The sequence below is a fragment of the Cynocephalus volans genome, chromosome 5, assembly GCF_027409185.1.
Source record: "Cynocephalus volans isolate mCynVol1 chromosome 5, mCynVol1.pri, whole genome shotgun sequence".
NCBI classification, from domain to species: Eukaryota; Metazoa; Chordata; class Mammalia; order Dermoptera; family Cynocephalidae; genus Cynocephalus; species Cynocephalus volans.
This window is the reverse complement of record NC_084464.1, coordinates 142405486-142649278: the sequence shown is the minus strand read 5'-3', so window position 1 is coordinate 142649278 and position 243793 is coordinate 142405486. Positions and strand designations below refer to the sequence as shown.

At 38.6% G+C, this 243793-nt stretch overlaps 1 protein-coding gene across 3 annotated transcripts; it reads left to right on the top strand.

Moving 5' to 3' along the window:
• The first annotated feature begins 8066 nt into the window (after nt 1-8066).
• Nucleotides 8067-194251, top strand: HIVEP2 (HIVEP zinc finger 2). 3 transcript variants are annotated; one of them, XM_063096407.1, is made up of 10 exons: nt 8067-8444; nt 112819-112929; nt 163964-164058; nt 170008-170052; nt 170910-176450; nt 177414-177568; nt 181474-181649; nt 184865-184966; nt 185805-186700; nt 191813-194251. In XM_063096407.1, exons 5-10 carry the CDS (start codon nt 171294-171296, stop codon nt 192638-192640), a joined length of 7314 nt encoding a protein of 2437 aa, XP_062952477.1. In that variant the 5' UTR covers nt 8067-8444; nt 112819-112929; nt 163964-164058; nt 170008-170052; nt 170910-171293; the 3' UTR covers nt 192641-194251. The 3 variants fall into 3 exon arrangements, with proteins under 3 accessions (XP_062952477.1, XP_062952476.1, XP_062952478.1); XM_063096406.1 differs by having other exon boundaries at nt 8067-8898; XM_063096408.1 differs by lacking the exon at nt 8067-8444 and adding an exon at nt 67214-67328.
• The last annotated feature ends 49542 nt before the right edge of the window (nt 194252-243793 follow it).

Here is a 243793-nt window from a genome sequence, read left to right as displayed (position 1 = left end):
TACATGCATATACTGTATATTGATTTACCTAGGATAGATAGCATAACTCTGTACCCATTAATCCACCATCTTCCCCTCACCCTCAACACATTATTTTAAAAATACATACATATATACATGTCTTTACTCAAAAACCAGTATATGGAGCTAGAAGTTAAAATACTGATTACCTCAGATGTGTATAAACTGGGAAGGGGTACAAGGGAGCCTTCTGGAGAGTTAAAAATATTCTCCATCTTCATCTTTCAACTTATGATTTGTTTACCTTGGATACCTAAATTTAGGAAAATAGGAACTGTTTGTCAGTCCATCAAGGGCTGATGTGTACACATGACATTTGGTGAGCTTTATACCATGGGTGTTTGGGTCAGGTATCCCTAAATGCCTGGCAAAAATCTTTGATTGTTGGAAAACAATCATTGCCTTGAAGGGCAGATGTAAGATTAACAACAGAACGGTTACCTCCCCAAGGCCACATATTGTTATTTTAACCATGACTCCACCTGTGTTATTATCTAAAACTTTAGTTAGCCAAGAGAATCTCATACATTTCAGTGACAGTATGGTGGCTTATACAAAGAGCCCAGGAAAAGCAAGAAGGCAGGAGTAACATACTAACTTTAAAACTCAGAGTATTCACCCCTCTTTGCATGTGCATACTTTCAGTATCTCTTTCCTCGCTGAGAGCGTTCTCCTCTGGGTCTGAGATAATATTCTCTACTAGCACAACCTCTTTTTTGATGTAATGCTTCTAATGCTTATCTTATTTTACATGAATTTTTTAGCTAAGGGCTTGAATCACTGCACAAGCGTAATGATAAGTACTTGTACCAATAAAAGTCTTCATTAGATTCGAGAAAAACATGTGTTTTCCCAGAATATTTCAAGTCTGATAATGAGAAAAAACTCTTCTTGTTTCTGAGCATACAGTATATGAAATTTATATGGCCTAGGTTTAAAGTAAAATCTCTATTTTCTGATCCTTACCACTACTTACTTATCCACCCTCCCACAGATACCCATTTCTTTAAAATTGGAAACTGATGCTTTGCCCTAAGAAACCACTACAAGAGCTTGGGAGGAATTTGAAGTTCCTTGAAAAATCTCCGACCTATTTTTCTCCTTTATGCTCTCCTCTCTTCCTGTTCCCTTTTTCTGTCCCCACTAGATTGTCAGGAGTTCAGATTTCAGAATCTTAGGGTTGGAAGGGAACCCCTTTGTTGTTTGGATGAGGAAGTGGAGGCTCAGAGAGGGAACCCAAGTGTCCCACTAGTTTGGGGTCAAAGCTGGGACTTGTACTTGGGGCTGTCGGAGTCATCCACTATATTAGTCAGTTTCCTGTTGCTTATAACAGAATACTTGAAACTGGGTAATGTATAAAGAAAAGAAGTTTATTTCTTATAGTTGTGAAGGCTGGGAAGTCCAAGGTCCAGGGGGCATATCTGGTGAGGGCCTTCTTGGTGAGAAGTCTCTACAGAGTCCTGTGGTGACTCAGAGTGTCACATGGCAAGGGGGTAAGAGTTTTGTTGTGCTCTTCTTATAAAGCCACCAGTCCGCATCTGTGCTAACCCATTAAACACTTAACCTATTACTCCAAAAATAGATTAATCCATTCATGAGAGCATAATTCTCAAGATCCAATGACCTTTTAAAGGCCCTGCCTTTCAAATACCATATTGGGGATTAAGTTCTATCATGAGCTTTGGAGAGAACAAACATGCAACGCATAGCAGGCACCATCCTTCTGCCTAAAAAACTTGGATCCTCATGACTGAGCTCTCCACAGGCATCCTCTGTGGCCAAAGATGTTGCTTTTGTGTTTGCCTCTCTCTTGCTTCATCTTTCCACATCCTTTCCCCTTCAATTTGTGTCCTATTCCTAGTCCCCTAGTGTACCCATGTCAGTCTGGTCTAAGCTTTGGACCTCTCTGTCTCACCCCCCTCCCCACCTCTTTACATTGTCCCTATGCTTTGTCAGGAAAAGTCAGTTTGAGTTCTAAGCTGGCTGTCACTCTGGAAAGGCAATCTAATAAATTAATCTCTCACAAGAAGTTAATGACTAATGAAGAGCTTGGGATACTAAGAGCTTGCTGCTCATATTTCACTTGCAAGGGAAGAGTTCTACAGATCAAAGCTTTAACCCCAAGCAGTAAATGTTTAGTGGAGGAATTTCAGCTATAACCAGGTTTGGAGTGGGGGGAGGGTGATGGAAGAGAGTACGATGGGAGTGTGTATAGTTAATGTGATGCTCTTAAATTGTTGATATTGAGCCTACATTTCCCTTTATCTAGGGGAGAAATTCAGACATTAGTAATCTTGGACAGAGTCATATTCCTCCTAACTGGTTCTAAATATGATTTTTGTTTTTTAGTCTTTAAGAAGGTTATCTGTGAGACATCAGTGAACTAGCCTTCCTCAGAATAAAGACCTGATGTGGGCATCCTTTGGGTGCTCTCTAGAATGTGATAAGCTAGTTTCACTAGCAGCCTGGACTGCTGAAACTTGCAGTATCCTCCCATAAATTGTGGACAGGGTTGAAAATCATCAGTTTGTTTGCTTCCTGTTCATCCACTACTTCTCCCTCACCCTTCCCTCCTCTATGCACCCCTATATTCTGTTCTCCAGCATGCTTTCATCCCCTCTCTACCCTTCCCATCCCCAGAGCTGGATCATTCACTGGGACCTTTTTTTCCCTAACATATTTTTGCACAGATGAAATCTGGTTAAAATAAGAGCCATAAAAATATCTTTGAAGGAGAAAAAGGGACTAACTTGTCATAAAGGATCACGTGAAACCTGAGGAATGTGACAAAGAGAGAAGAAATGGGCACTCAGGAAGCCAGCAGACCCAATTCAATCTAAAGTGCACAGTGTAGAGATGGTTCTCAAACTTTAATGAGAATAGGAGTCATCTGGGGATCTTATTCACCATAGAGTTTTCCAGGGTCTGATCTTGAGGATTCTAATTTTATAAATCTAGGAAGCAGCCCAGATTTTTAATTAAACATTTCAAGAGATGTTGCTACATGTGGTTTCTGGAATATATTTAGAGGAACTGTGGAGTACGGGGTGAAATGTGGTTAGCTGGATGTCTATGAGCTCTGCCTGCCTTGTAAAAGCCATGAGGATAAGCACTTTATCCTTCAATCCTAGCAGATGTCACCTTGAATCACAGTGTGGTTGATTGGTGCTTGATTCCTACCCTTTTCCCAGCTCTCTGATCAATGGATATTATTGTGGGATAAAGAGACTGGTCTACATTAGGATGGTTGGACTTGCATTCTATTAACAACGCAACAGACAGGCAGATTTTCCCTCCAATTTTTTTCTTCAACTAAGTTTTGGAGACCTAAGTAATCTTCACATCACACAAATCATTACATTGCTCATACTTCTCCATATACCAATTAGAACAGACCAGTAGGAAGTGGGAGATGCATCAGAAAGGGAGTTCTAAGTAATTTCTCTTTCCTAAGACCTAAGGCTGTGTTTCATTTATTCATCAGAAACCCATAGCAGGTAACCCTTTTAGTGTTTTATTTATAGTACTTTAAATTTATCTGAGGGAATGGCATGACTGTTAATTTGTATTGCACAGTTTTGTGAAAGGATTTATTACAGGAATTTATATAGAATTTTCAGCCGTAAGGAATCAGACACATCATCTTGACCAACTCCCTAAATAAAGAAATAGCGAAACCAAGGCCAAAAAAACTTAGGGATATAGTGGATACTTTCTCCCCAGCCCTGGTCTGTACAACTCTTCTTTCTTTTGGGAACTGCTTTTGTCATGAGGACACTTTTACCCCTGACTCTGAATCTAGGCATCACCAATCAGATCACCCCACCTCTCAAGCCTAGCCAGTGGTTCAGGTGCAAAGATGCGGGTAAGGCTGCCTGAGCTATCCAAGAAGGCTTTTCCCACTGGGGTTGCTAAACGAGGAAAATGATAATCTGGGACTGCTGCCACCACTCTGTAAAATGTTTGTTTGAAGGGCAAAGGGAAGCAGAGAGATAAGATCTGGGAGATGAGAAAGACCTAACTGGTATAACAGCATTTGAGTTCCAAGATCTTGCTGAGTTGGAAGTTAGTCTTTGACTTCTAGTTATGTGAGTTCAACGAAATCCATTTTTTCCTTAAACTCATTTGAGTTGAGAATTTAATTGAAGGAGTCTTGATAAGTAACATGGATGTGCCTGGTTCTAGAAGCTTTACGTACAATGTCTCCCGGTACCCAGTTCTCCTGCCTGGGTATATCAGGCTCTATGCTCCATAGCAGTAGGTCTGGAGCATTAGAATGCATCAACTGCATCATCTGTTAAAAATGCAGAGTCCTGGGCCCACGAAGATTCAGATTCAGAGAGACTGGATGGAGAAGGCCAAAACCTGCTTTTCATTCAAGTGTTTTCCAGAGTGAGAGGAGTCCTTACTGGGAGGCCATTCTGTTCACTGGCTGTCTCATTCTACTCTAGCTACCCTGTTTCCCTTGAGGTCTACAAATATTTCAGTGTTGGAGCTTGAACTCAGCTGTTACTTCTACCTGAAAAGCTCTGTCCTCCAGATACCTCCCTGGCTAAATCCTTTCTTTCAAGCCTGGCAGAAGTCTTCCTTCTCAGTAAGTCCTACCCTGACCGCCCTATTTGATATAGCAACATGACATCCCCCATCCCACACACATCCTTTACCCTATTTTATTTTTTCCATAACTCTTTTTACCTTTCAAAGTCCTATACAATTTACTTCTTACGTTTATTGTCTATCCTGTTCCTCCTCCACCTCCCCTCCTCCCACCAGAATGGGAGCTCCACAAAAGCAGGGATCTTTCATTTGTTCACTGGTGTATCCTCAGTATCTTCAGTACGTAGCAGGCACTCAAATATTTTTTTGAATGAAAGTGATTTCAGTTCAAAGTGATTTTCTGACAACACTATACTGCCATGTAGCCATTAATTATTTTCCTTTCTTAATACCTCATAATCCAGATGACCAAAATTTCCTTTTCTTTGAAACCGAGAAGTAATAAGAAGAGCAAATGATGAAAAGGAAGTTCCTGCTTTGTTGTTGTTGCTGCACACGGGTGCCCCTGCTGGGTCAGCTCTGCCCCACCCAGCCTCACTTCCAGCAGAGCTTTGGAGGGCTGGCTGCATGCACAGTTTTCTATCAACGTCAGTTTTGTCTTTGGAGATTTTCTGAGAAGAGTTTTTCTGTTACTATATTGCTCTTGCATGTAAGTAACTGGACATTGATGAAATATGGGTGGTGGCATATTTGGAATACAGATGTAAAATATGTATTGTAGGGGAAATTTGACTGGAGGGGAAAGGCCAGGTAGCCCTTCTGAGAGAGAAGCCCCGAAACAGCAGCCAGTGGGACTGACGATGGGAAGAGACAGCCACAACAGACAGTGCTTTCTATCCAAGTCCCATGTAGGTCAGCCTCTGGAATGGTTTGTGTTGATTTGCTCTGGAGCTACGTGGCTCCCCAGAAACTCCAAGCAACTTTTGCAGCATTAGTGACAGGTGATGGATATATTTACTTAAGGATAGTGATTCATCCTAGCAGAGGGGATGTCACCTAGTTAACACATATTCACAAATACTTTTACTTCCTCTTCAACTCAGTCCAGGCTATCTTCTTTAGATCTTGATTTTTAAACAAAGTAACCATTTAAATAGAGTCAAAGTTTGACTAAGGACGGTTTTCAGGGGTCCTCTTTGGTGGTGGGATCAGATCATCAAACTTGATGTATATTTGCTTTTATTTTTTTAAAAAACAAATTATCTGAATTATTCAATTACCTGAATATCTTAATATCCTCATTATAGCATTTAATCTAGGTTTAAAAAGAGGCATTTAAGATTTCAATTAACATTCATTCTGGTGAAGCAAAGGCTGCCTACTTTTCCTGGTTTTCTGGGAGCTTGGGCAGCTGCTGTTGTGTGTGCTGAAGGGAAATTGGATTCTTAAAGAAACTGCTTAATCTTCTCTGTTAAGTAATTAAATAAAATGGGCTCTGGGAGTATGTAGCAGGTGGGTTTGAAAATTTAAAAAAAAAAACATTTCGAAAATCCCATTTTGCGTCTTAAATGGATGCTTAAAAACGCAACTGCATACATTTAAAAGAAAACGATCTGAGGAGTTTTTTTTTTTTTTTTTTAATTAAGGGCTTCAAGTTAAGTCAAGAAAGGCTGAATATTAAAGAACTTATACAATGAAAGAAACTGCTTAAGCTCAAGTAGGCCCTGAATTTAAATGAGATCAACCTGAAAGGACACAGTGAAACTTATTCCGAACTGTTCAGATTTTTCTTTGGAAAAAAATCGACTAAAAAAATGTATCACTGCTTTATTTTTCAGAGTCGCCCTTCATCGCAATGCCATCACTGCACGGGGACCTCAAAAATACACTGATTTATAGGTCGAACAAAACAAAACAAAACAAAACAAAAATGAAACCAGCAGCGCTGTTCTCACAGTCATTAAGGGGCTGCCCTTTCTTTTTAACGTATTCCTTTTCAATAAAAAGGGAAGAGAATATTTTATATGTCTTGACATTTGGTCCCTTTCCGCGAAATCTGAAACTCCAGACGCAAAACACGCCGCAGTTGGTGAAATACCTGCCTTAAAAGCAGAACCACAGTTAATGTCTTTAGCCCGGAATTCCAGAGACTAATTTCCACCCCTCCCACGGAGTCACCTGCTCAGGGGGAACCCCGGCCAGAAAGCCGGGTCGCGCCAGGTCAAATCTTGCGCGTCTCTTGTTTACTCCGCCCGGGGCAGGGCGGCGGCGCGGCTGTGGGGTGGGGAGGGCAGCTGGAGCCCGCAGCGTCCGGGGAGCTCAGCTTGACTGGGCTGGGCGCTGCGGCTCGGGCCCCAGGGAGGGGTGGCGCGCGGTCCCCGCTGGGGACCGGAGGAGGCGCTCCGAGGGGCGGCCCGGCCCGGCATCCGCTAGCCACGCTCGGGCACTGCGGCCTCTTGGGAACCTCCCCCGAGGGTGCACACGAGTCCACACACTCAGGGTAACGGTCCGAGGGAGCCCCGGTGTCCCCCGGGTGTCGCCGGGTCGGGGAGGAAGCCCAGAGCCCCGGCCTCCACTCGCCTGGGATTCCCCCGCCCTCTGGCCCCGCTCTCCCAGGGCTGGGTGTGATTTCACTCGGGTCCCTTCCGAGGAGAGGGAAGCGCGCAGCCTGGAGGTGGCAGCTCGCCCCGAGGGCCCAGCGCGGCCCACCAGGAAACCCGCAGGGGCTCCCCGCGCCGCCGCCCACACTCATTTGAATACCCGGGCGAGGGCGGGCCACGTTCCCGGAGCTGGGTGCGCCCGGGGCGCCCTGGTGAGCGATCCCGGGGAAGGCATGTGGGCCCGCTCGAGCGCGTGAAAAGTTCGCGCGTCCGCAGGGGCACGGAAAGTGCTATGAAAACACTTTGCAAAGCTCCAAAAACACAGCCAGGAGCTACAGTCTGATTTTGTTTTTCTTGAGCGACAATACAATCGTGAATAGAGGCGCGGGCGAGGGAGAGACAAGGATCGGAGGTGCCTGGACAAAATCTAAGGACAATACTAATTATTATCTAATTCCGCTTGTCAGGCAGGCAGGGAGCGATGACATGGGAAATGGGGAAGATGGGGAGGGGGTGGGGACAAAGGAGGTTTCCACATCCTTAAAGGAAATTCTCAGGCTCCTAGAGACGCCCAAGTTTTTTTTTTTTTTTTTTTTTTTTTTTGCATGACAAGTAGGGACCGGCTCTCGGGGGAGTTCCCGGCTCCCAGCGAGCGGGAGCATGGCCGCGATCCTCCCGCCCGGAGCGGCCCGCCGGGGCCCGGCCCTGCCCTCCCGGCCGCCCCCCTCCCCCGTCGTCCCGCGCGCCGCTCGTCCTCCTCTCGCTCCCGGCTCCAGACTGGTTTTTCTGGTTCAGCCTCCCTCCCTGGGACGCGCTGGGGGATCCGATGACGTCTCTGGCTGAGTCTCTCCCTCTTCCTCCCTCGCTCCCTCCGCCTCTCCCCGCGCCCGCCCTCGCCGCGCACTCCTCCTAGTAACTTCTGTTCGGGGAGGCGCTGCCAGGAATAACCCGGTGCGTCCACAGCCCGGGAGGGGAGGCGGCCGTTGCGGCTCCCGCACGCAGACAACTGCGGCCCGGGCCTCGCGGCTCCCGCCCGAGCCCGGCAGCCCCTGCCCCGGGCCCATCTCCGTACAGTGTCAGAAAAATAAATAAGACAAGAGGAGCTTGGGCTGGCGGTCGAGATCGCTTCCCTCCCTCCGCTCCCGCCCTCCCTCTGTCCTTAAGGAAATGCTACCAGACACCCCCCACCAGACACGCTCAGCCTTGGCGAGGAGCGGCCGCCGCGGCAGCAAGAACAAGGGCACCAGGGGGGTTTCCTCCCCCTCCTCCTCTCCCTCCTCCTTCTCTCCGTCCTCCTCCTCCTCCTCCTCAGCGGTGACTTTCCAGGTGAGCGGCCGCCGCGGCTGCGAGGATCCCCCTGGCCGGCTGGGGCTCGGGCCGCCGCGTCGCGCCCTCCTCCCGCCCCTGTCACCCGGCGGTGGCCGGGAGCTGACAGCCGCCCGAGGGGCTCGCGGCCCGGAGGCGGGCAGCCGGCGGGAGGCGGGCTGGAGGTGAGGGGGTGGAGAGGAGGAGAGCGGGGCGCCGCCGAGCGCTGTCTCCCCACCACAGGAGGGTCTCCGCAAACCCATCTTCGGTGACTGTGGCACAAGTATTTGCCAAGTTGTGTCTCGGACGTTGAAGCTCCCCGGAGCCCCGAGCAACTTGGAGGGTCTCCTGGCTCGTTAATAATATTCCTCCACGTCTGGACTTTGGGGTGCTGGGTGCAGTCTTGGGGTGCGTGGAGGGCGGACCTGCCACTGGGAGAGCAGAGCGGCGGGAATCTAGGTCCCTCTTGGGCTCGGTAAGTGGCCTCGGTGCCGTGTTTTTCCTGCCTCCTTCAGCATTAGGAGCTTGTTTCACTTTATACTGAAATCGCCGCCGCCGAACTCCATCCCCCTCCGCGGCGCGCGCCCCCAGCCCCTTCGCGGTCTCCCGAGGGTGAGGGTCGGAGGGGGCGGGGATGGGGGAGCCCTCGGGAGGGGGGTCGGGCGCGTTGGGAAATGCGGGGAATACCCTGGCCGAGGATCTATGCAGATGAGGGGAGGCTGCTTTGCGTAATGTACTGGGGGGAGGGGGCCGCGCGGGAGCGCTGGAGGCAGGAATGTGCCTGGTTACTAATGAGGGACGTGCACCGGCGCGCACGGCCGGGCCACCGCTGCGGCTGCGGCGGCCGCCGGCGGCCCGTTGTCAGGTAGCGGGGGAGGGGGCCGCGGCGTGCAACGCGGGCCGGGGGCGGCGCGGGCGGCCGGGCGGGCTGCGCGAGGCCCGGGCCGCCGGCCTGCGGCCGAGCGAGCGCAGCGAAGGCGCCGGCGGTGGGCATTTCAGTGACTCCTTTCTCCTCCCGAGCACGGAAGGAAGGAAGGAGAGAAGGAAGGAAGCGAGGAAGGAGGGGACTGTCTCCATGGAAGGTTCACGCGGAGGCGCCCTCGCCTTGCGGGTGCACCGGCCGCAAAGCGGCTCCGGCTGCCGCCGGCTGGACCGGAGCGCTTGGAGACGGGTGGGGGCAGTTTGCATGCGTGTTTGTCTGTGCGTCTGGCCAGGGACCGGGAAGGGACATGTGTGTTTGGGCTGTGCACCGTGGGGAGCTGGGTCTGCGCCTTTATGTCTGTTCCCTGAAGTGGGTGGAACGTTGGCCCGTTCCGGGAATGTTCCATGACGTGGTGCAGCCACAGGAAGGGGGTTAACGAGGGGCTCTCTGCCGCGGCGGCTGTGCCGGCTGCTATCAAAGCAGATGTGCTGCTGCTGCTCCTCCTCTCACCTCCCTTCACCCCCACCCCCCGCCGTGCCATTCTGTGCGTCTGGTACTGGTAGGGGTGAGACAGGAAAACACTGTGTGTGTGTGTGTGTGCGTGTGCGTGTGTGCGCGTGTGCGTGTGTGTGGGGGGGGTGATGTGCGTGTGTGGTGTCTGTCGTATTTGGTGGGGGGAGGACTCCAGATCAGCTCTGCCACCCCAGTTGTTATACGGATCGGTGCGCTTTATACGCATGTGCCTCCTGCGTTCTGTCCCTCTTACATAACACATCCAGTGCAGCAGAGGACACGGGAAAATGCGACCCCAACTCTCCAAGCCCAAATTGAGTGAGGGGACAGAAGGTCAGGAAGTGTCCCTGGGTGTTGTCCTTCAGGGATGCGGCTCCCAGTGGGGAAAAGGAGGAGGCGAAGGAGGGTTTCTTCAAGTGGCTTCTCACTCTTCTCTCTGACCGGAAAGCATCTAACTAAAAAGGACTGCAGGAACTATTGCTCTCTAATGGGAAAGCCTTTGCATGCTACAGCCAAGAGAAAGTGGTCACTTTAACCTCAGGAGTGCAGAGAAGAGAGAGGGTCCTTAGTAAAGACACTCGGAGGGGACCGGGCAATAATGTGCGAGCAGGTGGGGGCAGTGGGAATGGTTTGGAGGAGACCAGAGGAATCTCCTGATAATAGCTTTAACTGGAGGCCTTAGGACACCTGTAATGGCTTAGAATTCACACAGGAAGCTGTGTGCAACTGACATTGCAAAACCCTTATTCTCTGCACAGTTATTTAGGCCTAAAATGAACATAGAAAGGTTTGTTTCCGGTACTTTCATTATAATGGAAAATTTAAACTGATTTTTCTCCTTCCTTTTCTGCCATTTTAAAAATAACTCATTTTACTTCCAAATAAATATTGGTACTCTCCCTCACCCCCTAAGGCTAGACCTCAATAATTCACAGGAGAGCCCTGTTTTTCTAGCATACCCAGAGTCCTAGTCAAGGGCTATTGATTTTTCTCTTCAGTACAGTTGTTTCTTTTGTAGTGCATAATCAAGCTCAGAAATTACTTGAAATATTAATAAGATCCATTTTAATTAAATTTATAATGATCTCTCCTCCTAGAAAAGGCCATTTAACTTTATTAGACATTTCCCCAAGTGATATTGTAATATTTGGTGATATTTGTCCTTGAGCAGACCAAGTTATTTTAAATATTTGCATGTATATTATAGTTTGTTAGAATTTGCAAATACCTGATTGCTTTTTCATCTTGTAAAGGCAAAATTTTAACCAAGTGGATTGTGTGATGAGTAGATTGGCTTTGATTTTTAGAATATAGGCCAAATAGTTTATCAAAACAAAAATGCACTTAATGTGACTAAAGTGGGTATCATTTTCATTATTAAGAGAAAATTCCTGTGGAATTCTAAGGAGCCACGGTACCAGATGACAACTGTGCATTTTTATTTTGAGCTAGAGGGGATTTACCATCATCCCCTTAATGACAACGTCCAAGTGTCATAATTCCTTTTGACCACTAGGTTTGAAATATGCAGTATATTTCTTATATCTAGAAAAACATATTATAATGGTGAATCTTTTGAAAATTGAGATTTTTGCTTTGAGCACAGGTCAGGTATAAAACAAAATTTGTTAATTGGCATCTGTATTTCTGTTGATTCTATTTTATGTGATTGACTTTATTAGAGAGACTGCTTATATTTGTATAAGGATATTTGAGTCAATTGATGTGAGATTGATTTGGGGACAATTTTGTGAATGGCAGTATAATAATGATATTTCAAATTTCAAATTTAACTGATTTTAAACTGGTCAGATCCTTGTGGAGGTGTTTGGTAAAATGCTATTAAAGCAGATAAAACATTTCTATCTTTCAATTAAACATGGAATGTGAAAAATTTACTATGTGTATATTATTACACAAGGAAATAATATATTTGACCTAATTGAAAGATTAAACAGCAGACTCTTTTGATTGATCCGGCTCCTTTTACATGAGATGTGCTTACAAATGTTCTTGTTACTATGAAAACAAAACAGAGGACAGCATATATGCAGGCATTCCTTGTGGAATAATGGTGCATGTGTCTACTCGAACTTTTGGCACTTTGTCACTATTCAGAAAACCAGGTTGAATTTTTTATGCTGATTCAATTTAAAATGAAGAATCTTATTTAAAAATTTGCCAACTAATTTTTTTTAAAAGCAGGGCCCATTTCAATAGCAACATCAGCCAATAATAACACCATTTGTGTTTGTTTTAGACTTTTGAATTATCATCAGTAACTAGCTGAAGTTAATTTGAAATCTTCAACATAGGAAAAGTAGATTCAAAGCCTATAGAAATTGTTGTTTGGCATGAGTGAAAGTATATTCCATTAGATGTGAAATAATTTAATACCGGATGGAGTAACTATTATAATAAGGTAAAAGTGGCTAAGATCAAGTGCATATATGGCTGTAGATCAAACAGGCTGCTGATCTCCTGTTTGTTAAAAATAAACACTGTTTTCACATTTTGGTACATGGTTAGCATCAGCAGAATTCTCTGTTGTTCTGTACATTAGTCCTGTAGGTAGAGAAATGGTTCAGTTTAAATCTCCACCTGAAAGTTTCAATCATCTGCTTCTAGTTCATGAACTTATATGTGAATTCATCATGAATTTATATTTTGGCTAAAACTTGGTATTGTAAGTGTCGCAACTTTTGAAGTGATATTATAAAAAGGAGCAGAGGAGGTTTGCGAACTCAATAGACTTCAGGTTTCATAAGGAACTTCAAACCGTCCAGAGTGTATAAGTTTGCTTGCTTCAACCACATGGGCAGAGCCTTCATTAATACTGAGTAAAACCTTAATGAATATTCAAGTGAGGACTGTATGTACTGTGAAGCCTGTAGGCTTTGCATTGTTTGAAGCTGTGGATGAACACAGAGGATTGAATGAAGGTGGGGAAACTTTATGAAAACAAGGTTGTGCTTATTTGAAGGAAATCATATGAGAAGTAATATTTTCTATTTGTTCCTGATGTTTGATCACAGTCAAAAGCATAGCTTCCTGTATGGTATTTATGGCAACACTTACAGAAAAGAGGTTGTAAATCAGTGTTTGTAGTTATGAGTATTTGTAGTTATGAAATATTTCAGCAGTTTATTATTGTGTTACAACTCCACATTCTTCATGTAAAAGAGGACGATATAGCTTACGTGGTCTGTGCAATCTTTGGCTTCTCCACGGTGGACCAATTACCAATATTAGACACAGGCCTATAACGGCTTCATGACTGCATTTAGAATAGCATCAGAACTGCCTGATACTTGGGTCACTATTATTCTGGGCCAAATACATGGATACCTCAAAAAGTTTGTGGAAAAAATAGAGTTAAAAGATAATATGAATCTTTCCAGGAACTTTATGAAGGCCTCTTGAATATGCTTATCTTAACATATGTTCATGCTACCCATCATTTGAGGTACTGTTAACTATGACATGTTATCTATAAGTATCCATAACTTTAGATTTCCTGTCAGCTTAACATTTAGGGTCTATTTAGACCTATTTGAAGAAATTGCTTTGGAGAGAAAAAGAGATGAAAATGATGTTTGTGCCTGAGAATGATTCTGGAAAGCAGGTGGGGTATGACCTACCACTTCTGAGTCACAGGATGATTGGATGTAAGGTCAGGAAACATCTAGGGCCAGCATTTTGACTTGTCAGTCATTCAACATAATAATCATAGTCCTCTCTTCTGAGTACTATGATGGGTGCCTCATCATTGTTGATCAATTTAATTCATTTATTTAGTTATTCAACAAGTATTTTCTATGGATTAGGCCTATGCTAGACACCAAGGGTATAATGGTGACTCAAACCAGAAAAGGAGCTTATGATCTAGTGGGGTCGACAGATAAAATCACATGGTGTATTAGTGTATTTTGTGTTGCTTATAACAAAATACATGGAGCTGGGTAATTAAAAAGAAGAATGATATTTATTGCTTACAGTTTCTAAGGCTGAGAAGTCCAAAGTCCATCTGGTGGTGGTGACAGTGACCCAGGGATCTCACATTGCAAGATGGTGGAAGCAGAGAGAGCAGAGAGAGAGAAAGACAGACTCTCTTCTTCTTTTAAAGCCCTCAGAACCATGCCCTTGATAACCACTTCTAATCTATTTACTACTGCGTGGTCCTACAACCCATTCACCTCTTCAAGGCTCCACCTTTCAATTCCCATAATAGGATTTTCCACCCTCCTAACAGTCACAGTGGGGGCTTAGTTTCTAATACATATTTTTTGGGGGACACAATTCAAGCTCTGGTGAGTTTTGGGGGGACATAATTCAGTTCTACTACACATGGTGTACCAATATATTTACTACCACACTTGTTCTAAGTGCTGTGGAAGAAACATAAAGGAGTTTATATCAATCCTGTCTGGGGGCAAGGAGTCAAGTAGAAAAAGGTGGGTGGAGAGAGGGAGAGTGTGATACAAAGAGGGAACAATGTAAATACCCTGAGTTTGGGGGTGCACAATGTTTCCATGAGTTGAAAGCAAGCCACTGGGATAGAGGGCAGATAGCAAGAGAGAGGTAATGCATTGTGAGGCCAGACCATGCTGGCGATTGACCACATTAGTGATTATCCAACCTGGCATTAGTAAGCACTGCCATTGGCAAAGCAGGACACGTGATGACCCTAATATTGGCCGTGTTGCAGACTGATCACTGGAGAGGGAATGTTTGGGGGCAGGGCCTAGAAGTTGGAAGAGGCTTATGTATAACACATATCTCCTCACAGTGCTTCTATATCAATAGGCCCTGACCCCCTGGAAATTTTTTATGACTCTATATGTGCTGACTTCAGTTTGAGGAACTTACCTGTAGGTTAGCTATTATTGTTTGCAGGTGATTTTTTTTTTTTCAAGAATATAGAATTTAAAGTTTTAAAAAATACTTATTTGAGGCTCCAGTTAACTAGATTGGTCAGCATCATTAATTCAATTAATGAATAACTACCAATTTGAAAGTCTTTACAAAGTCTCTGTGTGAAGTGACCGATTAATCTTTGGAGCCTGGCATGAGCTGGATCTATGTTTCTAAACAACTAGTGAAAGAGTGAAACATTCCATTCTCCAGATTATTTCTCTACATGATTGCAAATATCAGGATATCTGGAGAAATTCAAATCTGATTCTTGACTTTCCATAAGATTAGGGGGTCAGTAGAACATGAAAGAGTATGAATGAAAAGAGTAGAAACAGAGGTTAGTGAAAATAACATTTCTTTATTTTGCAACCTTATCATTTGATTAATTTGTTCCCTGTTTTACGCTTTATATAATGTAGAAAACTCAATTTAGGTGGCAGGAAGAGTCCGTTTTATGTAGTAGCTCCAAGCTGGGGCTCTGCAGTCAAACTGAGAATCAGAATGAGTAACAGAAATAAAAGGGTGATGATATCGAACTTCAAGAATTTTACAATAGAGAAAACACATGGCTCATAAGTAAACGTTACTAAAATGTACAAGTAAAAGCAGGATATAAATGGAGGCAGGTTTTTTCCAACTGGAAAGATTAGAGAGTCTTTATGGGAAAAGATAATTTTTGACTGGGGCCCTGAAGGGTGAGTAGAATTTCATCAAGTAAAGAGGGAAGGGAGAGACTCTGCATACTGTGCTCGGGTGTGTAGTTTTAGGGGAGAGGAGGAGTGAGTGAGCCAGAAAGGTACATTGGGGCCTCAGAGCCCTGCTGAACAAGCTGGACTTCACTTGAGGGTTTTTGAGAAGAGGAGTGATGCTAGAAAATGTGTCTTTGAAAGATTATAAGGGAATCAGGAACAGACCTCTTTATGGCAAGGAGACAATCAGATTACCTTAATGTTCCAAAGAGAAGTAATGAAGGTTGATACTAATGCATGACAATATGAATTCTTTCATCCTGTTAATGGATGTCTTTACAAGCACCTTAAAAAGTAATAAATAAAAAAGTGATTAAAATATTTTTGTTAAACGTGGACAAATGCACACAGCATGTTGTCAATTTGAACTACATTTTAAGTAAAGTACTGCATTATTATTTTAACCTACTATAAAACTTTTTATTCCAGAAAATATTCATAAATATTAATAGTGAAAGTTGACCTTCAAACAACAGCTTATAAAAATATTTATACTTAAAAATTACAAGGTATTTATATTTTTAGGTGTGCATATAAAAAGGAATTGATAGACGATTCATTTAATGGCTAGTACTGCTTTTTAATTAATATCCAATTGTATCTAAATCGTGACAATACTGGACAGAGAGTGTAGTGCAGTATATTTGAAATGCAGTGCTTTGTTTGGCAGAGCAGTGCTTTATTTGGTAGTTTCATTTTCTCTGAAAAAGAAAGCAGGCGATCATCGAATCTCTTATTATTTGCATTGTGGCAGATTCACTTGAGTACATAAGTCCAGCAAAAAAGGTGGGACTTTTGAAACTAGGCAGTAGGCAAATGTAAACACACCCTCATTTGAATTTGCTTAGGGATCTGTAAGCATGCATATGTGTACAGGCATGCATGCACACAGACACACACACATACTAATGTTAGAAAATCGAATGTGTTCATTGAGAGAGAAAATTTTGATGCTTAAAATACAGCATGAATTCTCATCCTGATAGTTGCAGAAATATTTCTTTTAAAACGGAGATTATGTTTAATTTCATATAAAGAAGATTATAGGAAAGGTAATTTAAATTGTAAGTAGCTTTGTTCACTAAAATGCTAGCTTCATTTGAAACAGTGTTTTATTTCTTTTGGAAGCCAGACAACTAGTTTAATAGTGTACATATGAAACGCTAATTTGGCTTGTTAATTGGATGCAATTAAATTAAGGTTATTTTATACTGCTTAATTGTCTAAAAATTACATGCGTTGCCATGCCTATGTAACGTGAGGCAAGAGCTGGGGGTATAGCGGGAGTGGGGGTGGGAAGGACTTAAGATTTAGTCCTGTCTTTGCAATTAACTTTCTGTGAAAACTTGGAAACAAGTCATCGAAACTCTCCGGACCTCATTTGGAAATGGAAGAGGTTGGAACAGATGGCTTCTAAAGCCTCTTCCAACTCATATTCTATCAGTTTATAAATTCTCCTTTGTAGTTATAGAGAATGCAATGTCATTATATTCTGTAATTATGGTATTACAAGGATAAACTAAACACTTAAAAAAATCAGCAGAGTGCCAATTTAGCAAATCCCTTAGAAGGAAGGGAATTTAGGCTTAAAGAGCACTTACCCCACTAGGCCCCATACCAGGTTCTCGCCCATACTTTGACTCATTTAGCGTTCACAACAACCCTGAGAAGATTTGGTATTCCTGTCTTCATGTGTACACTTAGGGAAACAGATTCAGAAAGTTAACTGGTTTTTGCAAGGATACTGTGAGAGTCATTGGTGAAGTAGGATTTGAACTTGGGGCTATTTGGTTCTGAAAACACCTGGTTTTTTCATCATTCCATGCAGCATAAGCAATTGTTTACATATCAAAATTATTCGAAAACTTAAAAGGTGCTTTATAAATCTTTGTTAAATTAAGAAATGCTTTGTTAAAAGTCAGTAGTCCCATGAACACACCAGTTGTATCTCCTCCTAAGTAGACTCAAGGCCCCAGGAGTAAACCCTGGTTCTCTGGCTCTTGGGATTTCCGCAGAAGTTCAAGTGGGGTAATTCAGGCCCCAAAGGCTATTTTTAGGCCAAAAACTACAAAATGATTATCAACAGAGAAGGCTCACTTCATTGGTGTAACACCGGCTGAGCCAAATGAGAAATACCCTGGATTTTAGTCCATATATCCATTTGTTAACTGTTGAAAACCATGTGCATTCTGACATTGTTTCTTAAATCACTTCAATCAAGAATTTAACAGACCATTTGAAAATGTTTAAGTAACATTTTACTGTCACCGCAATTTGAGTTCTTTTGTGTTTTTCTTTTGGTCTAATCCCTTTGTAATAATAATCAAATCTACTAGGTACTAAACATTTACAATGTCCTCACTGAGACTGGTTGGTACACACGTTCTCATAAAATTTCACAGCAACCCTTGAACAGGAATTATCCTCATTTTGTAACCTCAGGGAGGATAAATGACTTTCCTAAACTCCCCCAGCTGGCCATGGAGTTGGAATTCACCCTGTTCTGACTTCAGGATACCTGTTTATCCCACTGGTGCACATCCACATACTGGTAGGGGACAACATTGTGCTAAGTGATAAAAATGGTAAAAATGGTTGATTTAAGAAACAATGTCAGAATGCACATGGTTTTCAACAGTTAACAAATGGATACATCGACTAAAATCGGGAGTATTTCTCATTGGGCTCAGCCGGTGTTACACCAATGAAGTGAGCCTTCTTTGTTGATAATCATTTTGTAGTTTTTGGCCTAAAAATAGCCTTTGGGGCCTGAATTACCCCATTTGAACTTCTGTGGAAATCCCAAGAGCCAGAGAACCAGGGTTTACTCCTGGGGCCTTGAGTCTACTTAGGAGGAGATACAACTGGGGTGTTCTCGGGACTACTGACTTTTTTAACAAAGCATTTCTTAATTGAACAAAGATTTATTAAGCACCTGGTCTGGGAAAGGTGCTATTCTGGATACTGAGGATTTATCAGTCAACAAAATAGTAAAAAAATAAAAAATAAAATAAAATTCCTGCCTTCATGGTGGCTTTATGGAGTTTGCATTTTAGTAGGCTAATTTAGAAACTTTTTGTGGCAAATTTGGTCCCTTTTCAGTGTTTCCAAGTAGGAATCCCTACTTTTTTTTTTTTTTTTTTTTTTTTGCGGCTGGCTGGTAGGGGATATGGGGATATGAACTTTTGACCTTGGTGTTATAATGCTGTGCTCTGGCCAGCCAGAAATCCCTATTTTTATACTGGGTCTCTCTTAACCTAAATAACAGTTAAAGAAGTATTATAAAACTTACTAAATCACTAATGAAATGGCCCATTTATTTTTTATATGTGTATATGTATGATATACACATGTGTATTATACATACACATTTTATGTGTATGTATGAATATAAAACATATGTATATGTTTCTATATGAATCTATGTTTCATAGTGTGATAGTTCGAAAAGCTACTGTTTTTGTGTAACTAAATATTATAGCACTAGGTTTTTGTTTTTGTTTTTTTTTTGGTGGCTGGCCAGTAAGGGGATCTGAATCCTTGACCTTAGTGTTATAACACCGAGCTCTAACCAGTTGAGCTAACTGGCCAGCCCAGTTTTTTTTTGTTTTTTTTTTTTAATTCTTTTTTATGATTCAGCATTATGGCCCTGCAGAATCAGATCCTGACTATTTTTTTTTATGGGGAAGAAAAAAATGACTTACAAATGACACATTCTATCATAAAATGCATTTATAAGCTTATTAAAGTGAGGGGGTTACCACAAATTATGTTTGGAATTTGTATTTTTAATCTTATTTAAATGAATTTTTCATTTTCTTACTGATAATTTTTGTTGTAAAGTTTCCGGTGGATTAGTATGGTTTACACTTTCACAGAAGTGTGCTTAACACAGTGTATGACATGTGGTGGGCACATCATAGATATTTGGTGAATGTTTCATCATAGTTCTCAAGAAGCTTACAATCGAAATGGTCAGGAAGGATATTCTGTCACACTGTGAGACGGGGAGTTGTCAGAGCTAGATGAAGGAAGTCGTCAATGGGTTAAAGTCCTGGCTAGTCTTAGCAACAATAGCCAGAGTCTGTCAGTCTGCTTATCCCTAAGTACTTGCCATATCCAGTTTTATGAGACATCCTCCAGGAAACAGCCGCCTCCACCTGTCCACCCAGCAATCACCAACACCTCTTACAACCATGGTCAAGGGCTCCCCTGGCTCTAAACTTCCCATTTGTTTTTACAGCAAGTGAGCAGATGGAGCCACCTTGAGGCATTTTTTTCCTACAGTTGAATAGGGAAGTTTATTGTTGAACTGGGATTCTTCCATATAGGACAGCTTTCTTTGGCAAGCTTTTTGTTCAAGGTGCTCTGTGAAGGAAAGCTGTGTGTAGGTGGCTGTCACTCACGGGTGTGGGGTTTGAGGAAGAGGTCTGGGTGGGCCTGTTTGGATCAATAAGGCATAAAAAAGGGGAGTGTATTCCTTTCCTCCACTGCATATCCTTGTTCCATGGACGAAAAGAGAAATGAAGGAGGAAAGGCTCCAGTGAAACTGTTTCCCCTCATGCAAAGCTAGTGGTGAAATCTTCTGGCTTTGTGACTTGGGCCATGCCCCGCGAGACAGTCTTAATCGCTGGTCCAACCCTTTATGGAATAGGTCATGGGAAGTTCAGCTTCTAATTATCCGTAGAACAATTCTCAAACTTTATTTTTCTTTCTTACATTTTGATTACATTTTGAGTAATCTTGATTCCTCTAAGCAAGGGAAAAATCCAGGGTTGTAAACATTCAATTTATTTTCTTGTCAGTAGCCATGTGTCAAAGTTTGTGTTGGGAGAAATATAGACTTTTTGGATAAAATGAGGATTTTAGATACCCCTCACTAGGGTTGTAGAGGACGCCAGAATGGACAACTCTGAAAATTGACCCCACTAGTTTATTGCTTGACTCATTATTGATTTTCAAAATGATTCAGGCCAAGTGGGTGTACCTCTGGTATATTTATTGTTTCTTCATCTGTAAAAAAGTGAAGCATTGTTTATAGCACTGCCCTACCTCCTGGGAATAGAGCAGAGTAACACAAGAGAATTAGAGTGGCTATTTTTAGTGTGTGAAGCAACAGTAAGTTTTGAGGATAATGCAATTGTTGAAAAAAATCTGATATACAGCAATACATTTGTGACAAGGGTTAGTAGAGTGTTCTTGAGATAATTGACTAATATTGATGCAATTTATTACAGACATATGTAATTGTTTTCAGAAAGATAATGTCAGCAGCTCCACAGCTTGTTGTACTATCCACTGATGGATTTAAATTTTGTGTAAGTCTCTAATGCATATGTGTAACAAAATGTCAAGGTGGCTATACCCATATTCAAGCAAAAGAAGAAGAATCCAGAGACATTTGTTTTTGAATTCGTAACCTGTTTACTTGTTCAAATAACCTCAGTAATATTCATGATGAACTTGGTGCCCACATTTAACCATTTTAGCTTTAAAAATGGTCCAGGTGGCTGAAAATATTCTAAATGACCTTTTAAAGTATATCACCTGACAGTATAGAATATAGCAAAAAATTGGATGCTAAGTGTTCAGATCAGATTTTCTAATGCACAAACTCCAAATTTGTTCAGTCATCGGTTGAGTTTTTTGGCCATGTTTGGTGGGAGTTTGCTAATGTGAAACCTAATGATGTCTGAAAATGGTCATGTTGGGTATTAACAGCTGATCTGGGAAAATTTCACATTTTAGCAAATAATTCCATGAATTTATATTGTGGAGAAATTGTGCTGGTAATTTGTCTTTCTTTTCTTTTATTCTTATGGGTCATGGGAACAATGTGAAGCAAATGGAAGACATTTTAAGAAATAAATAACAAAATTGACATGGCTTTAAAGCTGCTATGATTATATTAACCTCATAACTGTAAGAGAAAACAATGCTGAACAGTATATCTGACATTTGTGATTTCCTTTGAGCCAACTGGTTTTGGTTTAAATTTCATATGAAATTTTTACAGTATGCACACAGTTGTGTAGATCATGCTACTGTTCATATATTTGACATGGAAGTATTTTTAAAAAATGAGGCAGAGAATGGGGAAGAGGTGAAGAAATGGGATTGTGAGCGCCTTTAGGAATATGCAAGTGACCTGCTTCCTTATTCAGTGTGACCTTTTCCTGGTGCTTTTTCCACATGGGTCAAATGTTGGCTTTGAGCAGATTGCATCTTCAGTATCAGTGGAGCATTTGGTGAAAAGTTTTATTTCTGCCTTTCACTGTACACAATTGTAGTAGTGTAGTGATGAGTTATTTAGGGCATTTCTTAAAGTATCTAACTTAAATTATGCTGGTTAATTTTCTTATGTGTAGGATCTGATATATTGATTTTGATTTGTCAACTGGTGACAGGACACTTTGCAAGGTGAAATCTTTTATAGAATTTGAGGATTAGGCAAGAACATTGGAGGCATCATTTAATCCCCAACAGAGATAGAAATCACTCAGGACAAATCACTGAGAACTGCCTGTATTCAATCTCTACTTAATCACCTTTTCCTGTCTTAGGGAGGCCTCTTCCACTCTTGGATGTTTCTATTTACCAGCAGTTGAGCTCTCTGCAGCTATTCAGAACAAATTCACTCATTGTCTTGATGATCCTACAATTATTTAAAGATAGCAATCATGTTCACCTTTAGTATTCTTTTCTCCAGGCTAAGTATTCCCACTTCCTTCAACGAGACCTCATAGGTTGTTTTCATTTTTATTTTATTAATTTCTTCAGGGATCAGGTTTTTCATGTCTGAAATTTACTCCAGGCTATTGTTTTTTTATGAATCCTCAAAATTCCTTATCTTCAGTTACTCTTCAGAAGTTAGCCCCTTTCAACTGGTTTAGAAATGTTTTACAGAAAAGGCCTAGCCATGCTTGCTGAGACTTTTTAGATAGTATAACTAGAACAGGGTTGTAATGTATAGTAATGTCATACAAATGTAATTATTGAGATTTTGGTATATGCAAGATATATGGGAATGTAAAATACAATATAAATATATATAGGATATAAATATAAATAGAATATAAAATTTAAAGGAGAGTGTTTCACTATTCTCGTATTCAAAACTTTTATAATATGCTATATTGAGGAAAAGAACTAACTATGCAGGGGAAGGTATAATTAAAAGCAGGTGACGTATAAGAGAGGCGTATATAAAGTGTTAAAAAGGTATGAAATCACCCCTGGCTGAGGACTCAGGAGATGATTCCTGGCAGAAGGGAATGCTTTAGCTCGGTCTTGATTTTGACAGACAAAATGTACAAACACATCAATGTGGGGAAGTGTCAAGAGTGTTTTCAGAGAATCATCGTATTTGAGGGAAGCATAAAATGAATATTAAGTGCATGTTGGTGAAAAGTTGGAAAGATTAGGACATATTGTCTAAGGACTTGTTTACCAGCTTCAGGAATTTATACCTAAAATGATAGATAATGGATGTACTATATCACACAGAGAGCCTGGTCCCCGGATTTGGCAATTCTGCAACTTTACAAACATAGTTAAATGAAATGAAACAAACAGATAATAGATATGTATGTGAAAACTTCTATGATTAAAAGTCAATTGCATTTATAAATAGCATGAAGTGTGTGTATATATGTCTTACATGTATAAGACATATTTATTGGCTTCAAATTCACATATTATTATATACTGTCTTTGTGCTAGAAACCCAGTAATTTCAAGGATAATGACTTTAATGATAATGGTAAAGTAAATGTATTGCTGGTGGACATATTGTTATAGTTGCCTGTTATATACATATTGTTATAGTTGCCTGTTATATACATTTTTTCTTCCTACATTTTGGCCATATCATACTATTAGGCTTAGCTCAAATGATTGTCATTTTAGTATAAAGTAAATTAACCTGTTTTTCAGTTTATATTTTTTTCTGTTAATTAAAATTTGGAATGTAGAATGTTGGGAAGAATTTCCATACATGCACATTACACGTAAGAATGCCGTCTGTATAGTACATTGTAGTAACAGAGAGTTTTGTTGTATTTTAACAACCATTTTGAAAAATGTTCTTACTTGCCTTTAGTATCTATAAGAGAACTTTCTTCTTTGATTGTGCCTGCACAGATTGCTTATTAATCCACATAATAAATCGTAAAGAAGGTGAATATTTAAATAGGCACATATTTCATGGGACAAGTGAACCTTTATGCAGAAGTGATATATTAGATGAAAACTAAGTTAATAGTTAAATGTTTCTATAACAAAAGTTATTTTCTGAGTGGGTACTCTGATTTTGGAATTCTTTTAATCATTATGGAAATTGACATATTTTACATTTAGCTGTAGTCACACTTTCAGTCTCTGGAGAAGTACACAGGACTTTGTGAGGGAATAAGAGGGAGAAAAAATACTGTATTGTATTACAATGATACACAGTTCATTAATTTTAAATTTTAATTTAATGCATGTGGGAACACTGATGTTTCAATAACATGCTTGATTGTAGACCATCTGAGTACTTACTATTGTTTAGACTTTATCGAGAGCATATTCTGAAGTACCAAATATAGACAAAAGCCGAAAAATAAGGTGTGCTCTTAAACCCGTGAGTGCTAAGTAAACATATTTCCATTTGAAGAATATGTTGACTTTTACCTAGAGTCTGAAAGGGTCAAGGTATTGATACCTCATCTTGTTATTGTCTAGAGGAGAGAAGGAATAGTTCTTGAACCACTTGTTTGTCTTTGGACTGTCTTAGTTACAGGGGCTGTACTTTAGCCTTGAAGGGATAAAGGCACTAGTAATTTGTGCCAGGGGTCACTTAATAAAGAGGGTATAGTTTTGGGGGGAGTTTGTAGGAGAAATAGTCATTGGGCTTGGAAATACTGAAGCAGAAAAAAGAAATGTCTTATTGGGACCAAATTGCGAAGTACGGGTTTTCACGAAAGGTTCATTCATTTGTGTGTGTGTGTATGTGTGTGTGTGTGTGTGTGTGTGTGCGTGTGTGTATGTGTGTGTGTGTCGCACTTCTCTCTTCATTCCTGTACCTGTCTGCTCACTCAGTGAGCTCTCTTCCTTTGACTGTGCTTCACCATTTAATTTTGAGCTTGGCTTTGGTTTGGGGAAGCATTGGCTCTGGAGGAATAGTGCAATCATACGATGTGTAATGGAAGTAGGAGGTGGACCTCAGCAAGAAGAGAGTCCTGATTTGTCAATGCATTTCTTGGAGCCAGTTTTCTGAAAAAACAGCAAATGATTGGTGAATACTCATTTAAGAAGAATATTACTCAATTTGGATATTGTGAGAGAAGAGTGAAAACTTAGTATGCCCTTCTCAATATTTTTAGAGAGGATGCCAGCTTGTGAAACAAGTGAGCTTGTCACGTTCTAGTCGTACCAAAGACTTGTTTCCAGTCTAAGAAAATGTGGAGACTTGTGAGATAGAGAACTGGGATCTCAGAAGTGTGAAGACCCAAATTTCACAGTAACGACTGACTGTTTCTCTCATAACTATGCATCTAAATTAAACCAATCCTGAATAAATAATGAGCTTCAAAAGGATTCACTTGGGAAACTTCAAGTCTCAATTTTTTTCATTAAACAAAATGATAAAGTATCAGATTAGGCTGGAATTGTACACTCTCATAATGTACTTTAAAACACAAAATTGGAACATTTACATCCCCCCCTCCTGCAGTTTCTAAAGAGACAGTGTAAATAAAATACATTATTCTGGAAAACATCCTATTATCTTTGCAGTTTATTTGTTCTCTTTCATGCTATAAAAGAGATGCATTTGAAAATAGCATCAAGAACCTGAGGAACTCAGAATTTCTTCTTCTGGTTTATATTTTCACTTATGTACTTATTCACAAATTGATGTATTTTATTGCTGTCACACTGGTCTTTATATCCTCAGTCTACACTAAATTTATGGTAATACTGATTTCATTTAGTCTGCAATTGAGATTATAAAATAGGATAATTTTTAGTCATCCCTCTTTTGTTCTTTCCAAGTGCCATCATCAACATTAAGTATAAAACAGGGAGCATGCACTTTGGATAAAATCTTCATTGAGCTTAGTTAGTATTCGGGCAGTTATTTGCAGTGTGTGGAGTGTTAATTATATACCAATGACAGATGATTTGAAGGAATAAGTAAAAGTATGTTCTTATCAAAAACACAGGAATTGCTGCAGAGATTTAATGGATAAAGGAATGATTGACATGAGGGGAAAAAAAGGTTCTAAAAAAAGTTGGTGTGGGATCACTCAGGAGACAGACATCCACCACAGTTTTTTCCTAGGATTAGACACATCGGAATCACTTTACAGTCGAGAATCCTTTGGTACAGTTTGGAAAGCTCTCAAAAGTTATTTAAAAGTTGCCGTATTCAATCTAGTAAATAAAGCAGTTGTATGCAATTATTTTATAGGCCCCTCCCAACCCTCACTTAGGGACACTGGCTACTATGAAGTAAGGAAAGAGTGGTTTTAGTTTGGGCTTAGGAGTTTGGGAATGGGAGGAGCTTGGGATTCCTTTTCAACAAGATTGAAAGGAGCCCATTTGAGGTCTGTACAGCTGTGCTAGTCTTGAACTGAAAGGAGATTTCAGTTCTCTGAGCCTATTTCTTGATAAAATGGGGACAGAAATGTTTGTGAAGTAGATGGTAAACTCTAATGTACTAGTCAATTAAGATATTATTATGTGATAAAATATCCAGTCATGTTATTCAGATGTTTAGAAATAACACAACAGGGAAAGTACTCAGAGGCTTTGGATCATTTTAAGTAGAAACACAGATTACCTTTAATATTGCCTTAGGTAGTAAATGACTGGATAGGACATTGTACATCTTTTGTGTACCTTTAACATATAAAAAAAATTTCAGTGACTTTTTAAAAATGAAACTTCATCGAGGAGAGCTACTAGACCTGGATGATGAACTTCATAAAAGCATTTTAAAATTCATCTACTTGTGAATCCATAGTTTACAAAGCAGTGCACATAGGAAAGTATCATGATATTTATAAAATCCTAAAATATTTAAAAGAAGTACACTTTATTTTCTTAGGGCAGTTTTAGGTTCACAGCAAAATGGAACTGAAGGTACAGAGATTTCCCATATATTTCTTGTCCTCACACACTCAACTTTCTCCCTCACTGTCAAAGTCTTGCACCAGAGTAGTACATTTGATACAACCTGAGAACCTACAATGAATGATACGTCATGATCGCCCAAACTCTATAGTTTACATTAGGTAAAACCCTGAATACTTAAATTCATGTCTTCTTGTGAAACTTCTTAGTTCAAATGTTAGAGATGTTGGCACACTATAACCTATGTACCATTGGTTCGCCGTAAGAAGAACAAAATCTATACTTTGTTTTGTAGTTGACAATCTCTCTCATTAACAAATTGAAATTAAGCCATTTCAGCTTTGTATTTCAAAATGACTATACAATACCTTATGATCTTATTTTTAACCCTTGTTAACCTTAAGTCATTGCTTCTGTAGAACTACACATGGTTATAATGTGGTTTATGGCTTGAAATGGTTTCCATTTTAAAACATTCTGACCAAACGTTTTGTATGCTATGAAAGTGGGTATCAGATTGAAAGATTCTTAAGATACTCTGATTTTTTTTACATGATAACATGATTTTTGAGATATGATGAATTAAGGTCCTAATAAATAAAAGAAGTTTATATGTTGTGCAGTGAGTGTTTTAAAAATGAAAACATACAGAATAGGCCTTGAGAAAAGTCTGGGGCGGTCTTCTTGCCTTCTTTGACCTCACGGGTGCTATGCAAGTCCAAAAATGTTTCCTCTCTTGTATCCGACAATTACCTAAGGAATCCAGAACTGGAGACAGAAAACGAAGGGGAAAACATAATTGCAGCAGCACTTAAGTGATTTTCACTTTTGATGATTTAAAAATAATGCTAATGGAAAAAGAGTCAACTTTAGGAAAATTATGTTCAAAATTTAGCCAGGAAACTTGCGCAGGGCAAGGGCTTCCTCCAGCACCTGGAAACGCAGGCCTTTCCTCACCCTGGGAAGGAGCGGGGTGGAGGCGGGCAGCCCGGGAAGGTGCGGGGAGCCCCGGCCGCGCGCACCCCGCCCTGGAAGCGGCTGCACTTTGGCCCCCGGTCCGCTGACACCCGAGGGAGTAGGAAGGCAATGACGTCTCCGCCGCTCTCAGCTGCACAACAGGAAATGCTCTCGGCCTCCCCCCTTCCTGCCCGGGGAAAGTGGGGCTCACTGCTTCTCGCCGGCCGAGACCTAGTTTCGGGGCGGCGGCGCCGGCGGCTCTCGGCAGGGCCCCACGCGGGGACGACACGCTCACGGTGCCACGGCTCACTTTCCCGAGCGTGGCGGGGGCCGCCCCTGTAAGGAAAAGCCCCGCTGGTCCGGGGATGCGGGGCTTTGGGGACACCCCCTCCCTTGCACATCCCTGACTCAGAGGACGTAAGGTCAGGTGGGACCGCAGCGTCGGGGGCTCCCGATGTCGGGGCCTAGGAGTGCTAAATAACGCCGACCTCTTGAGGGCCCCCGGCGGGTCTGTCATCGCCTTGACACAACATAGTCTTTCTTTCCACAAAGCCCTCGACAGGAAATCGCTTGTTTAACCTTCCTTCTAACTGCCACCTTTTACTTTGTTGTGCAAAGATAGGAATGTTTAGTGCAAAGCACAACATCATGCCCTTATGCACCTCAAGAATCATTTCAAGAAAACGAGCTCAGTATTCATGATTTTTAGGTGCTGTTATTTAGGTAAGATGGGGAATTTTGTTTAAAAAAAATACTAATGATCCTGTGAACTTGAAGACAGTACAGTAACCCTGCATTTATTATCCTCAAATTATAGATGGATTTTTACTGGTTTTATTATTTTTTTTTTGCTATAGGCACACTTTTAAAAAATTGAACACAAGCAAGTAACCCAGACTTTTTAATAAAAAGTGTTTAAATTTGCATTAATGATCTTTCAAGTTCTATTTTAGAATCGATGTTTAGGACTAATAATCTATAATTTAGTAACGTGAATCTGTGTGTCTTATATACTTGCAGATATGTTAAAGAAGAGTAGGATCAGCTGAGCAGTCTGTGGTTACTTCCTTGGTTGACTCATGAATAGGCTTTGTAATGGTAGATTGTTCTTTTGGCCACCCAGCCAAAATGCCAAAGTTCACTGGGAGGTCTGCTAAGGTTTCTTATATCAAAGACTTGACGGAGAAAGGACTTACTAGATGAAAATATTATTTAGTTGTTCCTAGGAAACCTAGAAAATTATTGAAAATTGGAACAAACACTATGTTTACAGGTTTAATTTAAACTAAGTCATGAAGCTAATCACTGTTCTGCGCTTTTTATAAGTGTTGCCTAAACATTTTCTCTTAAAAAAGTCCCCACAGGATCATTAGATGTGTATATAGTGCAATGTCATTTCCCTTGGGAAACTTTCAGCTGATTTATGCAATAAGGAAACTAAGGTTATTTGGGTACATTTGGAACAAGAGCTATAGATTTTGAAATTACTGTATGTCTTTTCTGGGTAGCTTTTTTCTTTTTCTTATGCAGAATATAACACAAGGATCCTCTCTTTTTCCCATCAGAGGAGCCTCATTCAAGTTTTTATTGTAGCGAAGTTATTTGGTTATGAAATGCACAGAAATGTTGGTACAGATATTCTCAATGGCCCACTTAAGGAAATAAAAGTTAGGAACAGAGAAGAAGTTGTGGCACCTTGGTATTATGTCAAAGAGAGCAAACTCCATCATAGGATTCTCTTAATAGTTAAATGGATTCAGGGGGCAGTCAAGTTGATGTGAATGTAAAACTGGAAATCACTCTGTTAATGCAAGATTAATTTTTATATGACTCTTTTTTCTCTTCCCCTTAATAAACTGCACAGGAGGTATATCTGACATAACAAGGAGAACTGTTGCAGTGGATATTTTATAGTTGGTTCCCCTGCACTCTATCAATTTGTTCTCTATAAGATTTAACCGCTTTTAAACGCTGCTAGGCCATTTATATCACTGGCATTATGAAAGTATTTATTTAATAGTAGTATTATAAGGATCAATTATTCCAGATTTGTTTGAACAATAATCCCCAGTTTTTATGCAGCATCTTGTTGGAGGTGCTAAGTAGGATCTTTAGACATATTAATTGAATCTCATAATCACCAGGAGATTAACATGCTGTTTTATGAAAACCATCATGTGAGGAGTCCTCCTGGACTGCACAGAATCTGAATTTTTATAACATTAAACCAAACACAACACCTCAACTATAATTGTGGTCCAAACAGATGTGGTTTGACTCATACATGAATTATAAATATATCTATTTATTTAATATATATTATAAATATATATAAGTATATATTTGGGGATATAGTCCACTTTTGTGCTGCAGAAGGATTGTGTGCCTTTGTAGTGAACAAAACCACAGTCCTGATTATGGTGGGTAAATTTGTGTTTTACCTTGCAGCAGAGGAATTTGTGTTTCTTGGAGGAAAATCTTAGAATAAGTGCGATCTTCCATTATGCCTTAGAATTATAATTTGAAATATCATAAAAAATATTTTTTAAAAGAATTGGTTATCTACTGTCTGTCTTTCCCACTGAACTGCACAAGCGAGGGCAGAGTTTGTCTTTTCCTAGCCGAATTGCCAGTGCCTACAACAGTGCCCCATCCGCAACAGTTGCTCAGTGCACAGGTGTTGAATGAAGAAATAAAGACAACGATACCACTCTTTTTTATATTTCAGATGCTGTTTTACATTCCTGGGTCATAAATTTAGAATTGTCTTTTTGTTATGTGGTTTAAATTCAGCAAAAACTGAGACATTATTTGATTTTTAATGAAATGTAAACATATAGTAGATGCACAATAAACATTGATTAAATTGATAAATATTGAAAGAAGCATGATATTTAGCAGTACTGCAATCCTGGTGCTCTATTTACTATTCTAATCATTTGCAACTCCTCTTTTTCATCTAATGAGACTCATTTTTTAAAAAGCTCATAGACCTATTGATTTATAAAAGAAGACATTTAGTGAAGTGAATGTGCGGCCCACTTGAATTTGAATCATTTTAACTAGCACTTAACCCTAAGGCTCTGCATAGCAGTTTGAAATCCAAAGATTCGTTGAGCTCTTAAACCTAATTTATATTTGACCATTAATTGCCTAACAGGATCTTTGATGAAGCATTTGAGCCTTTCTGGAAATCGGGATTGTGGATTAAAAGCCACTGCTGTAACTCATGCCTAATACAGTGCCTGACATAGAATCTAATGGCTTAACAGGGATGGCTTTGTGGGCTTGTGGCAAATGCACAGGGCCCCAAGCTCAGAAGGGCCCTGAGTTTGGTTTAATGCTCTGCTGTCACTGTCTTGAAATTAATTTTTGAACAAGGGGCATTAGTTTCCTGTATCACTAAGGTGCAACTACATGAAAATGAGATGGAATTTTTGGGATCCAGTCAATAAAGTATCTCAACTAGAGTATTATTTGGAATAGAATGGCCTTAAAAAAGAAAGTCTTCTCCAAAGTGTTCAATATATCCTCTTGACTGGGATGAAGGAGATTTTAGCTAACAGTAATGGGAAGTGTAGTAGGTAGCATTAATTCTCTATCCTATTATTTTAAAAAAATATTCTCTATTTAATTTTGGCTCATGTTTATTTAATTATTAACAATTAAATATTTAACTAGGAAATATTTCTCCCTATTATCAGGGGTGTAATTATTTACTAATTACGTATTTATTGATAATACTAAGTGTGTTAGGTTTGGGCAGGATTTCTGATTAAAACATGTTTATTTTCTGGAGAATACTATGTAATGCTCATGTAAATATAAGTTCATGTAAATTCTTTGTATTTACATGCTCATGCCTGTAAAATAATAGGAGAGGACAAGACTGTTTTTTAAAAAATCTATGTTTAAGGCTCTCAAGGGATGTAAATTTCGTAATTCATATTGACAGCCAGTTCTATTGCTTAATCAGATTTATGGCTAGAAAAGAGACAGTATAGAGCGGGACAAGGAGTGTGGGTTTCAGAGCTGGACTGCCTGAGTTTGAATGCTGCCTCGGCCACTTTTTAGTTATGTGACTTTGGGCAAGTTATATAATTTCTCTTAGCCTCAGTTCCCTCATCTGCAAAATGGGGATAAATCTTAAAACAGACCTTGTGAGGATCAAATGAATTAATATATGTAAAATACTTGATCTGTAGTAAGCACTAAATAAATGCTAGGTAAGTAGAAAAGAAGTCCAGGCCATTCTAGGTCTTAATATTTTAAATTTTAAGACATTTATTTATTTGTTTTTTGTGTGTGTTATTTATATTTATCAAATGCTAGTTGGGAGCTTACATTGCTACCCTCAAAGACATCATGGTCTAGTGAAGGCACTGACATGTAATTCCAGAGTTGGGATATTGCAGAATAAGGCAAAAGTAGAAGGAAGCCGAGGGTGATGAGAAGGCCTTGAAGGAGCCTAAACCCTCCTTGGAGGAGAGGTGAAATGGCACGTACCCTCAGCTGCCCTTCCAAGGATCATAGGCATTCAGAAAAGCTTGGTGAGGCTTTCAGAATACATGGGGTGTTTGGGGAATTCTAAATAGCTTATTATGGCTGAAGTTTAAAGGACAAGCTGGAGATCATGCAAAATGGGGTAGAAATATAAACTGAGGCCAGATCATGAAGATGTGGACTAGAGAGAGAGGAGGATAACCAAGAGTCGTATCTTAGAAGCCAACAGAGTCAAGTTTCCCAAAGGAGGCTGTGAGTGTCAATGCCATGTGCTATGGAGAGTTAAAGTAAGATAAAGACTGAAAAGTGATTCAATAATTAGGAGATGGTTGGCATTTATTTTGATCTGTCATTTGCTATTTAGCGTGAATGACTATTTAAGCTCTGACTAGTGCTAAGTGTAGAGGAGACATTTAAATTAGACACCAAAGTTTCTGACTAAAAGAAGATTATGTCCTAGAATTTCCAAACGAAGTTTTGTAATCCTTTTCTCCCTACTTCTTTCACATTAGGATAAAGCAGGTGTTTGAGATCAGTTCATAGCCCCACTTAGATTTGAATCTTCAGTAGGGGTAGCACAATAGAGCCATTTTTATCATTGTAACTTCAGAATCTGATGGAACTTTTAGTTCATAATGATCGTTTAAAAAAAAAGTGAGTGCCAGGCACTTTTCTAGGCTCTTTGCATGTGTTAGTTAATTTAATCTTCGTATCTTATTATCTCATATTTTAGATTGTTTATTTTATGAGGCAGGGCTGTTAGTCCCCTTATATTATGGATAAAAAAACTGAAAGAGAGGTTGAGTATCTTGTTCAAGATCCCACAGCTAGTATGTTTTGGGCTGAGTTTAAGCTCAGGCAGTCTGAATTCAAGTCTCAGGTTTCCATCCCTTCTCCATGACTACATCACCTACTAGTCCTTACTGTAGCTCAGTATGCATTTACTGGATAAATGAGTGAATGAATCAATGAATAAGGGAAAAGAGATGGATTAATAATTTTTTAATCCAGATTAGTAAATCTGTGTCTTAAGAAACTGCCCCCTGACCCTCCTACACTGTTGGTGGGACTGTAAATTAGTACAGCCATTATGGAAAACAGTAGGGAGTTTCTTCAAACAACTACAGATAGAACTGCCATGTGATCCAGTAATCCCACTACTGGGTATATAGCCAAGGGAATGTAAATCATCATGTTGAAGGGATACCTGCACTCCCATGTTTATTACAGCTCAATTTACAATAGCTAAGAATTGGAACCAACGTAAGTCCATCAAGAGATGACTGGATAAGGAAAATGTGGTATAGTGTGAAACCCACACTCCTTGTCCCGCTCTGTACTCAGTGGAATACTACTCTGCCATAAAAAAGAATGGAATTCTGCCATTTGCAGCCATGTGGATGAACTTACAGAAAATTATGTTAAGTGAAATAAGATAGGCACAGAAAGAGAAATACTACATGTCCTCACTAATAAGTAGGAGCTAAAATAAAAAAAGAAAGAACAATCACAGTAATACATTGAACTTAAAAATAAAGAACAACTGTGGTTATTAGAGGTGAGAAAGGGGGAGGGGGAGGAGAGTTAGTGAGAAATTAGTTAAGGGTCACAAAGACTGATTACATTTTGTAAACATGAGTATACTAATTATCCTGATTTGATCATTACATATTGTACACATGTATTGATATTCAAATCTGTACCCCACAAATATATATTATCAATTATGTTTCAATAATAAAAATAATTCCCCCTGTTGGTGGTAGGTACCTTTTATTTTCCTAAGGGAAATTTATTCTTCTGTTACTTCAAATAATAATCCTGCTTTTAAATTCTAGAATTACAAGATGTATTTGGGAATTTGTTTCCTGGTAGTCGGAGAATTGCCAAATGAATTCTCCTTGCTGGTGTGTGTCATGGGGTCTTAGTTGTTGGGGCTGATATCGTTAACACAAACCTATTACGTGGATGGTACAAGAGTGGACCACCACTGGTACAATGAGAGTGAAGCTGTGAGCCATTCACCATGCGACGTAAGACTGGACCAAGGCCAGCCCTGAGTGCTGTGACCTTTGGGAGCCAGGGCTTAGGAGATACCAAGATAACTAAGTAGCATAATAGGACAGAAGGGACATTATTCTTACATTTGTAACTTTCTTCTTGGCTGCACTCTGTGGCCTTATTATGTAGCATTTATGCAAAACTGGGCTATAATTCTTATCTGTGGAGGTGAAATGCATGGTAAAGGAAATGTTTGCTGTGCTTATAGAAAGATTCAACTACTTACTGTGTCTTTACAATGAACAGAATAACATTGTCTGATGGAACTAACTTTCCTACTATAGAAATACTTTTAAAAAGTTTATTTATGTCTAAGGACATAAAAATGTCGTTAGAAAGCTCTCTGTTTTTACCTAGAATTGACTGTTTATTAACTCCTGTAGCTACATCTTTTGAATAGGGGTTTTTAAGAAACATTTTTGCCTCCTTTGAGACTTTAGATTCTTCGCTACTTAACTTTAATGACCACTGTACAGTTGGCATACATTTATTTATGGTTTATTAATATTACTTGAGAATAGTCACACTAAATGTGTAAGGAACAGAGGGAGATCCATGTCAAGGTATCCTTTTTTTTAAACTTAATAAAGTTATAATTACAAATATTTTAATATGCTACTTTACTATTTTTGCATAAATAATGTATATTACATTTCATTGCCTAAAGTTTAATAGGTTTGAACATGGAGTGAGTTTATTTGTAGAAGACAAATAAGAGGATATTTATAAAAGTGGCTCTTTGAGTAGAGAATATTGATAAACTATCCATATTATAAACTGTATTATGTGTTTCATTAACAGCAATATGATTCTGAAAAAAAAAAGGCTTATATGTGAGAAGATTACTGTAGGCCTAGATTTGCATAGAAAATATTTGTACACAGTTTCTGATTTGAGTTGCGGCAGGTAAGATGCATTCTTGACCTATCCAATGAGAATCTAGTAAGATTCACTCTTTAATTGTTAAAGCACAATTATGTATCAAATATTAAAATATTAAGCTCTGAAACTGGCGAAGAAAACCACTATTATCAGGGAGCGAGCAGAGGATATTATGTATATTTAACATCTAGGGCATTTACAGTGTTATTTTCTAATTTTCCTTTTATTTCCTTTATTTCGATCTTGTTTCATTAAAAAAGAGAGTTGAGGAGATTTGCCTCAAGAGTCTTCATAATATTTGAGAGTTCTTTTTGCTTGTGTTTTTATAGACCTAAAATAAAAACACCCTGAAAATACATTGGAATTAAGAAAGTCAGTGTGAATGAATGAAAATGTCATTTCACTAAGTAGAGTAATGGGATAGATGGGCAACTTGGAGCTAATAAAAGACATTTGAATCAAAGCAGAGGAATGAATATAAAACAAAACAATCTAAATTGTATGACTTAAAAGTAAAACAATATGTAGGAAATTATATACTGTGAAGAAATGCAGGAATGTGTGAACTATGTTTATATTTTAAAAAGTTATGGTGGGAATGATTTAATCTGAAACTTCAGGCTCTCTCAGTTAAATTGTTTTTATGCTATCACTGTTTCCTAAATTATTGGAAACTGTATGTGTCAGAGTTTGTTTTTACGTTGCTTGGTCATGGGAAAATACATTTATGTAACTAAAAGCTCTTTTATTCACTTATTTCGCCTTGTATTTATATAATTATATGAATGTGTTAGTTACCTAAAATTGAAAGAACATTATGTTGTTTATTGGTGAATAAGAAGTTGTCTAGAGTGCTCTATTTTTACAGCTGTGCTGCAGGGTATCACATTCTGGAGAGGTCAGCTGGGCATGACTTCATGGGCATGAATATTGGGGAGACAATTCTGAAACAGTCACAGGCCTGCAGAGTTTACAAGCAAATGCAGAACGTCCAAATGCTGTAGTGACGAAGCATCGAGTCTGTTAATGCTTTAATGGGTTTTTCTTAGTAGCATCTAAGTTTAAAACTGAATCCAAAGATAAGAGGATCAGGTAGGGTGGAAGGCCCAGGAGGATGCACTTAGAAGGAAGCATCCGCATGCATGGAGACTTTCTGGGTGCCATTATGGTTTCAACTCCGAGTTTGTTTAATTGAAAAAATAAATAGGAAGGTAAGGAGAAAGGAATTGAAAGAAAAAGATGTTGAGAAAGGAAGTAGAGAGACTGTTTTGGTAGTTTCACTTAATTACTAACATTGTTCTTGCTAAAATTATTATGGTTTTGAGAATGTGTGTGAAGCTACTTGAGAAATAGAATTTGTTTGTCTGATGCACAGTTATGATTATTTGGGGATGTTGCTTGGTGTTGCTGTCTTTACTTTGGACTCCTTTGTACCAAGGTTTGTGGTAGCTGTTGGGTACAAAAATCATTTGAAGTTGTTTATAAGACTCTTATTTAATAAAACAAGTTCTGAAATACTGACATTTCCCCATCATTTGGAAAAGATGTGTTACATTCTCCATCATCACTGTTAATGAGAATAAAATTTGTTAGGCTGGGACTGGCATGCACTCAGAGCTGCTACCATCTGAGGTGTGTGGACGTTTTACACGGAAGTCACTCACACAGGTTGCTTCTGCTGAGGTGGCTGTTGATGTTACTTACCTTCCCAGCACTGTATCAAGATCAGCACTCAGGACACTTTGAGGAAACTTTTTTAATAGGGCTGGGGTGAGTAAGTGTCTCTTTCATTTTGATGATGTAACATTAGTTCTTTGTTTTTCCCATTATTAGCATGTTCTAGTTTTCATATCAAGTAGACTGATAATCCTGCAGAAGAGAAAATTAGTGAAAAAGCCAACAGTACATCGCATAGGAAACTGTTTCTTAAGTTTCACTTACTTGTGTCTGGACTACTAGAATAAGAGTAGGAAAGACATTATCAGTTGATCAAATTTGAAATTTTGAGTGAATGACATAAGTTAATAATTGTTTATGGCAGTATAACTATTATAGTACCATATTAGGAGAATTGTATTTAAAACCTAGTTAATTTATACTAAGTTATTGCTTGTAATATTTATGGTATGTCCATTGTGCTATAGTAGAAGCTTTTTGGAAATTAAAAAATACTGTATATATCTTTCTAAAGTAATAATTTCATTGTAATATTGTAGGCAATTAAAATATAATAGCTTCTTTCAACACATATATGATATTTGCTTACTATTCATTAACTTATTTATCAAATGTTTACTGAGTGTCTTTAATGTGCCAGGCTCTGAGCTAAGAGCTGAGGATGTAGCAGGAACAGTATAGGCCTGGTTTTAGCCTTTGTTGGAGACACTCATCTGTATCAATTCAATAATCACATAGATGTATAATTACTAATTATGCTTAAGTGCTGAGATAGAGATGAATAAGGTGCTAGGAGAGAAGAGAATAGGGGAGCTTCATCTCTTTGACAAAGTCAAGGAAAGATTTTTTGAGGAAGGGGTGTCCTGAGCCCAGATTGATGAGGTGGCATTAAATAAGCGAAGAGAATTGGCAGATTCTCCAAGTTGAGGGAGCAGCCTGCAGACTGGCCCTGTGATGGGTGGAATCAAAGACATAAAGGAGCTCTACTGTGACTGGAGCACCAAGAACAAGGGCGGTGAAGTTGGGAGAGTCGGCAGGCACCAGTCCTTGCAGGGTCTCGTAAACCCATTTAGGTTTTTGGTCTTTATCCTAACATGAATGGAAAGCCATAGAAGTTGCTTAAGCATGCGAATGAAAGGACCAGATTTGCATTTTGAAATTTACTGTCTGTATGGAGAGGTGTTGTATGGGGAACAAATTGGAGGGTGGCAAGAGTGGATCTAGAGCTGATTAAGAGACTATTGCTGTAATCCAGGGAGTGGATACTACACTGGATTAGTCCACTGCAGTAAGTTAAACTAGAGTGGTCGAAATGAAGAATGGAGAAAGGTGGTAAATTTGAGAAATTTGACAGGTTTCTGGGAGGAGAAATAGACAGGACTTGATGGTCGATTGGATATGGAGAGTGATGTAGAGGAAATAGCCAAGAATGTATCCTAGTTTGAGGCCTGTGCATGTGAATGGGCAGAGGTGCCACTCATTGGGATGGGGTTCACTGAGGATACAGCTGGGCTTCAGAGAGTGGTGACTTTTATTTTTGGATTTGTTGAGTTTAAAGTGGGTTACAGTGATCTAAGTGGAGGTGTCAAGTAGTCAGTTGAATATGTGGGTCTGTAGGAGAGGAGAGGCTGGAGACAGAAGTTCGGGAGCCATCAGCATATAGATGGTGTTTGAACTGGGGTAGATGAGAGGGTATAAAAGAGAAATAGAGTTTGAAAAGAAGAGCAGACTTGGGGCTGACCCTGAAGAAACCCCAACTTTTTAAGGCCTGATGTAAGGGAGTGAGCCCACTAAGGAGATTAGCAAAGGCTGGCTGGGGAAAGACAACAGTAGAGAGTCCACTGTCACAGTCTCTAAGTGATGAGAGATTTGTTAGTATGCTGTGGCTGCTGCGGTAAAGTACCACAAACTAGGTGGCTGAAAATAACAGATATCTATTGTCTTACAGTTCTGGGAGCTCAAAGTCTGAAATCAAGGTGTCAGCAGGGTTGCTTCCTCCTGAGGGCTGTGCGGGAGAATCTGTTCTGTGCTTCTCTCCTAGCTTCTGGTGATGGCTTGCAATCCCTGGAGTTCCTCGGCATGTCATTACTCTAATCTTTGCCTCTGTCTTCACATGGCATTCTTCCTGTGTGTCTTCTTATAAGGACACCAGTCATATTGAATAAGGGGCCCACCTTACTCCAGTGTGACATCATCTTAGCTTAGCTAATTATATCTACAATGATCCTATTCCCAAATAAAGTCACATTCTGAGGTAGCAGGGTAGGACTTCAGTATATCTTTTAGGGAGACACAATTCAACACATAACAAGAGGACTCAACAGACTTCCCTCTTGTGTAAGGCCTTCCAAGGGAGGAGCAGTGGCAATCAAGACACAGTTTCCATTCTTACACAATATTTTAGTACAAGATAGATAGTGTTATTCTGTCCACTGAAGTCCAAATCAAGTGTTTATGGTAGCTGAGTTGAATGTGATGGGTAGGAATAGAAAGAAGGCCAAATGGGGGATAAGATGGATATAACATTTCTGAGAGGTGATAAAATTGGAATTGGGCCTTGGCAGATGAAGTTCAAGATTTAAATTTGTGGAAAGTTGAGGTAGAGAGGGCATTACTGGAGGAGAAAAACTGCCAAAGTCTTGATCTGGAAAAGTGTTCACGACCTATAAAAAGTAGGAATCTGCTATATGTCATTTAGCATAAAAGAACCATGTACTTTTTGGCTTTCCTTTATGTAGAAAGGATATTAGATGTTTGTGTGCGCTACAGAGATCCTTTTGGCATGAACAAGGCTGGGTCATACATTCAATTGATTTAGCCAACAGTTATTTACTGAGAACTTACTGTGCATCAGGCACTGTGTCAGGGACTGGGACACATCAGATTTTAATTGGGTATTTAACCTTCCCCCTTCCAAACGCCTCTGCATCTATCATCATTTTAATACACAGTTTATGGGTAAAAGTATGAGGATTTTCTCTTATGACCACTCATTTTCTGAGTCATAAATTTAATAGTAGTAAATAATAATAATCAAACAACTTACTAAGGGCCAAGCACTATTCTAAATAACTAAATTAACTCTTTTAATTTTTACCAACACCTTATGAAGTAGATTCCACCATATTTCATAGACGGTAGGGTGCCATCATTTGTTAAATGGGCTCTGATGTGCCTCTGAGAAAGAAAAACAAAGCTTCCAATTAATTGAAAGATACCACTGATTGTAAGACACATTCTGATTTCAGAAATGTTAAAATATGAAAAAAAGGCATATATCTTAGAATTGGTGGACAACTTAAATGTGATGGCATATGGTCACTGTAGTTGACAGATGAAGAAAAAGAAGCACTGAGAAGGTCACTAACTTGCCCAAGTTACCCACGGATATGCAGTGGAGCCCAGATTCTGATTGGGGGGTTGTGGGAGGGGGTCCCAGAGCCCGGGCGTCCAACTATCATGCTCCATCACCTGTGCCACGGCTGCAAACTCTTGTACCTTTTTTCTGATACTGAGAGCCTGACAATATTTCAGGGCTCTAATCTGACCGAGTTTTGGGGTGCATAGGGAATGGAGAGGTGTGTGCAGGAGTGCAACTTGCTGCTGGTGATTTGGCTGATCAGGGACTTCGGACCATTGGTCTTTTAGTTGCCACTTAGTATCAGTCTGAAATGTTAACAATAGAGAAAGGCCATAATGATGAGCCCAGAGATAGGGGGGTAAAGTTGAGGATGACTTTTCTTGTGGAAAATGATGCGTCGTAAGCACTGTTTTAAGTTTCGCTTCCTCTGAAGGCCACCCTCGGCACCCCCTCCAGTCTTTATCATGAATCTCTCCCCTTGTCATCAGTCGTGCTCTCAGTGTGTTGCTTGGTTTCATTTCCTGTGAAGTTACTTTTCCTCTGGTCTAAGGTGGGCCCTGAAGGTATCTATAGCTTCTGAGGCTTGTGGGAAAGTGTCCAGAAGCTTAGTTAAGTGTGGGAAAGGGCATCAGAGTCAGCCAAATAAAACAGTGAATGGCGAGGTACAAGTGTGGTAACTGTTCTTTTCCTTTTTAATTTTTTCCGCCTTCACAGGGACATCTAGTATATCCTGATACATGGGTCCCCCCCCCAACAGTTTTTTTTTAAAAATCGAATATTGTTCATAAATCAGATGCTTTGAGACTATCCAAATGATGGCGTGAAGGAAAGTTACTTTTTTAGGTGTTCAGAAGTAGTTCTCAGAGTGAAAGCAGTTCTCATTCAGATCCCAGGGCTTGAGTTTTTGAGGATGTTGTGATTGCATGAGTAAGAATTGAATTGATGCAGACTTTTTGAAAAGCTCATCCTAAGCTAAGCAGTCTAGTTCCCATAGATCACTGTGATTTCTGGTTTTGTCACCCTACAGGGGTAAGGGGCTGATCTCTATGTGCTGGCTGATGACAGTGACAGAGGGCAGGTATAGCTCCATGCTTTTCTTATTCATGTCTGCTAGGTACATTTTTGTACACACTTCTAAAATAATTTGATATTTTCTCCTTCTAAACATGTAGCACAAGCAATATTTCCATCTAAGAAGTTGCCTTGTAGGAATGATCACTAAGACTTACCAGGCTTCGGACTCTTCTTGCTCCTTTCTTTCTTTTATATCTACATATTTATTTTCTGGATGTCCCCATTAGTAATGTGTTCTACCTAGTGATCTTTTAATTAAGAATATACCCTGTATTCATGGAACTCAGTTTACTGGGTTAAGTTGTGAAGGTGTGCTCTAATGAATATGACCCCGCTGGCCTCAAGGAGCTAACGGTAGGGAAGACGCATGTGCACATAACTATCAAGCCAGGATGAAAACAGCCATGAAAAGTGAGTTATGAGGAGCAGAAGGGGTTAAGGGATTTCTGAGGAGGATGACATGAATTTCTACTAGAGGGGCCTGGGAAGGCTTAGTGAAAGGGACAGAAGTTTGATCACCGTTGTTAGCATGTGTTTAGAACTAGATGTAAATAATAGTGGTTGTATGTATTGAGATCTGTAGTTGCATTTTCAGAAAGAGTGACACGTTAGAGCAGTGCTCTCCAATTGAACTCTTCTGTGATGATGGGCATGTTCTATGTCTGTGCTGGCCACTGTGGTAACCACTAACCACGTGTAACCTTGGGGTACTTGATATGTGGCAGGTGCAATTGGAGGGCTAAATTTTAAATTTTATTTAATGTTACTTTTAAATTTAAATCTAAACAGCCACATCTGGCTACTGGCTACCACATTGGACAGCACAGCCAGAGTAAACATGTGCATCACTAACCTACTATGGTGATTTTGGGTAACTATCTTGATCACAAACCAAAGAGATTTCGATTGGCTTTTACTTTCCAATATAATGTACCATAAATGCTAGTACTGAAGCATCCTTGAGAACAGTAAAATGCAGTAAGTAACTCGTTAATTAAGAAATAATGAGTAGCCAGTTAAATTAGTCAGTGACACCCCCTCTACACACACAATCATGTATACATGTACGTGCATGACACACACATACAAATACACACAAGTATTTTGTTTTCTTCCTGGTTTCTTGAAATGGAGGGAGGGAAAAATATGTTTTTGAATGGCTTGCTGTTTTGAAGGACAGGTAAGGAATTAATGATCCTACTGGGAGCATTGTCAGACTTGGCAAAGAAGAGTCCCTGATGGAAGGAAAGTACCAACTCCGCCCTACAATAAGAACTCTGCAAAAGGGTCTCAGATGATTCTTAGTTTCCTCATTTATAGACTGGGCATAACAGTGCTGCCTCTGTCTGCCTCAAAAGATAACATATATTTGTAAATCTTCTTTTCAGGGAGGTTTTTTCACACCAATATATTTCAGCTTTTTTATAATCTTGCAGGGCATTTCTCTTTCTCTCTGTGTTGATTATGGTACCAAGAGATATGATTATATGTATTTTCTCCTTCATCTTAAATACCCTCTGGCAATCTCCATTCCTTTTCAGAGACCTACTTGAAACTATCTCTTTTTAAATTCTGCACAAAACTTGTTTTGGAATTCTTCCTCTCTGAGTCCCAACTGTATTGTGCTCAGTCCTTGACTCTGCCCAGTCAGTATGTATATAGTCACTATACACTGGACTCCTCTGAAATGTTCCTTGTGTATATTTTTAAGTCTTTTTCATATGTCTGTGCTTTGTCTTCTGGATTAGAGTAGAAACTCCCTGGGCAGAGGTGGCCTTTAAACCTTATTTTCTTGATCTTTTTAAACTTAATTTTATCCAGTGTATTGCAGAGAGTGGCATTCAGTAAATGTTGCAGACTGGTAGCAAAATAGAGGACTTGGGTCTTTAGGGCTCAGACTGACATTTTCAATAAGCACTCTTTGGCTATTTAGATCAGTGGTTTCAAGCTGTATCATGCAAAACAGTCTCTCGATGTGCTTTAAAAAATTCAGGTCCTTGGGCTCTATAAATATGATTCACTAGGTGTGACATGGGGCATAGGAAACCTGAATTTTGAGAAGCAAATCAGCTAATTCTGATGCAGATGATCTGAGGTCTATACATTAAGATACCATTTCTAAGGACTCTACTTGAAGAAGACTTTTCTGGCAGAATGGATATTGCTTCTTCTAAGCAGAAGTGTAGGGTGTTCTTTTCTTTCTTTTTTTTTTTTTTTGAGGGGGAATGGATGAAGAGGTGGAGGTGGGAAATTTTGTAGGTAAAGCATTTGTTTAAATTATCTTCTTAAATGCATGTCAGGGTCAGTTGAGTAAAAGAAATATATCAGAGAGAAGAAATGGATAATGCATAAAATGATTTCATCACCTATTTAGCTCTCACTCAACACTTGTTTGTCCTTGTTTTAGGCTCAATTTTAATAGGCTTGATGATCTGATTGTCAAAGTGAAGATTAGAAGCAGTATACGGAAGGCAAATAGTGTCACTGGTAAAAGGTGGCACATTGATTGCAAAAGTAATAGCTGACAGCCTGAGAGTGAACAAGGAAAAAGACAATGTCTAAAAATCAGAAACATGATCTTAAAAAGGCCAAAGAAATGTAGGCCAATGGGGAAACTGAAGAGTGAAAGGTTAAGCAGGTGTATTTATCTCAGTAGCTTCAGAAGGCATTGCTGAGCCATGCCCAGTTCACAGTAGCTATTTGTTGATCTTTCTGCTTAGAGTCTAAGTTCTGCCAGGGCTGAGACCATGCCTTCTCCATCTGAACGGAACCTCCAGAGCTTTACTCTTGGGAGGGGCTCCACAGGTATTCTTCCAGTAAGTGGAAATAGATAGATAGATAGATAGACAGACAGACAGACAGACAGACAGACAGACAGATAGATAGGTTTGCTATGGTAATCTATGTTCGCTATAATGACCCTGAGAAATTCTGGTTAAAAAGAGAGGCAAGTATTTTTTGCATTTTAGATATACATAATCTCAAACATTTTCGGTGTTGAAGGCTCATTGGAGATGTTTAGTATATAGTTCATTCCCCAGTACTCTACTCTTTAACATTATTGTCCTTTCCCCTGCTTTGTTCACATTTAAATTGTCTTAAAATGCATGGGATTTATTTTTCAGCCTATGAATGCTCATATATGTAGTTACATACTAAAATATTTTGAATCATCTACCAGTGTACACTATGCCCATGCTACATAAGCACAGCATATTATAAAGTCTTTTAAAAATATTTGGATAGATTTCTGTATATAGATAATAGAAATCTGTGTATACCAATTTGAAGATGTCTCTTTATATATAGCTAATGCTGAATCATATTTTATATAGCTAATTATGCTTTAATAGATCATAATGACTTCCTTTGAGCATGATATAGCTATCAAAATAGATATTTTAGCATGCATACTGATTAAGAAAATGCATGTTATGTGTTTGGCAGACACATGGGCTCCATATTGTAGAGAAAATCATATTTACATACCTCTAAATGATATACCTGTTCTCCAAGTGTTTCAGATTTGTATTCTCTGAACTTGCCCTTTGCTAGAATCTTGTTAACTGAAAAAGGAAAGTTATTTTTCATATTGTATAAAACAGGTTAAATTGTGCTTGGTTACTTTGTATTTTGTTTCAAAACTGTGTTTTTAATTGATTGTGTATAAGCTGGAATTTTATTTTCTCGAGGGGCGGTGTCTTATAGGAGGTAGGAAGAGATAAGAGGAAGTCTTCTTTTTCAATAGGTACATAGTTAGTCTTAGAAAAAATTTGAAATAGGGACAAGTGTGTCTTTGACCCTACCCTACCACTTAACACTCCTTTCAACACAGTGGGCTGGAAGGCACCAAGTTAAAATTTAGCCCTAGGTCTCGATTGCTGTATTCCATTTCAGTCGAAATTACTCCCTTAAACTTTTTCTAGTTTCTGAATCATCTGTGTTTCCTTTTCAGTCAAAAGTCCCAGCCAGCGATTATTTAAGTACCTGTTCTGATTTTGGCAACAGGCTAAGGCTAAGAACTGTGTAGAAACAAAGGTGAATCCTACACCATTCATGTTCTCAAAGAGTATGCAATCTAGTATTAGTAATAACTAACATACATAACTAGTTATACTAGAAGACAGAATTTGCAAAAAAGAGGCATCAACCAAATGAAATGAAAAATCAAAGAGAAAGATTAAGACCAATTACAGGAATCATGAAATGTTTTATGGAAGATGTAGGCCTTGAATGATGTTTAGCATATATAGAAGCAGAGATGGGGTTGAGAGATGCAGGGAATACTACAAGTGAAAGTAGGAAGACCCCATATGGCTGCCCAAGAGTTAGAAACTGCTAAACTATTGAGGGCACCTTCACGTAGACTATGATATAAACAATGCCACCTGTAGTTACACAGCCTAGTGGCCATGAGGGAAAGCCAGGAGGCAGGAAATGTGTATGGGTATTCTCCAGGAATCACACATAGCATAGCCTGGACCACGTTGTGATGGAACTTGAATGAAAGAGTGAAGTTGTTTTAGCTGGTTCATTAGGTTGTTGAACTGAAAGTCCATTCAGCCCTCTCAAACTTTGAGTTTCTGTGATTTCTCTAATTCAGTTGGTAAAAGTGAGCTGGGGAAGATTTTCGAGCAATGAAGTGGCTTGAAATTTCTGAAGATGAATGATTGTTAGCAATATAGAGAGTGAAATGAGTTGAGAAGTACTAGACTTTAGATATGTCTAGAGTAGTTCTGCTTCTTTAAGGCCATCAAAGTGAATTGGAGTAATACATAAAACTGGCACTTTAGAGGCGGTCTCAAGATTAACCCCAAACCAGTCCTAGTCTACCCTCACCCTGATACCATCTATACTTCTATATCCCACTAAGTTCATTTCTCTGGTTACTCATCTGGCATCCTTATTGATGAGCTTTATTAGCCCTTCATCTTCCAACTTTCTTTACCGTTTGTGTCTTTCCTGGTCTGTATATAATCTGCTCTCTTCCTGTACTTTTTTGCAAATAGACTTTTTGGATTAGTCCTGGGTGCTGGCTCTCTACTGTGAACTGCCCGGTGGATAGCCTGTTGCTCACAGCTGTTTTTCTGGATTTTAGCTCCCTTCTTTAGATCCAGTTCTGTGAATCAGGAGCCCAAGAAGGAAGCCTGTAAACAGGCAGTTGGAGTAGGATAGGGACAAAGTAACGAGGCTCAAATTACAGGGGTGAAAATGGATGTTTGTTCATTCGTTCATCAAATGTTGATTGAGAACTAATGGCGGTAAGTACCGGGCTTTGTGTGGTTTCTCTATCTGGTCTGCTTTTATTACTTTGACCCTTTCTCACTTCAAATTCTGTAAAAAGTTTAACATTTCTTCACAACAGCTGAGTCTCACTGGGGGTAACAGCAAGACCTCTGGTAGTGTTAGAAGGTGACAACCCGGGGATAGCAGCAGCTGGTTTTATTTTTGTTCTTCGTCAGGTGTTTGTAAGCTGAGAACTGCCTGTATTCAAACAACGTTATTTGGTAGTGTGTACTGAATGCCTGTAGCAATAATGGATGTGGTACAATCAAAAGGATACAAATGAGCAAAATCTAACATCACATACTAGATAGTAAACTTTTAAAAAACTTGGGCATGGATCTGTGGCTCAAAGAATAATAAGGATAAGCTATGGGTCCTCCACAGTCTCATTTCACATAGAATTTGAATCTTGCTTTGGTAACAGAGATCTGGCCATTGGTGAACTTGCCGGTGGAATAGTCATTGTTTTATGGTTGGTACTGGTTGATGCAGTTTGGATATTTTATTCTGGAGCTGACTAGATTACTGTAATTCATTTCTTGTCAAGTTTTTAATTTATCATACAAGCAATATTATATCACAGATAAAGAAAAGACAGGTAACTATCCCATCACCTTTTAAAATGTATCAACTTGATTTTTCTTTGTGTACTCTCTGATCTTTGCTCACATTCACACGTTTGGAATAGTTATAATCATGATATTGATATAATCCTTATTTTCAAAATCATTTTTGTAAACACTTCCATTTTGCTAATTTCCATATTCTGATTTTAATGGCTATATAATTTCGATCTAATTTAATGATCACAATTTTCTTAAAATCCCTTTATCTCTGACTATTCCATTTTTTTCTGCGGGATTGTTTGTCAGAGGGTGTGAGTATTTTTATTATATATAGTCCCTATTTTCAGATTGTTTTCATGTTTATCATAACTGTTCCAAAGTAAACATTTTCACTGCATTGTTGTTCTGGTTTGCATTTTAAAAGTAAGTTTCTTTATTAAATATATTTCTTCTTCTCAGTTGGCTTTTCATATCTTTTCTAATTTATTTCCTACTTATTTTTGAAAAATAACTTTTTGTGAGCTCTTTATATATTACAAATGTTAATTCTTGTTACTTATACTTGGTTTTACTATTGCTCAGTGTGATTTAATTTTTGTTTTGCTCTTTTTGTGTTTAACAATTTTAGCTTAGCCTTATCTGGTTTATCTGTTTTTGATTAGTTTTTCATGAATGCTTTCAAAGTTATTTAAAATTTACAGTCATAAAAAGAGTGTGGCTCTCTGATTGTCATTATTCAAGTTGCTTCTTGGTCTCCTGTCAACTGGGTTGGATTCTTATACCGACTTGTATATTCTAGAATCATGGAATGACCACACTAAAGGGGAATTTATCATCAGTTTTTAACCTCTAATATTTAGAGGCTCTAATAGATCATATAATAGTACAGATTTGGCTGGTAAATTAAGAAATATATTTAGCCTCAGGTTTTAAGAATAAAATTAGTTATATTTTATATTTATATAGCACTTTAAAAACACTTCATGTTTGGAAATTAACTTTTCTATGTTTTTTTGAACATTTATGACACTACTTTCCAGGGTCTTGATTTTAAAATTTAAGTAATAATAATGATTTTTAAAATGTGGTTTCAAATAATTGGTTATTTGAAAAAATTATTTAAGCAGGTCCTTATCGATTATCTAAATTATTATGCCTTGTTGATTTTCTTCTTCTGAGTCTCCATTATGTAAATGGGATGCAGTTTTGGAATTTATAATGTGTGTCAACATTTTCTTTTCATTAGTTTAATTGATTTTATAAATAATCATTTAAAAATAACCTAAGTTATCCGATAAGTATTTAGTTTTATTGGTAGGTAGTTGAACAGTATATTTTTCCACTTTGTCTTAGAGATAGGAGTTCAATGTATCTTCCAGTATTTCATAAAGAGGAAGGAGAATTTAAAAAGCTGATAGAAGATTGTTTCCCCGTATGTACTTTTAGAAGATAAATTGTTATATCAGAAATACTATAAAATAAATGGGCAAAAAGTCATCAAAACAGTTATTAAGAAAATATAATTACATTGGTTTTAATAAATCATAAAGTAGAGAAGTCAGGCTCATTCTGTGCTTATGACATGTCAGCCTGTTATCCCAGGTCAATAGATAGGAAAAACATGGTTTGCCCATGTTTTCTTAACTGATAAGTAATAGCATGGGGATGTCAACTTGAACTGATACAGTTGGAAAGGCTAAGGATGGATTTTGAGATAGTTGAAAACAAATGGATAATAAACTACTCTTAGTATTATAGGTTATGATTTTATGTTTTAATATCTTGGTGTTGGTAGAGATAATTTTCCTGTGTTCTTGTTCTTTTTCTTGTTAAGCATAAGAAAGGGCTATTTATTTCTTTGATCATGTGATCAGTTTCATTGATTGCCTTATTTTCATTCAGAAAAAGGGTATGAACAAATATCCATACCGAATTAGGATTTAGACTTGAGTGTTCTGATAGAAAATTTATCAGTTGGCATGTATGTGTGATATTGTTTGGAATGAAATATCACATTCATCTCTGATTCTGCACCTACTCTATTTTCTCATAGGCTTTATTTTGCCTTTTTAAGTTTTATGTCCTGTTGTTCAGTGTGAGTAACAAATTTACAGAAATATATCTAAAATATTATTAAAGGAAAGTATATGTGACACTATAACCTTTTTACCCTAGCATTGTTATCAAAATGTTAATTACTAAGTTTTCTGGAAATGATTTCTAAAGAGAAGTGCATAACAGGGTTGAATAAATCATATTTGGAGAGGATTAGAATATCAAATGGAAAATAAAAGTAGAATGTGTGTCCTTCTATATAATTCATCTATATAATTTCCTATTTCTTCATTTGGAGGTACTTTTCAAATACTAGTTGAAGTTCAGACAGGGTGAATTGAGTTTGTAAGTTTAATAACTACTAGAAGTTAAAGTTTTTATTGATATACAGTTGTGTATTTATAGTTAGTCTGAGGTGAGTGAGCTTGCTACATCTTGCCTCAGTTCTTGTGCCTGTCATCAACCTAAATGCCTGCATTCTACCTCCTTGTAAATATAGCAAAATGACCGATCACTGTTAGGACACTTTCAATAGAAGGCCTTCAGAGATTCCTTTAAAGTAGCAAATTGCTGCTGAGATGTGCTTTAGTTTTGGGTGGTTTTTACTTTGTTTTCGTGCAATAATCCACAATATAGCAAGAGATGAGTGAAATAGGTGGGAGAGATGGGTATTGTGGACTCTAAGAAGGCATTGTTGGTGATAACAGTTTCTTTAAAATGAGTCCAAAAGAGTACCACTGTCATGGTGATTTATTTCACCTTTTTGTTTTCTTTCATTAAGCCTTGATATTCATATCTCAGAATGAGTGTGTGTATTAATGGGAATCACTTGAGTCATTTGCCCTGAGTACTGAGAGTCCACAAAAGTGAAGTCTCTGAGTCTAGACACTCTGTGTAAGTGAAGTACTATATTTTATTTCAGAATTTCTTGAATTTATTCTTGACAAGAAAGCTCCTGAGCCTGTAAATGATTATAATTATAAGTGGCATAGATGAGAGGAAAAATAGTAGTTTAAAGTATGCATTTAATCAGCAGCAAGGGCAGATCTGTTGAAATGTTGTATTTTCTGGCCTGAAAAAATATTATTTTCACATTGTCGACTGAAGTGTCTTCAGTAGACGATTACAACATTTGTTGGGGTATAGTGCTTATGGTTCAATAAGCCCAAAAGCTTAGGTTCTGTGTCTGGGTGATTTCATGTGGTACAGTAGTAGTTCTGTAAATTATTTATAATAAATGGGAAAACACCAAAGAAAGGATCTGTTTATTGCTCTTGGTTTTACAAGAGAACACCATTAGGAGTTCCAAAGTAGTTTTAATAGTTCAGTAATTGAGATATTCAGCCCCCCCACCCCCCACTCTCCCAACATCCTGTTTCATCGCAAATATTTATCATTTTATTCATTGGTTCTCCACCCACCTAGTGGGTTGTCGTGGTTGCTGTCACCCAGCCAAGAGGCTGGGGAATGCCTATGCACAAGCAGCAAGGGGTGTCTGTTGCGGGTGCTAGGAAGGTCCTGAGCGTTGCACTGTCCATACTGCCCTGCCATTGAGATAGATAGAGTCAGCCTATTTAAATAGTTGCCATAATCTTCAGTAACAGGTATGTTGTTGCTAGTCATAGGGAAAATACACATTCTGTCTATGGTAAGAAAAAACACTGAAGTGCATAACATTTGAAGATTTCATTCTGAAAGCGTCAATATCAAAGAAGAAAAACTACTATCTAAACAAAATTATTATCTAAAAAGGCCAGTTATTTGAGTGGTTAACAGTTTTAAAGAATGGTTTGGTTTGCCTGAGTTCATTTAGTATTAGTTAGCTACTCACTTTAAAAACATTTAATGTAATACAAAGTATAATATAATATATAATAGTATTACCTGGTGTATCATGAATGACATACTCTACTTGTTTCAGATGGAGTAGATATTTCTAAAGAATATTGGCCAGGAATTTTGTAGACTGTGGTTGTAGTGTTTAGGGGCAGCATACCACAAAGGTGAGGTCCCTGTCTTACTGCAGTATATTAGGGGGATATCACACCCTTATCATAAGTGATATTAACCTCTGTGTTAACATAGAGTCTGCCAGGTTTTTCCACTGTGAAGTTTCTACCTTCCTCTTTCTATATTCTATTCTTCAAAAGTCAGCCCACAAAAACTTAGGGAAGAAGAATTAAGCTTTATCTCTTGAAGGGAGAGAATATCTACATATTTTATTGAATGATTGATTGATTTCTACGTGGGCTCATAGATATCTGTTTCATTCTTTGGATTATCATCTAATGTCATCACTGTTTATTTTGATGCTCATAAGTGTTTTCTAATTTTTTAAATTTTATTTTGCTGAGCACTCTAGTATTGTATGTAGCTTGGTGCAGCGTGTATGACCCACCTGTTTTGCCTCTCTCTCCTCCACATATTTATACTCTCATTTTTCAAACTGATAGATTCAGTTTTGCTGCTCTGGTTAACACTAAGGTCATTTTCATAGTCAAGTTTTATAATGTATGCACTGTGGAAGGAGAAGTCATAATACAGAACTTTTTGTCAGCAGATTAGCAAATTTACCTGAAAAATTGAGACTAAAGATTAGAAGAGTGTGTGACTAGGACCAAAAGCAGATTTCCAGGTAGGAAATGAAAACAATTTTTTTTTTTAAAACTCCTTTGCACTTGATTTTTTAGAAGACAAAAATAAAATAATCACCATTTTCTTAGGAGATGCAAAATCCAAAAAGGAGCAGCAGTGTAGATGTAGAGGTTGCACTAGGAAATCACTTTGTGTTCCTTTTTAAAGATTCTTTTATTTGATTTCCAAACGTTAGGGTAATAGCTAAGCTTTGAAATGAGATCCAAGAGGAACTTGCAGAAATATATCTATAATTGCAAAGCATTCAAGATATACTTTTGATTCTTGAAGTCTATTTGAAAAATAATAACCAGAATATAAATAATACTTAGATTTATCATGTCAGAGAAAACAGCTACTGGTTTTGGGATGTTTTATGTGTTTCACAGAGTATTTATTAAAATATAGATTGATTTATATTTTGCATTTCTCATAAACTCTCCTAGATGTGATAAGGTCACAAATGCTGTCTGTTAGAAAGGGAAGAAGCTCGCCAATCTTGTGCTCAAGATTTGGCATACTTATTTTTCAAAAACAACAATCAGTTTGCCAGAAGCTTCTATTCTGGTAATCTTATAAGAAGTGAGTTAAAAGAAAAACAGAGTTTATGCAGAACAGGAAGACAAGCAACTGAACATCTGAAATACAAGAGGAGTTAATATTATGCAGTGATTCTTACCTCTGCTGTTAGAAGTATAAAGGCAGTGTGATCCTTCCATCTACACCACAGAGGTTTCAGCTCCATGGCAACATGAAGAACCTATTCTGTCAGAGGGTGTGTTTACACAAATGCATTCAAAGCACAGGGTAGAGAGTGAATTTGGGGGGGAATAAAAAAACAGCCCTCCAAGTCTTGCCCACACATTTTTATGTGTGTATTATTAAGAAGGACTTTGTGGAAAGAGTCCTGATAGAAGTTCACATCAGCTGGCCCCTGGTCTTTTTAAATGATCTAGCTGCCATCACCCACCTCCCTTCTCTTTCCAGAAAGGAAGCCAGAAAAGGCAATTAAAGATTGCTACTGCGAGAAAAATGCTCTTCCCCCTCTCTCCTCCTGGAATGTCAACATAGTTTTTGTTTTTCTGTGTGTCTCTGGGGGACATTTGTCTGCTTCTTTCCACAGTTTTATTCCAGGGAGGGCCATTAAATTGTGACCTTCACATAGTGTAGGGGCTCATGAGAGCTGCAGTCCACTTTCTTCTCTGTGGGGAGGAGGGCTTTCTGTGGGTCACCCAATGTCCTGCCTTGTACTGAACTAGCACATGGTCTGGGGTGGCATGGGGTGATTGGTGAATGAAGTGTTCCTGCCCACAGTTTCTTGGCCTCTTGCTCAACTCTCCAACGTTGAGTTTCTTTTCTCACTAGGTGTCACGGCCACATTCACCTCCACCAATCTCACCACTCCTTTGCTTACTTTCTTCATTTGGGAGAGATATCATCACTACTTGACTATTTATATGCCCACGTTCCTGTCCTGCATCTTATAAGTGACAGAACAATCTAAAAATGTTTATTTTTGCTATGTCCCAACTTAGCTGATTCGGGAGTAAGAAGGAATGTTCTGCTCTATCCTGGTTAGCGCTGAGAATAATCTCTAACCTTAGAACATTTTTGTTTGACCTAAAACTTGAAGTTGAATATACATGGTTATCTTCACTAGATTCAGCGATTAGGGATTCAAGAAATATCTTGTTCAATACAGGTCTTCACCCTTTTCCTTTTTCCTGAACTTAATCCCTGCCGAGCATCACAGATGGCTCTGGTGGTGGTAGGAGGATATTATTGATGAGAGGCCTGAGCAGAGAGAGGATGTTATGCTCCTGAGGACACTTACCCAGAGGCTAAATGTTGTTTTCAGCATATACTTTGGGCTATACTTTAGTAGTGTTCACAGAGAGAAATGACTTATTCCTGCCCCATTGTTTCTGTCTGGAACATTCTCTTTGGATTTACTCTCAAAAATAAATTATCTGCAACTAAGTTATATGTACACATACAGTTGGCTTCATTTATTAATTTGCTTGCTCAAGTATTGTTGATTTCCATTGTGTGCTGGCCTGAGCATGCAAAAAAGAACAGGCATGTGTCTTCTCCTGAGGAGCTAATGGTCTCGAAGTGAAGACTGCAGACTGCAAAAATTGCAATACATTATGAAATGGTCTATAAGAGAAGGATGCACAAAGCTTAGCTCTGACACGAAAGCAACACAGCAGTTTTGCTTGAGGGGTGTGGCAGAAAGGTAAATGCCTGAGTGGCATCTTGCAAGATGGGTAGGAGTTTGCCTGTACACAGAGGGGGAAGGGCATTCCAGGGAGATGAAGCCTTGGCATACAAAGGCCCAGTTACACGGAAACAGCAAGGTGCATTTGGAGCAGTAAATTTTCACATGGCTGGATTTCAGGTGGGGTGGGGGGCGGGGAGGAGGAGTGGCATCACCAGGGAAGAATTTGTAGCTTGTGGCAGTGACCAGGTCAAGGAAGGTATGTCATGCTGGTATGTTTGAACTTCATCCTGTAGGCAGTGAGGAGAGACATGTTCAGATTTGCATTCTACAAAGGTCTCTCAGATCATCATGAGAATGAATAAAAGGAAACCAAGCCTGGGTTTGGGAGACATGGTGTGAGACAATTATTGTAATCTTCAAAAGAAAAAAAATAAAGACCTGAACTAATGCTGCAAGATTCAGAATAGTGAGCACAGGATGAGCTGTCAAGTTTGGGAAACAGTACTTAGGGACTGAGTCAGTGTGAAGGGTGAGGGAAAGAGAAGGCACTTCCCAGGCCTGCAGCATAGGTGACAAGGTGGGTAGTGATGGCATTGCCCATGACATGGAGCACAGGAAGATGAGCAGGCCTTTGAGAAAAACAGTGGCCTATGTTTCAGATTTGTTTGTTTGTGGTCATGGGTGGTCTGTGGAAAGATCCCTGGCTTTGGGTTAAGAAAGACCTGAGTTACAATTATATTTCTCCAATTTACCACCTGTGTATTCTCAGGTAAATTACTTAATCCCTGGGAACCTTGCTTTCCTGGTCTGCAAAGTGGGGGTAATAATTACTAACTTGCAGGCTATTTGTGATAGGTAAAACAGATAACCTCTGTAAACTTCCTGACATGAGGGCAGTTCTAAAATAAAGGACAGATTATTATCACTGCAGTGTAAGTAGGCAGATTATCAAGACCTGGAGCCCAGTGGAGAGGCTGAAAATGTAGACTTCAGAGTCAAGAGCATAAAAGAGAACAGAATGAATCAGGAGGGCTGAGGTGGCCCACTCACTCATTCATCCAGAATCATTTGTTGAGAGCAGGTGTGTGCCAAGAGCTTTGCAGCAACTAGGGAAGCCAAAATGAAAAGTCTTAGTCCCTGGCCCCAAGGATCGTAGAGTCTGCAGGGTGAGATGGAGAAGGGAATCAAGAGTGCTTTGAATAAGAAGAGAGGATCAGGGGCAAATCAATATATCCATTTTTTTTTATTGTGTTATATGATGTAAATACAGAGAAGGACATAGGCAGTTTGATAAACTTTCACAAACCAAACAGCAGATCAAAAACTGGAACATTACCAGTATTCCAATAGCACTTCTCTTGCCAGCCACAATAGAACCCAGGGGTAACTACTATCCTGACTTTTAACACCGTATACATGAGAGTACTTCAAAAAGTTCAAGGAACAATGGAATTAAAAGATACTATGATTTTTTTCCACGAAGTACCCTCCTATTAGTTGAGCCTATTTTTGTACTTTAGTATATGGAATTATATGCTCTGTTTTCTTTTGTGTGTAGCCTATTTCACTCAATGGTATGTTAGTGAGATTCATTCATGTTGCATGTAACAATCATTCATTCTCATTGCTGTGTTGAATTCCGTTGTATGAATGCACTACAATTTATTTATTCTAACATTGATGAATTTGGGTTACTTTTGGTTTGGGCTATTACAAATAGTGCTTCTATAAATATGATAGTACATGTCTTTTGGGTATAGGTGTGGAATTGTTGGATCGGGGCCTTGTGTATACTCAGCTTTGTAGTTCCTGCCTCCTGTCTTTTTCCAATGGGGGGGTGCCAATTTATGCTCCTTCTAACAATGCTTCTAACTGCCCTCCCACCCTGCTGTGATACTTTCATCTTTCTCTTGGCCATTCTGGTGGTTATTTACCAGTGCAGCCTTGTTTAGTTTTTATTGCTCTGATGGTTAATGAAGTTGAACCTCTTTTCATGTTTTTGGCCATTGAATGCTCTTGTTTACAAAGTTCCTGTTCAAGTATTTTGTCTTCTCTAATTTGCTTTTTGCAGCATCAATATGAAACAATGAGCCTTATTATTGAGTGCTTACCAAGAACTATTCTAGCACTGGAATTAGAAAAGAGAACAATGAAGTCATACTTTATGCCCATGTGAAGTTTATAATCTCAACCACTCTTTCAAAAACTTGGCTGTGCATAGGAGGAGTGAGATGAGACAGAGGAAGAGGTAGGACCCATCAATTTTTATAAAGACGTGAACATATTTATGTGTGCTGACAAGACTGAGCCCATCAGAGAGGAAAAGGCAGGTGATATAAAGGAAAGATGATAATTGATTGAGTGGAATTCTGGAGTGACCAGAGTGCTCTGAGTTCTAGAAAGGACTGATGGGGGTGGAAGGAAGCATGCTACCAAATTTATGGGCAGAAAGTATACACGGAGGAAAATTTTCTTTGAAAAACTTGTTATTTTATTTTGTTTATTTTTTGTCACTGACTTGAAGTTCATGTTATTTTATTGATTGATTGATTGTGTGTGTGTGTGTGTGTGTGTGTGTGTGTGTGTGTGTGTGTGTGTGTGTGTGTCTGTGAAGGAGGAGGCAAATTTGTGTGTCTGAGAAGACTGGAAAATATTGACAAAAGTGGCAGACATTGGAATTGTCTGTCCCTGGTGGAAATCCGCAGTTGGTGAGCCTCCTCAGCCACTCTGAGTAGATGATACAGGAACAGAAAAAGCGATGAAGCAATGTTATGTGGTTTTTAGGGTGGGTATGAAGAACATGGTGACAAATGAGTGGGATGGTGGCATGAGAAAGGGTGAAGTGGTTCACAGGGGGATCCAGACAGGATGGTAGAAGAAGCTGGGAGGAGGCAGAGGAGAGCCGGGAGGAGGTGACTCGAGGAACTGGGTGTCTCTGTGAGGTTGACAACAAGCTATAGAGTGTGAGGGTGACAGGTTAGAAAACGTAACAAGACTGATGGTGGTAGGCTGTCATATTGACCCACATAATTTGATGCCCCTGTCAGGCTTTATGGAACATAATCAAACATTTAAGCAAATAGCCTCTCAAAAATGGTCACATTTTAAGTTTTGGCTTGTCTCCTACATTCTTAGTAAATAAATATTTTTTGTTAAGCGAAGACTTCTGAAGAAGTTTCAGTTGAGCATTTTTCTCTAACACCAGCCATTAGTTGGTTCAGTAAAGTGGTTTTTAATAATGAGGGTTAATGGAGGGACCCAAATGGCCAGGTGTTACACTAAAATAAAACACTGAAAATAAAAATCTGTTTCTTCAGCAACCTTGGCTGAAACAGGTTGGGCACGTCTCTTCAAGTAATTACATTTGGAGTCATCATTTGATCCACTCCTTATTCTCTAGTTGGGTTTCCTCATTGCTACTCATTGACATAAATAATAGAATGTGTTAATAACATCTTTGGTTTAAATTTAGTTCATAAAATGCCCCATATTGTGTGATACTCTTAGCTGAAGTCTAGAGAGTGAAGTTTACGTTTTCAAAAAACTAGCACATACATATTGCTAAATGACAAAGGCTTCAATAGAAGAAATATTTATAGGAATTAGCGGACTGAAAATTCTATAATTTGTCTCAGTATGTAGAAAATTCACCTGGGCAACTTGCTAGAAAATGTAGATTTGAGGGCCCAGCCCTGGGGATAATGATGTAGGTTGTCCATAGACTCAACTTTGAGAAGCCTATTAAGCTTCTAATTTTGGAAGATCGCTATGCTACTAAGAAACAAAGTAAATAACAAGAAAGAGAAAAGAAAAAAGAAAAAAAATGAGAAAGTAAGATTAAGGAAGGCAAGAAAAGAGATAAGAATTTAAGTCCTAAAGAAATCTCTCTATAGATTGTTTTAAAAGGTAAATTTCAATGGGTGCTAGATAGATTCACGACAATTTCAAGATCACTAATGAAAAACAATGTGAAGTGTGCAAGACTGCATAGAAAAAAAATCAAAAGATACTGTTCACTAAGAGAAACTGGCTATAAATTCAATTATTAAAATTAAAATGTAGCTCTAAGTCTTATTTTTCCAATCTTTTAAATTGTAATGTGATGGATGTGTTAGTTGTGATAAGTTTTGGGTATGGAGCAGGACTGTGGTAAACAATCAAATTGGATTATTTTATTTTTCTCTGATTGTCAAATCATGCCAGTGAATTATTAAGGCAAGCTTCACTCTCCAAGATGATTTACTACTACAGTTGTTGAACAGCTACAGGGTTGTCGTGAGGATTAAATGAAGTCTGAGGACAGTGTCTGGCATTTAGTCAGTGGGGACAGTGCAGCAGAATGATTGTGAGCACACATTCTGGATGCCAGAGTCCCTTGGTTCAAGTTATTGCTCTACCACTCACTAGCTCTATACCCTTGGGCAAGTTAACTTGATTCGGTTTCCTCATCTGTAAAATAAGAATAATATTAGTACCTACTCATAAGATTGCTGCTAGGAATGGATTAGTAAATTTAAAGCACTTCAAACAGTGTGAGGGACACTGGACACTCAGTAAATGTTATCCTGGAAATCTACTGTCAAATTCTCTGTGAAAAGTACCTAAAATTTAAAAAACTGATTGATGGAGTTTTGTCCCCCTCAAAACTCACATGGAAGTCTGATTCCCAGTGTGGCAGTGTTGGAAACTGATTGAGTCATGGGGGCGGATCCCTCATGAATGGATTAATGGTCTCCCAAGGTGTGGGGAGTGAGTGAGTTCTCGCACTATTGGTTCCCGCAAGAGCTGGTTGTGTAAAGGACCCTGGAACCTCCTCTCTTGCTTCCTCTTGGCATGTGATCTGCCTGTACCCGCTGCCTGCCACTTTCTGCCATGAGTAGAAGCAGCCTGAGGCCCATGCCAGATGCACCTGTCCCAGAATTGTAAGCCAAATAAACATCTGTTCTTTATAAATTACCCAGTCTCAGGTATTTCTGCTATAGCAACACAAAATGGACTAATACACTGATCATTCAAAATAGGGACATATATGTGATTTTATAAAATTATACTTCTTTTGAGCCTTGTTCAACTCAAATCATTTAACACCTACTTCTAAGTGCAGTAAGATGTTCCAGGCTGTGAAATGGTGAGCAAGACTGGAGCCTCTGTCCCCTGGAAAACTCAAGCTTTGGGAAGTTATCCTGTTGACTTGGTTTTCTTGGGTAGGTATTATGCTATGTTGAGAAATAGTATGAAGTTAATTAAGTCTATATTTTTCAACAAAAGTAAAAGACAGTACGTGAAGGTTGAAGGGGATGCTGATAATATATCATGCCGTGATCTGATAGCAGATCACACAGGAAGGATGCTCTTTTTCCCAGAGCTAGGTATAATAAAATAGATGGAGCATAGATATGATATCAAAAACCTGGGTATTCAAATGATGACTGGACTGTTTACTGATTATGCAACTATAGGCAATTTACTTAACCTGAGTGTCAGGTACTTGAGAAACAGGCACATAGCCACCTTGCTGCATTGTTAGGATGGTTACATGAGCTAATATTTGTGAAGGTGCTTTATAAACTATAAGATCTCGTGCATTTGTGTGGTTTTATCATGATTTATAGAATATAGGGCTTGTGGATTTCTGAAGATCTATGGTTCAGAAATGAACACTTTGAATAACATAGTTTTAATAGGGTTACAGAGAACCTTATTGTTCTCTGTAGAATTACCTATAGACTGATAATGGATGGGCAACTTGCTGCAGAGATTAGACCAAAGAAAATTTATATCTGGCAGGTGAAACAGGGCAGAGAGGTTATGTGACTGACCTAAGGGCACAGTTAGTGAGTTGTGAAATAGAACTGGACCTGAGGTTTGTTCTTACTGCTCCACATGCTGTTCCTCTGGCTGTTTCTCAGTTGAGAGGAAGGAGTACAGGCTTTGAACTCAGACCTGAGTTAAAGTCCCTGCTCTGTCACTTACTAGTTGTAATTTGAGCAAGTTACTAACCCTCTGTAAGCCTCAGTTTCCTCCTGTGCAAGGGGAGTCACATTGCTTGCCTGGCAAAGTTGTGAGTATTGGGGATGAGGTCTGTAAAGTACCTGCTCAAGAACTAGCTGTTTCATGGTTTTTCTTATAGTTATATATTGTCAAATTTCCAGCAAATTGATTTGCATACTTGCTGCACAAGAATACTAATACAATTGATGATAGCAATTGTTTTACCGAGGGGTTTCCTTATGCCAGGCACCACTCCAAATACATTCCATGTATGATGATCTCATTTAATCTTTAAAACAACCTGACAATATAGGTACTACTGTTATTCCCAGTGAGGCTCAGGAGGTGTAACTAACTTGCCAAGGTCACCCAGTAAGTTTGTGGTGGAGCAGGTTTACAAACCTGGGCATTTGTGACTCCAGATCCCACTTCCCTTTTTCCTGAATTATTCCTGTTCCTCCTGGGTCAGTATAGAGATGAGGGATAGAGAGTGAAAGGACAAATTGTTTCATGAGAATTGTTTTTTGAATGGGGTATTTGCTTTCAGAATCGTCACCATTCCCCTAGACAGTCTTGGGAGGGGCTGCACTCATCCGTCATGTAGCTTTTGAGTATGTTATGAAGCCTTACTGAGCTCCACTTTCGTTTTTTGTATAATGGAATAATTATACTTCTAAAGGTTGTAATGAGCCCTTAAGTGGGATGGTAACTGGAGAGCCCAGTCCTGGCAGCATCTCCACCAATAATCTCTGTTATATGCTTTTATGAACTGAGTTCAATGAAAATAGGTATATCACCACTGTCTTGTCATTGATTTGCATCCTGTGCTGGACATGTGTACTTAGAACACAGTCCCTTTAAGAACCAGTAGCCATTAGCAAAAATAACTTAGAGTAGCTCAGGTTACTGTCAGGCTCCAAACTCTTCAGGGGGTCAGGTTGCTTATTTCTCTGGCACCTCAGCAGGGATGTAGGAAGAGGTTTGTCTTTGCCAGCAGTGGGATATGTGTGGATTTGTGCACATGAGTCCCCACCTTAGCCAGGTGCCCTCAGCTATGACTTCTTTCGGACTTGCGCCCTTCATCATGGTGGAAAGGTTCTTGGTTGGCCCACTGAAATTACTTTCAATTAACTGTGACCCTGTCCCTGGACTTGTGTGCAAGAGCCTGTCTTTCCTATCAATGCTGGGTTTGGTACTATTTCACTGAAAAATAAAAATGAAAAAGATATCAAAACCCATCAAAACAAACAAGCATCTCCTATCCCCAAAGTTAAAGAGTGGCTGCACTAGGAGAAGAGATCATGTGAGCACAGACCCTTTTCCCCCTGGAGTCCTATATCTGCACATGTCTGTTTCAGCTGGTCTTTCTCATAGACAGATGTTTTTTACTGGCTGGACATAGCCAAGGGATCAAGGAATAAATGGCATAAACAGGGCCTAATGCTCTATAAAGATAAACAAAGAGAATGAACCTCCTAATTAGGTCCAGTTTTTCAATTGTGGAGAAACACTTACGATATCATATGAGGCATTACAGTGTATGAGAGAGGACAAAGAACCAGTGAGGACTTAGACCATCCGGGGACTTGTCTCTGCCATGCTACTTAATTAGCAGAGTTGCAGAATAATAGAATTTTAACAGCTAGGTGGTATCTGTGAGTGACTCAGTCTCATTTTACATAGAAGGATGATGAGGCCCATAGAGGTTGGGTGACTTATCCAAAGTTACTTAACTGGATGGTAGTATATCTGGACCTGCAGCCCAAGTGTGCAGCTCATTCTTCTTTATCACCCTGCAAAGGCATAGTCAGGAACCTGGATCTCTGCAAGCCCCAAATTCCTTATCATTTATAGATATGATATATAAGGATTGTACTACCTGGCATTCCTGCTTTATAAAGTATTGTAAGGATCTGCTAAATGAGTGTGGGCGAGAAAACTTTTAAAAATTATTAAATTATTTATTAATATTAAATTGTATATATACACACATATATTTATAATGAGATAGATGTATAGTGGTATACTTAGTACTTTGTTAAAATTCTTGTGGGAACACGAGAACAAAACCTAGGTTCTCTTTTGTAAATGTGAAACACTAGGATATTCCTAGAGTATACTGACAAGTGTTCTAGAGGCAGAGTTATTAACCTGATGGTTTTACATACTCACTCTGTTATTATTTTACTTTTCTGCAAACTGGAATTGATAAAACTCTCAGCCTATGTTGGAGTTGCCCTAAAGATAAGTTAAGGAATGTAGGTGAAAGCACTTTGTGAACTGAAAAGCACAGAGCAAAAGTTAATTGGTATTACCAAATACTGTTGAAGGTCACAGACCCTGTGTAAACAGCACATATGGAATAATTAAGGAGACAGGTCATTCACAAAAACAAATCTCAAAGTTATATGACATTGGTGTCAGAGAAAGACTATACACTACAGGTAATGACTGTAATGAATTAATGAGTCATTTTATTATAGTTTACAAATGGAAGCATAATCATCCTTGTAATTATTTTACAATTTATCTTTTCCTGTAGACATTTACCCAGATTGTCAGGACATATGCATGGTGTTGCTTATATTTATAGGATATTATTTTCCATAATAATCTAGAAGGTGGACATTTAAATGTCATTATTATCATTTTCTCAGTTACACCATTGGAAACTGATATTAATTTTTATGTCTGATTTCTCTCATTTGATTATTACAGAATCTTTGGGAAGTGTGATGATGATGATGATGGTGATGATGGTTATTATTATTATATGATGGATGGGAGTTCAAGTGATTTTTCCCAAACCTCACAGAGTGTAAATGGTAGACCTGGGACTTGAAGCAAGCTTTTTTGGTCCTAAATCCTGTGCACTTGCCACTATAATCTGGCTCTCTGTGTTGTGTTGGGGGGGGGGTTCCCATTCTGTGGGCTGTATTCTTCACTTATTTCTTTCATTCACAGAGTCATTTATTCAACATGTACACTTCATTGTACAAGGAAATGTGAAGCAACACTGTTTTTACCCTCGATGAATTTACAGTTTTCAAAGGAATGCAAAGCTTGTACATTAATATGTAAATAAATACATACAATAAGAGATGAACTGTAGTAACTTTGTAAAGATACCAAGTTTTAGAGGAGTTTATTGGAGGAAGATACTCTATGTGGAGATCTGTCATATGATCTTCTCATACTTCCAGGGCTAAATCTTCTTATACTTCTTGGGCTTTCTTTGGAAAGAATGGGTTGTTTTACTAATGTAAAGCCCCTTCTACTAGTGTTAGAGTTAATTTGCATAGGGAGCAAAAACTACAGGCACTGAGGTTTGACTTCTTTAACTGGAGGGACAGTATTGAGTTAACAAAAATGATGACACAGTCCTTAATTAACACTGACACTTGAGTCCTTGAGGACAAGATTTGGAGGAAAAGATAGGCACTTTAAAGAAGGCTCCACTGATGTCAGGGTCAAAGTGGATCTGCGATGTCCAATAAGGTACTCCTCATCCCCCACCCCCTGTCTCATGGTGCTATTTAAATTAATTAAAATTTAAAAATTGGTTCTTCTGTCATACTGGCCACACTTCAAATATCAATTGCCACTGTATTGGACAGCACAGATCTGTAGACATGTGTCTGGTGGATAGCATTGAAATAGGTATTTCGATGTCTGATATATGCATGTATAATTGATCATCAGAAATTGAAATTATTCTGTTGCCCTATATTCTGTATTTCCACTTAAGTCATAATAATAGCTGTCATTTATTGAACACCTTCTCAATAGGTGCCACCGTTGTAGTAGGCACATAATGTACATTATTTCATTTTACGCTAACACTGTTTTGTAGCTTGGGAACCTAAGGTTCAGAGAGGTTATGTAATTGTCTAAGACATGATAAGGTTATAGGTTGAAGCCAGTTTTCTTTAATTTCAAAAAGAGCACTCTTTTGCTCTACCATGCTTTCTTTTTATCTGGTGTAGTTAGACCACATTGGGAGGTAAAGATCTTAATGCAGTGTTCTATCATTAAGTCCACTTCAGTTCTACAAATGTGCCAGACACTCTGCTGAGAGCTGGAGGCACAATATTAAGTACAACACGGTCTCTGACCTCAAGGAGCTCAAAATCAAGTAGGAAGTTCAGACATATAGATGAATAATTATGATACCTAGGATGATCTCTGATACAAAACTTTGCATGATACAACCAGGAGCCATTGAAGGGTTTTAATGGAATGAGTACCATAGTCCAATTTACATTATAAAACTCACTTTTGGTCATATAGAGGATAGTTTGGGAGGCGAGGGAGAACTTAGTATAGTTGTTGTGTTTACCTAAGAGAAGCAATGTGTTGAGGCTAAAACTAAGGTTGTGGCAGTGGAGTCAGAGAGGACAGACCAGAAAGACTTAACTTGGTAAAATTGTCACACCTTGGTGATTAGATATGGAAGATTATATTTGGGAGTTGAGGATTAAAGAGGAGTTAAGGGTGTCTCTCACATATTCACCTTGGCTGCTTGGTGAATGTTTGCCAAAAGAAAAAGGCCACCATTAAATAATGAGACACTTTAAGAATGTAATTTTAAAAAGTTAAAAATAAAACAATTCCACCATAATTCTGAGACTAAAAGGGAAAACTAACCTTACAGTCTAAATGTGATTTATCTGTCCTTGGTTGGGCATAGGATAGTGAACTAGAGACATATTTTGCCATTTTTTGAATATAGTTAAAACATGTAAAAAGATTTATTATCATGACATTCTATTAGTGACATAGGGGATGAATTTAAATAGGACTTCCAGAGAGCCTAATGTTGAAAAAGCAGATTTTTAGGCTACATTGTCTTTTCGTTATATTGGATATATGCCCCCTGCCCCCAATTCTCTTCACACAATTAAATAATTTGGTCTTAAATTTAGTGGCCAACTGATTATGTTGTTTGATATTTCAAAAAGATGAATGTTAGCAAATGCTCTCTACCACGTACTTTGGCGTTTTTAAATTTTAGGCCATGGTTGTTTAACATCCTCATTTGAGCAGACAATGCAGGAAATGATCTCACAGATTTAAATAACTATAGTGATAGCATAGTTTCTAATCTAGGGTAAGGAAGTTCCATTTTCTTTTCTCTAAAAAAAAATTGTTCTGCTGATAGTAAACTTAACAGATGTGTAATTACTAAAATCAAAGTGCTGATAGAAATAACTTCTTATGGAACTAATCTATGATCTGTGCAATTTGGTATAGTGTCCGCTTTGGAGATTGGCATTGTTTTAAAATTATCTGGGGCTCTTCCATTCAGACTTGACTAGCACAGACCACCATGACTGAAGATTGTCAAGTGTATGAGGCGGGGTGAAACCTGATTATTTCTGGGTGCCTTGGCTGATTTTGAGCTATTTAAAAGCATGAACTTCTGTAAATCTAGTGAAACATTTTTGGTTTCTGAGTCAGTTAATATTAAGTACATTTTTTCCTCTTTGGTAAGTAGGAATATGTCTCATTCTCTTATCTTTTTTATTTTTTTCTGTTTCTTAAATTTTTTCTTTATTGTTCATTTTCAAAAAATGAATAATGAAACATGAGATGAAACAGACTCTGATTCAGTTAATTTTGTTATCTTACATTGTATGTCAGGAATTAATGGCTGAATTGTTGATGTTTGGGAATTTTGCAACATTTATGAGTGCGGTGATAGAGGTACACGTGTGTTTTTTCAAAATTGTGTTAGCAGTGATCAACTAGGGGGCACCAGTGAACATTTCCATTTAGATTCTTTAAACTAGGCCACATACTGTTGACACAAATGCACAGGAGAGAAACGTGAATGCTTTGTGAAATCTTAGTACTAAAAATAATTTTCACCTGTATTTATAGCAGTATTATCATACTTGAGGAAGGTGATATAGAACCTACCAGTACAGGAAGAAAAATGTCATCTTGTTAACTGTTGCTGGAGAACCACCCTCTAGAATAAAGCCCTGAGTAAGTTTGTCCAAAGTTATAGCAATGTTGCTAATCATTTTTGCTAGTTAGGCAGGAGAGCTAATAACATTAAGCCGTTACATAAATTCCATCATAGAGAAATATTCTATGTCTAATAATAAAAACTGGGTAACAGTGAAAATCTGTCCACTATTAGGAAAGAATTGGTAATTAAAACTGACAAATAGGGCATTGCAAGTAGGAAGAGTTCAAGTTCTAAGGCATAATTTTGGGTCTCGTCATAGCCAGTTGCCGCCTTTATTGTTCATTGTGTCGGCACATTTGCTTAAAGGAAATGGGGAAGGGAAGAGAACATTTTTAGATATTCAAATATAAGAATGTGCAAAAATCCAGCCTTTTCTGATATGAAAGTTCTGTGAAAGACCTCCTTTGCAGGGTAGCTGTGCATATGTTTGAGTGGGAGGAAAAAGAGAACAGATGACTTGAAAACTATTAAATTTGTTACATGTGCAAAAAGTTAATTTTCCTCTTCATAAAATTAAAAACCCAGATTTCAGTCTTAACTAATAACATCTTACTTGTCACTTGCTCAATTAAAATATTTGCACATGACACTTCATTGATTGATTCATTCATTTACTCATTTGTGGAACAATGATAATGCCTATTGTGTATGATACCATATGTGGTAGGTGTATCTAATACATACGACAGTTATTTCTATAAATGACCAAACCAATACAGGGAAAATATAACTGCAAATACGGTGAGTAAAATGTCAGTTTCTTTGATGAAACTTATAATTAAGCTTTACTTTAAAGCATGTTATAAAAAGATATGGATGCAGAACTGCAACTTGTGTTATTTTCCTAACATTTATTTGGAAAACAACTAAGAAGGTGTTTCTTTGGACTGATTAAGTATTAATGTTTGGGGACCGCGGGTTAAAAAAGAGGAATCGTTATACGAAGGAGAACATGAATAAAATAAAAGATTATGTGGCATTTTATAAGATAGTTGTTGGTACTGTTTAAGGCTTATAAAGTTGTGTTAAAATTTACTAAACAGCTTGTTATATTGCAGGAGCTTATTTAAACCAGCTATTTGTGGTTATGTCTGTTGAGGAAGCTTCAACTTCAACTCTCTCCAGCCACTTAACTGCTGCACATTGACTTCAGGTCTCTTGTAAGAAAGTCTAAATGTAGGCTGTTGAATAATCCCTCTGAGGGCCCTGTAACTATTTTTATGCCTGGATATGCGTCATCAGTGGGTATTTTCTCTGGTGACTCGCTTACATCAGGTCTCCTACCATACATTCTATCAGTGAGTGACTTATGATTGATGGGAACCACGGCTGTTGTTTAGCTTTATCTGTGACCTCAGCGAATGGACAACAGGAATTTCCAGGCTGTTAAATTCTCTGAATGCTTGAAGACAGGGGCTCCCGGTGTTGATCAAAGCAGGTAGCAGAGTGATATTCTTCACCAGCGATGACGGGGGAGGGACAAGAGAAGAAAGGGGAGGGAGGAGAAGGGGAAGGGAGGGGGAATTCCTTTTGTGAACAGCGGCAATTCTGGCTCAGCTTGTTCCTTAGCCCTCCTCTGTGGCTGTGCCTGGGGAAATGTGCATTTCCTGGACCTGAGAAAGTGGACAGGCAGGACCTTGCCATGGGCGGCACAGAGTGACTGCGGGCTTGGCTGGAGAAGGCATAGGGTTCTCTTTAATTAGTTAAGGTTTTGTTTTTGAAATCAGTCAGATTCATCCACGAGCAACAGGACTATTATGATCGTGTATAAGAATAGAGGTTTTGAATTTAAAGGTGTGCCACTATAGCCCTAGTGATACGGGAATTTAGTGTTGTCTGTAAACTAGACTTGCTTGGGTGTCCATTTCCAGGTGATTTTTAAAGTTAACCTGCACCTCATATCGACATGCTTTGAGGAGCAGGGCAGCACATTTGTGTGTGTGTGTGTCTGTGTGTGTAAATGAATTATACCTGAAAGCACAAAAATGTTTTCTTATTTTCTTCCTTTTCCTTACCTCTTTCTTTCACATGTGTGAATAAGGTTTTTGAACTATAGTGAGATTTAGTCACCTGCATTTTAGCAGCTACTTTTGCTTTTGGATAAGGGTGTCCATCTCCCAAACTTTTTTCCTCGCTTGTCTTCCCAACTCCTCCTTTTCCTCCTCTTCCTCTTCTTTCTTTTCCTCTCTCCGTCTTTCCCTGATGCTAGTTTGTTTGAAAAGTAATACTTGACCTCTTGCTAAGTTAAGAGAGACAAGGTTCTATACAGATGGGGTGAGGTACATGTGTGAATCAAATGCCTCCAGATTGCCTGTGTTTACAGGCTATCTTTTCAGCGATTATTGTATGTTTTAAAATGACTTTTAGACAATTAGACACTCCTTTTAGTAAAATGCAGTTACATCACTCACACATTTAGGCAAAATTGGTTTCCTGATCTTTTAAGACTATGAAAATAATATTTATTAATTTGGCTTCCCAAGTTTTATTCTTTTTTTTTTTTCTTTTTCAGATCAAAGCCTTATCCCCTTAATGTAACATTGCCAAGCATACTTGTCATTGTAATTAATTTCTTAATAGCCTGCCTCCTTGGAGCCAAATTATGAGATACATCCCAGAATTTGGTATTCTCAAACAGATGTTGTGTGGGGTAAAAAAGCCTTAATGGAAAAAGACATTTTTATTCCTGTTTTGCCTCTTAAAATTCCAATAAGTGGGCATATACATTCATAATTATTTTCATAGCCTCATTTCAAATTAGCTATCCTAATGGTAAAAGTCTATCACCTGTCAAGTCATATTGTTTCAATTTTAGAAGGAGAAAGAAAAATAAGTGTCATTGTAAACCTCATCTACAAAAAAACTTTCCTTTTGAAAACTTGCTTCTTGAATAAGCAGGATGACTCATGACAAGCAATTTATAATTTGAAATTTGTGAAAGATTGAAATTCAGAATTCTGTGAATTTTGAGTCATTAGTAGTTGAATGAATTAAGCCTTCATAATGCATCTGATTGGAAAGAAATCATTAAAACATTGGTGTGGTCCATTGTTTATGTTTATTTCATTGTACTATCCCCCAGGAGCCACTGGTGACTAACTTTAGTTTTATAAGAGTAACATTATGTGAAAAAGATACATGTGGGGGTTAGCTCAGATGCTACCGTTCTTCTTTGCCCTACATTGTAGGGGATGTTATTAGAAGCTATAAAATTTTTCTCCCTTTCTTTAAAATGTATGTATGCTTTTATGTGGAGGAGTGTTGGGGCAGAACCAAACATGTAGGAGGGGTACGTATTCTTCATTAAAAATATATTTCACAAAAGATTATGGTTTGTGTGGGAGGGAAATAGCTGCTTGTCTGTTGATTGCATTGTGCTTATTCCATATAAGAACTATTTGAGTTTAGGCAGGATAACTTCATTTTGATAATCTGATGACTGCTTCTGCTTGGAGAATAGAATATAATTTCAAGGCTGCATGCTGATGGGCAACCATAATTGTTCTCTTTTTGGCAGAGCTTAGCATGGAATCTGCTTTGGTATTTTTATAACTACATATGCAAATCTTTTCTCCCAAACTTTGCTTTTTCTCCTCTCTCTCTCCATGTGCAGAGCTTTTGTAATCTTCAAGACTGTGAAATTTCAAAGGTGCAATATCTAATGATACCAGTGTGTGATGATGTGTAAACCTAGGTTAGAGCAAAATCTTGGCTCAAAATGAAATCTTTTTCTTAAAGCAGACCTTCACTGTGAGCCAATCCCACTGTATACTTGGTTTCTATGGAGACATTTTTATTACTTATCAGGATGTTTGAGTGCGGTATGAGTGATTGGTATATCACCTTTGGTCAGTGCAGCTGATGGGGTTTCCTGGTTAATATGTGATCCTTTCACTAAGATCCCTGTTATGTTGCAGGGCTTAGAAGAGTGAGGCAAACACCAAAAACCAGCCTAAAACACTGAGATAATATGACACTTAATTTTACTTTTTTATAGATACATCAGCCCCAGATTACATGATGAAAAAAGAGAAACTCTGAAAATTACCTACAATTAAGATGATAACTAATTGACAGTGTCAGAACAATTGAATGACCATTTCTAAAGCTCATTCTGGGAGGGTGTACATATATTTTGTTTGATAAATGATTCTTCTACTTCTTACTATGTAATTAGTGAGTTAATAGTATTGAAGGACTCCTTGGTTTTATGAATCCTTCCTATTTCATGTTTTAAGATTTTCATATTACACTGTAGTCATTTTACAGAAAAGAAACATGAGGCCTAATAAATGGATAGGATTTATACTCACAATTACACATTATATTGACAGTGGCTAAAGGACAAGCTCTGCTCATTGGAGCTTATCTCCTAGGGCTTAGGAGCTGAAAGGCTCTGACCTCATCTGTATGATGTCAGGAGAGAGCTTGGTGACTCTGGGCAGAGTCCTCCTGCAGCCCTGATAATGGTGGCAGACTCTGATAATTAGGACAGTGTTTACGGCTTTGACTCTGTTATCTTAATCTTCTTGTGACAGAGGTTGGCAGTGGCCCTCAGTGACTGATGTGTAGATCCACCATGAAGCACTCAGATTTCTACAACCAGATGTTGTCATTTGAGTCAGCAGGGTAAGAAGCTCCTGCTAAACAGTGGCTTTAAGGAAGGGTTCTTATAGGGCAGGAGATTGGAGCTCAGCAAGAGACACAGATCACTGCATAGACACAGTGCTTGGAGATAAACATTTTTAGTGAAAATATTTTATTCTGCTCTTTTCACTTGCAGGAAGATAGCTTGTCTATAAGAGGAATAACTCTGTGTGGGTCTAACTATCTTGAGAGCTGAAAGCATAACCTGAGAAGCCATACTTTTGAATATAGATGATGGAACTCAGGTCCAAGAATTTTCACCAAAGGCATTCTTCTAACGTCACTCAAGTTAGGTGACACTGTCTGATTGCCTCAGAAATAAAGGATGCACAGGAATGTCCTCTAATAGCATGTATGGGGGAATTCTTGCTGTGTCTTAAAACAGGTTGCTGTGATTAACTCTACTCATCTGGGAATACATTTGCTGCAGAATTTTGTTTAAAAAATGGTCCCCTTTACAAACCTTTAGATTTTTTACTGGACATTTAAAAATTCTTGACATGGAGATTTACAGATACTTAAATAATTAATTGACCACAAGTGATTCATTCTGTGGGGGCATTGATGGGTGGGAGGAATCAAGGTAGAGCCCAGTTGTAGGCTGAATGTTGCCTGGAGACTTAGCCAAGCAGAGTCAGTGCCACATAGGCTAAATGGGCAGGTTTGGGCTAGGGTCTCAGCACTGTGGGTCGGTTTTCCCGATTTGTAATGAAGTGCTGAAGCAAACCTTTCTCTTTCATGTGGAACACTGTCTCCAAGGAAGGGCACCAAATGTCTTTAAAGGTGGTCAGCTCCCAGCCTCAGAGAACCTGGACTTTTAAAGGCAAGTAATGATCGCTGAGAAGAGAGGCTTCTTTGTTGTCAATGTAGGACAGGTTGGTGACTGTGTTTGGTGGCAAAGGCTTGCTTGACAGTCACATTTGAGGCTCAGCTGTCCCCACTGGGAGAGTCTGATTCCTCTCTGACCTTCGTTCCTTCTCATTGATGTTATTTTTTTGGGTAAGGCCTCACCTCCTGGGGCAGGGTGGGTGAAAGGTATGGGATTCTTGGCGGGAGTGTTGAATTTGGGTTCTAGTGAGAATAATTGTTTGAAACATCTTGTTGGTGGGTACTAATCACTGTTGGAGAGAGAGAAAAAAAGGAATATGAGAGCTGAGTTTAGAACCCTGGGAAAAATTCTTACCTTGGGGACAGGAAGAAAATAGAATCTAATAAAGGAGACTAAGGGAGTAATGAAGGAGTGGATAGGAGCCAAGAAAAGTACAGTAATAGAAAGATGGATTAGAGAGTTTCCAAATATTATCAATTTCATTTATTCAATGTATATTGAGGGTGTTCTATATGCCAGGCCCTGTGCTAGTCCCTGTGGATGCAATAGTGAACCAGACATAGCCCTTGTCCTTAAAGAATTCATTGGAAGTCAGAGACCATGAGCCCAGGTGGTTCTATTTAGTTACTTTTGCAGAGATTACAGGTTAACCCAGGGAAACAGAGAAATCAGCCTGTGGGGGAGCCGTGTTTGGAGAGGGCATGGGAGTGTCAGATGGAGGGTGTAGGGCTGTGAGGAGATGGGAGCAGGCTGGTGAGGGTATCACTGAAATATCTGACCGTGTGGTCCACGTTTGCTGAGATAGCTGAAGTCAGATGGCCTGGGATGGTTTGTAATAAGGGACCAGAAGTCAACATAAGGGCAAAGAACTGCTCCAGCAGCTGTGAAAAAGTGAAAAGCACAGAGAGAAAGGAGTCTTGCAGTAGCAAGTGGAGATCTGAATTTGAGATAGAGGAGAAGGAGAAGGTCCAAGAGGACAATGGGGTTAAATTTGGAATTTTAGTGGAGGGCCCAAAAGGTTGGGTGATAGGGTTTATTCTAATAGTAGCTCATGGAATATTCATCTCTAATTTATTATTGTCCCTTATGCTCAACATCCGTGTTCTTCCTGAAAAAATCTCTATTGTTTGTTTCAATTGCCACTGCCATAGAGAGGTTCTACTTTATCACGCCTAGTCTACTACAGCTTTGTAAATGGTGTTTCTACTAGAAATTACTCTGCCGGTGGTCAGTGCCTTATTCCTCTGCAAGGCTCATCTTCTTAAAATACCATTTTTAATAGGTTATCGTGAAGATCTAAAACCTTCTCTGGATACCCATTGCCTACAGTTTAAAGGATGTGCTCCTCTATAAAGTGAAAAATCTCCATTTTGACAGGACTTTTATAATTTACCAAGCATTTTCATGTACATAGTCTCATTGAGTTCTTACAAAACCTGTATGGTGGATAGGATAGATGCTGCTTTCTTTCTAAGTTTATTAATGACAGATTTATTTATTAATTAAGATTTATTAATAAACAAACAAACAAACAAATAATAAATAAATAAAAGGTAAGAGAGGATCACACAGGTTAAATGACACAGTTTGGGAGTGGCAGAGCCAGGAATAGACATCAAGTCTTCTGAGTTCAAGTCCAAGTTGCTTTGTAGTGTGCAATGGCCTCACCTTGCCTGTGGAGCCCCATCTCAATTCTAACCCTAGGATTTCTGTAATTAGGATGTGAGGTGATATGCCTTCAGGATCTCAGTGTCCCTGCAGTCACTTTTCTATCACAGCTCAGAGGTTGTGATCTAGGGCTGTCAACTGAGATGCATTTCCTGGCTGATTTTCCCTTAGATTGGGAAAAGCCTTTCTCCTGCCAGGACATCTGGGAGGCACAGAAAACACTCTGCACTTCCGTGATGTCATCCTCAGTGCCTGCCTGTCTCAGATGGAACTTGGAGAGGGCTGTCACTGATTTTGCATTGGGTTGTGGATGGCTCTGGCTGCTGCCAGGACCATCGCTTCCTGCTTCAGCTGCACTTTCTGCTAACATATGCCTTGGAAACATGCTTTGAACTGTCACCTATAGGAACTCATGGTCAAATACTTATCTCAAAATGTATTCTCGGTTGTTATATTAATGAATATATATATTTGTTACCATTTAGACATGAATAATTTTTGGAAATACTGTATACATAGGGTGTAGAACTATGCTTTGAAATACATGTTAAAATCAGGAACATTTGCAAGCACTGCAATGATTAATGAGTCTGTGTTAATGTGATTTTAAAGTACACTCTGTTTCCATCATTTTCTCATTGTACTGAAGCCAATGTTGTTTGGATTTTGACAGAGTTTTTGGAGACAATTTACTGCATCAGAAGTTTAAATGATATCAAAAATATGCCTGATGATTGAGTAGAATTGCCTCCACTTCTATAGGAATTGATGATGGAAATATGTGCTGAAGATAAGTTAAATGATGTATTGCAAGAGTGTTGCCCTGCCTTTTGGGGTTCACCTTAAGCCACACACACAAAACCCTAGCATCTGTTTGGAAATCGTAACTCTACATCCTTCCAGTTGGCTTTTCATGATTAAGGGGTGCATCCTTCTATTGGCAAAAGCTAAAGAACAGTTGTAATACCTTTTACAAGCCCATGTTATAATCTTCATTGTTTTCTACTCCCTTGTAAAGATATAGTCTTCTTGGGGATAGTGGCATAGTTTTTCAGGAAGTTGAGGTACTTGTCTCTTAATTTTTCTAGTGCCTTTCATACATTGAAATGAAAAGATCAGTAAAGGTATGGGGTTGGAGTATGAAGGACTCAGCTGCCAAACTCTGGATTTTTTTTTTCCTCTTTACTTTCTCTAATTTAACAAAAGGTGTAATGATATACAGTACATATTGGAGTTAGATACAATTTGGACTTTGGTACTGAAGCATTTTAGGGAGGCAACAAGATGTGTAAATTCTAAATTGTTCTGAAATCAAATTTTAATTCTGAACTGTTGATATTACATTATTTACCTTCTAGATAATTAAAAAAATATATATATTTTTTGGGGTACTCACTGGAAATGTTGATTTATGTTGGGATCATATTTTCTTCTCTGGGCCTTAGTAACAATAATTCGATGGCCAGCTAATAAAAATCTAATAATCAAAGAGGCCATTTTTTATTAAAAATAATTAGACATATTTGTACTTTATGAGCTTGTTAGTACACATGTTAGACTGCACAATAAATTAAAAAATGCTTAAAAAGGCTAACTTATATCTCATTCAAAGTATTAGCAATAATAAAAAAGGCCTGCTTGTAATATATGATAATAAAGAAAAGAACAAAAATAGACAAAGTTGATACTTTTATGGAGATTGTTATGCCTTCTTTTTAAATAGAGATGTCATATGACATATCCTGCAGTAGAATTTCTCAAAAGCACTTAGCCTTTTTTGTATTGCACCACATTATTTTCTCCCACTTTGTTGGATGACTTTTGGTGTAAGTGGCACTCGGTTTGAAATCATTCTCCCTTGCTCTGGCGTTGTGTATGCTTTCGAGCTACTCCTGTGGCCTGCTCTTCTCCATGCTTGTCCCCACTCGTGCAGGCTCTCACACTGCACCTGCCTACCATGGCATCTTCTGCCTTGAATTGATCTTGTACACTGCAATCACATTCATTTCACAATAACTCTTTCAGCACTCCTCTTTCCTGTTCACAGTTCTTCAAGGGGTCTTCATTGTCACAAAAATAGCACAGGAAGTGGAATCCAGAGACCTGCTTTTACATTACTTGGCCTTTGACTTGCTTTGTGACCCTGGAAACATCACTGTTCATCAAAACTTCTCAAATTTACATATTTTTACAAACTGCCTCAAGTTGCTTACTTCCCATACATCTTGCCAAAGCCAGTGGTCATCCTCTGTCTTAGTTTTTTCGACTTTTAGCAAGACTTGGAGCAGGTGACCACAACGCCTTGCTTAATGAAATGCTTGGTTCTCTCAGTTGCCATGACACTACACTTGGGAGGCTGTTGTCTGACCTAGCCTTCTGAGTCTGCTTTGCTAGCCCTCCCCTAAGTGCTGTTATCTCCTAGAGTTCTGTCCTAAATCCCCCTGTCTTCTTTATCTAAAACTCTTTCTAGCAGATATCAAATAATTGCATGGTTTCAAATATCAATACGTTGATAATTTTCAGTTTTATCGCCACAAATGGATCTTCCTCTGAGTTCCCAATTTGCATACTTCCTAAATATGTGTAGTTGGTTGTCTTATGGACATATCAAAGTTAAGATAGACAAAAGGGAACTATCAGTGTCCCCCTGCTATGGGTCTGCTACCCCACCAAACATTTCCACTTCAGCAAATAGAATCACTGTGTTCCCACTGTTCAAGCCACACTTCCAGAAGTCATCCTCGATTTCTCTCCTTTCCTCTAGCTTCACATTCAGTCCGGTCAGTCCTTCTGGTTCTCTCTCCAAAATAAATGTTGAATGTCATGTCTTCTTACAATATCCTCTGTCACAGCCTAAGTCCACACTACCACCATCCAGCGTATTCTGCTGCAAAAGCTCTTAACTAGCTTCCCTTACTCCCCCCTCCTCACTAGCTTAGTAAGTATAAATTGTATAATACTTTCCTTTACTAAAAATTCTCTAATAGATTTTCATTACCCTTAGAGTAAAATCCAAGCAATTTCTCATGGCCCATAGGGATCTGCCTCTCTGAGCCCATCTCCACATGCCCCATTCTCTATTGGCTCTAACCATGCTGGCCTTCACTCTGTTCCTTAAACTTGCTAATAAGCTTGTGCCTGCCCTCGTCTTTGCATTTATTGTTTTTCCTGCTTGCAGTGATCTTACCTGGCATCCTCTCAGTGGGCATGGCTCCTTCTCCTTGTTCAAGCCTCCATCATATGTCACTTCTTTGGACAGCCCATTTGTGACCCAAGTTTGAGCAGTTTCCTCCCTTAATCCCCACATCACCTTTTATCACATTATTTCTTCACAGAAATTATCAGAACCTGAAATGATCTATTTTATGGTTGATGTTTTTTCATCTGTCTCTCCCCGCTATGGACTCTCTGAGTCACTGATGTTTTGTCATTCACCGCTGCATCTCAGTGTCTAGTAGAGAGGATAGTGCATAGCAGGCACTTAAAACTATTCCTTGACTCATTCACATTCACCACCTTGAGCCTAGTTTCCTAGGTGTGAGGACAGGTAAACTCTGATGCTGCCCTACCTAGCCAGATTTAATTCTTACCATGTCTCCAAGCCCTCTGATCTGGTCCAGTTGACCTCCTTCATGTCCTGTAAATGGACCATGTTTATTCAGGTCTTCAGATCTTTGCTCCCTCTTTTCCCTCCTGAATGTTCTTTCGTCTCTTCCTAGCTAGCCACATTCCTAAATAATTTTCCTTCTTCTCCTTTTGTCTATACCTCTCATAGAGGAATGTAATTGTTTTATGTTTTGCCTGTCTTCCTAGATGGTTAGATCTTAAGCATGGGGCTATGATTTATAGTTTTAACTCTTTTGAATCTCCATGATGACTATTATGGTGGTAGCATGTAGGACAGACTTAGTACATGCTTTATAATTTAATAATAAGGGCATGTTTTCTTCCAAAAACATGATTTCAGAATAATAGAATGTTTGGCCTGTTTACTGATTTATGTGGGACAAAATAGTTTTTTTGAAAAAGCAACCAAGTAGGTTTATCTTTATTAAGCCTGAATTGTAGGAAAAAAGTCTGAAAATAGAAATTTAAACTTATGATGATGACATGGTGCTTTGCAAACATTTGTAAGCAACCTTACCAAAAAAATTTTGCTATAGATTTTTTTATTCGAGTTTTTGTATAAAAGCATATTCACGGATAGTTGAAAAGGGAAGTGGCATTGTTTTCATTATTAACTCAGGCTAAAGCTTGAGTTGGGTTTTTAATTTGGTGCGGTGTGTTCAGGTATTTGGAATTTAGAGAAGCTCTATGAAAATATTCTGCCTACACATTTTGAATATCCTCTTCCTGCTTATCTTCAGAACAGCTTGGTTCTTTTAATAGCAAATGGCTGAGTGGAAGGGAACCATTTGTAGTGGGTAAATTTAAGCACAGTATGTCCTCCCATTCCAAGTTGAAGTTATGCTAACGGCTCAGGGATTGGTGCAAATTTGTTTTCTTTTTGACGTTGGTCAGATCCCTGGGAACTCAGTATTTTAGAAGAATGTTGTTCATCTCTTAGATCATAAGAAGAATTACTGATCAACTTAAAAAAATTCAGGAACTGGGGAACACCTCATCTATTCTTTTTATAAATATGTTGATTTATTATCATCCTTTCAGAGGCTGTTCTTAAAATTCTCATGGGCCAGAATAAGAAGAGCTAGTGTTGAGGAGAATCACAGGCTTGTTTCTTCATGTAACATGTGTACCTGATGATATGATCACACTTACTTCCGTATACACAAGTGGTAAATTTCTCTCAATCCAGAGTGGTTGGAAAATGTGCTCAAAATTGAGAGTAACCATATATTCCGTTCGTGGATTAACTGTTTTCAAATAACTCAGTCAAATATAATAATTTTAAAATATTCTAATTAATGCCAGTGATTGTATTAATTCTCAGTCCATCTGAATAAACGGATTGTTTTTAAGGTATTCATTTATGTCGGAAAAATAAAGATAAGAAAAAAGTCTGTATCTGTTAAATATGTTGTTTGGATTTGGGGCAAATAGTCATTTTCTTTAATCCCTAATGAATAGATGTAAAGGAGTTCCCAAAAGGTTGCTGTAGTTTTGCATGGGAGAGCTGGGCGAGTACTCGTTAGGTGTACTGATGAGTGCTGAAGGCAGATGAATCTGTTCTGTGTTCCTGTATAGCAGCCTGTTGTTGGGGTCTAAGCTGTGTGGTGTCTGTAAAAAAACGTTTGCTGTGTCATACTTTAGAATTGGCATTGCAAATTCTTTCTGTTAAGAGGACATTGCTGAGATGTGTGGTGAAAAAGTTCTGTCCTGTGGCTGCTCTTGTGACCTTGTTAGATCCCTTGGAGAATTAATACCTACAGAGGTTGGGATTGGGGATGCTGGGAATTTAGAGAAATAGGGGATTTGGGGTGCCTCAATCCAAAAGGAATGGGAACTGATGGGAGAATACATTGAATAATGTCAAATGGAAAATTTTTGAATTGGTAAGAAACCCAATACTGCATGAAATCTTTCTTCAACCCTCAATCTTGGCCATAAAAAGGCTAACAAAATGCTGGAAAACAGTTACTATTTAGTTCAGACCTCTGTTAAGGCAAATCACAGTAGCTCTTAGTTGTGGTTTGGTAGGATGATTTGATTGTTTTCCTTTTCTTTTTAGGTAAAAATGTGAATGTCGTTTAAATAAGGATATACTATGATATTCTGTGCTTTTCTTTGGGGCAAGCTCACTGGCTTGCCGTGCCCCACCCCCTGCTGATTCATTGGCAGCTGGTGTTTCACCAAATAGTACTGTGATTTGCACCAACCATTTACTTGAGCAGAAAAAGATGGCATCGATTTATATTTTAAAGTAAACTGAGTTTGAAAGGTCTTGTAAAATCATTGTCCATTTGATTGGTTTTTGCCAGCACCTGCCTGCATTTAATTTTTGTCCTTAGTTGGTCATAACTGTTTAGGAAAGATTGCTGCTTTGTGAACGTGGTTCCAAAGATTCATCATTTCAGACTTCGGACATCCTTATGTTATCAGGTCTGATGATACTTGCTCTAAAACAGATTAATTACTAAACTCACAGTGAATAATTAACCATTTGACTTGTTCCCAAGTTATATACTCACTGGGTTAGAAATGATTTCCCAAACTACTGAAGATAAGGAAGGTTATTCCTGGTTTCACAATGTCCCCATTGTTACTGACTTGTATGTGAGAGAGACATCAGCTGATACCGACGCACTTGTCCAGCCACACAATCAAACCACTTCCTGGGGTTTTCTCGGGTAATGGCAGTGATTCAGAAGATACCACAGTACTTTCTGAGGACTGCTGCCTGTGTGTTACTCTGGGCCTGAATGACTGGGAACTGTCAAGCTCAACAGGAGCATTTTTGTTGCAGGACCATTAAATCCGTGGTTTGCTTTTGCTCAAAGTTGCTTTTCAGCTGAATTTAGGGTTGCTTGTCTGTGTGCTTTCAACAACATTTTCAAAAGACTGTTTATTTTATAGAAATGGCGTAACAGCCCAATTTCCATCAATTAACCAACGCATGCCTTAGTTGACTCCCTGCTATGTACAAAATCCTCTGGTAGGCCCAGGGGAAGACAGGCAAACTAAATCATTATAGCTGTTGTCTGCCAGGGGTAATAGGAATTGGGGAGATGAGAGATAAAAAAGGATGGAGGCCAAATACGGTGTTAATGCAAACATGTGCCATTGTACTTTTATAAATATGTATTTCTGTGGTTTTGGCTTCTGAATGTATTCATGTAGTGCGCTCCGTAAGGTAAATTTTGTATTTTTAGGATTTTATTTATAATATTAAAATGCAGATAGAATTACTTTTATAGAGCTTTTGTTTTGTTTTGTTTTATTGTCTTCTTTAAATAGAAAATATTTTAAAGTTATTTTGGAATCACAAGATACATGTTCTTCTCTGGTTTTTCAGAAGTTCCAAAATTGTATTTTTGGCTGTCGAATAAGAAAGAACCTTGGAAATTTAGTAAACTTGTTCTGTCTTTGGTTATTCTGACACTTGGCTTGCCTTTTTACTTCCAATGCTTGCAGCCTGTCTCCTCCCCTCATGGCTGGATGATCCAATCTAATGAGATAATGTATATGTAAGCATTCTATAAGCTGCAAGGTGTTGTGAATAAGCACCTATTAATATCACCATTGTTATCACTGTTTTCATGTGTTCACTGCTTTGCATCATTCCACCAAACATACCAGTAATTCACTCTTGCAGTGTGAGAGATGATTGTGAACATCTCTGTGAAGAAGCTACTTTGTTCTTGAGTTTAAGAAAATTTGATTCGCTGGTGGGACCCTGTTTTATTTTTTAATTTAATTTAATTTAATCTTGTTTTATTAGTATTTTTTACATTCTGTGATGTGTTGCAGAGCAGTTGGGAGGGATGGGGAGAGGAGGGGAAGGGGGAAGGAAATGTGACGGAAGAAGGAGGAAGGAGGAGGGGCAGGATTGAGGCCTGTGGAACCCCCACATTCCCACAGGGGAGACTGGGGGCTTCCAGCAGTGGCTTGGCCATTGCTGGGCTGGGTGCAGGCGACTACTGAGCCGCTGGAAGTGTGTCGGGGACCCTTTTTCAGCCAAAATGTTGCTTTCTCGGTCTTGCTATCAGTGTCCTGACTGAGAGAAGGTCAGGAAGGGTAGGCGATGGGCAGGTGTACAGAGGGAAAAGATTCAGCATATTTACATTGTGTGGCAATTGTGCATTGCGTGGCTATCTGCATGCTGTAAAGCTCACTTTACAAAAATTGCTATTTGGTCTTATAAGTAATTTTATTTTTAAAATGGGGGGCTGTTCTTGGTAGTGGTTAAGAGTGTGGGCTCTGGAATTAAATTGTCTTGCTGCTTATCCTGGTTCCCACACTTCTAGCTGGGTGAAAATTGTACAAGTTTTTAAACTCTTTGGGCCTCAGTTTTCCAAACTGTAGAATGGGGTGATTATTACATGCTAGTGTTGTTGGGAAGATTAAGTGAAATAATGCGTCTAAAGCATATGGCACTCAGTATACACTACAAGAGGAAGTAAAGTTTTATGTTAGGGTGGTGGAATGCACCATTCACCTCTCTCAGACTGTTTTAGATTCTGTTTAATGGGATTTGGTTGAGTTTGATGATTCATCTCCTGAGAGGAAAAGACGGGGAGGAGAAGGATGTTCATGGAAGGTCAGGGAAAGGTGAGGCCCTGTTGTCACTTTCTGCAAAGAACAAACGCATGCGCTTTTTAAGGCCTGGGAGTTTATAAAGTACTTTTATTTACATTTATTTCATTTAATCCTTACAACAACCCCTATTTTACAGATATGGAAATTGCACGTCAGAGACACTCAGTGGCTGCTCACACCATGTGGCCAGTGAGCGGAACAGTGAGGTTAGGGAAGCCGACCTCCTGGATTCTGGCCATAATCTTCTTCATTCTGCTATACTGATCCTTCTTTGCTGTGGAAAAATGTTCATGTCTGTAATAATGTTTGGTGGAGAATCTCAGAGGAGTGGCTGTCCTGTGCTGCCGCAGACCAGGGTGGATCTTGGTGGGATCCAGGCATCTCTCTGCTGTGATACTTAGAGCCGTTCAGGGCTGGCCTGGCCACTGCTGTTAGGCGGTTTTAAGCATTCTTGATCTCTTTGTGGCCTCTGAGTGAAGCTTGTGTTTAATCTCTGTGAAGGGCCATTTGGGATCAGAGTTCTGTGGGAGAAAGTGTCAGTCTTTCCTTTTTCTACGAAGGAAGATAATGAACATCTAAACAGTGGTTGAACACATACTACACAAGATTAACAGTATTAATACTCTTTTAACCCAGGCCTTTTTAGGGTCACTGTGTTAATAAACTTGAAGTTAGTGAGTAAAATGACTAATGTATATAAAATCTAAACCTTGGTTTGATTCAACTAGGGCTTCTGATTGTATACATTTAAAACTACTAGTGGTGATATAATATGGTTTTACATTTTTTTCTTTAGGTTCTAATATTATAAACCACTTTAAAAGTTGGATTGTTGGTGCTCCCTTCGATAGCTCAGCTGGTAGAGCGGAGGACTGTAAAAGTTGGATTGTTGTATTTGTCATGTTAAAAATCAAGTGAGTTTAGATGTGGGAAAGTAATCAGAAAATTCAGTGTACTGCTTCAGAATTTTAAATATTGAGAACAGATTTTAAAATTGAAAGAGATTTCATGTATATTAATGGGTAAAGATTGAATTGACTTTGGTATTACATTTAAACATTTTTTTATTGTACTCTTAATCAGACATTTGTATATAGTTATCTGATATATATGTTTGTCACATAAATAGATTTGTTTTTGAGCAGTAAAATTTTGATTAGCCATAATGTGGTTTTTTGGTTTTTTGGCTACATGCACTTTATTTTTCAGAGAAGAGGTAGGTGACTAGAAGGCATGATACCGTCAGTGGTTTATTTTTAAAAGTAATATCTAAGCCAGGGTTTCTCAACCTTGGCATTACTGACATTTGGTTCCAGATAATTCTTTGTTGTGGAGGGGCTATCTTGTGCATCATAGGATATTTTACAGAATCCCTGGTCACCTACCCAGTAGATATATGCAGTATACCGTCTCCCCAGGTGTGACAAACAAAAATGTCTCCAGACATTGCCAAATGTCCCTGACGGGGCAAAATTATCCCTGGTTGAAAATAATTGATCTAGGATTTTCAATATTGTATTTAAATCTTTTACCTAACTTAAATCTATATTATTCTGGGCCGACCCCGTGGTGCACTCGGCAGAGTGCGGCGCTGGGAGGCAGCAGCACTCCCGCCGCGGGTTCGGATCCTATATAGGGATGGCCGGTGCGCTCACTGGCTGAGTGCAGTGCGGCCGGTCACAAAAAAGACAAAAAAAAAAAAAAATCTATATTATTCTACCAATTTGAGTAGATGTTCGGAATCACACCAAAAAGGAGAAAATGCTATACTTACAGAGGCAATGATTATCAATTATGAAAAAAAAAAATTTTTTTTTAGCAATATGGATTGGAATAAGTGTTTTCTGATTAACTCAGTTGCTATAAAATAGTCCAGTTAACTAGACTTCTAAATATTTTGATTAATGTTTTTTCTCTTTATTTTCTTTCAAAATAGATATATCTCCCTGATTCTGGATTAATTTATAACAATGATCTGATAGTGTTTTAAAAACACTTCAAATAAATGGAAATAATATTATTGTTAGCCATATATTGAATGTTCTCTCTGATGGGAGCATTCTGTATATTCCTCTTGCACATACTGAAAAGTTTAATTGTCTTTACAGGTGGATGTGTGTCTTGATGAATAAGGATTTGTGCAACTGGTTCAGAAATCCACTTGTGGGCTTTTTCATGCACATTTTAGCTTAAGGAGGCAAATAGACACACCTGGTTATTAACTACTGTAGGAATATAGACATTTCACTTGGCCCAGGAATTAAGTAACTGCACTTCAAAATGTGTTTTGCTAATGATAGATCATATTTTTAGTCTTGTGAACTGTGGGCTGAAGCTTTAGCCAATGAGAGGAAGGAATTTACTGTATGGTAAAAGGAAGTATTTGTTCCGGTATTGTAGTGCATGGCCTCTTGCCATCTTTGATAAAGGACTGAAGTGTTGTGCACCCAAAGTCTGCTACCCTCTTGACCCTTCATCAATCATCAGCTGGACTGCGAGCTTAAGAGAACTGTAGCTCCGTAGGTAGGATAATTATTGTTTAAGCATGGTGTAATTCTTGAAAACGGAAATTACTGACACAGCAGTCTTGCAATGTCTTTCTAGTTTTAAGATTATAGGCATATGTTTCCTTTCTGTTGCTAATCTTTGCCACATTGGAGGTATAAAATGATAACATACAGCACTTGAAGTTGTGTTATTCAGATGAAGTGACCGTGAGACTATTGGAAATTGCTTTTTTATTTGCTAAAATATGAGGGTACTTCAAAAAGTTCATGGAAAAATAGAATTGAAAGATAATATGAATCTTTCCATGAACTTTTTGAAGTACCCTCGAGAGAGCATATACAAAAATAGATGACCTATTCTAGGACACAATTTCAAGAATTTCATATGGGATGCTATTGGAATTCTCATTGCTTTAAAACCACTAGGGTGCTTTCCAACACTTACATGCTACTCCTGCTCTATTAGTGCATTAATTACTGAAAGTATATATGAGGGAACTCATATACAGGAAAAACAGAAAAGTAATATGAATCTTTCCATGTACTTTTTGAAGCACACCTGTTTTTTAAGTAACTGATGGCATATACCAATTCTTTTATCACATCTTTTTTTTTCTGACTAGCTCAGGAAAACTTTGTAAGAGCTATGTCCAATATTCACAGCTTTATGATATCTAATCTCTATATTTATGCCATTTTCTTAAACAAGTGGAGTAATGTATCAGCCACAGCTGTTGCTGACCGAAGCTGTCATAGAAGTGAGTGGAGAAAGAGTCAGAGATAATGTATTCAGGTTCTGTGTATCAAAAGCATATCTGTTGCAATCAATCTGTGATGATAACAACTGTCTTGTAGAAGGCAGATCAAGCCAGATACTTGTCTTATCTTTGACCAACTGTGCAGTATATTGGATGCTGTAGTGATAAATACCACTGATAGTTAAAAAAAACTGGTTGAGTATATATATTGCCTGACTTCTGTAATAAGAAATACCGCTAATGTGTAGTGTTCATTAGTTTTGGCCACAGTCTTTCTGTGAAGTTATTAACACAAAACTTGATTCTTAATAGCATGCAAAGGAAAAACAAAAAACTAAAAACAAAAAACAAACCACAAACATAAACATGAGGGTACTTCAAAAAGTTTGTGGAAAAATGGAATTAAAAGATAATATGAATCTTTCCATGAACTTTTTAAAGACCCTTCCCACATCATGGTAGAAGAATAAAATGTTAGTTTTCTGATATAAACAGGCAGTGATGCATTTGGATTAAAATAAATATTTACACTAAGGCACATTTCCAGTTGCTTATTACAGGAATACTTCCACCACACTTACCAGAGCAGGTTAGAAATACTGGAGTCAGTACATCCCTACCTAAGATTTCTCATATCCTCTGGATCTTGTCTTTCCTTAACTTCTCCCATTCTCCAGTTTACTAAGGGGGAGAACCATTAAAAAAATTACAGCTCTATTTTTATTTTTTTCATTTTTTATAAAGACATCTTAAGGGAAAGGGAAATTGTTTGTGAGCAGTTAGAAAGGGATAATTAGCCACATTGGGCTGAGTCTTGTACTTTAACCCCGTTGAGGTTAAAAGAAGTTACTATGTGGTCAAATCAAATAAGGGAGAGACCAACTTTACAGATAAAAAGAAAGCCCTTTGCACAGCTTTATCTATTAGCCCTTCTCCCAATAATTCTCCTTATGAATATCAAAGAGCATGTCATAAAGCTCGTAGAAAAATAGAATTGAAAGATAATACAAATCTTTCTATAAACTTTTTGGAGTACACTTGTACATATTGCTTTGGGGATTGCTATAGGTGCCTTAGGAAGAGAATCTCCCAGACTGTGTACTTGTGTTCTAGAAACTTAAAGATAGGCAGCTTGATATGGATGCACATACATAGGACAAAGAGATAGTAAAGGAGTTAGATCTTACCTAATTCTACAAGAAAACTTTGCAGCAGAGATGTGATTTTAGGAACTGTTTATTGAGGGAAATAACTGTGTGGCTGGGGTTTGGGGTGAAGGAAGAGAAATTAAGTATGGTTGAGTAGTTACTGTGAGCCAGCGATCATGCTCAGTGATTTATATAGCTCACATCTATTGAGCACTTACTGTGTGCCAGGTAGGAGTGATTTCTGTGTATTAACTTATTTAGCTCTCCAACAAGCTTTTGAGGTAGATACCAATATTATCTTCATTTCACAGTTGAGGAAAATGAGGCACAAGGAGACTAAATAACTTGGCCAAGGTTAGAGGTTGTTGGAGGCAGAGCCAGGATTGGAATCCAGAAAATCTGATTTAGAGCATGCTTCTTAACCGATGCACTGTACTGCTTATCTAAGTTAATTTCCACCACAGCCCTGTAAAATAGGTATTTTCTTCATTTTCACAAATTTTACAAATGAGGAAATCAAAGCCCGGAGTAGTTAACTGTCAAGGTCACCCAGCTGGCCAATGGTAGAGGAGGAATGTGAACCAAGTTCTGACTCTTTCAAAAGCTTGTGCTTTTTTCAGTGCAAGAGGAGACGGTTTGGGGAGGGCTCAGAGGTGTAACAGAGGTGTAACTGACGGAGAGGTCTAGCTCCTTCCTTGTAAACACAATTAAGGTTCTGAAGAAGCCGGTATAGGTTGTTCATAATTGGCCGTAAAGCGGGAGAGCTGCTGTTTACTGAAGCATGTGAATCCCCTTCTAGTTCAACTCCATCTTAGAGAAATCATCTGTCTTTGTCGTCATCTTGGGCTGTGCTTCATTTCTTTTGGTGGGCCTCCTTTCAATGTACTGGTTTGTTCTATTCCTGTTTATAAATCTTTTAAGTGTGCACATTAAAAAAGTAATTAAATTGTCATTATAATTTATAGTATGCCTTAAGTCAATCACCTAATTAAACTGCAGAAGAGGAGAGGTGGTAGGTTCATATGCATTTATTAAGTATTACTGAATTAATTATGCAGGGATTTTGAACTAAGTAAGAGAAAAATGTAGTGGCAATATTATTGCTTAAAGACTTTCTTTTTCTATTCTCCTCAGTTTAATAATTTGAGATCCTTACTAGTTAGTAGCATAACTCTAATGTCTTTTTTTGTTAATTTTTAACAAAATTAGGATTTTTATGTTTTTCACTGAGTATTTGCTTAAAATGCTTCCAACATCATTATTGCATACCACCCCACATCCTAACTGAATAAGCAGTTAGAAATACTTTAGAAAATAAAGTATATAGCAGTTCATAATCTATCTTGGATTATAGAAATGGAAGCATATTGGGTACCTGGAATCGTCCAGGGGAGATTTGGTTTCTGAGAGCAATAGTGTCTGTCAAGAGACTTATTTTCTTATTAGGAAATAAAAACCAATGACAACAAAAACAAAGCAAAATTTACATGGCCAAGTAAAACAGGCTGTAGTAAAACTTCTGTTGGAGGAAACTACTTTCGAAGAGTCTATTTTTCAATTCTAAGCTCTAGCACAGATAGATATAGATATGGATGTGGATATGGATAGAGATAAGGATATAGATAACTTTTATTACATGAAAGTTGATGACTTTGTTAGGTGTTTTAGTCCCTTGTGAGGTAATTTCAGTTTGTAATGGAATTGGCTGTATTAATTCTTATGCGGTTACGTCCTTCAGAAAAAGAATACTGAGGGACATGATTAAGAATCATCCATGTGAGTAACAGATTTTGTACAGTGAATTTTTCCCCTCTTGTGTTTTTTTGGTTTGTTTTGGCAGGGGTGCAGGTGGATTGAACTGAAGGCTGTAATTCTTAAAGAGGCAATCCTAAAAAAAGAAAAGAAAAGAAAAGAAAAAAGTCAATAGAGAGCAGAATAAAGGCATTTAACTGAGGTGTGCAATAGCAAATGTATGTACTTAAAAGTTACTAGGTGCCCCAGAAATTATTGAATGAACAAGTGTTGTGTGTAGAAGTTCCAATTTTCTTTGCCCTTCTACATGCATATACAATACTCTCGACTTACAACAGTTTTCCTAGATAATACTTATTCTTCTTTGCTAAGTCACAAAAACTGAGTTGACCTGTAATGTACTTGAAGTATTAGTGATAGTTAAGGAGTTAGAACCTGGTTGTCAGTTTGTTTGGACATAGTCATTCTGAGTGATAAGCTGTGATGTAGGAGAACACAGCTCTTTCTGCTATTTTGGGAGCAGTGCCTCTTTCACTCTCCATTTCTAGACTGCTCCTAGAGTTCTTGGCTGACGGGACCTCGAAGCTCCAGCTGATGCTTCTGTAGGCTGGTGGGGGTGGGGGTGGGGTGGGGTAAGAATAGGGAGTGAAGGTAGGTTTTAGTTCCAGGCTGCAGGACTGAGGGGGAGGGGGAGGCAAAAGAGTGAAATACTGGACAAGGGTAGCAGAGAAGAAAGAAAAGATCGTCTCCTATACCTCCCCCATCTCTCCCCCTCCCCCATCCCCCCCCAGCCCTTTTGCTGGTCTGGCTTCTTACTGGGTGGTCTTTCCAATGGAAGGAACAAAGGTAAATCATGAACATTTAATCTAAAAGTTGCTAGCATCCATAAATCCTCTTAATATGAGGTATAATCTTTGTTTATAGCAGCATAAGTATTCTCCACACTGGAACAAAAGCTACATAAAATAATAAGGATGAGATTTAAATAAAGATTTTACTTATAAATGTGTTTAGGGACCTGTGGACTATAAATATTTCTTGAATCAATGCTCACGTGAATGTGAGCTTTCCCCCAGAAAGAAGCGCATCTTATTCCTATAGGATCCTAGCTTCTGTCCCAGAGATTGATAAAGAGCAGGGACCTCAAAATGTGTAACATGCAAAAGCATAATCAGATGAATGTAGAGGTGAGGTATTGTGAAAACTTTGATTTGATATTTTTCATTTACTTTGAAGCTGGCATGACATTTACTATTGAATTTGACTTCTTTGGGAAAAGACTTTCTAAACTTACTTCATTTGCTCTTTACTTCTAAGAACTCAAGTAAATCTCTAAAAGGATTTGTAACTTGATATTTGCCGTATGCTATCTTTAAAAATACCTTATACGCTTTTGAGTCTTCAGAAAACAATATTTTAGAAGATATTTTATGTATAGTAACTATTAATAACTACTAACAAATAAGTTAATTCATAATTTCCAAAAAGATCTGAGGTTTTAAAATAAAAAGAATCTCTAATGTCAGGAACATTTGACAAGGCAGAGAAACGATTTGGCTTGTATTTAGGATTTGTATTAAAGTAACCCAAACTACTATAATTACAAGCTTATTTAAACATATAATTCTGCTGGAAGAGGTTTCATATTAAATTTTGTGGTATATTATGGAGATGTGAACAGAGAATTTTTAAGGAAAATATAACCAAATCTGTTCTTGCCACTTTTATAAATTGCATTTGCTATAGTAGCAAATCTTTTATATATCTCTGTATATGCACACACATTTTTTAAACTGTTGAACATGGTAAAAATTGAGGAAGCAGTGACACTTGTCTTTCACATCTGAAATCAAGTATAAGAAATTTGTGTCATTCTTTCTTATAATTATGTTATCCAAACACAGGTTTCAATTGTTAGTGTTTCTCTCTGTTATGAAAATTTCGACAGGGGGAAAAGAGAATACAGGGCTGCAAAAAGATTCATGTATAAAATATTGATAACAAAGTCTTAACAGAAATTGCTGGGCTGCTGTGCCACCGTAACTTTATAAACCCTAAGTTTCCTGAAACAATTTTTAAGTAACAGAATGAAAAGTGCTGGTTCGTTATTGTTATTGGTCTTCATCATTACAGAAATCAATAGCTCTCAGGCTCTTTCCCCATCTTCCTGCAGCTGTCCAGAACAGTCATCTGTTCTTGCAGGTGGACTAAATTCTCATCTACAGTAAGGCTGGCGCCCTGTCTGGTCTGCTTACTTACTATTTCTTTCTTAGGAGCCTTCTTTGAAATGGAATCCTTTTCTAAATAGAAGTTCCATACACTGGCTTTTATCTATTTATAATTTGAAAGTGTGGGACTGACAACTTAGAACTTAGATGACATTAAGTTGTGTGGAGGGAGAGGGCTAATTTTAAGGGCATTTAATTGATGTCTTGGAAAGAAAAACAAAACATCTATTTTGGGGCGATGTTCAATTTGGTACACTACCTTTTCGTCCTCATTACTTTTTAGCAACAGCATGACAGGAAAAATGTGTATCTGTATTTTTTAAAAAATTCCTTTTAGTTGTATGGGGTTATTTTACTTTATCCAAGGATACCTGCAAGAAACAGAATTATTTTGTTGCATTGGTCACATTGCTCATAGTTCATCCAATGTTATTGCATCAGATCTCTGGGTTACGTGGGACATGACATTCTATATATATGAATAAACTGTGGTTTATTTATCTCAAGCCTCTAGTACATATATCAAAGCTCCTTGTTATTAGTAAATTACTTTGTATACATTAATCATCCGAGTATTAATACTGGGAAAGGCCACTGTAATTGATTTGTCAATGAATGGGGAAAGTCTTTAAACTTTATAATATATAAGGCAATAATCATGTTTATTTATAAATGTACAGAAGCAAAGAGATCTATTCTATCCAACATTTGTGAATGACCCTCAGCTTTTGAGTATTACCTTCATTTGTCACTCATTGGTCTATTTTTTTTTTTTTTTTTTTGTGGGGGGTGAGCAGAGTCTGGCTGGTACAGGGATCAAACCCTGAACCTTGGTGTTATCAGTTATTAGTACCTTGCGCTAACCAACTGAGCTAACCAGTCTGCCAGTATGTAGTTTTGTGGTGGTTTTCAATTATCTAATGTATGCATGTACTGTCTAAGTAAATTTTAGATTTTTTGAAAGTAGATCCAAGTCTTCTGTGAAATGGTGGTTGACTCAACTTCTGTTTCTCTTTTATTTTTTTTCCATAGTTAAATGAAACACATAGGAATTTAAGAAGATTTATCTCATTTTTAAAAGTCTATTATCTAGACAGGTTGTAAAATTTATTAGGAGTAAAGCCAACTACCGGTGCTAGAAGTTATAGTAATGCATAGTTTGTAGAGCTGTATAATATGAGTATATGTATAAGTAATTTTTAAAATTCTTGCAACAGCTAATAAATACTATACATTTATTTTCCTCTCATCAGGAGCTCATTTAAGTTTTTATCTTCTTGGCTGTTCTTAACATGAGCGGGAGTCACCTGAAGTCAGTGCCTGTGCATTTAAGTATGATTGTGGCTCAGGGTTTTTCTTATCCTCCTTATAGATCAGAAAAAAATGTAGAAGATCGGAGGGCATAGAGGCCTTTGTTGAATTCCTGCCTTTCCTTTAAAAGAAGAACTTATAGGAGAAAAAAATGTTTACGCTTTCCCTACTGTGAACCTAACCAAAACAAAGATTTTGATTTTGGTTAGAATCCTTTCTTTTCAGTGACTTACAAAGGATATAACCTCAACTTCTTGCTTAGCAATACAGCAATAAACATTTTCAACTTTCTTTTAAAAATTTATTTCTTTGGCTTTTGTTTTGCCAAGCTTGTGTGCATTAAGTCTTTTAATTGCTTTGCCTTTGAGCATATACTGTTGGCTGAGGAAATTCCTCAGACTTTTTTTATAGTGATGAAAATCTGTAGTATTAAAAAATAGATTAAAAAAGCTACAGAATTAAAAAATAGATTTAAAATATATATGTTATAAAAACATTGTGGACAGAAATCTGTGTTTCTACAGTGTCTGCATAATTCTTGACCCCAAAGTAGGAAATCAGAAATAATTGACTTGAAAACATTCAGCCAGTTGTTTATTGAGCACCTGTGATGTGCCAGATGTGCAGAGCACAGTCCTCAACCTCCAAGAGCTGTTGGCTTATAAGAAAGGCAGCTGTAAACAAACTGCAGTACAGTAGATGAGGGTATCCAGAGAGGTGAGCATGAGAGAGGAGGAGGTGAGAGGAGGTGAGGTGTAAAGGAGGACAGAATAACAGCTGAGGGGGAGGAGCATTCCTTCTCAAGAAATATTAACCAAGCATGTGCTATTTTCCAGGCACTACTTAGCATGCTGGAGTTATAGGGGTGAACACAACAGTGTTGCCTCCCCTCAAAGCGGCTATCCCAGTGGGGGAGACAGATATAGCAGTATATCCTCCTTCCCAGTACTGTTGCTTTGTGTGTGTGTGCGTGCGTGTGTGCGTGCGTGCGTGTGTGCGTGCGTGCGTGCGTGTGTGTGTGTGTGTGTGACTGGCAGGAGATGACATTTGAGCAGGGACCTGGATGAAGTGATGGGGTCATGCAGAAGGAACAACCATGCTGTAATGTGCGCTGCATACATACACTTCAAACTCCTCTTGAAAGAAAGGAAATAACATTTCGAAGTCAGGAAGAGGAATGGTTTAGAATAAATATAAATGAGATGTTATATCAGGGATCTTGATGCTGTATGTCACCCCTTCATGTGGGGGGTGCTGCCCAAGCCTGGGCTGAGATCCCCATTCTAGGGGGGAGCAGTCTCCCTTCCCCCTACCCCCTACCCCTTCGCCTCTTGAGTCAGCCCACCGACCCTGCAGGGGACCTTGCGGAGCCAGGAGACAAGACCTTCAGGAGGCCAAAGGCCCAGGCTCTGGGATGCTCTGACCCGCGCCCCCAGGCCCCTCCCTGCCCTGCAGCTTCTCCGCTTCTCCCACAGGGCAAAGGGGAGGCCCCCTCATGGAAAAGACAAATCTGATCTAAAATTAAACCCAGAGTTCTAATATAAAAATGCCTATGATTAGGTGTTTACAGTACCTAATCTTCAACAATTAAAGAGAAAAAGGTGTGGGTGGGGTAAAAAATAGCAATACCCACACTCTGAAGTTTTTGAGAAAAACAGGAAACTAGTCTTTTTTAACCAGTGATAGCCCAGAACTGGTTATTGCAAAGAGGGTTGTTTTTCTAATGCATTGTGGTCAGCACAGCTGTGCCAGAAGTAGATTTCTGCTCATTATGACAGCCATCTGTGGATTTCTTGAGCTGACAAACCTATAGACAGGCAAGCATAATTATCAGTCGTAACCTGGTCATTATGGCCGGATGGTGCTTGGAAAACAATTTGCACAAGTCTTGAAAGCACATGAGAACATACGAAATAAGAGCATTGGGCAGTTATTTCCAGGAGTTGTGAATAACCTTGACCTATGAGCCATACAATAGCTTATTGCAGAAGAACTGTTTGAATTTTGTCTTTATTTGGATTTTAGTTTGACAGACAACATTTGATGACAAGTAACATTTTTTCTTTTTCTAATTTGCTCATTAACTCAAGCTTCACTTTCTAACTGTGTTTTAGGCCTCTTTGTTTTTTGCTGATATTTGCTGGTTGGTGACAATTAAATAATAATAATAATTATGATTTTAAAATAAAATCGAGGTCACAGAGATGTTGTCTCTTGTCTTCAGAATCTCACAAATGCACCATCCTTGCTGCATTTCTTACCAACATAGGAAAAATGATCACAGAAGAGATCTTTGGGGCAATTATTGACTAGATTTTTGTCCTTTTGAATAATGCAGAATGCTTTAGAACCAAATTGAAATATAGTGCTCCTCTTTATGTGCACTGTAGTCTTACACGGAAGACCAGGTTAGTACCAGACTAGTCACTGAGGCTTCCCCTCCACTTCCTCTGTGGGTTCAGTGTCACTGGGGAGCCTCTCTACACCAGAACTCCCCCCTCACAGGCCATTTCTTTGTGTCATCTTTTTTTAAGGCTAGAAAGAGGCATCAGACTTTTGTAAGTTGAGTAATATAACCTAGATTTCATTGCTTATTGTATTTTATAGTCATGAAGCCAAGCATTTGGTTTGCGCATTGAAGGCTTTATGCTTGTCTGTTTGTATCAGACTTTACAGTTATCTCTTTAATAAGTAAATTACTCACAGCTTCTCTATCGTGATGCTTGTTTTCAGTGCTTGATCCAGGCAGTGTGCCTGGGCTTAGCAATGCCCCCTTTCCAGCTGACTGCTGAGGCAGTTCCAAAAAAGGTCATTGGTACTGCTATTGATTTCCGTAGCACATTGGTCATGTTAGAGTTATTTGCAATGAGAGGGGAGGCGGCTCTTTGCATCTGCCTTTTAGTTTCACCGCAAAAGTACTTTTCATCGAGCCTTCAATCTCTTGGTGGCGGTGACATGAGTCAACGGAGATTTTTTTCACTCTTTTCTCTGGGGGTGGCTTGGGGAGAATCCTGGATATTAAAGGAGAGCAGTTGGTAGAACTGGTGGACATGAAATTCTCATTTTTTTAATCCCTTCCTGTCTGTTTTTTAGTGAAGAGGGATGATGGTACCTGCCACTTCCCCCTTACCAGGAAGTGGTAAAAAGTTATGAGATAATGGTTGTCAAGTACTTTAAAATACAGATGACAGATATTTTTAACAGTACCAGCTCTTACTGAAGCAACAAACCAACCGAAGAAAACAACTAACCCAGCAAACAAACATATTTTATCAGAAGTTCTCAAATTTTAAACACATATTAAAATCCTGGTATGTCAGCTGGGAATATGTAACCCTGAGAAGTTGAGATAATGTTGAAATGGCAGAAAAATGGACTTTTATTGCTTTCACTTCTTCTTCATGTATATGCCTCTACCATGGTGTGTTTTTAATAAGTTTTCATACTCAGATTTTCTAAATTTGAGAATTAGAAATATAATTTTTTACTTTTCATACTTGGTAGAAGCTGAGTATACCTTTGGCAGTATTCCTTTTAAATAGCTCCCCTTAAGCATATGAACAGTAGCACAACATTAACTCAGGGGAAGACTTGAGAAGACAGTGTCCTTTCATATAGCAGAGCCATGAATGAAAACTATCCCAGGAGATCATTCAGTATTGCTGAGAGATTCCCTAGAACTAATCTGGGTCTCTACCAATTAGTGGTATTTGTCCATTACAACTAAGGGCTCTTCAAGTTCATATTGTTGTGGCCGTCCCATTTTTTTGTTTGTGATTTTTATTACAAAGAAACAGTTAAAAACACACTGTACTCTTCTTCTGTCCTTCCTAATGGGAAGATGTTGCTCTGGATGTGATGCTATCTGTGCAGAAGTTTGTGCCGAAGAGACCAGTGTGTAATGATTAGTCCTTTCTTTGCTGTGCACACACGAAGATTGTTCCTTGATTTCTATGGTCAGCATTTCTAATATCGCCTGAAGCTAAATGGAGACTCTGATTTGTCAAGCTTGGGGCCGACTTTCGCCTTTGTTCCAAAAAGTTTCTCCTGTGGGATAGCTTCCCGCCTGGCAGGTTCTTCCCCTGCTGTCCGCAGACATTCCATGTGCTCGGAGCTCTTTCCGTAGAGGGTTTCACAAGCTCTCTTTTTCCTGCTGTCTTTGGAGGAGCTCCCCTTCTCTTTACCATTTGGGAAGAAAACAGTCATAGTGGTAAGAACTGAAAGGGAATTTGGAGATGACTAAGTTGAGCTCTTTCTCTTTTTAGTTGAGGAAAGAGAGATCTAGAAAGAGGTTACGTTCCCTGGATCATGGAGCTGTGTGTGGCAGAGTGGATCTGGAACCTGTACCCTGATTTTATTCTTTTTCACACTTTCAGCAGTGTAGGGCTTTTCCTGGGGAAGATTCCCGCTTTCATAGTGATCGGCTGGGAACATTTCAGGAACTTGCTCATACTCCTGGGTTGTCATTTGATGCTTGCTGAGGAATACAGCTGCTGTTTATGGAAATGATTAAGAAGCAGGATGTGGCATTGATGGCTGGGTTTATATTCATCCAGGAGGTTGCACAGTCTCCGGCCCTAGAAAACTTTAGTTTGATCCAGGTGATACCAAGTTAATGCCCTCTTGATTTTATATCTTCAATTAAAAAACAAATGTCACACTTTGTAATTCTGAAGAACACTTTTGATTGTTTATAGAACTTCTCTTAGTTGAGCGTGATCTTCACAATAGAGTTTTTTTTTTTTTGCCTATTTGTGACCGGCCGCACGGCACTCAGCCAGTGAGCGCACGGGTCATCCTTATGTAGGATCCGAACCCGCGGCGGGAGCACTGCTCCGCTCCCAGTGCCGCACTCTCCCAAGTGCGCCACGGGGTGGGCCCTTCACAATAGAGTTTGAGTGATGTTGTTAGTCTACAGGATTCGTGTTATAATCGCTTGCTTCAGTACGTCAGGAGCACAGTAACATGTACTAAAATTCACTGTAGCAGTTACAACATTATAGTTTCTCAGCTTTCCCATGATTTGACATTTGGGGAAGGATGATTCTTTCTTCTAGAGGACTGTTCTGTGCATTGTAGAGTATTCACCAGCATCCCTGGCCTCTACCCACTAAATGATGGTAGCACACCCCTTCCTGCTTCCAGCCTTGACAACCAGAAATAACCCCAGATATTGCCCAGTGTCCTTCGGAGGGAAAATCGCCCCAGTTGAGAACCACCCTAGGCTAACAAGAAATCTGGGGAGGACTGCACATCTACCAACCTGAACCAGATTTTTATTAACAACAGAAAAGCTTGAATTTAAGAAGGAAGAGTAAGAAAGTAAGGACTGGGAGGGTTAAACTACTAACTAGTGAATATTCATAGTCCGTGACAGAGTGAATGGCAGCCCCAACCAGGGCGGGGGATTGCCCCTGCTGGCTTTTGCTAGGAATTCCCTTTCTGTTCCTCCTGCCCTCAACTCTAGGACACTCCCTTTTCATGGACGTCCTCCCTTCTGATTCACTTATTTTCCCTGCCCTCTTTTCTCTTCCACTCTTCTGCCACCTCTGTTGCTGCCAGTGGCTGGACCACCACTGCTGCCTCTGACAAAAGACTAGAGCCACTGAGATGGCTTCTTGCTGATGCCCCTGGACAATGTGTCTTGCTATGTTTACTTTATTATTTACTTCTCAGGGTTCTACCTAGACTTTTATGGCCCATGTAGGAAAAGGCGGATTCATTTCCTATTCACTCAAGTACTCAGTCTGACTGTTTGGTAAGAAGCTGTGCTGTCTAAGGTGGGTAGGTTTTATGCTACTCTCACTAACTGCTTTATGGAATTCTAAGTCGGCTTGTATAAGCTTTTCAAGGCTGGCCTGGGATGCCAACCATTATTTGTGACACTGGTTCTAGAGGGGAACACATTCCTAATTTCAAACAGTAGGCTTAAAAGCAAACATTTGGGCCATGATTTATTTTAAGTAGGAACCATTTTGGGAGTTGGAAGAACAGGTGTTAATAGTCCTGCTGGCACCTGTTACAAGTGAAGTCTTCACCAAATCCACCAGGAGACCCTCTGGGTAGCCAGCTCAGCATTTCCCCTCCAGTGGGGTCACACCTTCCCACCCTAAGTCCCAGACTCAGAGGGTAGACAAGCTGGACCAGCTATGGTTTGCCTCTCTGATGTGGGAAAAATAGGTATCTGGCAATTTCCTTGGGTTCCATTTGAACATGCTCTTGTGTATAATCTTTGCCAAATATACTTAATTTGCCAAAATAGGAAAAGAAGAATACCTTAATCTATGGATTGCCATACCAACTAAAGGAAGTGGATAAGAAAATAACTGGGATCTTAGCAGGTTCTGGAAAGAGTAAGATAAAAGATACGTTGTATAAGTATGCAATTAAACTAAGGGGAGCTTAGATTAATCAAAGATAAGCACAAAAAATACCTTACTCTTTGTTTCTACAACAACAAATAACAAATAACAAATGTTTATATCAAATTTGTCAAAGACAGAAAGGTTTATCATTTTAGACAAGGAAAGATAGAACAGAAAAGACTGCTCCAAGACTTGAGAGGATCTTCCAAGTCTGTGTTTTTTCCCCTTTCTCTCTAAATTTGTAAAATTGCATGAATTGATACATTAGTTTGAGTGATAAATCTACCCAAGCTGGACAGTGAGATTGGTGGGCCAGTGGCTTCTTTTGGGAAGTTTCTAGATCAGCTATACTAATGATTTTGAAATTGAATTCAGGGTACTCTGAGACATCTGGCAGCTGTTGAAATAAAGTGTAGTTGTGGTGGACTGAAAATGTGTCTTTTTAAATCACTTCTAAGTTTGAGGCTTCAGATCATGAAAGAAGGGATATTTAGCCCCCAAATTTTAAAGAGCATACATTTAGAAAGGTGTTGCCTTTCTCCGATACTATTAAATTGCATTCTGATTACATAGCATGCCTTTTGTTATGGGATCAGCACAGTAACTATCTGTTTTCAATGTCTGTTTTCCACTATGAGGAAAGAACCACGGCTTATGGGAGCACACAATTGTTTGTTGAATGAGGAATTGAATAAATGAGGGAAAAAAGCATTCATCAGGAACATTTTATAAGGGACACAAAATGCTACTCGTTGACAGAAAAATTAAATGAAGACATTTCCCAATAATGAAGTTAAAATAAAATTTAAAAGAATATCACAGAGAAGTTTTGTTTCTTTTTTTGGAAATTTGCAGCTTTTATTTAAAAACAAAGAAATGACTTATATTTTCTACAGATAGTAAGCGTGCATGGCATGCCCTTTAGAATGAATCTGGTGGAACATGGCTATATAAAGTCTTCCAAACACATCCATTTTAGTCTTACTTCATAGTAATAAACACTTTTCAGTGCCAAAGTAAATTAGGACAATGATCTGGGTAAAAGAATACTTTTGAGCTGTGTAAGAAAGATTTTGACTTTGTTGCCAAATTTAGAGCGATGACCTTCATTCTAAGCGTGAAAACGTTCTATCATTGTCTTATAAAGACCTGGTTGACCCACCTGAAACTCTTCTGTCATGGGGGTCAGTCTTCTCAGTTTAGGTAGTGAGTAATCAGGAATGGTTCAATATATTAAACTTTCTTTGGTTTGGCTCTGGTGTTCCATTTGCCAGGTCAGACTAGACTGAAAACTGGGTACAAGTAGCTGCTGTGTGTTTGGATTTCTTTGACTCAAGAATCATCTCATATCGCTGCTGTGTGTATACAAGGGGTTCTCAAAAAGTTCATGGAAAGATTTGTATTATCTTTAATTCTGTATTTCCACAAATTTCTTGAAGTACCCTCGTATTTTCAAGAATATTGGTTCAGAGTCAGACTTGAAGACTTAAAACCCTGTCTTTAGCACTTACTGTGAGGCCATGGACAAGTTCCTTAAACTTTTGGGGCCTCACAGCCCTCTGTAAGTGGAAGTGGGGGTAATAATTGTACCTGCCTCATAAAAGATTAAATGAGAAAATACACATAAATCACTTAGCACAGTGCCAGGCACACAGGACTAAGTAATGTTGGTTATATTTATTGTTTTCTGTGATGATTGTTTCAAATCCCATCATTATTTCTGGACCTTTCATTTTCTTAATGTTTTCCAGCAGTAAGACCAAACTTTAAAACGGCTTCTTTATGGAAATCACAGCAGCCTAAAGAGAGTCTAGGCTGCCAAAACTATCTGCTACATCTTATAAAGAAATTAGATGCTTGGGGGTATATGTATGTGTTCACATATAAAAGAGCCACAACCTCAAGTCTTGCCAGACTGAGGGCAGGTGGATCCCACTCCTGGCTAAGAGCCAATTCCGCTTACTATGACTTACTTTTTTCAGGCCTGCTAAAGTTGCTTCCTTTTGTAATTGTTGGTTTTTTTCCCCTCTCATCTCTCACTTAAAACCCAGAGGCAAAAGGAGTAGGAAAATTATAAATTAAACTTGTAAAAGAAGTATGAAAGTGCTTCTATTATTTTTATATTTCCCAGAAACCAACTTTATGTCATATTCTAAGTTCTAAAGAAACACTTTTTTCCTGAACTTTTCATCACATGAATAAAACAGGGTTTTCAGTTATAATCATACAACACAAACCGTCATACTGCAATACTGACATATCTCAGATGCCATAGTTTCTTGTTTACTATTTCCAGTGTGACTGTTTCCTTGCCATGTAGTACTTTCAGGGTGAGCACGACTGTGGGGTATGACCCCAGCCTGATCAGAATGAGTTCATCCTTGGTTGCTGAGATGTAAGAGACCAGGGAGTTCTTTCAGAGTACTTCTTCAGAAATTTGCTGCACTCACTGGTCATTGCCAGGTTTCCTGCTATTGAGATGGCTGAATGAAATGTTTACAAGTTTCTGAAACAGGGTAGTTTGGGCAGCTTCTTTGTCGCAAGCATTTGTTTTCATCTCACATAGTTTAAACTTGGTCTAGATATTTTCTGATAGAGGTTGTTATTATTGTACTGATTTAAAATCTGTTTTAAAATAAGGGATTTAAGTTGAGGATCTGTAAAGTTTTGTTTAGCTTGAAAATTATATGATCAAAGTTTATCTTTGCCTTTAGTAGTTTTATTTTTAAGGTCTCCCCACAGTTTTGTGTGATTTCTTACTGACTCCTTTCAGCAGTACAGCATATTCCTTCAATGAAAAGGTCCCCGAACCAATTAATCAATATTAGTGGTGAGTTAATTGTTGAGAATTTGAAGTTTTACTTAACACAATCAAGTCATAATTATCTCTGCACTGTGGCCATATTTTAATCCGGTAAAATCTTGTTAGGACATTGTTTATTTTCAGGGCCATAGCTATTAAAGTTCTCTCAACTTGAAAAATTTAAATGTGCTTAAATCTCTTCCATCGTGAAAGCAAGCTAACAAATGATAAAACCAATAATTCTGATGGCTTTTCTGCCTATATATTACCTGTCTCCACTGCTTCACAGTTTTGGCCACCTGCTTTAGCAAGGAATATCAGTAACCTCTTAATTTTCAAATTCAGTGAAATCTTTTAGGTCTTTGACTTATTTGACCTATTGTTGATTTGTATTTGACTATGTTTATCACTTATTTTTTCCCTCCACTTGGTTCTGTGATGCTGTGACCTGGTAGACCTGCCTCTGTTCTCAGCTCCTTTATATACTTCCCCATCATGTGGCTTTGCCCAAAGTTTAGCCATTAGGCCTCTTACTCTCAGTAGCTTCTGAGACTGTTTTCCAGAAGCCCATTGTCTTGCGTAGCATCCTAGATGCTAATACTGCTAATGGTCTTCAGCTCACGTATTCTTGTGGATTCCGTATTTCTATGTCCAACTGTTTACTTGGACTTTTCTACCTAGATGTTTCTAAGGCACCCCAAACTTCTTTGTTCTAAAACTGAATATATTTCTTCTCTAACATAGTTTTCTCCTTGTCTACCGAATGTCTGCTGATTACTCAAGATCCATTTAAGTGTCTCCAACCTCAGACCTTCCTTGGTATCTACCCCTCTGTCTCCTGTAGACCCTACTGTAACTTGTACTACAGCACCTTCGATACTCCACGCTAGGTGTTCTATGAGGTCAAAAAACACGTTTGCATACTTTTGAATGCAGCACAGTGCCTGGGATGTGATAAATACTTGGTAAAAGAGTGTTGGGTAGGTTAACAGATGACAGAAAATAGCAAATTATAGATATTGAAATAGGAAACAAAAATTTTACTTCAGCAGGCAGAAAAGTTGGTAAGTGGTTAGATATTAAAGAGATACTGTTTATAGTCTTAAAAAATAAAGCCATCAGCCTTACTGATTAGATGTAGCCTCTAGGACTTCAGAAGGAAAGACAAGCCTTCACAGTTTCAGGGCTGAACTGACGCTTTTACTTGATTTGAATGGAGACCTATTACAAAATTGGGGCAACAAGTACAATTGTTTGAATGACTTTTCCAGCTTTTTCAAAAAGCATATGACTGTACAGAGCAGAGCCCAGCTATCTGCCTGGGAGAATATTTAGGTGAAATTGCTTCCTAGACGCACTCTTTCCCCATTCATTCTACATTCCTATGTGGGGCCGTGCAGGTCAAAGGAAGGGGATGATATTTATGCTTTCATTTACTTAGGGAGAAAGAAGTGCAAAATCATGATATCACTGACAGAGATGATACAGCCCTCCTCCCACACAGGTAAGACTGTATATGTGTGCTAGTCATACTTGTTTAAAATGATCTCTAAATCCACTAATATTAAGTTCAGCCTTTGGTGTCGGTAGTTTCATCACCTGCATTGAAGTAACATTAGAAAATGTTTGTTATTGTAGTCTTTATGTTAGGATTAGCTTCTGACTCAATGGAACAGGTATCCGTTACCAAGGGTTAATTCATGTTAATTTTGAAAGAAAGAAATCTTGGCAGTGAAGACTCATCTGTCCCTGTCCTGTATTTTAAAAAAAGTTCTGTGCTCTCTGATGATAAGCCCTTGCAGAATTATGTTATGTAACTGTGTTTCCTTTCTGACATTCATAAAACAAGAAACATGTTTCCTGAGGTCATCCCACATTGAGCAAAAATTTTAAATACATGAATAAAAATTCCATTTGGCTTTTTAAATATTACCAGACTTCACATAGATTTGTAGTTTTGATATATTTTGGAGTCTTGTTGGTTTGATAGTCTTTTATGAGGAACAAGAAACGCAACATCCGTTTTTATAATATTCAGCACAAATCCCAGTGGAATTTCTACAGAACTAGCTAAGGTTCTTCCTATATCAGTTAGCAGTTTTTTTATTTTCATTATTTAATGTTTCTCTTCAAAGTCCTTTTTAGAAGTGTGACTAAAACAAAATTGATCTGTGTCCTCAGGCACTGAAGTCCTGCTAAGTGTTAATTGCTCAGGGTTTTGCAGCAGTGACCATTTTAAATTGTAAATATTTGTAAAACTCTTTTTGGGCCTTTTTTTTTTTTTTGCTTCCATTTCATGGTTTCATCTTTTGGAGACTTGGAGACTTAGTGGGATTACTTTATGTGTTTGCTTATGTTAAAATAAGTGAAAATTAAACAGAAAAGATATTTTAATAAGGTTGTAATATGGCTTTAGGACTGGCGAAAGGGCCAGAATGATGATTCAGTAGCTGAAAATAACTCTACACTTTATGCAATCAAGTAAAACTCTGTACCTTGGCATTCCCCACACCAGATTAGCAAAGAGTTGGAAGTTTATTCCACCCCCAGCATGCCATGACGGATGACACGCTGGGCTATGACAAACTGCTGGCTTAATGGAGCATGTGCTGCTAGAAGTATAACCCTGATGTACGGGGTGGATTATAGCTGAGTGACCTCAACTCATATTCATTTCCTCTGAGAGGGAAACTAACAAGCCCCTGTCTGTTCTAATGAGCACTTAGGCAGCGTGGCTTCCCAGGACCAACCCAGTCACTTCAGCAGCATGACTGCACCATGTTTCTGCGTGATGCTTGCTTTACTTGAAGAAGCTTCGTCCTGGTCCTTAGAAATTGCAGATTAAGACCATGGAAGGGAGGGAGATTGATTTTTCTTTTATTCTCTTATAGGTGTTTTCCCCTCAGTTTGTTTTCTATGTGTTTTTAGGCAAAAAGCTGTAAAATAAAGCAAGGACATAAGAAAATTCCCAAACTATCTCTCTTTCTGTTGAGCAAATGCATAAAAATCTGTATAGAACCTCCGTGGACCAAGAGCTGAGTCATCTTTTTGATTGAGAGTTTGATTCCTTACCTTAAGTCCTTGTTTCCTAAAATGGGACTATATGCTGTGCCCTGCCAAATCAATAAAACTGTCAGCTTATAATTAACGTGTGATGCTACTCTAATTAAACAGAATTGATGGGAAATATCTGGGAGGATAGTAGCAATGGAACAATGATGTTTGCATTTAAATGATCTTAATTACCCCTTAGACTTAATGTCCTATTAAGATGAACGGGAGAATGTCACATCTCACTTAGTTGTATTGTTTCAGACACTGGCTGCAGGCTGGAAAGGACCAGAGTGCATTAAAGCTTGCATTGTGGTGTCTGCCTTCTCAGACAGAAGGTTTGGGAATGTATAGTCCTTTCTTTTTCTTCAAAGGAAATTAAATTGCATCCCTGACAGGAGAGGGTAAAATCCTTGAGAAGACCTCCCCAGAGCTTGGAATTTACAGACTCTACCACGTCCCAGTTTGCTATTGTCCTAAGGCAACACACTCCCCTGCTGCTCCTGGGCGTCTTTGGCCACTTGCCAGCCTCCCAGGGCCTCTGGCTTTGATGTGTGGTGCACGCTGTCCTCAGGCCAGGCTGTTGTTGCTGTGGCCTGGGCTTTACTCACACAGGATGCTAGAAGGGATGTCCTGTCTGCAATATATGTTTCGAGAGCAGCCCCAAGTGATTGTCGTGCGGCAGAGGGAGCCTGTCTTTGTGTCAGCCACAAGTGGCTGTCCCCAGCCACTCAGCTTGCTGTGCTCTCTTTTGGTGTCTACGGAAGACGGGTTTGCCCCCAGCCTGTCATTGGGGGAGGGCCTCTCTGCCTGGGGGAAGACACCAGCTCTGCCAGGTCGGCTGTCAGTCTGAAGGGCCTCCTTGGCAGGGCTCCGGGGAGCTGACCCAGCGAGTTGAACGGCTTCCTCTGGGGACATTGCATCGACCTTCACTTGCTCTAGGCCTGGCAGCCCGGTTAGTGAGGACATCAGTCTGGCTTGGGAAGTCTTTCTTAATTTCACCTTGTTTCCACTGTAGTTCCAAGTGTGTGGTTAGAAGTCTGTACTGTTGCAAATTTAACTCTGTAACTTCTGGTAATATCCATTGGTAGTTCTAAAAGCAGGTGGGCACATGAACACAGGCCTAGTGATGGATACTGAAGAGGAAAAAATGGGACTATGCCTTATAACTGGCCAAAAGATATACTGTATGTACATGTTGATGAGAGAGAGAGAGAGAGAGAGAGAGAGAGAGAGAGAGAGAGAGAGAGAGAGAGAGAGAAACAAGAAAGAGGCGTTAACATTGGTGACTGTTCTCAGAAGGGCCAATTCAATTAAAATAGAAATTGCCTCAGAAAACTGACAGCAGACCATATGTGGTTCTGGTTTATATGATGCAGTACCTTGCACTATATCTTAATAGGGTTAGTGATAACATTTCCCAGATAGGGAGTTTCTTGCTTCTGTTCTAACAAAGCCTCTCCCCCAAATATGTCTCTTCATCAACAGTTATTTATTTGTATTGTCTTATAATGTACCAAGGTTTTTGGTTTGTTTTCCTTTTTTTCATAGAGTAAATTCTTTTCATAATTAGAACACATTACATTTTTTGGCAGGCTAGTGTAAAAAAGCTTAGTGTGAAAAAGCAGTAGTTGGGGAGTGCAGCCTGCATGACTCCAGACCTGGTCAGGGGAGGACACCTGGAATGGTTCAGAATGTAGAGAGGGGAAGAGAGTTGTAGTAGGCAGGTATCACGATCTTACAGGTCATGCCTGTTTTTATTCTGTTTATTGTTTTGCAACCATTCGTGGGTGACAGTTAGTTTAGCATCCTCAAATCATTATCTTTTTTTTTTTTTTTTGTCACAATCAGTGTTTGTATGTGTGTGTGTAATGGGTTGGGGGAAGGGAAGGTGACCTCACTGGTGCATCCTGAATATTAGGGCCTTATTTAATTATGGCCGTTGGGATACAGGTATCTTGTAATATTCAAGCCTAGTTGCTTTGAAATGGCAGAGTTTTACCATAACTCATTGCCTAAATTCTGACTTCCCTAGTAGGGACAGGAAGCACAGGGAAGATTGATGGGACAGGAATATATCTGGGACACTAGCTGTGGCTAAACCATAGCTACAGCATTTAACATTAATATGAAACATGGTATTTGCAGGCATTCCAAATATCGTTTCTTAATGCTTACAATAAGGTGATGAAGTTGGTAGTTCTAAAGACTAAAAGCTGGAATTGGAACTCGGTGGCCTAGGAATGCTAACATCTTCAATTTCTCTTTCCTATGTTTCCCTTCCTTCTTGCAGCTTGCAGGGACCTTCATCCCTCTGTAATTTTCTTCAGTAAAACATAGTTTAGAGATTGAATTTTCATGTTTCTACTGACCTTTGGAATTCTCTGTTGCTTTTCTGTTGAATCCATTGTGCAATATATCCAACATATTGTGGGTTGGCAGGAAAAACTCTTTAAGGAGATTTAAAAAAAAAAACCTAAGGTGTAATTAATTAATAATTTTATTCTGTTTCTGAATATGTTTTCTTCCCATTGTCAGCCAGTGTGGGAGAAAAGGGAAGAATAATTTTGGAGTTGATGGTGTTGTGTGGGTATGTGCCATCCAAAAGTATTTTATAGGAGAAAAAAGTGTTTATTTTTATAATAAAAGTAAAATTCAAACACTGTAAGTAGCAGAAGATTATTAATTCTATTGTAGTGAAAAGTTATGATTCTAATGCTCTTCAGATTGTTAATCATTAAAGACGTATGTTAATCAAACTCATACATATGCATAAATATATATACAAAAATGGTAATTTTGTGTTCCCAGGCTTAAACTTAAAATGTCATTCATAACAGTGTTGCTGCTGCCAATGGAGGAAATTTGCATGAGATTAAAGCAAGACTACCCATTCTTTACTGTCCTGGAATAGTTATTATAATTCCCAAACCTACAAATTTTAAACAAGGCCAGAGTTTTCTTTCACCTGGTTAAAAATGAATTCTGGTTAAAAGTTTCCAATGATAGTATCTACAGCTGCAAAGCAGGTGCACTGTAGCTTTGTCTGATTGGAACTCTGGCTCTCCCTTCTAGAATTGCCCTTTGGGGTGACTGCTCTTTCTCTATCCACATCCACCCCCACCCCCACCCCAAACTGAAGCACGCTCAAGACCAGCTTGCTCTGTGAAACCATTTTTGACAACCCTAACCCCTACTGAACTCTTCGTGGTCTCAAGTCTTATTAGTCTTAGAATCTTTACCACACATTTTAGCAACTCAGCATGTATTTTTAAAGAAATACTTTTTTTATGTGTTAGCTCAGGACTCATGTTATGTACTTTATTATCTCCAATACCAACTGGCACAATGTTAGGTACCTAGCAAACATTCTTACTTGGTTGATTGTTATTTCTGTTGTCTGACTATTAGTAGTAAACCATTGTTATAGCCTAGAGCTTTGCTTCTTAAAGTGTGGACCTCATATCAGAGCAGTATCACCTGGAAACTCTGGGGTTCTATTCAGGCCTACAGAATCAGATTCTACATTTTAACAAGTTCCCCTGGTGATTCATATGCATGTTAAAGTTTTAAAAAGGGTACTGGAGGAAGGTCCCTCTCTTTGGAAGGGGTGTGGACCCCATGAATGGTCTCCTTGCCCTTTTTGTGTTTTATTGTTGTGATTTAGGGATCTGGTTGTAGCAGAAACCTGCTTGTCCTTACTGTAACTATAGTGTTGTAAATTTAGTCTTTTCATAGAAGAGATCACGTTTGAATGTGGCCAAGGGTCACTGTATTAAGTCATGGGGACTGTATCTGTATTCTGATTTAAGACAACTGCTAGATCCAAATCTCAAATGTCTCTTTAAATGGCCTCTTTTAAAAATCTCATACTAAGGAGCAGAAAGTATGATTTCCTTTTCTTTAGTTACCTCTTTTTTTTTTTTTTTTTTTGCACTTTAAGTGCTTACACCCACTCAGCTTGCTATTTTGAACGCTGGGAAAGAAAATTTGTGGGCATCTTGCAGTCTTTCAGGAAACAAGGCTTAGATTAAATATTTGCCACATTTTCTATGTGTTTCTTTCTTCAGGAAAGTGGAGAAGCACATCACTCATACTTTCATTCAGTTTGACACATCCCGTGACTTTCAGTGTATAGGTGGAAAACAGCTTCAGGCTTCATTGCCTGTCTTCACACACACATTCACGTCTTTTTTCCCTCCCATTCTTCCTATTTGCCCTCTTCCGTTTCACCACAGTGTCTAGAATTCTTCATGTACCATGTAGATTATATAAAATGTAAGACTCTTTGAGAGTACCTAGGTGCCTTAAATTAAGGAAGATAACACATGGATTTAATTAGCATGCACAACAAAATGTAGACTATTTTCTGCGAAACTTAAGCTTAAAATATTTTATTATAATTGTAAGTCATTTATATTTTTCTGTTTTTCTCTATCTTTGAATCCAAACCTATTTCCCAGCTAGCAGAAATAAGAGACATTGGTGGGGTGGAGGAAAAGGAGGAGGGTAGTATGTAATCTAAGCCATCCAGCTATGTTTTAAATGAACTCAGGACTTTGTCATGTAAATATACTAAGGAAATAAATTGGTTGCAGGGATATTATTTTGTGGTGATATTGTTGTTTACATACAGTTTAATTTCATTTTTGTAGAGGAAATTAAGATGTTTTATTTCAGATAGAACTTAAATACTTGCCTTTATTTAATCAGTGTTTGCCCACATGTAAAGGATGTTATTTGGAGGGAACCTTTTGGGAAATTAGAACAATTTAGTTGCTGGACATAAAAGATGAAGTATTTCCAAGCAAGTGACATGGAAGTGGGGAAAGACAGAGAACCAGGAGACTTTTAGGTATAAATATTTATTGAATATGAAAGTTAAAATGTCATTAATGTAGTAGATGTATTATAATATACTATGTTTTTTTTTAACGTAAGCAAAATAGTGAAAAGATGCACGTATATATGATTCAACACAATTCTAATCAGACTCCTACTGGGAAGTTTTTGAGTATGGCTAAATATGAAGGACAAATAATACACTTAATTAAATAATTTAATCTGGAAAAAAATGGGTGAGAGTTTCACAAGTAAACATATGCACATAAGGAAATATCAAGGAATGCTTATAAAAAAGAGAACAAGGTTTAGAATCTAGCCCTACCTTGGATTCAAACATACTATGAAACAATGGTAATTAAAACTGCCTAACGTATGTACAAGTTCATGTAATAAAGCACATGAAAATGTTACGTAATGCCAATCACATTACATTTACCGTATGAACAAGAGTTTCATTTTAAATATGTAGATCAATGTAGCAAAATGCGGAGCCCAGAAATAGACCTGTTATAATACACTATAATATAGAAAGCTTATAGAAAGATATGTGAGGAAGGATAACTTAGTAAATAATATTATGGATAACTTGGAATTTGTCAAACATATTTGAATGTGTACCTCATGCTATGGATTCAAATACATGCCAGATGTATTAAATGGTTAATTTAATATATTACTATTTATATTTATATTTTAAAATAAATTTACAAAATAAATTTGTAGAAAAATTAATATATATATTTAATATATACCTCACATAAAGGGCAATTTAAATTCATCAGAAAGCTAGGACCTAAATATGGGCAAATTATATAATTAGATAAATTTTACATTAAGGATGGAAGACAAAATTATTTTTAAATGGGAGAATAATTATGGTTTCCATTACAATAAAAAAGCAACCCCAAAGTACCATTTTACATTAAATAAATCACCAAAAAGATTTTAATCACATGCAATGGTGAAGAAGTTTGGTGAAAGTGGAATGCTCATCTCCTGCTGGTGACTTTGTAGGTAATTTTAATCTCTTCACATCAGTGTGGCTATAAATATGAAGTCTATAAAAATATTCCTACCTTTGATTTAATAACACTTTTTTGGATAATATTCTAAGGAAAAAGAAAGTATTTCTAGTGTTGCAAATCGCTGAGAAAATTTGAAGTGTTCCCACATAGGAATGATGAAGGAAATGACTATGCTAGCTCTATGGAATATTATGTGGCCATCAAAAATGAGAACCATGTGAATGACATGTAAATAAAGAATGTGCTTATGAAATGTTAAATGAAAAAATCAGAATGCATAATCATATGTTCATTATGAAGACATGTATGTGTAAATATGTTTACTTAGGGGCAAATACTAGATTAAAATTTTAAAAAATGTAATAATTATTTGGGTGATGGGATTAAGGATATTTTTTCTAGTTAAAAATGTCTTCGATTTTACGTGTTTATAGGGAAAAATAATGTAAATAACTAAGTAGGGCAGCTGTACTAATTGGCCATTAGGGTATGACTTTTCAAATGTTACTTTGAAACCCTGCCAAAATATGCCAAGATGCCTTGGGCATGTAACTATCTCAAGGTTTTCTCTTTTTAATTCTGCTTGGCCAGTTTTCCACTAGGTTTGTAAAGAAGTAAGTTGATTGCAACCATGATGAAGAGGGGGGTGTGGAGCCTGTGGTACTTGAGGTCTGTTCTCTCTCACTCTGCACTCATTAAATCCCCCTTTCCTTCCCATCCTAAACTGAGAAGGAACTTTTATGTAGCTGGTGCTCAGTAAACTACTGCTAAGTATGATTGAATTTTTGCCCGTGGGAGGCAAAGTGGCTCTATGATATGAAGGGGAAAATAGTGGAATAGTAGTCAGGAAACGTGCTTCTAGTTGCATGACCTTGGGCAGATGACTGTGACCTTCTTGGCTTCCATTTCATTATTAATAAAAGGAGAATATTTGATGACCACTAAGGGTTAGTCCAGGGCTATGGAGACATTATGATTCACAAACTTGTTCTAGGGTGCTCTTTGCTGCTGTAAAGAGTTCCTAAAAAATCTAACTTACTGTGTTCAGTTGCAATAGCACTGCCAACTGTACTGCTTCCAGGGAAACTCAGGGAGCATGTTCCTGTGTATCATCTGGGGTAAACCATTCAACTAGAGAAAGCCACTCAAGCCCAGCATTAATAGTAGGTACATCTGATTTACTATGCACAAATAACTGAAACAGACCGGTTGGTGACAAGCATAATCAAATATTAGCTAATGATAAATTACTCCATTGCTTAGACCATGTAACTGACTGAATGAAATACAAAGTTCAGATGTATTTAGATTTCCTGATGGAGCCAAAATGCCAATGACTGAAGTTCTTTTGTTTTTGGTTTTTTTGTTGTTGTTCTTTTCCTAGGGTAGTAAGGTAGGCAATAAAAACAAATTAAAGGTAAGGAAGTTTAGACTCAACTGCATTCATCAAGTTATAAAATTATTTTCGGTGTTGCACTACTGTGTGATATAGAACTTGTAGGGAATCTATCATCATATGTCTGGTGTCATTGTTCATTTTTAAGGAAATTAATATTTATAAAGAAATGTTGTATTGTGGTTGTACAGTTGAGGCTTACCTGTAATACAGGCAACAGATCTGAACCTTTTGTGCCAATCAGTGACAGTCATTTCACTGAATCATACATGTGGGTGACTAATATATTTTGTACTTACTGCTTTTGAACTTTGATGAGGTGCCCATACCACCACTTTTAGACACTCTATAAACACAGAAAAATTCCTAAGTAATTTGAAATCACTGACCATTTCAACAATCATAATTAGGTAGAAATGAGAGCATACTGGCTACAATATAGGTGAAAAACCTTTTCACATACTACCTTAATGACTGGCTATACTCAGGAAATTTAAGACCTCTCATGAGGCAAGAATTACATAATTTAAGAAAACAGTACCTTACCTAAGAAATGAACAAGGACTGAAAAAGTGATGGTAGATCTAGACTTTTGTACAGATCAGTTTCACATTGTACATAGAGAAATTAATGAGAGAAGATTTTAAAGAATCAGGTTTGCTTTGCATCATGAGGGGAAGCGCTCTAGCTCTTTCTTGGAAAGTAACAGTAAGATAAGTTTTTAAACAGTGTACCAACTCCTGCACCAAACCATCCTGGCAAGTATTCAGAAATGGTATTATGAAGCTAGCTACCAAACCTTATTTGACATAGCCATAGTAACTTATCCATAATTAAATGCTAGGAAAAGTATAGAAATATTTTTACAGTTCTAGGTATTCAAATGTGAAGAATGTGTGTGTTGTACCATTTTGCAGTTCATTGTTTAGGTGAGTGTATTTGTTGATTCAGTATAATTTAAAATAACCAAACAATTTGACACTTATTTTGTCATGCTTGAGGCAAAAACCCTGAAACAATAAAGACTATTTATCTTTGTTAATGAAGAAGTCTTTTGAGACCATATCCAAATGACTTTCTTAGATAACTGTTTCTGGAATAGCAGTAAGACTAGAATCTAGACATAGGTTTTCTTGGAAGTGAAAACATATTTCCCATGATTACTGTGGATTTCTACTTTAGTGTATATAATTACTGCTATTTGTCTTCACCATTGTTAGCAACGTTTTTTTGTTCTTTATTTTTTGAACAACTATCTTCTAGTACTAGTGGATAAAAAAATCTATTTCAACCTTCATTTTTTTTATGTTGAAATTAACTATCAATTAATTTTACTAGTGTATGTAGTGGGATTGGAGGAGTAGCAGTATGTAGCTAATTCCAGATTGCATAATAAAAAAAAAAATCATGGATTAGGCTTTGGAATATGTTTCTGAACCTTCACTAGACTATGATTGTGTTTGATATTTTGAGGCTTTTTAAAGGATTATTATGTTTTAACTTACTAAATCTACCCTGGGAGCCCTGATTGGGGGGCGGGGGTAACTAGAAACTGTCCAGTTTTCTGTTTGTCTCTTCTTGTCAACCCCCAGCATTTATTTTAAGCTCTCTCCAGTTAAGATATGCTTTCTTTCTCTTAAACCTTCTCTTGGAGGTGAGATAGTAATCTAATGTTTTAACTTCAGAAAAGGTGCTCCTACTGGTAAAATTAATAAAATAAACTATTATTTATAAACCATCATTAAGCTGTTTATGGGTCTTTAATAAACACTTCCTGTGGGAGGTAAGTTACGCAGTAACTTGGAAAAGATATTATAATAATAGTCTCAGAATGATTTGGAAATTCATGCTAGTGAATTCTCTCCAAGACTTCTTGACCATTATTATGTTTAAATCATCTATCTAGGTATTAGTTTCTATTTGTCAACAGAGATTGCAAGTAGTTAAGGCTTAGTGGTGTTCAGGAACTGCAACCTACAAATTTTCATTGCATCAGTAAATTATGAGAATCAATAAGTATAATTCCAAAGCAATCATTTTCATCTCTTCATCTCTAATTTTAATATCCTAACTGACATACTTGTATAGCCATCATTTTCATGTGCCAATCAGTGCTGAAAATAAGCACTTCTGCTCTCACATTTTGTTGTGTTATTTTATTGTTTTCTCTATCCTTAAACATTCATTTTACCTCAAACTGGAAAATTTAATTTAGTTGCTGGATGCTTTTGTTGTTTTATAGTTTCAAGTAGCACAGTAACTTAGGAAAAGATAGAATAATAGTCTTGATTTGAATTTTATGGCATTAATATATAGATTATATAATGCTGTTCTTGTTTAAGTGCTATTCTTTGTTTGTTTTTTTTTCCCCTCATTAGGTGGAGTCTTTGAATTTTTTAAAAGATGATGGTAATCAGATCTACTTGAAGAATTAAGTGAATTGATTTGTTTGGAACACTGTTTGCCCAATTCTTTAACATTCAGCCTAGGTAAGTTGAGCTTTTTATGTGGTTTGATTTCAAAGTTATTGGAAAGATTTCTGAAGCACAATATTAAGTAAGCTTGCTTTGTGTGAAATTTTGACAATAATGATATGAGGCCCTCAAAACCTGTGTTAGATGTCAGGGATGTTATCTAAATGAAAATATTTGTAAATTTTTATTGCATTTTTAGAAATACCCTGATTTTAGCTGAAGATTGGAAAATGTCATTTATAGTTTGAAACCAGATCCTTTTATTTACTATTTTAATGATGTTTTGCTTGTTGTAATCTTGAGGTAATGTGAGAATATCAGATTTTAGTTTGAGTGAGATTTTTGTTTATATTTATATTGTATTTTATCAGATTCAAATCTAAAGTATAATGAACATTTTGAGTAAATTAGTATCATTCCTTATTTTAAACCATTCTCATTTTATAGAAATCTTGGTTTCTGTGATAAGAATAGAAATCTTAAGTAAGGACTTGCTGGATTCTGTTTACTTGTTGCACTGTGTTGCTGTGGAAGGCTCCTGAAGTAGAAAATTCATACCGGGAGAAATTTGCTTTTAGCAAATTATTGGTGCTGCCAAGACAGAATTTAGTGGGAACAGGACTTTGGCTACTGTTAAAATGTCAGTATAGTAAAGGCTGCTCTGTCAAACAGATTTTTGGCATCAGAAATCTAAATGATACTGATTTTAGGGCTTGGTAATTTTTTTCAAATCCAGTCAAACTCATGCTTTAATTAACCCTTTACACAGTAACAGAATATTTGAAAAAAAATGTTGTATTCCTAATTTAGGTCACAAGATTTGACTTTATGAAATTCTAAATTTTATTTATGATTCTAAAACTGTGTATCTTGTTACTTAATTTCCCTCCAAATAATATGGAGCTATTTAAAAACTTGATGCTTGGTAATGAATAAGAGAAGAAAGTGTCTAATCATTTGGGGAGCCAGCATCTAAACCAAACCGACTAAAGTGTCTCCTTTACCTTTATCCTGGAATTTGATTTGTTAACGTAGTTTGTGAGCATCCAGGGAGCGTAGACATACCAAGTGTGGAAACTCCAGAGAATCTTTTCATTCTGCTTGTAAGGTTCATGATTCAATATTCACTTGTGACCAGTAATTTTCATTGTTATGGCCACATGGTGCCATTTGGAAAAATTTTTAGATCTTTAAAGGGATATAAAGCAGTTAGATGAAAAACCCATCAGGAAGAGAGATGTTAAACAAGTTTCAAAAAGCAAAGCCTTGATTTCTTCAGTAGCTATAATAGATGTTAGATGAAAGTTAATACTCTGAAACACTAATTTAAATGTCTTTGTCTGCCACATTTAATTTTCTATCTACTCACAAGCTTGGCTTTTATATAGTTATTCGCAAAGTACCCCCCAGTGTAAGAGTTAAATTTCAATTGATGGTACCTAATATAAATTATGTTTAAGAGACTGTGTTTTAAGTGCCTGCTGAGAATGGACATGGCCTGGACATTGGGTGCAGATGGTCTCTTGCTTATGGCAAGTTCTGGGCTCCTCAGGCTAAGTCAGTTCCTTGAGGCCACTGTGTTTTAAAATAATTATTGTTTTGAGTTAAATGTGGATGCTACTTAATTCACAATGTCCTGTGAGGATTAAACACCTGGCAGGTAGTAGGAACTCAGTAATTAGTAGTGATTATGATGGTGGTCATTAGTATTGGTAATAGTCATTGCAATCATTGTTTAAATGTAACAAGAATTATGTTTTATTAATCACATGACAGATTTTTTAGCCTGTCAACACTGACTTAACACATAGAGATGGGTGTATTTTCTCAAATACTTCTTTTGGTAAGGAAGGACTTCATATGGAATTGGTAAATTTTTTTCAAGATGTGCATGGAATACATAGCCAGCAATGCCTTGGTGACTTTATCGGTGAATTTGGCCACATGCATTAACCCAAGCAAGGATTTTTTTTTTTCAAATAATAAATTAAAAAATTTTTCGCATCTTCCCCCACCACAAATTGGTAGTAAAGAGAAAACAGTTCGCAGTTTAATAAAAAAGAAAAATCCTCACAGTTAGAATGATCTTCCTTTTATGATACTTTTTGTAAAAGATAGTGAATACAAATTATTTTATCTTTACAATGATGTTGCTTTCAATAATTTTGGAAAAATGAAAAGTAGTCAATGCTTTTGACTGGTCTTTAAACACTATTTGTTTTAAGGTAATATTAGCTGGAATCTGGGTCTTTAACTATGAGCTCAGATTTATATGCTCTCATTACATTGAATATAATTATTTAGGAATTGTGTAAGTGGTATTTCTCCTTAAGAAGGAAGGTGAAAATTATTAACATTCATTTGGCACTGTGAGCCAGGTTTTGTGCTATAGGTGCTTGACCTTTTTTAGAATTCCATGTTCATTTGAGGATATCAGGTTTCAGAGCAGTAATTAACTTGCTAAGAATTACATAGTTATTACAGTTAGTAAGTTTTGGAGTCAGAAATTATTGAAATATTACTTTAAATTGAGAAGTCCGAAATACATTAATACTATTTTCTGTGGAAATTGCTCTACTTTGTGATTTCCCCAGACCCGTTGTTCATCCTTCTTGTCTCTCTCTTCTGATATGCCTTTATATATTTTTTTCTTGTTATTACTTATAGCAATTAGGAAAATAAAAGGGAGAAAATATTTTAATTAATTATATTTGGACATATTTTAGCTGGTCTTATAAAGATTTGATAACAGTGCAAATTAAATCTGCTGTTATCTAGGGGTTTCCTATAACTTCTTCTGCTATTGCAGATAATTCAGAATAGACCTGATAAGCTTCAATGTGTTGTGGCCTTCAAAATGTTTCCTTTCATACAGGGTGATTTTTACAGCTTTTCAGATGCATGCAGTTCTTCTGTTTGGGTCCTTTGTGTTTTAAGGTAACTGAAGAGGGTATCAGTATTTATGTTTGAGTATTTGCATACTGGTGTGAAACAAGTTGACTCTTAGGCACTAGATCTCTTATGCTCTATTTACAAAAACTGTCCTCTGTTTTGCCATTACAGCCTATGTGAGTGGATCCCAGTACTGCTAGCTTCTTGGGCTATATGTTTTCATTTTCCAAAATTATTTTCTTACGTTCTTCTACACAACTTGGCTCTCGCTGCTTTGTTTTTCAAGCATTTTACTTTTCTTCCTTTCTTCCTTTTTTTCCTTTCTTCCTTCCTCATTCAGTCTTTCAGTCTGTAAGCATTAATTTAGCCTATAGTATGAGCAAAGCACATTTTGTTTCATGAGCATCCTATAGTCATCAGAAACCCTGACTGAAGGTTGCCTTCATACAATTTCATAATATTCCCTTCTTTCCTTCTTCCTGTCTCCTTATTTCAGCTTGCAGTATAGGATGGCTGTGTGGCGGGACCTCTCACCCTTCACTCTTGGTAAAAAAGCTATACAGTGGAACTTAGCGACCACGTGCCTTATTTCTATGACGATGTGAATTAACGTTTGTGTAATGTGTTACCATTCACAAACAGCTACTATGTGTATTATATCATTAGAGGCAATAACAGTTTTATAGATGTTACTCACACTTTATTTTGTGTATGAGGAAACAGGGGCTGGGGGGGTGGGGAGTGGTTACAGTTGAGTGATTTGCTCAAAGTCACAGCACTAATGAGTCATAGAACCAGAATTCAACCCTGGTTTTCCCAACTTCAGATAGCGTGTCACACTCACGGACAGGTCACCAGTCTAGTTGACCGACCATGTTCAAATATTGGAGCTTTTTTGATGTGGCCACTATATTTTGTTTAGTATGATTCATATAAGGAAATAGAAGCCATATTGAAATTTTGAAAAAAAGTCAGATCTCATGATTTTGGAGTATCTTGTGGCAGTTCAAGGGAAAAAATGCTGTGATGTAACAATGTGAATTTTCCAGACCTCTGACAGGTATAACTTTCTTCTGAAACTGAAGCCTGAGGATGCTGACTGTTAAGTTTACCCACTCCCTCCTTGTGATCTGAGAATCTCAAAATCTCCAAGCAACGTCCTTATAGATCAACAATGGCCTAGGGAATCTGGTTCCCTTGGCATTACAGTTCTCATTATAAATTCCTAAATTGGATATTGGACAAAAATCTCCCACTTAGAGATTTTTATATTCTTTATTTAAAAATCTCTGCTTAGAGAACCTGATATCACATTGGCTTCTCATCCATGAATTAAAAGAAGACAAATTAACTTTCTTAATCACATTTTCTGTCTCATCTGTTATTTGCATTATTGGTTAATGCACTTTACTGATGTCAGAGTCTGGTTAATTCTTTTATTTTAATATTATTTATTTTCATGTTTGCTCTCATGTGCCCTAAGAATCCTCTTAACACTTTATACTTCTCTTATGTCACTTTTTGTATGTATTTTTGTGCTTGTGCTTCTTGGTTTTTTTGTGAGGTTTTTATCTCACACGCCACACTGTAAGCTGCTTGAGGACAAAGAGTAGGTCTTTATTTTGTTGGTATGCTCTTCAACCTTAAAAAATGGTGATTGAAAAAAAAAGTAGATATTTAATAAATATTTGTTGAATTTAATAAAAATATTTGGTGTGAGTTTTCTTTTAAAATTCATTTTGGGGATTGAAAATTGATACCCGGGCATAGATTGAATTTTAATTCTATTAGTGCAATGAATCAGCAAATCTGATACTTATTAAATACAGAATTATAAGAACAATTCATAAACATTTTAGTGACCTTTTTTAATGCAAAAATTGCTCTTAAAGTAAAATAACAACAACCTCCTTCTCCACCAAACAAAACAAGACTAAAACCTCTACCTTCCTCCAACAAGGCTGTGTTATTCTTCTTGTCTTGATTATGGCAACAAAAATAATTGATGTGGCCTCTGAATATAAAGGCTGCCTGGGAGACACGGGTGTCAGTGCAGTGCACAGGCAGAGCACAGCTGTCTCAGACTGTCGGACCAAGGGGTATGTATACATTTAATTTGGCCTGTGTGGGAAGCCCTTGAACATTTCTGAGCATAAGGGTGATGCAGTCAGAGCTGCTCTTTGAAGACAAATCCTGCCAGGCTGTGCTGGGTGGTGGGAGGTGGAAGTGAGTGTGGGGTGAGGGGGCGCAGCAGTCCCCGCAAGCACAGAAGCCACTTAAGAGGCACTTACCTTAATTCACACAAGATCTGTCACCTCCTTTACATATCTTCCCACACTTACATCCCAGATGAAGGCTCTGCATAGAAAACTTTAGTGAACACATGAATCCCAGGTTCAGGGGGTTCTTTCGGACTTAACTTCCTCCAGTCTTCCCCTCGGCTCCTGACTTCTCAGGTTTTGCATCCTGGTCCCCTTGTGGCTACATTTGGCTCACATTGTTTTCCTTAAGACTCTCTTGATACTTTCCCTGGTCACTGCCTCTGGTAATTGTCCCTGGATTCTATGTATCTAAGGGCACCATGCCCAGACCCGTCCTTAGGAAATTTGCCAGTTGGATCCAGAGCACATTCTGCTCTCCTGACTGTGTGTGGTGTGAGATCAGACAGGTGTTGAGGGCCTGAGTTGCAGTGGTAGCGAAAAGGATCGTAGGCCACAGACAGTATGAGGAAAGTGCAGGAAGCCAGTGTAGGTCTGCCTGATTGTGTACAGGAGGGGTGTGTGCGTGTGTGTGTGTGTGTGTGTGTGTGTGTGTGTGTAAGTGTGAATGAATATGAGTGTGTGTGTGCCTGTGGGAGGCAGGAAGAAGCTCTCAAAAGTGACTCTGGGCTTTAAGCCTGGGAGTTTAAATATCACTTTCAATAGAAAAAGGAGATGCAGAGAGAAGCTGGTTTGTAAACTGAACTGTACAGTAGTATGATCATACTGTATCGTAGTATGATGAATTTGATTGTATACCAGTTGAGGTTGAGATAAATATAGATAGAAAGCATACATCTCATACCACTTTACTTTCTTTTTTTGATGAAGGTTTATAGTTGGAAATGAGAATTCACTGGAAGACTTGAGTCTTCTTCCTCTTTTTGCTGTTCCTTTAGCTCCTTAAATGTTTCCCAAGAGCTTAGGATGGTTTTAGGTTTTCTCAACTTTAACTCTGCCAAAATCCCCCACAAACTCACCTCCTCGGAAACATGTGTACTTGTTTGAGTACTCTCAGCAGCCAGAAGTGTGCCTCCCAGCCTCTTAAAATAAAAACATACAGGAAAAATAGCTATCTTTTTCCTTTTGAGGAGCACGATCCTTGCCATCTCACGACTTGCTGAAATATCAGAGCAGAGGAATGTTTTTTGGCTGGCGGGAGCATTTAGGGAATGCACAAACACGTGCATTTCTCTGTTCCTGTGATGTATTTGATGAGGCAGTCTAGTTCAGGGAAGCAGGGAAATTTTTAATTGAGCACTAAAATCGAAAACTACTAGCATTTGAATCTAAAGTTACTCTTTCAATTGGTGGTACTTCTAACAGAAAACCTTTGATTCTTAAATTTAATGGTAGCAATGAGTTGGCTGGTTCCAGTGTAATTCACTCCATCCACATCCATGGAGGAGTTTTTGAATTTCAGAAGAGATACTCTTGATTAAATCAGCTTAAGAGCGTATAATGATCCTGTAATTATCATTTGTCATTACCTTGTGTACTAATGATTAAAGCAAACATTTAATAACTATGGGGCAGTAAATATATTTCAGATCTTGAGCCATAAAAAGATTTCCATTACCAGAATGTTTTGTGCACAAATAAATTATGCATTGACTATAGCAGAGCTTGATTCTGTCATCAGCCTTAAGTGGAAATTTTGAGAATACCAATCATCACAGACGCCAACACTCACTTGGCTTGAGCCCCATTCTTCTTACATCGAACCTGAGCTTTTTTGGCTATTTGTGAAAGCTTTAGTTCAGTTAAATTCAATGAATATTTATGTCATTTCTACCATATGCAATTTAATGTTCTGGTGCTGTGGAGGAATACTGTGATGAGTAAATCTGTATTTCAGTCTTCAAGTTGCTTATGAACCCTACCTAAAAGAGAAGTAAGACTCACACATACCTGACTTGGATATAAGAAATCTTATAGCAGTGCCATCAGACATGTATAAATGAAATGCTTTGTGAATTCAGAGGAGGAAGAAATCCTGTCTATTTTCTTGTGAGTATGTAGAGTGAAGGAGGGAGGGCATGGGGATCAGGAAGTGTTTTCTACAGCAGGCTCTAAAGATGGGCAAAATTTCGATAGGTGGTGAGAATTACATTCAGAGGCAAAGAGATGGGATGGCTCATGTTGGTGTGAAAAGAAAAGTAAATGGTATGTTTGGGACACAGCATTGGTAAGTGAAGAGAAGACATGAATGAAGAGAAAAGGAAGGTACTGAGAAAGCTGGAGAATATAGAGGGACTTAGATGTAACTAGCACATCAGTTTGGTAGGCATTAGAGAAGCTTTACCGACTTTTGAGCTAAGGAGTAACATGATTGGGTTATATTTTCAAAAGATTAATCAATTCACCAGGGATATTGTCACAGAGAATTGTAAAACCTGGAAGTAGACAAGTTAGGAAGCTATTGGGATAGTCTCTGTGAGAAGTAATAAAGTTCTGAACTAGGATGGTTGTAATAGGAATTCAGAGGAGGAGACAGATGGGAGAGATTGTAAATGAATTAGCTAGAGGTTTTTGGCATGTGATTGGCTATAAAGGGTGGGAAACAGGAAGGAGTTAAAGATTCAATTCACCACCATAAGCAAACTTTTGAATCAACCAGCATTTGTGGAAAGCCAGCCAATGTGCAAGACATGGTGCTTGATGTTGAGTTACTCATTGAGAAAAATGAGAATGGTCCTGTGCTCAAGTAGCTGAAAATTTAGTTGGGGATATAAAATATGTACTCAATTAACTAAAATCCAAAACAGACCATAATCAGCATGATACTGGGAGTTGAATAAAGAGTTATGAGAAAACAGAAGTGAGTGGTATGAATTCAGACACTGGAAAGTGAGAAAGCTTATGGGGAGAAAATACTTCATCTAGACCTTGAAGATTGGGGAGAGGATTCCAAAGTATGTGAGTCAGAAATGTAGCTGGAAAACTAAGAGAGGCAAATCTGAAAGAAGCTATGAGAGGAAGAGCTTGATTGAGAGAAGAGCTCTCAATTATTGAGTGCCTACTGTATGTCAGATCTTGAGCTGGGAGCTCTATATTTAAGGCAGGGATGTTCAAAAGTGTATAATGCTGCAAAGTCATCACCAATGTTGTCATCTAAGAAAGGGCCAATGGGTTTGGCAATTTAAGGATTACTGGTGACTTTGAAGAGGTTTCAGTATAGAAGTTGGGGTAAAAACGTTCTAAAAGTCATAACTTATTTTGAAGATATAATTATGTACATCAGAAAAAGAAAGGATGAGCTTTTACTCAGTGATTTTGATGGATAAAGTTTATACAAATTTCAGTAGATCTTTGTGCTCAGGCTACTCTTAGAGGCATCACTCGAAGACATGCTCATCCTGAGAAGTCTTTGCAAACTTTAAAATACTGCAAAAATGTTAGACTCCCAGATGATTTTCTCACAAGTAAAAGATCTCCACACTTGCTACCAGCTTCCCACCTCTTCTCCACTTTCTCCTTCCCACTCCTTCCCTTTGGGCACCCAGCTGGTAATGGTGAACACATTTGCCACACCCTTGGCTTAGGGTCAGGGGAGTCCTGGGGCCCTCCTTGGCTCTTTTCCCTTCTGGAGGGAGATTTCCATGGAGAACAATCTAGGGAAGTGCGTGCTTGTGTGTGCACGTGCGCACGCGCGCGCACACACAAACACACACACACACACACGCAGTCTAATTCTTTTCCTGTCTTTAAGGATATTTATGTGTGAATGAATAAACAAAACACACGGTCATACACTGGCATACTGTGTCACACCTAATCTGTGGAAACATAGGGCAGGGATGCAATACTTTTGCAGGAGGTGGTAGGGATACTATTAATAATTTAACATTTAGGAATATTAATGGAACTTTGTTAAAGAAAAATTCAGAAATTGCTTTGTTAAGATGAATAGTCTACTACTACAAAATGTAAAGGGGTGAAATTTATATCATGGTTATGTTTAGTTGGTTTTTGTTGTTTTTTTCACCAAGCAGTTGTTATTGCCAACTGGGCACAATAAAAGAACTCTTACAGAGGCAACCATATTATTACAAAGGGGCATTTTAAATGATATCAAACCATCCTGTAATTTAAAAGGTTTAGAAAGAGAGAAATTCAAAAGGAGCAGTAGAATGGTGGAAGAAGCAATTGCTCCTTAACTCCACAAGTACACAAAAGTTCATGAGCATGGTGCGTGTGTTCACAGTTACTCATTCAATCATTTAGGCGTTCACTGGAGTCCTCAATCAACAAACGTTTACTGAGTTCCTGTCTTATCCCAGGCTGGGGGGCTGGGGGGCTGGGTAATATAGCTGAGTAGACAAAAGACATGTAAAATGTCAGATAAAATACGTCCTTCTTACAGGAAACTAGCCACTTTAAGTAAGTTTCCCTGTTTTATAGGCAGACAGCTTGTTTGAAAGTACATTTACAAGGTGAGTACTATATACTAATGTTTTTAGCCCTCAAAGTTATTCCCTGCCATTTTGAACCCTAAAATGTGTTCAACCTATTAGAGCACGATAATCTAGCCTGTAAATTAATGATAGTAGGAATCCTAGAGCTTCTGAAAAAATTGCCGTGCATTCTCACTAGGCTTTACCTATTATGGCTTTGGGATTCTTTTCCCACTGAGAATTTGATTGGTAAGACGTTTTATCAGGCTGCTTTTCCCCTCTCTTATCAGAAGCCCTGGGATACATAGGGTCAGTATGTTTGTTCCATATGTACATGCAAAATCCTCAGGGAATTCCCCAAATGTAGGGATATCTCCCGCCTTTGGAAGCACTGGCAATATCTCTTCCAACCAGTGATCAAGCTATAAGTGTGAAGGGACTATTTGAGTCTGGGAGACTTAAGCCAATCTCTTAAGGCACAGTAAATCTGAGAGTGCAGTGATATGTTCCTTGTCATGTAGTAACTTCTCCTTTTACATTATTATTATTATTATTATTATTATTATTATTTATTATTATTATTTATTATTATTATCATTATCTCCTTGCCTTCTTGTTATCATTTTTCTAATTTATTTCCATCTGGCAACTGTGTCTGACAGATTTGTGTCTTGCAAGATTTATCCTATTTTCATTTTAGCTTGGTTATGTTGCATGAAAAAATGAGGCCTTCACTTTTTCCCCCTTATTTGCTTTCGAGTGCATATTCATGAATATTTGAGTCAAGTGTAACATGCCACCAAGTTCACCTCTATTTTAAATAGTAAGAAATTCAAGTTGAAGTAAGAGACCTATGGGACCATTGTTATAGAGTTCTTAATGTTGAATTCTTTTGTTTCCAAAGCAAATCAAAAATATATGTGCATGATCGGTGCATAAATGGCAAGTTTTTATAGTTGATGAACATATTAGCATATGTTTTTATAGAGTTACTAAAATATTTAAGTTAAACTGTAGGTTAATTTGGTAGTTTGCTGTACATATTTTAAGAATGCCCCAACCCAAATTTGGAAGTATTTATTTGACAGAGATAAAATGTTTATGTAGATTTTTTTTTTATTCTAGAGAGAAAAAAAATTAATCTTATTTTGGTATTTTTTTCTAAATATTATGCTTTGTGCTTGCGTTGTCTTGTAAAGCATAAACATCTTCTTACACCTTGTATCTGTGGCCTTGGAAGAGAAGGCGAGAACTGGTCTGATATGTACATCTAGATGATTCATTCATTCATTCATTCACTCATTCAGGATAGGGATGGAAGGTTGTTGGTCAATGAGTTGTATTTTCATTCTGAATGTTTTTAACTGGATAATATAGTATTAATGGAGGTTACTAAATGGCTTATGGAAACTTAAGGTTGTAAGTGGATGGAAAATCACTATCTGATCAGGAAATATATAATATCATCATGTTGATAAATTATTAATTAATTAAATAATTATAAAATTCCCTTTGATCATTTACAGGTCAAAGGGATATAGTTTTTTCAAAATATCTAGAGCTGTGTGTGTGTTTAAATTTGTGTGTTGTATACCTTTACCAGATGACAGCAACAAGACTTGAAATCTTTTGGTTACTTATCAGTGACTTTTTGACTAGTTATAGTAGAATTAGAGCTGTTTAGAATCCTCACGTAAGCTTTTATTCTTAAGCTATTTAAACATATGAATAATAGAATTTTTCTGAACTAAGAATTGTATACTAAGAGACATTTTATTTTAAGAAGCTAATTGCAGATACTGAAAAAGTATTTTAAAATCAGGTATATTATATTTGTGTTTTTGAAGCATGTTTGACCTGTACAGATACGATCTGTATACAAGATCTGTTCACTGGATTTTGCTTAGACTATAGAAGCAAACTAGTGGATGGAGGTAATTTAATCATTTATTTGAAGATATTTATTACTTCATTTAAAATATTTATTAGAGTTATAATCATTTATTTTTTTTTTATTTTACATATGTCCTATTTTACATGCACATGTTTGATGCATTTTGGAAATCTGATGAAAAAACTAAATTAAACAAATTCCATTTTAAGGTTGGCACTGTGAATTATTCTTCAGAACAGATGCAATTAGTTAACATTTTCTGAAGAACACATTAAAAATTTTTTTTACTCATGATAACATTGTTACTCAGACCCTCTCTTAGATGCATTAGAAAATTAAGTTTGGAAATGTTCTGTACAATTTCTGTAATGTCAAATAAAATTAGACATGCTTGTATATATATATTTAGTAATAATATATAAAATAACTTAAACAAAGAATGACTCTAGAAAATGCAATGATTTCTAAGTTTTATTTTCTAATATTATCAAAACCTTAATAAGTTATTTCTGAATTGAATAATATCAATATCATGGCAACAAAGTGAGTAGTTAACTGTGGTGGGGAGGGAGCAGTGATTAAATAAAAAGGCCATTGGTTGAAATGTCAGGAAACTGAGGTGCTTGCCCTGGATCTCATAGAATAGTTTACAGACCTTGGGCAAATAACTCACCGACCCCCTCCCATTTCACCAGCCAGGCTCTTGATCTTTTTGGGTGTGTGTGTATAATTGGACTTCAATATATACTTGTTTCTGCAAATTCTTTCTATATTTAAAGCATGAAAATCAAGACTCAATACAAATTTTTAACCGAAAATTGATGGGGATTATTATGGGAGTCAATTCCTTAATCCATATGTCTAGGAAATAACCTTCCTCTAAACTTACAAGTGTGAAAGGGACAACTCTATTCAAGACGTTCACTGCATTCATGTACATTGTTGAAAAAAGACTTCCTGCACGATTTATCCTCCAAGTTTAGGAGCTGGATAATGAGCAAAAATGTGAAAGGGTGCATTCTCTTTGGTCTGCACTGCCATCCCTCTTCCTACTAGACCTTAATTTTAATGTCTGGTAGGGAAATGCACAAGAGGTGTGGAGGTTGTGGAGTATATGGCAGCTGAGAACCTTGGAGGCAGGGAGAAGATGGGACAAAGACAAAAGGGGGTAAACCAAGTCAGTGGTTCTTTCTATGAACCTATGTACTTTATCAGGCTCAGAGTGTAGTACCCACCTCTGTCACTCCTAGGATGTGTTACCGCTTGCTGATATTCAGCTGTGGTTTTGTATCTGGCCAAGAAGGGGCAGAGGATTTCCAAGATGGACAAGAAGGATGTAATTGTTGCCTCCCTGGCCCCTTGGACTGCAACTGAGCCGTTGATTACATGGCTGCAGGGTATTCACTATAAACTTTGTGAGATTCTGACTAAGAGTGGAGGCAAAAAACCTGATGGAACTGCTTTCATGACAGTCTTGAAAGCGAATTGGTTATAAGCCAAGCTTGGTTTGGGCCTTAAGAACACACAACTGGGGAGAGGGTCATAGCAGCCAATGTTTGGGGGCCCTCCAGGGCAAGAGTTCAAATGGAGGTCCACAAACCTTAATTTGATCCGTGATGAAATCTTTATTTGTAAAGAACACGAAGTTGCAGGGATTTCATATGACCTGTTCAAGTTGTGGATTTGATGAGAATAATTTTCTGGCTTATTTTTATTGTTTTGAACAGTAATTAAATGTTCATTAAATAAAGAATTTGTACTATTAGTGAATTTTATATGGGTCACGCTTTACAAGTCTGCTTATTTTCATCAATTGCAGCTTTTTTTCCCCCTGTACTAAAGATTTTTTTTTCTATTTTTTAAATTGAAAAATAATTGATTATACATATCTGTGGGGTGTAGCATTGAATACCAATGCCTGTGTGCGATATGTGATGCTCAAATCAGGATAATTAGTATATTCAACTTTATACAATGTAATCATTTTTCGTGGCCCTTTACCAGTTTTTCACTAACCTCACCTTCCCCCCTTCACCTTCCCTACCTCTGGTGGCCTCAGTTTTGTTCTCTCCTTTTGAAAGTTCAATGAATTATTGTGATTGTTGTATCTTTCTTTCTTTTTTATTTATTTGTTTATTTATTTATTTATTTTTGGCTCCTGCTTAGTTAAATAAGCCAGACACACAAAGAGAAATACTGCATGTGCTCACTCATTGTTTGCAACTTTAAAATTTAAGCAGACCGACTATTTTTAGATTTTCTCCTGCTTTTTTTTTTTTTTTTTTTGAGTTTAACTCCAAAAGAGAAGTTACATATGCCAAGGTCTTGACTTGTATTCATTTTCAATGACCTAAAGGATTTGAAAATTAAATGTAATTGTACTCAAAGTATACAACATGTCAATATATTTTCATCAAAATTAAATTAGAATAAGTATAAAATTTCAAAAAATTAAGCTATTTCAAAAAGCTATTTTTCTTAACAAATAAGCCAAGTTACATGTCAAAATGAAAAGGCAAATAAATCTATATTGTAATGAATGAATAAACATTTTAAATCTAAAATTATTGAAACACAGATGAAACTTTTTAATATACATATTTTAAAATTTAAGTCCTCAACTATTTTTATAGAAGTGAAAATATTTACAGATTTAGTGTTCAATGGCCATTTACTTGCTAATGTAAAGAATTAGCATCATGCTTCATGTAGTTTACATCTTTACAAATTTAAGAATAAGAATTGTTTAATTGCAAAATGTTCTTCAGGTGCCATGTGTGATTGTTCCAAATGCTGCCCTAATTCATTAATAGTTCCAGAACCGCTGATCAGAGCACTGAGAGAAACAAGAAAAGTGATGCTTGGCATGACTATACTTTGTTATGCAAGAATCTGTTGTGTCCATGCCATCTGCGAGAAATGACTAGATACCATGTCTTTTATTTAAGCATTAAGGCTGCTTAAATATTCTCTGCTTTTGAAACGGTGTCTAACTCCACACTCTGCAGTGTCACAGCCCACAAACCTTTAGGGTATTCAAACTCAGTCATTTTTTGATTGCTGCAGAGATATTGAGCAAAAGAAGCATTTCCCTGGGGGGCCTAAACTGTTGTAGTCAGGATTTAGAGTTACAGGACATCTGGTTGCCAAAGATGAAGGTGCCCATGTATTTTTCAGTAGATTTATTTTGTGCGTGTTCATGGTATGTGGGCTTTCTAATACGTGGGACCCAAGTCAAGAATCCCTCTTGCCTGGATGTAGGGGCTCTCTGGGCTCTGGGGGCATCTGGGCATTTGTATTTTCATTAGGGGCACCATCTGCAGAGGCAGCAGTGGGGTTCCTTCCTGGGGACACTAGGGGGAGCTGGCACAGGAAGGAAGAATGGCAGATGGTGTTGTGACTGGCTGTCAGACTGCCTGTGGGCTCTTGTAAGTCTCCCTTGCTGGAATCCTAGAAATACTTGGTTGGGACTTTTCAAGGGACTGGAGGTCCTGTATGAGCAGGTGGGGCTGGAACAGGATCCATGGTTAATTGTTAATGCCACTTCCTATGTATTTGCCTATAGGCTGGTAGGGCCTGGTAGTGTTTGGGTAGCTCATTTCCAAGTCAATAAATGTTCCCTCTTTCACTTGATTAGGAATGAGGAAAGACACTTCTATCCTGTAAATCTGTTTTTCTCCACAGAGTTAGAAAGGATAGGAATACTTTTATTTCTTTTTGTGAATATTCTCCGTTGAAGGAGCAAGAGACACAGTTTAATCATTTATCTTAGATACTTGGAATTATAGAGGGATTTATTATTTACTTAGATTGGGTATCTTAACCACAAATGAACAGAATTCAGAGAATTTGGTTGAGAAAAAAAAACTATTTTTCATTAACCTCTCACTGAGCCTCAGCACTCTCTTCATTGTTAATGTAGACAACAAATGTCAGCAGTTTCAGCAGCATCTGTGATTTGTCACCAGCGGAACTCATAGATAGTTTCATAACACATTAGTGATGTGAATATCTCAAAGTATCTTTATGATTAAGACCACTCCAAGTTTTGGTGGATATTGGACCTGCACTCTGCCTTATTTCTAATTGTTAACAGAGAATTTTGGAAATAACCGTATTCCATTATATTTGGCTTTCTTTATAATCCAATGCATTTTGTGTAATGTAGTTTAAAACATTCTGCTAAGAAGGAGTCCACAGGGTTCATCAGACTGCCAGAGGGGGTGATGGTAACAAGAAGACTGTAGCTCTAATTTAGATGGAATCCTGTGTTTCACTGCAGAATACCAAGGCCTTAGAGGGTATGAGTTACTTAAGGTCATTTGGTGGAGCAGGAATTAAAACCAGTGTTCTTCTTGCACTGTGTGGGCTCCTGGCACTTGCCCCTTGTCCTAGTGCTGGGGGACTGAGCACCTCTGTCTTCCTCAGCAAGCACTTTGATGATGATGAAGGCCAAGTCAGCTGCCTTCTATGTTTGCACTTTGCTGGCCTGGGGTGGCCTTCTCCCCACGCCTCCTTCCTGCTGGTGGTGGTGAGGTGTGGTAAACTCCAGCAGTGCTTTCTCTATGTCCCACAGCATCACAAGGCATGCTGTCGTGTGACAGCTGGGGGGTCAACAAAGAATAGAGTACTCGCATTTAGCCCTGATTGCTCGACCCAGTTTCAATGGTGGTATTCCAGGCAATATGGGAATCCCCATACTATCAGGGGAAATCTTTCAGCCAACCCAGTGGGCTTTCTTAAATTAATTTAGGAACTCTTGTCACATTATTTCCTTCTCACTTTTAGACTAATGTAGGCCTCAAATATCAGCAGAAAAATATAGAATTAATAGCTAACATTTATAGTTCACTGCCTAGTGCCATTTTTAAGCACTGTATAATTCTTTAAATGATTTTAACAATATTGTTTTTATCCCCATTTTTACAGATGAGAAAACTGAAGCACAGAGGTTAGGTAACTTGATGTTATTTATTTGTTTAGTAAGTGGCAGAGATGGGATTGAGGTGAGGTATTCTGGCTCCAGAGTTCGTGATCTGGGCCACTATGCTACATGTCCAATTATAATTAACTTCAATGCCTTATATCACAGTTGTCCAATCTCTTTTTTTCTTTGGTTTGGGGTTGGACAGGGAACATATGTATCTGGGATGGAGGGAGCTTTTGGATTTTTTTGATTTAGTCCTAGGAGGAACTCTTTCCAGTCTGTTAGAGTTGTCTCTGAGAAGTACTGTGTCATTTGGTGGAAAGCCTGTTCAGCTTTAATCCCTTGCTTGTATGTATTCAGGCAATATGGGGAAGGAAAAACATTTTAATACCCAAAAAGTTTAGTAGTGCTGCAAAATGCTAGATTTGGATTGACTCCGTCTCCATTTCAAGGACGTGACTATGCCTTGATCTTTGCTTTTGAAACCTTCTCATCAGGAACTTTGGCAAGTACACCTTTGAATATTCATATCTAAATTCTTGGGTTTTGAAAAAAAGTGTTTGTGAGTGTTTCTCTTCTTGAACACTATTTGACATTTTGCTAACAGGTTAAAAGTCAGCAAATCTGAGAGCTGGCTGAGAAGCTAAGCTTGCTGTAAACAGCTGTCCCCAGATGGCCAGATCTGTTGTGTGCCACTTTTTACAGATGCCCAGTGGGTGCAAAGGTGGGGTTATGAGGTGTACTGTTCCACTCGTTTGTGCCAGGCATGCACAGTACAGTATTTGATGGGTTTAGACAGATGGTATAGCTCAAACTAAAATGATGAGGGGGAAAAGAAACTGAAAAAAAAAAAGAAAAAGGGCATTTGATTTTCTAATTCACATTTCGGAAGTGAGTTTTAGCGTCTGTGATTGACTAATAAATGCAGTGTTGCTATAAGACTTGAATTCATTACCGTCTGTTTAAACAGACCTGAGTAATCTGCAGGAAGCAATCTTTTCCTTCATGGATGCTGTCCCAAACTTCATGGAGTCTCCTCCAGATCTGAAAATGTTTGGGCCATTGGAAGACATCAAAATTAGATCTGGATTTTTCAGAGTATCACGATTAGCACAAACCCAAACAAAAAAATCCCCAATTTTATTTTTGTGTGTATATATAGATACACACACTCTATGTGTATATATAGATGTGCACAGAGAGAAAGAGACAGACAGAACGAGAGAGAGAGCACGCCTGGTGAAGTAGCGGTGATAAGGACAATTAATCAGTCTTCGTACAGCTGCTTCCTGACATTTCTGCAAATTGTTGTGGAAAAATTAATGAAGGTTAGATCAGAAATGGTTTCAAGCTTGGCCAGTGGAAAGTATGACAATGTTTCCATCAGCAATTAGATTGGGTTGCTTTCTTTTTTCTATAGGGGAAGTGGTGTGGTATGATGTGTGTTCTCCACAGGAAATGGAAAACGGCAGCTGCCTGTGGGGGAGCACAGGTATGGAGGAACTGTTGGGGGTGCCCCCGCTGGCTTCCCTTGATTGACACGACAGATTTGCAATTTTTTTCCAGCAGCATTTTGTCATACAACCCAGAGAAATCCTTCCTTAAAAAGAGAGTGAGAATGTTGGGATTTTGTTGAACTGCCATTTCAGAAAGTCAGGTATGCTATGAGTCTAAACTTTGGGAACCAGAAAGTGGAACTTATGACAAACAGAAAGTGAAACTCACCTATCTAATTTTATTTTTCAAGCTGAAGGTAGTTCAGTACAGGCGCTGTTCACATCCTGTGTAACCCTATGGGATTTTCCCCAGTATTAGTTAAAAATTTTCCCATAGGGTCACACAGGATGTGAATTAAAGTAAACACTTAACAAGCATGATGAAAAGGAAATTAGCTTTCTAAATGGTCCTTTCACTGTTAACATCCTGAGTAGTTATTAGAAACATGGGAAAGGGTCATTTTTGTGTCTGATTATCAAGTCGCTACATTATTAATAGAATATATTAATCTTCCCTATTATATGTGAAATGTATTTCCTTAGATATGAAAGTAAATTTTATGTATATATTTCTTCTTTTGGAAACCATTAAAAAGTGTAGTAAAACACTCTTTGTAGATCAGTGGTTCTTAGCCTTTTTTGGGGGAAACGTTCATAGACCCCTTTAGAATTCACAAAAACTCCTGACCATAAAACTCATAAAAACTTCCAGAAAACTGCATATAGACACAACATTTTGTATATAATTTTGAAAGTTTCACAAATCTCATACGTGACCCCGGACCCCAGGCATTGTTCAGTGGACTGGGTTTTTAAAGCTTTTTGTGGGAAAGTGGAAAATTATAGCTACAACTATGAAATGTTAATTCATTATTAGTAAAGATTTTATGAGAGGTATTTTAAAAGAAACTTTAATTGTAGCAATAATGATTATTTAAATGTATCCGTGTCTTTGGAAGGGAGCTCGTACATTGGACAGAACATACAAAGCTGTGTTTGACGCTGGCTGCGTGTCACTCTAGCAAGTGATTTGAATTGTCCTGCCTCAGTTTCACCATCTCTAAAATGGTGGCAACATGAGATAATATGTAACTTGTGTCTGGCAAATAGTTCATAATTTAATATATATATCTTCCCTTATTTCTTTCCTCCTCTAGTTTAAATGTCACTTTCTTGTGCATTTTTTTGCAACTCCTCACGGCATATTTCTTTCCCACTTTCCTCTCGGTGTTCCTCTATTGCTTTGTAAATTTTTTCATTCTTAAAAATTGTGTTATCGTTCATTGTTAACATCTTAAGGTGTGAACTTTGAGAATCTTGTACTTATTAAATAATGTCTTATTTATCTTTACGCATGCTGTGTCTAGCGTAGTACTTAAGACACAAAGTCACTTCCTGTTTATTAAGTTAGTAGTAATAGTCTAAAGCTTATTGAAAATGAAATAATTTAGATTTGGGCTTGTAATTGTCAGTAAATTGTGTTTATGCGACTGCTAGTCATCTCCGAACAGAGGTCAAATGATTGGTGTATAGCCAAAGTGAAATTTAGTGAGAGAACAGAACCTAGAACTGAAAGTATGTCTTTTCTAGCTTTGGCTACAACCAGAGAGTATTCTGAACTGAAGGCACAGTATTTTGTCTAGGGTTTTTAGTCAGATTAATTACAAAGTGATTTTAAAAAAAAGGGTACTATTAAATATCTAAAATGTATAGACCTAAAGTCTGAGTCTCAGAAGACTATTTGGGCCCCCAAAGCCTTAGTTTGTATTCTGTTTTTTAGAATCCGGGCTTAAAGGATAGCTTGAAGGATGTACTGATCTGCCTTTCTTTGGATTGTTTCTTAAGTCCTCATATGCCCTTCCAAATACTGTTCAACTCGAGTCAAAGCCTGTCCTCAAGGAGCTGTTATTCTTCAATTCCCCCTTCCTTCTCTCTCTCTCTGTCTCTCTCTGTCTCTCTGTCTCTGTCTCTGTCTCTCTCTCTCTCTCTCTCACACACACACACACACACACACACACACCCTGAAGCTGCTGTCTCTCTCTGTCTCTCTGACACACACACACACACACACACACACCCTGAAGCTGCTGTCTCTCTCTGTCTCTCTGACACACACACACACACACACACACACACACACACGCACGCACGCACACACACACACACACACACCCTGAAGCTGCTGTCTCTCTCTGTCTCTCTGACACACACACACACGCACACACACACACCCCTGAAGCTGTTAGGAACATTTTCATAGGGAACTTAACTAAAAACTTATATAGAACTTGTCTTAGTACTTGAATAACTCAGTGGCAGTAAACTCTGTTCTTTCTGAACAGGATTAATGGTTTCCAAGCAGTAAATTATGATTTAGAGCCCTGAGCATAAAGAGTGACCTTGAGCCAGGAGAGGCTTCGGAAGTCTCTGAAACGGAGTTGGCTACAGGAGGTCTTAGAGCAAATTTGCATGGGAAAAACAGCAGTGAGTTAGAGTGGGGAAAGAAACGTGAGGAGATAGGGTACGGTAGGTCTTTGATATACAGGCGGAAGCTATTCGTCCTAGTAATTAGAGTTCTGGGAATCCAGGAGTAGAACACTGGATGAGGCTGTATGCAGTGGGACCAGATCAACGGAAGGGAATTCATAAGTAGCACTGAGGATTCGGAGAGGCGCTAGTAGTGTTGAGTGATGACGAGGTCATCATGGTTGAAATGGATATGATATCAGAGGCTTGGACCCATGAGATGTTGATAAAGGGACGAATTAAGGAGATATAAGGAAAGAAAAAATACATACTGGAAATGGGCTAAATTTGGGGCAAAGAACAGTAGGGTTAAAGACTTTGCAAAATAAATCATTGGCCATGAACTCTTGGCTCGTGTGAGATGCATAACCACTCCTTTGCTCAGGCTTTTCCACCTCCTGGAAAGCCTTGTCTCTGCCTGTCAGAATTTTCAAGCCCTTATTTAACTTCTACCAGCTGCATAAATATTTCTTTCACGATGCTGGCTCATAGCAATCTCTCCTTTACTGAACCCATATAATACTGTTATAAATGTAGTGGTACTTAATTAATGTTTAAAGATATAATTTAAATGTTCACCTGCATGCCTGTCTCTCCTATGAGCTTCCAAACTTGTGTAGAATTGGATAGTGCAAAAAACAAAACAAAACAAAAACCAACCTACTATTGCCTAATACAAAGTCATGCATGTAGTAAGAACTCAGTATATTTTCAAGAGTTTTAAAGGATACTGTGTTTTTACTATGTCCCCAAACCTTTACTAGATGGGACAAATGAAAGGATATATAAGAAACAGTCCTTATTCTTAAAGTACAGATAATCAAAATAGATATTTTGTTCAGAAGATTAGCAATATTATGGAAATTTGAGATTAGAGAAAGATTATTTTGGAGTCTCTAAATTTTCTAGAATTAGACAGGACAATGCATATAAAGTGTGTTAGTACAATGCCTGACAGTAAGAACTCCATGCTCATTTATTAGAACCACAGTTATTGTTATTATTAATATTAATGTAATCTGTTCTCTAGGCTTCCTGCTACTATAATTCTTAAAGATTAATCTATTTTAGCAATGACAGGTTCTTTACCTTCTGTCTTAAAGAAATCTGGTTTTAACATATCAACTCACCTGTACTTACTCATGTAAGAGGCACCAATGCTCTTTTAACTGGCAATTCCAGTGGACATTTTCATTTCTCATTCAATATGAGTTTTTTTTCTGCTGCATTTGAACTTTCTCCTCCTTGAAATAGTCTCCTCTACTAGTTTTCTTGAAACCACTCTACCCTGGTTTCTCCACTGCCTCTGATTACTCCATCTCAGTTTCCATCACTGATTTGTCTCTCTGTCAGCCCATTAAATGTTGCAGTGCAGAGTTCTGTTAAAGGGCTTTGCTATGGTTAGCATGGATCCCCCTAAAAGCATGTGTTGGAACCTTAATCTCCAATTCAGCAATGTTGGGAATAGGGACTAATGAGAGATGATTAGGTTCTAAGGACTCTAGCCTCATGAATGGATTAATACCATTATCTCAGTAGTGGGTCTGTTATCAGGGAAGTGGGTTCCTTATAAAAGGATGTGTTCAGCTCGCTTTTGTCTCTCTATGGCTCTCCTTGCCCTTTCTCCATGGGGTGATGCAGCAAGAAGGCCCTCATCAGACGCTGGCACCTTGTTCTTAGACTTCCCAATCTCCAGAACCATAGACGAATAAATTACTGTTCATTATGAATTACGCAGTCTGTGGTATTCTGTTTTAGCAGCACAAAACAGACGAAGGCAGGCTTCTTTACTTCCCTTCTTACTCTGTATAGTTTGCAAGCACTGAGTGTTTTTATCCTCTTTGATTTTTAACTGCTATGTTGTAGTAGAAGCTTTAGTTTTCTACTTCCACACTTCCAACTGTATACTAGATGTCTCTGCTTAAAAAGCCTAAATAAACTCCAAATTCAGCATGTCCAGAATCATACTTTTCCCTCAAGACCTTTCCTCCTTTCCTCTTTTCACTAAAAGTCCTGCACCCCTATAGTCATCCAAGCTAGAACCTTGAAGTCATCCTTCGCTTCCTCCTTTCCTCATGTCACACTGACACATAGAACCAGTTTCCAAATTCTGTCGATTCTTCTTCCAAAATATCTCTTTAATCAGTCCCCTCCTACCTTGGCCTGTTTCGGTCCCTCATTGTGTCTCCCTGAACTATTGTACAGCAGGCTCTTGACTGGTTTCCTTGCAGTAAGTCTCCACCCACCCCTACTATGTTCTCCATACTACTTCCAGAGCTTTTCTCTAAAACAGAAATCTAACCATGCCATTCCCCAACTTAGAAACTTTTGATGGTTTCCTAGTGCTTTAGTATAAAATTCAAAACTCTTGCCATATTATTAGAGGTACTTTATTATCTGGACCTACTTTTTAATTCCTACCTCCTTTCTCTAATCTCACTATTTATTCCTCACATGTATAAGACCCACATTTATTTATTCTCAGAATATACCTTGTTTCTTCATGCTTCTGTGCATTTACTGTGCTATTCCTTCTGCCTCTAATGTCATTTTCCTATTTCTCTATTGGGTGAACTTCTGCACCTAGTTTAAGACATAGAGGTCATCTCCATTATGAAGTTTTCTTACTGCTTTCCCTCATCCCTTTCCCCAGCACACTTAGTTGCCTCATCTCTTCTGCTCCCACAGTGCTCTGTCCATACTTGACCATACACAAATGGTATAAAAATATGTTTCATGTATCTGACCCTGGCCCGTAGCCTCTATGAGTGTTGTGTCTTACTCATCATTATGTTTCCAGTAACCAGCAGGGACCTGCTAGGTATTAAATAAAGTAATAAGGGAAAAATTGTGAAGAGAATCTGAAATATGGTCTATTAAATGTTATCTGAATTGCTGATAAGGCATCCAGATATAAACATTTCGTGGTTTATAAATTATTGAATTTAAATGATTTAACACTATGTTATTTCTTACTACACTGAAGGGCAAATGTAAGGAAAATTAATTAAATATGTGTGTCATCTGTGTATATATATGGTAATAAAATCTTGAATGAGCATGGTATTTTCTAGACTCCAGATGATTCAACAACATAAATAAACGTAGACGAAACAAAAGATGGGTCGTTTAGAAATTTAATCAGAAAATGAAGAATATTAATCCCTGACGTGAAATAATCCCTAGTAACAACTTTGGTTGTATGAGTATAAGATAATTCAGGCTGCAATTATTGAAAAATACTGCCCATGGGTTTTTATTATTTCAGCTCACACACACACATACACACACACACACACACATGGATATATATAGCTAGTAAAGTCAAAGTAGTTATTTAAAACAGAAAAGTTATAAGTTTTATTAGTCCTCATTTAAGTCATATGGAAGTGACAGGTCTTATGAACAGTATGTGTGTGTGTGTATGTATATATATATCGAATATCAATAGAAAGATTATAAAATGGAAAAATCTTTAAAGTCATATAATTTTATTAACAGAAAAATAAGCACTTTCTTTTTACAATGTTAACTTGATCTTTAACTATATAATGAATTTTGTTTCACACTCAGGACGACTGCCCATTTACCTTTCAGACACTCTTTTGGAATTACAGACTTTGAGTAGGGCCAAGTATTTTCTGTTTCATTTTGGACAGTTTCTATTGCCATGTCTTTAAGTTTATTAATCTTTTCTTCTGAAATGTGTAATCTGCCATTTAGTGTATTTTTCATCTCAGATTTTGAAGTTTTCCTCTTTAAAATTTCAGTTTTGGTCTTTTAAAATTGCTACTATTTAACATATTCATTCTTTATTCTAGTTTCTTGAACATATGGAATGCAGTTTAAAGAACTGGGTTTTTTTTGTTTGTTTTTGGCAGCTGTCTGGTTTGGGGATTTGAACTCTTGACATTGGTGTTATCAGAACCACACTCTCCCAAGTGAACCAACTGGCCAGCCAAAATAACTGTTTTAATGTCCTTTTCTACTAATTCTATCATCTGTGTCATTTCTGGGTCAGAAATGACCCAGAATTATTATTTTTTTCCTCCACTTTATGGGTCATATATTTCTTCTTTCCATATTGGATAATTTTGAATGGGGTGCCAGAATTTTACCTTTTGGGGCACTGGAAACTTTTTTTTTGGTATTTTAAAAAATATTCTTCAGCTTTGTTGTGGAGCATAATTAATATATTTGGAAACACTTTGCTCTTTTCTGATTTTGCTTTTAAGTGTAGGTAGGACCAGGGCAGCATTTAGGGTAAATTTTTCCTAACTATCAAGGCAAGACCCTTCTTAATTCTCTAACCAATGCCCCTTAAATTATGAGCTTTTCCACTCTGACTGCTGGGAACAGGCACTGTTCTTGGCCCCTTCTGAGTACTGGGCATTGTTCCCTCTAATATTTTTGAGTGGCTCTTCCCCTGGCTATGGGTATTTCCATCACATGTATGTGCTGGTCAGTATTCAACCGATACTCCATCCACAGCTCTTCTGAGTTCTCTCTGTGTAGTGCTGTCCTCCTCGGTACCTTGCCCTGTGATCTCTAATCCCCTTACATTTGTGTTTCCAAGTCCTCTGCTCAGGGAGACTGCTGGTCTCTGCCTGAGTTCCCCCTTTCTGTGCCTGGCCTGACAGCTTGCTCCTGGCAGTATGCTGCGGCAATCTTAACGCTGGCCTCATCTGCCTCTCTCCTCTCAGGGCTCACTGTCCTTTGTTGCCAGGTGGCCAGTATCTTTTTTTTTTTTTTTTTTTGAACCATAGTTCATTGTACATATCTGTGGCATACAGCATTGAGTATCAATACCTGTGTACAATATATGATGCTCAAATCAGGATAATTAGTATATTCAACATTACCCAATGTAATCATTTTTTTGTGGCCCTTTACCAATTTCTCACTAGCCCTCCCTCCTCGTCCCCATTTTCCACCTCTGGTGGCCTCAGTTCTGTTCTCTCCTTTTGAAAGTTCAAAGAAGTATTGTGATTGTTGTATCTTTCTTTCTTTCTTTTTGTTTAAATTTGTTTGTCCACACCGTGCATCTGGCCAGTGTCTTGAGATCTGTTGTTTTATATATGTTGTCTTCCTGTATAGCTGTTTTCAGGCAAGAGGGTAAATCTAGCTCCTGCTACTCCACATTGATCTGAAGCTGTGTCCGGACTTATTTTGGTATTTACTTACTCATTTATATGATTAGTCATTAGTCGGAAGAAGTCGAAGTGCTGTTGAAATAATTGCTAAATAAAGGACTTAACTTAATGTACACACCTGACATAGGGAGTGAGGTCTGTGAAATCTGGGTTGAGAGAATGTGTTAGGAAGTGTTTCATACCATGACGCCAGTATTGTTGGCTCTGTTTTTCCTACACCATTTATCCATTTTTAAATACTTCAACTAGAAGTTGTGTAATTTAAATTCAGTTGCGAATTTTTGGAACTTCAGAATAATGGCTCTTTCTCCTCCTCATTCTCAATCTGACATTCTTCAGAGCAGCCACATTGTGTGGTAGAGGAGGAGGGGAAAGACTGTGACATGCATGAAATTTTAGCCATTGCACAAAATGATAGGGTTTAGAAGATGTAAATAGTGTGGTTTGGACAAATCCACCTACTTACTCCTATTTGTAAGAAGCCAGGTTTCTTAAATTGATCTTAAGTGATTATTTTGCTTGCACTAACCTCTCTGCATCTGCAGTGGCAGAGAGTTTGCATGTGTTGCATTATTAATGATTTGTCTTACAGTGCCTCTGAGGTCATTCTGTGGTGGAATGCTCTCATCTCTCTCTCTCTCTCTCTCATTCTCTCTCTCTCTCTCTCTCTCTCTCTCTTTCTCTCTCTTGCACACACACACACACACACACACACACACACACTCTCACGTGCTCTCATGAAAACTTAGACATCTTCCAGAGAATTTCCTGATGTACTGTTCTTTGAATGAGATGACATTTGTTTACACAGGAAGCTAGACACTAGATTCTTTCTTTGGAGACAGAAACACATTGTCTACATTGGGTTTTCTCAGTATTGCATACATATGTATCACTTACATATTTAATGTTTGGGAGGCATAGAGACTGATGAAGAATTCCTGATATGTAATGTTCTTATTGACTTACTTTAAATATTTAACGTTGAGAAAACATCCTCTTTCCTCCCCACTGATTTCTTTTAATTCTCCTCAGAAAACCATGGAAAAAAATCAGATTGAAGACAGACCCTATAACCTCACCTCTTATGCCATATTTTACATATTTTTCTGTTGACTCAGTATGTCCCTTGTATCCGTTATATTTTCTTTGCCCTTTGGATCAAGTTCTTACTGGAAACATAACAAATAATTTATAGCCCAAAAGATGCAGACTGTGTCTGTATGGGGTTGCTGAATTAACTTTTTCAGTTTGTTTTTTTAAAAAATAACACTAAAGTTGAAAAACTATCTATCTGTCTATCAAAAAAAAAAATCAACATTTATTTTTACCTGTCCTCTTAGTCTAATAATTACAATTGCTGTCATTACTGAGCAGTAACCAATTGCCAGGCAGCTCTATTTACATAACCTCTAGTCCCCACAACACTCTGCAGATGTAAGGAAATTATCCTAGAAAGGATAAGTGATTTACCCTAGTAAGAAGCAGAGCTGTTATTCCAAACTGAAGCTACCTGACTATAAAGCCCAGGCTAAATTCTACTACCCAAATAGATTTAGCAACATATCCTGGGTTTGTGAGCAATGACGATTGTACTTAGTAGATTTTTTAAAAATTCGAATATTAGCTTAGTACTTCTAAAATTAAATACTTACTGAGAAACCTTTGTCAAGAGCCAGGTATGTGCCAGATATTGTTCTGAGGACGATGGACTACAGACAGGAGCAAGGCCAACTCCTCTGCCCCGAGAAGAGACACAGGGAGCATCAGTTACACAGTATGTGCTCAGCGTCTGTCTGAAGGGTTCACGTGCACTGCACCAAGAGAGTTGAGTCCTGAAGGAGGAGTAGGAGGTGATGACCTTTGATTATCTCTGGCAAAAGTTAACTTCACACTAGTGACCCAAACTTTGTCTGGAATAGTTAAAGCTAACCCAGGCCCATTTACCAACCATTCATACCTCGGGTTCTTCCCTTGCACGTGTTAAGCTTACCATTGTGCACACTGGCTGCCTGCTGCCACAGATATCACTTTATTTCTGATATCTTAAGTACATGTATTATGACAGACCTTGTACTGGGATTTGTATTGGATTCAGAGATGAATATAGTTCAGCTTTCAATAGCTTTCCATTTAATAAGGGAGAGAAGAACTGTATTCAGATGTTTATGAAAGAAGAAAGCAGGCAGAGAGTTTCATGATAGGAACAGAAGTGACACACTGACAATGAAATAATCACAACCAGTTGAGGGTTTCATGATCATCCATCCATCCATCCACCCACTTATTAACAAATAAATGCTGAGCACTTATTAGGTACCAGGTTTCGTGGGACAGCTAGCACGTGAGCTAACTCTAGGTAAGTATCAACAGATCATGATGGAGGTATAAGGAAAGTCGGCCAAGCAGAGCTTATGGCCTGAACAAAAGCATAAAGAAGGAAAAGGTTGGTCATGCTTGAGAATAATGATGAAGCCATCTTTCTACAGCCTGTGGTATTAGAGTAGATGTAATGGAAAATTAGGTTGGAGGAAAATTAGGTTTTGAGCAGGAGAGCAATAAGATCAGAGATACTGCTTTAGAAAACTTCATGTGTGTGAGGGAAGAGCCTGGAGGTAGGGAGACCCTCTGTAGGTGGCCCTGATCACTCCGGTCAGTTTGCCTATGACTTGACCCATAGGCCTTGGGCTATTGGCCAGTCTCTCTGTTCTTCATGGCAGCTTTCCCCCAACTGGTGGGCTTCCTGGCCTTGTGCCTTGAAGTCACTTTGACCTCCAGTGCTGCAAAAGATTTAGCTCCTGGGACAGTTTTGATCTATGAAAATTATGGCTATGATACCACCCTATTTAATTTATATGTACACACTGAAGGCATTATTTTTAAGGAGATACTAGTTACAGTGTTTATGGTGCTTTTTATTAGAACATGGATATCTAGCCATTGTTATGAAATGTTGCCCTAATTATAACATTGTTTCTATGGAAAACAAGATTGGTTTACATCATTTCGACTTACAGGGACTTACCCAGTACTGCATCCAGCCATGAGTTGTTACCCTGTCTTTGGATGGTACACATGCCCCCTTCAGTTTGTATGAAGCACTCTGCCTATGAGACATCTTGATCTGGATGCACTGGTTGGCCTCAATGCAAATTTAATATGGAGTGTACTTAGGGCATGCAAGTTGAGTTTCATATTTGCTTAAATTAAGCATGAAGGGAAAGTTGGCCTCAGCTGACCTGTCTTCCAGTCTATGGTTCCCAGGTCCTTTACACAAAGATATGAAATACCAACCAAGCTGACTCCTCCTTGCCCACCACTTAGTCTTTCCCAGCTCTGGGCTACAGGCACATTGTTCTACCTGTCTGGGTTGCCATCCCCTTTAATTTCTGCAGTTTAAAATCCTTCTAACTCAGTCCTTCAAGATCTGTATCTAATATCACCATCCTCCATTGAGTCATCCTTGATTACTCCAAAACCAGAAATACATGTTTTCCTCTTCTAAATTATTCTTATAGTACTTGTCACAGAGTAAGAGCTGGGGCATTGCAGTGGGATGTACTTGGCTCCAGTGCCAGCTTCTTACTTACAACCTGTGTGACCCTGGACAGTTACTTAACCACTATAAACCTCATCTCTAAAATGGGAGTGATACTATTTACCACCTAGAGTTGTCTTGATGATTAAATGAGATAATGTATGAAAAAAACTAAGCATAGCATTGTCACATGGCATGTGTTGAGAACATGTTCACTATTTTTATGTCTTTCTTTCGGAATAATAAACTCTGAGGTCAAGCCTTGGGTCTTTCTCATCTATGTGAAGTCCTCCTCGAAGCCCACCTCTAAAAAATCTTATCACAATGCCTTGAATATAGTAAGTATTCCGTCATGTTTCTTTTGGGAAGGAACTAAATATGTTTTTAAATTGGAGAATTCACCCTGCAGAAAAGGGATTTATGAAAAAAGGGACCTTAGCTTCTGGTTTGCCAGAGACAGTCCCAATATTGAGAATCAATCATGCCTGCCCTTTTGCTCTGAAAGGTGTCATGGTTGGAACAATGAATTTTATGATCACCCTATGTATGGAATATTTGTATGAATTGTCCATTGTACTTTTCCAAATCTATCATTGTTTATAGTTTCATGTAAATAGTTTGTCTCTCAAAGGAGATTGTAAACTACTAGAGAATGTAAACCATTTTGTATCTTATTTCTTTAAAACCTCCTGAATATATTGGGAGCACTGACAATGAGTGGGACCAGAACACACCTACAGAGCGAGCAGTAAACCCAGTAGGTGCAGTAATGCCCAGTAGGTACTGGTGTTGATGATGAAATAAAAAATGCTGCTTTTTAAATGAAGGTGTTAGTAAATGTGGAGGTGTATTGAGATATATGTAAGTCAGGAACAGTGGTTCTAACCTGTGATGGGAGGGCTGTCCCCTAGACAAAATTTGTCTAGGGCAGAGATTACATCTATTGATTCACCCACTGTAGACCCTGCACCAAGCACAGTACCTAAAACATAGAATGTGCTCAATAAATATTTGTTGAACACATGAATGAATGGTGAAGGTCTTAGCACCCCACATATTGATATTTCATGAGCCTCTACCAAATTTTTCTTGTGTTTTTTTAGTTGGCATAATCAAATCTGTGTGGTCTGAAGAGCTCTGGTATGCCTAAATATGAGCTCAAAAAAGTTGATGAGAGGGTAGATCTGGGCCAGGAGACAACAGGCTTCTCAGACATTCCCTGAAAACTCTTTCCGTGTATAAGCTCCTTCCCTTGAAGGAAAGTGAGAGTTCTTCACGTGAAACTTTGCCCTGCTTGGTAAGCCCTGCAGAAGAGCTAACAAAGGCAGGGCCCCTTTGCCTCTCTGCTCCTCTCCTCCACCAGGAGAAAGAGCACGTGTGTGTTAAAGGACCCTGACTTAGGTGGAGGGGATCTGGCTTCTTGTCATTACCCTCTGAGGCTGGTTGGAATTCCAGGGGATGGGGAGGAGTTGGCAAGCTCCTTGAGAAGGAGAGGTTGATGTTACTTGCTTCCCTTTCCCTCTGTTGGGAGCCAGGCTGCACCTTCTGTTCAGAGACCAGCTGGGAGTGGTGGCCCAGCATTGTGCACCATACTCGGCTCCTCTAGCTCCCTGCTTCCCTGAGGACATCTGACCTTGCCAACCCACGTAACTACTCCTCTGCTCAGAGCCCATCTTTTGCTTCAGTTACTTGGTGTACATTTTGCATATAGTTCATCTTGAAGAGTAGATCCCTCACAATCTAGCATTATGCAGAGTGACATTCTATTAGTGCAATGTTAAGTGCTTTGTTTATTATGTTTCCTTGTTGTGAATTTATTTCTTTAGATAAGGATTAAAATTTTGATGGCCGTGCCCTATAGAGTCAAATTGAAAGGACTAATATTCTCCATTTATCTTTTTGAAATCTATTCCGAGTAAATATCTGGCACTTTCCTGTGGGAATTCCTTCAGCCTTTCTCCAGACTGAAGTGGAATGGCCTTATATTCCAGGACATGTCCTTATCAGGCTGCCCTATTGTCTTCAAAGGATGTCAGCTTTGTGCTTCTCCCATGGACCATCTATCATGACCATAGGGTTTACATTTCACTAATAAGCTACAAGTGTCTATACCCCAATACATGTCAGAGAGAGCAGTTTTTAACTCCTTACTTTTGCTTAACACTTTATGCAAAGGTTAGATGAGAGAAATAGGCTGTCCATTTGTTCCTCCAGGCGGGGGTCACTAGTGTGACTTGCATGCGTACGTTTGGCCAGCTTGGTTTTTTATTCATTCTTCAGTTGGCTCTTGCACACTGCCCTCCCTCGTGTGTTTGCCAGTCACCCCACACATCTTTGGTACCTGCTTGGCATTGAAGGGACTAGAGTTGTGAACCTTTATGTCTAAAATGTGTCCTGGTATCAAGGTAGATCAGGAGAGCATGAATCTATTATGGTCCATACCTTCCAACTCACTCCTCACACCCCGCTTTTTTGGGACAGTCAATCTGCTTCAGTACTGGTATAATTTTTCCTGAAATTGGGTGGGGCTGCCCAGGTCACAACCATGTACAGTATTCATTTATAATTATTCGCAAGTCTTTTGAGCTCTTTACTTCTAAGATGTGATTGTTTAAGCTGTAAGCAAATTCTTACAATTAAAATTTATACATATTGAGTAGAAATAAACTGGCATTGTGCTTCCATGTGCAATTAAAGTTCAAACTGGAGTTTGCTGTACTATATCATTGTAACTGTGCTTGCAAACCATAAAATAATTAAAGGAGATTATGAAAACAGGTAAAAATAGCTTTTGATATTCATGCTGAAGGGCTCCTTTGGCTTAGAAGTCGAAACCCTTACGAGTTCAACAGGTTCATATGAAAATGAGAGAATTTGGTTATTTTCCCGGAATGTCCAGCCTCCCATCCCTCAGGAATCAGGGGTGCATGAAGAGGCACCACTTCCATATACCAAGGGCCATAGAAGAGTGGTCTTCTCTCTGTGTCTAGGGGAAGGTATTATGGCCTTCGAATATAGGAAAGAAAGAATCATTTCATTGTTCTTTCTCCTGTTTTTGCTCCATCCTGATTTTTACTGCACACCCATGAGATGAAGATAACTACTGGGTTTATTTTCAGGGTAGGTATCTGTACTCTTGAGTTTGAGGAGGATGTTTTCTGTTTGTGTCCTGAGTTGTACGTGTGTGTGTGTGTGTATTTATATATATAGACCTTTTTTTCTCTCAGTGTTGGTTATAGCTGGGAAAGATACAGACAGCAGTTGCTTCATAGTTAAACCTAAATCTTTGTGCCCACGTAGTGTAGGTGAAGTCTTTTTTTACGCTCTTCTTCGACTAATTATATGCCTTGCCTATGCAACTGTAATTATTTCACCAGGATCTGTGAAACCTATGTCATTCCTCTTTTAAAATACAGTCAGAAAAATAGCAGAAATAAACCTATTTTGAGAGCTTGTGTGGTGAAGCAAGTTCCACTGAAGCAAAGAGATCTTCTAGGTTGGAGCATTAACTGTAACATTTTCATCACCTGAAACTTCCAAGTAATGATGAAATACTGGCTATGTGGTTAGTTACCACTTGGAACTTAAATTTACACTTGATAGATTTCTTTTAGTAAGAATTAAATACAATGGCAACTTTGATCTGGTCAAATGTGGACATTTTAAAAGGATTTTACATACTACAAAGTTTTATATGATCCCTTTTAAAGACCAAGCATTCATTCTTGATATACTTAGTTACTGTACTAAAAACAACAGTTTTAAATGTTTTTTTACCTATGTATTTGATCAGTCTTTAAACGCCATTGATTTTCAATAACTTAAATACTATCGCATCAAAATCAGAGTTTTATGAAGTAAAAAGTCTAGTTTAGCTACAGAAACAGGACAGGGCTTTACCTCTTAGCATTATAGAAATGTAAAATTCTGAAGTAAATTGCATAGCAAATAGACTCTGTCACGTTCTCTTTATCTTTTCTTTATATATCGGTAGTAAGTTTTATCTCTTCATGATTGTCCCCTGTCTGTGGTATTCTTCTTTTTTGAATACTTTAGGCTTTGCTTATGGTGGTTTCCTTTTCCCTTTTGGCAGTGTAGTTTTTCATCCTTAAAACTAGGTTCAGGTATATTAAGAAAAGGATTTGTGATATTAAGTGAATTAGATCTGTGAACATGCTTTGCATATAGTACTTTCTTTTTTTCCCTTTATTACTTCATGGCCAAGACTTGGATGTACTGGTTGGTCCATTCATACATCAGGAGGCATCTTTGGCTGTTGGCGAAGCCTGTGTCCTGTTCTTCCTGGGCTCATAGTTGGACTGCTTTTCCTAGGCTCTCCTGCAGTTAGACGAGCCAGGGGCTGAGTTCTGGTGAATGGAATGTGGGTGGAAGTCCTGTGTGCTACTTCATTGCCTGACTTATAATACCCTTCCTGGGTGATCCTCCTTTCTTCCCCCTTCTGCCAAGCTTGAGGCAGATAATCGTGGTGGTCTGGGCATCCTTGTTGCAGATGGCGAAGCCATATGTGGATTTTTTAATTACCCCCAAAGTGGAGCCACCCAACTATCAGGACATACATTTAAAAATGCTATTACAAATGAGCTGTTATGCATCTTGAATTTTGTTTGTTATAGCAGGTAGTACTGGTACATTAACAAACGCAGACAGAATCCCTGTCTCTAAGGGCCTTATGGTCTATCAGTGATATGTGTGGTAAAATGTGTTGAACCATTAGTAGATATCTGTTTTGAGGGATCACAGAAGAGGACTAGTGGAAAGCTTCAGGGAAGGGGATATACTTAGACCTAAAGTTGAATAGGAATAAACCAGATGAGTCCCCAGATCCACGAAAGATCAAAATCTTAAGTTAGAACTTAAGTCATGACACACAAGACCTGTGATGGGGGCATTTACAAAACTGACTGAAGAGGGCCATGGATTTGACATTCATGTCTCACAGTGATCTAGAGATTTTCACTTTAATATTATTTTCATATATATAGATTAATTTTGTTCTTACCATAACTCAGGAAGGTAGCAGGGCAGGAATTATTGTGTCCATTTTATAGATGAGGAAACCAAGGTATACTAAGTTTAAGTGACTTATCCCAGTATACCTAACCAGGAGAGCTGAATTAGTGTGCTAAGAGGTGTCATGTCAGTGGAAATATTCGGGGTTCTAGAGTAAAAGAGAATTAGCATAGAATACTATCCCTGGCATTTACTATTATGTTGACTTTTGGGCTTATCTAACCTACTCAAGCAAGAATGAAGTGTGCTGGTGTTATTTTCATGCTATCACAGTATCTCTTACTTGCAGATACTATGTGTGCTCCCTTGTTCCCACTGTTTTTGCTACTGGTGATTGCTTGACCTCATACTTGCTGAGACCCTGGGGAAAATCCTCTGTCTTCCTATCTGCAGACAGTATGAAAACAGCATGGATGGGATGCGCTGAGCCACTGCATGGGCCACCCTCAGTGCATCACGTCCCCATGCGGTACAATGAGGTGACTCCTGCAGCATTCAGTCTGCTCAAAATGTAGGGGTTTCTACATAATGATCATTATGTCACTAGTCTTTATCAAGTAATGCCATTATTTACTCATTATCAAGAAGCAACAAAAGATAAAATTATGATGCTTCTAAAGCTATTGTCTGATACAGAACACAACTTTTCTGAGCCATTTGGATTAGACCAGGGAGAAACACTTAATATCAAAACAAAATGATATTTCCAGTTTTAGAAAATAGGACCATTTCCTTGAATTATTTGCATAGACATAAACATTTTCTGTGTGTTTTGGGAGCTTCTGCCTCCTAAATCTCCCCAATTCTCCCTTTTTCTTTTGCCTCCCATCCCTTGGAATATGAAAAGGAAGCTACTTCTAAGATTTTATCTTCTGGTTTTAAATTTTAATCTCTCTCAACAAAATTAAATCTTTCTCATCAAATAGATACTTATCACTCTAAGCAAAAAATGTATTCTTTTATAAATTTTCATTTATAAATTTACTCATAATCAGTCATAATTTATTTCTGAGCACATTGGTCATATATAAAATGAAGACCAAATACACAGAAACTTGCAGTGATTAACTTGGAAAAGAATCAAATGTTTCATAGAGAGGCATAAATCAAGTGAAGATGTCATTTGGCAGTTAGAGTCATACCTTGTTAAGCTTGAATTCTGCACTTTTCAGAGTAGAGGCAGAGGTGTTTAATAAGTGTTAATAATGACTAATATATCATGGATGCTAATTGAATGTTGATAAGTATCTAAAAATCACAGTAACAGAGACACACTTCAGCAGCTGAATTGTGGAGATGCTGTCTTCCTAGGTTTAATTCCTCAGATGCTTGTGAGCGATTATGACAGTTTTTTCACACCAGTTAAATGCAGACATTTTCAGTGTGTTTTGCTACTACCCAGCTATGCTTCAGCCCAGACACCAAGTCTGAAGGACAGGGAAAATATTTGCTGCTTAATCTAATTTCTGGGAAGTTTCTTGGACAAAAATAAGGTTTTCAACAAACTGGGAAAAAATAGCTTTTAAGAAATTGACCCTGATTGGAGAAGAATCTGTTTATTCGTTGGCATTAAGCGATATATGGATTTTCATGCACAAGTGACCAAGGAAATTTCAAACTACTCAGTGATGCTGGGCTCTGTCATGGGCCTGGTGCTGATGCAGCATTCCTTGCTAGCCTGCAAAGGACTCTTCTTGCCGAGTAGCTGGATCTTAGCCAGAAGCTTTCTGTTTTCTAATGTCACTAGTTTGCTGTTCCACCACCTTGAACTTCAATTACAGTTTCAGGTTGCATCATAGACGTTAGTTGACAGAACTCTGATGTTTGGGACTTCAATAATGTTTTGGGAGAAAATGCTTTCAGCAGGTATTAATTTCTCAAATAATTTGTTGATGTTGAAGCTGCCCACTAAAGGCCAGAAATTCACTAATTTTTAGTTATTATTGAAACTACGAATAGCAGTTTGAATATTCCGCTCTTCCAAGAAAAAGTGATGCCTGATGTGCATTCTCCCCTTTTCTTAGTGGTTTAGCATCTAATGGAAGAAAGTTTGTCCCTGAAATTGACAAGATTCATATTCCCATCTGTGTATTAGGTATACCTAGGTGGTAAAGTGGACGGTGCTATGCTTTTCCTGGGCTACACTTAGGAGAAGAATGACACTTCCCCACTGACAGGCCAAGAAATGTGTTACACTTGATGGCTAGTTCATTTTGTCATAAAACAAAAAACAAATCCCACAAACAGAAACTCTTACAAAGTTGATATTCTGTTTAATAATTTTTAGTTTATAAAATACAGTAAGAACAGTTTGCCTTTTCAATATTTCATGCTTTAAGTTATACCTGCACTGAGACAAAAATCTACAAATTTAAACATACTTTTCACATGGGCTTTTGTGCATTGCAAAATCAAATAACCATTTTCAACTAATTAGATACACTTGTTATTCTTATAGCTCAAATAATAAAAGTCAAGTAGCTACTTGTTTAAATAGAATGTTTGCCTATATTAATAGTTGCTGGAAATTTAACTCTGCTAGTATATAAATAAGAATGCCAATATTTTATGACATTTTACAAGTGCCACGTACTGTCCTGAATTATTTACACGTGGTATCTCATTTAATACTCAAAACCTTCTGATATAAGAGCTATCGTTATCCCCATTTTATAATGAGGAAACAGATATTAGTAGGGTTAGTAATTTAACCAAGATCTTGTAGCTGGTGACTAGTGCATTAGGATAGAGACCCAGTTCTGTCTTAACTCTGTAGTCCACATACTTCATCACCCTGACCCTATCTTCATGGGGTAGCTCTTGACCCTGATCAGTCAGGAGCAGAATTGTTTCTCACTTTGAGAGAGTGAGTGAGGCAGAAAATTGCAACACAGGTGAAACTGTACAATCTTGCTCTTCCTTGACTTCATGCCTTCTCTGTGGGCGTGCAGGTAGATCGAGGAAGGGCAAACACCAACCAAACCTATTCTAACCAATGTGTTTTCATCACGGCACTTGTGTGAAACCTTTGATAGCAAGGAATGGAGAATCTGATCCGAACTATCTAAAAGAAAAAACGGAAACATTACTGGTTCATGATCCGCAATAGTCCAGAGGCACTGTGATTTTAGCCAAGGCTCCATGCAGACTTGTGAAGCCTTCAGGGTCTGGTTTCTTTTGTTGGGGTTCTTTGACTCTCTCCCCTCCTATATCAGATGTGCCATCAGACTGGCTCCCCTCGTGGTAGTAGCAAGAACAAAAGAGATTCCCAACTTCCTCTCCTCACCACATAAATCAAAGTGAGAAAGAATTTCTTATGGGTTCTCAAGATTGAAAACATTCCTTCATGTTTGACAGGCACTAGCTACTGTTACCTAGAAGCCCAAGTCTGAATTATTTATAATACTCTTCCTTAACATAAAATTTCGTCGTTAGTGGCAAAAAGAAGGATTTTCCAGATATACATGTATTGTATATACTGTCTGGCTACACCAAGCAAGTATGTCATATGTACACAGTAGGAAAACTATCAAGAAGAGTAATCCTTTATTTATAGTTTTGGGTAATATTGTCTCTATTCACTGTCTAAATGATTTCTGTCCATATTAGCTTAAAGTTGTTATTACTGTCTCCTTGAGGAAAGTATTTCAGATTTGTTACTTTTGATAAGTTACAGCTATTTTCTTTCTTCCATGTAGGAAAAGGTAGGAAATAACTTAGAATTAAACATTTTAATTCAGTTTGGATTTACTTCTATAGATGAAGTTTAATTAATTTCTAAAAAAGTAAAAATAAACATTTCTTATCCAGAACTTTTAAGTGTTGGGTTGATGCCAAAGTGATTTCTATCTAATGAATAAAATGAATACAAATTTGCTGATAAATGTGTACACAAGGTTTTGGGTGACCTTGATTAACCTTTATCAATGAGCTTTATTAATGTGTTAAAGTAGTCACATTGGTCTATTGTGTAAAAGCTTTCTGACAGTTCCTGTGTTGATAGAACTTACTCCTGGCCCTCAGAGAAACAGGAAGTATTAGTTAGGACTCAGGCTTTTGAATTTATTCTGTTTTAGTTTCTTCAGTCAGTAACAAAACTACTTTGTTCATTTGTATCAACAACAGCAGCAACGATATCTATTATTTGGTCATTTAAAATGAATAGGCCACTCTCAATTTTGGTTCATCAATAGAATGGTGTAGAAATGGAGCCAGCACCTTGGTTATCCCCATTTTACATATGATAAAATTCAAGCTCAGAGAAAGCAAGGGATTCACCTGAGGTTAGTCCGCGGCACAGGAAGTCTTAAACCTATGTCCATGGAAGTAGCCTTATGCTGGGAAACAGGAGGCCGCAGAGCCCCCACTGATTGTGTGACCTTTAAGAAATTGCTTTAACAATTGCTTAACCTTTCTGAGCCTGTTTGCTCATGCTTTTCTTACATTAGAAACATATTATGAGGTTGAAATGATATGCTTTGAAAAATAATGTACATAGACAAGGCATTACTAAAACATTTACTTCTCTATATTGTATTGCTACTTATCTATTAAAAGAAATATTATAATCTACTTGTTCAAATAATTTATACCCATGTTAAAATAATAGAGCAGATGCTGCAATAAAATTAATTCTGGCACCTTATCTAAGGCCCTTGATAAAACCAAAGCAAGCCTGATAGGAATTAGACAGTATGATAAAATACTTAATTTTGAAATCTTCTCTGTGTTCTTATTTGTTTATTTGTTTTTACATATTTTTTTCTACTTTTGTTTGTTTTGATGAGAATCTGTGCCTACCAAGAATTCTCAATAACGTTTTTTTCCCAAGCAAATTCTTTTCCCTTTAGTGATATATGAGAAAGAATGAAAGTAAAATTCCAAATAGCATCAATAAATGAGGAATCACTGAATATTGTGTGAATTGAGATCATTTGTGGGTGTACAGATTTTGGCAAACTGATTTTAAAGCTGAAACAAAAGCATTATTTTTTAATATATTATAATTTTTTCAGGGTGAGTACCTTCTGGTTACATAGTTTAAATTGTGTTCTTCAAATTATTTATATGGGTAGGAAGAATATAGAAATTAAACCAATATGCATATATTAGATATTGGTCAATGTTGACTGAAACCTAAACTATGAATTCTAAATATACACTCTCTAGTGTTTGGATTTATTTGAAAAGATCAAATTAAATTACATATAGTTGGTTAATCAAAGTGACACTGAAAATGGTTTTCAGGCTCTTTAATACATTGTCTAAAAGTTTAGTAACACTTAGGATAGTTGGTGCTTCTGCCTTAAAAATAGAGGTTGATCTGCGAGTTGAAATGCTTTCTGATTAAAGGATTTCAAAACTTGTTAAAGTACATGTTTCTAAATCTGATTTTATAACCCTATGGATATTCAACAAATACAAAGCCTTCATCCAACCCTTTCAGTACATCTGCCAGTGTAAATTATCTGTGTCCAAGAATATGTCAGATGCATTTACCATGTCTGCTGCTGAGCTTTGACAGTAGCTGGAAATTTGACCATGTCTCAAAGATAATATAATTTGACCATATTATTTCCATATTATTCATATGCAATTCCTTAGACAAGGAAAAATAATTAGTGTTTCTATTGAGTTGTGTTACATGTACCTTTTCTGTCGTATTTACAAAATCTTTTCTTCCCTTGGAATCAATATAGTTGAAAGCTGAAGGAAAAGACAAATATTCAGGGAGTTTCCATTACTTTCTGTATAGCTGGAACCCATTAGTTTTCACGGTTGTGCTGTCCAAACACTATTGAAATAAACAAATAGATTCGATTTTGGAAACAGTTCCTAGCTACATTCGGATGTCTTTTGTAATCGTCCTATTATTGAGAAGTGTGTGTGTGTGTGTGTGTGTGTGTGTGTGTGTGTGTGTGTGCGCATTGTTACGTGTGAGTATGAGGCAATGGGAAACAAAGGTAGAAATAGTACTTGAACCTCAAAATTATGTTAGTGATCAAAACACATGCGAAGAAGGCCTAGATACTTTCTAGAAGAAGACCACAAATTTAGATCTGAGCTTTCTATCAGCCAGATGAAAGTGAGACAGTAAATAGGCTTAAAATGTAGTGTCTATAAAGCTAGTTTTATATAAAAACTAATATTATTCCTAATTTTGAGACCAGATAAATTTCTCCCATGTCTCTGCATTTTAATTTAATTTTTAATTGTGAACCATATAGCTCCTTTTAAATTGCTCAGTAGACTAGAATGGACGCCTTGCTTTGCCCATAGTACCAAGCAGTGCTTATTTTTGTAATCATTGAGTTAGAAAAAACATACGACATAGAATTATCAATTTACTCAAAGATCTCTATCAAGCATCAATACATGAGCTTTTGATAGATACACTTGACCCGTAGCACCTACTATGCCAGATATACTGGTTACAACAATCATGAATTGGAGAAATTATTGTTTCCATTTTAGGAGTGAAAAAAAATGGTCATAAAGGTTAAGTAAATTGTCCAAGATTACACAGCTACCAATTGTTAGAACTCACCAACTGAAAAATATGGATTTCCTAGCTCAAAATCCAGTATTCTTTACAACCCGCCTTTTCTTCCTCATCCCAACAATTTCATGTACTTTTGTAAAACTATGTTAAGTTGTCAGTTGTGAGAAATTTTCACATAGAGGAATGCAGTCATGCACTCTGCCCTCGTTTCTGTGCCTGGGAGGTGCGTGATGGTTTCACCCTAAACTCAAGGGTTTATGATAGGACTTGGGCAGGCTTACGTGAGCTATTGTCATCCAGTGTTCAGTCATTGTCATCCAGCCTCACACTCTAGGTTGGCTTTATACCCTGGTACCATTTGGAATTGGAGTGACCAAGCCCCCAGGCTGTCTCCGAGGGCAGGTGTAACTCATCCTGGTAACAACAATAACACATGAATACTTGCCATATGTCAGGCATTCTCCTGAGTGCTTTGTGTTCATAGAATTCAATGAGACACGCTGAATTTAAGGAATGAGATAGGTAGGTGATATTTGATATTATTACTTCCCTTTACACTGAGATTCCCATGGCCACATAGTTAGTGAGTGCTTGATCCGTGATTTGAACCTAGGCAGTGAAGTGCCTTGAGTATGATACCGTTCTGCCCTTCTAATTAGCAAGTGGACCAAAATCTTGGCATCAGTAAAGTGAATGTACTCTAAGAATCCAAAAGGTGGGAATATTTGTGAGCAACCCCAGGGGATGGTTTTTATATCTTAACGGTCATTTTTGTCAGCATGCCTTTCTTGTCTTGACTGTCACTCAAGGTGGAGGCAGAAGTTTGTGGCTGTGTCGCCTCAGATGCTTCCAGTTCCAATCTGGGAGCCACCTTCTCTGATTTTCAATGATTTGCCCATTTATAGATTTTTCATAAGTTTACATAGAATCAGCCTCAAACCTCACAAATCTTCAGCAATGAAAATGACCACTCCAATCAATGAGGAGGCAGGGAAAAGAAGTGGAAACTTGGAGAGACCAAGTTAAATTAATATTTTATTGTTTACGTCTTGGGTAAAGAGACTTAAACTTAACTCTTCATCATTTAATTTAGTTACGTATTGAGATGAGATTCTCAAGAAAAGGTGAAGTGGTTGGATGTTGGAATTTATTATTTGGTTAAAAAACCCACATTTCTGTTAACTTTTTTTTTTCCTATCTGTATTTCTAACAACTTATTTTTGTACCTCTTAACATTGACAAAAACTCTCTTTTTTGTGTTTGGTAGCTGGAAAAGTGCTAGTTATGAGACTCATCCTTTTTGAGGTTTTGGGGTGCTCAACTTTTCTAAAGTCCAATTAGGTTGATCACTCTGTCCTACTGGGCTTCAGTTCCCTCAGATGGATATGGTGGGAGATTGGCCCAGATGTCTTCCACACTCCGTGTCTGAGTGTTTATAATGCACTTTTTCAGTTATTAAATAAGAAGAGCTTTTTCCCAGGTGCTGGAGAAACGTGCATGGGTGTATTCATGCTCATTCACTAGTTTATTCATTCATTCATTCGACTGACAAAATCGTGGACTTCCTGCTCTCCCAGCCACTGCCCTCCATCCTGTGGGCCGTTCAAATGGCTTTTTGGTTTTCAATGGATTTCATGTGCAGTTGAGTATATGAATATGTAGTTAATTTAATAAGGTAAGGAATCTTTTTTCCAGATATTAACTAATAGTTGGTATTTCTAAAACTCAGTTAACATTTCTAAGATCAGGATAGATCAGTTTTCATGTACGTATGAAAGAGACCTCAGCTTTAAAGAAGCAGACAAAAAACAGTGTAGAGTGTTTAGTAAAGTATACCTTAAATCTACTGTTCAGAAGTAGTAGCTTATAGTTTATCATCTCCAGATTTTTATTGTAAAATAAAAGGTGAACTTTTTAATTTAATCAAGTTATTTGGATATATTTATCAACTCAGATAAATTTTGCATTTTCTGATGCAAAATATGCTTTTTAAATGGCCTAATAAGAAATACTGTTCTTCCGAAGACTGTTAAATGCAGTAATTACTCAAGGCAAATGTCTTGAAACTCTTCAGGCCCCTCAGCCGAGTCCAGCTCCCTGCGCCATCATCAGCTGACTTAGCCGTCTCCTTTTCTAAATAGATAAAAACTTCTTAAGGGAACTTCCTCAGTTTCTTTTCTCTCTGTCTAAAAGGTTATCTTGCCTCATTATTTCTTCCTTGCCTCCAGTCTAAAACAGCAAAGTGTCTATTCTTTTTTCTGAAAATGATCCTTTTATCTATGCTTTGAGTTCTCTTTTCTTTTCCACTTTTCCAAGAATTTATTCTACTAGTTATCTTATCATTTGTATCTTTTCCCCCTTAGCTCCAAGTCTCCCTTGTCTTAAAACAAACTTCTTCTCAATCTAGAGTCTTTTTCAGCCTACACATTTGCAAAAGTTTCTCCAAAAAGAGACAGAAAAAGATGGGATATGCATTTGAGCTTTCCGAACTGTCTCTATGATTGTGGCAGCTGTCTTCTCAGAATCAGGATGGCTGTCATTGTGTACCACATAAAGTTCCTTTACCTTCTGCTGCCACCTTTGCTTCTCAGCCCCAATGCTTATGACCTCAGTCTACCTAATGTTCTAGTCGCACAGACTCTTCATCCAACACCCCTTGCTGTTGGCCATTGCACAATGATGTGTTCACATTAAATGCCTCTCCTCTGCATCTCTCTCTGCCAAATCCAAGCCTACTTTCCAAACCTAAGATAGTGTTTCTTAAATGCAAGATTCCAAGCAATCTCTTGTTCCTGTACTCATAATACAATTTTATGCCTCTATTCCTTTTATAGCATGTTGTTTATGTGTTTTTCTTACCCACTGGACAGTAAGCTCTTTGAAGGCAGAAATCTTGTCTTATTTATCTTGAATTCCATATATGCACATTATTCTTAATTTGCACTTGGTGTCATTGAAGTTGATTTAAACTACATATATGTGGGGAATTTTTGGTAAACAAGACAATAATATTTGGATTCAAACTCAAATAAATACTAAGTTTGTATTCCAATAATATTTTATTTCATTGCATTAATATATATGAACTTTGGAAAAAACATAATTTGACTGAGTGAATGGGCCAACAAAGGGAATTCTGGAATTACCTAACAGAAATTGCCCAATAGGATCTTATAAATACCTGCTTGGAACATGAGTATTTTTCTAGCCTTAAACATTGTAGGCAATGATATATTCCAAGATATGGCTGAAAATGTGAATGCCATCTACAGTTTATCAAAGTGCCAAGGGGATACCTGAATAACCAGGTAACAGGCAATTATGAAGCTTCTCGTCTTTGGGTAAAGCATAGCTTCCATTTGAACCACTTACCTCTGTCTAGTTTTATCTAGTTGTTTAAACCCTTTTTGATCATATTGTTTCTTAAACTCTTGCCATAACTGATGTTCAGGTTACCTGCTGTATGCTAACCTTATGCCCATTTCTGAAGTCTTGAGGGATTGTATATGCCTCATTGATTCAGGGACAATGTTGAATCAAGATTTGTTCTTTGCTTTTCTGAGGCTGAATATCTCTACACTGGCACACAGACCAATTTACCTGCTTTCTGGAAAAATTGTCAAGAGGAAATAGAATTGATTCTTTCAGCAGCTTAGTTATTAGAGCTAGATAGGGCCCATCTGGTTAGGTTATATGATATGTCATAGGCTTTGCCTTGATTTCTTTTTTAAGGGATCTTTATTGTGTGTGGACCTAGTGAAGGGAGACTGAAGACAATTTTTTTGTCACATATGAGAATAATTTGTAGCATGAAATATGGGATGCTATTCAAGTTTCAGCTTTGCTTTCATTGCTTTGGGTATTACTTCCATGGATGTGGGAGGCTCTTCCCAAAGAAATGGATTTTCTTCAGATAAAGTCAGCCTGTTTTATGAATACTTATCCATACAAGGCATATTTTATGATTTGATTTCTCTAGTCCCTTTGTTTACATAATCCAAAGTTAACACTGGCTTTTCTTTATGCTAGTCTTGGCACATCCAGGAGTAAAAGGAAAATTGGAGAAAGAATCATAACCTTTTTAATGTATACCTGTAGCAACCAAATAGTAAACATAAGCACTGTAAAAGATAAAACTTGAGAAAACAATACATTGGAGCTATGACTTTGTTGTGTCACACTTCTCACTAGAGTATAATAGTCAAATAAACCTCCTTTGGTCTTATTCCTATTCTTTCAAATATTTAGTTTAAAGAGTAAATATTTAAGATGGTTTAGCAAGAAGTAGTTATCTATCTACCATAATAACATTAAGGGATAGAATAGAGGGAATTGAAAGGAAGAGAAAGAAAAATAAAAATGGGAAGATGCATCACAAATGAGAAAACAAAAAAGATTTTTAATTATACAAAACATCTACTTGGCCCTGCCCTTTTGCAAAAAGAAGGCAGCACATTTGTACACCATGCTGCAGGAGAAACTGTGCCCATGGAGATGGGATCACCATGCCTCCACAGGCCTCGCTTGGTAAAATTTTGGTTTTATGAACCAAGAGGCTTACCTCATGAAAGAGCTATCCTTGCCTTTGGGAAGATGATCTCATGACTGTACTTAAACTTAAAATATTTACTTTAAAAATTTTGTTATAAGAGAATAAGAAGCTTGATAACAAAATATTTATGCTGAAAATTGGACATGAATTAAGTAATTGTTTTTGTTTCGGATACAAAATAATGTACTACTTGTAGAAATTGATTATTTTGACATCTAATTTTGCTACCATTTACTTGTTTTGGAAAAATGAAAATTTTCATTGAATTTATTTTTATTTTCTATAAAAATTGATAAACAATTCGATGTTATTGTTTTTAGCTACTGTTATTTTTTGTCTCTTTGATTGAAATATGGATGTATTAGTCTGTTTCTGTTGCTCTTAACAAAATACTTGGAACTGGGTAATTTATAAGTAAATGAAATTTATTGTTTATGGTTTCAGAGACTGGGAAGTCCAATGTCTGGGGAACACAGCTGGTGAGAGCTTCCTTGGCAGTAATGCAGGGGTCTCACATGGCAGAATGGCAGAGAGGTAGACACTCTCACATGCTCTCTTTTTAAAGCTCTCAGAACCACACCCCTGACCACCATTATTAATCCATTCACTATGGCATGGTCCTACAATCTAATCACCTCTTCAAGGCACCACCTTTCAATTACCATAATGGGATTTCCCACCCAACACTTACAGTGAGAATAAGCCTCTAATATATGAACTTTGGGAGACACAATTCAATCAACCCATAGCAACGGATTATAAACATCTTTCTTCACTCAAAGTTCAAGATCTTTATTCTTTATATTTCACTCTTTTATTCATTCAATTGGTTTCTGCAATAGGATCAGATTAATAAATTTTCAATTAGAAGTGTAGTATAGATAGTGGAAAATAATTGGCTTCATTTGAAGACCTAAGCTATAGACCAGAACCATCCTAATGAACTGTGGGTCCCTACACATCCTTTGACTTCTCTGATTCTCACCCTTTTCACTTGTTAGTTCCTGATGGAGTCAGTGGTTTCTAACTTCTTTCATGGTACTAAGCACTCCCTATATGATTTAAAATAAGCTGAACAATTAAATGGTGATGGATGCTTATAGTTATATATTTGCTTCGAAAACAAGTTGGTCAGATATATGACTTACTTGATGTCAAATATGTGGTGAAGAAAACAAACCTTGGCGATAATTCTGATCTTGGAAAATGAGACTCGTGTTTAAGGACCCATGTGGGGAGAAGTTTGCATTGCCAGTACCAGACGAGCACAGCCAAGGTGCAGAGTGATGACCAGAGGGCACACTATACGATCCTGAATCATCAAAGAAAGATTAAGTTATGTTCACTAGACTGTAATTAACTCAAGGAGAAGGCTAATGTACTTTTGAAAATAATCAGTGGCAGATGTTAAAGCAAAAATAATTTTTATTTGTTGTCTTTACCTAACTGTAAGGTTGTATTAACTAGAACACCTTTTCCCCTAGAACCAATATTCTGCCACACTAAAATAGAGTATATCCAACTGCCAACAAACTGGAATGCTGGAATCTTATGTTTTTATTTCATCTTACAAATGTATTTATCTCTAAATCTAACACTGAGAACTGTACACTTTTGTCTTTTAGCGTACATGGTTCTCTTTAAATACACTTCAGTGTTGTTGCCTCTATCAATCCTTCTCTAATTCTTTAGATAGGATTGACTGTTCCCTCTTTCATGGTCTCCTTCATACAGTGTTTATATTAATGTCAAAATACCTAAAATGCTTTGTTGAACTTATTTACAAGTATCTCCCTCCTAAAGCTCTGAGCTCTAATATGCTATGCTTGTCTTTTCCTTTTTTTGTATTTTGTAAACTTAGCCTATTTTCTGGCACATAGTAGACATTCAATAAATGTCTAGAAGTGTCAGAAACCCTGGTTAAGGAGGCTTAAGTGACAATCACTAATGCACATTTACCTGCTTTTTTTGTTTTTAGTCGTTTTAATTTACAGAATGCTTTGTTTCATATCTCTTTTGTGCCCCGGGACTGACTACCTGCTGAGAAACAGCAACAGACTATCTGTAGCTCTGGGATCATTTTTACAGGCAGTTTTTAGAAACAGAAACCTAAACAACATGGCAAAGTAGACTATTTTGGACTCAGTTTGTCCCAGCCTCCTCTTGTGAAAACTCTATGGGAGTCCTTCCGTCCATGCACCTTCTTGACTTTTCCAACTAATGAATTGCCTGTGCTCCAAAATTACTTTCCCTCTTTTCTAGTCATATCTCTTTAACCCTTTTCCTTGTTCTTTCAAAACCCAACCCCAACATTTACCTTCATGTCAAAACTGTTTCTAAAGATCTTAGCTTGTGGTCATCATACTGATCAAAGTTAAGTGTGTGTGTGTGTGTATGTATCGGTGTGTGTGTGCATGCATGCATGTGTGTGTGGTTCCAGCCTGTGCCTGCCTCCACTTACCTTCGCTAGCACCCCCTCCACCTCCTCTTCCTAGCCACTCTAGACACTCCAAAGTAGAGCAGTGGGCCCATTAAGATCCATTTTTTTTGTACAGGGGGAAAGATGCCTCTCTACAAAAAGCTTGTGAAATTGATGGAGTATATCTTGAACATTGATTTGTCTTTCAGTGCCTTTCTTCTTTAGCCACTGCTTTTGAATCTTTTCTACTCCCTATTATAAAATTAAAGGATCTCTTCTAGTGGATGAAGAATAGTGTTCATTCTTTTAAATATGTCATGCTTGAACACTCCTTTTAACTGAGAAATATAGCTATTATATCTCGTTTTCTGGTCCTATTTGCCATTTTTTTTCAGAGTTTGTGCAAGTGATAATTGTTTTCAGTTGTAACAGCTCTTGTCTAAAGTGCAATTGATTTATCTTATCAACTCTTCTCCCAAAATTAAGATTTTATGTATATTTATTTAATGTCAGAGAAAACAAGGGTGATGGGTATTTTTATTTGCATAAGAGGTTTTCCAATGAAATCTTAGCCTATTGCAAGATTCATCCAAAAGTTATGTTAAACCATTAAACCATACCTTGTTTTAAAATAATTTGGAAGAATAGAAAATAGAAATAATGAATCCTACCAACAACAGATATTTTTAAAACATCTGTCTATCTACCTATCTGTCTGTCTGTCTGTCTGTCTATCTACCTACGTCTACCTGTCTATCATTAGCTCAACCCTATGCTTGCTTAGCTTAGTGATAATAACCTGTAAGCATCCAAGAATAAATATCTCATGCCCAAGGATTTCTTTTCCTCTAAGAGTAAAAAGGCTGAGAAAGTGTTGAGATATTAACAATAATACCCAAACTTTCCAAGTATTAGTTACAAATAGGATAGAGGATTGGAAAATATTTTCAAGGGTCTTTTCCATAAACTTGCAGGCCAACAAAAATCATCCTGTACTTAGCAAAGTGAAAGATAATTTTCACCTCATATTTAAGAAAGAATCTTAAATGACTTGAGGTATTTATTAACAAGATATATTAGCACTATTTCTGAAAACTTGTTAGTTTTATTAAATATTAAATTTTCATTGCCTGGTAATTTATTATGAATCTAATAACCTAAAACTAAAGAAATGAAAATCTAGCCTCTTTCATTTTTTAAAAATAGTGTACTATGTGGATTATTGATTTCTAGGGAACACACATGTGAATTATCACACTACATTCTCAAGAGCTGTTTGAGGAAAGATTTTTCTTTTATTTTGATGGAGAAACTGAACTACAAAAACTCACTTAAAATTAATGCAAAAAATAATTTTCTCAGATGGTATCTTGATTTTAATAATAATAATAATTACCTCTCTTGTAAAGAGGCCATTACTGATTCCAATTTAAACAAAATGACTTATGCAAAATCATTAAAATCGGTATCATATCTTTCATGCATCATCTGGATTTTTTGCTTTAAGATTTCCCTAAATATCTGGAAGTTTCTGTAAGGTAAGGGTAAGTATGACATTATTACAATTGCTTTTTTGTTCTTTAAGGGAAAACCAAACATTAAAGAGGTCACGGATTGTAGTCGTACAACATAACCAATTTTTGAATCTGTTATTGGGTGGAAAGGGGGATCTTCTGTAATCTAGAATTTTAGATATATGTGCATGTTGTAAGACAAGTGTTTCCCGTATCCAGTAACCACAGTCTCAGAAAGTGGGACTGGAAAAACAGAGTCAGAATTGAGTACGTTGCACCTGTCACCACTCACGTGCCCTGTTTTGCCTGTGGAGTTTGTTGGTAGAAATGATTTCTGAAGGGTGTGGGTGTTGGAGAATTAAGCTCTTCCTTTCCCTTCTCGCCTCTTAGTTCAGTGACTGTGGGATTACCAGTCATATGTAGTCACCGAATATGGCAAGTTATGGTTTCCTATAAATCACTATATCTATAGAATCCCGGCCCATTTATGTCTTGGGTGAGTTTTGCTCAGAGTGCAAAATACCTCAGTGATTTCTTCTCTTTTTCTGAGGGATGCCATGCTTTACACTGTATAACACTGAGGTTATATTAGCAAGGCACAGTTTTTGGTTTTTTTCTGAAGCACTTTAATTTGATTTTTTTTTTAAAAAGATGATATTTGGTGAGTTAAAAAATATAGAAATAGTTAATTATCTTTTGAAACATGTATGTATTTTGGTGGGGAGGGGGATATCACCATTATTCCTTCAATGTTAATCAATCATGCTCTTTGGTGTTGATGATACTTTCAATTTTGAGAATAGTAGAGTTTGTTAGGTGTCATTTTGAGTGCCAGCAAATGGTTGATTTGAGGCAAGAAGAACAAAGCTTAAAAAAGAAAATAAATCTAGCATTTGCTTAATAATTTGCCCTTTGCAGCAACAGAATCTTATCTGACCACCCACATTCATCTGGTTGCTGACGTGGTTTTTGCTTCAATTGCTGAAGCTATTTTTGCACCTTTTGTGTCTTTTGAGGAACCAAGTGGGCCTACTTGCTTATAATGATTCATGTCTCAAAGTGCACAGGGTGTCCTGAAGTGCTATTGCAGTGACGTAAGGAAAGGAGGGGGGACATTAAAGCAAACTACTTCCTTTCAGCACTTCGAATGCTCATATTAAGTGGTACTGAGAAAGGCATTTTAACTATCTTCATGCTTTTCTCCTTCCAATAAGGGTTTTGGTTATAACTTGTTAGGAAGAAAGAGCAATGTCTTTTAAAAATAACAAATATATAATAACCATCTATGGGTAGTGTAGTAATATTTTTACATGGGCCCTTTGTACTGAGAGATAAACCACCTTAAGATGATTGATTGATTAATTTACTTGGATTAAGTAGTTTGATCTTCCATGAATTTCTATCGATCAGACTTGGATAAATATTAATAACAAGTATGAGAAAGTCCCTTTTTTCGCTTAGGATATTACTTTGGTTGGCTTTGGATTCCTAGTTCTGAAATTAATTTTGATACAGAATATAGCATTGCTGAAACAAACTATAGAAAAGAATTTTCAACGAGGTTATCTGAGATGACCTCCTGTGAGGTGTAGTTGCTGATGCACCAAAAGAAGTTTTGTGGAAATCCCAGCTTAAAGGCAGAACGGTATCAGTATCATGGACTACGGAGGCATAATTTCTGGTCCCAATACATTAAGTTTTAACTCTAGCATTATTTTTGTAATTACCTCTACTTTCGCTGTTACAAGTAATACAAAAATTTATTCAAAAGATTTAAACTATATTAAAAGAAAAGACGTTTTTTCTTGAAAATAAGGATGGCTTCTTGGGAGCTCCAGATCCAAATTTTCTTTCTGAAAGGAAAGCAGTTTCTGTGGGTGAAGAACAATCACGCCTGTTAAATTCATTGCAAATGTCATCATCTTTTAAATCTTCTTATTTATCTTTCAGATTCCCAGAAGTAGTGCATGAGTTCCTGTGGGGAGAGTTGGCATCTTGGAAAGCAACGGCGGTTGTGATGCAGTGTTTTGATATGAGGATAACAGGTTAATAACTTAAATTTATTACTTTATTCCATTGTTTTTACATTTAACATAAAAGTAGTTTGGGCCTACCATGAACTTATATGTAAACTGACTTGGTCATCAAGTTGGGGAAGAAACATTTTCTATTTAGAGAAAAAAATGTTGTGACCATTTTGGGTTTTTTAAATTATGTCTTTCATAATAGAGCAGTTTTGATATAACCTCCCTAATGGAAGTAACCTCATTTGAGAGAATTTCATTCTGGCAAAGTTTATTTTCATGTGAAATTCTGCTTAGTAAATCCTAATAACTTTTCCTATATAATGAGAAAACATTTCACTAGAAAAGTGAAATCACAATTGTAAAAAAATTGTTTAAAAATTTGACAAAATATTTAAAGCAGCATTCTATCATCAAAATAAGTCATAAATGTCTTGACTAAATATGCAAACTCTGCAAATATCTGCAATGATGTCTGCATTGCAGCCCAGGTGGAAAAATATAGTTCAGTTTCCTATTAGGGTTTAAATATCAAATTAGATTTTATGTATCTCAAATTAGAGGGCGATCTTCACAATATTTGTAGTTTTCTCCAAAGCTCTCTGAATTGCTAGGAGGGTTTTATATAATATACAATCTTCTTCTCATATTGGCGACTTGCTCATGTTAGGGAGAACTGAGGTTGTTATGGGAAATCTTACTAAAAGAAGCATTTATAATGAATTTGGCTCTCAGGAAAGTGCCTTTTAAAATCATCCTGTGGAAATAAGTCTGTATTCAGTTGGACTCTGGCACTGGTCACGCTTTTTTGGTAGGTCCTTTTCCCTTCATCTGGCGCTCTCTAAGCACGTACACTCTGAGCGGTGGTCAGGCGGTCAGCGTCGTAGTGAGTAGTGGGGACAGTGTTAAATCAGCAGTGCTCTGAGATGCTCACGTATTAAAATATTTTATAATTGATCGATGGCATTTTTAAAACAAATATATGGATGCCACCTCTAAAATGTCATTCAGTGATTACTATCACAAGATATATTTCGTTTATAAGTGTAATACCACCAAATTCTCAAAAAGAGAGCAAATAACAGTTTTAATTTTTAAAAATATTTTATTATTAAAATATTGGAAGTAGAGAAGTGATATTTGTTGCCAGTCTTATACCATTATTATTTAGGATGTTATTATTTAATGCTCACTTGACTCTTGCCACCATTCAAGTAATGATTAATTTCCTGAGGTAAAGTTTTTTTTCCAAGATAGTGTTTTTCTAAGCAAAAGATCTCAGATTGACAAGCCTGGATACTGTAGGTCTTTATTCATCTGCAAGCAAGCCTGCCTTCCTGCCAATCCCACCCAGCTGTTATCCTGAAGGGACCTCTCTGGAGGTCTACATGGGAGGCTGCTTCTGTGCCTTTTCTTTCTGGGACTGTCTGGAGAAATTATTTAACTGGGTACTACATTCAGTTGAGTGGGACTATGAAGAGTGGCCAAAGGAGAGGGCACACTTTTAGAAAAATGGCAACTCTTTCATGTAATATCATTTTCTTTTCTTCTGCTTCAGTTCCTTTAGTTCCATTACCACTGAAATAGCCATGAAGAGGGTAATATCTTTTTCCACACTGCCCCCTCTCAGATATGTGATGAGCCTGTTAGATACTGCCTGTCTTTACTGACTGGAGGACTCCTGTGGGCTGTAGTACCATCAACAGGAAACCCAAAAGTCATATCCTCTGAGTTTTATCCTCTGGTAAAATATCTTACTCCTTTCATAGCACTCAAAAACATTAGGGGAAATTTTAAATGTGAATGTGTAACTGTGTTTGGAATACCGCTCCTTTGTTGGCAGTGGGTGCCAGAAATGACTGTGTGGGTTTGGTTACCATAAAAAGAAGCCTCAGTGAATAAAATGATAACTAGCTGGTTTTTTTTCATATGAGAATTGCTCTCATATTGCATTTTTTAACATAAGTTGATTGGAAAACTGGAATTTACTTTTAACATACTATTAGATACTCTGAAAAAAAAATGAATCTACATGATCATTGAGAAATAACCACATTGCTATAGATCTTAATAGCTTTAAGTAGATCTATATGGAAAAAATTAAACCAAAATTGCAGATGTATACAATGATACATCTGGTGATTGTAATAATATCATGAGGTCCAAAGAAAATATTTTCCCAGACTCAGTGATCCACTTACTGTAGATTTCCTTCATTAGTATACTTATACAAATGTTTTCCCATCTATAAACACTTTCATATATTTTTTGTAATAGAACACGAGCTCATGAATTTATGCCATTTTTGGAAGAGTTCGAACACTTAGTAAAAGTGTCACCTAACATAAAAAGACAAATGTCATTATCAATTCTTGGATCAAACTTTGAAAGCCGGTTTTAAAGTGAATTTCTTTTCCTCAATACCAGTTGAGCAGTGCAGCAAAGATACTGTTGAATACTCCCAAAACCTGCTTGGTTTTAAAGAGAAAGAAATGTCATGCACAGTAATATAGATCTGTGATGCACATGATTTCCTTTACAAAATAAAGCAACTGTAGACAAGTGATTAATAGAAACAGTCTGCATTTTTAATGGCTCATGAATGTGATCAGTAAATTCCCAAAACTCTCCATCATTCATTTTTTCTCAGAAACTCCAGGGGAATTGATTTTATGGTAGCAGTTAGTTGAAGGCTCCACAAGGATAGTGTTGGAAAGAATAATACATCCTCAAATATGATTAAAATGTATTGTAAAAGGTTTGAGTGCAATAGGAAGGGTTTCCAATTCCCTAGTAATATTCTTAAGCCTTGATTTTGATTGAAGTCAAAAGTTAGACATTGTAGTTCAGAAGAATGTGGACCAGATGGGTCCTGTACTGTTGGGACCTCCAACTCAGACACAAAGACAGAATCTCTTCCTGAACAACCCAGGAGTAGGAAGCATGGTGCGGGCTATCGTCTAGTTTCCTGATGAAATGGTGGGGGCAACTTAAGAAGGCTTGTCTTAGAAATTTAAAAGGAAGGGATTTTCCTTACAGAAGCTATTTGCATAATTGAGTTATTATGTTTTTTCCTGGGATCAAAGTTTGGAATCTTAAACACCTTCTGGATAATAAATGCTATTGGAATATAGGATGATCCTATGTTAACCTTAGCAAAATTGAATTTTATTTTTTAATAAAATAGTAGATATGACTTTTTTTGATTAGCCTCCTTCTCCTAAAAATTAAACCCAACAATTAAGGTTCAAGATAAGTTTTGTTTTCACTATTAGACATCTGCTTTTGAATTTTATGTAAGACATCTTTCTTTATCTTCTAGCCTATTCTCTGATAGCAAAATATTGTTGTTCTTGACTGTTATTTGGTGCATCTATTGTATGAGATGTCCATAACGAATAAGAATTGTAAATGTCTAGTTTAGGGTGTAATGGTCTTGATTTCTCATGGTAAACCATAAAAATTAAATGTCTGTTTTATAAAGGTATTACCTCATTGCTAGGTAAAAACATACTCTATTTAATAATTTATTAAATTTATTATTTCAGTCCTGTTTTTAATAAAATTTATGACTTATTTAATTTGAAGTTTATATTTTAGGCAAAATTATATATTCTGTGTCTACCAAAGGATGGAAAGTGGTATATGCCTAATTTTCACTTGTGAGGTTATTTTCCTTCGTGATGATTTTCAAAGAACAAAGGGAAATCATGGGAATTTATCATGTTCTCAAAAGAAGCTTTTGTCATTAATACTTTAATATACATGTTTTGAACATTATCTAAATTATGGATTTTTTTTAAATTTCGAGGAAATGGTATTTGAGGTCCACTTTCTGTACTACAAACATGCAAAGCTCATATATATTCTCCCAGAACTAATAAAAGTTCAGGCATTTCAAATATTGAAGTTAAGTGAAAATATTTAGGGGAAAATATTATTGAAGATATATTATTTTAATCTGTGAAAAACTTAATGAAGGGTGAAGGTGAGACTAAACTTAGATTTGAATTCTGGTCTGACACTCAACCTACATAAGCATTATCCTCAACTGTAAAATAGGCATAATAATACCTCTAGCTTAGGGCTGATATGAAGATCAAATAAGATAATGTATATGAAACTCTGTAACAGTATTTGGCACATAGTTAATGCACAGTAAATGACAGCCATTATCATTGTTATTATTAGCAGTAGAACCGCATACATAGATCAATACCATGATAAAATATTAAATTTGAAAAAGTATTTTAAACTGAAATTATTCAGTTTAAGCTCGGAGTCCTAACTGACGACACATGTGTTTCTGTCTTAAATGGGAAATATACTGTTACTTCCATTTTAGAGGGTGTTATTCACCTCTAAAAGTCCGACAGAGGTTGTCTCTACATGAAGCTTAAATATTTAGTTAAGCACAAAATTCAGCTAATTTAGATTCAACATTGTGTATTCTTCTTGTTAGCATGGTTGCTGGACTGGCAGAAGTAAATTTGCATTGGAATGTAAGGCCATTACTTCTCTTTCAGTTTTTCCTGCATTTCCTACAGAGAGGGATGCTTATGAAATCACTGTGGTTAATATGCTTGTTTAGTTTTTTTTTTTGACAACGGCTTTACAAATCTATTGTGTTTCATGGCTATTAGTAGAAGGAACTTTTGGTTACAGATGTCTTGCTACAAATATCTGGGGGATACTGATTTCTCATCCAAAGACTTGTTCCTATGGGAACTTCCATGTTCTTTGCCCCTTTCAACATGCAGCTCCTCTTATCCTCAGCACAGTTGAGAACTCTATTAGGGAGCAAATTGGCCGTGGAAAGAAGACCAGTACTTGAGCTTGGGTTTGAGAATCTGCAGTACATTTGCATGGTAGCATCTTTTTATTAACCAGTATTGTATTTAAAAAGGTAAACATGCTCATGTTGAGAAAAATAAACAAAAACTACAATTACCAAAAATCATAAAGTGAAATGTAAAAATTTCTTCTCTCCCCTTGGTCTGACTCCCTGATTCCACTTCTGTGGTTTAACTACTGTTAGAAGGTGCTTGGCATCCTCACAGGAATTTTCTGTTTACTGGCTGTTTCTCTTTTACACAAATAGGACTATAATATATGTACTACGGTGCAACGAGCTTTTCTCTCATTTAATGTTGTTATCTCCTGAATGAATTTCTGTATTGGCTCATTGTTTTTAAATGGCTCATTTTTATGATTGAGTAGTTCTTGTACACATATCTTTGTGTACTTGTGCAGGTACATCTGTGAGGGTAAATTATCAGCAATGAAATTTCTGGGCCAAAGGATATGAGCTTTCTTATTTTGATAAACTCTGCCACTTTGCCTATCAAGGAGACATCTCAGCTTCTATCATAATTAATACAATTTAGCATTGAAATTCTGAGAATCCTCTGGGTACTGCACTGACCACTCCCTTATGGAAGTTGAGAATTCACTTAAAATCTAATAGTTACTAAGTTGTTGAGTCTCCTTGAGCCATTCACCATTATCTAGAGGACTCCTTCGCTTTGCTCTGTTTGGTTAGAGGACAGCCTGGTAACACCAAAGTCAAGGATTATGATCCCTGTACCGGCAAGCTGCCAAAAAAACGAAAAAAAGAAAAAAACTATAGTATATACACATGTTATTTAAATAAAGCAAAATATAGTTTTTAAAAAAAGAATTAGAATTAAGCTGACCATTTAAAAAAAACTAACATGTTTTGATATAATAATCATATACCTTAAAATATATTATTATGACCTTTTAATAATTGTTTTTCAGTTATTTTTGGACAGGTCAGTACAAGATTTACTTTTCTAGTGTAGTTTGTTCTGAAGAAGTTTCTTCCTGTTGTCGTAGGGTACATAGCATTGTGAACCCTATGTATAATGAACTGGAAATTAGAATTTGTATATGTGTATAGCAATGCTATATTAATGGAACAATTTTTTGCATTTATTTTGTGCACAGGAAGCGTCAGGACAATCATGCTCATGAGAACTCTAAACCGTTCAGGTAATCATTTTATTTTTAAATCGTCCCTTCAAACTATTGCCCAAATATGCTTTGTTTTCCATATTATGAAGGTTTTATAATTGCTTTGTTTAGATGCACTCTTCTAGCTTTTCCAAAGTTCTGGGACAATCTTTGATTCTTAGTAACCTGATCTAGCTTTAATAATCACTGTTTGTGAAATATAAAATATATCTATATTTTATATTAATACAAGGGTACCTCTAAAAGTTCGTGGAAATTTGTATTATTCGTATTATTCAATGTTATTTTTCCATGAACTTTTTGAAATACCATCTCTATATTATATAAAATATTTCATATTAACATATTTATCATATATATTATATAAAACATGTATTTATATATTCATATGTGCATGTTCATACTGCATTATACCTATATTAATATGTTATACATTATATATCATATATAAGTATGTATCTTATATTAAGCCATAAAATATATCTCTATGTAGAGATATGTAATATACTTCAGCATTCAAGTCATAAAACTTGGTTAGGAATAGCTCTGGATTTTTTTAATGAAGGCTTTCAAAAATCTTATGATTTTATAAATAATATCTATAAAGAGATTTCCTTCAAATACTTTTCTAACTAAAATTAGTATTTAAAATGATAGCCAAAATTTAAACATGAAAGAGATTTATGCTTATTAGTTAATGCTGTTTGAAATTGATATCCTTTCATTGTGGAGTTAATGTAACAGCTATAAAAAGAATTCCTTGGAGTAAAAATACATTTTTAACTTATCCAGTTTCAGGTTGGTTATTTAGAATTGGTTTTGGTTTCTTTTTTGAATAACTTATGACAATCTCTTTGTGTTTTCTTTTCCTTCAGGTCATTTTGTCTCAGTGAAACTGGCAATTGAACTTTGCTGTAGTTGATGAGCAACATTTCTCCTAGACTATTCGTCATCCAAATTTCATCCTTGAAAGTATTCAAATGCCATAAAAAATCTTTGTAGGTTTGCACTTAGGTTTTGGATGGACATTTCTACAATGGAGAGAACTGTGTTATAGCCCTGGTTCAAGGACAGTCCCATCTAATGCCCATTGACTACAGGGTGGGTGTGGAAGGTTCCAGAGAGAAGGAGCAATCAGCAAGTTTGCAGACACCCTGGAACATGGAGGCAACGAAGCTTTAAAAAGCACAGCTTTGGAGACACTCTATGAGTCTGCACAGCTTTCAAGGGAACTAGCACTTAAGACCTTGTATAACAAAATGGACACTGGGGACACAGCTCTAGGACAAAAAGCTACCTCAAGGTCTGGAGAAACTGAGAAAGCATCAGGTAGATGGAGACAGGAACAATCAGCTGTTATTAAGATGAGCACTTTTGGCAGTCAAGAAGGACAGCGGCAGCCACAGATAGACCCTGAGCAAATCGGAAACCCAGCATCAGCACAACTGTTTGGTTCTGGGACACTGGCCTCACCTGGTGAAGTGGTACAGCAAGTTGCAGAGAAGCAATACCCGCCACACCGTCCGAGTCCTTACTCATGCCAACATTCACTCTCCTTCCCTCAGCCCTCATTGCCACAGGGGGTCATGCACAGCACCAAGCCACATCAGAGCCTGGAAGGCCCTCCATGGCTTTTCCCTGGCCCTTTGCCATCAGTTGCCTCCGAGGACTTATTCCCTTTTCCTATCCATGGCCATGGTGGTGGTTATCCTAGAAAAAAGATTTCAAGTCTGAACCCTGCTTATAGCCAGTACTCCCAGAAAAGTATCGAACAGGCAGAAGATGCTCACAAGAAAGAGCACAAACCCAAAAAGCCCGGCAAGTATATTTGCCCCTACTGCAGCAGGGCATGTGCCAAACCAAGCGTCCTGAAAAAACACATCAGGTCCCATACTGGTGAGCGGCCATATCCATGTATACCTTGTGGCTTCTCTTTCAAGACAAAGAGCAATTTATACAAGCACAGGAAGTCACATGCCCATGCAATTAAGGCAGGATTAGTACCTTTCACAGAGTCAGCTGTATCTAAATTGGACCTAGAGGCTGGTTTTATTGATGTAGAAGCAGAGATACATTCAGATGGTGAACAGAGTACAGACACAGATGAGGAGAGTTCTTTATTTGCCGAGGCTTCTGACAAAATGAGTCCTGGCCCACCCATCCCATTGGATATTGCCAGTAGAGGGGGATATCATGGATCATTGGAAGAATCCCTGGGAGGTCCAATGAAGGTGCCGATTTTGATCATCCCCAAAAGTGGGATTCCCCTACCTAATGAAAGCTCTCCGTACATCAGCTCTGATATGCTGTCAAATCCGTCTGTAAATACTAAGGCTGATGACTCTCACACAGTTAAACAGAAACTTGCACTAAGACTGTCAGAGAAGAAAGGACAAGATTCTGAGCCATCTCTCAACCTTCTGAGCCCGCACAGTAAAGGAAGCACTGATTCTGGTTACTTTTCTCGCTCAGAAAGTGCAGAGCAGCAAATAAGCCCTCCCAATACAAATGCAAAGTCTTACGAAGAAATCATCTTTGGAAAATACTGTCGGCTGAGTCCGAGAAATGCACTCAGTGTTACGACCACAAGTCAGGAGCGTGCCACCATGGGTAGGAAGGGCATAATGGAACCATTACCTCATGTAAACACCAGGTTAGACATCAAAATGTTTGAAGATCCTGTCTCTCAGCTGATCCCAAGCCAGGGAGAAGTTGACCCCAGTCAGACAAGCATGCTGAAATCCACTAAGTTCAACAGTGAGTCCAGACAGCCCCAGACTATCCAATCCTCTATCAGAAATGAAGGAAGACTTTATCCAGCAAATTTCCAAGGCAGTAGCCCAGTTCTCTTAGAAGCTCCTGTGGACTCTTCACCCCTCATTAGAAGCAATTCAATGCCAACCTCTTCAGCAACTAATTTAAGTATCCCTCCTTCTCTGAGAGGAAGTCACTCATTCGATGAGAGGATGACTAGTTCGGACGATGTGTTCTATCCAGGGACTGTGGGCATACCCCCTCAGCGCATGTTAAGGAGACAAGCGGCGTTTGAGCTGCCATCAGTCCAGGAGGGGCACGTGGAAGTTGAGCACCATGGCAGGATGTCAAAATGTATCTCCAGCTCATCCTTGAAGGAAAAGAAACTGGTTCCCGGGGATAGGGTTGGGTATGACTATGATGTCTGTCGGAAACCCTATAAGAAGTGGGAGGACTCTGAAACACCAAAGCAAAGCTACCGGGACATTTCCTGCTTAAGTTCTTTAAAACATGGTGGAGAATATTTCATGGACCCCTCGGTGCCATTGCAGGGGCTGCCAACCATGTTTGGAACTACATGTGAAAATAGGAAACGCCGGAAAGAGAAGAGTGTGGGAGATGAAGAGGACACCCCCATGATTTGCAGCAGCGTTGTAAGCACTCCCATGGGCATGATGCCCTCAGAGTATGACCCCAAATTGCAGATACAGGAAGGAATTAGGAGTGGATTTGCCATGGCTGGACACGAGACCACTTCTCATGGTCACTCTGAGCGCTTTGACCCATGTCGACTCCAACTGCAGTCTGGAAGTCCATCTCTTGGGTCAGAGGAATCACCTTCAGGCATTGACTCAGACAAGATTTCAGACCTAGGGGGCAGGAAGCCTCCTGGAAATGTGATTTCTGTGATTCAGCACACAAACTCGCTGAGTCGACCCAATTCATTTGAAAGGTCTGAGTCAGCCGAACTCGTAGCTTCTGCACCAGAGAAAGCCCCTTCACCTTCTGAGACATGTGACAATGAGGTTTCAGAAGCTCCGGTGAGTCCAGAGTGGACTCCCCCCGGGGATAGTGCAGAAAGTGGGGGAAAGCCATCCTCGTCTCAGCAGGTACAGCAGCAGTCCTACCACACACAGCCCCGGTTAGTTCGCCAGCACAACATCCAGGTTCCTGAGATTCGAGTAACTGAGGAGCCTGACAAACCAGAGAAGGAGAAGGAAGCCCAGAGTAGAGAGCCAGAGAAGCCCGTAGAGGAATTCCAGTGGCCCCAAAGAAGTGAAACCCTTTCCCAGCTCCCCGCTGAGAAGTTGCCTCCCAAAAAGAAGCGTTTGCGACTTGCAGACATGGAGCACTCCTCAGGGGAGTCCAGCTTTGAATCCACAGGCACAGGCCTCTCCCGCAGCCCCAGTCAAGAAAGCAACTTGTCCCACAGCTCCAGTTTTTCAATGTCTTTTGAAAGAGAAGACGCTGTTAAACTTACCGCACCCCCTAAACTGGATGAGTTTGGGAAGCATTCGGAGTTTTTGACTGTCCCTGCTGGTTCGTACTCCTTGTCCGTCCCAGGCCATCACCATCAAAAGGAAATGAGACGCTGCTCATCAGAGCAGATGCCTTGTCCTCACCCAACAGAAATCCCAGAAATTCGGAGCAAATCCTTTGATTATGGGAATCTGTCCCATGCCCCCGTGGCGGGAGCATCGGCCTCAACATTATCACCATCACGGGAGAGGAAGAAATGTTTCCTGGTGCGGCAGGCTTCTTTCAGTGGCTCCCCAGAAATTGCCCAGGGTGAGGCTGGCATGGATCAGAGTGTCAAGCAGGAGCAGATGGAGCATCTGCACGCCGGCCTCAGGTCCACTTGGCACCCCGGCCCGTCCTCTGTGCTTCCTCCTCTCCAGGCAGAGGACCCAGGCAAGCAGGTGGTAGGCCCTTGTGCCCCGCTAACCACAGGGCCACTGCACCTGGCCCAGCAACAGATTATGCACATGGACAGTCAGGAGTCTTTGAGAAATCCCTTGATGCAACCAACGTCGTATATGACAAGTAAGCACTTATCTGAACAGCCACATTTATTTCCACATCAAGAGACTATTCCATTTTCTCCGATCCAGAATGCCTTGTTTCAGTTTCAGTATCCCACCGTCTGCATGGTTCACCTGCCAGCTCAGCAGTCTCCCTGGTGGCAGGCACATTTAGCGCATCCCTTCGCTCAGCACCCTCAGAAGAGCTATGGCAAGCCTTTCCAAGCAGAAGCTCATTCTAGCTACCCCTTAGAGCACACTGGAAAGAAATCTGCTGATTATGCCCACACGAAGGAGCAAACATACCCATGTTATTCAGGCACATCAGGGCTACACTCAAAGAGCCTTCTTCCAAAGTTTCCATCAGACCAGAGCAGTAAGTCAACTGAAACCCCCTCCGAGCAAGTTCTTCAAGAAGATTTTGCCTTGGCAAGTGCCGCTGGGCCTTTACAATCCTTACCGGGCACAGTGGTTCCCGTTCGGATCCAGACACATGTACCATCCTATGGAAGTGTCATGTACACAAGCATTTCTCAGATGCTTGGGCAGAACAGTCCTGCAATTGTCATCTGCAAAGTCGACGAGAACATGACCCAAAAAACACTGGTAACCAACTCAGCCATGCAAGGGATAGGATTTAACATCGCCCAGGTGCTAGGGCAGCATGCAGGCTTGGAAAAATACCCTATTTGGAAAGTACCTCAGACCTTACCCCTTGGCTTAGAGTCCTCCATCCCCTTATGTTTACCTTCCACCTCTGATGGCGTCACCACCCTGGGAGGTAGCAAGCGCATGCTTTCTCCTGCCAGCAGCTTGGAGCTCTTCATGGAAACAAAGCAGCAGAAAAGGGTCAAAGAAGAGAAGATGTATGGACAGATTGTTGAGGAGCTCAGTGCTGTGGAGCTAACCAATTCAGACATCAAAAAGGGTCTCTCCCGCCCCCAGAAACCGCAGCTGGTTCGACAAGGGTGTGCTTCTGAGCCAAAGGATGGCTTATCATCGGGGTCATCTTCGTTCTCCTCTCTGTCGCCCTCCTCCTCTCAAGACCACCCGTCTGCCAGCCTGTCCTCCCGGGAGCCGTTGCCACCCAGCAGCGGGACACTCCCTCCGGGACAAAAGTCCAGTGGGCCTTCGGAAAGCAAGGAGTCCTCAGATGAGTTAGATATTGATGAGGCAGCATCGGACATGAGCATGAGCCCACAGAGTTCTTCGCTGCAGACGGGAGACGGTCAGCCCGAGGAGGAAGGCAGGGGCCAGAAGCCTCCTGTTGGCATGCTGGTTCACATGGCGCCTGACCCGAGTGGGAACGTGGCAAACTCCACTCTTCTTTTCACGGATGTGGCAGATATCCAGCAGATTCTTCAGTTCCCCAGTCTGCGGACAACAACTACTGTGAGTTGGTGCTTCCTGAATTATACAAAACCCAATTATGTACAACAGGCCACCTTTAAATCCTCGGTTTATGCTTCATGGTGCATTAGTTCCTGTAATCCAAACCCATCGGGATTGAACACCAAGACCACACTGGCTCTTCTGAGGTCCAAGCAAAAAATCACCGCAGAAATTTATACTCTGGCTGCTATGCATAGGCCGGGAACTGGCAAGCTTACATCATCGAGTGCTTGGAAACAGTTTGCTCAGGTAACAAATATTGTTTTAGAAAGCATTCTGTGTTGTGGATCTGATTGTTGAGCAGACTACCTAGTGAAGGCTATAAGGTCTTAAAAATACAAGAGAAATTGATATCAGAGTTGGGGAGTTCTCTGCAACATCGGCCTTCCCCAGGGGTGAGAGAAGCCACTGACTGCACTTAGATCTGAGGGTACTGGGGAAAGTCCCAAAGACTGGAAGTGTCTCCTGTACTCAGATGCCATGAAATTCTACCACTGGGACTAATTCCTGTGGGTTCTTATCCCTTCTGACCTGTGCGAGGAATTCAGGGATTGTGCAATCGGCACGTAGAACAGGGAGTGGATGCTGAAAGAAAGGTCAGAGGGAGGCGTGAAGGGTGTCAGAACTGAACTCTGCAAACTGAACTTTGTCAGAAGGCTTGTTCTCAGGGACAATACTTTCCACTAAAATTTAATCTTCTATGTATCTCTTTCAAAACTTTTTTTTCCAAGTTATTGGCTGGTTTGTTCCCATGTGAACAATCAATGCCTTTCATGTAAAATTATAAAAATATTAATAAGGGGCACTTTGGAGTGTATGCTAAATTAATAATGAAGCAACTGGAGGACTGGAAAATATATTTTGACTTATGTCAGTTATCATTTTTCCTTCAATAATTTTTGAGACTCTTTCCTTCATTAATAATTGTTTTAATTGCTACTTCAAAGCATAGAAGTGTCAAGTCTTTATTAGTGTTTCACAGCGTAAGTGCTGAGTATATTTTTTTAACAAAATGTTGAATTTATTTTGCGAAAATTGTCATTTTCCCCTGATTTTATCCCTGCTATCCCTTATTTTATGTAACCAGCCCATGGCCTTTTAGCATGGAATTTAGGCTAATTCCTAAATTCAGAGATTCTAGAAGAGTGGGATGTATGGGCTACTGTGTCTTAGAGAAAGCTTGTGAAATGACTCTCTCTTCTTGTCCTACAGATGAAACCTGATGCATCCTTTTTATTTGGCAGCAAACTAGAAAGGAAACTAGTGGGAACTATCTTAAAGGAGAGAGGGAAAGGAGATATTCATGGAGATAAAGACATTGGATCCAAACAAACTGAGCCAATCCGAATTAAAATCTTTGAAGGAGGGTAAGGAATCCCGAGTGCAAATATAAAATGTTCAGTTATAAATCAGAGTAAATGGTCCTGAAAATCTGTGTGGAAAAAAATACTGTCTGCTTTGGTTGGGAGCCTAAAGTGAATTCCTTTTCTGTTCACATTTCTGAAGTCTGGTTGGTTAAATAGATAATGAGTTTGTGACCTTGTTTTTGGGACTTGTTTGTAATGAAAATATCCCTATGTGTGGTTCAAGTCTCTGCCTTAAATTTTCACACATCTAATTTATTATTTTTTTAATTTTAATTTATCAATATGCAATGTAGTTGATTTTCATGTCCCTTTATCAATTCCTCTTTCTCCCCTCCTACTCACTCCTCCCCCCCACCAACATCATATCTGTTCACTTGTCTTAATAAGTTCAAGGAATTGTTGTGATTGTTGTGTCTTCTTCCCCTGCAGCCACCATTTATTTGTTTGTGTATTTATTTATTTATTTATAGCTCCCACAAGTAAGTGAGAACATGAGATGTTTCTCTTTCTGTGCCTGACTTTTTTCACTCTAAGTCCATCCATGTTGCTGTGAATGGTAGTATTTCATTTTTTTTTTTGTAACAGAGCAGTATTCCATTGTATAGATATACCACATTTTCCTTATCCACTCATCTGATGATGGACATTTGGGCTGGTTCCAACTCTTGGCTATTGTATACAGTGCTGCAATAAACATGGGCGTACAGGTATCCCTCTAATTTAATATGAAATGTACTAAATTGGTAGATGCTTCATGTCATCCAAGTTTGTTCATTCTTTGACGTTATTTTTATGGGCATTTGTGTTACTACTAATGGACATATTTTTATTCTGTGCTTACAAAAATGAAATCATGCACACTCCCGTGTAAACCTAGGAACTAGTTAATTAAATTTTTGTATTTGCTTGCTTTTATTATTATCTAAACTCCAGACTTTAATGGGATTTTACCAGTACCATCAATATCCTCTTTCTGTTCCAGGATCTACATTAAGGTATATCACCTTGCATTTAGTTCTCATGTCTCCTCAGTCTCCTCTGGTTTATGACAGTTTCTCTGTATTTAGGAATATCTTTTTTAAATGTTTAAATGTTGAAACTCGATTTATAAGGTTCAATGACTTTGTTATCTGTACAGTTGAGAAAAATTACACTTTGGGGTAATGTCTCGTTTTAGATTTTGGTAGAAATGTATCTTCAGTGCAATCACACAGAAGGAAAAGCCCAGACTTATGCTTTTAAAATTAAAAAATTTTTAAAGTACATTAATTACATTGTTAGGATTATGATGTAACTAACCATATTTCTACAGTGGAGCTATGGTTTATGTATTTTCATGAGCATGAATTTATTCCAATTATATTTGGAGGACAAAATAATGTTATTTGTTTGACTGTAAAATGTTGAATGTTTAGTGAGATGAAATATTGATTTCTCACATAGTTTTACCAGTTTGTAGGTGGATTATTATAGTTGATTCTCTCTTAGGTTTTTACCCTCTTTGGATGCCTAATATTTTCACCAATAAAAACCACATTCGCATATAGTCATCAATCTTGTCTCAATATTTTTTGACATCCCTCATCTTTTAACACAAATGAGAGAAATATAGATTTTATCTTTCCTCAGAGACTGAGAGTCCCTGTGACTGAATCAACACTCTAGCTTTCAGCAGTCTTCTTCATAGCAGTGTACTTGTACCACTAGATTAGCGAGACCTTCACAGTAACTGTATGCTTTGGGGAGCCCATCTCCACTAACAAAGGACACAAGTGAAAAAGTGTATGTGAACATTTTATTGCTGTGTTTTCATGATCCAAAAGGGTTGTGCCCATATTTCATTTCCTCCTCCTTTGATTGTCCCTTGTTATGGGCTGTGACCCAGTCATTTCTTAATCCGTGACCTGACTTCTGCCTGGTAATGACCAAGTGTTCATTCCAAACAGTGTGTTACTATCTCTTATTTTGGCAATTGCGAAGTAATAACTTAAAAAAAGTACTACTGACCAAATTTTTAAGTGTATATGTCCCTTATATTATCCAGTTGATAGGTTTAATAATATAGCTTAACATAACTTTTAATTATTTTTTCAAAATCCATTAATTTCCCTATCAAGTAGAGTCATGGGTCTGCAGGACTATGATATGGCAAATATTTTATTTGTACAGATTTTTCTAATAAACAGATATATTTTGTACTGATTTTTATTGTATTTGTATTCTAGAAACAAGTTAATCAGCTAAGACATTGAAAATAAATTTATATTATTTGAAGATAAAATGTATTTTTCATCAACTATGATGATGGGGTACAGTAAGCTTGGAATATTCTTCCCTGAAGAAAATTAGCTTCCTATAAATTTTTTTTGTTTTATTCACTATCCCTTAAGCAATTGCATCTAGTAAGGGCAGAGAATAATGAAGTTGAAAGGTGAAAGATGTTTTTCATCTTTAGGTTCTTTTCTACTTTATTTAAAAGACAATGTGAGATAGAAGATAAAGTTCCAAATAATCTTGAAGAACAAGATGAAGTTGAAATTTATTGTAAAGGGGGAAAATTTAAAGGGGCAAAAGGCATGCAAAATTGATTATTCATATTATTTACTTAACTCTGCCCTGGATTGGGACTGACCAAAAAAGTAGGCAATGTTAAGATTAATTAGCATTCATAGCAGAATTTATATTTAAAAGTCTTTCAGTGGATTGGACGAGTAAAGTTGGACTTGCTTTTAATCCTGTTGGTGGATTAGATAGAACAAAATAGGGAAGTTTGCAATGCTCTTAGAATGTAAAAATCTTTATATCTAGTGCCTTTAAGTAAATCCGCAGTGAATTAGTGCATTTTGCAGGTCAGTTTACCTTTGGAAGTTATAAAAAATAAAAACGACAAAAAGACCCATAAGGAATATCTTTCTGAATGACATTAGACCCATATTCGAGCCTAGCTATGATTTAAGAGGTAATGATATTTATTGAATTATTCAATAGAATGCTACTGTACTCTATGATAGATTACATTTTATTGTATTCTAAACAAAATGGGATGGTTGAGCACTGTAAATACCCAAGATTTGATTATCAAAGGAAATACCTAAGGTTTTATTGATCTAACTGATTTGATTAAAGTAGATGACCTCACATATCCTTTCAAGACCGTGAAATCCTTCTGCAAACAACTGAGAATTTGGTTAAAAATGGAATCTCTAATTTTCATTATATACCAGTACCTTCAAAAAGTCAATTAGAATTTAGATTTCACATTAGTACAGATTCATGGTCTTTGAAAAGAACAGATCAAATCTGTAGACAACAGTTGGTAAGCTGAGCCCAGCCTGTGTAAACTAGAAATTTCTGAGGCACTCTTGTGCCAGGATTGTAAAAATAGAGTAGAAACTTGCAATAAAGAATTCTATTATCAGTTATACTTATTTTAGCAAATTTAGAGGAGTGTGTGTTGTACGTGCACATCTTAGATGATGTAATGTTAACGAATGGTGAATATATATACCAATATAGAACGATTGGGATATATTGGTATACTTTTTGGATATCCCTTGATTGGAGGCTATACTAGAATCCAGTAGTAGTAAGGCACAGGTTTGCAACTCTTTAAGACTTATATAAACCCATTTGAACACTTTACCTTAAATCTATGAATTTATGCTTCAAAGCAGAGCTAATTCCAGTTTGAATTCTACGTAAAATTACATTTTGTTTACAATACCAAATCTATTATCTAGTTTTTTCAGGTATTTACTGCATAAAGTTTGTATCTTTGTAAGTAAAGTTGAATAATTGTAAAAGACCCTCATAAACATTTGCCATGCAAATGATTAGCTTTTGGTTTGATATATAACATGCTAAGAGTATTTGAAAACACACTGGCTTCCCCCTTTTTTAAACAGGTATAAATCAAATGAAGATTATGTATATGTCAGAGGTCGTGGACGTGGAAAGTACATTTGTGAGGAATGTGGGATTCGCTGTAAGAAGCCAAGCATGCTCAAAAAACATATCCGCACTCATACTGATGTTCGGCCTTACGTGTGCAAGTTATGTAACTTCGCCTTCAAAACGAAAGGTACCAGTGTGGTTTTGTTGAGAGGAAAAATGCTTTTCTAATGGCTCCTTAGGGTTCTGAATGCTATTCTATAACTGACTTTCATCAACAAGAAGATGGTTTTGTTTGTGAAAATAGGACTCCGTGAAATGTGTTTTCTCCCTCATCTAAGTGATCAAAGGATGTGTGTGAGACTGTGAGGCTCCTTTTATGACTTAATTAAGAGCTATAGACTTAGGTCCAGGCCAGTTGTCTCAGAAGGAAGTGGCTAAGAATCGCCTGGATAGCTATGACTTCATGTTGGAAATGTTATGTGGTCTCGATCATATTTACACCAGTATTGAAATACTGCAGGGAGACAATACATGCAGTGGCATTAGAAAAGCAAGGCAGCAGCTGGGAGGAAAACATGTGCCCATGGTCAGTTTCAAGATTATAAATAATGTAGAGATCCACAGACTCCCAGGTGGGCCCCTCCATCCACAGTTGCATTAATTATGCATAGAAATTTGATAGCTTGTGTTCCGTGTAATTTTCAGCACAGAGACAATTTCTTACTCTTAGGCCACAACTGTTAATCTCAAAAAACTAGGACTTGCCTTGAAATAATATTCTATCATTTTTTAAAAAAATCTGTTTCTAATAGGTAGATTTATGTAAAAATGTATTTTACTCAAGAAGGTTGCTTCAGTTATGTTTCTATCATTTCATAAAAGCATGAAAATGTTCCTAAGCCTGGTGTTCTCAGAATACAAACAGTAGCGAATTTCTTGACTTTTGTAGAAGCATGTTTTATATTAGTAATAATGGATCCTGTAGACACCTCCTCACCAACCTCACATAATTTCCAGTGTTTTAACTTTAAATTTGCATACCATTAATCTGCTCCACTACCCATCAAGAAAAATAAATTTCAAGTAAAATAGTCTTTGTAACATAAATGTACACCTAATTTCTCTTATAATCAAAAATCCTAAATTATTGTGTTGATTTGTCGTAAATGTAAATGTGTAGCCTCTTAACATATTAGTTTCTACTTTATTAAAAAGGTAACTATATTATAGATATGCCTCATTTGATGCTGAAAAGGGGAGAGGGAATGTTCATTTGCATTCAAAAGAAATAAACATAAGGTCCTTTAAATACCATACACCTTTGCACAATCAAGCCTTTTATATAGAACTTTACTAAGAGATTCCCTGGGAGATAAGAAAATTAGAACTTTGATTTTAGGAAATATCTCAAATTCACCAGCCATTACAAAGCAAAATATATCTTCACTGGGCATATGAGTTTGCTGCGGATATTGTTGTATAAAAAACTGGATGAAGAGATGACACATTTCTAGATTAAAAAAAAAAAAAAACAAATCTGGCTCTGAACTATCATCCTGGAGTTGTAGTAGGAAGTAATGTATTCGTGGTCATTATTGGAGTTTCTTTGTCACCCTTTGGGAATGTACAAATGTCTCAGAATCTTAAAATGAGCAAAACATCAGGGAAACTCCATCAATTTTCACCTCTAGCTGAAATGTCTGTTGTCCAAACCTACGTGGTCTTCTGAGCACAAATGGACTGATCCCTTCTTCTTACCTGTGTCCCTCTTCGGGTGCCCAAATCTGCCATGCTTCTTCCCTCTATGTGATGGTCCTCATCCCATATTCCAGAAACTCAGGACGTCAACACACCAAAACTTCGGTGCGGTTGTTTCACATCCCTGTATCTACCTACAAACCTACTCTGAAGATGGGAGCCCAAAGCCTGACTACCTCCTTGGCATGGTTGGAGAGAAAAATATAGAAGAAGAAACACATAATCTACATAAATTATCTTGACACACTTAGCATCTGCACCCACATTCATACACCGTGTACTTGCATCCTGGCAGAAGCAGATGATTTGCATAATTTATAGATACATTTAATTAATTTACAGATTTAAGAATTCTTGATATGTCTATACAATTTTTCAGCCCTCTAAAAGTTGTAGATGTAATTTTTTAATAAATGAAAGTAATTATTTATTGGGAGCCTGGAAATATTTCTGTGTTGGAAGTTATGCAAATAGCACATAAAATTCATAGGTAGGTATATAAGCGATAATTAATAATAAAGTAATACAAGTAAAATAATAAGCAGCTGTGTCCCAGTTTAGAATTGTGGCTCATGTATTACACTAATAGTAAGCTAACACTCCTATAAAGGGAACAAACTAGTTCAGGAGGGTGAGATTCCACCTATATTTCAGGGAGTCTACTCTTTCTTAAAAATGAAGCATTTTTTGGTACATGGCTAAAGCATTAACAAAGGGCACAGATAATAATATGGCCATTTTTATTGAAGTGGATGTAGAGGCTCCTTACAACTGAATTAGTTCATGGCATAATGTTTTACATATGTATTTATTTTATATATATATATATATATCTTTTTCTTTCTTCCATAGATCCTGGGTCATAGGTGATCAGATGAATGTTTTCAAAATTTCTCACATTCCATATAGCAATTATATAAATCTAGAGATAGAAAGATGGATAGACAGGCACATATATTTGTATATGCATAATTGTATATATCATCATCATTATAACATATTTGGCATTAAACCTTTCTTTTTTCTTAGAATGATACAAGTCTTAAGATAAATATAGATAGATACTAAATACTGGGAATAATGCTTTCTATATGAAGTTAGTGAAGTATTTGTATGGATCTATGAATTAATTTACGAGGTTGGCCCTTACATTAGTTTGTGTATTTTTTCTTTGGACCAGTGGGAATTCTTGGTGGGTAACCTATATCTTATCAATGCCAAAGGTCTGGTGTCCTATAGTTATGTTGAGAATATTTCATTCTGAAATTTCTCCAAGGTGTGTGACTCAGCTTGTGTTGCCCTGTTTATGTGGAGTCCCAGGAGGCTGTTCTATCTGAATAGATATTAGATCCCTTCTCAGGTAGAAAAGCCTGGGATCCCCAGTCTTGCTTAGAGCCTACTCTTGAAAGATGTGACCTTGGACTTCCACACATCTTCTAGAATAAAGAAAAACTGAAATGGCCAAGCCTTCAGGGACTGATATCTTCAGAAAACAGATTGTTCTTCTTAAGGTTGAAGCAAGGAGTAGTGGGTAGAAACAAATTTATGGTATCCCAAATTAGCTCATTTCACTTTGAAATTTGGTGCAATCATCATATTTTGATAACCAATTAATTTCTCTCTCTTTTTGGCTGTGTTTTCTAGGAAACCTAACAAAGCATATGAAATCTAAAGCACACATGAAAAAATGCCTGGAGTTGGGAGTCTCAATGACATCAGTGGATGATACAGAAACTGAGGAAGCAGGTATATCATAATTTAGTTGACTGACTTCTTCACTATGCACACTGGAGCTTTGTGTTTGAGTTGGCAAAATAAGTTTAGATATTTTTGAAAACTGATCACATTTCATTTTATTAAGTACTAAATATAGAAAGTAAATCTGACATGCTGAATTGCTTGACACCTACTGAGGAGAAATAAATATATTGGAATTGTGACTCTAGGGAAAAAATGCCTTACTATGAAAATTCTATTTAGAACTATGAAGGAAATATAATTACACTTGCTTTGTGATCATGATTTAGATTTTAAGCTTTTTGGGAAATTTGAAAAGCATTTTAATGTGTTAATATTGCTATCAGGAGGAAACCTAGTACAAAAAAAAAAATGTCCACCCATCATTAACCTCAAAAGAGAACCTGAGGGTCAGCCAGACCTCCTGAGATACACCACTTATACATAAGTTTGTACCTGAACCTGTGAAGACAGGTTGGTGCTTTTGTATTTCCTCTAGCACTGTCAGTAACAACATTATCAATACCCATTTGTTGAGAGTTTTCTGTAAGTGGGGTGATGTCTGAGATATAAGGTCTTACCCTGGAGTTCTGATTGTAGGTGGGGGATGAGACCAAATAAATACATAAAAAGATCAGAACTGGTGCATAATGACCCATTGGTATGTTTGTAAATCAAAGGTGTGAACGTAAGTAAGTACCTCGAGAGAGTTACTGGAGGTCAGAAACGTCACTGTCTTTGGGGCTGGAGGGATGGAGAAAGCTTTTGGAAAGAGACGGTGCCTCAATGAGCTCCTAACCTTGGCATCTGGATTTTGATCTCTGTTATCTTTGTTGGATTGTTTCAGAAACTATGGAAGAGTTGCACAAAACAGCTGAGAAGCATAGCATGTCCAGCATATCAACTGATCATCAGTTCTCAGATGCTGAGGAATCCGACGGTGAAGATGGAGATGATAATGATGATGATGACGATGATGATGATGACTTCGATGACCAGGGAGATTTGACACCAAAAACAAGATCAAGAAGCACCAGTCCTCAGCCTCCTAGATTCTCCTCTTTGCCTGTGAATGTTGGCGCTGTACCGCACGGGGTTCCTTCTGATAGTTCCCTGGGACATTCTTCGTTGATCAGCTATTTAGTTACTTTGCCAAGTATTCAGGTTACTCAGCTTATGACACCGAGTGACTCATGTGAAGATACCCAGATGACAGAATACCAGAGGCTATTCCAGAGCAAAAGTACAGACTCGGAACCAGACAAAGACAGGTTAGACATCCCTTGCTGTATGGATGAGGAGTACCTGCTGCCTTCAGAGCCCAGCTCCTCACCCAGGGACTTCTCCCCCTCAAGCCACCATTCCTCACCAGGATATGATTCTTCACCCTGTCGAGATAATTCACCAAAGAGGTATCTGATACCCAAAGGAGATTTATCACCCAGAAGACATTTATCACCTAGGAGAGATCTGTCACCCATGAGACATCTCTCACCAAGAAAGGAAGCTGCATTGAGAAGAGAGATGTCCCAAAGAGATGTTTCACCAAGAAGGCATTTGTCCCCAAGGAGGCCAGTGTCACCTGGGAAAGATATCCTGTCAAGAAGAGACCTCTCTCCCAGGAGAGAGAGAAGATATCTGACCACCGTAAGAGCGCCATCTCCCAGAAGGCCTTTATACCATAACCCGCCATTGTCCATGGGGCAGTATTTGCAAGCAGAGCCAATTGTATTGGGGCCTCCTGTAAGTATAATTCCCTCTCACTTTCTAATATATAAGCTGAAGCACATTGGAGCTGCTTGTAAGTCACTAGTGCAGAAGTTACTATAACGTGGGTGTCACTTATGGGGAGGAGTGAACTTGGTTACTGAAAACAGAAGATATGGTTATTACATGCAGATACCACCTTGCCCCAAGTGTGGTGCTGCATCAGTGCAGTAGTGCATTTCCTTCTGCAGACAGGTGAGGCCTTTCTGAAGGCTTTCTAAGCTTAGCTAATTATAGACATGAGCTGAAACCTTTATGTGGGTAAAAAAGGTGAAGGCTGTGGAATGGCATGACTGCATAGACAGACACACTTGGCAACATTTAGGTGGCTCTTATATAACTCCTCACCAGCTAAGGATTCCGACTCAGTCATTAGCTCTGAGTTTCAAAAACTTTTTTTTTTTTTTTAATATACTCATGACCTTGTCCATCGTGGAAGCATGTGTGAAACTGGCCAGGGACTGGGAGAGGAGAGAATGACCCATTGGTATGTTTGTAAATTAAAGGCATAAACACATCTGCTTTCCTTGCCATTACCACCGCTGTGTACACTTGCTGAGCGGGAGTGTGGGTCCGAGGAGACTGGGAGGTCAGGAGAACCAAGGAGAATGTATGAAGATTTCTATGACAGGTCTTCATTATGAGTTGAGATAACAGCAATAATCATCATGGATTACATCTAAGCAGTAGGTTTAGTGCAAATCCGAAGAAAAGCACTTGCCCTGCCTTATTCCATGGCACAATAGACTGTGATATCTCTTTCAGTTGTGTAGGATATTTAAAAATGAATAAAGCAGGCACTTACCATAGACAGAGGAGTGATAGCCTGGGAGTTTGTTTGCTTTAAATGTGTCTGTATTTCCTGGTCTCTACCCTTTGTTGTACTGTCTTTGCTCTGGATTTCTGTCCTGTGCCTCGGAACCATCCTTCACAGCCAAAGGAAGTGCTGCCAGCTCCTGGCTGTCTTATCACTCCCTGGTGGCCAGCTCGCTCCCTTTCATCACCTTCCACCACCCTCAATCATAAGCTCAGGTTGTCATTTTAAACGTTAGGCAAGCTCCCTGCTGCATTCCACACTCCCGTCCCCAACATCCTCTTTTCACAACCTGGTACCAACTTTATCTCAGTGGTGCAAATCCTGCAGAAACATGCGTAGTGATCAGGATGTAAGCAAGCTAAGAAAAAGAGGTACATTTCTACAGGTTTTTGTGTCTTGGCAAAAGTAGAAAGCAGGGATCTTCTGCATCTTAAGCCATTGCAGCATAGAGAGCCGTAAATCCCTAGGACTGTGGGATCCTGAGTCTGGGTCGTCAGACACCTCCTCTGGTATAGACACAGCGATGCGGTGGGTGTGTTAGAGGAGCCTGTCCACCATCCCTGCAGCTCCTGTTCTACTGTTGACCAGGTGGGTTGACACTGTGGCATTGTGAGATAGTGGAGCATATTCAGTAACTGCAGCACAAAAAGTAAGCCTTTAGTGCAAACACACTGCTATTATAAGAAATGATAGCAACCCATAGTCCACTTGGGCAAAGGAATTGAAAAGTGGATGAAAGGAGTTCATCTAAGGTTTGGATATTTACCCAGAAAGTTGTTGTTGGAAGGATATTGTTTTTATTAGTTATTGAATTTGTGCCAGATTTTTGGTTTTCGTTTTGTTTTTTTTAGTACCATCCCACCTGTATATTGAATAGAGTTGTTAAATTTTACTATTTATGAAGCCTTTGGTCCACTACCCAGTTTAATTCTCTTTAGAGAATTTCTAGCTTGACACTTTGTTCATAGATATGAGGGAACAGGTCTGGGAATCCTCCATGAAGACATGAGACAATTGGTTCCAAGCTTTTCCCATTTCATACTTTCTCATACCATTTCAAGAAGCAGAGGAGGATTTTCATCTTTCTGGGATGTGTGAACAAGATTCTTATGGCCAGAGAAAAATAGAATCAACAGTGCTATCAGAAGTATTTCTCTTAACTGCTATTAGATGAAGGTTTCATCCTCTCTGAATATTGTATGAAAATATCAAATTGGAATAAGACTGGACATAATCCTTTCTGATAGAAATTCTGTTACCAGTACCTTGTCTTTTTGTCTAACATTGATGGAGGGCTCACAGGACAGTGACTGCAGGTGAAAGGACCCTGTGGCCAGCGTGACATGCTCATTCTGGCTCCGTCTGGAGTGACAGGCCCAGGGTGTAGGTTTGGAGGAGACAGTTTTAATTTTAAGATAGACTCAAAAGGAGTCTTTTATTCATTCATTCAGTCAGTACTTTTGAGGGTCTACTATGTGTGGCTCAAGGAGGAGGATGAAATAATGTTATGTTTTCTGGCCTTGCCTTTTTTTTAAACAAATACCTTTCCTCTTCCATTTTCGAAATTTTGGTAGATAAACAGCAAGCAGAGAAAGAATGGCATGTCCAGGTCCTCAGTGCATAGATGAATGTGGTGTCTAGTGAAACAGTCATCAATGAGTCTATCCCTTGCTATCTGTGAGATCTTGGGCAAGTCACTTAACCTCTTGACCACAGTTTCTTCATCAGTGTGTGGCAACCAGGGAGGTGGGCCATGCGGATTTCTGTCGCTGGAAAAATGTGCTGTTAGCTGTAAGGCATACAGTGAGCTGACAGCCGCCTGCTGTTATGTTAGCACCTTCAGGGCAGGCCTGTTTCCAAGCCAAGGCTGTGCTCTGCCCTGCAGTCCCTGGCCAGCAACTAAGCACAGATCAGTCACCTCTCCATCTTCATGTGCATTAGTCCCCCTGTGCCCTGCACCCCCACAGAAGCTCTTCTTTTCCTTCCGCCTTCTCAGCACTTGCTTTTGGAGGACCTACTGACACACTGCCGAAGGATGAGCGGGGTAGTGTATCTGGTGCATAGGGTATACATGTGTGTTTATGTATATGTGTACGTACTCGTATATACATATATATGCACATACACTTAACATAATGCACACTTGAATTCATTCATTTTTCCACAAGATTTTTCTTACTGAGATTTAAGTAAGATGGGAATTTGTCGACCACATTATGATAAGGCCCAAATTACAACACAATAGGATTGCAGATGGAGTGAAATGCAAAGCGGAGGACACTTGTGAGTTTATTTGGAGGGTGAAGAAGGGGTGGATGGAAGGAGAGGGGATGCCTGGAAGTGTTTGGCAGCAGCTGGAACAATAAACAAAGCTACATGGTGGAAATTCTGCTTCTACACCTACTTCTGTGGTTGAAATCATTTCATTTCTGATTAGTGAAGGTCTGAATTTGAAACTTTTATTAGTAACACAAGGAAGATTTTATTTTGGATTTAGAACATGCTGAATGGAGTCTAGTTTTAGAGAATAAGTCAGCTCTCCCTTTGTCAGCCTGAAGTTGGGGATGTCACGTAACTTTGTGTAATGGAACATCTCTTTCTCTGGCTTCTGCTGTCCTAATCCCTTGGTTCCCCCACAGGACCCCATTCTGATTAGGTGTATGCATTGGATGTCATGAAACAGCAGCCAAAAGCAAAGTGGAAAAATAACCAAGCTATATTTTATTTTAAACTTTGAATCTGTGATAATTGTGATTAATACAACATTTATTTGATTATCTTCAGAGATTCTGATTATAAACAATACAGTGTGTTATGAAGGAGACATGCCATTTTCTAAACCAGAGCAAATACAAGAGGGATTTTGCTTCTGTGCAGGATTTAACTGATTCTTTCTTGTACAATAAAATCCCACCTTCTCTAGCTTAGGAGGTCCTGGTGATTAAAAGGTTGATGCTTACACTATTTCACCCACACTTCCAAGAGAAGTCGTTTGTTTCTAGTTTGGAGAAGGTATAGCCCAGAGCAGGGTAAGGGCCAAGCATGGCATGGAGTAGTGGAAATCATGCATAATTTATAGTTTCTGAGCCTGTCTCACAATCTTAACAGAACTGGGCAAGTCCTTAATGGCATAGCACATACCTTGAGTTTTAGAACTGAAACATCCTTGAAATGAATTAGAACTTTTTATGTCTCTCTCCTGGATTACTACTACATTTGACAGGTTTATATCTATCTTATTTTGAGTCCTCAAAAAAAAAAGATTCCCTTTTAGATGGTAATCCCTTAAAAGAATGAATGTTAGTAATTAAAACTTGATAACCTGATATTCTAAGTTGTATTTTGCTACGGAAACAAGTATAGAAAATAAATTCTCCATTTTCAGGTCTGGGTCCATGAAGTCTGGAATTCTGTCCCCCAATTTTAAGTATCCTTAATTCATTAATTGCCAAGAAAACATTTAAGTGCAAATAGTAATATAAACAGAGGAATTTAGACACAATCATTTGTGGTTCTCAGCTATGTAGTTGAATATAAGTTGTCAACTGTTTGAAATATTTATTGTTAACTACTTCTCTGATGGATAGTTACCTTGTGAAAATTGCCATTGCTATTAAGATTTAAATGGTCTTGATTTGTGATTTGATGAAGGAGGTGGTCTTCTGCATTGAACATCTCTTGAGCAGGAGTTTATTCCTTTAGACCAAAGTCTTGCACATTGAAGGAACCAGTTTGTGGGTCCTTCAATTTTGTCATCTGTTCCATGGGAAATTAAAAAAAAACAAAACAAAACAGTTTTCAGGCTTGTCACTCTATAGTCATTAACACTTAAGAAAAATATGAAAAATCTGCTTAGTATATGAACAGATGGTAATCTTTTTGTTTCCTCTTGAATTAAAAATTCTATTATTAGTGTTTAATAGTGTTTTCTGCTCTGTGAACTTTTTCTAATTATCTGTTATTTTCTTTTCATTCTCTCTTATGAAAAGAACAGAGCTGAAATGTGTCTCTGTACCTAGTGGAAAACACACCAAATGCTTTATCACCTTGCTGTTTAAAAACAAGAGTAACTTTTCACAGGCTGACACCTTCCTTCAAGGGTTATAAAAGACAAACTGAGAAATCTCTTTTGTTTTGAAAAATGAAAAATTGATAGAAGGATTTGGTAGTGAATCTTAGTTGGGTGGTGAGTGAGTGAATGAATGAAAGAGCTTGGCCTGGGAGAGGAGTAGTGGGACGTGAACATGGTGCTCTCTTTGTTTCCCCTGCAGAACTTGAGAAGAGGATTACCTCAGATTCCCTACTTCAGTCTCTATGGAGACCAAGAAGGTGCTTATGAACATCACGGCTCCAGCCTTTTCCCTGAGGGTCCTAATGACTATGTCTTCAGTCATCTTCCACTCCACTCTCAGCAACAAGTGCGAGCTCCTATCCCCATGGTGCCAGTAGGTGGGATCCAAATGGTTCACTCCATGCCACCGGCCCTTTCCGGTTTACATCCTCCACCCACATTGCCTCTGCCAATGGAGGGCTCTGACGAGAAGAAAGGGGCTTCCGGGGAGTCCTTCGCCAGGGATCCCTATGTTCTTTGTAAGCAGCCTGAGAAGCGAGCTCCTCACGTTTTGCAGTCACCTGGCCCACCTAGCACTCCCTCCTCCTCTCCTCGGCTCCTGATGAAACAGAGCACTTCAGAAGACAGCCTAAATGCAACAGAGAGGGAACAGGAGGAAAATATACAGACTTGTACAAAAGCCATTGCCTCTCTCCGGATTGCCACAGAAGAGGCAGCTCTGCTGGGGGCAGACCAGCTGGGGCGGGTGCAGGAGCCCCACCAGAAACCCTTGGAAAGTGCACATGTTAGCATTAGACACTTTAGTGGGCCTGAGCCAGGTCAGCCCTGTGCCTCAGCTGCCCACCCTGACTTGCATGATGGTGAAAAGGACAATTTTGGTACATCACAGACTGCATTAGGTCACTCCACGTTTTACAGCAAGAGTTGTGCGGATGATAAACAGTCGGACTATCACAGCAGTAAGGAATTATCTTCAAGCACAGAGGAAGGCAAAGAGCCTTCATCAGAAAAGAGTCAACTACATTGATCTGAGATGCATGGAGACTTTCATTTCCACATTTTCCCTTTTTGTTTGTTTGTTTGTTTTTGTTTTTCTAGAAATAGGGGTAATCAAGTTTATAGCATGCCTGTCCTAAGTTACGGTAGTTTGCTATTATATATACTTTTGTTATATCAAAAGAATTAGGTAAATTAACAAGTCATCATGAGCCTGACCAAAACAAAATTTGAAATTAACCTATTGGGTCTGGTACTTTTAAAATTGTACAGATGTTTGTGCCTTTTCTTTACTTTGCTTATATTCTTATAAGCATTTTTTAGCAGTAATTTGTACATATTTTAGAATTTGTGTATCTGCTTTGTAATAAATGTAATTTCTTTCCTTTTTTGGACACTTGGATCTAAATGATGTAAAGCTAAACAGCATCAATATATATGTGAGGTTGCACTAAAACATATTTTTATATGATTAAAACTGAACAGCTTTTATGTACAGCTCTGATTCTGTAATACTAATATTTATTTACTTTGTTTCATAAATTGTACATTTTTTCTTAATGTTGTGGATTGCTTTTCTATGTGAAGCATGGGATTTACTGTTGCGTAACTAGAACAAAAATGTACATTGTAAACAAGATATTTAAACTAGAGTATCTTATTCTGCACTTATGCATTAGTTTAAAAAAAGATAAAGGGTGTAACAGTCAGTTCTTAACTCTTGTACATTTTTTTGTCTCTTGTTTGCTGGATTGACTATAACTTAAGTGCTGATTGTGATTTTAAACTGATAGTACCGTAAAGCATTAAACAATGTACTGTTGTGAGTTTTTTCAAAGCTTTATAAATCAGTTATAAATAATATTAAAAGTATTTGGTCTTATGTGAACATGTCGATCTACATACTCATCTAAAAATATGGGAAAACATTCCGCCCCGTGTAAATATGTACAAGTGCATCACTGGTACAATTTTATGTAACTCAGTTGGACACTAGGTTGCCACAGGCCTATGCTAGGGTGTCTTTAAAAATTAAAGTGACAAAGCACATGGGACTGTGTAGAGCTTGGTTATCGGCCGGCCCGGTGGCTTGGCAGGCAGTGCTGTGCACTGCCCGTGGAGAAGACCTGGGCTTAGAAATTTCCTTGGTTCTTGCTGCATGGGATGGGGACTGAAACTAAGGCTACACAGAAAGGTCGCGCTTGGACTCTGAGGGGTGGGTGTGGGAGCGGGGAAGGGGGACAGAGACCTGCTCCCCAGCTCTTCCTGGCAGCCAGGCCACACGGTAACAGGGTTAACATCAGCATTAGGAGAAGTCACCTTGCCCTTTTGAAAAGGGAAGAGTGTCACACTCCGGGCTATCTCAGGGGAACGGAGGACACAAAGTTTTCAAGGGAAGAGAACTCGTGGGAAGATGATGTCTTTTGTATATTACATTCAGAATGGCTTTGGGGTAGTGTGAAGGTGGGAAGAGCCTTTGTTTGTAGGTCCAGAAGAGTGGAAGAGAGGGAGGGGTACAGCAACAGGTGCACAAACGCACGTGTGTGTGCACATGCACACACAATCCGGGGTATCTTTGTGCTATATAATGGATTATAATTCTGTGAAACCAAGTTTGTATATTGAATTACATTAAGGAGTGTTCTTTAAAAAGAGAAATAAATATACAATTACATGCTTGAGGTGTCTAGTTCTTATGTGTTATTTTACATTTTAATTTCCCAGTTTTGTTTCTAAAGAAATTTTGATGCTACCAGGACACCATCTGTGCTTTTAATGGATAGGCTCTGCTCACCCTGAGGTATGCTGATTACGAATGCATTTAACAAGTAGGAAGACCAGTCATTGGCTTCCATAGGTTGTCTGATTTGAATGGATAGTGGTCACCCAAACGTGGGCCCTAGAAAAGGATTTATTCAAACCTGAGCATGGGCATGGGCAGCATATGTTGTATCGAAAAAGGGTCATGATTAAGTCAAATTGTCATTTTCCCTTCTGCCTCTCTCTAGTAGGCATGCACATCTGAAATTCCACTGGGAAAACCTCTTCTTTATTTTCACTGAGATGACTGAAGTAAAAAACCAACTGAAATATGCCATAAAATATCCACAAATCACAGTTCTTTTATTATAAAGAGGAGAACCTTTTTAATAATAGAAGCAGAAGCTCATTAAAGGTCAAAATCTATCAGTGTTTCCATTATAAAAATATCAAACTGGTGGATTTACAACTTGCCTACTTTATTTTACGAGTCAGACTGTCTTTTTTAAAACTGTTTTACAAAGGTGAATTAAAGGTTAACACAGAGAGCCAGCCTAATATGTCTCTTACCAAGAAAAATCCATGAAACATTTTGACTATGTAGGGTACTTTCTGCCTTACTCATTGTGTGTGACATGCGTGTGTGTGTGTGTCTGTGATCCCAAGCCAAATAAAATCACTCTTTGCTTTCTTCTGCATCTAATTCATCTCTCATGTATTCACTCATTTATTCATAAAACAGTTTTTGAGTGTCTGCCATGAACTGTATACAACGATGGGCATTTACAGTGAATAAGAGTATTCCTGCCATCAAGGAGCTCAAATAAATGGAGACATATATGAAGGTGCTTCAAAACATTCCTGGAAAAATAGAACTAAAAGGCAATACAATCTTTCCATGAACTTTTTGAAGACCCCTCGTGTATGCATAAATGTGTATAATATGTTAGTGCTAAAATAATTGTCCATTTGGTATGTTTTGTAATCACAGCTGAGAGCATTACCACCCCACTGAGAGTGGGAAGAGGGAGGCTTCATCACAGAGGTGTCCTCGGAACAGACCCTTGAAATAGTATATTGACTAATTCACTCAGCATAATTTTTCATCACCTACATTGGGACACTTCTGTGTGCTAGGTGGACGGTACTGCCAAAAATAAAGTCCTTGCCTTCATGGAGTTCAATTTCTAGTGGGGGGAGCATTAAAAAAAGAAGAGGGAAAGCACATGTCAGAGGATCCAGGATGTGTAAAGCAGTAAGTGGGTAAAAGGCAAAATGTACCTTTCTCCCTGAGTATGTGACAGGGTGGTGCATGGTTATGCCAGAAGGGCATGTCAAAGTTTAATTTCCTAATCCAGTCAAAATCCAATTTCCTAATTCAGGCTACAGATGTGTCTCTGTAAGCAATGGAAAGTCAAGGAAGATTGAAACAAGAAAGTGGCCTTGCTATTGTTGTTATCATAATTATTATTATTTAGGAAAAAAACTCAGTGTGACAGCAGTGAAAATAATGGATTTAGGGGAAAGAGAAGAGAGGCAGGGAGACCAGTTAGGCAGCAACAATCCAAACAGATGACAGGGACCTGGAGAAAGAGGGTATAGTTTTGCTTAAGGAAGAGGAATTGATAATAGCTAGGTGAATTTGGTATTGGGGATGAAAGAGATGGGTTAGTTAAAGATGATGAGTTTTTAACTTGGGCGATGGGGTGATAGTGATGTCATTAACCAACAAAAGAGAGTGGATTTGTTTGAAATGCAGGTAAAGAAATGAGCTCCCCTCAAAGAAGAAAGGCCCCAGCTGGAGGTGAGTTTGTCAGTCCTCATCCCTTAGTCATAGCTGACAGTGCTGAACGGGATGAAACCCCTCCGGGTGTGCAGAGGGGTAGAAAAGGAAGTCTGTGGACTTCCAAAGGTGGATAAGGAACAAGGGAGCTAGCAAAGATGCACTTCAGATAACAGCACATCTTGTGTGCCGAGCCCTAATGAGAAATTCTCATCATTTTGTAATATTTTTGAAAACTTGATTTTCATAATTTCTCTGAAATAATTTCTACAAAGCAAAACCTTAAGAATGTTATATTTTAGAAGAAAGGCCAACACTATTTGTGGAATTATTTAACCATGGTATTTCCTTAGTAGCATAATGGCAGCTTTATTATTAAAGAATTAAATAGAGGTTATTAAACTAACATGTCACTTACAGATGTCTTTTCCAAAATCTGTGGTTCAGAGAAGTTAGGAGAAACTTTTAAGGAGGTTCATGGAGGAATCAAGGCTAAAACTAAGATCTCCCAACTCTCCAAATTTGCTTCAAGAACAGTTACCAGTTATTTAGGTTCCTCTCATTTGGGTCGGAATTAACAGTCTCAACAATTTATGGTTAAAGCTGCTAGGGTTGAATGAGCTCAGAATAATACAAGAAACACAAAGCCCATTTCTGCCCTGGATGACTAGGGTTATTATCAGTTTAGAATATGTTACTAAATATGGTTGCATCTACTTGGAAACTGTATAATCTTTTCCCAGGGGCTGTTTCGCATCTTATAGAGCATAATAATTTCCCCTCGATCTCTGAGCGTAGAGAAGCGTACGCTTACCCATACTGTATGCAGTAATAAACCAGGCTTGGCCATGCAGTAGTACTGAAGAACAGGGAAAACGGCAAAAATTATTTTAGTTGGCATTAAAAGTGCCTAGAGATTAACAAGGAAAAGTTGTTGCATATATCAACAGAAAGCGTGGCAGCAGGAGATGAGGCCTTTTACTCTGAGCCCTTAATCTGCCATAAAAGCTGATGGAAATCCAAATCCTCATAGGCATTGCCTATTTACAGCCAAGTGCTCAGCTCTGGGAAGGGCAAAGGCCATGGGAATCATTAACCCTTGAGCATCTCTACTCTTAGGGAGAATCTGTCTTGAATTTCAGGTCTGATTAAAAACATCCACTGCTCAATTCTAGGAAGAATCCTTGTTGTGATTTGAGGGTAGGTGGTAGCATTAAACTTTGCAGACTCACAGCTGTTATCTTTGAGTCAGTTGCCATGTGGGTAGTGGCTGCTGAATAGGACAGCCACCTCTAGAGGCTGCACACTTACCTGTTCACATGGTGTACCTCACACCTCTATACATTTATTCATTTGACAATTATTGAGCTTCTATCACATGCTGGCTCTGTCCTTGACACTGAAGACATAGCAATGAACAACAACAACAAAACAAAACAAAACAATCAAAAAATCTGACACCATAGAACTTGTGTTTGGTGCTTATCTCTAGATAGCTTGATTAAAGATTTTGCTGATGCAATCCTTCTGATTGCTCCTCTTTCCATTGAGTTTTGGACCTTGGAACTCATTCAAGGAATAACAGCCAAAGCATGCTTTAATGAAGAGTTAGACAAACTCCTGACAGGCAAATTTTCCTCCTCCTTCTAGAAACTGCTGTTAATAGATCATGTTCTCAGGACTAATGTGGGATTGCCCACCTCTGCCTTAGTCTAAAGGTGTACATTCCCCTGCAGGCCTATGGGGAGAGACATGACTGGGCTCCAGGGAGGGCCCTGACTCAGCCTACTGCTTCTGCCCAGGAAGCAGAGGGAGTAGAGGGCTATGAAGAGAGCTGTCTGTCCCTGGAAGTCCCGCCTTGCTTTTCTGCTGAACACATGTAAATAAACAGGTGGAAAGTAGAAGGAAAAAATCAGCCTAGTGGTTTTGTCTTGAAGTCATCTTACAGCTCTGCCATTTCTTCTCCCACAGTATTGATGTGGGTGAAGAAGGGAAGAAACAGAGAGTGCTTTCTCTTTCTAGCTGGGCTCCATGCTGACTCTTAGGTGAGGGGACTGAGGGGATGGGGTTCACCTCTCCAACATTTCCTGTTGATTTAAGTAAAAAATTCATGGACAATCATACTGTAAGTTTTTCTCTCTTTGTTGAAAACCCACCATCACCATGGACCCACTGTTTCCCCCAGATTGCATTCTATGACTCTGTTATCCTCTTGGAGATTACCATTCAAATGATATTTAACTAAACCAAACTAGACAAAGAAATTAAATAGAATAAATTAAATAGAGCATCATAGGTCAAAAATTAGACCATGTAGCCTTTCCCGAAGAGAATCAAGCCCATCAGAAAATGATTTGAGTGACTATTTTTGCCTGAGGATGATATACAACTAGTCCCATCTTCATGCATAGGACAGAAGTCAATTCATTATATGTGATGGATGTCTTAGGGCATTAAGACTTAATATTCATGTGGAAACTTATTTGAGAAAAGATAGACCATGGTATATTTCCCAGTTCAACTCAAGCCCAGTCATGTTGTCAAATCTGGTCCAACAGAATTCCCCAAAGTTGTGCAATACCAGCGATATTAAAATGCCCCTAATGTGAACACTGCCTCATTAATATTTCCCACAATAAACTTAAATTTTAAAAAGATAACCCCTTTTCCCTTACATATTAAAGAACAAATAAGTTTAAGTCCCCAACTTTACTTCCCTTAAATCCTTACCCCAAGAGTAAGTAAACAGAAGTTATTTATTTATGCTAATAAGCTTATCCTCAATATCATAGAATCAAACATATTGAGTTTTATGTCTGAGAAAATAGTTGAAAACATTTGATAATTTCTATAAGTATACCCTGAATATACTTGTTGACACATAAATACATCCATAGTGTATTAAGACTACTGCTATTTAAGTCAATTTAAATATAATGATGGCAATAACTGCTTTTGTTATTACTGTGTTGCCGCTTTTACTAAGATGGTCATGTTCAAGTTCAAGTAAGTCAGACGCCAAGATCACTACTGTTTCCATTATACTCTCACCATTACCATGTTTGTTTAATTACAGTGACATAGAGGATTTGTGAAACATACAAACATGCAAATATCACTTGACATACACGTTCGAAGATCTTCAAATTCACCTCTACCAAGTAGACTGATAGGAGTAACTGCATTTCTTCATTCTCATTACAACCAAGCTGAATACTCAAGGCTGCTCTCTCTACAGCTATGCATTTTTCCTGTTACCAGTTGAATTATATGCAGTGAATTTAACCCCATACCAATTTATGCAAATTTCATGGTTATAGTTACATAATTTAAATGCACATAAATCTATGAAATATGAGTGCAGAAAAAAAGAGAGTACTTATATCTATGACTACTCAGTTAAATGCTTTGGAAAGACAACAGAAATGGCCATTGAATTATGTATGGGTAATTAGAAAAACAAAATAAAAATAAAAAAATTAATCTGCCCTCCAGTTCATTCTTGATTGTCTTTAAATTCTCATTTCTTTTTTTTTTTTTTTTGTCTTTTTCGTGACTGGCACCCAGCCAGTGAGTGCACCGGCCATCCCTATATAGGATCCAAGTGAAATTGGAATCTAGGCAATGTACTACAGCTGAGTTGGAGTCAAGCTACCTGATTGGATGTCCAATCACAGACCTATGCTCAAAGGAAAGATGGTGTACTACTGTATACCAAAAGATGGCAAATGTATGTGCATTTTGTGGAATATACTAAAAAGCATATGTACTTCACAGGGCCTGGTTTTCCAAAGTCTTGCAGTTTCAAATATTGACCTTGCAAGGACAGGAAAATTTCCCCAGGCTAGTGAGTCTTTGTTGCAAGATACAAGATAAGAATTGTGGCACAGCAGATTGCTGGCTCAAAGACAGACTAGTTACCAATTGTTATGTAAAGATACTGAGAAATTGATGTTAAGAAGGAATGTTTGCTAAGATCAAGCTTGTGTTGATAGGACCACTTAATTGCCTTACTGGAATGTCATCTGGCTTGTTTCACTGAAAGTTACCAGTCTATATTGTTAAACTATAACCCCACCTATGTCTCTTCCTGTAACTTCCTGGTCTGGAAAATAAATGCAGGAAGAGAACCCCAATTTGGCATTAATTTCCCAAGGAAGGGATCTCTCTTGTTTGAGCATTCCCAGGGAAGTTAACCACTTCGGGGCTTCTCACTGCTCAGAAGAGATGGGCTTTGAGTAACCCTTTGCATCTTCGTCACCCAGGGGAACTGGGGTGACAAATCCATGGGTGGCGAAGCAACACAGCATTTAAAATTTTTTAAGTTAAAATATTTAAAGTATTATGTATCAATTTTTATAATCCTTTGACTTTTTAAAATTTACCCACCACTATTAGTCTGATTGCATTGTGTAAGATGATTTTTCACTGTGCATCGCATTTCTAGAATTTGGGATAGTAGAACCAAACCACAACTAATAATGGAGAATTCCCAAATAGGGCAAATAATATAGACATATATCATCATTTGCTTCTCTTTATAACTTTGGGTGTAGGATTATTGAAGACCATAACTAAAAATAACCTCTCTTTCCTACCTTCCTGAAAATAAATAAATAAATAAAAGCAGAACCAAAAAAAAGTCTAAGGAAAATTTAAAAATGAATACTCATTAATTGTTTTCTAACAACCTCTGTTTCCACAATAATCAATCATCCTCTTTTTCATGAGAGGGATAGGAGACATTCATCAGCTGCACCCTTAATTTAAAAATGGAAACATCACCACACAAACTTCTTTTCACATTCTTTAACTGTGAGTGAGATCTCAGAATTGAAAAATCTAGTTTGAGGCCAACTGGTAACTATAAACACGAATGTAAGCAAGTCCTGCTGGGAGGGGAAGGACGGCAAGAATGAGCAGGAAGAGCACTTTGGAATACTGACTGAGTTCTCTCCAAATTTATGCCAGGAAGACCTGCCCATTTTTAAGGTACACTACATGCCATCGCACATTTTGGACTTGCACATGGTCAAGACAATCCATACTGGCTCCTCCTTCTTTCATTTTTACTTTCTGTAATGTTCCAGAAACAGGACCTTTGCTGTTTCTTTACTCATTTTAAATAAGGTGTCAAAAAAGATGGAGATCGTGGAAAGTATGGGATGACTGCAGAGCCCAGCCTTACACATATCTGCATTCCAGCTCTTCCCATCGGAATGCTGTATGCTTCCAGATGTACAGGACTTAGCATTTGGGGACACACCTGATCAGGTGGCAGGTAGAGTTGAGGTTGGACGGAATGGCACTTGGGAGAATCTTTTACATCTTATAAATACCCTCAAGTGCCATTCTTTCTAACCCCAACTCTACCTGCCACCTGATCGGGTGTGTCCCCAAATGCTAAGTCCTGTACATCTGGAAGCATACAGCATTCCGATGGGAAGAGCTGGGATGGAGATATTAGTCCTACAGTTGCCTATACCCCTTAACAGAACAGTAATAGGCCATTATCCTTGACACAATCAAATGAGACCTCTTATTACTAAAGTTGAATAGCTAGTGGGTTTTCATGGGATGTCAGTTAGTAGAACTCTTGCTGTTTGTCTTTGTGTACACCCTTTTAACTCAGGATTAGAACAGGGATGGCAATATGAGACACACATGCCTCCTCAGCCCCCTCCCACGCCCTTGGAAAACATTAGTAATCAATCTTGGTCCTCTTTCTCAAGAGGTAGGTAGCATCATTATGTGCTGTTAGTGCACAGAGACTCAGGAACCAGATTACATGGATTATTCATATCTTAGCTTTGCTACTTCCTGGCATTGCTGTGGTCTTGGGGCAGCTACGGAGGCTCACTGCTGGAACAAATAGCCCCAGAATGTCACTGGCTTGATACATAGCAGTCTATTACCCACTCATGGAGAGTTTTCCAGGTCGGCAATGAATTTCATTTAAGAGATGATTTAGGGCAGGGCTTGATAAACTAAGGTCTGTGGGCTGGATTTGGCTTGCTGCATGTTTTTTATATGATCAATGAGCTAAGAATAGATTTTACATTTTTAAATGATCACATTTTAAATAGTAATATAAGACCTTGTTGGGGGTGAGGGGGGGAGGGAGAAGGGAGGGAGGTTTTGGTGATGGGGAGCAATAATCAGCCACAATGTATATCGACAAAATAAAATTTAAAAAAAAAAAAAAAACCTAGTGATCCCTTCTCCCCCCCAAAAATAATAATAATAATAATAAATAAATAAATAAATAAAATAGTAATATAAGTATCTACACAATATCCTCAATTCTATCTCTTGGCCCTGAAAGCCTGAAATACTCACTATTTGATATTTTACAGAAAGATCCTGCTGTTCTTTAATCTGGGGACCCACAGTCCCTTTATCTTACGGCTCCACTATCTTCAATGGGAGGCTTCCAGAGAATACACAGGACGGCACGTGGGAGGATTTTATGAGTCAAGTCTGAAGTGCCACACATTTTTTTCCATGTTCTGGTAGCCAGAACTCAGACACTTGGCCACACCTAACCTCAAGGGAGTTTGGGAAAGGTAGCCTAGCTGCTGTCCCAGGAAACAAAAGAGATGGGATGGATGAACAGTTAGCCAGTCTCTGCCACAGCAGATCTTCTTTGTGCCTCACGAGTAATAAACAGGATTTCAAAGTGGATTGAATGAGTTATGCATGTAACATGCTTAGAACAGGGTCTGGGACATCGCAAGTGCTCTGCAAGTGTTTATTATTTCTCACTGCTTACAAGCTAGAAATCCAAATGTCCTTCTTGACACCTACTCTCCCTCCCCCAAGTTCAATCAACCGCCATGTCCTATCGGTTGCACCAGATGTGCCCTCTCTCAGAATGACACTATTTTAAAATGTATGTTCTATTATTATTTAGGTATGGTGAGGCCAACAGATCAGGAGATGACTGTCATTGGAAAGATAGTTTGTTATACTCATGGATCCCAAGAGATGGGGTGCACTCCATGGGGGCCACATGGGGAAGCACCAGGGTTGGTCAAGAGGCAGAGGGAGTGAGTCTTGATTGTGGTTTCTGTGGGAAGAAATGGGCAAGACAGGGTACACAGGCTTAGGACTGGCTTGTTTGAACAATTTCAGCAGGCTCTGAGGCATAGGGCCTGTCTCTAGTTGTCTGGCATGTGGCATTGAGGTGATTAATGCAGGTGGATAGTGGCCTGGAGTGTAGGAGCTTGCTAAAGGAGGCAGTTGGGATACGAGCTCTGAGTTGGTTGGTTTGCATAGGAAAGTTATGCCTGCAGGCCACTGCTTGCTATCTCTAGGAATTAGCTAACCCTGGAAGGCACAGTCCTTCCAAAGACAGCAAGGCCCCAGATGTCAGAATATAACATCGGAATACAGAAAATAAAAAGACATGGCTAATACAGCTGCTCTCCTCGACTGGATTGCTTGCAATGGCCTTCTAACTGCTCTCCTTCCATCACTCTTACCCTTGAGAATAAGCCTTCCCCAGACAGGCAGAGTGACCTTTCGAAAGCCTCCATTTGATAGTGTCACCGGCCAGCTCAAGCTGTTCCGGAGCTTCTTGATGCCCTTAGGAGAGAGATCAAAGTCCTTCCACGGCTGCAGGCCCTCGTGTGCAGGCCTCTCTCCAGTGTCTTCCCGCACTGCTCTTCCTGGGTCTCTGTGCTTCAGGCACACCAGCACCTTCGTTCCTCCAACATGCCTTGCTCTTCCCACAACTGGGCCTTTGCCCCTGCTCTGACTTCTGCTAGAAATGCTCTTCCTTGCTCTGCGACCTCTTACCCTTCCCTATTTTACACATGCTTCAGATTTTAGCCCTGATTCACTTCCTTAACACAACTTGCATGACCCCCCACATTGTGTCATTAATTGCTTGGGAATAATGTGGTAAAGCTGAAAAATACCCACCTCTGTGGTCTGGCTCTGTGGGTGCAAATCCCAACTTCATCCCTTCTCACCTATTTGACCTTGAATAAGTTATTAATCTCTTGAAAATTCAGTTTCCCCTCCCATGGCAGGGAGATAACGATAAAAACATTTCTTGGGCTTGTTGATAGGATTAAATAAGATTATACAGAGTTAATGTTCAGTAATTTCTAAGACTTAAATATTTGGTATTATGAATATTTCCTATTAAGCCTCAGAATTCTTTGCAACCTAGAACTCTAGGAAGCTATTAGCAATTAGTCAGGATTCAAATTGAGAACATTTTCACATCTCTGATTAGGAGAATGGTTTAATTATTACCAATCACTTCAGAAGGTTAATATAAGCTAATTAATAATTAAGATACTGTTATAGAAATGACATTTGCTCACCATGGGGACAAAAATGATTTTTTTGCTTATCTACCATGATATATACCATCATCCTTTTTTATTAAGGATTCCAAAAGTTCTACATATTGGTAGCATAATTCAGAGGAAAATAATTAAAAATAAGATATAATGGAAGAAAATGTAAGGTATCATTATTAACTTACCTTTTCTCCCTTTCTGCAGATGAAATTTCATTTTCATCTCTGAATTCTAACGAAGTCTTAATTTATTAGGACAAAAGAGTGAGTTATCATGAACATGTTCATATACAAAGATTTGATTGATCATGTGATACTTACCGGGGGCTGGGAATGGGGGAGAATTTAACTACAGTCATGAGGGAATTTGGGGGAGTGCTGGAACAGCTCTATATCTTGATTGTCGTGGTGGTTGCACAACTGCATGCAAAATGTCCAAATTCACAGAGTCATACATTAAAAAAGCTGAATTTTACTCTCTACAAATTATACTGCAATTAAAAATAGAAAGGAAAAAGATTGGATTGATAATTCTATTTTCTCTTAAGCTTAAGAGATGTTAGTGGTGAAACTGGTTTTCTATTGTGAAGAGGTCAAGAGTAATACATTTGTACATTCCCAAGACCACAATCCAATGATAAGTTCAAGTTTTAGAACTAATTACAAAAATAACTCAGTTATACTGAAGCAAGCTTTGTCCTTGCCATGGACATGGAGTACTGCATGCCAGATATGGAGGTGCCAGGGAGGCAAACATGTGAAAAATGGCATCTACAGAGGACCTTCCAGAGAATGCACTTTTACCTAAATGCACTGAACTTGAAGAATTATAGATTTTTGGTAAAAATGGCAAGAACCTTCTCATGGTATAAGTGCTGCAAAGTTAAAGAGTCTAAAGGTACAAGTCAGGCTATGACATCGCAGGAGAGTGCTAGCTTTCAACGCCACAATGACTTACAGTCTGCTACCTGGATCTTGCTGCAAATAGAATTTCATTCTTATTTTTGATGGGTAAAAAGTGGTTTATTCTATTTGCCTGGCTTTCATCTCTAGTGAATGCAGAAAGCGAATGCCTTGTGCAGCAACATATGGCTCGTTGGGAAGTTTGAGTCATCAGTTGAACCAGAAGTTAAAAAAAAAAAAAAAAAAACCCAAAAAACAAAAAACGAAATAAAAAATGTTGAGAAGTGACAACTATATTGAGGCACAGTATTTCTAATGTTGTTTCTACCTCACGGGGGAAACCTTATCTCTGATTGTCATGAGCTCTTTTTCTAGTTAAAAAAAAAAAATGAATGAATCTGTTTTAATGTTTGAAGGTACAAAACTAGCCATCTCTCTTTTTACTTTTTCTGGAGTGACCTACTTATGAGTTATTGATAGGTTATTTCTTGCTTTTGTAAGCATTTATGAATTCTTTACTATTTTCTAGATATTGTACCAGGTATTTGTAATTCAAGGACCTACCTATTCCCAAGGGATTTTCTTATTATATATCTGTCGGCTTTTTCACATAAACTAGGTCAGCCTAGTTCAATTCTCAGACCGTCAGAATAACTTGAACAAAAATGTTTCTTTTCATCAACCAGTACTTCTTTTAACTCTTCTGTAATAATACTCTTCTCTGGTTTGAATATGGCTTGTTCCCACCAAAACTCATGTTGAGACTTGGTCCCTACTGTGGTGGTGTTGGGAGGTGGAACCCTTTAAGAGGTGGTGCCTACTGGCAGGTGTCTGGGTCACGTGGACTCCCTTGTCGTGGGCAGCTTGGTGCTGTGTTCTCACAGCAGTGAGTGAGTTCTTGTGGGAATGGATGAGTTCCTGCTGCAGTGGATTTTTATAAAGCCAGGATCCCCTTCGTTTTCGATGCATCACAAAAACCCTCACGAGAAGCCAAGCAATGTTGGTGCTATGTTTCTTGTAAAGAGAAGTGGGGAAAGGTCAGGCTTTAGCTTAATGCATTTCCAGCCTTGTGCCTCTTACCATTCTCCACTGCTCTGCCTCCAGAATTGTGAGCCAAATAAACTTCTCTTCTTGGTAAATTACCCATTCTAAGGTATTTTCTTATAGCAACACAAGACAAACTAAGACATACCCTGTATTTGATGCTCACCTGCAACATCATAATTTTTACCATTAAAGTTCTTACCAAAAACTAGAAAAGACTATATATGAGGGTACTTCAAAAAATTCATGGAAAAATAGAATTGAAAGATAATACAGAACTTTCCATGGACTTCTTGAAGTATGTCAAGGAAGGACAAAGAGCTAATAGATTGAGTATTTTTTAAAAGTTTGGGGCTTATAGGCACTTCAACACTTATCCCTTTATTAAAAATATTTCTTTAGGACTTACCAGATGTCAAGCAATGTTTTAGATATTGGCGATATAGTAGTAAACAGGGTAAGTGGGAGATGAGATTCCTGCCCTTCTGTGATGTATATCCCTGTGAGTATAACAAACAAACAAAGGAGTGAGTCACCATGATAGGTTCAGAGAGAAAAGTGGAACAGAGAAATATGACTGAAGATGGGCAGAGGCCTTCTCTGGGGAAGTGACATTTGACAAGACACCTGAGCAGCCATGTGAAGACTTGGGGGAAGAGTGTAGAGGCAGAAAATGCAAGAGTAAAGGTTCTGTGGTGGGAGTGATTTCAGCACATTCCAGAAGTAGAAAGTGGTGCAGGATGAGTGAAGGTGTAAGTGGGGAGGTGAGAAGCAATAGCTGAGATGAGAAGTGGGCAGAGACTGGGCCACTTACAGTGCTGCAGGCTGAGAGGAGAAAGTCAGAGCCGTTCTAGTGAATGGGAAGCAGGTGGAGTACTTTTAGCAGGACAATGAAAAGCTTTAAAAAATCTTTTTTATTTGGAAGTAATTTTAAATTTACAGGAAATTTAGGTGAAGGGTACAAAAAATGTCTCTATTCCCTTTACTCAGATTCACTTATTGTTAACATTTTGCCCAATTTGTGTTATCATTTACTATCTCTCTCTATAATTTTTAATCACCATCATCTCAAAACATTTTAATGTGTATTTCCTAATAAAATGGCTATTTCCTTATGTAGGGGGTAATTTTATGTGTCAACTTGGCTGGGCCACAGGTTGCCCAGATATTTCTTCAAATATTATTCTGGGCGATTCGGATGAGATTAACATTTAAATTAGCAGACTGAGTAAAGCAAATTGGATTCCCTAATGTGGGTGGGCCTCCGCCAGTCAGAATAACAAACCTGGCCCTCCCTTCCCTCAAGTAAGAGAGAATCCTTCCTGTCTGAAGGCCTTTGAACTGGGATAACATCTTTTTTCCTGACTTCAGACTCAGAACGATCACCGCGGTCTCAAGCCTGCTGGCCTTTACACTGGAACTATACCATCAGCTCTTCTGGTTCCCAGGCCTTCAGAACTGGACTAGAACCACACCACTGGCTCTCGTGCATCTCTAGCTTGCTGACTCACCTTGCTGATCTTGGGACCTACTGGGCTCCATAATCACATGAGCTAAATCTTTATGATAAATCTCTTTCTAAATGCATATTTATCCTATTGGTTCTGTTTCTCTGGAGAACCCTAACTACTATACCTTACATAACTACAGAACAGTTATCAACTGCTGTTAGTTAAATGCCTCCCCAAAATTCATTGGAGCTTGATCCCCATTGTAACAGTGTTAACAGGGTGAGAAATCCAATAATGATATTTGAAAGAGGAGGTTTTTAAGAGGTGATTGGGTCAAGAGGACCGAGCACTCATGAATGAATTAATCCATTCATGAAGTAATGGGTTAATGATTTAATGGGTTATCAGGGAGTGGTTCTGATGGCTTTATAAGGAGAACAATTATGCATATGAACTGTCTTGCTCATGCCATTCTCCACATGTGATTGCCTGCATCACCACAGGACCTTGTAGAGAGTTTCCACCAAGGAGAAGGCCCTCGCCAGATGTGCCACCAGGACCTTGGACTTCCCAGCCTCCAAACTGTATGAAATAAATTTTGTTTTCTTATAAATTACAAAGTTTCTGATTTTTTTAAATAAACAACAGAAAACAGACTAATACATCAACTTAAGTAAAATTAAAATATTTATCATCAATGTAAAACTTTTATCCAACTACCATCCAAATTCCGTGTCAGGCCTTAAAAACTAACGCCACCTTAAGTGACATTACAAGCGGTGCCATTATGGGCCCACAAGAGCGTATTAACATAGCAGCCTAAGACGGCCGCGGGAGGAAGTAGGGTGGGAGTGTCTGCGGGAACCTTGCCTTAGCCCTTATTGGCCAAATACGTGCTTCTGCACTCGTGAACACTGCGTGGTTGCAATAGCTAGGCATCGAGACAGGATGCATGCTCTCATAACCTTTAAGCTGATAGGATTATGTAAAAATCCTCCCTTCCCCATTTGCCTTTAAAAGCAAGTGCTTGTGTGATAATAAACGGAACTGCTCGACAGAACCCACCGCATCTGAGTGTCCTTTAACCGGGCTGTTTGGGGCCGACAGCTGTGCTCACCTCTCTTCACAGCTCTCTTCCCCCGTCTCCTTCCAAAGGGGACAGGAGGGAAAGAGTAATCCGGGCCGTTTGCTCGCCCACCAAAGAACGAGACTAGGGCTGTTCGGGTTGGCCGGCAGTGGACCCGACAATTCCGGTTTTATCAATTGAGTCAATAATGCCCTGTATAGAATTTTCTCTCCTCTGGTACAGGATCTAGTGTATTAGATTTAGTTTTCATGTCTCTTTAGTGTCCTTCAATCTGGAACAATTTCTCAGCTTTTTTTTTTTTTTGCTTTTATGACTATTGACAGTCTTGAAACATGCATCATCCTCCCTTTTATCTTGGCCCCTACCCCAATTCTTTTTCAATAGAATGATCCTCATTTTGGGAGATCATTGTTTGATTCCCAAATGTTTCCTCATTAGCTTCAGTTATGCATTCTTGGCAGAAATGGCATAGAACTGATGTTTGCCCTTGTCAGGGTATCCCATCTACAGCTTCCAGAATGCAAACATCACAATTCTTATCATGCTTTACCTTATTGCTTACATCCTGCCTTGCTTCAGGGTGGGAATGTGCTTCAGGTCACATAAAGAAAAATGATTAGTAATGTACCTACTGATTCATTTGATCCTCTAAGCAGACGCTGGGGTGTCAAATCTAAACCTGCTTTCTTATGCAGACCTATCGAACACAGTTTGATCTGCTTCATTTACAATGTACTTTGCTCCTATGAATGAAATCCCACAGTAGTAGCCAGATACATACTTAGATATGTTTATCTATACATACACGCAACCGTCAATATCAAGTCCACAGAGGAATCTCAGCTATCCAAGTTTCCCAGGTCCTGGCAGACAGCTCCAGTGGGTGATGACACCATAAGGACAACTTCCTGTCTGTTCTGTCTAGGGCTGCATGCTCCGTATCTCATGCAAAATTCCAATGGTCTATCTAAAATCTCTGAACAGTGCAGAACATTCCTTATCTCTGAGAGCACAGGAGCCTGTGAAAACAGCACTTCCTGCATTACATGAATAGGAAACACAGCAAATATGATTTCTTTAAGATGTCTGGCTATGGCTTCTGCATCACTAAATCCCCAGATGAACTGACTGGCTGTTGATCTCTGCTTACAGAAACATTAAGATTAACAATGCACTGATGAAGAAAATGTAAAGAACGATTTTTAGGTGTGGAATAGATGCTGATATGTTGACCTTTGATCACTCAAGAAACTGATTGGGGTTTACTGATATGAAGAGGAAGCTGAGGCACAGGAAACAGCACAGAACTTGAAACCAATTGTTTTAAAACTGCACAGTCTGTGGGAATGGGATCTCATACTCATTTTCCCATCACAGCTTTGTTCCCTGCCTACTCTGCTCATTCCCCCACTCCCCAGGGGATCATATGTTTAAAGCTTATGAGGCAAGAGATTTTCATATTTATTCTAAGAGAATTCTATTAAACAGATCAAAATTTGAAACTCTAAATCTGAAATATCACACACATGTGGGAATAAAATGTAAGGTTCTTATACTGGGAAAAGGGAGTTGCAACACACAACTCGAATATATATTTTCTTGGCATTTCTTTAGCAATTTCCTGGTTGCAGTTCTAAGTGAGGTGTTAACCTGGAATTCTGCCAAATCAGTGCTAGACAATTTGTTACAGTGACTGTAGGTCACAGTCTCTAACTCTTGGCAGGTGTTCTGGGCTTGCCCTCACTTTAGGAGCCCCACTTAATCCAGTTTGGTACAATTTTTTTCTATTTAGTTCTTGAAGATCCTTTTATATACTCCCTGGACCAGAAAATTTAGCTAGCATGAGCTGAACCAGAAAAATTAACTAGCATGAGCTCACACACTCAAATCCCTATAGTACTTAGAGAGTCAATTTCCAAGAGCTGTGGGAATCTTTGGAGAGCTCTTCACACATCTCCATCTATTCTCAAAAGACTTTTCAGTGGATCTGTGAAAATAAAAGGATGCTAATGTATATCAACATATTGTCAAGAGGTACCTGACCTGCATTTCTTACTCCTGTAACTGTACGTATTTATCTGCTTGGGCTGATATAATATAATCCCATAGACTGGATGGCTTAAACAATAGATATTGATTTCTCACAGTTCTGGATTCTGGAGACTGGGAAGTCTGAGATCAAGGTGCCAGTAGGTTCAGTTCCTGGTGAGGGCCCTCTTCTTGACTTGCAGGTGTCCACCTTTTCACTGTGTTCTCCTTTGGAAGAGAAAGAGCTCTGACATCACTTCCTCTTCTTATAAGGGTACTAAACCCACAATGAAGACCTCACCTTCATGACCTCATCTAAACCTAATTATCTCCCAAAGGTTCCATCTCCAAACACCAACACATTGGGGATTATTAGGTCTTCAACATATGAACTTGGGGGGACCCAAACATTCAGTCCATTACACTGTACAATTAGGGGACATAAATTCTGGAAGAAGCCTCTTTGATGGGTAGATAAGAAAACTTGACAAGAGAAGTACCTGTCATCTGGAAAGGTAACTACCCTAAGTAGTTATGGTTTCAAGACATTCAAGAGCAGAAAAATGTGTTTTTGCTCTTGGCAGAGAAGGTGTTGAGAGTTTCCCTAACATCCAGGGAATTCAAAGTCCAGTGGCAGAAGATGGCTTTTCCTACAGAGGCTGTGTTTGTGATTCATTCCAGGGGCAGCTCAGCTGATGAGACACTGTTCAGAGTTATATCTGCTCATATTTCAAGAGTGGAGACCAAGGAGAAGGAGATTCTCATCCTAGTCACCTGGGGTTTCTGGCTCTCCCTTTCTCTCACCTACTTCCAGGCCACTGGCTTGACTGCATTGTCTCCGATTCTCTCCTTGCAGTGCCCTTTGGTAATGGGCACTGCCATCTGGCACAACATTGGCTCTCACTGCAGACAGCCTCTCACTCCCAGGAAGATAACCCCACCTCAACCTCCAACTAGCTTCATGGTCACCACCCAGACAGTGGTTGGAGATTAAGAACAGCAAAATCCAGCACAAAAAGGTATTACTAATATCCTAATATTCCTGAGGTGTCAGTGTGCTGATATCCTAGTTACTTTTGATTGCCATTACAACTAAGCCCAGCTGTGATTTCCCCCCAGTCATCAAACACTGAGGGGGCAGCTTCACTTCTCTCCAGTTTTATCAGACTTCCCACCCCACTCCCCCATGCTACTACTATGACAAGTGACAAAGTTTTTGGTCCTGTTGTGCTTGCTCATCTTTTTGACCAACTGCTATTTTTAGCAAATGCTAACATTTCCGTATAGGGTTTTGTCTCCCTATACCATTATAGGGTTATTGTGTGTTAGGGAGGAATAAAGAAGTTAGATTATACCTCTTTTCAAAAGGTTCTTATTTTTATTAATATCCAGATAATGTAACCAGCTGACTTCTCTGTGGTCTTCTGCTCAGAAGTCTTTGTTAAATTTAAGTGTTAACACATGAAAGAATAGTTATGGCTAGTCTCACAAAAAAACATGTGTGAGCCTGAAATAGCCTAGAAATGCTCAGAAATCGTTCTCTTGTCTTATGTTAATGGAACAGCAGAATTTATTACTACTCAATGCTCATTCCTGTCCTGCAGTCTAACTAGGGGTTCCCTAATTTTCCACACATGAAAATGTCTTTTTTCACGTACAAGAAATAAATTCATGGACCTGAGGAAAATGTTGACTGAGAAAATATCACAAAAACTGAAAACTATAGTGAATTTAACAAGATTTAAAACTGCATATGCATATTATCAGTGGTAAAATCATCTGGATACATTTGAAAAATGATAGCACACGTGGGTGAGATATTTATTCAGGCTACAGGCAAAGCTTGAGACATAGTAGGCACTTGATAAGTATTTGTTGAAGAGACTATCTTTATTACTCTATCAATACCTATCCTGTTTAGACAAATTATTTACCATTAATTTGAAAAACAATTTAATTCATACAAATGTAAATCACACAGAAACATCCTGACATCTTTGTTTCCTATTATCTTCAGATCTATTTGTACATTTGTCTGTTGGCTTGAAGTGTAATTGTGTGGCCTCATTGGCTCCTGGAATAATTAACGAAAGTTTCCATCATTGGGAAAACTTTCTAGTTGGCTTTCTAGAAGTTGTTCAGTGATGAGTGTCTGAGAGGCACCAAGGTTTGAGATAGTGGTTCTCAAACATTCTCTTGGCTCTGGAGCCCTTCATTCAAAACCAGTCTTAGTCAGAAGCCCCACACGTAAACCACATCCTAGAAGGGAATGGCTCATTGAGGAAGTGTCTGAAGGCTCCCTGCTCTTCCTCCCTTGGAGGTCTCTGAAGGACATCGGAGAAGCTCTGGTGCTCTAAGCAGCACAGTGTGAATAGCATTGACCACTGGGCAGGAATCCCCACAGTCTGGCCATTCCCACGGCCTGCTGAGCCCTAGCTAAGTGATCGTTGGCAAATCACTTCTCTAGTTCTCAGTTTCCTCATCTGTTAGGCAAGGATTTGGAACCAGACCTGTTCAGACCTTTTCTGTTCTAAGTTATAAACTCCTTCACCTAGGCCTTGATACTCTTACTTTCTTTTAGATTTATTTCCATTTTCTAAGAGACTGAGTTTCTATTCAAAAGAAGGGTGTGTCCCTGGTGAGGCCATGTCTCTGTGTGTTCCTGGGAAAAGTGGGCACCCAGGAGGCTGTGGAAAAGCCACGCCACTCTGGGGCTGTCAGGAAGCCATGCGGGAGCCCTCGGAAAGGGAAGACAGGCACCTCAGAGGTGCGATTCAGGGTCACGACTGGGGGACAATGGTGGAGAGCTTGAGTCTCACCTGGGGGGGCCTTCAACTCCCCAACACCCTCCCACCTCTCTAGTCATCCTATATATCCAAATGTTTCCCATCTCAGGAGAACATTTTCTGGCACCTGGGAACAACCAATCTTGTACAAGGATACAAAGCCCTGTCCTTCAGAGGAGCTGCCTGGTAGCCGCATTCTTACTTGTGACAGTAATAATAACAGATTCTATGTGCCCATAGACTCTTCCTGTGCATTCACGGTACAAGTCTCACTGTGGCCCTTTGCTGTTTGTGCTACTTTTCATCCTCATTTCATAGATGAAGAAACTGAGACATGCAGAGATGAAGTAGCTCCCCTAATGTCAAAATGTAAGTGTCAAAGCTTTAATTCAAAGCCAGGCCATGATCTCTTTATCCCATATCTAGACATGGAATTCTCTGTTTCTTTTCTTAGCCTCCAGTCAGTCATATTCTTAACCCTTGAAATGCATTGCTGGGAGCGATAAACTACAGTGGTTAAAAATATAAACTCTGAAGCCACATTGTCTGGGTTAAAATCCTGTCTCACCACATATTAGCTGTGTAATTTGGATGAGTTTTAATGACTCAGCTTTGGTTTTCTTATCAGTAATATAAGGTTCAGAATAAGATTGAACTCAAATGTTGAGCTGATGCTGAAATTAAATGACAAGATGGGAGATTCTGTTATAACAGTGTCTGGCTATGTGATAAGCACTTGGGAAATATTAGGTATTATTACTTTCCCTGTTTATAAGAAACATATACTGTGCTGTAGTAGTTGGAATGAATTTGTGATGTCTATGCCTGTGGTTATATGCACCAGCAGGCCCTGGTAAGGCCAGTCATATGGAAATAGGTGTTTATCAAAATGCTTTGTGGATGATATTGGTGATGACAATACATTATTTTGGATATTTATGCTTGCATTTGTCTCCCTGAAGTCACACTCTCTCTGCAGTTCACATGTGATCAGAACTGGTTATAGAATTGGACTCTGTGTCACAACTAGTCTTCACGTATCTCCCTGAGGAAGAGGAAGAAAATAAAAATTCTTGAAAACTTCGGATTACCATACCCTACCTTGCGCTCCTGGGAAACATGAACTGTCTGGGTTCTAATAGATTTCCTTCTTGTTTGGAAACAAAACTAGTTTTCCTTATAAAAAATGAGCTTAGAGGCCCTTTTGATACTATAGTAGAACCCAGTGTATTCAACCCCAGAGCTACAAACAGTTTATTTTGAAACCTGTGGTTGGATTATTTTCTACAGAAAAACTCAGTACAGCCTTTGCTTTCTCTTTACTTAAAGGCTTTCACAAGGAAACAAACAAACAAACAAAACAAAAAACCCAAAACCCTTTAAATAGCTATCTTATTATTGCTCTTTTTGTTAATAGAAATAACAAGAACACCATGCAATAAACAAATATTTTCACATTCACTTTTGTTGATATTCATGACAACCTGTGAGGAAAGTAGAACAAATCTACCAGAAAATTCACTTCGTTTTCTCGGCAACTCCAAGGTATTAAATGTTCATTTTAGGTTCTTTTCAAAAATGTGTAATGTGGTACCTTCAGTGACCTTTTGCTAAACCCTCCTATTTTTGGACATTTGACCTTTGAATCTCTTCCTGTCCTCCCCTTTCTCTCAGCAATTGCCTTAGTTAAAGCTTCTATCATTTGCTATCTTGTGTCCTTAGATCTCCTTAGCTCAGGTCAAGACCAATTGTCACTCACTGCTGTCAAAATTCAGCTCAGCCTTCAAAGGTTCAGACTCAATCTTATGTCGTCTGAGAAGTTTATCAGATTCCTCCATCAGAATTAATGCTTCTGTCACTGAACTCTCATTGCCTTTTATATAATGCTCTTCTCATGATGATATAGTACATCTCACTTTAATAATACCTGTAAATACACTTGTCTCCTTACCTGTAGGAAGGCCCTTTGAAGGCAAGAGCTCTGATTTATTCAGGTGTGTGACTGCTCAGCCCCTTGCCAGGGCTCTCCACTTAGTATCATGGCACTGCTGAAACAATGAAAAGGTCATGACAGTAAAGTGCTCCAAGGCAGCCTATTAAACTCATTAATATCAGCTATTCTTATCGTGTAATGCCAGCGGGCTGTTTTCAATGTCAGTGCTTCAGTACATAAAGTTTTTGATTGTTTTGCACTGAGATCAGATCACTTTATTTGACCAAGCAACAGAAAATCTCCTTTCCCTACAATTTCAGGTTGGCTTTTGTGGAGATCTGCTTGTGGAGCAAATGTAAAAATCAAAATGCTCCAGACCTTTAGAGAAATGTTTAGAAGAAATAAGAAAGTTGAAACTGAATTGAGACCATTTAATTCATGGGCTTCCTCAAATTAAGCAAGCTGTGGTTAACTTGGAAAGTTCTCAAAGGTCATACTTAGAGAAAATTGAGTTTTGAATAATGGGGTCAGTGATGAGAGGATAATGGAATTCCAGTTCTGTCTCTTAAAACCGTGCTTTAGAGAGCACTGGCTATTGTTTTCAAGTTGTGTACAGGACATTTTAAGGACAGTTGACTTTAGCAAAACCAAAATGAAGTATTACTTGATAATTGGCTGGGTGAAAGTGTAAGGAAGCACTACTTGAGAATTAATAAGGAAACTTATCAGGAAGAAATCTTAAGGCTCTAATCTTTCCTCTAAACTCCATATTTATCTGTACAATTTACCTATTTGATATCTACTGCTGGATGCCTAAGAGACATCTTACATGTAGCATGTCCATTGTTAAGTGAAAAAATACAAAAACAAACCAAAAACAAAAGAAGCCTATAAAGTGCGTTACTTTTGTATATGAAAAAAGGGGAAATAAGAATATGTATGTGTATATATATATACATATATATATATACACACACACACATATTTTATACATTTGCTCATTTAAAAAATAGGAAAATGACTTAGTAATTAAAATGGTTAACTCTACAGGGTACATAGAATGAGGTAGAGGGGTCTGGGATAGGAGTGAGATTTCTCTGATGGTTTTGACTTTTGTACCACGTAAAGTCTATACATTATCAAAAAATAAAATTGAACTAAAATGGTGACATAAAAGCAAGTACTAAAATTAAATCAAAACAAAAAATAAACTTAACTGTATTTCAAATTTATAAAAAAATCCAATAGCAAAAATAATCCAAATAACTTTTGAACACAGTACTTTGGCTGTATGTTATCATTTTAATTAATTAATTAGTTAATTAATTAATTAATTAATTATATTTTGTCAATATACAATGTGGTTGATTATTGTGGCCCATTAGCAAAATCTCCCTACCTCCTCTCTCTCCCCCCTCCCTCCCAACAACGTCATATCTGTTCGCTTGTCGTATCAACTTCAAGGAATTGTAATTGTTGTGTCTTCTTCCCTCCCCCCAATTTATTTGTGTATTTATTTATTTATTTTTAGCTCCCACAAAAAAGTGAGAACATGTGATATTTCTTTTTCTGTGCCTGACTCGTTTCACTTAATATAATTCTCTCTAGGTCCATCCATGTTGTTGCAAATGACAGTATTTCATTCTTTTTTATAGCGAGTAGGTTTCCATTGTGTAGATATACCACAGTTTCCTTATCCATTCATCTGATGATGGGCATTTGGGCTGGTTCCAACTGTGAGCTACTGTAAATAGTGCTGCAATGAACATTGAAAAACAGGTATAACTTCGACTTGATGATTTCCATTCCTCTGGGTATATTCCCAGCAGTGGGCATCCAGATTGGAAAAGATGAAGTCAAACTGTCCCTGTTTGCAGATGACATGATCCTATATATCGAACAGCCTAAAGTCTCTACAAAAAAACTCTTGGAGTTGATAAATGATTTCAGCAAAGTTGCAGGATACAAAATCAGCACACAAAAATCAGTAGCATTTCTATTCTCCAAAAGTAAACATGCAGAAAGAGAAATCAAGAAAGTTTGCCCATTTACAACAGCCACCAAAAAAATAAAATACTTAGGAATTGAGTTAACCAAGGATGTGAAAAATCTCTATAATGAGAACTACAAACCACTGCTGAGAGAAATTAGAGAGGAGACAAGAAGATGGAAAGATATCCCGTGCTCTTGGATTGGAAGAGTCAACATTGTGAAAATGTCCATACTACTCAAAGTAATATACGAATTCAATGCAATCCCCATCAAAACTCCAATGACATTTTTCTCAGAAATGGAAAAAACTATCCAGACATTTATATGGAATAACAAAAGATCATGGATAGCCAAAGCAATTCTGAGCAAAAAAAATAAAGCTGGAGGCATAACACTACCTGACTTTAAACTATACTACAAAGTTATAATAAACAAAACAGCATGGTACTGGCATAAAAACAGACACACTGATCAATGGAATAGAATAGAGAATCCAGAAATCAACCCACACACCTACAGCCATCTGATCTTTGACAAAGGCACCAAGCCTATACACTGGGGAAGAGACTGCCTCTTCAGCAAATGGTGTACATTGTTATTTTAAAGACAATAGTAATTGCAGAAAAGTCTTAAACTTTACATATTAGGTTTGTTGTGGTAGTGATACAGTTGTAATAATTTTGAAATTATTTCACAGGTACTAAGCAAATGTTAAATATATTGACTTTTTGGGAAGTGTGGTTCCTGCTACAGTGAGAAGGAGCCACAAATATGGCATGAAGAAGATGAGAAGAATGCTGTTGGATGAGAATTCGTGGTATAAATATGAAGTGATGATTTAAAAAATTATATTTCCTGAATCTATCCACTGAGAGGGCACAGATGAAATGAAACCACAATATAAATGAGCACATCTAGCACCCCTATCTTGTTTTCTAAATACTATTGCTCTGTAAAGTAACAAGAGCTCCTTGCAGAAATGGCTGATTCTGGGTATGGAACTGGAGAAACATAGGATAAATCTAGACTAGTCAGTTTTGTCAGAAAGCAAAAAGGTAACCAAACAATGGTAGGGACTTGGCAAAAGACATAGAAGGACTTTTCCTTTCATTCATTGATAGAGAAACAGACATGTAACTTATCTTCCCACCTTAAACTAGAAAACTGAGCAAAAAAAAAAAAAAAAAAAACAATCCAATGGTGTTTACACATTGGACAATAGACATAAAGGGATTCCTGATAAAGGAAACAGCTTACTGTCTTAGGAAAGTTTTCAGGTGGCAATATAGGGAAGGGAACCCAACAAAGTCTGGGAGTCTCATCAAGTTGAGGACAAAGAGATTCCGATTTGGAGAGGATAAGGCAGCCAGAGTTTGCAGGGCAGAATACTGGAGAGGAAGGATCTGCACAGAAAGAGCCCCAGAAATGTGTAGAGGGTTGCCCCAAGGCTTCAGTAGAGTAATGCTCTGTGCACACAAGAGAAGAAAGTGTCTAAGGCCATGGAAGAATGACTGAAAAGCAGTGGACTGAAGAATTCCTAGAGCTTACATGGGAATGGGAATAGTCTGTGTCTCCACCAGCCAAAGAAGAAAGACCTCATAACATTGCATAGAGAATATTGCATAGAGTTCTTAGAAGGACATCTTCTTTTTGTGGGGATGAATTAGCCTTAAACTAAAAGCTGCTCTTGACCAACCCCAACAAATTTTTTTCTGAGTTTTTTTCTTGAAAACAACTGATACCAAGCAACTTAATTTCAGGCCAGGACAATTTCCAACAATGTTCAAAGAAATATAACAAAATACTTGTACAACACTAACAAGCTAAAAACTACAATGTCTAACATCCAATCAAAAATGACTAACCAAGCAAAGAAGTAGTGCAATACAACCCATGTGTAGGAGAAAAGTCAATCAATAGAAATTTACCCCAAAATGACCAAGATGATGGAATTGACAACCACATTGAAACCAGTATTACACATATGCTGTGGATGCACCAGAAGATAAAGAAAAACAGGAATATAACGAGGAGAAAAGTGGAACATATAAGAAAACCTAAATGGAAATGTTTGAAGATAAAAAGTACATCTGAAATTTAAAAAATACACTAGAATGGACGAACGGCAGATTAGACACTGCAGAAGAAATGTTCATAGGAAGATGTAAAAGCAGAAACTAACAAATGAATCACAGAGGAAGAGGAGGAGGAAGAGGAGGAGGAGGAGGAGGAAGAGGAAGAGGAGGAGGAGGAGGAAGAGGAAGAGGAGGAGGAAGAGGAAGAGGAGGAGGAGGAAGAGGAGGAGGAGGAGGAAGAGGAAGAGGAGGAGGAGGAAGAGGAGGAGGAAGAAGAAGAGGAGGAGGAGGAAGAGCAGGAGGACAAAAACCTCAACAAAACAAAACAACACAATAATGACAATAAAGCTCTGTGAGCTATTTGACAATAGCAAACAATATAATATACATGTAATTGAACTCCAGGAAGGAAGGAACCAGAAAAAATTTAAATAAATAATGGCAAAAAATGTTCCAAATTTGATTTTAAAAACCGCTTTAAAGCCACAGATACAAGAAGCTCAATGAATCCCAGAAAGAATAAACCTAAATAAAACCACACTCAAAACATATCATAAACCCATGTGTGCTGAAGAAAGACATACTTAAGGCAAATGAAACAAAAACACATTATTACCACAGAAGCAGATATAAGAACGGCAGCAGGCTTCTGGTGAGAAACTACCTACACAAGCCAAACACCAGCGGGACATTTTTAAGGTACGGGAAGAAAACAATATCCACCCAAAATTCGGTACCCAGCAAAAATATCTTTCAAAAATAAAACAAAAGAAAAATTGTTTTTCAATGAAAACTCAAGAGAATTCACTACCATTAAACCTATACTGGTAAAATGTTAAAGAAAGTTCTTCACGTAGATGAAAAATACCACATGGACATTTGGATCTACACACAGGAATGAACTATACTAGATAATGGAAAATACATGGGTGAATAAAAGAAACATTTTCTCATGTTTTATTGCTTTACAAGTAATTGACTGTGTAAAGCAAATCTAATTATTATTGTGCTTATAATACATATAGAAATCAATTGTATGCCAGCATAGCACAATGGGCTGGAGGAGAGACATGGAAGCGTACTATTGTAAAGTTCATAAACTATTTCTAAAGTGCTATAATATTATTTGAAAGTAGACTGTGAGAAATTAGATATGCGTATTGTAAACCCTACGTCACAATATGCAATTTCACAGGAACCCCTTTGGAAGGGGCTCCCACAAATCACATTTGCAGCAATTTGAACATCAATAAAAATAATGACAATAATGGCACATCAATTTAAAAAAAAATCTGTCAATTCATAGTGATGCTCAGAGAGAGAGAGAGAGACGGGGTGAGAGAGAGAGAAACTGCGGGGAGAAAGAGAGAGAGACATTAATTTTTGGTTTTGAGTTTTACAGAAGAATGACAATATTTGCTGAAGGAACAAGAAATAATAGACTTTTTTAAATTGTCATTTTGCAAACCTCAATGAACAAATGATGAATGAATAAATGATCCAAGCAAGGATGATTAATGATTAATGAATTCTAAAGTCACTGGTTGAAAGGTTTTTGAAGGATTGAATATTAATAAAGTTTCAAATTTTTACCCTACTGGATATAATTATTTGTTAGTTACAAAGGGAAGACGTTTTCTTTGAATGGAGAGATCTGGCAGAAGCTTCCTAAAACAAGTAATCAAGTTTGGTAACTTGATTCAATCAAGTTTGAGTAAGAGGACAAGTTGGCATTCTATGCCACTTGATGAAATGCAATGTGACATAGACATCAACTTCATAGTATTCTTGCCACACTTTAAAAATCTGAATCTAATTTATGAGGAAATAATAGGACAGATTCAAAAAGTGGGACATTCTCCAAAATATCTGTCCTGAATTATTAAAAATGTCAAGGTCAAGCAAGACAACAATAATCAAAAGCTTAAAAAGTACATGGAGTTGTTCTGTGTTAAAGGAGGCTCAAGAGATATGACAACCAAATGCAATATAGGCACCTCGATTGAGAAACTGAGACTTTCCAAGTGTAAACGACTTGCTCAAGGTCACTGGCTAGTGAGAGGCAGAAGCAGGACACTAAACTGGCTGTGTTCATCTCCAAAGCCCGGGATCTCAGCTTTTTTGTTAGTATTTATGGGTTTTCACAAGACCCTAGGTTTAGCTTGTTAAAAGTCAGAGGAGAATTTTCAAAAGCTGTCTTCCGGCAACACCATGTTCATAATTTATCTTTTGTTTTATTGGTTGACCTCAAAACAATTGTCCCAAATTTCAAGCAGCTTGGTCATCTCAGACCACAAAATGTCAGGTGATTTCCTCTATCCTAATTGGAAATTTACAGGTAAATAGAGGCACTCTTTAGACTTAAAGATAAATCTAGAAAATGAAGTTTCACTTTTGTCCTCCAGGGCTCCAATAATAGGCACCTACTTTTTAGAGACCAGGAGGGAAGTGAGTTCATGTGAAGCAAACAAAGCAATAACACAAGAATTAGAACATTCAACGGGAACAAAATGTGCCTGTAACCCCTGTCTCCATATTTAGCTCAGCCACCAACCATCATTTGCAGAGGGAAGCATGAAAAGCATCAGGTTTGTGCTGAAAGGAGGAAAATGTGAGTGGCATACTTGGTGGCAGGGCTTGGAAGTGGGAGGCGGTGAGGCGCTACATATTATACCTGGAACTCAAGCGTGCTGGTGCCAGCTTCAAAAATGGATTTGAGAATAAGAAAGAGCTAAAATGTTAACAGAAGCTGAAGCCTTTTGAAGTGTGAGTGAATGAGAAGAGATGTGTGAACATGCACAGACCCGGTCCTTCTGTTCATCCCAGGAAGCTCCCAGCCTGCAGAGCCTCAGATGCCCGCAAAGGAAAAGACCTTCTGAATGAGGACACACTGTGGGGTTCCCTGTCTGAACAGTGCGGGCACCGGGGAGATGTGTTAGCCTACTCTCTGGCCGGCTTTAGATCGCAAGTGATGGGGCTTCCTTGGGTCCATGCTGGAGCAGCCTTGCTGTCAGGGGCATCTTCAGACATCCGCTGGCACACTTATAGGGTGGATAGATCTGTGAAACACACTTGGCGCCTGTCTCCTCTTGATGGTTCCTGCCGTTCTCAGCATTACAGTGGGAGCTGGGAGAAGCCGGGATTGGCATCCTGCAAGCATTTCCTGTGGGGGCTTCATTTGCACTAAATCTCCTCTTGGAATTTCATTTCCTAGGGGATCCAAATTGGAAGCCAAGTTGTTAGATGCAAAATCACTTAAGGTCTCCAAGATTTGGGCATTCTGAGTAATTCTGATCAGAAGCGGGTGCACAGAGCGTAGACGTAGCATATGGGGAACAAAGGCTCCGCATGTTCAGGCAACGGGAACATTCAATTCTTGCATGCACAATGACTGATCCCAATATTAACAGTTGTGCTTCCTTCTGAAATGCAATAGATTCAGTTCTCCTTTCCTATATCACTCCTTTAATATAATCATTCCTTTATTCATTTCTTAAGGCATTGAAGATAGTACTTTTTAATTTTGTACATGTTGCCCTGTGACTCTTCTCAAATAATTTCTCCTGTGCTCCAGTCATTTTTGTATTGAGATTTGCAGCTACAGGAAGCCACGCCATTCCCATGGTGCTTTCCTTAGAGACCATTTTGCTTTGGGGAAGTGGAAATGGACGCTTGCCCTTAGTTCCACGCATGTGAGAGATGAAGCTGGGACCAAAGTTCATCATTCCTGACTCCTGGAATTGTAATCATCCATTGCCCCACCTCAACACACACACACACACACACACACACACACACACACACACACACACACACACTATGATGCCTTTGGAAAGCTCCTGCTAACTAAACGAAAACACAGGTATCAAGGATACAATAATATTCACAGGAGAATGGATTCTTTTTCAGTTCTCGTCCCTCGGAACTTTAGCCTCCCTCTCTGGTGCAGAATCGCCAGCTGTAGGGACACCTCCTGGGATTGTGGGACACAAGATGTCTACCAGCAGGCTAAAGCAGTCTCACTCTGAACCAAGTCAGGTTGTTGGGACAAAAAAAAATGACTTTGTTCCAGTATTTTTGTAGAGTGCTGGGCTCTGTGTAGGCATTAAGCCAGTGAGGGGAATGCTGCCTTGCTGAACAAAGATTTGTGTCAACCTAGTGAGAGGTCTGAGTGTTCATGGTAGATGGAGGTAAAAGTTGCTGTTCCTAGAAGTGGAGGCAGCAGTTGTGCGGCAGAGTTGGGTGTTTGGATTTCAGGCAGACGTCCAGAGGCAGTTTTATGAGTCACTTGATCTGGTTAGGACACAGTAATCTTCCTTTCTCTCTCATTTCTCCTTCCCCATATTTTGGGTTATTTTGAACCCCCTGACTCAATGCTTCTTGCCCTTGGCCATACATTAAAATCATTTGGGAAATTAAAACATACTGAAGTCAAAGTCTTACCTGCAGAAATTCTTACTTGAGTCCTCTGGGGCGAGCCCAGGCATCAGGCTGTTGAGGCTCCGCAGGTGACCCTGATGTGCTTCCACTCGCTGCTCACTCGTGCTGCCAACAAAACATAGATTTTAAACTCAGGAGAGCCCTTCACAGTTTGATTCTACAGGCACATGTGTATATAGTCGTACACAAAAGATTCTGGCCAGGAAGAGCATTCCAGATGACTTTAGTGGCTTTCTTCACTGGAGTTTCTTGACTAGACACAGTTTGCATTCTGCTCACAAGCCTGGCCACAACTCCATAAACACTCAACGGATATCAAATATGCAAGAGGCTCTGAAATCTGCTCGTTTAAGAGGTGCATCTCCACCATGATGATCCTGATTGGAAGCTTCTTATAAGGGCCATTTAGGATTTATGCTGCCTCTTTATGCTGTGAAAACGTAGGGTGTAGACCAAATAGATCTAGAAAGAATTTCCTTTTGCCTGAGATTTCAACCTTTTGCTTAGTCTCTGACTTCTCTAAGATTTCTTGGGACACATAATAGAATGGAACAATCCCACTCCCACAGTTTCATTTACCATTTAAACTCTAGGTTATCATCAAGACTTATCCTAATCATTAACGCTTGCAACAAGAACACAAGTGTTGTTTTCCCCTGTCTTCCTGCTGTGTGAACAGAAAATACACAGCAACCTCAGCTCTAGTTCCAATTCTAGCTAAACAGGTACCTAACTGTGGGGCAATCTTCATTTCTTTATGATTTACTCATTTGTAAAAAAGGAGGAGGCACAGACTAAAATCTCTGTTTTTGAACTTTTTTTAAAAAAAGACAGCTTCCTTTATTCAAAAACATGCTTGCTACAAAAGTCAATACGTAAAACTGATGGTCAGGAAGCAGAACTGTGTGGGGCTTTGGGGGCCCATGAGGTCCCTTGGGTTTCCTCGTTTTCTCCCCCTACCCTACCCTACCCTTGAAAAGGTTCTACAGAAACCCTAGGACAAGATGAGGAAAGTCTAAACTATACAGACTATGTTAGTTAAGGTATTTTCTGTTGTATCATTCTCTGAGCACACATGCGCATGTGTGCACACATGCACATATATACACGTGAACACAGTCTGATTGAGCTCATGAGGTAGCAGATATGGTCAGACTAGGAGAAGTCAGGACTTGGAAACTAGACACAGCTACTGGGTTGGAGGGGGGATGATGCTTGGAAGTGCACTGTGTCTGCTTCTAGGGACTGCCAAGAGTGAACTGTCCATAGAGTTTTGTGGCTGTCAAAACCTCATGGGCTGGAGGTTCAACAACTTGCAGGAGAGGACATCCCAAAGGTGGTGACTTCTTGCCTGGGATTCTGGGAGAGGGTCTTGGAGAAAGATCCATGAGGAAATAGACTGGAGGCAGCTGGAGTTACTCAGGAAGTCCATGTTCAATGATGGGAGTACCCACTGCCCATTAGAAATACCATCCTGTAGGTCCCATATATCCCAGACAGGCTAGTAATTTCAAAACAAGTTATTATACATCCTTTATAATCAGAAATGAAAAAAATTGCATGTCTCATCATTTCCCCTGGACGTTCTGGCCATTTGCATAACTTTAAATGCCCACCTGAGGGACAGCTGCTTAGCTATCAACGGATATATTTGTCTCAAGTAAGATTTCATAGGACTTCCTTTGGCCCATAAGACTGCCCATTCTCAATTCAGATGGTGTTTCAAACAGTAAAGACATCAACTGGAGTTAGGCATCCATTTTTTTAAAGCAGACATACTCAACTATAAGGACAAAAGGCTGCTGAATCTTAGGTATTAGTCTAATATTTCCGGGATCCTCCTAACCCCAACTAGAGAGGCCCATAATTTCTCTGCTCTTGTTAGACAAAGAAGAGAGTTTGAATTTTATGCTATACTCTTTTTAAATAAAGTCAAAAGCCATCTCAGGACTATTTCATATTAATCATGCTTTATAGTCTGCAAAGTGATCCGTGCTGTTCACCTGATGAAAACATTGATAACTGGTGTTATTCAAATAAGTGAGATATTAGTCATCAGTGTTCAACATGGTGTCTGGCATCCATAAAAACAACAATTAAACACACCAACAGGCTTCAAGCCAACAATAGTCTTGGAGGGTTGATTTAATTAGGGCCCAAATGACTGAGCTGAAATCAGGGAAAGCCTGGCCTTCCAGGAAGCAACTAAGTAGTCACTTGCAAACATGACTTATTTATTTTCTATTTTATTTCCTTGCTCTATGTTCCTTTTTTCTCCCTTCTTTTTTTTTTTTGAATGAATCAACTATTGCTAGCAGTCCATTTTTCTTCTTTACAGACTTTCAAGTTATACATTCTTCGATTTTTCATTTAATCATTACAATTTGTATCCTTGATATAGCAATATCTAACATAAATTAATATTTTTACCATCATCTCTCCAACAATACAAAATTTTATAACATTTCAACTCCACTTACTCCTCCCACCTATTTGGTTATTACCTCCATACATTTTAATTTTGCCTATGTTTTATACCATACAAGACATATTGACTGTACAGTTAATATTTATTTTCTTTGCCCTTTATCCTTCTTACATGCCTTACATCAAAATTACATCATTTTTCTTCTATACGAGCAATCCTTTAATATTTCTCTTGTACAGATCTGCAGTAATAAATTCTCTCAGATTTTGTTTTTTTCTAGAAATGTCTTTATTTTCCCTTTGTATAGAGGATATTTTTACTGGTATAGAATTCTAGGAAGATCACTCTTTTATTCTAGCACTTTAAAGATATCAGCATGTTATCATCTGATGTCATGATTCCGTGGAAAATTGGCTCTCATTGATCATTTGAAAATAATGTTTTCTTTTTCTCTAGCAGGTTTTGAGATATCCTATTTTTAAAAATTTTATTATGGTAAAATAAATATAACCTAAAATTTGCCATTTTAACCATTTTTAATTGTAGAACTCAATAACACTAATTCTATTCACAATGATGTGTCACTATCACCCTTGTCTATTTCTAAAACTTTTCCATCACCACAAACAGAAACTCCATATTCATTAAGGACTGAATTCCCATTACCCCCTCCTTTAGCCTCTAGTAACCTCTCTTCTGCTTTCTACCTCTATGATTTTGCCCATTCTAGATATTTCCTATAAATGGAATCATATTTTCTCTTTTGTGACTGGCTTCTTTCACCAAGCGTAATGTTTCGAGGTTTGTACATGTTGTAGCATGTATTAGACCTTTGTTCCTTTTGATGGCTGAGTAATACTTCGTTGTATAAATATATCACATGTTGTTTATCCATTCATCTGTGTATGGACATTTGGGTTCTTTCACCTTTTGACTATTGTGAATAATGCTGCAATGAACATTGGCATACAGGTATCTGTGTTAGTCCCTGTTTTTAATTATTTTAGGTATATACGTACAGGTGGAATTGTTGCATCATGTAATATTCCACGTTAACTTTTTGAGAAACTACCAAACTGTTTTCTACAGTAGCTGCCCCATTGCCCCATTTTATATTCCCACCAGAAACATGAGGGTTCCTGAATTTGGAAGTATGGCATCTCTGAAGTCTCTGTTCCTTAGCTTGTGTTCAGCTAGTATTTTGAGAGAGATTTCCTTGAATGCCAGAAGGTTTTTTAAGTTGCCTTTTTCTTGATTCAGCAGTTTCTTGGTTGCTGTAAGTCTTGACTGTTTTCCAGAAATTTTACAAAGTTGATTCTGACAGTTTCTGCTGTTTTTTATGTTTCTTTGGAGGTACGAGATGTTGGAGCTGCCTACCCTGCAATTTTGCTGACATCCCTTGCAAGGTATTTTCTTTTTCTTCAGTTTTTAGCAGTGTTACTATGATGTGTGCAGGGATGGTTTTCTTTGTGTATCTCTTGTTTGATGTTTATAATACTCCTTGAATCTGTGGCTCAATCGGGTTTTGAAAATACTCATCAGATTTGGAAAATACTAAGCCATTATACCTTCAAATATTGTTTCTTCCTTATTATCACTCTCTTCTTGCCTGTGGCATTCCAATTACATATGTTAAATATTTCCCCTGTGCCCATATGTCTCTAATGCTCTGTATTAGTTAGTGTTCTCCAAAGAAACAAACCAATAGAATGCGTGTATATGTAGAGAGAGACATTTGTTTCAAGGAGTCGCCTCATGGGATTATATAGGCTGGCAAGTCCTATATAATCCCACCTGCAAGGTGGGCAGGCAGGCTGAAGACCTAGGAAGAGCCAATATTGTAGTTCAAGTGCAAGGGCCATTGTTAGGCGGGAGACCCAGGGAATAGCTGATGTTGAAGATCAAATCTGAAGTCTGAAGGCAGAATTCCTTCTGCTCAAGGGAAGTCAGTCTTTGTTCTATCCGGGCTTTCAACTGATTTGTTGAGGCCCACCCTCATTATGGAGGGTGATGTGCTTTACTCAAAGTCCACCAATTTAGAGTTAATGTCATCCACAAAAAACACCCTCACAAAAACATCTGGAACAATATTTGACCAAATATCTGGGCACATAGCTTAGCCAAGTTGACACATAAAATTAACTAGCACATGCTCCTTTCAGTATGTTTTACCTATTTGCTCTCTGTGTTTCCAGGTGGGTTTTCTACTGGCTTATTTTACTTCATTAATGCATATATTTACTGTGTCCTGACTGCTGTTAAATCCAGCAGTTTATCTACTAAATATTTAATTTAAAATATTATATTTTTGTGCTCTCTAATTTTCATTTAACTCTAAATTTCCAGTAGAGAACCAGAGAGGTAAAAACTCCCATCTTTGACATATGTTTTGTTGATTCTATATTTATGTTTGACTTATATTAATTTTCTCACATTCCTCACATCTTTAAAATCTAAGTATAATAACTGGAATCTACATGGGTCTATTAATATTATCTATTTTTTCCCTCTTTGTCATTTTCCTTGAGATGACTACACTGTTTGACTGCTGGATATTGTGTGTACAAAATCGTGGAGGCACTGATGGTTTAATCTTCCATCAAAGAGGGCTGCATTGTGTATAGCCAGAATGGGGCAGATCCCTTTAGTCAATTAGCAAGTAAGCTGACTGAAGGCTGGGTTGAGTTTTTGCAAGTGACATCTGCTTCTGGTTTGCTCCTCCCCAGTGTGTAGCTGCCAGAAGTCCCAACTGGGGGCCTGGGGTGTTGACTGGGGCTTCTCCTTCTTGTCAGCTTCTGAAAGCCAATTTTTGTCAATTCAACTCTGTGAGAAGGTCAAACACTCTGCTCTGATTTTCTGTGACTTCCTGCTTAGCTTCTTGCCCTGTGCAGCTTAAGAATGCGGCAAGTGCCTCTAGGAGAAAACGACAATATCTGATTTACTTCCCTGCACTTTCCTCCTCTTCTGGATTTCCCTCAAGTCTTGGAAGCTTTGGCAACGTGACCTTCCTGCCCCCCATCCCCCAATCATTTTTGTTTGTTTGTTTGCTTTTTGTCTGTGGCCTCGTGAGATTTCCATAAGCTCTGTTTGTTTCTCTGCTTATTAGGTACAGCTCTATAAATTAGATTCTTAACATCTGATTCCAAGCCCCAAACTGGCAATTTCCCTAAGGGGAAAAGCTGCTTGCAGAATATCAGCTCAGCTCTCTGTGGTTCCCTTTTCTCTTCTCTCCTGGATCTTGGCCCCTCCAATCCTAGTTGCCTCAGTCGTTTTCCAATGCCTTCAAGCAGAGGGCTTTTGTTATTTAAAAAATTTTTTTTATCTGAGTTTTCTATTTATTCTTAATAAATGGTCTGGTGCAAGCCACTATATCTTACCTAGAAGTAACAGTCTACCATATGTTTTTGAAGATATCACTCAACATGACTCTGTCTGTTTCTTGGTCAGTTACCTGAAGAAAATATTAGCACCTTGTCTCAATCTTCCCATGCTGTAGTTCATTCAAGTAAATTTTTAATGTGTGGGGTAAACCTCAGAAATGAGAGAAAAATCATGACCTTGAGATGTGCATTAGAAATACTTGGGGAAATAAACTTGGGGAAAATAAAAACCCCAAATAAAATTCTGCATGTGATTAGTGCAGGTATCAGTTGTCCTCATAATAAAGATCTAATGTTTCTTCTACTCTTATGTTAGTCTTCCAAGGTTTTCTCAGCTTTGCTTGGGGATATATTTTGTATCAAGACATTAGACATTTAACCTGGATATGTTTGAAGTCTGATTGCACCTAGTCTAGCACCTGCAAATCCTGCAATTTATTTTTCATCTCTCTTGTTTATAATTCCTACATTTCACTTCAGTCATTATTAAGGCAGATTGGAGGTAGTTAGATGTCCTGATGTTGAGCTGGCATAAATCTTTCTGTTTTGTTTTTGTTTTCCCTGAACTTCACTCTGTGTTAGTTTGACTATAGAGCATCCTAACCTTGTCCAATATTTTAGAAGGAGGTTTGTTTCTTTTTGCTTACAACCCCTTTTTGACTTGTAAACCCGGGGAAGCTGAGAGAGTAAGTATCAAGCACAGAAATAGAATGTAGGTTTTCTTACTTTTTGGACTGAACTCTAACTCAGAAAACTGGAAGGTCAGATCCCAGATGGGTTGCTTTCTCTTTTATACCTAGCATTAGGACAACCTCCATAAGAAGTGACCTACTTTCTTATAAGCCGTTATTCTTATATTTTGACCCATCTACAGGTACATGACTGATGGTCTGTGTGACTCGCCTGAGCTTGTAAACATGATCCCCAAAACAAACAAAACGAAAACCCACTGTCTCACCCGTTTTTTTATTCTACTGACAGAGCATACGAACAGTAATTGTATCATGTTAATTACATGATAAAAGCGTTAAAAAGTTATAGGTATTTATCACTAAACAAATGAGCCAAAGTCGGCTCCATAGGGAAAACAGTGCCACTCCTGCTGGAGAGCAAAACTTGAGAGAATGGAACCAGAAAGAAACTAATTCACTGTGTCATTCTTGTAGCAGCTGATGCAATCACACTGTCAATATTAATTCTTCACTTAAAGTTCTTCACCTGAAAGGGGCTCTAGACATTGTAATGCAATTCACAAGGAAATCATGACATCATGGTAACTGCACAGCACACTGGGGAAATTAAGACTGGTCCCTGAAATTGCAAGGAGCAGAAGTGAGGCAGCTATAGGAAAGATAAGATTTAGGTATTATTCCCTAGCAGCCAGTGCAGTAGAAAACATCGGTGAAATGACTCTTTTGATGTACAGAGAGGTGGGCGAGCTGTGAATTGTAGAAGAAGGAACACTTGAGGGCTAACTACCTTGATACAGCAGGAAGACAAATTTGCATGACACCATGATACAAAATATTTCTTTGAAGAAAAGGTTTTTAGGGAGCAGTAATAGAACTAAAGCAACAAGGTGCTGGCTTGGTAACCAAACAGCATTGCTCTCTCACCTGATGGAAATGGTGAGTTCCTGGTGACCCTCAATTGAGACATGTGCCTTCAGGCCATGCAAGTATTCCTATCCTTCCAGACTCCATCACAAAAGAAATGTATTCACTGGCTGATGGAAGCCACATTTAGAAATGTGGAAAAGGTTTGATAGTTCCCTATTTGTCCATCCAAGAGAGGGAGGCTGATGGGCTGTCTGCTCTGCCTGCTGCTAGGCAGAAGCCCAAACTTGGAGCAGGGGTATGGATTCATGACCTAATACTGAACTCACAGTTCTGATCCATTTTATTTTGCTCTTATTGCTGTCTTTGTCACATTCAGGGACCTCGGGAAATAATGAGTGAAACCAGGAGACCCTGACTGAGGAGCAGTGAAGGTGCTCTGGCTTTCACTACCTCTCACCTCTATGAGTTTGGACAAGTTATTTAAACTTTCTGAGCCTCAGATTCTTCACCTAATGAATGGGAAGAATCATCCTTAATTAAGGGATCAAATGAGAGAGTGAATGTTAGGTACCTGGTATATAATAGTTACTCAGTAAATGGCGGCAATTTTTATTAACTCAATTTTTTATAATTAAAATAAGTAATAAGACAGAAGATGAAACCATTTTTAAGACTACATTCAAGGTCTGAGGGAAGGAAATTCACTTTGTTTGGTTTTTGAAAGGGGCTATGAAAGGAAATTCTAATGATAAGAGAAAGCATCAACTACCTTGACATTTGCTTCGAATGCTCTTCACCAAGTTTGGTGAAGCTTAATTTCATGCTGGAATGGCACTGAGTCTATTTTCTCTCCTGGAAGTGTTCAATGACTGAGCCCTGCACAATTCCCAAATGCCACAGTATGGAGTGCTCGGGTGTCTGAAGACAAGTTCTTTAGCCTCGAGAGTGAGTTGAGATTATCTGAGATGCCCTGACTGCAAATGATTTTAAAGATTTTCTGTATTCTGTTCTGTCTTTCAGACTCTCAAAAGCAAAATGTGTAATTCTGCAATGCGTTCAACTTTGTAATCAAAAAGGACGTTCATGTTAAAGGTTAACAGTTCGCATTGAAAATGAACTCAGGAGTTAATACAGAACAGTCCATGTCTTTTCCAATCAGTAGCAATATATAATTCCTAGATAGCTTGGATAATACTGGCCGTTTCCATTTTTCTTTCTTTTGTTCAAAACTTCTCATGTTGAATCTCTTCAGGAAACAGCAGCAAGTCCCATCTGAAGACACAGTGACCATGTCTTTTCCCTAGTTGTTGTGACAGCTGCCAGGTGAGAGGTAGATATTTGATAATTTCTCATCTAATGTGGCTCTAAGAAGAAAGGGCCTGGAACTGCCTGCCCCTTCTTTTAGGCCTGTGTTAGTTTCCTATCTCTGCTGTAACAAATTGCCTCCAGTTTTGTGGCTTAAAGCAACACAAGTTCATTTTCTTACAGTTCTGGAGGTCCGAAGTCCCACACAGTTCTCACCGAGCTAAAGTCAAGGTGTCTGCAGGGCCGTGCTCCTTCTGGAGGCTGTAGGGGAGAATCCGTGTTCTTGCTTTTTCCAGCTTCTAGAGGCCTTTCTGCATTCCTCGGCTATGGTCTCTTCCTCCATCTTCAAAGCCGCTAATGTTGCCTCTCTATTACCCGCTTCTCCCAGATCTCAGCTGGAAAAGGTTTTTTGATTTTAAGGACTTGTGTGATTAGAATGGTTCCACCTGGATAATCCAGGCTGGTCTCCCCAACTCAAAATCCTTAACTTAATTACATCGGCAACGTTCCCTTTACCATGAAAGGTAATCATTCACATGGTTCCAGGGATTAGAATGTTAACATCGTTTGGGGGGTCATTATTTCACCTGCTTTGAAAGAAAATGTAATTATAACATTTGGGAAAAATTTCTAAATGCTGTCTACACCTATCTCCCAGGTATATCAGTTTTCCACTAGAGGGAAGGTTGGAGGTGGCTTCTTAGAGAGAATGACAGTAGGTCCTTGATGGAATGCTGTGGACAGAGAAAGCTCAGCCTTTCTGTGCCATGGCCTCTTATTACCGCCCCAGAAGTGGGGCTCTCCCCAACACTCAAGGCATTGTCAAGGACACTAGATTGCCCCAAGGATCCTAAAGCATGGGAGCAAGTATGAATAAATTGGAAAATGTTCACAATGTGGGGGTCTTACCTAAGAAAGTTCAATGACAGTCCAGGCAGGTAAGGCAGCTTGGGCTGACTCAGAGATGGCCTCTCTTGAGAGAGATGATTTCACCAGAATTGATAAATATCTTGTGTCTGGCAATCTGAGCATGATTATAACAGAAATAGGACAATGTAGCTCTGATTGGATTAGAGAACTTGAAGGCAGCTGCAGAAGCTCCAGAGATAGTTAGAGACAGTAACCGCCCCCCCCCCCGGCAGGCAGTGTCACTGTGTGTGGTGGTGCCTGGGTGGCTGAGTCTGTCCCAGGGAGGCTGATGTCATGGAGCCTTCTCCTCAGAGCCCATGAGGCTGGAGGCGAGCTTCTGGGTCCAGATGTGAAAAGTGCAAGGAGCAGTGTGCTCCGGGGCTTGTCCTGTGCCCGTTTCCCCATCACATCTTCTGATGCTGCAGATGAGGAAGCCAGAGAGGAGAGAGCGGGGCCTGGAGCAGCAGGGAAGTGAGGAAGAGGGAGGTTGAAAAGGCGGTGGGTTTTCTGGGGTGCTCCAGGCTGAGTTCATGACCGCTCCCTCTCCAGTCACTTACTGTAAAAGAGGCTGTTTCCAGGAGCCAGTGGGGTTTGAGCAGAGCCTTGAGGGAGGAAGCAGGACAGTAAATGATGATGAAGAAGATGATATGACTGAAAATGGCGTGGTGGAATGAAACAGAAATCGCAACTTCTGACCTTGCCAAAGTGGAGGCAGCTTCACTGTCGGGGGGGTCTTTGCTTGCTCTTATTTTTTATAGCTGTCCAAATTATAATGGCTAAAGTAATGAATGAGGATACAAAGAAACTGCTGATAAGAGGTAATATGAAGGCTTTGGAAAGTGAACTGATGTAGTGATCACTTCACAATATATATGCATATCAAATCATTACGTTGTCGAGCTTAAATACATGCAATTTTTATTTGTCAGTTATACCTCAGTAAAGCTGGAAAAATAAAAGAAAGGAAACTGAGTCTGAATGAGTAACCACAGTCTGTGCCTTTGGGGAAACTCATTGCAGTATATATGCATATCATTGTTTAAATTGTTATTTATAGCAATCACAACTCATGGAGTAGCTGCTCCATTCCAGGCACTTTCATGAAGTCTATAGGCTTTGAATGAAAATGGTCTAGATTAACACCCCAGCCTTATCATTTATTAATGGCATGACATTGAGCAACCTCTCTAAACCTTGCTTTCCTCACCTCCCAAGATGGGAATAATATAATACGTATCCGGTAGAGTTGTTGTCAGCATTAAATGAGATGATATATTTAAAATGATCAGAGCAATGCCTAGCTCTTCACACTCAAAAATGTTCACTTCTGTTTTTTAAAATTTGTTACTCAGTAGGTAAATATTTTACAAATTTACTGTCATTAGGATGTTATCATTAATGAATACCTTGAGGTGAATGAGTTTATTAGATCAGTTCTCACCTGCCAGGGTGAGATAACAGGGAACATAATAGGAAATTTGATGATGGGTAAAAAGGACAGAGAGACTGATCCCAGGTAGGGGACACTAATCAGGAGTGCCCTGGAGATGGGTCCTGGGGGCTGTGCTACAAGGCACTGAATACTTTGGGGGTGCAAGACATAGTCTATTTTACTCTTTTGCCTAGTCTAAGTGTACTAATCATGCAACAGAGACTGCTGTCTATAATTTAGCAATGTAACAAAATTCTGTTTACCAAGGTGTTGAATCTAATGGTGTTTGCTTCTGAAAAAAAGAAAAAAGAAAAAGAAATCCTAGCAGAGGAATTCCTTTAAATCGTACTACAACCTCTGGCACTCCTTATCACTAAGATGAAAGTGCAGGGCAAAATGCTCTCTAATATCCCTTGTATCTAACATTCCTTGATTCTAAAATAATGCTAAGGATACTACTATGTATTTTTTTTAATAGGAATTCTCTTTGCCTGGGGAGAGCAAGACCATATGTCAGAAACATTGTGTAAGTCAGGTCAATTAAGAAGGATTGCTCCTTCAGCCTTGGGTTTGCTACAGCAAAACTTTAGAGCCGGCCTTTTTATTTATAACTCTGTAGAGGACCAAAACAACTCTGCATCTGACTAGGGTGTGGAGGAGCAAAACATAGTTCAGATGCATTCTTAAATCATGAATTTTTCTCCTTGATGTACGTGCTGTCACAGACAGTGCAGCTGCATGTCGTAGACTTTTAGGGCTTGATTACGACCAGCCTCTGACAGACTTCCCTGGGAGAATGGGGAAGAAATTATCCCTGTCACACAGCTGATCCTGCTCCTCCATGGAACCGAGTTTAAAGGCAAGTACCAGCACCAGTCCTGGTACCTAAGAAAGAATAGAGGTAGTTTAGGAATGAGTTGAAAATCTGGAACATTCTTAATCAATTCTCTCATATTTTGGCTTTAGTGATTTTTCTTACTGGTAGTCCTTAATATACCTCATTTCTACATGTTAAGAAATGCTAATAACACCAAGGTCAAGGGTTCAGATACTGGTACTGGCCACCTGCCCTCACCCCCACTACCCCCCCCCACTCCCTCAAAAAAGGAAAGAAAAGAAATGCTAGGACTTGGGGCTGGATTTCCTGTACCATTCAGGCAATCATTATGTCTTGTTTATTTGTATGCTTGATATTGGACTGTCCCCCAACCTGGTGCTCCAGTGCCCTCAGGCTCTGTCCTTTGGCTTCCAGGACCTTAGACAATAGTCTCTACACTCACCAGTTCAGCTATAATTAGAGTCATGATTCACTTGCCTATCTGCCCACGACCCACTCCAAATTTCAGTTGAACAGCCAGTTTATAACCCCAAGGACTAGGATAAGTGCTTCTCTTAGGTGGGCCTACAGTGACTGTTCCTTTTGAAATATGCATTTCTCCTGTGACAGCATCTTCCTCTATAAAATAAGCTCCTTGAGGGTGCAAACTGGAGCTGATTCTAATTGCACCCCTAGCACTTAGTACAGTGTCCAGCACTTTTAGAGAGGAAATGTATTTGTGGAATGCTTCAGTGACTCTGTCTCCTCTCAGATACCAAATATCACAGCACGTGGAGATGATTGGGCAGTTAGTTGACCCATAGTTACACTTACCCTTGTCCAGCTTTTCAGCCATGGTGGACAGTACTGCCATCACCCCCAACTCTCATGAAGGAAACCTCAGTGTAATCACGATTCATTGCTGTGCTTTGTATACACACTTCATGCAGCTGGTTTTTCCTCTTTAACTTCTTGCATATTTTGTGAAGACAAGCACTTGTATTTTTAGAAAGTCTGTAACATTCATTTAGACCCTTTCCTCAAGTGGAAATGTGGGACTAAATGATTAAGTTGCAATTAGTCTTCTGTAACAAAGACATTTACCTATTTAATGGGTGATTAATTTTCTGTCCTTTAATATTAGGGTAACCATATGATTTATATTCCAAACCTAGACTGCTTTGAGAATGAATGAGGGCACTATTAATAAGTGCACAGGTTGACACGGGTAAACTTGGACTCTACAGGGCACAATGGGACATATGGTCACCCTATTTATAGATGAAGATGCTGCTGAACGCGCACCAACAAAGCACGCCCTGGGATGGTCCTTCCGTAGTTGTGACGTGTGTGTGATGAGCCAGTTACACCTCCTTCCCAGCAGCTCCTTGTCGCTGAGATAAGGGATGTGGGCAGGGTTGATTTGTGTGCCCTGATTTATGAATGTGACCGAGTGATGACACAGAGAGGCTAATGCCATTGAAAGAAGGTTTTTATTACTTATGGTTTTCAAGAGAAAGGGGCGCACCGTGCCGTGCAGGGCCATGTGGGGAGGCACCAGGTTTGGTCAGGAGGCAGAAGCAAGAGGGAAGGAAGCCTGGCCCAGAGCCTTTACTGTGTTCTTCATGGAAAAGCCAAGACAGGGTAGAGGAAACAGCTTAGGGTTGTTTAGTTTGGGCAGTGTCATGGCTCTGGGCTGGAAAGGTGGTCTCTAGTTGTTTGCTACCTGGCCCTGGGCAGCTTAGGGCAGGGGAAATATTGACTTTCTGTGTAAAACTTAGTTAAAGGACGTGGTTAGGGGTATGGGCTTGGGATTGGTTGGAGGATTTTTAATGTGATTTTCATGGCATTCATAAAAGTGCATTGCAGGGGAAATGTAAACAACTTTGGCTGTTAGTCTGTCTCTGTGATTAATGGATGCCAAATGGACAGATACAGAATCTAAGGAACACAGAACAAGGGTAGTTGTTGGAGGGTAGGGTGCATTTCTGGAAATGGAATATAGATTGCCTCTGAGAAGCTCACTGGCTCAGTGGAGATTGAACCGGCAAACTTCACGGCATTAGCTTGAAGCTCTGATCCATGCGGTTACCCAGCCCATTCTCAGCTTAGAGATATTGGCCTCTAGGGTGCTTGGGGACCTAAAGAAAAGGGCAGCATGAAGGGTAGGTTGAAGATACATCTTCAAAATCAATGGTTTAAAGAAGGCTTCCACCCACCCCGCCCAGGTTTTGCATGAAGACATTACAATTAAACACTTTTAACTGTATTTCAAGGAACTCTGGGCTGATTGGCTTTATTTTCTGAATTATGTAAATGTGCAGTTCTCTTAGATTTATGTCAGGGAGGGGTTTACAGCTGAGAACAGATGACCCAAACTCGTGCTGTCCAAGGGCGTGGTGAGGAAGCAGTGAGTCCATCAGGGGTGCCATGAAGCACCACAGCAACTCCACATGCCCTCATTTGACCCTGACAAGAAGGCCTTGGCAGTGTTAATGTCCTTCTTTTACAGCCAAGGAGACCGGAGGGGGTTGAGGGAAGAGTCCCAAGTGCTGGAGCGTTTAAGCAGCAGAGCTGATCATAGAACACACATCCTGATGGTTTGACTTGCCTAGGCTCAGCTGGGAGCTTCCACATGAAGCAAAAGCAGAGATCCTTGCCACGCCAGCCAGCTCTCGCCTGGTTCAAGGGCCTGGTTGAAAATCTGTGAAAAGCCTCCTAGGAATGGAAGCCCCTTCTGTCTCTTGTTCTAGCAGCGGGTTGGCTTTTGCATATCTCCCAGCATGTTGCCATTTATGGATTTAGGCAAAATAACAGAATTGCACAGCTTCTGAGTGTCAGACTTTTTTTTCTTTTTCTTCCACAGTGAGCTTCCTGTTTCTATGGCAATGAATAGGATGTTTTGCACCAGAAACACTTTAAATGCCACTGGGGGAAGGTAAGAACCACACGCAGCTCTCTACAGAGCAAGAAGATGAAATGAGATGCTGAGAAGAACAGAGTGAAACAAGAAGAAAGGAAGCAGGAGAGCAGGAGTAGAGGTGGGACAAGGCAGGAGGGAGTGAGGAAGCATCTGCTTGAAGGAAAAGTGAAATAGCGACAGCAGCATGGCAGGCAAGAGCTGGGCCCCTCAGAGTGGCAGCCTTAGGAACAGGAGCCTCTTTGAGCGCTGGAAAGAACACGTGCACTTCTGGAGAGCCACAGGGCGGGGAGTGTCAGCAGTCTTCCCCTGGAGACAGGGCTGCAGGAGGAATTGGGAGGCATCCCTCACACTCCCACTACACAGGACCCACTTGAAGGTGCCTTCCAGCATAATCTCTAAGGTAGGGAGGCTCAAATATTATCCCCTGCACATGCTCGCTGTGCACACATGGGCCCCTGCAAGTCAGCTATTCCACCTACAAGATTAGAACCAGGGTTTCCCATCTTTGATGATGCCTGTGAACTGATTGGGGAGGCCCAGCTGACTTCTTTTCCTTTACTGCCTTCTCTCTTCACTTGGGTGGGACTGTCCACCCATTCTCCCAAGAAGGTAGATGTGTACAATAATGTAAAATACGAGGGATGCAAACGAGGTCCTGGAAAAGTAAAGTGGCCAGGTGGAAACGTTTCTGCCTCTCTTCCTTTCTCCAATCAATACACAAAAATATAAGATCAAATCAGCATGCAGAAAAGACCGGCACAGAACAATTTAAAATGGAACCTGGGAGAGCTACAGGTGCCATATCAAGTACTTCTCACTTTTGATTTTGCTAATTCCTCCACCATAGCCAAGTCAAATCAAATCAAGCTCCATCTAGCCTGAAGCTGCTGTTCTGCAAGGTTTTAAGAGCTATAAGCTGCAATTAAAGGCACAGTAGCAGGAAGAGCCAATCAAAGGGTAGCCTCAAAATAGCCGGTCCCTGTGGAAGGCCATGGTGGGGTGTGTTTGTCCAGCTGCTTGACAGAGAGGCCTAAGGCCTCTCACTCTCTTGCCAGAGGCCCATAAAAGGTTCACCTACAGCTGCTTGTGAAATTGGTTCCTTGTAAATGAAAGTCAACCAGGAGTCATAGGAGCCATGGCAGCTGGACAGAGAGGATCAGGATGCCAAACGGAGCAGGAAGTGGCCAGGGGCCAGGGTCAACAACTGGGGGCAGGAGCCAAGGTGAGTGTTTGTCCTGGGATAGCTCAGCGAGGCGCTGCTTTCCAAGGGCTTGGCCAGGACAACCTGGTTTATTTTCAGTTAATCAGGGTATGCCCTAACTTACCACAGGAGTCTCAAATTTGCATGTCTACTTTAAGAGACCCTAACAAGCACACAGGATAAAATGTGAATTTATGCCTTCTGCTAGGATTGGAATTGAGCGGGGCTTGACACAAGTGCAAAACAGAACAAATCTGGCAACTCTGGCAGGCAGAGAGCAGGGATGAGGAGCACGTGCTGCGCTGAGTTTTGGAAGCGAGGCTGAGGGGAGCCTGAAAACCTTCCTGGCGTCCAGCTCCCTTCAGAACCCCCACGGGACTTCCTCCAGCAGCTGAGGGACACATTTCAGTCTCTACAGCCCTGACCCAACACTACAATATCAAACAGCACCGGACACAGAGTAGGTCCTTGGAAAATATTTGCTGAATTGATGAATAATACCGGAATGTTCTGAGGAGAAACACTTGTCCTCCCATGTTTTGGGAATCATCAGGTCTTGCTCAGCTCTTCTAAAATCTCCACATCCAGCTTCACATTCAAGGAGAAAGCCAGTACACCTGTGCTATTCTGGGCTATTCTGAATAGCTGCCCCCATAAGTCTCTGAATTTTTCCAACCCTAACACGGTACCCACTGCCTCTTCTGACTCAGCTTTGCCAAGACCCTCTCATCCTGGTGCCACCCCTATGGCCGACATGCCGATGTGTCCTAAACTGGCCCTGTTACTAGAAATAAGACAGAAATTCCCTCTATCCATTTCTTTTCATTCTTTCTGATGTCAAGCTGATTATGGGATTAAAATATACCAAAAGGTCATTGTAATCACCTTTTGGTGGAGTTCCTGCCCAGCCCACGATGCTGCGTTTCTGTAGGAATCATCCCCTTCTCCACAAAAGGGAAGCTCAGGTAACCGTGCATCTGCCATGACCCTTCTGCTTTGGTCACAGATTGCTTCTGAGCTCCCACTGGCCCAAGCTCGGCAATTGTTATCTTTCTCTTAGGAATTTGGAATTGGATTTAAAGACAGGGATAAATAGAGGTCAGCATCTGTGTTTGACACGAGTTTTGGAGCAGTGGTGGCCATAGAACAGGGAGACTCAGAGCAAGTCACTGTGTGGAGAAAAAGAAAAGGCAAATATGAAGACTGGAGCAGAGTCCGAAGAAGCCTAACTACACTTCCTGCTGTTGGGATCTGAAGATGACTGTATCTTTTGAAAATTTCCTGTTTATTGATTAGCCTACCTTTCCCAGCTTTCTCATACTTGTAACCAAAAAGACTTTAAACAGATACTAATAAGTTTAACCATTGACTTCTGAATCCACTTTGCATTCCCAGCCCTACTGTCTTTCAAATGCCACAGCTCTACTCAAAGTCATGGCATGGCTCCCAATTGCCTCTGTCACCGTGACCCTTACTAGCTCTCGGGGCACTCCCGAAACTGTCCTGCTCACTCATCCAAAATAACTTCTCTCTGCCTCTGCAACGGGCTCCTTTGCTCTGGTCTGATCATTTCCTTCACTCTTCCTGCTCTGCTTCTCTTCTTCCCGCTTCCTTGGATTGCTTCCCAGGCTTGGGATGGTCTTCCCCCTCCTCTTGGCCATACAAATACATCTAGACTAGAAACTGGATGCATTCTCTTCTCTGAAAATAGAATGTTTTCTTCGGCCTTATGTTAAGGAACAGAAAGGATCACAATAAAAAAATTGACTATTGGTGGGGGCACAGCCCCCACAAGCACCTGGCTGTGGTGTGCCCGACACAGTATCTGGCCCTGCTGATATTTGTATTTACACTAATGAAAGATTTGGCCAATTGAAAATAGACCTAAGCTACTGAGGAAATAAGTGAGCTAACATGTGTTCCTGGATCATATGGGGAGTGAGATTCTCCTTTGCTAGGGGGAGACTGGAGGAGTATCCAGCCCTAGAGAAGTTAATTGGGGGATGCTAGCGTTCTGGCAGGTGTAAAGGGTAAAACAGGTTTTGGGATAAGTACACAGTATATGATAATTCATCTAACTTCTTTCTCTGATGTCAATAAACTACATCGTGAAATGAAAGCATATGTGATGAGGGAAAAGTCCAGTGAATGAATGGCCGCTTAACCAACTGATGAAAATATAACCAGGGAAATGTTAAAGATGCTCAGTGTACTCGGTGAAGGGCCCAACAAGAAAGGGGAAATACCACTTTTATACAGAACAGGCTGAGTGTTTTAGGACCCATGAGGCAATGCTGGCAAATATTTCACACGAATTTCTAAATTCATGAAAAAAAACCCCTACTCTGTACCTTGTGCCACACAAATGTTTAAGTCAATCATTGTGAGCAACCTTAATTTATTTAGAGTCAGCTGGGTGTACTGTCTAGCCCTGGGTCTTATTTTTTACTTTCCTTGTTGTAGCTTTCTCATATTATTTTTCTTTTATAAGAAACACTGTTCGATAATATCCACAGAAATGGCAAAAAACCAAAAACCAAAAAACCCTATTTTTATTATGAGACAGTGTTGTATCCTGCATATGCAACATAAGGGATTGTAATATTTTCTGTTAATGGTCACACATGGAAAAGGTCTCTCGTAGCTTTACACTCTCCGCTGGATTTCTCCTGTTCCTTCTGGCTTCTTGCTATTCCCTGCCAAAAGAAATGTTTTTCTGTCATTCTTTCAAATCATTTTCATTTTACTTTGGAGTGGGCTCCAGTTTGTGTAAGTGGGGGTTTATATGTTGACACAAATAATCCTAATCTTTAAAGTTTGAAATAGAGCCTTATTAAATATAAATAAAGTTAAGACAACTTTTTAAAGGCTCTCACCAGTACAAAAACTTAAGAGGAGGCAGGCCCACATGACGCTGAAAATTGTATAGTAATTTCAAGAATGCTTTTGTGAGTTGCTTGTTGGCAAAATGCTGGGGGCATTGTGCATAGCTATGAGAAACATTGTGGATTCAGTAAGTTAGCTCTCCTAGACACTCTCTAAGACACAACCACAGAGAGGCTATTGGGTTCCACTGGAGAAAGGAAAGGGCTTCCTACAAGTATGAAACATTAATTTTTCTAGTTATATTCCAGGGCAAAGTTTGAGTGAGTAACTTCACAGGAAATACACAGCATCATCTCTGGATTTCTCATCCCCACCGTATTTAGCTATTCTCTGTCTGAACATTTCATCATTTTTAAATAAGAGTTTTAAAAACTTAGCTTATAAAAGGCTGAGGCCTTCTGAGATATTAGCAACGTCAGAATCTGAGAAGAGATGATATGTAAGGCTGTACACGCAGAACAACCTGATGAAACAAGAAACACGTTAGAAGAAAAAGCGGTAATATTGACCTAGAGGCCTCTGATCTGTCCTCCTGTTAAAGCTGTGCTTGCTCCTTCCCTGTCTGGGTCCCCTGCGGAGATATCATCTGAATGCCTGTCCCTCAGGCAAATGGCCTCTGGTGGAAAGCGGAGAAAGCAGCAGTGATTCATGAAATGCCTGGTTTGTGAGTGTAGGGGAGGTTTCTAGTAACTCTTTATTATTCCAAGTAATGTCATTGGGAAACCACTTCTGGAGAAAGGGGGCAGT

Coding starts and splice junctions, on each gene's coding strand:
- HIVEP2 (XM_063096407.1), top strand. CDS start 171,294: ATGGACACTGGGGACACAGCTCTAGGACAAAAAGCTACCTCAAGGTCT. Junction 176,451..177,413: donor CTTGGAAACAGTTTGCTCAG/GTAACAAATATT, acceptor CTTGTCCTACAG/ATGAAACCTGATGCATCCTT. Junction 177,569..181,473: donor ATTAAAATCTTTGAAGGAGG/GTAAGGAATCCC, acceptor TTTTTTAAACAG/GTATAAATCAAATGAAGATT.